The sequence below is a fragment of the Kogia breviceps genome, chromosome 18, assembly GCF_026419965.1.
Source record: "Kogia breviceps isolate mKogBre1 chromosome 18, mKogBre1 haplotype 1, whole genome shotgun sequence".
In the NCBI taxonomy this organism is placed as follows: domain Eukaryota; kingdom Metazoa; phylum Chordata; class Mammalia; order Artiodactyla; family Physeteridae; genus Kogia; species Kogia breviceps.
The window spans coordinates 30,386,043-30,674,400 of NC_081327.1; the positions used below are offsets into that span (position 1 = coordinate 30,386,043).

The 288,358-nt window shown below is 46.1% G+C and overlaps 2 protein-coding genes, 1 long non-coding RNA gene and 1 pseudogene across 4 annotated transcripts; 3 read left to right on the forward strand and 1 right to left on the reverse strand.

Moving 5' to 3' along the window:
* The first annotated feature begins 3,510 nt into the window (after window positions 1-3,510).
* AMFR (autocrine motility factor receptor) lies at window positions 3,511-42,575 on the forward strand. Its single transcript, XM_059045706.2, has 14 exons — window positions 3,511-3,904; window positions 10,926-11,018; window positions 14,544-14,708; window positions 16,067-16,219; window positions 18,829-18,869; window positions 19,035-19,167; window positions 20,989-21,122; window positions 21,971-22,081; window positions 27,493-27,683; window positions 29,515-29,618; window positions 35,521-35,655; window positions 37,340-37,423; window positions 40,483-40,667; window positions 41,468-42,575. Exons 1-14 carry the CDS (start codon window positions 3,638-3,640, stop codon window positions 41,613-41,615), a joined length of 1,944 nt encoding a protein of 647 aa, XP_058901689.1. The 5' UTR covers window positions 3,511-3,637; the 3' UTR covers window positions 41,616-42,575.
* A 1,790-nt stretch (window positions 42,576-44,365) lies between these two features.
* LOC131745385 (uncharacterized) lies at window positions 44,366-47,893 on the forward strand. Its single transcript, XR_010837822.1, has 4 exons — window positions 44,366-44,497; window positions 44,679-45,056; window positions 45,883-46,047; window positions 46,545-47,893. It is a non-coding gene; the product is annotated as an uncharacterized lncRNA (long non-coding RNA).
* Window positions 45,479-216,243, reverse strand: GNAO1 (G protein subunit alpha o1). Of its 2 annotated transcripts, XM_067019709.1 has the most exons (9): window positions 215,253-216,243; window positions 214,990-215,032; window positions 129,472-129,613; window positions 72,492-72,652; window positions 67,234-67,362; window positions 65,198-65,327; window positions 51,308-51,461; window positions 47,740-47,955; window positions 45,479-46,722 (listed from the first exon to the last, which is right to left on the reverse strand). In XM_067019709.1, the coding sequence occupies exons 1-8, from the start codon at window positions 215,368-215,370 to the stop codon at window positions 47,768-47,770; spliced, it is 1,065 nt and encodes a 354-aa protein (XP_066875810.1). In that variant the 5' UTR covers window positions 215,371-216,243; the 3' UTR covers window positions 45,479-46,722; window positions 47,740-47,767. The 2 variants fall into 2 exon arrangements, with proteins under 2 accessions (XP_066875810.1, XP_058901693.1); XM_059045710.2 differs by lacking the exons at window positions 45,479-46,722; window positions 47,740-47,955; window positions 51,308-51,461 and adding exons at window positions 54,573-58,906; window positions 61,155-61,308 and having other exon boundaries at window positions 215,253-216,118.
* A 17,167-nt stretch (window positions 216,244-233,410) lies between these two features.
* LOC131744371 (peroxisomal membrane protein 11A pseudogene) lies at window positions 233,411-234,154 on the forward strand (annotated as a pseudogene).
* Window positions 234,155-288,358: the final 54,204 nt, after the last annotated feature.

Here is a 288,358-nt window from a genome sequence, read left to right on the forward strand (position 1 = left end):
TGAAATGTTCCCATTAACTTACTTTTTTCCATATGAACTTGAGTTGATTATTTTTTCCCCTCTGCTAGATTTAGTAATGGAACACATTGGTCCAGCTAATGAAAACACAAGCAGAATTCCATGGGAGCACAATGAAGGCTAATGGATTAGATGATGAAGTTCAGTTCCTAGGCTGCTGAGAACCTTAAACAACATCCAGACTACTCAGCGTTTCTCACGGGATGGTGAAAATCAAATGAGGTCATGAATAAAGAAGGCTTTTGGATATTTTTAAAAATGAAAAGAGCAATAATTTATCTAGATATGAATCTTCACAACTCTGGTTTGTCTGAAATGTTATATTTATTTCCTTTAAATCAAACCAAATCAGAGCCCCCATCTCACAAAATGGCAGGGAATTAATTCAGTCTCAGTCATTATTGGAAATAGGGGACCTACCCAAAGTCATACGAATCCAGAAAGCATAAATGGTACTCTGAAATGAAGGTGGGGGTGGGGAGACCTCTAGCTTCCATCATGGACTCCATGGATATTTGTCCAAGCTGAACTAGCTTCTTAAGTCTGGTTCCATTGCCTCCCTGCCACACTTGAGCCTTAGATGCAAATGATGCAGGTGGCCCCTATGCCTATGGTCCAGCCTTCCTGGCCACACTAGTATTGATCCCCCTGAGTCTGGTCTCCTTTCCCACTCCTATCATGATGTAGGTTGCAGTACAAAGAACCAGGAGCATTGGTTGACTTTAGAAGGTGCGTTCTGTCCTTGAAAAAAAAAATCCTTGAGGGAAGGATGTACAGAAGCCTGGCTACCTTCTTGGAATGGGTGAGGACAAAATGTTGGCAGAACAATTACTAATTATCCCAGTAAGATGTCCAGATGCAAACCTTTAAGATCTTTTAAAATGCAAATAAAAAATAACCTTATATAGTTAGGTTAATGTCACCTATTCTCATATTGAATCTTCAGAAATTACAAACTTCTAAAAGTATAATACTTAGACTATAGTTTTTATGTAGTCAGAATCAAATGTTAAAAGTTGCTATTAAACACAAAGTCATTCCAGGAAACAGGCTGCCTAAAGTTTTAACACTTAGAATGTAGTGGTTCTCTCAAAATATAACTCAGTATAACACTTTGAATTCAAGATGGTGGAATATCGTACCTTAATAAGGACAGATTTATTAACAGTAGCCCCTTTCTTATGGTGACAGGACAAGTTTGGTATATGATATAACTATTGTGGCTTGGATTGAATTTGGATAGTTGGATAGTGTCGTTTATAATTTATGGGGGCTTGGGCTTCCCTGGTGGGGCAGTGGTTGAGAGTCTGCCTTCCGATGCAGCGGACACGGGTTTGTGCCCCAGTCTGGGAGGATCCCACATGCCGCGGAGCGGCTGGGCCCATGAGCCATGGCCGCTGAGCCTGCACGTCCGGAGGCTCCGCAGCGGGAGAGGCCACACTGATAGGCCCGCGTACCGCAAAATTTATGGGGGCTCAGATAAAGTAGAACAGTTACTTCCATGGAAAAATCACTATCCTTTTTAACATATAAAACTTTATTTACCAATAAAGTTGAAAGTTCAGCATTTTAATCAAATGGCTACAGGTAGAGAACCAAAGGAAACTGAAAGTTTCATCATATAGATCTCATATAAAAAAGTGTGTGTGTGTGTGTGTGTGTGTGTGTGTGTGTGTGTGTGTACGTGCTTATCCTCCCTCCCCAGTAAAAGCCAAACTGTTGTGTTCATCACAGGCCCTTTAATAGGATGTTTCTAAAAATTACAAATTGAATAGTAATCACGTTGAGCTGAAAGATCTTTTGTTTTCTAACTAATAAACTTTTAGAATTAGAATATTAGGTATGAAAGAGACCTTGAATATATTTTAGTCCTTTTCTTTTGAAAGTTTGTAAGATTCAACAAATATTTGCTGAATACCTACTTTGCATTAGGCACTAGTACAGGCCTTGGGGATACAATGAGGAATAAGACCCCCAAGGTAGCACTTTTCTTTGGTAGTGCTTTCTTTCTTTTTTTAACAGCCTTATTGAGCTATACTTTACATATTTCACCATATAAATATACAATTAATTAAAGATTTTTAGTATATTCAGAGTTGTGCCACAGTCACCACAATTTTAGAACACTTTCAACACCTCAAAAAGAAATCCATGTTTAGCTTTTATACTTCAGTTCCCTCATCTCCCTAAGCAACCATTAATCTACTTTCTCTGTCTACCTATGTTTTTGCTTGTGCTGGACATTTCGAATAAATGGAATCACACTATGCGGCCATTTGTGTGGCTGCTGTCACTTAGCATGTTGTCAAGGTTTGTCCACGTTGCAGCATGTATCAGTACTTCATTCATTTTCATAGCTGAATACTATTCCATTGTAGGGGGTATCACTTAGGTATCCATTCATCGCTTGAGGGACATTAGGGTGGTTTCTACCTTTGGCTATTAAGAATAACATTGCTATTGACATTTGTGTGCACATTTTGTGCAGTGGTGTGTTTTCATTTCTCTTGGTTTTTTTTTTTTTTTTTTTTTTTTTTGTGGTACGCAGGCCTCCCACTGTTGTGGCCTCTCCCGTTGCGGAGCACAGGCTCTGCAGCCATGGCTCACGGGCCCAGCCGCTCTGCGGCATGTGGGATCTTCCCGGACCGGGGCACGAATCCGTATCCCCTGCATCGGCAGGCGGACTCTCAACCGCTGCGCCACCAGGGAAGCCCCTCTCTTGGTTATTTACCTAAGAGTGGAATTGCAAGGTCAAATGGTCACTCTTAGGTTTAAACTTTTTGAGGAGCTGACAGACCACTTGCCAAAATAGCTGCACCATTTTACAATCCTAACTGGTGTATGAGGGAACACATTTTTATTTCCTGCTTTATCAGATTCGTTTTAGACTCTGCTGGAGGTTACGAGTAAACAGCAGAAACTTTATTTGCGAGGAATTTAAGACCGTTGGTTAATTTTCTTTCTATGGGGTCAGGGCCTCTATTATTTCCTAAGCACCACCTCCTCTTCAGCCACCTAGGAAGCTCCTAGGCCCGCAGGGGGTGCTCCGAGGTAACCTGCTTAAGGGGGAGTTTAAGGAAGCAAGGGAAGGGACAAGTGGCCGGACGCCCAGTGGTGGGGGTCCCCGCGTCCCGCGGATCGGTCACGCGGCCAGGGTTCGACCGCTCGTCAGCGCCGTCGGGCCTGAGTGACGCTTGGGCTCGGCCCCGGTCGGGTGCCCTGTGCATCCGCGGGCCAGGCTGAGCTGGGGTGTCGGCGGAGGATAATGCTGGGTTCTGGGCCCCAGGGCCTGCGGCCGGGGCCTTCGCCAGCCAGGCGGCGGCGCGACCGATGGGGGCGGGGGACGGAGGCCGCGCCCCCGCGCCCGTCCCGCCCGCACCCTGCTGGGGCGGCGGCCCGCCCCTAGCTAGCCGAGGCTCTTACGCGCCGGCAGAGGCAGCAGCGGGAGCGGCGCGGGGCGGAGCGGCGCGAGCGGCCAGGAGCGGCCCGGCCCGGCGAGGCGGCGGCGGCAGCGGCGACGGCAACGGCGACGCCAGAGCCCGTGGGCGCCGTTCGCGAGGCCGCCGCGGCCCGGCCGCAGCGCGGGGAGCCCTGGGGGCTGGAAGCCGCCGCTGCCGCCATGCCGCTGCTCTTCCTCGAGCGCTTCCCCTGGCCCAGCCTCCGCACCTACACGGGCCTCAGCGGCCTGGCCCTGCTCGGCACCATCGTCAGCGCCTACCGCGCTCTCAGCCAGCCCGAGGCCAGGCCCGGGCCTGGGCCCCCCGAGGAGGATCCGGTAACGGCCCCGGTGCAGCCAGACCCGGCCGCGCTCGTCCAGCCGAGCACCGGAGGACCCCGGGCCCGCGACGTGGCCCAGTACCTGCTCTCGGACAGCCTGTTCGTGTGGGTGAGCGAGGCTGCCGGGCCCGCCGAGGAGGAGCGGAGAGGAGCCGGGCGGGGGATTGGGGGGACCGCCATGTCACCCATTATCTGTGGGGGGCGTGGCTGGGGCCGGGGTCCCCTCCCGGCGGGACCCCCGAGTGCGAGGCCCGGGGGGCGGGGCCCCGCCCGCGTGCGCGCCACCGAAGGACCCGGTGAGGGGTTGGGGGGGTGGCTTTGGGGTCGTGAGGAGGGGCGGGTCCCGAGGGCAGGGTCGCCTTTTAGGGCCTGAGGAAGGGAGTTTGGGACGCGGTTAGGGAGGCGCAGGGGGCGGGGCGCGAGGGGACGCGGCCGGTCAGGGCCGAGGGGGAGGGGGGAGGTGCTGGGGTGGGTTGGGGCGAGAAATAAACGATGGCGGAGCAGCGTTGGGGTTCTGAGGAACCACCGGGAAGGAAACAAGGAGCCCTCAAAGAGCGGGTTGACCAGGGAGGCTGGGACCGGCCTGTCAGTTACCCCGGCTATTTAATTAAACTGTGGAGGGAAGTTAGAAGGCGGAAATGTTAACAGGTTTCCCACGAAGAGAGGGAAGAGACAATTCGGATGTTGAGCATAGGAGAATTTTAGGCATCTGGGTGTGTTCGGACATTCCTGTTTGGAGAGAGGCCTTTTTTTTTTTTTTTCTATTTATTATTGTGATTGTCTTCTTTGGGTAGAACAAACACACAAACTGTGCTTCCTTTCCTGCTGCTTTTACCTGGTGATTCATGAAAGTTTCCTTTGATGTCTGAAGGCAGCCAAAACATTCGGAGTCAAGAGGTGTCTCTCCATTTGAACTCAGGATTTCTCCTTTTAGTGATCCATTTAAAAACACGGTTTCCAGTTTGTCTGCCAGTGTAAGATAAGCAGCATTTACAAGGCATAAATACTGGTTTCACTTATTAGAACAGATAATTTCAGGCGGGTAGATCAACAGTATTTTGGCTTAAGAGCTTGGCTTCTACCTTGGCCTTTGAATGCCTCACGGAAACCCCACGGCGATCAGAAAAGTTGTTCCAGGACTGAAGTCTGTCGTTTGGATTTGCTGTGGTGCCTTGGGTCCAGAGTCTTGTCTTCTGTAAATTTCCCGTTTCGGGGTGAGCCGGCTGTAAGTGACTGGAATTAATATTCCAAGTATACAGATGATACACAACTCATTTGTTATAATTAATCTCGCTCTGTGGGTGTGGATCAAGTCTCTTGGTCCTTCTGATGAAGAGATGAGTAGAAGGCAGTGAAGGGTGAAGTTCCATTCCTCCACTGCTGTGTAAAGCTGAACCTTACAGTACAGAAGGGAGAAGAGAAAGAACTCAGCCACATGTCTCTTGTTTAATTTCTATTAAACATAGATTTAAAAAATCTATTTTTGCATTTCAGTTGGCAGGTAAACTGTGATGTGAAGAGTGATTTTGCCAAATGTTGAGATTATAATGTAGTCATATATATATATTTAAGATACAAAAAGCCTTTGAAATGGAACTGCTATAGTATTTAACTACTACTAGTATTGTTTTATGACCTCCCTGCCCCCTCCCCTGAGTTGCTTTTTACAAAACTCATGTTCAAATTCCAAGGTTAACACCTCTTCATAAAACATTACATAAAGCCTGTTGATTTTCTGTGAAAATTATTACTTTTAACCCAGCTTTTTCAACAGAGGTCTTGCCTCATGCGAGTTTGTAATTTCTTCCTATCTGCTGATCATTTTTTTCTTTTCTCAGTTGATCTTGCTGTTTTTCTTCCATCTTTCCTCTGTGGTTTTCACACTTATCTTGGTCTTTCTTGGTTCCTCAGACCCTCCATGTATGCATTGTCAGTTTTCCTCATCACTCATTACTTAAGTTTCTGCTTTAGTAGACGAGTGGGAGTCAAAATCTCAAATGCCTTCCTCCGAGGCCTGACAGGTCGCATTATTAGGTCAATATATGGTGGGGCCTTTGTCAGAATGGATCCTTTCTTGCCCTGCCCAAGGACACTCAGATTCAATTTTTTAAAAACCAAGCAAGGGACTTCCCTAGTGACACAGTGGATAAGACTCCACGCTCCCAGTGCAGGGGGCCCGGGTTTGATCTGTGGTCAGGGAACTACGTCCCACATGTGTGCTGCAAGTAAGAGTTCACCTGCCACAACTAAGGAGCCCAACTAAGGAGCCCGCCTGCTGCAACTAGGACCCGGCACAACCAAATAAATCAATAAATTTTTTTTAAAAAAAGGCAAGACAAAACAATCAATTGATCTTTCTGCCAGTTTGCAAATCCTGCTAGATATTATTTTGCATATTGGAATCTCTAAAACTTATCTTTGTAGGGCACAGTTTAGATGAATATAGATACTGATATAATGTCTTCGTTTTGATTAATGTCCTAGGTGATTTTAGGCATGTTAATGGTTGAGAAACTGATGAGAGAGAGAGGATGGGGTATGGGGTGAAGGTCAGATGATGTAAACCTTGCCTGCTCTGTTAAGGAGTGTGAACATTATTTCACGGGCCAGAGGGTTTAAGTGGGAGTGGAGGGGAGGAGGGGCTGTCATGATGAGATGATCTTTTCAGGGGCGGACCTATAGCTGCAGTGGGGAAGATGGATTTATGGAGACTGGGAAGAGGCCAGGAGATGTAGTGACCTAGGATTCCAGTCCCCAAGGAAAGTTCGCCAGGTGGCCTTCTGGCACTGACATTGAGAACAGGTGTGAGGGGAGGGTCCCAGGGTTGTTGCACTAACAAATACCCAGGTTTGACATGATTATTTGTTTCTTCATGTCTTTCTAGAACTTTCATTCCAGATTAGGTTATATTTTGTTACTCATTTCTCGGGTAATTTTACATTGTTCAGATGTCACTTCCATTAAAGTACCTCCTGATCAGTTTCCATCATTGTTTTGAATTGTTCAGGTGTTTTTGGGTTTTCAACTTCATTAATCTTACTCATTAGTTTCATTACTTTCTCCTGTTTTTTTTTCAGTTCTGATTTTTTTCTTTTTCTTTTTTATGTATTTGCTTTTTAAAACTGTAAGAGCTGGACATGGTAAAATGGAGAAATAGACATGAAACAAGTTTTAAGGTTCTGATGGCTTAATTATATGCAAATGAAGTAGTTTAAATAGATGTGTCAAGGGAAAAAGTCACCAAAAACGAAAATGGATAAAAGTGAACTGACCATTGAGAGCAGGGATTGGCAAACTGTGTTGGCCTATTTGGCCTATTAGCTAATAATGTTTTTTACATTTTTAAAGTTTTTTTTTTTTTTTTTTCCGAAAGGAAGAATATGAGACTGAGAGCATGTGGCCTACAGAGTCTAAAAATATTTACTGTCTGATAGCCCATTAGAGAAAAAGTTTCTGACTCCTGCTTCAAAGAGCCCATAATTACACAACTTGAGAACCGAAAGTAATTTACTAGGTTTGAGTCTTTATGAGATGAATATTCCAAAGATGATTAGAGAAAAATGTTAGCTCCAGAAATGTTGGGGCAGCTGAAGATAAAGACTAAACTTGTAAATAATAGGATATAAGCCTAGATAAACAACTTAAAAATATAGGAAAAATCTTTATAGTGGGGGGGAAGGAGATTGCTATTTGATTGCTTGCTAGATGTATGCTGCATGCTTTGTATACGTAATCTCATTTATTTCCCTAATGTTGTGCAAAGAGGAACACAAGCATCAGTATAATAAGGGAGTTTGCATTACTGGCATTTTATACTTGTCACTGGGAGCCTACAGAAAAGTAACATTCCAGTTGTCCTTAAAGGAGGAGACTGATAAAAGGTGTGTTTTGAGGGGGAGGGGGTAGTTAGTGCTGGTGTTAAGTAGAAGACTAAGAAATACCCAGATTGATCAAGTCGACGCAGTTCACATCTGCATATTATACAAATATATATGGTATGTATACATATTCCTTCTTTTTCATACACAGAAGGTAGCGTAGTAATCACATTTCTACACTTTGCTTTTTTTTCAGTGAGCAAGTTATCTTGAAGTTTCTGTATAATGCTAGTAAATGCAGAACTGCTGACTTAGTTTTCCTGGCTTCATTGTATTCTGTTGAATGGTTGATTTACGGTTTATTGGACTAACCTCCCTGATGGACATTTAATTGGTTTTCATTTTTCTATTATAAACAGTGTTCCAGTGAACCCCTTGTGCTTAGATTTACTTACATTTAAGTTTGGATTCTGCCCACAAAGAAAGATTAGTTAGCTGTGTAGAGCAGAATGAGGTTAGTACTTTTACTGTGGTCTGCAAGGATAAAGTGAGGTGAGAAAGTTTGTCCCAATTCCGTTGGTTTAAATATGGGCTGAAGAGTTTCTGTAAGGATATCACTGGTGACCTACTGGGATCTGATTTGGAATTTTATTTTAATTTTTATTTTATAATGGAGTATAGTTGATTTACAGTGTTGTGTTAGCTTCACGTGAACGGCTGAGTGATTCAGTTATACATATAGCCATTCTTTTTCAGATTCTTTTCCCATATAGGTTATTACTGAATACTGAGTAGAGTTCCCTGTGCTATACAATAGGTCCTTGTTGATTATCTATTTTATATATAGTAACGTGTATATGGTAATCCTGGGATTTGCTTTTAAATGAGGAATGGTACAATTATGTTTCTTGCTGTATCTGCAATTTTTCAAGCCTTTGTGAACTTTAAAATTGAGAATTTATTATATCTTTATTGGAATGATGATATTTGTGAAATTAAGACATTTTTCTGTAAGTAGAATAGAATACTTAATAATTATTGAGGTGTTTTTAAAAACACTTCATTCATGATCTTAAAATAATTTAGTTGCTTCCAATCCTGTATAGCTTTCACTTCCATAAAGTTCACAAAAGTTTATCTCTTTCCTTTTACATAAAATCCCTTTCTCATATCAGTTTACTTTCTCAAGCCCTTTTCCCCTTCTTAGCTGTGCTAATTTTTAAATCTTCCATTTATATTACAATAGGAAATGTTTATCTACTGGTGATGGAATTATGAGGGACTTCCACTTTTGTTTTTTTGGTAAATCAAAGATACAAAATTTTTATACCTCATTTTTGAACTTAGAAAAACTTAAGAAAACTTTTACCTGAGAAGTAATATTTTATTTCTTGTTTTGTAACCCAAGGTGTATGAGAATGCTGTTTAGGGTAGAGAAATGATTAAGCGACCCTAAATTTGATTTCTCCTCTGTTGTTCTCACAGCAGCTGGCTTGGTCTGTTAGATGCTTACCAAGTTCTGTGTCTTGTAGATCCTAAAAGCTCTTTGAGCGCAGGGTCCAGATCACCCTCATTTCTCTTAATGTCCCACATGCCTTGAGCAAGTAGGTGCTAAATGTGTTGAATTTATTTCTTTACTTTGTAAGCCTACCTGCAAAAACAGGAAGAATTTTAAAAAATTGTTTTGTAATTAGGCTGGGGATATTTGGCTGATTTTTAAAATCCTGTTCAGCTGGGGGATATGGCATGAAGGATTGGGGTTGTAGTTTTGTCTTACTACATTTTTTCTTAATTAACATGATTGGGGTTCCCATTAACTGGTTTAGAGCACAATGAAGATGAGCCTTTTAAACCTCTATTTCATCTCCTTAAAATTTAGTATTCTACACTATTTGTTGGAATGTTTTGAATAGGGCTGCTCCACAGGGAGTCATGTTAGGGAGGTGGGATGTTTTGGATAACTAATTTGGGTTTTTTCCTGGCTATTTGAAGGATTTAATTACCAGAAGAGTTTCATTTTTCAGCACTATTTTTGTTTCAGTTCTTTGAAAATACATCACATACTTCCTTGCCCCATTAGACAGGCAGAATGTAACTAAACATAATTTAATCTTTTGTAATGAATCCGGGCTACCATTCATTGTATGTAATGCGTCAAGGCTACCAAAGGGCTGGATGGTGTGAAGCACTAAGGGGAACCTGAAGAGTTCTTAGGGAGTTTGCTTTCTTATCTTACTCTCTTCCGTCACCTTCCTTTTATTTATTTATTCTTAAAATGTCATTTGCTTCTTTTAAAAGTAGATGGAAGAATGACCTGGAAAGAGGAATATGGCCACCTTCCTGTAAACTTAGTGAATCAAAGACTGAAGCAGGCTTTACGTTGTTGGTGTTTGTTTTCATTTGCTCTTGATAAAAGTCCTCTTTACCATCTTCGTCAAGGTCCTTTTGGCTTTTTCAGGTTCTGAGGCTTTAGAAATCATTTGAGCATCAGTAATGTGATGTGCCACACTAGCCTCTGAGTCAGGGGCAGCCCACGTTGTCATTTTGTAAGCATTACATTTGTTGTTTAGGTGTAAGGAGATCCCTCTCTTAATTACTGAGAAAGTTTTCCACTTGCTGGTGATGAAGGCTTTGGATTGTCATTGGTGTCAGGGTTGCCTTTCAGTTCTCAGCTCTTCCTGCTTTCTCGATTCCATTCCTCTTGAATGCCCCAGAACCTTTACTTTAAGGCTAACACCAACCACAGATGTCTTTTGTCCCATTGCAATACATTTGAAAATGTGTATGTTTTTGATTCTCAGTTCTTCGTGATCTTGTGACTTTTTTGTGAGCATCCACACTCTTCTCCACATGTCGTATTTTTCTGACAGGGCAGGTCAGGATGTTTGGGTGCTGGACTTCACTGTTCATGATAACTGCATTTTCTGGAAAAGTTTTCTTCTAGGCTGTCAAAATCTTAATGTAGGAAGTGATGTACCTAGGAGATACTTAAGGTTTTTTAAGGTGCATACAGTACAAAGTTTACACACAATTCATTTAAGACTGAAGGGGAAGATGGCCTTCTGGAGGGTACATGCTGGGACAGGGCTCTGTGAATTAACTGCTCAGCTGGTGCCTCTCTTCTCCACTCCCATCCGTACCCTGCCACCCATAAAAATGTGCCCCTTCAAATATTACTTATCTTGTACTGGTAGAAAACTGGAAAGTCTCAGTCATTAGAAATGTTGGCTGAATTCCTAATATAAAATTTTTAGAGCTGCTTTTCTTTTTCAACAGAATGAAATAAACTTCCTTTCTTTGGTTTGTGTACAGGTTCTAGTAAATACTGCTTGCTGTGTTTTGATGTTGGTAGCTAAGCTAATCCAGTGTATTGTATTTGGCCCTCTTCGAGTGAGCGAAAGACAGGTAAGTCCAGATAGCAAGGATGCATTCTTGTGACCAGATTAAAGAAAAAAAATTTTGGTATAATTTCAAACTTACAGAAAAGTTGTACAAATAATATGAAGAACTCGTATATAGACTTCACCCAGATTCAGAGTTATTAACATTTTTCCCCATTTGCTCTAACAATTGCCTTCTATTTATATATACATATTTTTTGTGATCCTTTTGAGAGTAAACTGGGGACATCATAACCCTTTAACCTCAAGTACTTTAATATGTGTTTCCTAAGAGCAAGGACATTTTCTTATGTAACCATAGCACAGTGATCAAAATCAGGAAATAAAGCATTGATGAAATACTTTATGAAATCTACAATCCGTATTTAATGTATCCAAGTTGTCCCAATATTGTTCTTTATAACTATTTCTGCATGACTTTTATGAGGTAATTTTAAAAGAAGCTCAGACTTGTTTTAGTTTGAGTAATTGTATATATCATTCTTTAGAATATGGGTTCTTTTCCAAAGGAATTTACTGAGAGATTTTAGTTTTTCCCTTTGGAAAAGTGTATTAAGATTCATCATTCTTGGGCTTCCCTGGTGGCGCAGTGGTTGAGAGTCCACCTGCCGATACAAGGGACACGGGTTCGTGCCCCGGTCCGGGAGGATCCCACGTGCCGTGGAGCGGCTGGGCCCGTGAGCCATGGCCGCTGAGCCTGCGCGTCCGGAGCCTGTGCTCCGCAGCGGGAGGGGCCGCGGCAGTGAGAGGCCCGCGTACCAAAAAAAAAAAAAAAAAAAAAGATTCATCATTCTACAAGCAACGTTCAGGTGAGACAGTCTGACATTTGAACATTACTCTCAGAATGCATGTATGAGCAGGAGGTGCTTTCATTAAAGAATTAATGCCACAAGCATACTGTACAGATTGGCAGTTCCCCAAGGATTTTAGTGGATGGAGTGTAGAATAGTGTGTTTTTAAGTAAGAATTTAGAACTGGCCTTTAAAACAATAACATACAAACAGAACTATATTGTACTTTATCTTATCCCAGTGGTAAGACACAGGAACCTACTACATTAAAAGTACAACAGTGGCCTCACCCCTTACATATCCTTTTCAACCCAAATCTCTTGTTTTTAAATCAGCTGAGGTCCTAGTTTAGAGTTGAAATGCATTTACTGTGTGATTGAGCCCTTGGATGCTGTTAAGGGCAGGACTGTTTGTTTTCCCAGAAATTTTTCATTAGTGAGTATTCAGTACTTTCTCTAAAATATCGACTCCAGAGGTCTCCTGGATGGGATCAGTAGAACATAGAGGGTTTTTTGGTAGGATACAGAAGCTTGTTTTTGATGGCTTCTTTTGTTTTCAAGAAAAACTTATGACTTGTGGGCCAGAAATTGGTCAGGCTGGCAAGCAACCTAATTGCTGGTGGATTGATCTGGCACCAGTGGGCCTTACATACTGCTTTATTTTTCCTAAAATGTTAAATATCAGTTCAAAATTTACAGAAAACATAACCTTGGAGTATTACAGAGATTTTTCAAATACCTGGAGGTAATCATAATGGGCACATTTGTCACTCAGCTCTACTTTCAGTTTTTTCAGTATAGATCACGTCTTTCATGTTGTTCAGTGATGACAGTTTTTGACCAGTGTCATCCAGTAGCATTTATTAAGTGCTGTTTTGAGTTAGAATGTTATAGAATTGACATGGCTTTACTCTCTGGGTGCTTAATCTTCAAGAAATAGGGTAACGCTAGAGGCAAAGACATTGACTACCTAAAATTGGACAAATATTCAACCGTTAAGTGGCGGTGTAGAACAAGGAATTTTTTAAATGCACTTAATGCCTACTATGGCACTTGTCTAAGCACCGTACGTATATTAACTTACTGAGTTACCCCAACTATTTTATGAGATATACGCTGTTGTTATAAGACCCGTCTTATAGATGGGGAAACCAAAACCTGGGGATTGTAAGTAACTTGCCCAAAGCCACACAGCAGATAGATGGTGGAGTGAAGGTTCAGAACCAGGACACAAAATGTTCTAGGTTCACTTCATGCTTTCCTGCCCCAGATCTGGAAACAGACATTCACCAAGGATTCCTAGTTCATTTTCTTCTCTGAACAAAGGGTGTACAGTCAGAGTACAGTGTTTTAAAGTTCTCAAAATAACTCTTATCTTTAAATAGTCACATTATCAATTTGTTCCACATGTAGGTTCAATTATTTCTGTTTTTATTCAATTTTGCTTTTCTTTCTAAGTTTTTGAATTTGTGAAACATTTACATGGTTCAAAACTATACATAAAAGTATACTGAGGAGCCATATTTTCATCCTTACCCTCTGCACTCAGTTGCCACCACTCCCACAGATGGCTTGAGGTATCTTTTAATATCTGTTGGCTAGATGCCCCTCATTGCCCTTTTTTCCAGGATAGTAAGATTTTTAAAACTGGACATCCTCAGTGTAAGAAAGAGTACAGTGAAGCAGATATACATCTTTTTTTTTTTTTTTTTGTGGTACGCGGGCCTCTCACTGCTGTGGCCTCTCCCGTTGCGGAGCACAGGCTCCGGACGCGCAGGCTCAGCGGCCATGGCTCACGGGCCCAGCCGCTCCGTGGCATGTGGGATCTTCCTGGATCGGGGCACGAACCCGTGTCCCCTGCATCGGCAGGCGGATTCTCAGCCACTGCGCCACCGGGGAAGCCCCGAAGCAGATATACTTCTGTGGGTGTGTACATTTATATAACTTCTTTGGAAATCAGATGGATGTTACTTACTAGAAACCATAACAATATCCGTAAGCTTTGATTCTATAATGCTGAAAAAATAGAAACTTGTACAAAGATATTCATTGCAACATTTTCTGAATGGTGAAAAAAACGTTTTAGTGTCCATGTGTAACCACTAAAGTGGTCTATTCAGACAGTATTCATTGGCATTGGTAAGGTTCTCACAATATAAGTGAAATAAAAGTATACAAAAATCAGTGTTTTACATTTAGGAAGAAAAATTCATAAAAATGTTAAGGAATCATTTTTGTTTTACTTTTTTTTGTACTTTTTCATACATTATTGATTATGGCTGGCAAATGAGCATATGTTATTTTTGAATCTGAAGGATGTTTAAAAAAAAAGGAAGAAGAATGTCCAGTCTTTTTCTTTTGTTTGTTTTAAAAATCTAGACAGTAGAAGTATTAAAAATGATACTTGTAGCTCTCACCATTCATTTTTATTTGGTGTTAGAAGTATATGTATTATTAATACATAAGGTACTAAACTAATATCACTCCCCTTTTAATGGCTAAAATTTCATAACTAAGGAATTCAATGCACAATCTATAGATTATTTTCTAGATGTCTTCCCTTTTTTCTTCAGAGGGCTCATTTTTTCTTTGCCTTCTATTGATATTTTCTTGTGGACAAGTGTTAGAAAGCTGAGAATAGACTATTTTTTCCTTAGAAGCTAGCTTTTGTTATGTTACCTTCTCCTTGAATGGGTTAGGTATAATGGTAATCACCTTTATAAATATTTTTCTTTTTAGCACCTCAAAGACAAGTTTTGGAATTTCATTTTCTACAAGTTCATTTTCATTTTTGGTGTGCTGAATGTCCAGACAGTGGAAGAAGTGGTCATGTGGTGCCTCTGGTTTGCTGGACTGGTATTTCTGCATCTGATGGTTCAGCTCTGCAAGGACCGGTTTGAATATGTGAGTGTTTAGCCAAGCTCTTTTCCTACTTAGGCGCACATTTGCCAGGTCTGAATTGTGTAATATGAATGAACCGTGACACACAAGTGCAGGATAGCTCTCCCAGGGAAGGCTCCTGGATCAGGTACCTCCTACCTGTTTCTTGAGGAACTTTCTGCAGCAGCCAAGGAATGCAGGAGCAGTGTCCCCTAGGGAGGTTTCCTTCCCCTCCCCAGTAGTGTTGCATTACAGCCCACGTGAGGTCAAATCACCTATACAAACTGTTTTGATCACAGCGCAAGGAAACCTTAATATATAAACTGAAAAAAAGCTGGTCTCTTCCAGATGTTTTCTGTTCTAATCTCCTTCCATTTTCCCCCTTCTTACTCTGGTTCTTGGAGCCCTTCTTTCTGACTAGTTTACATTGTTTCCACCGTAGGCCAGGACTGAAGTAGCTCTCTTGGCTTCCTTGGTCCCTGGAGAAGTGAAACTTTTCTGTCTGGGTACAAAATCTGCCTCTTGGCTTCAGAGTTGTGTGGGTGAACCTTCATTTGTTAGTAGTCCCAAACTAATCTCGTAGATCCCCAGTAAATGGACGTCCACAATCCTGCCCCTCCGTTAAACCCACTCCACAACCCTGCTTGCCCCTTTCTTTACCCAGTCCTCGTGGTCCTTGCACGTCTGTGTGAGTTAATCTCAGTTTCAAAGCCTTTAGCTGTTTCATAATTCAACCCCCATCCCCGGCCATGGACACTAGCTTCTAACCTCCCTGACTGGTTTGGTAGCTACACCTTCCTGCTAGGGAGTCACAGCTCCAGGCCTTCCTTTCCAAGCTGTATACTGTTAACATAGCGTTATGATAGTAGTCAGTCTGCACCTGGATTACACTTCAGTTGTCCTAGCCGTGAATGGGCTAGGAATGTCCTCCCAAGTGACTTTGAGGGATTAGGGCTAGAACAAGATTGTGAAAGAACACAACAGAACGTGGTGCTGGCCTGTTGAAGTTGAGTCCTGTTGAAGCTAGAAGAGAGAATTATTATTCCTTTGGCAAATTGTTTCTAGAGGCTTATAATCCCACTGGTAGGAGGATCCTTGAGAATTTGAGATGCAAATATAATGTATATTGTTATATTCCATAAATTAAATGATAAAGATCTCAAAATATCAGCTCATACTCATATTTAGGTTGGTTGGAGAATTTTGACCATCTGTAATGGGATACTTTTCTGTGCTTCCATTTGGCCATGCGGCTACAGAGACCTCCAAGCAAAGACACCAAGGTTAATCTTGAGTTTAATTAACACTGCCATGCTTAATCAGGTTTAATTAACACTGCCATGCTGAAGAATGAGCTTCCTTCTCCTGTTTTGCATTTTTAGCTTTCCTTTTCTCCCACCACACCGATGAGTAGCCATGGTCGAGTTCTGTCTCTACTGATTGCTATGCTGCTTTCCTGCTGTGGATTAGCAGTTGTCTGTTGTGTCACAGGCTATACCCATGGGATGCACACATTGGCTTTCATGGCTGCAGAGGTAAGATGCAGAGACGGGCTTTTGCTCTGATTATGTTCCTAAGTGTTTTCAAGGAAGTTAGAGGATTATTGACAGATTATTTTCACCCATGGTGGATATCTGGTCTTCATTTTCTTTTTTTTTTTTTTCTTTTTTGCGGTACACGGGCCTCTCACTGCTGTGGCCTCTCCCGTTGCGGAGCACAGGCTCCGGACACGCAGGCTCAGCGGCCATGGCTCAAGGGCCCAGCCACTCTGCAGCATGTGGGATCTTCCCAGACCAGGGCACGAACCCATGTCCCCTGCATCGGCAGGTGGACTCTCAACCACTGCGCCACCAGGGAAGCCCTGGTCTTCATTTTAATAAGCATTTTTTGAGTTCCTTTATTTGGGGTTGGGTATTGGTACTGATTGCTTTTACATATGTTATTTCACGTAATCCTTGCTACAACATAATAAAAAGTACAGTTGACCCTTGAACAACGTGAGTTTGAACTGTGTGGGTCCACTTGTACATGGATATTTTTCAGTAGTAAATTCTACAGTACTACATGGTACCTGGTTGGTTGAATCCACAGATGCAAAGGAACTGGATACGGAGGCCCGACTATAAATTATACGGGGATGAACTCCCATATTGCCGAAGGGTCAACTGTAATTATTTTTGCCGACATTTATATAGTGCTTACTATATGCTGGGGATTGTTCTAAATACCTTACATGCATTGACTCATTGTATTATTCCTGTTTATTAATGAGGAAACGGGCATGGAGGGTGAAATGAATTGCTTAAAGTTCCAAAGTGGCAAAAGTAGTGCAATCCAAGTTCTGTGACTTCCAAGTGGGAAGGGTTTTCTCCTTAAGATATTGTAACAATGATTGGTAACAATTAGTAGGGAAATATCCTGTAATTGGTTATTTTAGATAGGCCATAAATTAAGATTTTATAGAATAACACAATATATATGCAAACTGTATTCATTGTTTTGAAAGAATAATCTGAGATATTCATGTATATTTTAAAATTTACTTTTAAATACTTTCTGAAAATACTAATTTCTGTTCAATAGAAATCAAATTTTTTGTATGTTCTTTATATTCAGTGGCTATATTTGCTTATTTCCTCAGGCCAAAGGCAAAATACTTTTATCTTGTCCATAATTGCTATTATTAATGGAAAAAAATGAAATAATAGATACCTAATATCAATATCAGTAGATAACTAATATCAAAACACTAAGTTTGAACTACTAATTGGGAATTGTTAGAATAGGGTTAAAATTGATTTTGCTTAATAGCATTCATTTCAGAGTATACTATAGTAGTATAAGAAAAATAAGGAAAAACATTTAAGTACTTAAAATCATTTGCAATCCTAGTTGAATACTTTTTGTATGTGAAAGGTATACAAATGTAAAAAAAATGTTTAAAATTTTATTTACTCTGACATTAGTTTGCTTTAGATATATTTTACTATAAATCACCATTTGAATGATACTGGGTTTTCCTTTTTTGTTTCTCTAACTTTTAATTAGTATTAGGCCAAAGTTTGAAAAAAGGTATACCTAAAACTAAAGACATTTAAAATAGGTCTTTTGGGTCATAGGGCACATTTTTATTTTAGCTCATTAATTTTTTTAAGATAATTTATGTTACAGATTTGATATTTTGAACTAAATCATATTTTTATGTTTATAGTGTTCTCTTCTATGTAAAATATTTTCCATTTGTAAATGAGAGTTTCTGGATCTCAAATGTAAAGAATGTTGACAGTTTTATTCTGCTAGATTAAGAAGAAATTTTTCTTAGTATCAGTTTCTTTAATACAGAATACTATGAGGGTCTTATTTTGTTATTGATTTCCTTCATCTGTTTTTTGTGTGTGGGTGAAGGGGGTGCAGAAAGCATTATATAGAGAGCAGGGATTCATATCTAGGATAGTAGTACCTAAGCTGTACCTTGGGTATAGGGTCACCAAGTATTCAGACACCCTCTTAGGATAATCAATTATGGTGACTTAATGCAGTATAAAATATAAGTGATTGTCAAACTCAGTGACCTCAAGATTGTAGAAGGCATGCCCAGGAGATGGACAGGTATAATTGGTTGCCACCTATTAACAGGAAAAGGCTCAATAAAAGTTGTTTCTAGGTCATGAAAATATTCTATGGAAATTTGAAGTACATTAAATAAAATGGTTGGTAACTTACTTTTTTTTCTTTCAGTTTTAATGATATATAATTGACATACAGCACTGTATAAGTTTAAGGTGTACAGCATAATGACTTGACTTACATTTGTTGTGAAATGATTACTACTATAAGTATCATTGCATATTCATACCCCCAAAAATGTTTTTTACCCTGGGATGGAAACTCTTAGGATTTACTCTCTTCACAACTTTGAAATAAACCATACAGCATGGTTAACTCTAGTCATCGTGTTGTACATTACATCCTCAGGACTTATTTATCTTATAACTGGTACCTTGTGACTACTCTCCTCCAAGTCCCCCACCTCCAACCTGATTTTTAATTGAACTGAGAACTTTTATCACTTTGTAAAAGTAAATTTGGTCTGAGCAATCCTAAATTTTACTAAAAAGAAAAAAATCTCTCTTTTTTTAAATAGTCTCTTCTTGTGACAGTGAGGACTGCTCATGTGATTTTACGGTGAGTAGAAATTTGGGAGAGTGGTGATGGAGGTCTACTCATACAGTTGATTTCAAGTTACAACATGTAAAAAATTTATAAAAATGTGATTGTAGTATATCATGTTTAAAACAAATTCAATTGTAACAGTAAATCATTAACATGATTCTTCTCTATTCACTGCAGATATGTAATTCACCTCTGGGACCTCAACCATGCAGGAACGTGGGAAGGAAAGGGAACGTATGTCTATTACACAGATTTTGTCATGGAGCTCACTCTGTTGTCCCTGGACCTCATGCATCATATTCACATGTTGGTAAGTTTCCCAGAAGGAGCTGTAACAGACAGCTAAGTTTTTTAGAATTAGGAGCCCTGTTTAGTACAGGGTTTAACAGGTGAAACATTTGTGGATGACCCACTTAAAGACTGTAAAAACGATGCAGCTGTCCCCCACCCCTTTTTTTTTTTTTTTTTTTTTGGCCAACGGGTATATAGCAGTGTGGAATGAGTTTGATGCCCAGCTCAGGAGGTGTTTCCTGTCTATGAGACGTAGGTGACTCTGTTGACCAAGTCAGTAGATAATTGTTGTAGCATGAAATTAAGGGAATTCCTCTCCTTATAGTTTCTGTGGCTTCTAATATTTAAGTTACTTTGTAGGTGGTAAAGGGAATTCCCACAGTGTTAGCCACTTCATGGATTCATAAATTTTCTATCTTTGTAATTAAAAACAAAGTATTTATTCTTAATTCCTCCTACTTCATTGTTTACATTTTACTTTGGTGTGCAAGAAATCACCATGCTGAAAACCTGCTTCATTGGTTTAGCACTTCAGTATCTGTGAATGGCGAGAATCAACATATTTGGTGGGCAATTTATTTAAATTGTAAGCCTATCAAAGTAGCATTTAAAAATTTTTGGGTTAAACATAGCGCATTTCTATAAGAGTACTTTTTTTTTTTTTCCCTGTACGCGGGCCTCTCATTGCTGTGGCCTCTCCCGTTGCGGAGCACAGGTTCCGGACACGCAGGCCCAGTGGCCATGGCTCACGGGCCCAGCCGCTCCGCGGCATGTGGGATCCTCCCGGACTGGGGCACGAACCCGTGTCTCCTGCATCGGCAGGCGGACTCTCAACCATTGCGCCACCAGGGAAGCCCTATAAGTCTACTTTTTAAAAGTAACTTTCAAGACATACTTTTAAAAATAAAAGGCCCCCCCAAACAAATATCCAGAGATAACGGTTGACATTTTGTTGTGTTTACTGCTTCTTTATATATTCAAATCCATACATTCATCAATGGAGATTGTGTATTGGGCATATAGTTTAGGCATTTTGTAGCTAGTATATTATGTACATCTCCCTATGCTAGCACCAATTTTTCTAAATCATTTTAATACCTTTAAGATAAAACTTCCACAACATAGAGGTGCGATGATTTAATTGAAATATACCATACAGCACTGTTAAAACTATAGTCATCATGTTGTACGTTCTGTCCCCACTATGTATTTATCTTATAACTGGAAGTTTGTACCTTTTGACCACCTTCCTCATATTTCCCCACCCCCAGCCATTGAACAACCTGCTCCCATAATAGAATATTTAGATTGTATTCAGTTGTTTGCTACTTCACATCTTTGCGTACCTTATTTTGTCACATACTAGTTTTTTTAAAGTACTTTTATCCTTTTTTCACTTAAATATTATTTTCCCATGGAATTAATCTTCAAAATTTTATATATAAAATATAATATAGGATGTAATTATATTTTATAATAAATATAATGAGTATATAATGTTACATTATATGAGTTTACAGTATAATTTTTCCCCTACTGGGCATTGTGTCCATTTCCTGATTTTCTGCTTTATAATTGCATGGAGGGGCATCATTTTGCATAAAGCTTTAAAATTTCTGATTAGTTCTTCAGGAAAGATAGCTGGTGATGGAATGACTAGGCCAAAGAGCATGTACATTGTTCAGGGTAGTGAGAGAAATACATGCATTTGCTTTCTGAATGACTGCTCCAATTCACCTTCACCCACAATTCAGAGCTTCTGTTGCATACCTCACTCTCAGCAGTAGCAAGTTCACATTCACTTTTATTGTATATTTTATTCTCTTTCCCTCTTGTTAAGTTATTTGGCAACATCTGGTTATCCATGGCCAGCTTGGTCATCTTTATGCAGCTGCGTTACCTGTTTCATGAGGTACAACGTCGAATCCGCCGGCACAAGAACTATTTGCGAGTGGTTGGAAACATGGAGGCCAGGTAAGTAAGCACAAGTTGACGTTGCTCATGTTGACTCATTTGAGATCTTTAATAATAACAGATCCCAGATTATATGAGAACCTTCTTTTGTAAACTGTTAACGGAATGGTGAAGAGTATAGGCTCTGGAGTCAGAATGCCTGGGTTTGAAGCCCCACTTAGTTGCTGTGTGATTTGGGGCAATTTACTTACCTCCCTGTGCCTCAATTGCTTAAGTCTAGGGATGATAGCAGAACCTTCTTCCTGGAACTGTTGGGAGGATTCAATGGGATAATGAATGTAATATTACTTAGAACAGTACTGGGTACATAGTACGTGCTCAGTAAAGGTTAAGTTCTTTTATTAGGTCATTATTTTTATCATCATTATTATTAAATGGATGTTTCCTTGGGCTTCTGCCCTTTTTCTTCCTTACGCATGCGTGCTCACACACACATACTCTCTCTCATACTCTTAACCTCAGTGGAGGAGGTACTCACTTGCCATCCTGAGGCTAAAACAAGCCTGAAAGTGTGAGATCAATGGGTATCCTTTTTGTGTCCAAGGGAACAGTTTGGCTCTCTGAGGGGTCTTAGCTCCTCTGATTTATGCAGAAATGTTCGCTTAAGTCATCATCACTAACAGGAGCCATTGTTAAGACAGAGTCAGTTTCTGTGTATAGATTTCTTGCTCTTTGGTGGGCTATGAAGAGAATGCAGGTGTAATGTTTTTCGTGGGTGGAGATTTTTTACTGAACACGAGTCCTCTGTAACTGTGCTGTTAAAGGTGAAGTCTATGAAGTAAGTGGTGCTCAGTATTTGTGTGTGGAATTGACAGAGATCCCTGCCAGTTGCACTTTGTTTTTTACAGGTTTGCGGTTGCAACTCCAGAGGAGCTGGCTGTCAATAACGATGACTGTGCCATCTGCTGGGACTCCATGCAGGCTGCGAGGAAACTGCCCTGTGGACATCTTTTCCACAAGTAGGAGCTTTGCAGAGGGCCACATGGGACTGGTGTTCTGTCCAGGGGCATGTGGGTGCTTTTTGTGCTGGGGCTTAAGACCAGCCTTAGCCAAGGATGGGGGACGTTCCCTCAGGCTGGCCGTGGTGCTGGTACTGAGTGGGATGGGGAGCCTGGGTGTGTCTTCCTTATTCCTCAGCCTCTTCCCTACACGGCAGGACTGTTCCCCACTCACAGGTTGCCATCTTAGTTTCTGGGTGTGTTAGCTGTCTTTGTATTCCTTCTCCATTTAAGTTCTGAGATATAGCAAATACACCTATAAGACTTAAAGGGGTTGGGGGGATCCTTGCTTTCTAACAGCTTATTCCCTATTCTTACCCTGGTGAGAATATATATCTTTGCATTTTGCACATGCCCTAAGGCAACATAGAAAAACACACCAGGGAAGTGTGCTGAGATGGGGATCAGACGAGAAGCACTAAGCAGTCCAGAACTGTGACTGTGTTACCAGGAATTAGAAAATGGGATCTTCTGCAAACCTTCACAACTGGACTAGATCTGTGTGTGGTACAGGCCGTTCCGTTCCCAAGGAGTCCTGTTGTCTCTGTGTTGCAGTCCTCACTGCCTTACATTACTCATTTTTAGAGATCTCACAGGAACTGTGTCTGTTTAACCTAAATCATTCTGTTTATAAATTGGATGTTTTTGGTGTTGATGGACCTTGAGGTATCTTTTGGCCTTTTGTATCTGTGGTCAGTTTTGCTTATTGAGAAAGTTATAGTCTTTACATCTTTAATCTTCCTTTCCCAAATAGTTTTTCTTCTCCTTTTTAATATTACAAGGGCTTTGGAGCTGGAGTATCAGTAACTCAACACATTTATTGATTTTTTTTTTCTTTTTTTTATGTGCTGGTGCTGTGTTGGGTTCTGGGGAATTAAATTAAAATGACAGATGTGGTCTTTGCTTTCACGAAGCTTTCAGCCTAATGGAGGAGACCGACATGAATTAACCACGCACGTTTATGAGCATGTAATGATGAATTGAGATGAGTGCTCTAAAGAAAAGAAACGTGGTCCTTGAGAGCTTGTAACAAAGGAACCTGACTCCCACCTGGAGAAAGTGACTTGATGATGAGTAGGAGTTAAGTCAGCAGAAGAAGGGATCAGGTGGAAGAGCATTTGAGACAGGGAACATGTCTATAGCAGGAGGGAGTGTGGTGTATCCAAGGAATTAAAGAGAACCCATGTGGCTGGAGCTCAGAATGTCAGAGGAGGAGCGGTGTTTGCTGAGGCAGGAGAAGCAGGCATGAACGACCCTGCAGGGGCTTGAGGGCCACTGACGGGGTTAAAGTGGGGGCTCGGGGTCAGGGATGCAGTTTGAAAAGATAAGGGGAACTAGTTAGTAAGGGCTGCAGTGGTTCGGGTATGTGCTGAGAGGAGTGTGGATTGGTGTGGTGAAGTGGAGCTGGAGGAGGGTGGACGGACGTGAGAAGGATTAGGTAGCATGTGGTGCTAGATTGGCTGTGGGAAAATGAGAAATATGAGGCATTGGGGATTCTCCTAGTTTTGCAGCTGTGCGACTGGATGGATAGTGGTGCTGATTGATGAGGTTGGAAGACCAGAGAATTCACACACATTTCTGAAAAAAACTTTCAGGTAGTTAGCTTGGGGACAGTTTGGAAGACTAACTCCAAAGAGAGTGTATTTCACCCCAGAAGAAATGTTTTAAATCACATGATTAGATTAATTTTAGAATTTAATGTTTTTGGTTGAGGCAAAATTCACATGACATACAATTAACCATCTTAAAGTATACAGTTCAGTGGCATTTAGTTCAGTCACAGTGTGGTGCAGGCCACCGCTCTTCTCTAGTTTCGAAACTTTCATCACTCCAGAATAGTACCTCATACTCATTAAAGTAAATCACTACCCATTCCGATGCACACGTTTTAAATTTTTAATGAAATCTGGTTTACCTGTTCTTTCTTTGGTAGGTCATACTTTCAGTGTCAAATCTAAGTCCATTGCCAAATCTGGGGTCATGATAGTTTTTTTTAATAGTTTTATGGTGTTAGCTCTTACATTTAGGTCATTGATCCATTTTGAGTTAAATTTTGTACATGAAGTGAGGGTAAGGGTCCAACTTCATTATTTTGCTTGTGGCTGTCCAGTTGTCCCAGCACCATCTGTTGAAGAATCTATTTTTTTCCCCATTGAATGGTCTTGGCATCCTTGGCAAAATCATTTGGCCATAGATGTTTGAGTTTATTTCTGGACTCCCAATTCTGTTCCATTGGTCTATGTGTCTATCTTTATTCCAGTACTATGCTGTTTTGATTACTGTAGCTTTGTAGTAAGTTGAAATTGGGAAATGGTGCATCTTCGAACTTTTTCTTTTTTTATATTGTTTTGGTTATTTGGGGCTCTTTGCAATTTTATATGAATTTGAGAAGCCGCTTTTCCATTTCTGCAAAAAAGGCCATTGAAACTGAATAGGGATTGTATTGAATCTGTAGATTACTTTGGGGGAAGATTGCTATCTTAACAATATTGTTTTCCAGTTCATGAACATGGGATTCCTTTCCTTTTATGTAGGTCTTTAATTTCTTTCATCAATCTTTTATAGTTTTTAGTGTCAAGTCTTTCATCTCCTTGGTTACGTTTATTCCTAGGCATTTTATTCTTTTGAATACTATTGTACATGGAATTGTTTTCTTAATTTCTATTTTGGATTGTTCATTGATGGTGTATAGAAACATAACTGATTTTTCATGTTGCTCTTTTTTTTTTTTTTTTGCGGTACGTGGGCCTCTCACTGTTGTGGCCTCTCCCTTTGCGGAGCACAGGCTCCGGACGCGCAAGCTCAGCAGCCATGGCTCACAGGGCCTAGCTGCACCGCGTCATGTGGGATCCTCCCGGACCAGGGCACGAACCCGTGTCCCCTGCATTGGCAGGCAGACTCTCAACCACTGCGCCACCAGGGAAGCCCTTCATGTTGCTCTTTTACTGTGCTGCTTTACTGAATTTGTTTATTAGTTTTATGGTAGTTTTTTTTGGTGTGTGTATTGTTTAGGGTTTGTGTTGCTTAGGAATTTGTCCATTTTATCTGTATTATCTAATTTGTTAGAGTACAATTATATCTAGTATTCTGTTATAATACTTTAAATTTCTGTAAGGTTGGTAGTAGTAGTCACACTTTCATTTCTGATTTTAGTTATTTATGTCTTCTCTTAGTCTAGATAAAATTTGTCAGTTTAGCTTTGATGTTTTCAAAGAACCAACTTTTGGTTTCATTGATTTGCTCTTTTGTTTTTCTATTCTCTATTTCATTTATTGCTGCTTGAATCTTTATTATTTGCTTCCTTCTGCTGGCTTTGGGTTTCATTTGCTCTTTTTCTAGTTCCATAAGTTATAAAGTTAGGTTTTCGTTTTGAAATCTTTTTTCTTGTTAGGCGTTTTTAGCTATAAATTTGCCTCTGAGCATTGCTTTTGCTGTGTCTCATAAGTTTTGGTATGTTGTGCTTTTGCTTCTGTTTTCTTTTGTCTCAAAATATTTTCTAACTGCCCAAGTGATTTTCTCTTGACCAAGTGGTTGTTTAAGAGTTAGGATTTAATTTTTAAAAATCCTGTCTGCCTGGGGTTGAGTGAGCAAACAATTGTTAGGATCTCTTCTTGGTTTGCTTTACTTTATAGCTTTGGTTAATAGATTGGGGCAGGATTGTATGATAGTCTATGCCAGATTCATTTTCCATAAAGCTAAATGTCTAGATTTCAACAAGTTATAGCTAGATAATTTGTTGCTGTAGAAGATGTCTTTGCAAGATTTCAGAGTCCAGTAAATATTTAATTACATTGAGGTGTCATACTTAGATGGAGAAGAAAGAATCCTTCAATAGAATATTATTATAGTTATATAGAAGTACAACTTGTTTTCTCTGAAGTTTGGTTTCTTTAGCTATGGAAGTTTGGCATTTATTTTTTTTCCCAAGGAAGGCAACTATATCTGACCAGTTGTACTCACTTGGAGTTTTTAGACTATTGTACATAATGTGGGAAGTTTTTGCAGAATATGAAGTAAAATTAGATTTGCTTATGAAAAGTGTGTCACAGATAGCATTATTGTAAGGCAAGGATTTTACACATTTTGGTAGTCTCCCACAAGGCTGATTTTACTAGAGGTGTGATTTAAGGGTGTTCATTAAGGGGAAATGAACTTTAAAAAATATAATCATTTATTTGGCTAATAGTTACATGATCACAAACAGGAATTATAGGTACTTTATTGTTTCAAAATGTGATAGAGTTGAATATACACATGCATTATTTTGGAACATTACTGTCATACATTCTTCCAGCAGAGAGATAGTAAGAAGTAGCTTCGTTTTGACCTCTGGGAAGGTTTTGGTACTTAAGTACCATTTGGTTGCTAGAGACTCCGAGGATCATCACATTTTGGTGAGGTTCTCCTGTGTAACCTTATATGTGCACATGTTCCCAGATATTAAAAAAGAAAAGACACAGAGGAAATGAGCAGTTTTATTCAGTGCCTCGTTGAACTCTTAGAAGAAAGATAACATATTATTGTGGAATGGAAGGCCCCTTGAAATCTTAGGAGACAGATAAGTATTATTATAAATTGGGACGGGACCTTGGATATCACTTCATCCAATCTTCTCATTTTTTTTTTTTTTTTTTTTTTTTTAGTATACTTCCTTTAATGGGCAGCACAAGTATTTATTGAGAAGACTGCCTTAAATAGGGCATTATCATCTCCTGAGAAAGAGCACAAGAAGCTTTTCAGCCTGCTTGGGAAAGCAGAATACAAATATAAGAGGGTTGAAGAGGTTGGGATTCTGGATGTAAGGTTGTAGGTGTAGGTACGCTGGGTGAAGACAGAAGTAAGCCTCTGTGGGGGTGTGATGCTTGATGAAAAAGTGGATGGGAGGTCTAAGCAAATAAGAGGAGAGCTGGACGGAGAGGAGCTTTAGTTGAAGAGTGAGATCTTTGACGTCGTGATTTTGAAGAGAAGGCCAAAGTTAGTGGAGTGAGAGAACAGATCATTGGAATAGAGGATCCAAAGACATGAGAGGCAAGGGTGTTGGATGGTTCAGTCACATGGATCTTAAGTTAGTCAAATAGAGCTGGAGAGGAGGATGGTGAGCCAGGTGATGAAGTCTTACTGAAGAAGGGTCATGCCCAGGAACTTGGTAGATGACCATGTATGTTAACAAATTAACGTTCAGAGCAGGTTACACCAGAAGTACATTAGAGTGAAGCAGGGCAAAGAGGTAATGTCAGCAAGTGTTTCTCAATGTTTAAATCTTGCTAATGGTAAATGGAAAGTAAAATTGCAACTCATTGATACATTCAGAGTACTTCTGGTGAATTCTCACAAAATATGCTAAGGATATCTTATTTTGGTCTTTTTGGTAGCTCCTGTCTTCGTTCCTGGCTAGAACAAGACACCTCCTGCCCAACATGCAGAATGTCTCTTAATATTGCCGACAATAATCGTGTCAGGGAAGAGCATCAAGGAGAGAACTTGGATGAGAATTTGGTTCCTGTAGCAGCAGCTGAAGGCAGACCTCGCTTAAACCAACACAATCACTTCTTCCACTTCGATGGTTAGTTGGATTCAACCTCTAAAACCATCCGCCAGGGGTTTTCTCCCCTTAGAGGATGATGTTTTAATTATAACTTGCCCTGTATGGGCGAGTTTAATGTTATATTTCAATTTTAATTGAAAATGTTCGGTAAGTATAGACAGCACTGAGGGGTTATTCTGTGCCAGGCATTTTGCTAGATTCTATGTGAATTGGGGGGACGGGGGATGCGAGGAGGTGAAAGTAGTTACAGGTGAATCAACCGTGACTGCAAGGAGCATGCTGAATCAGCTTAATAGTTAATAGCTAACCGCTGCTAATAATTTATTGCATCGGCATAATAATTAAGCATATAAAGCATATAATGAAGGGTCGTTGAGCAGCCTTGCCAGTGCATACCAGAAGGAGAATCAGAACTAGAACCCTGTTTCTTTGCCCATAAAATATGAATATTCCATCTTCCAGAATATTGAAAGGAGTTGTAATAAAACCACACTTAAAATTCTAAGGTCATGGGCACCATGTCAGGGTCTGGTTGATCATCCTTTAATTCACATTACATCAGGCTGTTGTTGATTTTCATCAATTCCAATACCATTAAATTCTGTGGGTTCATATTTCCTACTCTAAAGTAGGTATCCCTGGACTATTTGTTTAAGAAGAGTGCTCTTCAGGTCTCTGATTTGAGTTTCTAAGGGTAGAGCACAGTGGGGGTGGCAACACATTGAAATCCCTGATAGGAAGGACCGAAGGAATATAGTAGAGTCTCTGAGAGGAGGGGTGATGGCTGCTTGGCTGGCTGGGCAGGGATGCTGGGCAGGTGTAGAGGGGCTGCTTTGTGGCTGCTAATTACGGCCTCTACCACGTAAGACTTCTGAAATAGACTAGCAGATCTTGGACATGGGTCCTGGCTATGTAAGCTATTATTTTATGAATTATTACTGAAAACTTAGTCAAAATAGGTAAAGGTAACTTTATTTCTCCCTAGTAAGTACATGAAATAAGTATCCAGCTTTTTATTGGGTACAATCTATCCAGGCAAGATCTTTGAGATGGCCATTGAACTTGTTTTACATTCCAGGCCTCAGTGCTTCTTTGTAAAGGAAAGGGAAATCCTCCTTAAATGTGTGCTTGTTAATGGAGTTGTTTTACTGCTGACACCTGGTGGTGGTATATCTTAGGATCCCCTTTCCTTAGTGAAATGGCAGAAGCAGAGAAGCAGCAGACTTCTTGGTACCATTAGTCCACAAACCTGTGTTATAGAACTCTTTGAAAAGAATTTAGAATCAGAAAACTAAAGTCTTTAAACCAGATTATTACGTAAAAAATACTTCATGAAAATGATGTCTCCAAACGAGTAGTATTTGTGTGTAGTGTGAAAGAGAGGGGCAAATCCTCATCTACTGCAGCAGCTTTAGAGCCCTGAAAACCTTCCTTATAGTGTAGCCTGAGAGAAGGATTGAGTTTGTGTGGATCCAGGGCCACTGGAAAGCAGGAAAGCCCAGTGGGTGAAGTGTTCTGGAACCTGACGGTCTGGCGTCAAGTCCTGACCACCATAATTAAATGCTGTGATCTTGGGCAAGTTACCTCAGTTCCGATTGCCTTGGGGAACCAACAAGAGCACTAGAGTCAAATCTCTGAGAAGAGTAAAATGGGAATAATAATAATAATAAACCCATGTGGGGTTTTAGTGGGGAGTGAATGAGCTAATCCACTTGGGACACTTGGTCAAAAGGCCTGGTGTAAAGTAAGCCCTCAGTGAGTACCAGCTGGTACCATAGAGTGGCCGGCTACAGAGTAACTGACCAGGGGAAAGAGGTCTCTAAGACTTGTGCTGGCTTGCTTGTTTTAGGGTCCCGGATTGCGAGTTGGCTGCCAAGTTTTTCAGTCGAAGTGATGCACACCACCAACATTCTAGGCATTACGCAGGCAAGCAACTCTCAGCTTAATGCAATGGTAAGGACCGCTCACTGCTTTTAAAAGGTGATTAATAATCGGGAGGGAAGGAAAAGCTGGAGAATGTGTGCAGTGTGCATGACTCAGTTGGTCTCACTCTGCTCTGGCAGAACGGCGAGATTAAAAAAAAAAAAAAAAGAACGGCAGGATTTTCAGGAGCATCTTATTCCTGGGATGACTTCAGTTCCTGCACTTCAAAATTTGAAATTGGTTTGGAAACCAGCTTTCATTTTACTTGTGTGGCAGATAATCTAACCTTTTCTGAGCCCTACTAAGTTCACTGTCATGATCTAGGCTAATGTTGGGACACCTCTTGATTTTCACCAAAAATATCTGCGGAGTTATTGGCTGGAGTGAATGATGTGACTTTTATTAAAAATTGTCGTAGGCGGGCTTCCCTGGTGGCGCAGTGGTTGAGAATCCGCCTGCCGATGCAGGAGACACGGGTTCGTGCCCTGGTCCGGGAAGATCCCACATGCCGCGGAGCAGCTAAGCCCGTGAGCCATGGCCGCTAGGCCTGCGCGTCCGGAGCCTGTGCTCCGCAACGGGAGAGGCCACAGCAGTGAGAGGCCCGCGTACCGCAAAAAAAAAAAAAAAAAAAAAAAAAAAAAATTGTCGTAGGCCTACTGAATGTGTTATTTTAACCTCCTCTCCCCCCTTCCCAAAGTAAATAAATGAGTATACCTTCACATACACACTTATACATACATACATGCCTGTGTATACATATATACATATATAAATATAAATATATACACACACACCCCTTGAGATATTCAAGTATGCTCTTGGTTCAAGGATATTGTCCACATACTTCAAGATTCTTTGTATTTTTCTAAAGCTTTGTCATATGGTGTATATTTTTCTTTTACAGTGTTGGAGAAACATGGTTCAGTGTTTTTGAAATGTAGTGTTCATTGTGATAAATGCAGGAGTCTTAAAAAATGCAACCTGTGTTAGTCCAGCAAATGTGTACTGAAAGCCTGTTCCCGAGACGGGCACTGTGCAGTGTCAACAAATTGCATAGCACCTGTAGTGTCACCAAGGTGGACAGGAGCCCTACTCTTAAGAAGTGTGAATTCTACGTGTGGTGGGGGGGAGGAGACTGATTATAAACAGCAACAGATAAGATCGTTGCCGATGGGGATGAGGACTCTGCAGGCAGTAGGGCAGGTGGTGTGGTGGAGTGATGGGTAAAGGCTGTTCCCGAGGAGACATTCAGAGAAGTCTCAAGAGGTGATATTTAAGCTGAGACATGAAGACTGAGAAGAGAAGGAGGCAGATCGGGGGAAAGAGGCAGTGGAAACAGTAGGTACAAAGGCCATGAGGTGAGAATGTTCTGAAGACACAGAGGTGATTGTGGTTGGAACCTGCGAGTCAGAAGCAAGATTGTGACATAAATTGAGGTTGCAGAGCCCGGTCATGCAGGGATTTGTAGGCTACGATCCAGTTTAGATACTGTAATGAAAGTATGAGAAGGCCATTCAGGGCTCGCCACCCCCCCCCCCCCCCCCGCCCAGGGGACTGACAGGACAGTTAACAGAGAATAATTTACTTCTGAGAGAATGAATTTTAGAGGGGCAAAAATGGAACCAGTGAGACGAGTTAGGAGACTGTTGCAGTAGTTCAGGCAAAAAAAGATGGTGGCTTGGACCGGGGCATTGGAAATAAAGATGAAAAGAAGTGGTGGATTTCAGATGCTTTTCGAAGATGAACTGATGGACTTGACAGTGCTTTGATTTGAATGTGGGGTAGTGGGGTGAGGGGAGTGCTGGTTTTCAGTCAGGCAGCTGAGCAGTGGTATCATGTATGAGATGGGCAGGACGGGAGGAGGAACAGATGAAGGACAGGGACTCGGCCTTCCGTTTGGCTGGGGAAGTTGGGATGTCTATGAGACATCCAAGTAGAGATGTCGTGTAGACAGTTCTGGACCTCAGGAAAGAGATCCAGCTGGAGAGAGACATTTGGGAGCTTTTGTCTGTAGGGGACTGGATCTCTTCGAGGGAAAGAAGGTAGCTCAGAAGGAGAAGAGGGCTCAGGACTGAGGTCTGGCTGAATGGGAGGAGCCATGGCAGCCATTGAGAAGGAAGGAAACCAGGAGAAGCGTCAAGTCAACCATGTGGGAATTCTTAGAAGATGAGGTCAGAGAAATGCCACGTTGGGTTTGGCAGAGTGGAGGTGGTTAATCGGTTAATCAGCTGGAGAGGAGCAAGCAGCTTCCATGGCTCGAGGGGCTGAGTACTAGATTGTTGGATTAGAAAATGAGTGGGAGCTGAAGACACCCAGTAGCTGGCGGTGTGTTATAAGAGGGAGTGGAGAAGGAAGGTGGTGGCTTGATAGCGGTGTGCCATCAGAGGAGTTTGTGTTAATATATTTTTTTAAAGATTTTGGAGCAGGGCATTTATCCACAAATTTCAAAACCTATAGAGAGTATCCAGTGAAGTCTTTTCCTCCATCCGCCCAGACACCCTCCTCTCTTGCAATAACAACTTCAATTAGTTTCTTCTGTGTTGTGTTTTTCCAGAATGTTTACATACACATGTAAGCAAATGCTAAGTATGTATTCTTTTTCTTTTCCCCACGGGTCTTCTTTTTTTCTATTTTTTAAAGTGTGAGAAAATACATGTACCACAAAATTTATGATCTTAACCGTTTTAAAGTGTACAGTTCAGTGGTATTAAGTATATTCATATTCTTGTGCAACTATCAGCCACAATCCATCTCCAGAACTCTTTTCATCTTGCAAAACTGAAGCTCTATACCCAGTAAACAGTAACTCCCCATTCCCTCCTCCCTAGCCCCTGGCAGTCACCATTCTCCTTTCTTTCTCTGTGGATTTGACTACTTTAGGTACCTCATATAAGCAGAATCATACGGTATTTATCTTTTTGTGACTGGCTTATTTTACTGAGCTTAATGTCCTCAGGGTTCAACTATGTTGTGTAGTATGTGTCAGAATTTCCTTCCTTCTTAAGGCTGGATAATATCCCATTGTATGAATAAACCACATTTTGCTTATCCATTTATCTGTCGGTGGACACTTGGGTTGCTTCCATGTTTTAGCTATCGTGAGTAATGGGACTGTGAACATGGGTGTACAAATATCTCTTGGAGACCCTGCTTTCAGTTCTTTTGAGTACCCAAGAGTCTTCTTAAAAAGATTCTAAAACATGCTTGGTGTGCGAGTAGGATTGATCACTGGAGGGGGAGAGATTGATGGTACAGAACAAACAGAAAAGTTAACTGAAGGCAAAGACCTGAGGTGGAGGGTGGCTTTGGGAGCCGGAGCCAGGAGAGGGGCATTCTCACCTTGTTGGGAGGCAGGATGGACGTAGCTACAGACGTGTCATTTTGAGATATGGTTTAAAAAGGCATGGCTCATAATAACCATTTAGGTAGAAGCAGCCTAAGTGTCCATCAGAAATGAATAGATTATGAAAATGCTCTGTCCACACAGTGGAATATTATTCAGCCTGAAAAAGAACTTTGAGGATACTATGCTAAGTGAAATAAGCTAGTCACAAAAAGACAAATACTGCGTGATTCCACTTACATGAGCCATCTAAATTACTCAGATTCTTAGAAAGCAGAATGGTGGTTGCCAGGGGGCTGGGGGAGGGGAAGGGGGAGTGGGGGGTCGCTGTTCAGTGGGTGTAGAGTTTCGGATTTGCAAGAGGAAAGCGTTCTGGAGACCTGTTGCACAGCAGTGTGTGTATAGTTAACATTGCTGTACACTTAAAAATGGTTAAGATGGGCAATTTTGTGTTATATAACTTTGACCATTAAAAAAAAAAAAAAGACCTGGCTTCCCGCGGGCTTCTGCTTTCTCAGTGAAGCACTCAGCCAGGTCATCAGCAGAGAGTGAGAGTGGTGTGCGAGGGCAGATGGACTGGGCGTGCGCATCCCTGCGTGGCCGATGACTGGCTCGGGTCAGGCTCTGCGTGGGTACTTCCGGGTCAGGCAGCTGTTGAAGCTCTTCAGGTGGATCACCTCACCTGCCCCCTTAAAAAAAATCAGAATTCACGGACGTGTAACCCTCCCAGGAATGAGAATTACCTTCTTGGAGTTGGTGTGTTTAGAATTCTCAGGCAGGCCCTGGTGCTCTTCCTCCTGTTGCATGGTGGATTGGAATAGCCTATTTTTAGCACAACTAATTTACTGTCACAATACATTTTCTTTTTTATATAAAAGTCTAATATATAACTTGCTGGATTTTCTGGAAGAAAAGCTTTGGCCCAGTGAACAGAATCTTGGACTTATTTGGGAAATGAGAGGGGACCTTTTTAAGAATAGAGGAGAATGTTATCTGATTATTGAGGTTGTTTTGGACTCTCATCCAGTTAGCTTTGACTTGACCTGGGTTTTGAAAAATGATCAACTCATATTCATAGAAACAATGAGAGGATCGCAGGTCCGTGGAGCTCCGGGTCCTTCTGTCCTACACACTTGTCTTCCCTGCCCCAACGATGACCCAAAGCGAAGCTTTGCACAGGTTTCACCCCAGTCTTTTCTCTCTAGGCCTGACACTGGGACACGTTCCTCTTTTTCTACATGACAACATATTCCTTGGGAGCCACTATCCCAACAGTAGAGTTTATTGTGCCCCCAAAGCAATTATATGTTTCCTTGTTGTTTTTTCTTTTGATCATTGAGACTTTTCTACAAATAAAACCTTGAATATAAGCATTTGTAAAATAAATATACACGTATGAGAAAAAAGTCTGGAGCTGCTTGGATGAAAGTACCGATGGTGGTGCGCCGAGATCTCTGCCTGCTCCCCTCTGTACACGCACCCACCCTAGAGCCCTGATGGCCTCCGAGACGTTTCTAGAGTACAGTTTGAAAACTGCAGCTCCAGAGCAACATTAGCAATTACATTTATTTCTTTATTTTTTACCTTTATTTATTCATTTTATTTATTTGGCTGCGTCGGGTCTTAATTGCAGCATGCAGGATCTTCGTTGTGGTGCATGGCCTTCTCTAGTTGTGGTGTATGGGCTGCAGAGCACACCGGCTCAGTAGCTGCAGCACGCCGGCTCTCTGTGGCACGTGGGCTCAGAGGATGCGGTGTGCGGGCTTAGTTGCCCTGCAGTGTTTGGGATCTTAGTTCCCCGACTAGGGATCGAACCTGTATCCCCTGCATTGGAAGGCAGATTCTTAACCACTGGATCACCAGGGAAGTCCCAGCAATTACATTTTTTATAGTCTTTTTTTTTTTTAAGTTGAAGTAAAATTTATATACAATAAATTCACCTTTTTAAGTATCCATCTCCGAGTTTTGTCAAACTCATTCAGTCATGTGACCACCACAATAATCAAAATATAGAACAGTTCCTTTCTGCCTCTCCCCAGATTCCATTATGCCCCTTTGTAATCACTTCCTCTCCCACCCCCAGCCTGTAGCAACCACTTATCAGTTTTCCATTTGGCTTATTCTAGAATGTCATATAAATGGAATCATAGGGTACATAGCCTTTTGAGTTGAGCTTCTTTCACTTAATGCATTTGAATTTCACCCATGTAGTGTGTATCAGAAGTTTGTTCCTTTTAGGAATTAAATCTTTAAGCAGAACATGTTTATATACCTGAATTTTACTGAGCTTTAAAATGAATGCTTTTTAAAACTAGAATATTCTAGCTCAGCCTGTCTTGGGCTTCAGTCGGATTTCTGGGCTTTTTTTATTTGAAGTTGATGATGTCCCCAAGTTTTCTGTTTGGCGTTCTGGAAAAATACTAAAAAACCCTGCAGTTTGACGGTGATCTGTGGCATAGAGGTGGCCCCTTACTTGTGTTTCAAGGCAGGTCACCAAGTTCAGTGCCCAGAGGCTGCCTTACCCCATGACCTCAGTGAGTAACTGTTGAGAGTGAACATTTCATGGCTTCTTTGTTTGTATTCCTGTAGGCTCATCAGATTCAAGAGATGTTTCCCCAGGTTCCATACCACCTAGTACTGCAGGACCTCCAGCTGACACGCTCAGTCGAAATAACAACAGACAACATTTTAGAAGGACGGATTCAAGTACCTTTTCCCACACAGGTAAACTGAGGTTTCAGACATGACAAATGAATTCTGTCCTCACAAAGGTTTAATCTTCTAGATTAATTTTCTAGTTACTTAACAGCTGAAGGGTTTAACAGATGAAGGGTTTCTGTGAATTCCCTAACTTTCCAGATTATGACTAAGAACAGACCCATCCAAGAGGCTTGGATTAAGACAAGGACAAAACTATTTGGCTAATTTTTTGTGCAGATATACACCCCAAACCGGTCTCCCTTGCCAGTCCAGGAGGTCCTAGCATCGGTTCCTTTTGGACAAGGATTGGCGGTCTTTCCCTATAAAAGACAGATTGAAATATTTTAGGCCTTGCAAGCCATGCATTATCTATTGTCACTTCTCAATTCCTGCTGTAGCACTGAAGGAGCCATGGACAATATGTAAACGAATGTGCATGACTCTGTTCCAGTAAAACTTTGTTTACAAAAACTGTTGGAGTGCTTGGCGCACAGGCTATAGTTTGCTAAACCTGACTATAGGAGTTATCGCCCTCTGTCCCTGGCTTTGCACATTGGTATGGCTTTCCACTGGGTATAATTCCTATCTGTGTGTGAGGCTTATATTTTTGACTTTTTTTTTTTTTTTTTTAAAGATCCTATTTCCTGGCCCATCATGTAACCTCTTTGATGGGTACAAAAGTATTGACATTTTAAAGAAAGCTTTCTGGCAGGACCAAAGAATGTATGTGATTAGGGAATCATATACCAAGAAATTGCTCAACTTAGGTATGCAAAAACAGGGAAATCTGTTAGTAAAATCTTCAAGCGTGAGAATCTTGGAAGAGGGAATGAGCCTCAACTTGGGAGTCAGAGGGGCTGAGGTATTAGAGGTGGCTCAGTGGTCCTTATCTGTTTGACCTGGCTGTGACTTTGGGTTTCCCCAGGAGCAGACCCTGAGACAGGGATTCAGTTGCCAGTAGTTAATTTGGGTGGTGTTCCAGGAAACATGGGAAGTATTCCAGGAAACACAGGCAGCAGGAGGGGCTGTGAAGTGGATAAAGGGTTTATTATCCAGCAGTTAACCATCGTGGGCAGCTAGAGCTTGAGCCCACCGGAGGCCTCTGGGGTCCAGTGTAGAATGCATTGTTCCTCCTGAGGGGGGAGGAACCGGGGTGCTTATATACCAGTTCCCATCAGTTGTTGATTGAAGGCTGCCTCCAGCGGGGGCCAGGTTCCTTCACACAGCCAGAGTGTGTCCTCGGGCAATGAAATATAGCAACTGTGCAGCCAGCACGCAGGGGGCAGACCTTCAGGGACATGCACAGGGCCCCGAGGTGTCTGCAGCGTTAGCCAGGATCTCAGCCTGGATGAAAGTGAGAACAGCAGTACCTAGTTCACAGGATGTTAAGGAGATGAATGCGATGATGATGTCAGTGCTTTTCCAAAGTGTCCTGTCGGTGTTAACTGCTGTTGTCGTTTTGTTATTGTTGTGCTGTTACTGTTACTGAAAGGGAAATTAAACGTGGGCCCACTGATGACTCTCAGATTTAGGCCTCAGGCTCCTTTGCTGTGTCTTTAAGCTCAGCACTCTCATGTCTTCGATGCTGTGGGATTTGCTGAACTCAGACTGTTGGGGTCGTAGCTCCCCCATGCTCCAGGTACCCCCCGTACCCGTTCGCCGAGCTCAGAACGGCTCTGCACCGTCGGTGCTGCTGTCTCTTTTTCAGCGGTCAGAGAGCATTAGGCCTGCATTGAACGGTCCTGTGGAGAGGCCAAACGGCGAGCAGGAGGACGGAGAAGCTTCCACTCAGGTAAGGCTTGCGTACTAGAGAGCGTGCGTGTGGGATGGGGAGCAGCGGGGGACCTGGCGGTGGTCTGCACCCTGCCTCTGACGTTTGTACGGCTGAGGGTGAGAGTAGGGAAGAGGCCGTATGGCAGCGTTATCTCAGTGTCCAAGGGTAACAGACCTTGCTGTGCCGGGGCGTGGCCTGCAGCCCCCTCCCTGGGGACTGGCCTCAGGACCTGGAGGAGAAAAGAGTCGTGCTCTGCCACCGGTCCTGCCGCTGTGAACTTGAGTGGCAGCACTAGGCAGGGGGGCGTGAGGCTGGGCCCAGGACCCGGGGTGCCTGCGCTGGGCTCCACTCTCTAGGGCTGAAATCCTCAGCTTATTCTCCCCCTACGTCTCGCTCATCCAGCTCAGCATTTGCAGGGACTTCATGCATTTCACAAAAATGAGACCCCTGGGGTGGGGGGAAGTGTGGTTCTCCTGGGAACCAGGTTTGCCTAGATAGCCACGCTGGGTGACCCGGGGTAGCTGCGTGCTACCCTCCGGGTGGAGGGAGCTCCCGGGTCTGGCTTCCAGGGCAGAGGTGCCTCAGCCCCATCCCATGCTCTGCCCCACGCAGCCTGGGGTTCCGGTTCGTGTCCCTTTTCTGGAGTTCCTATTTGCTTATTCAATTACCGTGCTTTCCAGAAGTTTTCTTAAGAGACTGAAGAAGCACCAGGCAGCCCTATCTTTGCATTTCCTTGTTGGTGTGACGCGTGGGGCTTTCCACACAGGGGCTGGGGCCTGAGGATGGCGCCGCCTTCTCTGCCGGCGTTGGTCAGGGTTCTGCTGGAAGCAGCTGCTTTCACTGACGAAGTGACATGCAGGCTGCTTTCACCTCACGTGCCTTTCCCTGCAAATAGGAAACAGTAAAAACTCCTAAGAATTCTTCAGATCTGTTGCTGAGTTAAAATTTTCTTATCCAAATCTGTAATTGGGTCATGCAGCATTTGTAAAATGGTGTCTGGCTTCTGAAGAAGGGGCTCATTGTGTTTCCAATTTTTGTAGCTGGCTTAGCTCAGATTTGGATACTAGGCTGGCTTGGGGGCCTTATGGGTACAGCACGTTCGATTTCTCTCTTGATTCCCCATCTCTATTTTTAGAGTGAGCATGAAGGTTTCTGAATTTTTTTTAACATAGTGGAAGGAAAGCACTTGTTTCACAAAGAAGCTTGCTATATAACACTTTTGGCCGTTCTCAGGAAATAAAAAGTTCTTGGATAACAGTTAATAAACACCTCAGTTTATCCCAGTCATCAGATCAGATCTGCCCGTTGCTTAATTCTGGGTCTCCCATCTGCCCAAGCTCAGGCCTGCGTGGATCAGGCTTGGAGGCCAGCAGGGACCTGAGGGTGGCCTTCCATTCCCTTCCTTCCACCTCCACCTCCACTCATCAGCTCTTCTTTCTATCTTCCTCTAGGGTCAGACTCAGGAGGAGAGAGGGTTAAGATGGGCCATGTGACCCCAGTGTGTGTGTGTGTGTGTGTGTGTGTGTGTGTGTGTACACACGTGCACATCTGTATATATATGTGTGTGTTACAGCTGTTATTGTAGAGATCTTCCTGTCCTGTCTAGCAGCAGAAACCTCGACTATACTTAGTTTGAACTTGGGCTGGCTATTTATGACCACCCCTTCCTTCATGGGGCTCCCTTCACCCCTCCCAGTGGTCCTCTTGGGCAAAGTCAATTTCAACAGCCTCAGGCTGGTTCTCCCGCAGGACCTACATCCCCTCCCCCAGGACACACATAGCAGTGCCTTACGGTCAGTGGAAGTTGAACTGGCTCCCATCGAAGTGTTTTTAAAATCTGCTACAAGCCAGTTTCTTCCTCTTAGATTTCTCAGGTGTGTGTTAGTCACCACCAGTCTCTGTGTCCCCCAAACTCTAGGGCACATGAGTCAGGCCACATGGTTCTCTATTTTAATTATTATTATTATTTTTTAAGTTTTTAAAATTTTTTATTTTTGGGCTATTGGGTCTTTGTTGCTGAGCGCGGGCGTTCTCTAGTTGAGGCGAGTGGGGGCTACTCTTCATTGCAGTGCGCGGGTTTCTCATTGCGGTGGCTTCTCTTGTTGCGGAGCACGGGCTCTAGGCGTGTGGGCTTCAGTAGTTGTGGCTCTTGGGCTCTAGAGCACAGGCTCAGTAGTTGTGGCGCTTGGGCTCAGTAGCTGTGGTGCACGGGCTTAGTTGCTCCATGGCATGTGGGATCTTAGTTCCCAGACCAGGGCTTGAACCTGTGTCCCCTGCATCGGATTCTTAACCACTGCGCCACCAGGGAAGTCCCCACATGGTTCTCTTGAAGTCTCTCACTCGCTTGGCTGAGGGCAAGGAGAGGTGGCGAGGGTGGGTGAGAGAAAAGCACGCACACCAGGAACTCTTAAAAATAGCCTCTCAGCCTCTTCCTCCTCAACTCTGCTGTGGCCTGGAGGTGGGTGCTGGGCTGACGCTGGCCAGCCTGGGCCTGGGAGCACGAGCAGTAGATGGCCGGACAGCTGCCGGAGCCTCTGGGGGCTGCTGAGCATCGTGCTGGCCTTCACAGCTGCAGCCAGAACAGAGAGAGTCCCATTATTATATCCTGTTACGCGAGGAACCACATGATATTATATCGGTTTTAACAAAGATACTTAGAATTTACCATTTTTTATCTGCCTAACTGTTCTCAGAGTCAAGTGAGGGTATAAAATGTGTGCAGTATATGTAATAAGACTTGTTTAAATTTTAGAGCAATAAGTAGCATTGAACAGAAAGTTCCCAGAATGCAAATAAGCAGTTAACTTTGTTATCTTCTGAGAGTACAGTTTCGAGGTGCTTCTGTTTTCATACTGGTAATCATTCACTTACTCCGTAACGTTGAACATGCCATGTGAGTCAGGTCCTGCCCTTCAGGAGCCCATGTCTGCCGTTACACATGTGCCCGCGGTTCCCTGCCGGGCAGCCCGCCTCCTTTGGGGTCCAGAAGAGCATTATTTGGGGCACCAGTCAGATGGGGAATCTGCCTGGCAGGGCAGCCCGTGCTCACGGCGGTCCCTTGCTTCCTGCGTGTCCAGACCGAGCGGGTGCCGCTGGACCTCAGTCCTCGGCTGGAGGAGGCACTGGACTTCGGCGAGCTGGAAGCGGAGCCCAGTGAAGGGGAGGACTTTGAGGCCCGGGGGAGCCGCTTTTCCAAGTCCGCTGACGAGAGACAGCGCATGCTGGTGCAGCGCAAGGATGACCTCCTGCAGCAGGCGCGGAGGTGAGCGGGTTCCGCAGCCCCTGCCAGGCCTAAAGGCCCTTGTCATGGATGCCAATGCTGAAAACCTATCACCTGTCAGCTACAACTTCAGGTTTCAAATCTCTGTTGAAAAACCTGAGGATCTGGTAATACTGGGCCCAGGTAGTGACCTCTGGCTGGTGCTGCTGGCGTCTCCTTGTGGATGCTGTCTGCCACTCTTACACGGTTAGCACTTCTGTGCCAGTGTGTTCTAGACCCTTTATGTTAATTACTCTAATTCCCTTAACTCTAAGAGGGAGCATGGTAATTATACCCATTAGACAGACTTAAAGCTGAAGAAACTGAGGCCTAGAAAGGCTAACACTGGCCTGGTGTCCAGCTCTTGAGTCCTCCATCTTGGCCACTCTGCGTGCAGCCGGCCTGGAAGCACCGACCCCCAGCCCCAGGCGGGAGCCACCAGAGCGGGAATGTTCTGTCGCTGTGCAGGCACTCGTTACTTTAACTCTCAGGGACGGGGCTGGTGTTCTGTTCCTGTGGGTGGGTTCCATGCCCAGCGCAGGCCTTGTGAGTGGGGACTTCGTGCTGTGTGTGTACGTGGGGAGGGGGTGGCCGGAGGAGAGCGAGGAGCTGCGCGGCCGCCTGATGCGGAGAACTTCTGCCCCTCTGATCAGGGACAGGTGTCTTTTTCACGTGGTGGTGCTGAGTGACAGCTTCATGACGGTGCCGGGAAAGTGGGGGGATTAAAGAAGCACGTTGTTTGTGTGTGTGTGCATGTTCCAGAGCTTCCCTGATCCCTCACTCAAGTCCTTTGTTTTCTGTAGGCGTTTCTTGAACAGAAGTTCTGAAGATGACTCAGCCTCGGACAGCTGCCTCCCTTCGGAAGGCATGACCTCTGACCCCATGACCCTGCGTCGAAGGATGCTGGCTGCTGCTGCGGAGCGGAGACTTCAGAAGCAGCAGAGCTCCTAGCGCCTCCTTCCGAGCCGAAGAGGCCTGTCCCCAGCTCTGCCTGCTGAGTGAAGGAGTGGGCTCAACTGCATTGCGCTGTGTAAAGCACGTGGTCTTAATAGTGTGGACAGCTGACAGATTTAATCCTTTTTTGTAATACTTTCTATGTGACATTTCTCTTCCCTTTAGAAACACTGCACATTTTAACTCTAAGCATGATCTCTTCTGCGTTGACTGGACGTCATAGGGGTGTGGGAGGATCAAGAGGAAGTGGGCAGCCAGAGACCCTGAAGGGGGGCCACTTCCATGACGGCTTTATGCAGAAGTCATAACAAATGCTGGTGTCTTTAGCTCCAAATGTGGCAGGAAGTGGGCGTGGGGGGGTCTGGGGGGAATCGGGAGGCGCAGGGGGCGGGATCCATAAAAAGCGGTGTGGAGGTGTACAGCCTTAGCCTGATTCCACGCCACTGGGTAATTTATGTTGTCACACTGCTGTTCTTGGTGCGGAGGCATTCAGAATGTCACAGAGGCCAGACCTACGGGCTCCTGAACCCCTGGGCCGGCAGGGCATCTTGGAAGAACACTGCTTGGTTTGATACTTGCAGCAGAGGAGAGGAAAGCCCAGGGACGTAGTGTGAGGAGGTGACCCATCGTGTCCTAGTACATCTGGGACTAGCTTTCTGAGCCCCCTATCCAAAGCTGGCTTTATTTCCATTAATGCTTGTGCTCCTGCATCTCGTGAGTACATGCTGTGTGTCTGTCCTCTCCTCTCTGCATTTCATTGTCCCCCCCACACCCCTGGACACGGGGAAAGGGTTAAGTAGCAAGCCTTGGTTCATGGTTTTAATTCCTTGTTACAGTAAATTAGGCAATGCTAAAGGCTGTGGGTTTGGTCCTTGGAGAAAACGTGGGCCTTACAAGATGGGAGAGTAAATTTTGGAGGGCTTTATTGAAGAAATAAAAGACATCTTTTGTATCTTTCTTCCCCAGAGCCCTTCATTTTCATAACTGTGTTCCTGTTGGTTTAATTAAACGTAGAAAGGTAAGATGTTGAGTCCACCTGCCTTGGAGCAGACCCAGGTCTGAACTTTTTCAAATCCTTGACACATTTAACTTGAAGGATTTGAAACACACAATCATAGGTTACCTAGTTCAGTTTTATATCCTACTGGATTAAGTTTTTTTTTAATGTTTGAAAGCATAGTTTTATGGTAGTCCTTCTGGGAAGAATCCAGTATTATCTAAAATTATTGGCAAAGTTAAACGTATTTTACATAACAAAGTTTTTAGAATGTTGAGAAGTAACTGAAAATAGAGTGATGTTTAGGCTGAGATAATTTATTTCAATACATCTTTCAAAAGCCTTATCTTGAAATGCTGTTAGTAAATTTCTGTGATTTTTTTTTTCTTTTTAAATTGGTTTTGCTGAGAGCATAGCTATTTGTTTTTATTGTAAAACAATAATAATGATAATAAAAAGCAAACTCTCCGAGTGTGTTGTGTGTGGCTGGGAGCTAAGGCAGTTTTTTTCAGAGGTGCGGAAATTAGAACGTGTTTTGATTTTGTGTGTTCCGTTTTGGTTGGAGGTTTTTTTCATCCTTATAATTATATATGTGTGCATGTTGTGCACATTTAAAGATGATACCAATTCCATGCGTTCTTATGTTTCAGATGTGTGAAAAGAGAAAATGTTTTGGAGTCAATTTTAGAGGGTCCTGAGACATTGGAATACAGCAATATGACAGTGATCAAAGTGGAGCCATGCCTTTAAAATGACCCCGAAAAGAGAAGTCCTAAATTCACCCTTAGATTTTACACCTGGATAGTAAAGGGTTCTGGGCACTAATTGTATTGTCTCTTGGCTTTTGTCACGTCTTGAGGGCATCTGGGACAGATGCCAAGGGCAAGGGCAGGAGGCTAGACCAGTGTTCCGTTCCATCAGGTGGTCCCCATCCCATGACCCCTTCACTGTGCTGGCTGTCTCCAGGAAGGGGCCTGTCCTCACACTCTGCCACGTAGCCCAAAGCGGAGGCCAGACTGCTGGTTCACATTTGTAAACTGAGTGTTTGGGTGCTCTGTGAATGGTGTTGGAGGTGCCCTTGCCCTCTCTGGGCTCTTTTGGAAGTGCTCTCCCTTACTCCCTCCATTTTCTTTTGGCTCTGCTGACATCTTGGGTTCTCGCTTTGTTTTTTTTTCTCCCCCTAATTTTGAGGTTTTTATGTACTGGAGAGATCGATGGTCCTTGTGGATGTTTTTCTTGTGTTGATATAAATCCTGGGTGTCCAGGTGGCCACTTGGACCCGGTTTCCCACTTGAGCTGTGCAGACAGTATGCTTTTTTATCTTTAGCCAGCAGACGTGGTCCTCTGTGGGCGTGACTTTCCCCACTACGGGGAGGAAGCGGAGAGCTCTGTGGAGCAGGGCCTTGCATGCAGGAGGAGCCATGGCCCTGCTGCCGAGCTGGTCAGGGAACAACGCCTGCCTGCCCTGAAGGCCCTCCATCATCTGAACGCCTCCACCTCTCGGCACCCCTGACTGCACCTTAGAGTCGCTTGTGGAGTGTCTAGAGACTATGATGCGTAGGCTCTGCCCCCACGTGTCTCATCTAATTGAATTGGTCTTTTCCTGCACCCTTTCCCAAGAAAATACTTCTGTATCCCATTTTAAGGAAGATAAGGCAAAGAAACTTCCGTTGTTTTTATCTACAAAATTCATATGCAAGAACTGTTATCCTATGGCTCATTTTTTTTTTAGAGAAGTTCAGGTACGCCGTATGTAGAAGTAACGGCATCCTGCAGCCTTTCGTCTGCATCCCCCCAGACCAGTGTCCGGAAGTCAAGCTGTGGCCAGGAGCGCAGGCCTTCCCATCAACAGAGATGGCTGTGAGCCTCCCTCTGCAGATAAGTTGGGGCGAGGGGAGCTGGTGGGAGCAGCACTGGGGGAGGGGTGGGCCTGGCTGGCTCACCAGCAGGCTTGTCCTGGCTGAGGAGCTCCTGGGTCCGTTCTTTGTAACAGGAGGGGACTAGCCTCTTGTTACGCCACAGTCTCTGCAGCAGTATCAACCCCCACTTTCCATCCTCACTAGATTCAAAAGGCCACTGGAACTGCCAAGGAGAGGCCTTCCTGGGCTGTTGGTGTGCGGAGGATTCCAATTAACTGCCCTTGCCCAGACCCTGCCATCTCCTAGGTGGAGCACTTGACTGCTTGGCTAGTAAGTGATCCATGGATGTGATGCAAGGATTTTGATGAGCTGTGTTACATCCAGGTCTCAGTCTCAACTGATCTGCAAATAACTGCAGTAGAAACGTGGCAACCCAGTGGACAGGTAGTGAGACCTGCCACTTGGAGGAATTGAGAACCAGATTCTGTACACCAGGCTGTGCTTAGCTGCTCTGTGTGTGTTCGGCCTGCCGGGGACTTCTGGCATCCAGGTGCAACAGGAGAGGCTTTTAAAGATGTCCAAGTGAGTGCATGTGACCCCTTCGGTACAGAGGGCTGGGGCAATTTGGCCTCATTCTTGGGACCACCCATTCTGCTGTGGTGGAGCAACTGGGTACAAGATCCCGTATTAGCAGGAGATTTGGGATTACCTGCCCTCCCCCGCTTTCCAATGCTCCATTCCATCCTACCCTCGAAAACCAAACCAGCTGAGCATGAGGAGATGCTGGAGCCAGGAGGGAGAGGGCACCTGCAGGCCCGAGTGACCCATTCCTCTGCCCGCCCTGCCCCCAGGTGGCTGCGCTCAGCTGGCTCCCCTTGATGGGGGGGGCGGGATCCTTATCTGGCACCTACAGCCCTACCCACCAGCCTCCCAGCATCTGTGGCCCAGTCAAATCCCTCCTTCCCTTTCCTGTCAGAATGAAGCCCGAGGGTGAGACTCAGGAATACAGACAAACATTCTCTTTATTGAGCTACACATGAATTTTCCATTAGAGAAGTAGACTGGCAGTGTGTAAGATATCACAGAAACCTCACCGATTGGGAATAGAAAGGCTTAGAAAGACCCGTGGGCTTTTTTTTTTTCCCCGTTTTTTTCTGCATTTTAAATTTTTTGTGTTTTGTCTTTTTGCCTCTTTATCTGAAATGGCTGTGACTGGTCTTCAGCAAATATTAAGTCTTAAAAGTGAAACCATGAAGGAGTTTGGATACTAGTCAAAGTAGAAATGACATTGGACTGATCATGAGAACTGTGGCTTTCTTGTAAACATTACATTCCATCTTTTTTTTAAAATTTTTTTTTGTTTTTTTTCCATCTTGTGGTATTTAAAAATTTTTGTTTTTATCTGCAGCACAAACATCCCCACATGAGAGAGAGCGAACACAGGTCACTGAAACAAAGGAAAAGGTGGAGGGGCGCGCACACACAAAGGGAGCATCCATCTGAGAGACGGAGAAGCAAAATGTCAGCGGGAAAAACCACAACCCGGTTCCCAGAGACTATGAAAGCTGATCTGGTATGTCATACATAGTGCTCATCAGGACAAAAATAAAAACAAAATCTAAAACTAAAAAAAAATGATAAAGGTACTCTGTAGAAAGGGAGCTGGGGGGAAATTGTTTCCTATAGGGCTCTATTTATATATATATATGTTCCATATTCTTTTGGGGCAGCTACTGGCCCATGAGAGCTGTGCTTTTTCTATGCAAACCTGGAGTGAGCGTGTGGTTGGAGTGGCTTGGGCCTGGGTGGGGGGAGGGCTGTGGACGGTGAGGCTGCGTCTGGAAAGCGTGGCCTGAGCACACTCCCGGGAACCAGCGCCCCGGGTGCGGACAGGCGGCACCTCTGCAGGTGGGATGGCGTGGGCACGGGTGCAGCTGTGGATGTTTATTTCAAAAAGAAAAAAAGATGGATGAGATGCTGAGTTTTCCTTTATCCTTTTTTTTTTCTTTTTTTTTTTTTTTAAGCTACAAAGCACATGGGAAATGTTCTTCTTTTCCTTTCAAATTCTAGATGTAAAGACTCAACTAAAACCGGATTCTACAGCATTCTACAGAAATACACAGCCGTCAGTCACTCTGGGTTGTAGGTTAGACAGGGGCTTGATACAGAAAGGCTGTGTGTCTTACAAAGGCCAAAAGGTCATGCTACCAGGAGATCAACGTCAACAGCAAAGAGTCCGTGAAGCAGTCTGTAGAGAAAGAGATAAGGGGTCCAGTCTGACCATTTTCCTTGATTTAAAACACCAGCCAACCAACCAACAAACCCTCCAACATGTTTAATAATGTTGAGGTGGGGCAAGATGGGGCAGCATCGCAGGGGGATCAGGAATCCAGGGGAAGCCTAGCCCGGGCCTCCTGGGAGGCCTCACCCCTCGGGACCCTGACCCAGCCAGGTCTGCAGATCTGCCCTCCCCTCAGCCACTCCTGCCCATTTCTCCACATCACTCCCCTTCTTTCTCCCGCCCTCTTGGAGGGGGAGCCCTTTTGGAGGGGAGGAGCAGCTTCAGCTCTGCAGGTGACCTTGTGCTTTGCATGGTCCCTCCCCTCAGCTGCTTGCAGAAAGCAGCCAGAGTCTCCCTTTGCTCTGACTCTTGTTAACATGAATAAAGAAAACTCAGGAGACAGACAGTGGATTGGTTGGGTCAATGATTCTTCTAAATTCTTGAAATTAACTATCTCTACCACCCAAAAGAGAAGCATCCTTAATTTTTCTGTTGGGAGTATAGGGCAGGGAGACATTTGGAATGTTGGCCATTTTTTAAAGGGTTTTGGAATTCGCACAAGAGCAGGACAGAACTGACAGCACATAGCCTCAGCGGGTGGATGCAGAGGAAAAGGCTGGACTAAGGCCAGGCCTTCCCTTGTCCTCTCCCTGCTCACAGAAATGGGTCTCAGAGTGTAAAATCACGTGGCTGTTCTTAAAAGGATGGACTCCCAAATCAGGACTGTCATCGTGATGCGCGCGCATGCACGTTAAGTTAAGTGCATGCTCAGGTGCTGTCCCAGGAAAACCTTGATCAGTGGAATGTCCGTCAGTTCTGTCTGAAGCTCCTTCTAGTACAAACTAAAAAGAACTTAATATATATTTGTCTATATATAAGGTTTGTTATGCCTTTTTTAAGTTAATTTACCAACTTGCATTTGTTTGTTAGTGGGGTGTGTGCGTGTATGTGTGCAAGCTTTTCTGTGAATGCTGGAATCATTACCAAATAGGTTGCTATACAGGACAAGAGGTCAGTACAAGCCGCAGCCCCGGAGGTTGTTGGCAATGATGATGTCAGTGACGGCGTCGAATACCACCTGGATATTATTCGTGTCTGTGGCACAAGTCATGTGACAATAAATTTCTTTGTTGGGTGAGCGGTTTTTGCTTTCAAATTGTGCTTGGATGTAGGCGGCGGCATCTTCATAGGTGTTGGGGCCTGCAACGAAACAGAGCAGAACGGGGGGGGGGGAGGCCCTGGTGAGAGGGGGTGGGTGGGCTGAAGATGTGGGCCATGACCTTCTCCAGGAGGCTGCCTGGGGCCCTTCTCCAAGGTGGAGTCGCATCTTACACTGAAAACCACATGCGGCTGAGCACTGGCCTGGCTTCTGACTTTCCCAGGTCTTTCCTTCTGTGTTCACACAGGGTCCCCCCGGGAGCCCTGGGCGGACGGCGGCCACAGGCTGTCCCTTTTGCTTCCCAGATGAGCACACTGACTGAGGCTGGCCAGTCCGCCATTCATAACACTCACCCCTGGTCTAAACCGGTCCTACTGCTTCTGATGCATGAGTTACCGGCGGGGTGGTGGCCCTGGTTGTGCTGTGTGTGTGTGTGTGTGTGTGTGTGTGTGTGTGTGTGTGTGTGTGTGTGTGTGTGTGTGTGTGTGTGTGTGTGTGTGTGTGTGTGTGTGTGTGTGTGTTGCTTCTGATGCATGAGTTACCGTGTGTGTGTGTGTGTGTGTGTGTGTGTGTGTTGCTTCTGATGCATGAGTTACCGTGTGTGTGTGTGTGTGTTGCTTCTGATGCATGAGTTACCGGCGGGGTGGTGGCCCTGGTTGTGCTGTGTGTGTGTGTGTGTGTGTGTGTGTGTGGTGCGGGGGGCGTGCCTACACTCCTTCCTGGATGCTTCCTCTTAATGAGAAGGGCTGGGACTGTCTCTAAGCCGTCCCTGTTCTTGGGTGAGTGGCCAGGACAGGAGGCATTGGGAACCCCCAGGTGGGCCGTTTAAGGGGCTGGCAGTGTTGTAATGCCAACTGGAGCCCCGCTGCCCCCTGCAATTCCTTGAGTGTTCCCTTGATCCTGGCCGGGGTCTGGTGGGGGTATCTGTGCATGATGTAAGGACAGTTTGCCCACCAGCTGCAACCCAAACCCTGTGCCTCTATCCTGTAGTTTTCAGTTATCATAAAACGTGGACCAACAGAGAACTGCCTAAAAGCCCATCCAAGTTAGGCTGCCCCATTTTTCTGCAGTGCCCCTGGGATCTGGCCAGCATGGAAATGACACGGTCTTATGCCGAGGGTGTGGGCCATGCCCGCCCCCCGCCTGCGCCATCCTCCAACGGCTGGGTGTGAGCCACAGTGGGGCTGGGGCTTGGGTGCTGGAAGGCCTCTGCAGCCAGATAAGTGTGTGAGGGGTCAGGGCTACGGGGTGGGTTGGGGACAGGGCGGAGAGCGGCTCTGACAGCCCACGGGGCAGAGCCACTTCCACGCCACCGTTGGCTGGCCACCAACACAGTGAAGCCGTCAAGTTAGTGGCAGCTCGCAGACTAGACACAACCCCACAGTGGACTCCATCACGGAGCTTCTTGCCCAGAGGGTGCGAAGACGGCACCCACGGAGGTGAAAAGCTCCCAGGAGTAACTCTGGGGACGTCCAGTTCCCGCCTTCTCAGCATCTGCTCAGTCAGCGCCCTTACATGGCCTGGCGGTCCCGCAGAGCTCCCCGTGGACGTCCAGACAGCCACCTGCACGCCCCAGCCCCTCCAGCCTGTTTCGTCCCCACAGGCCTAGGTACCCCCGGGGGCCACCTCACTGGTGACCATTTGTCATCCATCCAGCGTGTTTGTTCTCTGAACTCAAACTGGATCCCTCTGGAGGCCCTGAAGAACTCAAATCCCAAATTCGGACCAACTTTCCCTGGGTGCATCCAGCGCGCCATACAACACGACAGTAAGACTGACCGCTCCTTGGGCCATGTCCCAAATCGGGCTCCAGTAAGGCCAGGTCCCTGGGGACAAGGAAGAGCCCTAGGCTCAGGCTGGCCCCCTGAGGTGGCACTGGCCTGAGAGGGCCTGTTGGAGCTTGCAGACTTCTGAGCCCCATCCGGTCACCGCAACTTTATCTAAAGACCTAAATTGGTCCTGAAGGGCCTCTGCTGAGGCTGGGAGAGGTGGCTGCCAAGGGGACTACCGCCCGGCTCCACCCACCAGCAGGGCCCTCCCCGGCCTGTCCCGTGCCCACCTGGACTCGCTCTGCCCCGCCCGCAGAGGGCGCCTCCTCCACGGCCAATCCCCCTTGCTTGGTTTCCATCCTCTGGATGGTACAAGGGCAGTGATGGCAGCTATGGTGCAGACTTGGCACCAGGCACCGTTCTCTCCGTTCATTCCCCCACCCCCAGCCCCACAAGCAGTGGGCATCATTATCTGCTGTGGTGCCTGGATGACAAACAAGGCACAGGCTATTAACTTGTCCCAAGCTGCAGAGTCTGGGTCCAGAAGCTGCTTTAGCCTGCCTGCCTGCCGACCTGCCTGCACCATGCTCCTGACGCCTGTCAGCCCCGAGAGCCTGCCCCGTCTCCCTCTCTGCACCCTGGGGAGGGCAGGAAGCTGGCAGATTCACACAGTGGAGACAGGCTGCGCTCAGAACAGGCCAATGCGCCCGCCACACCCAAGGGTGAGGGCAGACTCCCCGCCACCCCCAGGAGTGGAGGACGGCGGAGGGGCCAGCATCCATCTCTTCTGGAATCTGACTGGGTTTGGGGACCCATGTCGCCCTGGGAGCTGAGCCTAAGCCCTGATCTTTCGCTGGGGCTGTCAGGGAGTGGGTTCCGGACTGAGCCCACCTGTGACACATTCTCTACTGCCACGCCCCAGGGGCCTCTAGAAGCTTCCCAGTCCGCAGAGCGACAAAGGCTGGGCTCCCGTCAGTGCTGCCCTAGCCTTCAGCAGCAGCCCAGAGCCAGGCCACCCTACACAGCCAGCCTCCATCAGCTGCCAGAGACAGCTTCCCATGGGGGGAGGGGGTGGGACACACTCCCCTGGAGCCAGAAGGAGAGGAAAAGCCTCGGAGAAGGCGGAAGAGAGGCAAGTGGAGATGGAGAAGGCCTGCAGGAAGTAGGAGTGGTTTGACTGGGGGAAAAGCGCAGGGGCGGAGAAGAGCGGGAAAGAGCAGGCGGGATGGGGGTGGAGGTGGGGGAGAGCAGGCCCCACGGCGTGGGGCTGGGGGAACTGCTCTGCTGGCACGGGCAGGGCTACCGAAGCAGGAGCAGAGAAAGCAGGCGGGGCTGAGGCGGCCCCGGCAGGGGTTGAGGGGGGGAGACCGGGGAGGCAGGAAACCAGGACGGAAGGAGAAGGGGAAGCTGTGGGCCTGTCCTGCCTCCTGATCCTGCCGCGTCTCTCCGGAGTCGCCTGCTCACAACCCACACGCGTCACGAGGGTCCATCCCCCACCACGCCCAGGGCGTCGCCCTGGGAGGGGCCAGACCTGGTCACCTCCTCGCCTCTTCCTCTACCCTCTGCCAGATGCCTGCAGGGGTGCCCGTACCCGAAGGGAGACGCAGGTCCGCGCGACACCTACCTGTGTACTCAGGAAAGCAAATGGTCAGAGGTGACTTCTTGATCTTCTCACCAAAGAGATCTTTCTTGTTGAGGAAGAGAATGATGGAGGTATCGATGAAGAACTTGTTGTTACAGATGGAGTCGAAGAGCATGAGAGACTCGTGCATGCGGTTCTGCAGCCCCAGGCGGGGAGGGAGAGAGCCAGACAGACAGCGAGAGGGACAGACACGGAGACAGGGAAAGAGAAGACGGAAGTTAGGCTTGAGAGGGAGGAACTGGGCTACTCGGCAGCTCAGGCAAGGCTCCTGGGCCCCCACGGCTCCTCAGCTCCTCCGAAGGCTGACAGAACGTTCTTGCACAGCATGGAGCTTCGCATTTCCAGTGTTCAGAGCAACCTACACCCCTGTCTCAGGGCCGGTGGCAGAGACTGGACTGGGAGCCAACCTGGGCCCCCTGAGTGAGGCTGAGGACGGGGTAACCGCTCTCCCGTCTGCAGTCTCCAGCCACGGGAAAGTCTCCGTGCGTGCGTGTACGTGCGTGTACGTGCGTGTACGTGCGTGCGCATGTGCGCGCGTGCGTGCTGGCGGGGGGTGGGGGTTGCTGGACGGGAACCTGAGAGCCGGGCTTTGGCCATTCCTGTCCAAACCTGTCCTGTTGGGCCTAACCTGTGGGTCGGGGTGTCCTCTGGGAGTGGTGAGGGCCTCTAGGCTCCTCCTGTGGTCTGAGGGGAAGTCACGCCAGGCTCCTGCAGGCATCCTCAGGGGCTGCCGCCTGGGGAGACGCTCCTGCCCAGGCTGCCTGCAGGAGTGCCTGGGGCTCTCTGGCCGTACCCCCTCGGGCTGGGTCAAACTCAACCACGTCTGGTCACGCGAGGAGCTTTAAGCACCGCAGCCGTGGAGAACTGCTTTGCGCAGAGGAGTTCATTTAGCAAATGAGTGAACACAATGGGCACTCCATATTGAGCAGGATCCCAGGGGACAGCCCTCTGTCCGGGGCAAGGACGGACTTATCCTACTGTGGGATGCCAGGCACATGAACTTGGGCAGTCTGTTTCTTGGCAGTTTGTTCTGTGTACAAACCCATTTCTGCACAGGAAGGTGGCTCTCTCGTGATATACCTCTCTGGGGGAAGGGAGAGCTGTTCACTTCCCCCAAGAACCCCGTCCTAGCCCTGGAAACTTGTCCGCCCCAAACCTAGCTCCATGGGTCTGCAGCTCAAGTTCAGGAGTAATTCCAGGCTACACGCTCCCTCTGAAGTAAGAAGACTGAAGCAAATCATAGGAGAGAGCAGAGCAGTGGTGTGGGCATCACTGGGCGTTAATCACTGAGATGGACGAGCAAGCAGTAGCTCTGAGTAAACTGCTTTCCGACATCTCCCTCCAGCTGAGTGGGAGCGGGGAGATGAAGTGACCACCACCCATCACCAAGCCCCACTCTGCCAGCTCTTCCCCTGCCTTGTGTCATTTAACCTCATCGATCCTTGGGGGACAATGAGAGGTGACATGGCTGGGATGGGGAAGAGCAGAGACCTGCACCCAGCTCTGGGCCAGACCAGAGCTTCTGCAATGGGTTGGTTTCTCCAGCCAGAGTGAGGAGCCTGTGGGCTTTAGAATAAATGATCAGAGTCATGGCTAGCTCCGCGCCTTCCGTCATCTCTTCCATGACTGTGTAGTCATACTGGTGACCTGGAAAGGGTATTGGTGCCAAACCCTTGTTCTTATGGTCAAGGCCAGTTGGTGGAGGGGGCAGTCTAGGTTCTCAGCTGTCCCTCGGGAGCCCCTAGACAACCGCACGGATTTACGACCCCCTCTGGGATCTGTAGTAAATGGCATCGTCCTCTCACTCTGCCGCACATATTCAGCAAACTCCTATGATCTTATTACCCTCCTAGCCTCAACCAGTCAATTTCATTCTCAGTCCCCGCAATTTCTGCTGGTCAGTCACGGCACAGTCACGCTCAGGGAGGCATGAGACACTTCCGCCCGGTGCCGTCTCAATGGAAGCTGTTCAGAAAAGGGCAGGCGGAGGTTTCCTGGGAGGCCAGGTGGACCCACGCGCAGGGGGGTGGGGGCTGGGAACGCCCAGGGTCCCCGAGCCACCAGGGAGCAGAGGAGAGCCAAGGATTCAATAGGAAAAGCCTCACCACCACACGACACCACCTCGTCCTATCGCTGCTCAACCAACATCTGGAAGGCCTCAGCCAGAGGCAAGATCCCAACTCACTGCCCAACTATCTCGACTTGATCCAGACGTTGGGGGACACGGTGGGGACACATGCCCAGGTCACTCCCAGGACCAGAAGGGGCCACCAGGGAGACCCAAGCTGAGAGTGCGGACTCTGCCCATTTGGCATGTGGCCTGAGCTGAAGGTCTGGAGGCTGCCAAGCTTAGGTCCGAAGGAAAAATCCAGGCCAGGTGCCTGGGCTCCAGAGTTCCACTCGGCTAAGGCTCGGCCCCTCCACGGCCCAGGGCTGCAGAGTGGGCACTCTTCCCACCAATACCAGCTGGATCTGTGTGCAAGGCCCTCCGTGGGGCAGCTACGGGGCTGTAGGAACGACCGGCACAGTCTCCTGCTCTCCGAGAGCTCACAGTCTAGTTGGAGAGAGAAAATGCACACACGTGAAAAAGTCCCGGTTCCGAGCAAACTAGCGAGCGGCACAGAGCAGGGGAGAGGCTGGGGAGGCAGCGACGCTCCCCAGTCAAACCTGGTCCCGTGGGGAGGGCATCGGAGTGAGCCTGGAAGGAGGGGCCGAGCCTGCAGATGCAGGGAGGGCAGTGGGGAGGGGAGCCGCTGCAGGGAAGGGAGACGCCGGCACCGAGAACCTCTCCACACCCCACAGGCCTCACCGCCATCCCTCCAAACACACTGGAACCCATCACCAAGGAGCCAAGAGCCCAGCTTGTCCTTCCAAACTTCCCTGGAGAACACGGATGCGAGAACACATTCACAAGAGGAGATGTCAGCATGTGAGAAAAGAGAAGGAAGCCAGGGGCCACAGCCAGGCGACAGCACCCACCCCTGCCATCGTCACCTCCCAGTCTCCAGCAGAGCGTGGCCAGCGGCCTCGCTGCCGCCACCGGAGCAGGAGTGTGGCCGGCACCAAGCGCGCGGGACGGGACAGACCAGCCTCTGCCCTCACAACAGTCCCGGTCATCTGGATCCTGCCCCAGCGGGCTGTGCCCACCCTCTGCCAGGCAGCCTGCAGTCCGGCCCCAGGACACGTGTCGTGCGGGGGGCGCCGGTGGAAGCAACTTGGTCACTGACGCAACACACCACACTCATGCTAGAAAAAGCTGGCACTTTTTATTAATGGTGGGTGACTAATAAATACATTACGGCAGCCAATAAATTATTACAATGACTAGAGATTTATTAAACCAACGAGTCACTCTTCTTACAAAATTACAGTTAATATGGGGTGGGTGGTGCTGGGGTCAGGAAGTGGGACCACAGCATCTAAGGGGGGTTTGCTAAGGAAGGAGGGGGCGCCCAAGCCCACCTCTGCCGGGGATGGGGAGGGGAAGAGGCACAGGGCACAGAGGGCGCAGGGACTGAGACAGAGGGACCAGGAAGTGGAGGGCCTGGCTGCTCAGGGAGGCCGCGGGGACGGGCCGGGGAGGAAAGGATGGGCCACAGGAGGGGTGGTGCCTCTGAGCAGCTGGCTCTGCCGGGGATGGGCTGTGGGTTCACACTAGTGCCCTGGGCGGGCCTTCCTTCTGTCTCTGCCCCGAGCAGGCCCTCCCCTTGATGGGGGGCCTTCATCTGGTTGGGGGTACAGCGTGTCTGGAGCCCCCAAGGGAAGGCCCCACTTGGCTCCAGGGAAAGAGGGCTGAGGACTCACCTCGCTGGGGGCGGGCAGTGGGGGGCAGCAGCTCACACCCGGGCCCTGATCCTGGTCTGGATGTTGTGTCCTGTCTCACTGCTCTGCACTGCTGGACCCTCCACTCTGTAGGCTTGTCGGTTGACAAGGGGGCGTTGTCTGGAGGGTGCTGGCTTTTGGCACCCAAGACTGAATCTCTGATGGCCACGGAGCCAGAGCCTCAAGCCTCAGTACCTGAGAACTGCCAGTTTGTGCCTGAAGGCTTCCGGAAGGCTCGGGGAAGGGCAGAGGCCGCCCGAAGAGGACCTTGTGCACCAGACTTCTCAAAAAGGGGGCCGGGCAGGACACTACCTGGTCTGGAGGGAAGAGGCTGAGGCCTGGATCGCGGTGGATTTACTCACCAAGAGGGCTGAAGAGTGTACTAGGTTGTGCCAAGGGAAGAGGGGAAGGAGCCAGGAATGATGCAGGCCAGAGAGGAGAACCTGCAGAATCAGCCAGTGGGGCAGAGACCGTCACAGGGTTAGGTGGAGGCAGTGGGATATTCTCTCCCCTTGCAGGACTCACCCTGGCAGAGGTGAGCTAGGTGAGCCAACTCCTGGGTGTTCCGTGTTGGGGGTTTAAGGACCCTGGTCATGGGGGCTCTGGGTAGGGAGGGCAGTCGTGGAGGGCAGGGGTGCCTCCAGCTCCCATCAGTGAGGCGGAACTGGACTCGGGGGAGAGGCCGGGAGGAGAGCTGCCTCCTGACACCAGATCCGGTGCTGGCCGTCTGCCTGGGCTGTGCCCACCGCCCCATGGTAGGAGCATGTGGCCATGGGTCCTCAGGTTCTGCTGGGACCAGAGAGGAGAGAAAGGGCCAGGGCACCAGGCATCTAGGGCTCCAGGCAAGGGGGCCACAGAACCAGAATGTCAGAACTGTTGGTGCGCTGTCTGCTCAGGGCTGGAGCAGACCCTGCACCCTCCTCAGGCCAGAGTCCACAGGCTCCATAGAGCTCTTCCTTGGGCCTCGGGCACTGCCCCCTCCAGGCAGGCTGGAGAGCCTTGGGGGCCTCTCTCAGTTCTTGGTGGGAAGGCCAAGACCTGGCTCTTGTGAGGGCAACTGGTACTGGGCACAGAACCTGCCCAAAGGCATCTAGACGGCAGGCATAAGTTTCACGGGTCTGGTAAAGGCACCCCTCCTAGAGATCAGTCTCCCTAAACTAGAGGCATGCAGAGAGTCAAAGCATGGCCTCTTTGGGGCACACACGGGGCCACTGTGGAAAAGAGAATCACCCACGTCCGGTCACTCATAACATCTCCCCCACACCCACACCCACGACGGAGCCAAAACTCATCTGTCCCCTCAGTCGTTCCTCCCCATGGTGGAGCCACCTGTGACGACGTGGATGGGAGACGCAGGGAACAGGGAAGGAATTTCACCCTGGATACCTGCTCCTTGGGGGCTTCGACTAGACAGCCAAGGACCCCCCCAGGCAGGCCGGGGTCAGAGGGCAAGAGTAGCATAAGCAGCTGAGCAGGGCAGAACATCTGAGAGAGAAAAGGCAGCCCAGGGCACGGAGGGGCAGGAAGGCCCCAAGCACCCCACTCCCCAGCCTCCTAACACGGCAGATGGGGTGGGCTGCTGCCCTGGGCCTGGAGAGCAGGTGAATCCCACCTGCAGGACAAAGGCCTTAGAGGTGGGGCTTGGCCAGTATGCCCTTCTTAGCAGCTGCTTTTGAGTCTGGGGCCACAGGGCAGCGTTAGGGGCACAGATGCCCACACCCAGGGTGGTGCTGCCAGGAAATAACTGCTACTCCTTCAGTGTCGGGCAACATGGCCTGACTGGCCCTGGCTGCCAGTGCAGGACACTGCGGCTGTCGGCTCCAGGGGCCTGTCCTCTGCCACGACCCAGCACCTGGTACGAGGCACAGCACACAACGAGGCAAGCAAAACCGAAATGGAGCTGGGCTGCCTGCTGATCTCCCATGAGGCCAGGGGCAGCAGCAAGACAGCCAGGTGGGGTGGGGCTCACCCCAGCGGCACCCACCCCTGCAGGCGTCTGGCACTAGGAAAGGTGCCCTGGGTCTCCCATGCACTACCCAGAGTTCCGGGTCCGTTGGAAACGAGAAGCCCAGAGCTCCTGCCTGCAGGGCAGTCAGGGGCTGCGCTGGGAGGGCAGGGGTCCTGGCTGGCCCAGGACTGGGCAGAGCCCAGAGCAGCTGCTGGAGGAGCAGAGGGCTTGAGGAGGGAGCCAGAGGCCCCTCAGGGGCGGCCCCTCTCCTCCTGTGGGCACATCTGGCTCCCCAGGCAAAGCTGCCATCCAAGCACACAGGGTCTGCCTGGGGTGTTGGCTGGTGGCATCCGCCAATGCGAGGCGCCCAGGAGAGAGAGAAAGAGGTGTGTTTGTTGTCCAAGGTCAGCCAGGGCCTGGGTCACCAGGAGGAGTCACCCCACCCTTTTCTCCTCAGGGATCTCTACAGCAAAGCCCCGCTGCGTGTGTGTGTGAGCGAGCCAGGCTGCGCCCCTCACAGAACACACAGTATGATGGGCCCGTCCGTCTGCCCTCCTCTGCCCCCGGGGGCTGGCGGGACCCCAAGGGCTGTGGGCAAACTCCGATTTCTTCACCAAGGCAGAAGGAAACTGAGATGCTGGCTACAGGGGCCGTGCCCACACTTCCCCTGGGCCTCCTCAACTACAGAACCTCCAGTCCCCAGGCCCCCTGCTGCCCCAGCTGGTTTGCGTTGGATTCGCCATGAATTTGGGAAGAAAAAGCACGTCTGCTCACACTCCAGAGCGGCCGCCCGAGCCCCAGATGACAGGAGAAGTAGATAAGCCACCCTGGGGCCTGCAAAGACCGGGTGGGAGGCCCCCATCCCAGTCAACGCAAGAACCACTTCCCCTGGCCTCCCCTCCCCCACCACCTCTTCCCCACCTCCATCCAGGCACCACGGGACTCAACCCCGCCGACCATCTACCACATGCCTTTGCAAGAAGTCGGTCTCAGAAGCATTTCTAGACCTGTGAGGAGTCAGGGTGGGGGTTCCCCAGGAGGGCACTGGGGAGCCCCAGAGGTGTGAAGGGAGGGAGGTCCAGAGAAGGAAGGACTGGCGTCCAGGGCTGAGGTCCAGGGGGAGGAGGAGGGAGGCACTCGCCGAGGCCCACACGCGGTTGGTGGCCTGGTCCCACCCTGGCCTTTGGTGACGGAGCTGCCCTCAACCAGAGACCCCAAGAGAAGCTGAGCAGCGGCTCCCACTGCGCCCCCTCCGGCCAGCACGCCGCCCCACCACCTGCACAGCTTCGGAGACAGGAGGGGACCCTGGGACCTCAAGCGTGAACCACTGCATGTAGAGCACGCCCATCCTGGCCCAGATGGCGGCGTGGCCCCCGTACGCCTCTCCCCCGGGGAGACTACCCAGCGATGGCGCAGAGGCCAGCGGGCTGTCTCGGCAGGTGTGGGCACTCAGCGCCCCCGCCAGCCCCGTTACCACGTGTTCTGGTGTCTGGGGTGGGGGAGGCCGTGGAGGGCGCCTCCTCTTCCCGGCTCGGTGCCAGCTGCCGGTGCCCCCTTGTCCAGGGCAGGGGTGGGGTGGCAGGCTGGGCAGGGTGGTGGGCAGCTGGGTGGCGAGGCCAGGGCTCAGTAGAGGCCACAGCCCCGAAGGTTTTTGGCGATGATGACGTCCGTCACGGCGTCAAAGACAAACTGGATGTTGTTGGTGTCAGTGGCACAGGTGATGTGGGTGTAGATCTCCTTGTGGGCCGACTTGTTCTTGCTCTCGTACTGTGCCTGTATGTAAGCCACGGCTTCCGTGAAGGTGCTGGGGCCTGCAGGAGAGACCAGGTTAGGAGCTGGTGAGGCGAGGCCCCCACCTGGGTGCCAGTCAGGCCACGGGCTGGGGAGCGGACACCGAGGGCCTCTCAGTGACAACCCTACAGGAGAAACCTGACGACAGCTCAGCTCGATCAACAGTGGGTCATGAAACCCATCCTTGGTCCACATCCAGTTTAAAACCATTGACAGAAACGAGAGGTCAAACCTCACTGGGCCTCACCTGTACTAAGGGTGGACACTGTTTCATGGAACTCCTGTTTCTTTTCATAGACGCATGTACGGGCTCCTGATGCAAACATTCTCTCTTCCTGTGGGTCCTGCCCGAAGAAATCTGAACCAGCCCTCACACAGGTGCAGAAGTCTGCGCCAGCCCCTGCAGGCTGTCCTCTCCTGGCTGTGACTCCTCGGAGTGGGCAGGGACGCCACCTCCCTTGGCTGTTGCTGGGCAAGGTGGGTGGAAACTGTGCCGCACCTGGGAGCCGCCCTGGCCTCCTTCCTCTCATCGCCCCACCCTCCTTCCTTCCCCCTTCCTTCTTCTCATGTTCATCCTCCAGGGATTAAGAACTGTCTGGCTTGCTGACTTGTTGCCTTCCTTGCTGCCATATCACTCTGTCCCTGGTGAGCCCAGGGAGAGGGGTTTCCAGGAGAGCAGCTGCTGTTTAGGGAGGAACAGAACATGACTCCTGGCTTTGCCCTGAAGCCTCCACAGGCTCCAGGAACCCCAGCCCAGGCCCAGGCCCAGGCAGGGCTGTCACAACCCACTGAGGGAGGGAGGGAGGGGGGCTGGACTTCAGAGCCACAGAGCCACACTGGGGTGGCTGCTTTGCAGGCTGGAAGCCCAGGGGTGGCATGCCTGCGGGGGCGGGACGGACCCAGCCCCTTGGCACATGGGCACAGGCCACCAGGCCTGGCCTTGAGGGTCTACCTAAATCTGGGCCGGAGGTGAGGGAGAGGGTCCCTGGGACCTCGTCAGCACCAAACGGCCTTGGTGACTGACTCACCTTGCTTCTTTCTGATGCACCATGGGCCACAGCCCAGGTCACCTAGGGCGGGATCCACAGACCCCCAATTCAGATACGGCTAAAAGGAGAGACTGACTGATGGGTGCTGAGCCCGGCCCACCTCTGGCTGCATGCTGCTGGGGCCTGACCCAAGGGGCAGGCAGCCTGATCTCAAGGAAGGGGAGACAAAGAGTGAGCTGTGCTGCTTGTCCGGCTCCAAGCGATGGCCCCCATGTCCACTCTCGGGGAACTGGGGTTCAGCCTGGAGGCTTACCTAGCAGGCCTACCTTGTTGGGACTCTGTCTGTCCTTGTGCTCTCCAGGCCGGGGGGCTGGTCAAGCTGGGGATGTCTGCTTTTGCTTCTATTCTCCTCTCTGACCAGGCCCTGGCCATCCTGAAGAGCCAGTGAGCCTGTGGGCTATTCCAGGCACCCTGCTGCTCCATGGGGGCCCTGGCCAGGCTGCCAACCCACCCACAGTCAGGTAAACCCACGGCAACATTAACAGAGGTGGCCTCCGTCATCCTCAGCACCCTCCGCAGGGAGGCCCTGGTCTCTGCTGCTCGTGAAGCTCTCTCATGTTCAATAGGCCATTTGAATCGTATTAACTACCTGTATGGGGGTGCTGTCATGATACTTTTTAGTATCACAGTCATAAGAGCAATAGCAAATGTTTAGTGAGCCCTTACTATGCAACAACTGCCATGCTAAGCCCTCCATGCTTCTTAGCTCCCTTTGTCCTCTGGCAACTCTGGGAGGGAGGGTGGATAAGCACAGTGATTGTTCCCAATTCACAGACATAGAAACGGAGGCTCCGAGAGGTTATGTAACCTGCTGTGAGTGGCAGAGTGGGGGCGCGAACCTCGGGCTGTCTGACTCAAAGCCCCGATCTTCAACCCCATCATCATCTTGGTATTGCCATTTTCCTGATAAGCTTTATTTACAGATGACCAAGCTGAGGTCCAGAGGCTGCCGAGATCACACAGCTCGTTAAGTGGCAGAGCCAGGATTCCAGCCCTGCTTCCCCTGACCAGGACACCCCAGCTGGCTGCCCCACCCCCTCACAACAGCACCTTGTGGGGAAGGGAGGGGACCCGCCTTCGGTTTTGTGTTGGATGCTCCAGGGCAGAATCTGGTGTGTCCGCAGAGCATGGTGAAGGGGGACTGAGCTCCCTCAGGAGCTGGTGTGGCCCGAGCGGCTGTGTGGCCCCTGCGGCCCCCGTGGGGAGTGGCAGCCTCTACCTGTGTACTCAGGAAAGCAGATGGTTAGCGGGGACTTCTTGATCTTCTCTTCGAATATGTCCTTCTTGTTAAGAAACAGGATGATGGACGTGTCCGTGAACCACTTGTTGTTGCAGATGCTGTCGAAGAGCTTCAGTGATTCGTGCATGCGGTTCTGCAACAGAGTGGAGAGGCAAGTGAGGGCTGGCGGTGCCTGAGGCCCTGACCCACCGCGGCCAGTGACAAAGCGGGACAAGCCAAGGGAAGGTCCACCAACACGGCTGAATGCACCACCAGGGACAGAGACAGGAGGATCCACAAGGACAAGGACATGGTCCCTGCTGCATTCCACACGCAGGTGGGGGGGTGGAACAGGGCACAGGGTGGGGAACGCTGCCCCCCCCCCATTGAAGAGGGCTGTCCCGGGCCAGGGCAGCGAGGTCACCGGAGGGGACTCTAGCCCATGGAAAGGACATGCACCATGCACGCTGGGGCAGGGGCCGTGCCACCATCCACATGTCCACATGGGACCTTGGGCATGCAGATTTCTCTACTGGGGTCTCATTTGGTTTCGCCAGCAGGGGTGGGAGGGTGCACGCATTCAGTTGGGAAACATTAACCGAGGACCAAGAGATCCTCGAATTAATCCAGAGTTGGAAGCAGACACCAGGAGGACAGCGTCAGGGGAGTGATCTTGCTGTGGCCTTGGTGTGGTTGGAGACTGGGTGGGTTGGCTGGGCCATGGGGCGGCTCTGGGTGAGCTGCTTATCGAGGCTGGTTTCCCGGTAGAGGGGCCAGAAGAACCCCAAGATGAAAGCCAGCAAAACAGATGAAAACAGAGAGGAAGATAAAAACCCAGCAGAAAACATGAGAGAAAGAAAGAGAAAAAAAAAAGCAAAAACCAAAATTGGTTCAACCGGTCTTGGGCCAGGAAGTCAAAGCCTGTCCCTCCGGAGGCCCCCATGCAGGCTCTGGAGGCCACGGCCACGCTGGGGCTGTGGACTGCGTGGCTGGAGATGGAAGGCGAGGGTGGGGAGGACCAGCCTAAGCCGAGTGGCTGGTGAGGAGTGTGGAACGTGGGAGTGGGGGGCAGGCTTCACAGCAAAGTCACCCGGCGGTGCCCTGGGAACCTGCTGCTTTCAACTCTTAGCTGATGGTATCAACTGGAAGGAGGCGCTTCATACCTGCCCGACTTGGAGGGTCTCTCAGAATCTGCTCATGGTTTTGGCCTTGGTTTGGCAAGTTAAGGCCCTGCAGGTGGCGGTGATGGCACTGGTGCTGAGAAGTTGTGGCAGGTGAGGCCCGGGGCCGCTGGGGTCCGGGCTGCAGCGGGCAGGGTGGCCAGCCGGTGGGAGGGCAGCCACTAGCCCCAGGGGTCCTGGCTGAGCTCCAGGAGACTCCAGACACCTTTCTCTCAGGCAGCCCCAATTTTTGCCCCAGGCTTGGGAGGGAGGGGCAGGGCCGACCGGAGAGGAAGGTGGAGGACCAAGGACTGGTCAGCAGGGTGGAGCTCTTGCCTCACGGGGGCAGAGCGTCCTCGTCCCACAGCTTGTCCTTGAGCCGTGTGCCTGGACAGAGCCATCCCACAGCTGCCGTCTGCTGAGTGGAGAGTCCTGAGGGCAGGCACTCTTGCAGCTCCGAGCCCGCTGGTCCTCACAGCCACCCAGAGGCTGCTCTGCCACAGGCTCCATTTTACAGAGGAGGAGGTGGAGCGGCTGCCACACTCACCGGTGGGAGAGGGCGGGGCTAGACCGCGGGCCACATCCGCCCGGACCCCCAGCTGCCCAACGCTGCCGCCTGGCCCTGGACACACAGGCGTTTTGCTCAGCTCTACGGCGCTGTTCTTGCTGTCACCGTGGCAATGAGCCGCCTTTGTGGGCTCTTATTAGGTGGTAAAGCCAACTCCCGCTCCCTGGAGGGGCTGCTGATCTTTCCTGGGTGGACAGAGCCCCAGGAAGAGCCTGCTCCTGGCTGTGGCCCCACGTGCTGTTACTTCCCCAAGGTCCTCTGCTCCAGCCCTTGTGAAGAAGGGCAGGGAAATGGGGGAGAAGGAGGGAGGTGGGAGAGAGACAGTAAAGGCAGGAAGGCGAGAAGGAAGGTGCCCCAGGCCGGGCCCTGCTCCGGAGCGAGGGCTGCCTGGGCAAGCAGACCAGAGAGGCCATCTGAGGGTGAGGCTTGGCACCCGCCCGTGTTTACTGGAGACCTGAGGGCCATGGAGCTTGGGACCCTGTGGCTGCCAGACCCGTCCCCCTGCTCTGCCTTGTGCTTCAGAGGTGAGTGCGAGCCCTTGCCCCAGGGCTGATGGGCCTGGGACTTGGGATTGAGCTGAGTGGGTCCCCGGGGAGAGGCGTGGGACCCTCGACACCCCAGTGCTTCAGTTTCTTTGAAACCCATGGCAGGATCAGCTTTTTGCTCACTGCACCAGCCCTGCTTCCCACTCCCAAGCGCTGCAGGAAAAGATGAGCCACCTGGATCTCAGACCACGTGAGTGGCCAAGTGGACCATGAACAGTGGGTCCAAAAGGAGAGTCAACAACGGACCACTGAGAGACGTGCCGGGGCAGTCCCTGCACGCGGGTGCCTTGTGGGGGCAGCAGGAGCCGACCTTTGGGGCTTTGGGGTGGTCAGTGGGTCCAGGTCTGGTGATCTTAGACGCCACAGCCAGCTGAGGCCACTGAGAATGATTACGGCGTTACCAGAAAGAGCTGCACAGCTGGGGCCCCAGAGACTCTCCCTGGAACAAGGCAGGGCTTGGGGGGCTTTGCTGATGCCTAACTCAGGAGTGTACCTGGGACTGAAGGAGAAAGGGCAAGGGGGACAAGCCAGCACATGGCGCAAGTCCAGTTCACCCACCCGGCCAGCGGCCCTGGCCCCAATCTTCCCACAGCCTCATTGCTGCATAAGCCCTGCAGGACGGCGGCTCCTCCTCCCCACAGCACTGCACCCCAAAGCTCAGCAGATGTTTGCAGCAGTCCCGAGGGACCAGCAGGCAGGACTGATGAGGAGACAGGCCCAGAGAGAAGACAGGCCTTGCTCAAGGCCCACTGTGACAAGCCCAACCCCAAACCCTCAGTTCCAGGGCTCTGTGCCTGCTTCACACAGCAGGAGCTAATGATCGCCAAAGGTGTGACCCCACAGCCCAGGAGCCCTACCGCGGCAGGTGCTTGTCTCCGGAGAACCTGTGGTGCGCCGGGCCAGTGCTCGGCTTTCCCTGCGGGCTCTGCAGCAGGCCCACCTCTCCATGGGCAGCTCAGTGGGCCCCCAGCTCAGCACAATCCCCGGTGACAATACAACCACCAGCTCGGCACTGCTGTGCCAGAAACGGTTCCAAGTACTTATCGCGGATTCTCACTCCATTGCCAAGGCCCCACCAGGCAGGTACTATGGTTACACCCTTTTGACAGCGGACAGTAACCGAGGCAGAGAGAGTGCTGCCTGAATTCAGCAGCAAACCAGGCCCAGGCCCACCCCAGGCCCAGAGAAAGGCCACGCCCTCTCCAGGTGAGGGCCCCCCTCTGAAGCCAGCCTGGCAGTTCTCTGAGGCCCCAGACTGAAGACGCTTTGACAGGAGGTGGGAACCTGGGCTGGCGTCCTCCAGGGGAGGGGCCCGCGCCCCCACTGTCACTCGCCCACATGCCATGTCCCGTGGCCCTGCCGGCTGCCAGCCCCGTCCACTGCTCAGGGAGGGCCGTGAGGGCCAAGAACTGCTATTTCCGTCTTACATACATTCTTGCTCAACGGCACCCTGATTTCGTTTAGGATTTGCTTAATTTGGTTCTGGCCTGACGGCCTCTGTGACTCTTGCTGAATTTATTAAAGAGGCACGTACTGCCTGAGACCCCGAGTCTGCAGAGACGTTTGTCACCAGTCTGCATGCAGCCTCTGAGCAGGGCAGCCTGTGGCTGCCTTTACTGCATCGGCATCACGAGGCGTTTGCCCCACAACGAAGTCAGAAGAGGGAGCCCGGGCAGGGCCTGGCCGACAACGGAACCCCCGGCCACCGCGGCCAGCCCCACCTGAGAGCTGCCTTGGGCCACTAAGGCCAGGCAGCCCAGGGCCACTCACCGTGGTCTCGTCTTCGTGGAGCACCTGGTCATAGCCGCTGAGTGCGACGCAGAAGATGATGGCCGTGACGTCCTCGAAGCAGTGAATCCACTTCTTGCGTTCAGATCGTTGGCCCCCGACGTCGAACAGCCTGCAGGGGAGACAGGGAAGCTGGATGTGGTGGGCGGTGGGGCCCCGGACGGTGTGAGGACGCTGGTCAAGCAGGAGGTGGAGGGGAGGGGGCTGCACACGCAACGAGCCTGCCAAGGAGCCTCACTCCAGGTGCTCAGGGCTGACTGCTGTGTCCCCGGGGCAGGGTGGCCATCACTGCTTCTGCCCCATGACTAGGCTGTGCTCCCACACAGAGACTCGAAGACCTGCCCTTGCATCTCAGGACTTTTACTAACGCCCCTGCAAGGTTCCCGAGAAACACCTCTGCGAGGTCCCCCTTTCAGGGTAACACGCACATCCTGCCCCTGGCTTTCTGAGAGTGTCTGTTCATGTCTGTGGGCTGTGAAAACTCCAGAGCAGCCCAGGAGCGAGGGAGTCAGGCAGGGATCGTCACCTGCTACGTGGAGGGACAGTGAGGCACCAAGGGGTTAAGTGCCCAGGGTCCCGGCAGGAGTTGGTGTGGTAGAGGTGGGGTGAGACCCAGGTCTGTTTGCAGACAAAGCCTCTGCTCTGTGCCTCCCCTCCCTCTCCCCCTCTCAGATACCATCCCCCAGGGGGCAGGAGGGCCATGGGGGGAGACTGTGGCAGGTGCGGCTTGGTTCCTGGAAGGAAGAGGTCAACCTCACACCTAACGCCCTGAATGAAGGTCCACTGCCTCCTAGGCCTGGGAGGTCTGCTGGCACACAGCTGCCGGGGTGGGCTGGGCCCTGACCTCCCGACAGAGGATAGTAACCGCAGGCAGAGCCCAGAGTGGGGCTGGAACAAGGAAACAGGCCTTGTACTCGTCCCATCACCACCTCCCTTGGATCCTGCTTCCCCATCTGAAATGCTGGGCATAGGCTGATGGTCTCTGTGGCCCCTCCACAGCGCTTATGCTCAGACTCTGCAGGCCGGGCAGCCCCAAGCCCAGCCCTGCATCCTCTGGCCCCGAGGGCTGAGGGGGGAGAGACTGGAGAGAGTAAGGGGCAAGAGGCACCTTGTGGGGCCTCAGTGCCCATCACTGCACTCCCCAGGTTCAGGGGAGGCCTAGAGGCCCGTGTGCCCAGTGAGGCTTGTGCGGCCCTGAGGAGATAGAGACAGAACTTCAACGCCCTCTGTCTCAGTGGGAGTGGGCAGGGACTGGGCCATGGGCTGGCCAGGAGTCCTGGAGTCCAGCCCTCCCAGGGCGGGCAGGGGACCAAGAAGCAGCCTTACACAGGCCACTCCTCCTGTTCCACCTGACACCTGGAAACCACACACAGGAGGCAGGTAGGGGCAGGACAGCAGCTCCCAGGCCGCAGTGCATGGAGGCTGCCCCAGGTGGCGCCACAACCTCCAGCAGGGCCTGTTCTGAGGCGCTCAGACCCCTGGACTTGAGCTGTGTTCTGTGCTTTGGGACAGCCTTACTCCTCCCAGGTCTCAGTTTTGTCAAGTGTACCCGGAGAGGGTGGGTCAGCTGATCTCCAAACCCTCTCCAGCTCTGAGAAGACATGGGTCCTGGGGTTGCACACATGTCGCTTGGGTTCACCCACCTTACTCCCCACCCCTCTCACAAGGTGGCCTCCAAGGGGCCACCTAGGTGATCCCCCGTCCTTCCTCCTCCTCCTCCTCAGAAATCACCCAGGGACAGGACTCCCCTCCTTTGTCCGCTTAAATCTTCCCTGTTCCTCAGAGCCCCACTCCAGGACCCCTCTTCCAGGAAGCCTCCCCACTCTCCCCAGTCCCTGAACTTGGTGCAAGAGAGGCACACACACAGGCCCCTTCTCGTATCTAACTGCCTGTCGCAACTCGAACGCTCCCCGAGGCAGGGCAACATCTGGGTGCTCCAGACGAGGGGAGTCTGAGAGGCAGGCTTTGCTCATCTCTTGGCACCCTCGCCAGGACTCGGGAGCCTCCCTGGGCCTCACCTGAAGTGGAGGTTCTTGAATGTGAAGTGGGTTTCTACGATGCCAGTGGTTTTGACCCTGGTTCGGAGGATGTCCTGCTCGGTGGGCTGGTAGTCGGCAGCCCCGATCCGATCCAGGCTGTCCAGGTAGCTGGGGACGGCAACACACAGGGGACCATAGACCAGGTGCTAGGCACTGCCTTCCCCGAGAGGCAGTCCTGACCGGGGCTGTGGAATGATGGCACCACCCCGTCCAGGGCCAGGTGTGCGGGGGGCAGCTGAGAAAGAGAAGCTCACGTCCCAGCCGCACGCGCTCAGAGCCTCTGGCTCAGACCGAGGGCTACATGCACGGTTCCAGGCATACTCAGACAAGGCCGAATCTTTAAAGGAGACTACCACGTTTATAATGTGTCGTTTCTTCATCTTAAAATAATGGGCAACAGTTAGGTTCTAGTCTTTATATGCATCATCATGTTTCATCCTTAATTTCCTGAGTTAGATGTACTAGAAAACTTAGGTTTTCTAATGAAAGTGAGTGCCTCGCCCAGCTGTGAGCCAGGGATTGGGATTCCACGTCTTAACAGTTCCCTATGGTGCTTCCCAGAGGCCCTCTGAACCTCCGCCTGCCTCTTCCACGCTCCTGAGGGTTTATCAAGGGGGCCATCGCATTGTCCCATATGGTGCTCCTGGAAGGGAGGCTCAGAGGTCACACAGCCAGGCAGGGGTGGGGCCTTGCTGGGACCCAGGTCCTTGGCCTCAGAGCCCCTCCCACACCACCACTTACTCTGTAGACAGACCAGGCCTCTGCACTTCGCCCGCCCAGGACACACACTGGGAAGGGCTTTAGGGGTCGGTATGGGTTAGGCTTGAACCCCAAGCCAGGTTGGGATCCCGGAAACCAGGAAGGAGGGAGCTCGGTCAGGCTGGCAGGAAGATTCAAGCACCCACAGGGCCAGCCGGGCTACCCATCCCTGTGTGGCGAGAGCCCCATACACAGCCCATGGGAAGCAGCCCTGAGGGCCTGAGTCATGGCACAACATGGGGTCCCAGGCTGCGCATGGAGGGGCTGTGCTTTATCGGCACTTGTCCTGGGACCCGCTGGGGGGCTGGCTCCCCAGCTTGTGGATGTCCACAGGGCTGGGAAGGGTAGACGCCCTCACCGAGGAGGGTGTCCCTTGGTAAACCAATAACCCAGGCTGCCTCAAATCATTGTGAGAGTTCTCCCTAAGGAAATAAAGCCGACGGTGTGTTCCCAGGCTCAGGGAAGGCAAGCTTGAAGCCACACTCTTAGAAAGAGGATACTGCTGGGACTTGAGTGCGGTTCTGCCAGACTCCAAAGCCCGTGCTCTTAAACTGGCCTGCAGGCCTCCTCTCCCCTGTGGAAGGAGAGAGGAAGACGCAGCAGAGCAGACCTGAAAGCTCTGGCTGCTGCAGAGCCTCCTCTCCAGGCCTGTGGGTGTCTGGGCAGTCTTTGGTCTCAGCCTGGAGGGCCCCTCCCAGCCTTTCCCAATCCTACCAAACCCTCTGTGCAGGCCCCTCCCCACGCTCCCACTGCCTCTGCTTAGCAGCTGTGTTGGTTTCAAATCGAGCCTCCTCCTGTCATCTGAAGCTGGAGACGAGGGCTGGGAGCCTCTGGTCTTGGCCCCCATCCCAGTTGGGGAACCCTCCTTTAGACAGACAACCTGGCCCTCTGTCTCTCGGTGCTGGCTGAGCCTCACGCAGGGAGGCGGCCATGGTGTGGGGTGGTGGTAGGGTGAGCACAGTGGACTCTGCACCTGCTGTGTGTACTGTCTGCCGACTGTCCCGGGTGCTGGACAGGTGGGAGGCCGAGGGCGGGGCAGCAGTACGGGCGTGGAAGGGGCTGGGGCCGGTGGGGCAAGGAGGCGTCCTTGCTGAGGTGGGAACCGCTGTGAGGTGTTCTGCCTCGGGTGTCAGGAAGGAAGGAGAAGGGGCTTCTCCTCCTGCCCCCGGAATGAGAAGGAGGCCAGGGAGGTGGGGGGCACAAGCTGACAACAGGGCTCCCAGAGGCCCAGGGGCCGTCACCTGCTTGCTCTGGAGGGGGCCTGACCCTCCAGAAGGAAGGCCAGGTTTTCTAATGGCAACACACAGGGGACATAGACCCCTGTGGCCCCACCTCCCAGAGCCTGTGTTCGTGTGTGTGTGTCTGTGTGTGTGTGTCTGTGTGTGTGTCTGTGTGTGTGTCTGTGTGTGTGTATGAGGTAAGTAACAGATGAGTAAGCTGTACAACATGTCAGGAAGTGGTAAGTGTCAGGAGGAAAGAATCAGGCTATCAGTAAGTGAGGAGGCTGGCTGGGGGCAGCTATTTGATATCAGGTGGCTGGGGAAGGCTTGTCGAGCAGGATGACATTCGAGTGGAGACTGAGGAGGTGAGGGGATGAGCCTCTCATGCCACAGCAGCAGGACCAGGGGGCACAGAGGCCACGACCTCAGTGGAGGAGGAGCCCAGGCTGTAGGTGCTGGACGGGAGGTGGTGGGGAGGCTGAACACGGGGCAGGCACAGGTAGCGGTGAGACTGGAGGGGTGACGAAGGTGAGGGGGACACAGCACGTAGGCCCCTGAGGTCACTGTAAGGACTTAGAATTTCACTCTGGAAGGCTCTGACCAGAAGAGCATTGGAATGATGGCTCTGTAGCTTAAGGAGAGCAGATGGGGAGGGGGGCAGGGAGACCCGAGAGGAGGGAAGGAGAGGACGCTTTGCCAACCAGCGCTGACCTTTAGTGGGGACCTCAGTCTGGGAAAAAATAATCCTACCAAACCACAGAACTACGTTTTATGGCCCATGCTGGGATGTGCTCAGGTTTCTGGGTTTCCAGGACCTGTCTCAGAGCCATCATTCAGAAGGGAAAGGGGAGGGCCAGCCGTGTTCACCCGCCCCCAGCGCATGATGCAGAGAGACCTGGGCACCCTGTCTCCCCGAGAGCCCTGGAGCCTCACTGGTAACATGAGAGGACGGGCCAGCTCCCCAGGGCTGGAAGGGGACATGTGGTGACTGAGGCTCTGGTCCTTGGAGAGACACTCACACAGTCTAGGATGTGAGTGGTGCCCCCCGGAGCTGTGCCAGGCAACAGCCCTATTAGGCCTCTCCTTTCTGTCACAACAAATCTACGTTGAACTGTTTCACATTTCGGGCCTCAGCTCTTGTCAGAAGACGAGATTTAGCAGCTGAAACTACAACAGCAAAGCAACCCTGGACCAGAAAGTGTTTAAGGTCTTTCCGAACCTGACTGCCTGTGGGTCCCGCCCTTGCTCTCCCCGGAGCCCTGTCCCAGAGACGACAGAGAGAGGAGGGCGGGTCTCCTCAGCTTAGCTGGGGGGAGTTGACAAGTACTGACTCAAGTCGTTCATTTCAAGTTATAAAGGTAACCACCAGAAGAACTAAAAATAATCCTGTAAAACTAGCAAAAAACTGGTGGTGAAAGTGGGGAACAGCAAAGGAAGGAAGGAAGGTCTGACTCCCTCAGCTTTCACAGCTGGAGATCATTAAATACAATTTATAGTTGGAGGGTCAGGTTTTTCTGGACATCACTGGGACAAGTAAATGGAGACAGTTAACAGTGGGAGGGCAACAGGCCCGGGAGGAGGATTCACTATCAATTTTATACCTTTCTATATTGTTTAAAAATGTTTTTGCCATGGGTTCATATTATAATTAGTTAAGTGGTAACAATTTAAGTGGGGGGGGGGTGTCACGGTTTGATGCCCTGAGGAGCCCCTGAGGGTGGTGGGGGGATGGGAACGGCCTGGATTTGGGCCGAGCAGTGGGCAGGGAGGGGGAGAGGAAGGGGGGGACTCTCTCCAGGCCTGAATGGCTGTGCATTGAGGGGGAGACCTGGGTTGAGGTCTGTGACTTGACTGTACAGAGAGAGGTGTGGACTTGAACCTTTGGGCTCACACCCCTGGCCCACCAAGGTGTCCTGGGGGCTCATCAGTGGCCGGGGCCTGGGTCACTACCACCTGGGACTCACGGGACCCAGGCACCTGCCCCGTGGACAATCTAGGTGTGCAGAGATGGGAAGACAAGTCCCTGGTTTGTTAGCTGTCGTCACGGCCAATGGCAATGTCCCAGCATCCATTAGTGAGCGCTGATTTCTCGGCGTTAGCGTCCACTACATCAGCACCGTGGAGACCAGCGTTTCTTAATCTTGGCGATACTGACGTCTGGGGTCAGGTAATTCTTTGCTATGGAGGACTGTACAATGTGTCTACAGGAAGTCAGCAGCATCCCTGGCCTCTATCCCACTAGACGTCTGTAGCACCACCCTAGTCAGGACCATCGAAAATGCCTCCAAACACTGCCACTGTCTCCTGGGGGCAAAGTGGCCCCAGATGAGAAGCGCTGGTGAGGAAGCTGAGCATATCAGTGTCAGAGCACACGCGTCCTAAGATTTAAACCTCTGGGTTTAAGCCCAGAAGCTCCCACTGAAAACCTGGACACGAGACTGTAAAAGTGGGTGCGTTTCCTGAAAGCTGGAGTGCAGTGCCGATGTCTTCTAAACAGAAGGTGTGTCCCCGACCACCACAGGCCATTCCCAGAGGCCTGGAGCCCCCGATCTAGGGGCCAAGGGCATGTAAACTTCCAGATGCCTGGAGTGACCAGGCTGCAGAGGGCAGTCCTGTGATCCCCTGTCACTCCCCCTGCCTTCCCCTCTCCTACCCTCCAGCCCTCTCTGGCTTTCAGTAGCTTCACCCACTCTCCTCGCCTGCCCCACCAGGCCCCCCTCTCTCTTCTGTCCTTTTCTTCCCCTTATTAGTTATAAAACAGTATTAAAGTGTATGTTAGATTATCTATTTTACTTATCTGATGGGTTACATATTCCTTATTTTTAATTTTAAAGAGAGAGGAATCGAAAGGGTATTATTTTCTCAAAAAGAAGACAAAAGGGCACCATGTAAGTTATTTTCTGTCTATGTTGCCCTTGATTTGTACTTATGGGGTCAAGGGCTCTCCAGGGGGCAAAAACGCTGCTACACTGACAATCTTCCTTCTGGAGGGCCAGGCCCCCTCCAGAGCAAGCAGGTGACGGCCCCCGGGCCTCTGGGAGCCCTGTTGTCGGCTTGTGCCCCCCACCTCCCTGGCCTCCTTCTCATCCCAGGGGCAGGAGGAGAAGCCCCTTCTCCTTCCTTCCTGACACCCGTGGCAGAACACCTCACAGTGGTTCCCACCTCAGCAAGGACGCCTCCTTGCCCCGCAGGCCCCAGCCCCTTCCACGCCCGCACTGCTGCCCCGCTCTCTGCCTCCCGCCTGCCTGGGACACTCACTATTTGGCGGAGTCATTGAGCTGATACTCCCGGGACCTGTTGAAGCACTCCTGGATCCCTGAGTCGCCCCAGAGTCGTATCATGGCGGAGAGCAGCTCTGGAGAGAAGGGCTCCGTGTCTTCCATTCGACTCACCACGTCACACACCATCTTGGCATCGGCCTGTGAGGAGACATGGACGGCGGCTTTGAGGCCTCGGTGGGGACAGAAGCCCCGGCCGGGCACCTGCCAGGGCACCGGGACAAGGGCTCAGCCCTAGGCCTGGTCAGGGAGAGGGGAAGAGACAGAGGGTCCTTTACTCAAGGGCACGGTAACCATTACTAGACGGTTGCTCCACTCTCGAGCCTTTCAACCCTGCCGCCCTCCAAGTGAGCCAGAGACCCAGACTCCCCAGCCCACCGCACGCGGCTCAGGAAGCGAGCGGAGGTGCTGGAAATCTGCACGTGTCCTTCGCGGTGGGAGAGACACGAAGGAGACAAGGTCAACGCCTGGAAGACTTGTAGCCAACAAAACATTCTGCACCAAGGTACTTTGGGCCAAAGCCTTCTGTGGAGACTTCTGGAATCAAGCTGTCCAGCTAAGTAGCTGCTTATGTCTCGGAGCCTGTCTGCTGCAGAAGGTCAATGGGAAAATGCTGGCACTGTGTCCCCTTCTGCCTGCCTGCCCTGGGAAGGAAGCCACAACTGGCCTAGAGGCCAGCAGGCCATGCCCACGATGCTGGCCCAGATCTAGCTCCCTAGGGACAGTGTCTCAAAGACTTCAGCCCTCGGATTCCCAAAGTCACCCTCAGCTGACAGGGAGGGCTGCCCACCAGGACAGTGTGGGTCCCCGTCCATCTAGGATGAGTTTCTTCAGCACCAGAGGCTCCCCTGGGGGCAGCCACCTGCAAAGCTGGCCCTGGGACCCAGGCGTTGGGTGCCTTAGGCAGGCGGTGACTCAGGGGTGCAGGGGTGGGTGAGCAGGGATGGTGCCTCCACCTGGGGCTAAAAACAGGCCTGTGAGTCAGGGCCTATGTGCTGATGCTGCTCCTGTGTGCCTGCGTGACCTCGGGAAATCTCAGCCTGCTTTCCCACCTGTGGGGTGACTGTGATAAACCTGGCCAGTTTCCCAGACTTCCTCCTGCGGACCCTCCTTCAAGGTTCCTGCCTGATCTGTGAGAAGGGAGTCGGGACCTGAGGGGTGGGTAGGGCAAGACTTCCTGCTGGGGGAGAGACACCCTCCCACCTAGAGCCACACTCTGCCTCAGCCAGGCCACTCAAGGGTGTGGTTTAGAAACCATGGGCCTTCACAAAGCCACTTCATGTTCCTCTGTGTGTGGTCTGGAATCTTGGGAATCCCACTCCAGTGGGATGCAGTGCATGGTTTGGGGAAGGCTGGCCTGGCGCTGTCCTCCCAGCTCCATCTCATCACCGAGGTGTGGTGGAGGCGGGGCTGGGGCAAGGTCCTGTGCTGGCGACACCTCTCTGTCTGCCCTTCTGTTTCTCTCCCGTCTTCCCCAGCTCAGTGCACGCTACAACCATCGGCCCAACTGCTCAGACTCAAAGACTAGGAGTCAACCTTGATTTTGCCACCTCCCTCCCAAGGTCCACTTCTCCCCATCTCCTCCTGCACAGCCCTGAGTTCGAGCCACCACCGTCCTTCCCCGGCTGCCCCGAGCCCCCTCCCAAGGGTTCCTTGCCTCCCTCTTGCTTCTCTTCAGTCTGTCTGCCACACAACAGCCAGCAGGAGACCGTAGAGAAAGAACCCACAATTTTTTAACTGGGCACAGATATCCGACTTAAAAACTACATTTCCAGGCTTCCCTGGTGGCACAGTGGTTGAGAATCTGCCTGCCGATGCAGGGGACACGGGTTCGTGCCCCGGTCCGGGAAGATCCCACATGCCACGGAGCGGCTGGGCCCGTGAGCCACAACTACTGAGCCTGCGCGTCCGGAGCCTGTGCTCCGCAACAGGAGAGGCCACAACAGTGAGAGGCCCGCGTACCACAAAAAAAAAAAAAAAAAAAAAAAAAAAAAAAAAAGACTACATTTCCTAATTTTGCTTGTGGCAAAGATGTGACCATGTGACCCGTCCTACCCATGGAGAGGTAAGCCAAAGTGTAGTGAGGTCTTTGGAGAAGTCTTTGTAAAGGGAAGATGCACCCTTTTTCTCTCACTTCCTCCTTCCTGAAGCCTGTGATGGCTGGAACTCTAGCAGCCAACTTGGATCATGAAGACAAGGTCTACACCCTAGGGATAGTGGACGGGTGATCTAAAAACAGTCAGGTCCTTGACGACTTTTTTTTTTTACATTGAAATTAAACTTATACCTCATTTAAATCACTATTTTCTGGGTCTCGGATATTCACAAACCTAATCCTAATGGACCCAATAACTCTCCCTGTTTAATCTCTTTCAATAGATTCCCATTATCCCTAAATTCCAAACTCCTTACCTTGGCCTCCAAAGCCCCTGCCTACTTCTCGGTCCTAACCTCCTCCCACCTTTCCCCCTTCCTGTGCCTCTAAGCACACAGCCTTTCCTTCTGTTCCCCAGGTAGCCAGGGTCACCTCACCTCAGGGTGCTCCACCCATCCAGAACATCCTTCCCCCCGGCTCTTACCCATCTCAAGTGTCACTGCCTCAGGGAAGCCCTCCTCCACGCCCCAGGCAGAGTCTGCCCCCACATACACCAACCACTCCACATCACAGCTGGTGCTGCATGTGCCTGTTCCTCAGGGCAGGGATAATCTGGCTTTTCACGGCACCCCCACCTCACAACGCTCTGTACATAGTTGTTGGTGCTCAGCAGCATTTGTGAGATGAATGGGTCCTTGGCATTTTACTGTCAGGCACAGCCTTGCTATCTCACTCCACCCTCTCTATCTCCCAACTCCTCTCATCTTGTCCATTTCAACAACACTGTGTCTCGTTCCACCATGACAGCAGCTCTGCCCGGTAGCCATCCTGTTTAACAGATGGGGAGACTGAGGCTCAGAGGTGAGTTAACTTGCTCAAGGTCACAAAGCTAGAAAGTGGGAGAGCCTGGACCCAAGGTTAACCTCTACTGTGCTCCAGCCAACAGCCCTGGACTTGCATCTCAGACACTGGTGTCCAGCCCAGCCCCCTGAGCAAAGGTAGGGGAGATGGGTAAGGAGGAAGGTTGGAAGGGTCAGGCGTGGTGGGAGGGAGGGGGCCTTGCCAATGCGCCCTGGAGGACAGTGGCAGCTGCCTAGCTGGGCCAGCCCTGTGGGGGTCAAGCTTAACAAGCAATTAATAGAGCCAGAGGGGGGCCTTGTCCCTTTGTCTTCCTGCCTTTAGGGCCCAGGGGGGATGGGGCTCACACTGGGCCTGACCTTCCTGTCCAGGTCCCCTCCTGGGCCAGTGGCGGGGTTTGGGGAGGCATTTTCCAGCACCTTGCTCTCTGCTACAGCCCCCATGGCGCTGCCACCTCTTGCTGGTCAGAGCATGCCCAGCTGTCCCGGCAGCATGAGGTATGACAAAGCAGACGCATGTACCGAGGCAGACCCACTAGGTCTGACCTGTGCCGTGTTACTCAGTGCAGGATGCTGGGGCAGTGACCACCTTCGAGGTGGCAGCGAAGGGCCCGTCCCCTCTGATCTGCTCCATCCTTTTCTGCTGGATGGTTGCCCCCTCCACCTATGTGGCTTCCATTCCCTCCTTTTGGGGCACCAGAACCTCTGCTCGCCTGAAGGAAAGCGCTCTTTCCCTCAACTCAGTCTGAGCAGTTTGGGTGGAACTTCCTCTGTCCCATGGCTCCAACGTGGACACAGGGTCTGGCCCTGGCCAGTCCATCCTGCTGGCCTTAGTGAACAGTTTGGGGTAGTCAAATAATCCAAATTTGTCAAATGAGACTAACCCTACCAGCTCTAGGACACCTGTATAAACTATTAGGAGAGAGAGACCCTCAAAGGAAGGGCCCACCTGAATGTGGAGCCATCAGTGAGGAAAGCAGAGCTGACAGAGGGAGGCACGCCGGGTCCTCATAACATGTCAAAACACCTGGGTCCAGCTGTGCCTGCAGCCACACAGACCTCTGGCTTTCCAGCTACCTCTATCAATCCTCTGACTTTTTCTTAACCTAGTTAAAGACATGTTTTTGTTTGCTTGGTTTATTTTTGCACGTGAACCCCAAAGAGTCCTGACAATACACTGTGGCCTGGTGTGCCGAGGCCAATACCAAGCTTACCTCCTCCAGGCAGACCCATCCCGTTACTGCAGCCCACACAGTTCCTCTGGCATCGGACTCCCCTCCCCTCTTCCTGTCACGCCCGAGCACACACGTCCACGCCCATGTGCTGCGTTATGTTTCCGGGGGGGGGGGGGCACTAAGATGCCCTGTGGGCATTGGCCACGTATTGGACACTAGAGGCCATCTGGTGGGCTTCTGGAGACAGTCCTGCAAGGAGCTGAGGGAGGCTGTTCACCGACACCATGCCTGGCAGGGCCCTGCACGGCTGGGCTGAGTGGGAGCAGGCATTCGTCACTGTGTGCCGCTGTCACACACCAGCATGCCTGGCCCCCAGCCACTAAGTGCCTGTAGTGCCCCAATTACTGCCACTGCCACGGACACCTCACAAATGTCTAACATGCCCCTGCGGGGCACCATTTCCACTGAGGGTCAGTTAGGGAGCCATCTGCCAGCCCGGGGCTAGGGAAGTGGGCCACTCTCTCCCGTACTGCCCCCAGTGGCAGAGAGCAAGGGAGGGGCGCTCCCTGCATGTGAGAGAGAACGTGACCGCTGCCCTTCCTCAGATGCACGGGCCTGGGTGGCTTGGGTCTGGCACTTACAAAGTACCCAGTATGCCCACCCCTCCCCGGCCGCCATTCTCTACAGGCTGGGGCTGCCCGTGCTGTAACGTCCAGTTCCCATGCCACCCCCCCCCCCGCCCCAAGACTCACTCCTTTTCCGACAGCACCCTTTGGCCACCCCTGCCTTGCGGCTCCAGTCCTGCTCCATGCAGCTTTCTAGGGGCTCAGGCCACAGGCTCAAGGCACCACCCAGAACTGGGGTCCTGGCTTGAGCAGGGCCTTAACGTCTCTGGGCTCAGCATCCTACCCTGAAAACTGGGGTGCCAGTCTCATCATCCTCTTCACAGAGCTGTCGTGTGAGCAAACAGAGAGCAATACTAGCGCAGGAGGACCTGAGGGGCGGGCCGTGATGCCGCCCCGCCTCCCCAGCTCCTGGGACCAGAAAGAGAGGAGGAGGCCAGTCTGCCTGCCCTTGGGGTGCCTAGGGGTGGGGGCATGGGAGGGGTGAGGAATTTAAGGACATGCTGGGACCCTGAGTTTCTGAATGTGAACCACAGGCGAGATGCCATTCTTTTTTGTTGTTGTTGTTGTTTTATTTTTTATACAGCAGGTTCTCATTAGTTATCTGTTATTAGTGTATACATGTCAATCCCAGTCTCCCAGTTCATCCCACCACCACCACCACCCAGCTTTCCCCCCTGGGTGTCCATACGTTTGCCTCTATTTCTGTGTCTGTGTCTCTATTTCTGCCTTGCAAACCGGTTCATCTGTACCATTTTTCTAGGTTCCATACATATGCCTTAATATACGATATTTGTTTTTCTCTTTCTGACTTACTTCACTCTGTAAGATGTGGATGGACCTACAGACTGTCATACAAGATGCCATTCTTATGGGTTTTAGATCAGGAGGCTCCGGAGAGGTTATGACTCTCAGGGACACCTGGAGGATTCTTCTCACCATATCAATGATTTAAAATCAGCATTAACATTTCTTTTCATTGGAGCCAGTGTAATCTTTCTGGTTAAATGACATTTTAACGGTGACATGTAGATGTCCTGAAGCTGCTCTAGGCAGAGGTGAGATACTTTTGGAAAGCCCCGCAACACTAGAGAACCCCATAAAAACCCTAACCACGAGCATCTGGAGAAAGGGGTGGGCAGGGAGAGGAAGCAGCACATGGAGATGGGGGCATCTCCAGCATTTGGTGGGGCCGGGAGCTCAGCACAGGGTGCCTCCCAGAAGTGGGCTGCCCTGGGCCAACGCTGGGGAGCAGGGTGCCCAGAGTGGTGATGGGGGCAGCTGCCCCCGTGAACCGACAGTACACAGGGGTCCCTCACTGTGACAGCCAGCCCAGGGCACCCTGCCACAGGAACATGGACTACTGGGGACTGGCCACGAGTGTGCTTGGGAAGCAGCACCCGCGATCCAGGGGCCTGTCAGTGGGGCTGCCTGCTGGTGTCCAGGGGTGAGGAGTTCTACTTCCAGAAAGCTATCTCTAGTCAGCCAGCTGGTCCTGAGAGCCGGAACCCACACTATAAGGAGGGGTGTGGGCTCCCATGGCCCACAGGCCCTTTCCCGTCTGCCCACTCTGGGCCACAGAGAGTCCCCCCACACCAGCTTCTCTTGCCCAGTGTCTCCTGGTCACACTTCTCAGAGATGCAGCAGGTGCCTGCCTGTGCTGTGCCACACCAGGGTTGATGGTGGGATGAGTGGTGAGCCAGGGAAGCTGGCACTGGCCTGGCTGAGCCACTGGCAATGAACACCACACATCTCTGCTCATATGCCAGGCACTGCAGGGCCTTGCAAGTGCCCTGGTGTATTCATCATCTGAAACTGGGACTGCCAAGTGCATATTAAACACTTGGGTCTGCAAAACTCTTCCCCTCTCTTCTGAGCAAAGGGGCTTGGAACTCAAGTTTGAGAGAGAGTCTTTTCCCTCTCAAGAGAGGAAACCCAAAGGATATGGTAGGGAAGAGAATAGGAATTTTCAGTCAGGTGACCCAGGTTCAAATCCTGGCTCTGCAGCTTTGTTTTAGCTTTGTGACCTTGGACAGACCACTTAACCTCTCTGAGCCTCTGCTCTCTTATTAGTTCCCACCTCACAGAGTTGTTTGTGCAGATGAAAGAGGTTAAATCGACGTGACACAGCTTTGCAACATAAAGAGCCCTGCAAATGCTAGTTATTATAAGCAAAGGTGAGGTCTCTGAGACACAAACAACAAGCTGACATAAAATAAGCCCTCTTTGTACAAGATTTCTCAGGTAAGCATGATAATCTTGATAACAATAATCACAGTAATTATAATAATAACCTTTTCCATTTGAAGAGCTGCTTTGGATCTTTCAGAGTTTTCCTCCTTCTCTCATCATTTGGACCAAGTAAAGTGTGACTGTGCGTGCGCGCGCACACACACACACACACACACACACACACACACACACACTCACACACACACACACCCCAGTCCTCTAGCTGCAGGGAAGTCTCCATTCTGCCCAGCCCTGCCCTGTGCACTGCAGTAGACCCAGCTCCCACCAGGAGGCAGGAGTGCACAGGCCAACAGCAGAAGGAGGGAGAGTTGGACAAGCCCAGCCCAACAGACCAGGCAGGCCAGGCCAAGTGGGCACAGCTGCCTTTCATGGGCTGCTGACTCTTGTTCCTCAAGGGAAAGAGACAGAGAGACTCCCGATGCCGGAGGCCCAGCCTGAGTACTGCAATGTCAGCAGATGGAGAACGGCAGCGCGCATTCTGGGCACTTCGTACATGCTACCCAGGGCCCTGCATCTGAGGAAATGCGGCAGTCACATTCTCTCTTGCACGTGCAGGGGAGTGCCCCTCCCTTCCTGTCTGCCACTGGGGGCAGTGGGAGAGAGAGGGGCCCCCTCCCTCACCCCTGCTTCCCTGGCCCTGGGCTGGCAGATGGCTCCCTAACTGTGACTCTCAGTGGAAGTGGTGGTCCCCAGGGTATTTTAGACATCTATGAGGTGTTTTTTGTTAGTGGCAAAACTTGAGGCACTACAGGCACTTAGCAGTTCAGGGCTGGGCACGCCTGGGGCTCTTTCTTCACTTGGACTTAGTACTTCACAAGGCCTGTGTCTAGAGCACACTGTCAGGCACAGGGTCTCTGGGGGGACTGGGGGGACCTCACAGGCCTACCACTTGCCTTAGTGAAGGGAACCTTCCTGGCTCCCCAGAAAGATCCTACAGCAGAACAAACGGTTGGGTGCTGTTTCTAATCTTGCCTCCTTTCAGTTGTGCCATCCCCTCTCCAGCCATCCATCCACACATCCCTCATGCCCTATCCAGGGTACCTACCCATCCAACATCAGGCGTCCATTACATCATCATCCTTCAGCCACCCTTGTTCATCTATCAACCAACTCACTCCCACAACCACCTGCCCATCCCTTCACCTCCCTTCTATCCTTCCACAGCATCTGCCCGTCCCTTCATTCTTCATTTGTGCACCCTTTTCATTCCTTTCACTCCTCTTTGATCTATGTAGCCACCCACCCATTCACTCACTTACCCATAGTACACCCCCTACAGAGTGGGGTCCCTGCCTTAGGAACTTTCACGTTTGCCAGAAAGAGAAATATTTAGGCATAAGGAGAGACTGTCTGCATCTCCCCAGCCCTGAACACATCAGGGGACAACTGCCCTCTTGACGTCCCCTCCCTCTGTCCCATGGTTCCATCTTTGTCAGGAGCCTGGGGCCTTGTAAAAGGAAGACTCTCCTAAGACCTTCAGCTGGGTTCAGAGGATTCCTCAGGGATTTATTTGTCCTAAGCCCTTCTGAAAACCTTCTCTGTTTTGAGCCCAGGCTGCCTCCTGAGGAGGGGGGAAAGACTTGGGTTTTCCAAAGAACCTCATTTTCTGAAGGAACACACCCTTTTCCGTCTCAAAACCATTGGATCTTGCAGTTGTTTAGAAGCAGCTTTTCCTTCTGGCTTGCTCTGTATCTTCAAGAACCAGGGGGTTGTGGGGATGACTGTGGCCTGGGTTCCAGCACTTGACACCTAGAAGTTTCTACTCAGAAACCATCTGCCAGCCCCTGTAATTGGTGTGGTTTCCCACCCCTGACCCTGGCCCAAGTTAAGCAGAAGGAGCCAGTGCCAGACCAGTGAGTGTTTGCTCACCACAGGGGGGCTGAGCCCAGGGCTGGGTGCCAGGAAACTGCCCACTCAAGCCTGCTGTCCGGTGGGGGCGTCAGACACATCAGCCAAGCTGCGGAGTCCGAGAAGGCTCCTCCAAGGAGGCAGCCACTAAGTAAGGGCCACAGCTCAAGGAGAAACTGGTGCAGACGGGGGATGCGAGAGGGGCATGAATGGCAGCAGGCAGTCGTGGGTCAGCTGTGCCCACAAGGCAGGCACAGTCCAGAGACTGGTCTTCTCTCACGAGGGAATTAAAGGGGAAGCCGAGGGCCTTGCCAGGAAGCAGTGGATCCTGGAGGGCCATCAGATACCCCTTCAGCCATCAGCAGGGCCTTTGGACAATGGTGGGCTCAGAGGTCCACGCAGCCCATGGACATTAAATGAAGAACAGCACCCAGCCCGCACAGATGGTCCAGGAGCTCTCATACAGACCTAGTTCAGTGTGAACTGTGTACCCCCAATGCGGGGAGAGGGTTGGGGGCAGCCTGGGCCCCACTGTGGGCAGCTCTGGGATGGAGCCTTACCAAGCAGATGCTAACACTCCCTGAGTGTGGGTCTGGGGACATTCTCAGGCCCCCGGCCCTTCTCAGGAGGCATGGCTTTCGGCCTTCTTCCCAGCTGTGCTGTTCTTAGGTGAAGCCACTGCGTGTGTCTCCTAAAACCACCCTGGCAGGGGTTTCAGGGCCAGAGGTGGGCAGGGAGACTGGCAGGTATGGGGCGGGAAATGCTGAGGCCAGTGTAGAGGGGGAGAGCAGGGCCTGCAGAGGAGGCCGCTGCCCCAGCCAGTGATAGCCGGCCAGAGTGCACAGGGGTGTCCTAGGTAGGTGACTGGCAGAGATGGGGGGTGCAGGACAGCAGCTGTCCTGGGCCCTCTGGGGCAGTGGTATGTTTATGCCACCACGGCTTCCGATTGCTTCAGATCCCAAGGATGCAGTGGGGAAGCATGCTTGTAACCCCTCTGGAACAGCCTTGGGTGGTGCCCCTTTCTCTTGTTGCCCTTCTCCCCTTGGTGGGTCCAGACCTACCAGTCTATACCTCCTGGGAGGCTCTCCTAGATGGGGGCGGGGAGGACAGCTGAACCACCAGGCAGGCACTATTCAGTCCAAAATAAACTTTAAGGTGAAAGGGACAGAGATTTCCAAATCCTCATCCTCTGCCTCCTTTCTCCTGAGCTCAATGTCCTGAGATGGGAGAAAAGAACTAAAATTGGATAGGCTAAATTTCTAAGAAACGAACAAGGGCAGAATGAAATTACCCACACAGAGCTCAAAGGGAAAGAAAAGTGATAATGGACAACCTCGTCTCTTCAGAACACAAAGTGACGATGGTGAATAGTTTAATTAGAGCCTCCTCGGCTGGCAGATATTAGTGACACAATTATGGAAGAGAAAAGATGGAAGCTGAAACAGCACGTACATGATGGGAGGCCGGCAGGTCCTGGAGACGACAGGTTTGGCTGATGGTGCCTCTCCTTGGGCTTATTCGCTGACACCCCTTCCCTCCTCGTCTCCTCACTGGAGACATCAGTTCCCGCACCATCCATTAAAGTGATCGGATGATGTTTTTGTTTGTAAAGGAGCGTGTCACTTGTTTCTTGGACCTCAGGGACACAGCCTGGGGCAGTGCACCAGGTGTCCACCTTCTGTCTGACTGACCCTGCGACCCTGGGCAAGTCTCATCTGTTTTCGGAGTCTCTGTCCTCAAAGGCACAAGGAAGAGTTTGGCTGGATCAGTGATTCTCAAAGGGTGGCCCGCACACCCCTGGGGGGTCTCTGAGGGGTCCACAAGATCAAAACTGTTTTCCTAACTCTATGACGATGTTATTGGCTTCTCTGCCTGCACTGATGGTACAAAAGCAATCGGGAGACAAAACCGCAGCCCCTTCGCAGGAAGCAGTGGCACCGAACTGTACCAGCTGCCATTCTGTTCTTTGCCACTGTGCAGTCACAATAAAACCAATGCCAGTTCTACTTAAGAATGTCCTTGAGGAAGTGGTCAAAATTATGAATTAAAAGAATCTCTAGGGACCTCTCTGGTGGTACAGTGGTTAAGAATCCGCCTGCCGATGCAGTGAACATGGGTTCAAGCCCTGGTCTGGGAAGATCCCACATGCTACGGAGCAACTAAGCCCGTGCGCCACAAGTACTGAGCCTGCACTCTAGAGCCCGCAAGCCACAACTACGGAGCCCTCGTGCCACAACTACTAAAGCCCACGCGCCTAGAGCCCGCACTCCGTAACAAGAAGACCACACACTGCAATGAAGAGTAGCCCCCACTTGCTGCAACTAGAGAAAGCCCACGCGCAGCAATGAAGACCCAACACCAAAAATAAATAAAAAAAGAAATTTATTAAAAAAAAAAAAAAAAGAATCTCTACACTGCATGCATGTCTTTTTCATATTCTGTGTGATAAAACAGGAAGTGTGCTGCAAACTGCAGATGATGGTGTCTGGAGGGAAGGCACTTGTAAGACTGCCCTGCCAGCCCAAATGGTCCCTTTTTTTCACACGACACCACTTTTACTTGAAAGAATACCTGACAGACAAACAATGGTAATTCAGACTTGGTCTTTGGAAGACATTTTCTAAAAAACCAAGCGAGCTTATCACTTCAAGGAAAGCAACTAACAAATTTGTTACCAAAATGAAAACATTCCCACTTTTAAGCGAAAGATCAGAATTCTGGAAATTTGTATTTAACACCCTAACTTGACAGCTTCCCAACACCTGAAGACTTTTCTGATAAGATAGATGTTGTTAACAAATGTGAGTTCTTCACATTCTCCACTGAAATACGTCAACATTTGGAAGATGTGCATAACTCTGAACCAGTATTTTCCAAATGATCAAAATGATGTTAAAAATCATGCACAGTTGACCCATTCAAAGTGCAAAGTAGACCAATGGATTTTTAAAAGAAGACTTAACTGAGAGGAAGGTACAGAGGTTTCCCATAAAACCCCTGACCCATGCCTGCAGAGCCTCCCCCATTATTGACATCACTCACCAGAATGGTACACTTTATTTTTTTTTAAACCAAAGATGAACCTACATTGACACATTATAATCACCTAAAGTCTGTAGCTAACCTTTGGGTTCACTCTTGGTGTTGTACATTCCATGGGTTTAGACAAATGTATAATGACATGCATCCATAACTGTGGTATCACACAGAGGATTTTCACTGTCCTAAAAAATCCTCTGTGCTCTGCCTATTCATCCCTCCCTCCCCCAGCCCCTGGCAACCACTGATCTTTTTACTGTCTCCATAGCTTTGCCTTTCCCAGAAGGTCATATAGTTGGAATCAAACAGTATGTAGCCTTTTAAGATTGGGTTCTTTTACTTAGTGATATGCATTTAAGGTTCCTCCTTGTCTTTTCATGGCTTGATCACTCTCTTTTTTTTTTTAATACTGAATAATATTTCACTGTCTGGGTGTTGCCCAGTTTACTTATCCATTCGCCTACTGAAGGACCTTTTGGTTGCTTATAAGTTTTGACAATTATGAATAAAGCTGCTATAAACATCTGTGTGCAGGTTTTTTGTGTGGACATAAGTTTTCACATCTTTTGGGTAAATATGAAGGAGCATGACTGCTGGATTGTATGGCAGGAGTATGTTTAGGTTTGTAAGAAACCACCAAACTCTTCCAAAGTGGCTGGACCATTTGGCATCCTATCAGCAATGAATGAGAGTTTCCTACTGCCCCACATTTTCTCCAGCATTTGGTGTTGTCAGTGTTCCCGATTTGGGCCATTCCAATAGGTGTATAATGGTACCTAAGTGTTGTTTTAATTAGCATTTCCCTGATGACTTATGATGTGGAGCATCTTTTCATATGCTTATTGGCTACCCATATACCTTCTTTGATGAGGTGTCTGTTAAGGTTTTCGGCCCATCTTAAAATCAGATTGTTTGCTTTCTTATTGTTGAATTTTAAGTGTTCTTTGTATATTTTGGGTAACAGTTCTTTATTGAACATTTCTTTTGCAAATATTGTGTCCGAGTCCAAGGCTGGTCTTCTTATTCTCTTGAGAGTGTCTTTCACGTAACAGTTTTTAATTTTTATGAAGCCCAGTTTATCAATTCTTTCTTTCATGGACTGTGCCTTTGGTGTTGTATCTAAAGAGTCATGGTCACAACCAAGGCCATCTAGATTGCCTCCTAAATTATCTTCTAGGAGTTTTATACGTTCACACTTTACATTAGGTCTATGATCCATTTTGAGTTAACTTTTGTGAAAAGTATAAGGTCTGTGTCCAGGTTCATGTTTTTGCATGTGGATGTCCAGTTGTTCCCGTACTGTTTGTTGAAGAGACCAATGGATTTTAATGTAACAGAGTAGGAAATGGTCACTGATATAGTTTCAGATTCTACCCTTTAAGAAACTACTGCTTGGGACTTCCCTGGTGGCGAAGTGGTTAAGAATCCACCTGCCAATGCAGGGGACATGGGTTTGAGCCCTGGTCCGGGAAGATCCCACATGCCGTGGAGCAACTAAGCCCATGCGCCACAACTATTGAGCCCATGTACCACAACTACTGAAGCCCTAGAGCCCGTGCTCCACAACAAGAGAAGCCACCACAATGAGAAGCCTGTGCACCGCAACAAAGAGTAGCCCCCGCTCACCGCAACTAGAGAAAAGCCCGCGCGCAGCAACAAAGACCCAACACAGCCAAAACTAAATAAATAAAATAAATAACAATAAAAAAAAGAAAGTACCGACTGTTCAGTTTTAGTGAATTTCAAAGGACTATTTGAAAAGGCTGGTAAACTACTCCCTTCTTTTCTAACCATGTGTCTGTGTGGGGCCAAATGTGATTCAGATTCTTCGACTGAACAACACATCACAACGAACTAAACACAGATGCACGTGTGAGAAATGCAGCTGTCTTCCATTAAGCCCGACATTACAGAAATGTGTAAAAATGTAAGACAACGATATTCTGCTTACTGAAGTATTTTTAGACAATATATTGATAGTAATTTTCATAAAAATGTTATTTGTACTAATATGTAATGGGTTTATTATAGTGACTTTTAAATGCATAATTACTAAAAATTTGTCTTGTTTTTAATTTCTAATGCAATAAAGGTTGATAGCTACAACCTACATAAACAAAATGTTTACTGGGGTCCTCAGTAATTTTTAAAAAATTATAAAGTGTAGTGTAAAGGTGTTCTTAAGCCAAAAAGTTTGAAAACCACTAGATCAGATCATTCTTTCCCAAACATTATCCCTTGAACACCTCCTAACTTCTGCCCAAGTTCTGTTCCACCTGATGTCCATCACTTTTCTTAGACACATCTTTGTACTTACGAACATCATATCCTTATGGTAAATGGAAACCCTGCATGAAGTGATTTAAATAGAAGATACCCAGCAGAGTAATTACAAGGAAAGCCCAACACTAATGTGAAATTCTAGCAGGACCCTGCTCCCTATCTCCCTTTGTTAGCAAGGGGGACCATGCAGACGGCGGCCCCCAGCCGCACACGTTGAAGGCCAGCTCATGAGGTCTCCACCTGCTGAGGTGGAACTGACTCGCTCCAGACCTTCTCATGGGCTGAGAGGTGGGGCTTTGAGCTACAGACAAGACGTCTGAGGTAGAAAATCAGGAATTATGAGTTTTTGCCGAAGGCTAGTAGTGGTGGAAGACGGCCAGGGTTGGGGTTGAGGAGGGACCTCTAGGGTCAGGGGCCAGGGTAGGCCGAGCCAACCAGCCCAGAGGACAAGCAAGGCTGGGGCTGCGGCTTCCCCGGGGTCTCCTGTGAGCCTAGGAGCTGATGACTTAGTCACAAAGACACACAGAGACACACCTGCTCAGAACTCTGGTGGTCAAGGAGGAGCCCTAGGAGATAACAGCAGTAGCTTGTATTTACTGAGAGCTTCCCAAGGGCTTTATTTCATTTAATGTTCACCAGTATTATCGTTTTTCCCCCTTCTATAATTGGAGAAACCACAGCTCAGACGGGTTACGAGACCGGCCCGAGCTCACTCAGCTGGCAGGGGGCAGACTGGGATGTGCACCCCAGCTACCTGCCTCCAGAGCACACGCTCTGGCAGCAACACGCAGCACTGCTTCCCCTGGTTGCTGGATGACCACCCCTGGGCAGCGCCGGGCCCGGAGCCCTGGTCTTTTGACGTCTCTGTGAGGGTAGGGTCTGCGAGAGCTGGACAGTACACACACACTCTCTTGCTGCCATTGCCTGCTCTGCTAGGTCCCGCTGCTAAGGGGCTGGAGCTCCTCAGGGGCCCGCTGGTGCCCATCCTGGGGACCAGTGTCAGCATGTTGATGCTGCAGTATTTACAATGAGACAGGTGGGATGGCGACAGGTGTAAAAAACAAGGGTGACGAATATGCGGGTTAACCGAAACACAGGTGAGGCAGAGTGGCACCCGCGGCTGTGCACCAGCTGGGCCAGGCAGAGGTCCCAGCGGGCCACCCTGGCAGGCAGGAGGGGGAAGGCACAGTGGGGCCAGGCTGGCTGCCAGCTCCCTGGACTCCCAGCACCTGGCCACAAGAGGAGCGCGGGGCTGGGGGAGGATTGGGGCTGAGTGAAGCCTCCAGGGGCCTGTCTCTCATGTGATGTTGGCAGGGATGGGGCTGCAGCAGCCTGTGGGCTGCCACCTGAGCAGCTTTCTCTGAGGCCTGGGATCAGGGCACATGGTCTCCCCTCTCCACTTAGCCCCAGCCATTTCATCTCCCCGACATTGACACTGGGTGATCTTGGGTACCATGGACACAGGGTGGAACAAGTCTGTACAGACCTGGGTGTGAGACGGTGGTCAACTGCCCCACCGGGCAGCGTCCCAGGCCTCAGCTCGGCCCTATGCTGAGGAGGAGCTGCACAGGGCTCACTGAGCGAGAGGGGCAGCCCTGGGACGCCTCCGCTCAGGGGCTGGCCTCACTCTCTGCAACAGCGGGGCTACAAAGGGGGCCACATGGTGCCACCTGGGCTTAGGTTCCTCTCTCTCTCTCTCCCCTCTCACCCCTTTCCATGCCCTGCTCCCCCACCCCTGGCCAGTCCACAAAGCACCTTCATTGGGGTTAGAAAAAAGGAGTTTTTCCTTGAGCCACATGGCTCGGTGAGGGGAAGGTGGGCTGCATTTCAGCCCTCTCGTGGCCCCTGGGTTCGGGATTCTCCTGCAGGCTACAACCTGTCACGTAACTGAGCTGCAGTCTGTGGAGTGTGAATGTGCAGTGTGCTGCTCTTGACCAGGGCTCTTCAGGTGTAAGTGTGCTCCCCGCCCCCTGAACATAGAGGATGACAAAGTCCGTAAGATAGAAGATCCAGTGTCGTGAATCACCATGTGGAGGAGAGCCACACACCCACCCAGAGCACTTGCCCAGACGATTAGCTGAGCAAGAAATAACCTGTTACATTTGAACCATGAAACCCTTGGGGTATATTTTTTGTAGCAGCTAGTGGTACCCTGATCAATACAACCTGTTAGTGTTCTTCCTCTTCTGGTTTTTGTTCCCTATGTGACATCTGGCCTCTGTTTAGCCCTAGGTTATGGATTATCTGGGACCTTTCCTCTTCTATTGCTTCAATGAGCAAGACGCTGCTCTCTCCAGAAGACTGTAAGCTGGTGAAGTTTTCTGGAGTATCAAAGAATCTGGGTCCCCACCCCTCTGCTCCCGTCTACTCTCCTGGAAAAAGGAGAAAGTTGTGCCCTGAAGCAGCGTTTCTCAAGCCTCAGTCACACACCGACCACTGGCATAATTTTTGTTCCACAGAACAATGCATGGCACATAATAGAAGCTTGATAAATGATGGTAAATTTTTGTTGTGTTTCTATACCATCTACTATAATTTACTTAATATCTTTCTTTAGACTTTTATCCATTTAAACTTATTGTACAAGAAAGTAAATTTAGTACCACTAACAAAAATATCTGCAAAAGGATATTTGATATGCTAGTTTTAATTTTTTTCTAAAATGCATTAAAATGAGTTAGTAGCTACTGAGATAAACATCAACATGTTTGTCCATCATGCTAGCTCGAACCTGCCACTCTCTCAACTGGGAAGTGCCATCCCACGGTGAGCAGCATAAGACAGGTACACGGCTAGTGTGTCCTCGGGATGCCAAACAGAAGGAGTACGCCCAGGAGTGGTGAGGCTGGTTCTGGGCCCTGGGCAGGGAGGCTGGAAACAACCTGCTTAACTTACAGTTCTGCACGGCCCTGACCCTCCTCTCACCATCAGGGCCTCTGCTGCAGGTTCTGTGAAGCCTGGAGGACCACCCTGATTTACCAGGCATGTACACTGCTCGCTGGTGGGCAGCACAGGACAGGGGGCAGGCCATGGGCTCCAGCTTTCATCAGCTGCAGACCTCCTATTTCCTTCTCTGTCCTTGCCTCCCTCCTTGGTTCTGGTTTTGGCTTCCAGAGGGAATGAGCTCACTGTCGGTTCCAGCTCCAAGGAGCACGTGACATTCTCATGGAAAAGGAGGGGCATCTGTGCCTTCCTTGCCTTGGGCAGGGGGATGGCAATGGTGAGTCTGCCCAACTCTCCCCATCTCCCCACCGTCAACAGCCAACTCGAGGGCTCACCTTCGTTAAGAGACAATTGCCCCAAGTTGCCTGGATGCAGATGCAGGAGATCCAGGGGCTCTGGCCCATTAAGGAGCTTTGTTGTCATGGCGGCTTCTGGTCTCCTAGCTGCCAACGTCCTCTTGGAAGGGAGCGGGAAGGTAAGTGCCCAACCTCCAGCCCAGCAGGGCAGACAGAAGGAAGGAGGGAGGCACCCGCCCACCCGCCCTGCCCACCTGCCCACCTGTCCTCAGCCTGCGGCTGAGCGGGCACTTGCCCTCCAGTAAGGTGGCCAGTCCTCTCGGCCTGCCTGTGGGGAGGCCAGAACAACCTAGTCCTGGGGACCACTGAATCCAATCCTAGGATTGCCCCCTCTCAGGCCTCTTGGACCACATCCCCAGCCACCAGATGAACTTCAGCCAAACCCTGAAAGGTTTGTGCCCTGTGCCCTGCATCCCACGTCAGGCCTGACCTGCTGAAAAGGTGGGGATGGAGGTCTGGTCCCACTCCACTTCTGTTGACTCTTCATCCTCACCCAGCTGCACCCCCATCCACTCCTTCTCTCCTCACCTTCTCTCTGCACTCATGCTCTGGCCTCCCCAAACTAAGCCCCTCCTCTGCCCCTGTTCCCCCTCAAGCCACTGTCCTCCTCTTCCTCCTTTCGTCCTGTTACCTCTGTCCCCACTCCCGCCAGAGGTCTCAGTGCCCTCTCCATCTCCGGCCTGCCCTCTGCTCACTGGTCTTCTCTCCGGGCTCTGGGCCCCATGGATGCTGCTTCCTGGGCAGTGAGCTCCTCTGTCTCCCTTGTGGGCCCCATTCCTCCACCAGACATTTAAGTTCCTCAGTCCTCAAAACCCTTCTTGCTTTCTCAAGCCACCTTCTTGGTGGGTGGGATGTCACCAGATCTCCTCTGTACAGGCTCTCTGGGCAGTGACCCCGGGTTCCCTGGCTCCTCCACTCAACTCAGCACGTTCCCGGTCATTCCCACCCTCCCCCCGCCCCGGTTTCCCATCCCACAGTCTCCGTCACCGCCTTCCTTCCCATCTCAGGCTCACGATTTCTGCCGTACCAGCAAACGACCGCTGCTATTTTCTTAATTTTTAAAAATGACATTAAATAAACTCATTAAAAAAAATCAGCTTATCCAGAACTTCCCTGGGGGTGCATTGGTTAAGAATCCGCCTGCCAATGCAGGGGACATGGGTTCGATCCCTGGTCCGGGAAGATCCCACATGCCGTGGAGCAACTATGCCCGTGTGCCACAACTACTGAGCCTGTGCTCTACAGCCCATGAGCCACAACTACTGAACCCACGTGCCTAGAGACCGTGCTCCACAACGAGAGAAGCCACCACAATGAGAAGCCCTCGCACCGCAACAAAGAGTAACCCCCTCTCGCTGCAACTAGAGAAAGCCCCTGCACAGCAACAAAGACCCAACACAGCCAAAAATAAGTTTTTTTAAAAAAATCATCTTATCCTAAACAATAGTATCAGTGAAATCAGAGGTCGGTGTGCTAATTTTTCTAATATACACTAAAATATACAAAACTACTCAAACAGAAGATACTGGTCCATGTGAACTGCCAGGTCAACTTGTGTGACCCCAGGAGCGCCTGAACCACTCTGGGGACACACTGCCTTTCCAAAGGCAACTCTGTGTTTCCCATCACACAAACTAGAGACCCCAAGGCCAACTCCATTCTCTTCTTCTGTCCCTGCAGCCAACTGATTCCCAAGAACTGACATTTGCCCCCAGAAAGGTCTGACTCCCCTGCAAGGCCACCCCTGCCTCTCCTGCATGGATGACAGCAGGGGTCCGACCAGTCTCCCAGCCTCCAGGCTCTCTCCCTTTAAGTAGGCTACTGCCGAGAGAGCATTTAATCACCCCCGCGAAACCCCACTACGCTGGAACCAAGCCCTCTTCACCTGCCCGCTAGCTACCTACTAGAACTTCTTCCAGGCCCTCGCTAGTCAGCCACCCCGCCATGCAGCCGGCCTCCTGCGAAGGCCCTGGAGAAAGACCTTGGCTGAGAGAGTGAGGTGGAGGCCAGAGGGAGGGAGAGAGACAGAGACCTCCGTGGCTGATCAGGAGCCAGGTGGGTCAGGGAGAGTCCAGTGGAGCAAGAGACAGAGTCCACGTAAGATTTATGGAAAACGCAAGGATTTGGCCTCCAAAGACAGGGGCATGGAATTTCAACGGTTTGTGCTTTACTTTCCTCAGCTCTAAGCAGTGGTGCTCTTCATGCCATGTTCCCCTCCCAGGGTTTCTGTGAGGACCCGTGGTCTGGGGGAGTTCACAGCTCTCTGAACTGTGAAACACTTCAATCATGGCGTGCATGTGTGTGAGTGAGTGTGCCTGAGCGTGGGTGCATATGTGCAGATCAGTGTTAGTAGTCTGAGTTGTCCTAACAATAATAGTAAGTCGGCTGAGTTGAGCCATCTTTGTGAGATAACTTGGGGTGGACAAAAGCAGGGAGGATACGCAGGAGCCCCTGAGGGCAGCTGGCTCTGCACACACATGAGGCCGCTTGTCCAGAGAGCCGGAGAGCAGTATCTTGTGCCCTGGGGGAATGAGCCAGTCCTCCAACTCCCTCCAACTCAGAGACCCATCCACCTGCCTTCCAAGTTGAAAGGGACTGGGCCTGCCTCTCCCAGGATTCTGGGAGGGAGGCAGCAGGCCTTCTCCACCTGGTGGGCCTTAGAGGCTGGGAGGAAGAAGTCCCCTGGAGGGAGTAGCCCCTCCCCAAGAGGGTGCTAGGGGCTGTTACTTGATAACCAGGCCTGTTTCTATGGCACCAGGGAGAGACCTGGGTAGGGGGTAGGCCTGCAGCCAGCCCAGGCCAGAGCTCTGCCTGGTGAGTGTTCCCACAATGGCCCAGGCTGGACAAAAGCTCACTCTCCAAGGACAAGGCCACTGCCTCAATTAGCTCTCCTCCCAGGAGCGGCTCCACTGATCCCCTAAAAGGCACAGCAGGCTCTTGAGGGCTGCATGCACTTCCCCCCACCCCCAGGCCTGCCAGCCTTTGCTGAGTCCTGGCCACATTGTGCCCAGAGGCCCCCTGCTGCTCTTTTCACTCTCTTTCCCCAACCGGCGCTGCCTTTGAAGTCAGGTCCTCTGTTCCAATTGGAAACTTTGCTCAGAACCAAAATTAGAGGCTGCACAATCAGCTTGCAATTTAAAATGCCACCCAGGTGTCCCCCTACCCCCCACCCCCCTTTAAAATGTCATCTTAATTAGACGAAGCCTGGCTTCATGTTTTCTGAAGTTCAAGGTAATTTCTCTAGGACATTTCCCTCCTTTTAGTTATTTTTATCTTTGGCACAATGGCAGGGGGAGCCACCCAAAGCTAATCTGTGGGTCTGCAGACACCTTGATCCTCCCTCCAGCAGCTGGGGGTCGGCTGCCCCCTGGCTCTGGAAGCTGAGAACACACTGACCTGAGGAGTTTGGGGAAGGCAGGTGCTGAGGTCGGACGGGGGTTCTTCCCTCCAGTTAATTCAGCACAAGGCTGTCTGGGCCTCTATCTTGGGCAAAGGGCTATGCTAGGGGTTGGGAGAAAACATGAAGGAGCCTGGGTGGGCTTGGCCAGCCCCAGCCCCCCTTCCTTACCCAGCTTGTCACCCACCTCCCTGCCTAGACTCTGCCCTGCCTGGCAATGTTGAAGGAGGGTGTCCCGAAGTGTAGGCCACTTGGGGACCTGCAGTAAAAACCAATGAATCACTCCGGGAGGTTTCCAACTCTCAAGGATTCTGATTAATGGTGGGTAAGAAAGTCTCAGTTTGGTGCCATTAAGTCTTTGACACTCTTAAACATTTGTTAATTAGCTCTTTCAACAAAGAGGGAGCGATCTGGGCTGCTTAGGACTGTCTCCCCTGGCCTCCCAGGGCATTTGAATATGCTGATTCAAAACCACAACCCTGTCCTCAAAAAGGATGTCAGGAAAGACCCTGGTTATGGGCTGCACTGTGTGCCCCTCAAATTCACATGTTTAAGTCCTAACCACCCAGTCCCTCAGAACGTGACGTATGTGGAGACAGGTCTTTAAAGAGGTCATTAAGTTAAAATGAGGCCATCAGAGTGGGCCCTAATCCATTATGACTGGTGTCCTTATAAGGAGATTGGGACAAACAAACAGAGGGAAGACCATGTGAAGACACAGGGAGAAGACAGACTTCTACAAAGCTGAGGAGAGAGGACACAGAAGAAACCAACTCTGCTGGTATCTTGAACTCAGACTTCCAGCTTACAGAGCAGTAAGAAAATTTCCTGTTGCTTAAGCCACCGAGTTTGTGGTACTTTGTTATGACAGCCCTAGCAAACAAATACAGCCCAAGATGGGGCTCTCCTGGGGCTGGGAGTGGGGGTTCTCCCTCCACCTTCCCAGATTCTACCTAAAAGGCCACGGCAGGTCTGGGTCCTGCTTCGCCTTGAACCTCATCCTGAGGCTCCCTTGCCCTCATTCACCTGAATCTGCTGGCCACCCTACCGGCTCTTTAGGCTTGGCAACACACCTGCCAAGCTCATTTCCACCTCAGGGCCTTTGCACACCTCCTCCTGCTACCTCAAGACTTTGAGAGATTGGCTCTTCTTAGTTTCCAGTCTCAGTTTAAATGTAACACCCCCCTCCCCTCAAAGCTTTCCCTGACGCCCACCCCCATCTAAAGCAAGTGCTTCCTGTTGTTTCCGCCAGCATTATTTTCTTTAACAGAACTTATCACAGTGTGTAATTAGATACATCTGTTTCCTCACTATTTATCTTCCTAGGGAGACTGTGAGCTCCATACCTGCAGGGCCTGCATCTGCTTTGTTGACTAGTTTGTTCACTTATGGAATGAAGGAATGAATGAATTCTGGGACATAAACTGAGCTGGGTACCAGGTGCCATCTCCTTGTCCTTGGAAGGCCTGGCAGCACCAGGGTGAGCCGAAGAAAGGGTCAGGAAGCAGAGAAGGGAATGCCCAGTCTCAAGGTCTCTCTTCACCTCAACAGGAAATGCAGGAGAGCCAGGTTATGGGGCAGACTAGTCTCGAGAGGAGCTGAAATGCCACAGGTGTGAACACAAACTCCCCTCTGTCCTGGATGCCTCCAGAGCAACTGGAGGGGAGTGTGCTGGCTCTGCTCTAGGAGAGGTGGACCGTGTCCCTCCTGGGTGCCCACCTATGCCAGCCGAACACTGACACAACCACATATGTGTGGGACACACGTGCAGGGATGGGCCAGCTCACTGACTCTTGGCCAGGCCGAGACAGGTGGTCAGTGGAATTCTGGAATTGAACTGTGCATGGGATAGGGCTGTTTTCAGGGGTGAAGGGATTTGTTTTATTGTCTAAATTTCAAATCCTCTAATATTCCTCCCAAGAATTGTCTGGTTGGAAGTACTGCAAATGAAAACCGAAGAAAGAACACGAACTGCAGAAAAGTGGAGAATGTTTGCTAACATTTAAAAAAGAGAGAAAAACAAAATGGAACTTGTAAACTCACTTTTGAGCCTACCTGTGTAATTACATCCACATGGGCCCCTTCTCCCCTCAGGGACTGTGAGTGACCAGTGCTCTCTTGTCACAGATGATGGACACGGAATCCAGTTCCCCAAAGTTAAAACGCGAGGTTATGTTCGGTGCATCTAATATATCTCTGATTTTGAACAATACAGGAAAAATGCCCATTAACAGAAAACCAGGCTTTCCGTGGACCCACTGAATAAATGATAAAAGACACCCCAAAAATACTGGCTTGAAGAGGGACCAGGGATCTGCCTGCCTGGGATGCCATGGGTCTCAGTCAGCCCTGGAGACAAGACTGGAATTTGGGGCAAGGATTTCAGCAAGGAGTGGCAGAACACAGGCGTCCCGCATGGCGGGCAAAGCCCCCGAGTGGGGCAGAGACAAGGGGCCCACTGGATCCTGGGGTTGCAGGGTCTTGCTCCCCCGATGAGGGTGGCACCAAGTGTGGCTCTCACCACGGTCTAGGGTATGTGTTTCCTGGCCTCCTCCCCTCGGACCCTGAGCTCCTAAGTCAGGCTCCCTCTTGCATTCAGGACCTACCACTGAGCGGGGCACACAGCAGGTGCTCAGTAAACACTGGATGAACAAATGAACTTGCTAAGGAAGGAACCAACGAGCGTTGCACCAGGGGGTTACAAGACTTGGGGTGCAAGATGGGTGTTCTCCCATGTGGCCTTCCAGCTCATTCTCCCCTGCCGGCCTCTAAAAACAGGGAGCTGAACTGGGCAGACCAGAGGCAGGGAGCTGGCTTCAACTTGAAGGCCAACTCTGACCAACTCAGTGGCCGCCTGGGGCACAGCCACCATGACAGGACTCTGAGGCCAGGCTCAGTGCTGTGACTGATGGGCAGTGACTGCCAGGCATGAGGGCTGGGGGTCAATGGCAGCACATGAGCTGCCTCTGTGTGTCTCCTTGGATGTGATCATCTGAGGTGGCCGATACCATCGTACTGTGTGACGCTGCACAAGCGTGCGAGTATCTAAGGGGCTCTCCTCCCCCAGAAGGTGAAATCTCTACCCAAGGCCTTGCCACCTAAGATACCCACTCAAGCTTTGCCTCCTGTAGGCTGGTCCCCCCAACCTTTCCCAAGTCAGGGTCCAGCAGAGAATGATAGCATCTGTACAGCACCTTCCATACACATAGGAGGGGATCCCTTGGGCACACCTGTAACCCACCTTGTGCTCCAGGACACGCTGAAGGAGAGCCTCTGCTCTGGGAAGGCTCTGTACCAGCTCCCATGCCTGCCTCTCCTCTGAGTGCCTACACATGGCTCTGAATCACACCAGTTAGTTGCCGAATGGGCTTCTGTGTGTCGGTCTTGATAAACAAGACTGATCCCTCTGGGGGCAGTTTCAATGTCTGGAAGTGGCACGATTAGCACTGAAGGCTGCTTACGACTCCTGTGCCCCTTCTCCACCAACCCCCCCCCCCACCCTGCCTGACCCTGGAGGTCCCGTTTCAGGCCAGGGGGAGTTCCAGTGACGTCTGGACATTCATGAGCTGAGGCTGGGAGCACGAGGGCACTCATCAGGTATGTGCTGGGGGCTTGTGACAGCACTTCATCCTCCCAGAAAAATTTTAGGGGAAATTATTTATAGACGGGAAAAAATGTTCTTCCCATGATTCATTCAATTAACCATAAAGCAACTGTTTTTAATAATTTGGGACATGTAAGAAAAGGAAAATGTCAGGGCAAGCCATAAATATAAAACTGAGGACATGGGCTGGGTGAGAAATCAAGACACACAGTGATGATAGCAGTAATGTGGGTAACGGGGCCTAACAGCAGGTAGGTTGGCGTGCTGGCTGTGCTCGAGGCGCCTTCTGAGAGCAACCAGTGTGTGAGCCCCCAGGCCCCATCGGGGCACTGCCTACCACGGAAGGGGGTTCAACTTTTATTCCAGGTGTGGTGGGAAACCACCGGAGGGCTTAATGGAGGGCTGAGAAATGCTATTCTGGTTCTGAAAGCTCACTCTGGCTGCTGTGTGCAGCCAGACTGGGTGTGGGAGGGCTGGGATGGTGGCCACAGAGAGAACATCAAGGAGGCCACTGCAGTCAGCAGATGAGGGATGGCAGAGGTTTGCAACGTCGGAGCTGGAAGGGCCCTTAGAAATGATGTTGTCTACACTCCCTCGTCATACAAGTTGGCAAAGTGAGGCACAGAGAGGAGGGATTAGAGGGTCCCTGAAGGTTCAGCTGGCGGCTCCCAGCAAGGAGATAGGACTAAGCTCAGGCTGGCTGGGAAGTGGGGCACGTGGGGGGGAAGGGGCGGATGCTGGTGGAAACCCTTTAGGGAGAGGCCACAGTTTGAACTGCCAAGTAGCTGGGGCCCAGGGAACTTCAGTCTGCCTGGGCTGGCACTGGGGTCCTTGAGAATTGAACGTTACAGGTGGGAAGGGGCTGTCCATGGGGCTAGAAGGAGCAGATTCTGAGCTGTACATTGAGAAAACTGCTCACATCAAAGTGAGACGGGACACAGGTGCCACTGTCTGGATAAGGCAGGGGAGGACCCTCGGGTCGGGGCACTCAGGGCCCCAGGCCTTTTGGCTACACCCACGTTTCCAGACAGCAACACGGCGAGAGTAACTGGACCCTGGAACCATGCCTACTTAGCCTCTCTGAGTCTCAGTATCCACATCTGTAACATGGAGGTGATAACAGCATAGGATGCTGGGTGCTTTCAATGTTAGTGCAGTCAGGTGCTCAGCGTGACAAAGAGTAAAAACGTAACATAACGGCCACTGTGGTCTATGAGTCACATAGGACTGATCTGACTGAACCCCTCAATCAAGCAGAACAGTGGAGCTGTGTCCTACTTGGAAGAAATGCACAGTAAAATAAGTACAAGTCAGGCGGTTGGTTAAAAATAACTCACCAAAACAAAACAAAAACCCACAAACAAATATATTAAAAAACCCGATCTCCCTGTGCACATAAGCACACACATAGCAATAACGAACAAAATTAGCTACTTCTGTGATAAGTGCTTAGAGGGTTAAGCGAAGAACAACCCTACCTCCTACAGCCCTGGATAAATGAGAACAAGGCAGAAGAAAATGAAGTCAAGAGGCAAACGAATGATCGAGGTCTCAGAGCTGGAAGCTAGAGCTGGGGTGTGTCTAGATCTTTCTCACCCCCCAAAACCTGTGCTCTTGGCTCTACCACACCCCTTCTATAAGAGCCTTGATCTTTAAAAGCACATCCAAGTCCCCCCAAGGTACTTAATGAAGTGTGTTACCCCTTCCATTAATACTCTCAGAGGGGTGACATCAAAAACCCTCCATCAACGGTACGGGCTAAAGTGGCCCAGGCTCTGTTTTCTAGACCACTGTAGCTATCTGATGCTGTCAGCCTAAGTTTAAGCATCAACCACTGTCAGCATCAGTCAGCCTGTGTTCACACTGGCCACACAGGCTAACGTCAGAGCTCCCAAAGGTCTGAGGAACGAGGCCTGGCACTGGCTGAGAGATGTGAGCCTGTGGCCACTTGGCAACGAGCAGGTGGTAAGAACCACCACCTCAGGGTCCAGTGGCCGCGAGTGTCAGGCTTCTGGAACTAAAGCTGTTGTTCCCTGCAACTCTGACAGGAGAATGGGAGACAAGGGAAACTTTCCAATTAGTAAAATGAGGTTTAGGTAAAATTCCTCACATTGGTGGTTCCCCTGGAAGCCCTGAAGGGGTCTCAGAAAACTCGGGAACCTCTGTGGGACCACAGACTCACCATCAGCTCCACCTGGGGCTCCTTAATGCCTATCTGTATAAAAGTTTATATTTTAAAAACTATTCTCTTTGCTTCTCAGGGATAAGCTGCTGAGTGCAGAAGCATCCTATTTTTACAGATGAGAAAAATGAGGTCTGGAGAGGGAAGCATTTTACCCAGTGAGGCACTTGGACGTGGGCAACCCTAGATTTCAGTCTGGCTCTCTCACTAGCCATCTGTGTGACCTCGCCAAGCCTTACCACCTGAATCTGTGAAACAGTCCCAACTTCTCAGGGTGCTGGGATGCTTAAAGGAAATAACATAAGCCCTTTAGGACAGAGCCTGCCACACGGTGAGCTGTCAGTAGATGTCAGCTGTGGCCATGTCACACGGTCGGCCACAGCATGAGCTGCGGCAGGAAGCTGGCTTGTTACCACCTTGACTTCAAGCAGCCACCCATTCATGGAATCTGCTTATTTAAATCCTCTGCACTGCTTGACCACTATCTGGCTTTTCTTGTTTATTTGTTCATTTCTCACCTCTAAAGTCTAAGTTCAGTGAGAATGACTCTCCTCAGAGGCCTCAGCTAGCAGCTTATATGGCTGGCACATAGTAGGTCTTTAGTGTAACCTTTTTAGGACTGTAGGAGGGCCCTTTGAGAGCTGATAAAAGCTACAGGCCCTTTCCTTAGAGAAGGTACATGGTCAAACACACACAAACTACACAGCCAAATACACAAGTGTGTACACGCACGCACGCACCAACTGCCTTTTATTTCTGGGGTTGCAGCCCCAGAATCCGTGGTTAGGTATCTGACCAACTATAAAACACAGGGACCCAAATGGTTTCTAAGCCACAAGATTTGCTCTGACTGTCTGACTGCTGCTCCCCCATGCCCAGGTAAACTGGGCTGATTTCTCCCAGTAGAGTAATAGGCCTGGAAAAGTTGCTTGTTTGACTATTTCTATCCTGCTGAAGATGCTGTTTCCTCACCGTCTATACTGTGTGGAAGAGGTTACTCTGTCAGCTCCCCATGCAAATTTAATACTGCTCTGAAATCTCAGCCCCACATAAATATAAATGTGTTTCCAACTCTGAGGTTTCAGTCTCCAGAAGGAGTCTTTCAGAAATCATTCAGGGAGTTACTTGATATACTGAGTTGACAGCTTATTGGAAAAAGTGATTCAGAGACAAGAAAGAAAGAAGAAAAGGAAGGGCTGGGAGAGGCCAGGGAAGAAAGGAAGGGAGACCAGGAGGGCCCTGGGGGTGGGTGGAGCTGGGCCGGGGCCTCCGCACAGAGAATCCTGGGCATCGCAGCTCTGCCAGGCACTTTCTGAAAAGGCTTTTATTTGAGGGAATTAGACGCGACTGATTAGAGAAAGCAAGCCCAGAGCCCCCCTCCCTAGAGTGGGATTCACCTCCATCAACCCTTCAGTGAGGAGCTGGAAAAGACTTCTTTCCCCAGCGGACAGCCCCAAGAAGGCTGGCCGGCAGGCCAGCATTGGGTGCTTCACCTGGAGCATGAAGACGAGAATGTTCACCTGGGCTCTGGGCTCTGAGCCTTGCTGGGGCTGCTGATCTGCCTTTGGAGTTAGGCAGGCCTGGGTCTTGGTCCTGGCTCTACCACCTATCAGCTGTGTGACTGTGGGCAAGTCACTCAACCTTTCTCAGCCTCAGTTTCCTGTCTGTAAAATGAGCATAACCGTATTACTTATCTAGCTCATATGGCTAAGGCAAGCTTTCCCAAACTTCAGTCCTTTCTGTCCTGCTTTCGTAATTTCTGCCCATTCTGTGTAATACCCCTGGCCTGATGTGTATAATATGTTTCTTTTACTTGACTCACTTTTTTAAAAAGTTAAGCCCCCTACACTGGCCTTACTCTAATATCTGAGCAATCATGAGCTAGATGGGCTACATACTTTTTGGATTCATATTAAAATAAACATGTCACTATTAAAATGAAGAATGAAAATGAAGAACATCATAAACAACAGTGTCTGGAGCAGGGCCTGCCTGGGTGTGCTCCTTACATGGGGCAATTGTTGCTGACCTGTTGTCATCACTGTCACTCAGAAGTACAAGTGGGGTGGGGGTGATTGTGGGGTCTATCCAGGCACCTGTTCCCCCATCTGGGGTGCCCATCCCTTCCTGTCAAAGCCTAGACCCCAACCTGGGTCCCTCCCTCACCTGCTCCCCCCTGCCCTTCCCAGAATACTTCATGTCTCATGCTACACAGAGATAACTAATTTTGTTGTTGTCTAGTTCTACATAAAGGAGGGAGTTCATCCTCTCTGGCCCAGCCCAGCTACACAAAATTTTCCCATCTTCACAACTTCCTGAATTTCAAAGGAGGGAAAGGGCACTCTATCCAGCACTGCCTGGTTATTTGTCAATTCTGTCTAGCTGACTAATCCAGAATGTCCTAATTACAACTCCACCAGGAAGCTGTAACAATTTCATTAAAAGAGAGAGAGAGAGAGAGAGAGAGAGAGAGAGAGAGAGAGAGAGAGAGAGAGAGAAAAGAAAAGAACCCAAATTCAAGCCTTATAAAAAATTCTCACCTTTTAAAAACATACACACACACACAAAACAAGCCAATTGAACAAAGCAGGTGCACTGTGTCCATGGCCTCAATGCAGTTGGAAGCTGTGTGTGCAGAGGAAACAGGCTTGGGCTGGACTCAGAAGTCCCAGGGCCAAGTCCAGAATCTGTATTCACCGGCAGTGTGGCGCTGGACCAGGCACTTGACCCCTCTGAGCCCCAGCTGCCTCGTCCAACTGGGAATGGGGGTAGCTGGCCCGTGAGGCTGCTGTGTGGCCGAGGGCGGGGTGTGAGTGCTTTGTGAGGTGTGGAGCACCACGCAGACATCAGAGGTGCAAGTGTTTTCTAGTCTTAGGGGTCACTTCTGGGTCTAGCCTTGACTGAGCTGAGGCAGGTGGAGTTCATCTGACCCTACTCTGGGCCCAGGGAATCCCATACCCTACTCCCAGAGGGCCATTTTCTCAGTTAGCTGATGGCTAGTCCCCACTGGTAGATGCTTTTCCCTCCAGGGGTATTAGTACTTTACCAGGACTCCTAGAGACTTAAAGGCTTTTAAAATCCAGAAGGCTCCATCTCTAATTGGGGCACTTTAGGCATGGGGGAGATGCTTTTGAGTGGTCCCTCATCCCCACTCTTGAATAATATGCCTCCCATAGGAAGAGTTCTGGGATGGCTACAGCTTCCAAACAACTGGAATCCTCTCATTTTATTCCTAGGGAAGGAACCTGGGTTCCAGAACCAACTCAGATTCTGACCTAGAGCCCCGGTCAGCTCCCGTCACAAGCTTTGTTCAGTTTCCCAGAAGTATCTGAGAAAGCAAGGCGCTCTGGCCAGAGACAAAGGTCTGCTCTCCAATCCCCTCCTGCCCAAGGCCCTGGCTGTCGGGGCCCAGCCACACTGCTGAAGCTACTCCAAAGTGACCAGTGAGAGAGCCCCTTCTGTGTCCCTGTTCATTCAGGTGACCCTGAATGCAGCCTTGTGGAGGGCCACTATAACCCGACTCTGCATGGGAAACAAATGCTTCAACCTTCAAAGCTGAAGGACGTTGTTTAGTTGAGCTCAAGTCCGGAGCCTGTCACCCTGGCAACGGGTCTTTGGGGGGATTTACATCTCATGCATCACAACAGGGGAAAAGCCATTCAGCAAGTTGGAGGGGTGGTAAAAACCCCACAACACAAAACCAGTGTGCCCCCTCTTCCCAAGAGTACAGCCACAAAACAAAACAGAATCAACAAAAAAACTTCCCACAAGCCCATTTGGCCTTGGCTGGCAATCAGCCAAACAGGAATTCAAACTTAATCAAACTTTCATGTCTTCCTTGTAAAGCTCAGGAAATCAGTAACTGGTTTTATAATTGAATTTTCTGATCACGTATCAAAGGAATGGGTCCTGCCAAAGGCCAAGGAATGGCCTGTCTCCAGTAAGGACGCTAAGGTCCTTGATGGAGGCTCTGCACGGTAGGGGACAAGAACTAACTACCGGTGGCCTAAGAATAGAGCCTGTTATTTATAACCAGAGAAAAAGCTAGTGACAGCCGAGCCCTGCCCTTAAGAAGTGGTCTCCGCCAGACATCCACCCCAGGGCCGCAGGGTTCTGATTCAGAAAGGAAGCCTTTGGCAACACAGGATGGAAGATGGGGGAGGCCGAAGGCAGGCAGACCAGACCGTCTTGCTAAGGAGCTTTTCCAAAAGCACTGCGGAGGGAAGAAGGCCTGACCTGGGGCAGAGGCCTGGGCAGAGAGAGGAAGGGGCTGGTGCACGAGCCATTCTGGAAAAGGAAGTGGGACACAGGAGGTGAGGGAGGAGTCCAAGGTTTTTGGCCTGAGTAACTGGGAGGAGGGTGGAGCTTTCAACATAAAGAAGGAAGGTAGTGTATACATGTCCATGCCACTCTCTCACTTTGTCCCAGCTTACCCTTCCTCCTCCCAGTATCCTCAAGTCCATTCTCTAGTAGGTCTGCGTCTTTATTCCCCTCTTGCTCCTAGGTTCTTCAAGACCATTTATTTATTTAGATTCCATATATATGTGTTAGCATATGGTATTTGTTTTTCTCTTTCTGACTTACTTCACTCTGTATGAGACTCACCAAATGTAAAACAGATAGCTAGTGGGAAGCAGCCACATAGCACAGGGAGATCAGCTCGGTGCTTTGTGACCACCTAGAGGGGTGGGATAGGGAGGGTGGGAGGGAGGGAGACACAAGAGGGAAGAGATATGGGGACATATGTATATGTATAACTGATTCAATTTGTTTTAAAGCAGAAACTAACACACCATTGTAAAGCAATTATACTCCAACAAAAATGTTAAAAAAAAAAAAAGAAGAAGGGAGGTAGAAGCAGCTGGCTCTGTGCTCTGTGCTGCCTGGTCTGGCCTTGGCAACGGGAGTGCTAACAGGTATAGCTCAGCTTTTCTGTGCCCTCGCTGGTTGCTTTACAATCATCCTCTCATTTAATCTTCACGACAGCCCAAGAAGATGATCATTTATTGTCCCCATTTTACAAACCAGGAAAGCAAGCCTCAGACAGCAGAGGTGAAGATCTGCCTGCTCATGAGTCCTGGAGCTGGGACTTGGACCCAGGACGGTCTGATCCCAGAGTCCACAGTTCAAGCCCTAATGCCACACCGCCTCTTTACCTGCAGATAAAGGTATCTCACAGCTGAAGAGAAAGAATCAGAAAAGGGTTCCAAACACTCAAAAGAGAGATATGAGCTAGAGATGGAAGCTTGAGAGTCAACAAAGTAACATTCATTCATTAATCCACTTAAAAATGTTCATGGTAAAGGCAAGCCACAGACTGGAGAAAATATTCACAACACATATCCAGGATATATTTTTTTAAAACTCCTACCACTCATTAATAAGAAGACTAACAACCCACTAAAAGGGAAGAATAAGAAGGTGTGAACAGATACTTTATAAGAGAAGATACACAAATGGCCAAAATGGTGCCGAATATCATTAGTCATCAGGGAAATGCAGATTAAAAAGCACAGTGAAATACTACTACATACGAACTAGAACAGCTAAAATATAAAGGACTGACAATTCCAAGTGTCGCTGACAGTGCAGGACGACAGGAACTCTTTCATACACTGCTGGTGGAGTTTTAAATAGTACAACCACTTTGGAAAGCAGTTTGGAAGTCTCTTATAAAGTTAACATACCCTTACCATATGATCTAGCAGTTCCACTCCTAGGTATATACCCAGAGAAATAAAAATGTCTACACAAAAACCTGTATATCAGTGTTCTAGCAGTATTATATATATTAGCCCTAGAAGGGAAATAACTTAAATATCCATCAACAGATAATTAGGCAGACAAATCATGGTCTGTACTTGGGTTAAGTTTGAAGTTAAGTTGGTCACAATAAAGCACCCAGGTGTCATGGAGAGAGATGGCAGCAAGAATCCACAGCCAGGCAAGGGGTTGGGGAGGGGCAAAGTTTGTAGGCATCTAGAACACATCCAATCCAGTCTGTTTTTATATTTGTTTTAAGCAAAAGTGTCTGCTATAGTTGAAGTGAGAATACCGGCCCCTACGCTCTGCAAGCCTGGTCCTACACAAACCACTAAGCTGACCCCCTGCCCCATGCATGTAGGAGGCTCGAAGAAGGATGGGGCCTGCCTAACTTGGCCTCCTAAGTTAGTGCCAGAGCCAGGACTGCAACAGGACTCCCCCGGCAGAGCCCAGCCTGGAAGTCAGGCACACCGGGGGCCTGGCCCTGCTACTAGTTGGGCAGGTGACTTAACCTTTCTTTGCTCATCTGTAAAATGGCAGTAATAACACCCACCACAGCATTGTTGGCACAGTTAAATGACAGGATGCCGTGTTTCCTAATAACTAACATGTACCGAGCACATAACATGTGCCAGATACTGCTGTCCATCATTTGACACCCTAACCACCCTATACTCTATCTACATTATGGGAACAGGCTACTGAGGAGGAAAGTCGGTACAGAGTGGTCACACAGCTGGCAAGTACTGAAACCACAGTTCATTAAGGCAGTCTAGCATCTGAGCCTTTTCACCCGATGCCATGTTCCCAAGCTCAGTCATTCAGGTGTCACTTTTTCTTCCATATCAATAGAGCCCTGAAATTAGCCTCATCGTAAATGGTAATGTAGGTGAAATTATGAGTTTGATGTGTTAAGTGTTTTTTTTTCTAACACGTGTTACAATAGACATATAACAAATTAAAAAAAAAAAAAAAAGGTTTAGGGCTTCCCTGGTGGCGCAGTGGTTAAGAATCCACCTGCCAATGCAGGTGACATGGTTTCAAGCCCTGGTCCAGGAAGATCCCACATGCCGCAGAGCAACTAAGCCCGTGTGCCAAAACTACTGAGCCTGAGCTCTAGAGCCTGTGCTCCGCAACAAGAGAAGCCACCGCGATGAGAAGCCCACACACCGCAACGAAGAGTAGCCCCCGTGCGCAGCAACTAGAGAAAGCCTGCGCGCAGCAACAAAGACCCAACGCAGCCAAAAATAAAAAATAAATAAATTTATAAAACAAAAACTAACAGATGGTTAGTTTTTTTTTTTTTTTTTAAAGGGTTTACATGTATCTCACATCCACCAAAGTATGTATATCAGGCTAGAGAAACAATGACATAACATAGAAGCTCCTAGAACACAGCATCTGGAATCAAAGTTCCAGGGCCATCACGCATATCAGTGTCAGAAGGCGGTCCATCTTCACAGAGCTGGGACAGAGGAGATGGGGGGCGGGGAGGCTCTGCCACAGCTGCCAGCAACAAGTGACCTCAGGTTTGCTCCATCATGTCACAGAGCAGCGATGCTCTTTCACTGCTCAGCCCCCACAACTTCGCTGGGTCCCCATGAGGAGCAGGGGACAAACAGGCCCGGAGGAGCCATGAACACCTTTTCTGGAATGTCAAGGGAATTCCATTGCTACTATCCTGGAACTTAGTCCTACGGAGGTACCAATACATTCTCTAGAATTTTTGAGCAACACTGGGCTCCTCCCAGAATAGACATTTACCAAATAAGACAGCAAAGGCAAACTTGTTGCCTGTGAGCCATATACATGCTGTGCACTCCGACACCCCGGACAGCAAATCCTGGCTCCATTTTATACCCAGGAAAGACAAAATACTAGCATTTTTCGAGATTGTTCTGGGAATGTGATGGGAGAGCATGTGCAGAGCATCGAGGGTGGAGTGGATGCTCAGTGTATGGTGGTCACCTCTCCACTCTGCCACACTTGTCCCATGGGGCTGTGGGCACAGCTCATCACACAGACTCAGAGCCCCCAAACTCAGGGCAACCGCAGTCTGGGTGCAGTTCAGGCTGCTGGCTGGGAAAGAACCTGCTGGGAACGTTGTCCACGAAGCAAGAAAGAGCCAGTTCCTGTAGCTCCAGGAAAGTGCAAGTCCCCAAGGGAGAGCTGGTAAGAAAGATGAGTAGGACCAGAAAAGAAGGAGGGCCAAGTAAGGCGGCAGGGGAAGAAGTGGGTGAGACTTCAAGGGACACTATCAGGAAGGGGAAAGATAACCCACAGAAGGGGAGAAAAATATTTTCAAATCTTATGTCTGTACAGGACTGGTGTCCAGAAGGTATAAAGAACTCTTACAACTCAACAGTAAGACAAATAACCCAATTAAAAAGTGGGCAAAGGTTCTGAACAGACAATTCTCCAAAGAAGATATACAGATAGTTAATAACATATGAAAAGATGCTCAACATCCTTAGTCATTAGGGAAACACAAATTAAAACCACGCTGAGATAGCACTTCACACCCACTGGGATGGCTATAATAAAAAAGATAGACAATAACAAAAGTAAACGAGAATGTGGAGAAACTGGAACACTCCTATATTGCTTATGGTAATGTAAAATGGTACAGCCGCTTTGGAAAACAGGTGGATACTTCCTCAGAAAGTTAAAACAGACTTAGAATATGACCCATGAGTTCCACTCTTAGGTATACACCCAAGAGAAACAAAAACATGAGTCCACACAAAAACCTATGCATGAATGTTCACAGCAGCATTATTACTAGGGTAGCCAAAAAGTGGGAACAACCCAAATGTCCACCAACTGATGAATGCATGAACAAAGTCTGGTGTTTCCAAATTCCAATACAATGGACTACTATTCGGCTACAACCTGGATGAGCCTTGCAGACATTATGCCTGATGAAAGAAGCCGGCCACGAAAGAGTACATATTGTATGATTTCATTCGTATTAAATGTCCAGAACAGGCAAATCCACAAGGACAGAAAGTAGATTGGGGTTGCCAGCGGCTGAGGGTGGGGGGGAATGGGGAGTGGCTGCTAGTGCATATGGGGTTTCTTTTTGGGGTGCCTGCCCTCTGTGTCCTGCCTGAAGAGGGGCCTTGTTCCAGGGGAAGATGCACAGAGCCAGCTTCCTGTAGGTATCACCTCTCGCATGTGTGACCCTGCTCCCCTTCCTACACAGTACCAGGGCAAGGGGTGTGGTTTCCATTCAGTAGCTGAGAAAACTCAGGCCTGGGAGATGGCCTATGAACAAGATGGCTCTACAATACAGGATCCAAACTCATTCTGGTTCTCCACAATCTGATCTCACAGGGGGTCATACCAGTGGTAGAAAGGGCAATAGGCCAGGTTCTGAGATATCTGGGACCAAGAACAGCCCTGCCACTGACTAGCTGCTTGACTGTGGGCCAGTCATTTGAATTCTCTGGGCCTCAGTTTCCTCATGTGTAGACACCAGTTATGCCTGCCCCACAGGTGGGAGGTCCAGAGCTCAAAAAAAAGATGGCAGAAGTAAAAGGGATTTACTTTTGCGCCAAACCCAGGGCTCAGAGCTGGAAAACAAAGGGTGCCTGCCCTCACAGGGGCTCATCACAGAGCTGTGTAATTGGTAGAGGCCTCATACATGCCAGGCAAGTTCACTACCAAGGGCCAAATCAGGGTAGTAGATCATAAAGGCTAAATCCTCTCAGTAAGAGTGTTCTAGAAAGAGCGTATGTGTCAGCCAAAAATTCGCATGTTGAAGCCCCCAACCCCAGTGTGGCTGCATTTGGAGTAAGAAGGTAATTAAGATTAAGTGAGATTATATGGGTGGGGCCCTGATCTGACAGCATTGGCATCCTTATTAGAGACCTCACAGGGCACTCCCTCCCCCTCTCTGCAGTCACGTGCCTAGGGAAGGCCAGGTGGGGACGCAGTAAGAAGGTGGCCATCGGCAAGCCAGGAGCAGAGCTCTCACCAGAAACTATTTGAGCCAGAACCTCGATAATGGGCTTCCTGCCTCCAGAACAGTGAGACAATAAATTTCTGTTGTTTAGTCTATCCAATCTATGTTTAGTTACGCAGCCCAAGCCGACTAGTACAAAGAGCTCATGCATACTCGTGCATTAGGCACTGTTCAAGCCCTTTACATTGTCCCAAGCATGAGATAAGATAAGAACCGTTACTATCCCCATTTTACAGATTTAAAAAAAGCACAGAGCAGTTCGGTAACTTCCCCCAGGTCACACATCTGACAGAAAGCAGCATCTGGCTCAGCTGGGGGCAGGCTGGCTGCAGAGTGTGAGCCTGAGCACCGCTCAGTGCGGGACCGGGAGACAAGTCTGTGAGCTCCTCATGCACATGGGTTGTGAGGGCTTGTCCGCTGCCAGCCTGGCACTTACCAGGTGCCCCGTAAACGTTGGAGAGAACGTCCAGGACCAGGACAACGATGGGCATGGAGTCTGAGGGCCACCAGGGCCTTCTGGCTCCCACAGAGGAAGCACAGTCTCCATCCTCTCACCTCATCTTCTGGGGGTGGGGTGGGTGTTGAAATCCCAACTTAGGGCCTGTGAGTGCTGTAGGGAGTCCAGGTCAGTGGGCTGCACTTCTCAAAGTTATTCTGGCTGGTTCTTTTGGTGATTCTCTCTGCTTCACCCACAGGAAGTCATCTCCCTGCATATCTGAGGATGCTGTGGTCCCCTGGACCTCAGCATCTACACAGTCAGCTGGCCAAGAGATCCAGTACAAGCATGTATTCTGGGGTTTTCAAAGGATCACACAGCTAGCTACAAACAAAGCTGGGCCTGAAACCCAGAATTCATACTGTCACCAGATTCTTGATGTCTGAGGCCCTGTCTCTGCCAGACCCACAGGCCTCATGGTGCAGAGGCATCCACAGGGCTGCTGGGCTCCATGTGGCTGCTTCTCGAGAGGCTAGAGCACCAGAGAGGTAGCCAGACCTGTAGGCTGATAGGCTGGGCAGGGCAAAGCCTGCCAGGGGCTGTTTGCTGAACAGCGACAATAGCAGGAGGGAGCTCTCAGTTTTGGATGGTTGGGCCAGAGATATGTACATTCTGACCCCAGCAGACAACTTGGCTCACTGTGGCCATGGAGCAGAGTTTAACTGAGCATCCCCTTCCCTCTGGGTCAGGCACTGTGCTGGGTGCTCAGCACTGATTCCAGTTGGAGTCAGATAGGCCCTGCCCCTTCCCCTTCCAGTCCAGCAGGGGTACAGACATTGAGGGAATATTCATACACACATACACTTACAAACATGACAAGGCCCTGAAGTAAGCTCCCAGGGATCTGAGAGTGTCAGGACAAAAGGCCCCGCCTGGTCTGGGGGGGCGGGAGAGGCTTCGCAGAGGAGGTGACAATAGAGCCCAGTTCTGTGCGGGGGAACAGGGGTGGAGAATGCCTCCTGCAGAGGCCGTGGCTCACACGAAAGCCCTGAATCAGAAGCAGACGCTGTGGCACAAGCAGACACCCGCGGCGGGCAGGGCTCTACCTGAGGGCCAAGGGTGCTGCTGAGGGCTTCTAAGCAGGGGGTTAGACGTGCACTTGTAAGAGCTCACACGGGTTGCTGTGGGCAGCAGACTGTGGGGGGGCAGGAGAGGCGACCGTTGCAACTGCCTGAGGCTTACCCACTCAGGAGCAGCAGTTCCCACTGCTCGGCACTCCAGGTGACCTGACGCTGCTGTGGGATGCTGGCCCACATGCTCTGGGCTTAGGGCACAGGTCAGACAACGAAAATGTGTGCACGACGCTTGTGATGATGCCCAAAGGCACCCCTGGCCTCAGGCCTTCACCCTGAACCTGCTCCGTCTGCTGTGCCATCTCATTCTCGTCAAGTAAACGGCTCCTGAAATCCACCTTCCCCTGCCCTGCCACCCAGGGAGCCTTCCAGAGTGATCAGAGGGAAGCTGACAGCTTCACATGGCCATTCATGTTCATCTCCCCCTGCAGCCCTGTAACACAGTTACCCTTGACACAGATGCAGTGACGGTAACACCTGACAGTGTTTTTCTGCCATAGTGGCTTTATCCCTGTGGCTTGGTGGCCTGCATATGCCAGTCCACACTGGAGCACCGCTAAGGCTGGGATGGTGCCCATATCTACAGCCCCAGGCTCCAACCCCAAGCTGCGTGCCCTGGGTGCCCATGGGGGGCTGTGTCCCCTTCTGACAACAGTCTGCCGGCCACCTTACACCAACTCCCTCCCCGAGAGAAGTCGGTCTTTTTTTTTTTTTTTTGCGGTATGCAGGCCTCTCACTGTTGTGGCCTCTCCCATTGCGGAGCACAGGCTCCGGACGCGCAGGCTCAGCGGCCATGGCTCACTGTCCCAGCCACTCCGCGGCATGTGGGATCTTCCCTGACTGGGGCACGTACCCGTGTCCCCTGCATCGGCAGGTGGACTCTCAACCACTACGCCACCAGGGAAGCCCAAGAAGTCAGTCTTTAACTTGCGCTGACTTTGAAACACGGGGGATTCTTTCTCTTTTGGATTCAAGGGAAGAGCCTTGTGCTTGGCAATCACCTGAGCTTAGCATTTAAGTTTTGCCAGGAGAATTTATAGAACTTTTAGAAGTTACAGAACTGAGATGGGGGATGGGGTGGAGGGGAGATCTAGAGGCCAGCTGGTTCTTCTGTAGGACAAGGGACTTGTCTGAGGTCACAGAGTAAGCTGGGGCAGGGCCTGGAGCCCAGCTTTTCTGTGAAGGATCAGTGTTCTTCTGTCGTGAGCTGAGGCCTGGCACGCCTCCAGTTCAAGATGGACCCTCATCTTACAAAGACCCCAGCCCCTCCCTGCTGAGTTCCTGGGGGCCCCAGGCACACTGGGCTCCTGCCCCTCCAGGTGCCAGAGAGTCACAGTGAGGGAAGACTGGTCCCCACGCTGCCTGTTCTCCCCATCTGGCCGGGTGGCTGGTAAGAGAAGGGCTGGGTGGGCTGCATTTTCCCACCTCCTCAAGTTCTCCCAGGAGGAAACAGCCTCCTCACAGAGGCTAGACCTGATTCTCCTGTCCCTGCCCAGCTTTGAAATGTCTAGGACTTGGAGCCCAAGGATGTGCTCGGGGCTTGCTTCCTGGCATGCTCCGGATGGTGACACCTGGAGCAGTCTTTCCACTCACTCACCCCTGTGGCTGGCAAGCCCCCAGGAGCTGGCCAAAGGGGCAGAATCAGCCTCGCCAGAGCATATGAGGCCTTTATTGGCCTCACCTGCCAGCAGGCTAGCGATCCCAGCTTGGCCTCAGAGTCGAGGTACCTGGTTTCCTGGTACTCATCTACCCGTCACACAGCTCAGGGCCTGGTCCCAGGCTGTGGCTCCCAGTGATTTTCCAGGAGGGAAAGCCAAGGTGGAAGTCATGGGCCAGCACCCTCATTAGACTGGTTAAAAGTCTGCAGTCAGACTGCCTAGGTTTGCACCCAGTCCCAGTGGTGTGACCTTGGGCTCATTACTTCCTCTCTCTCTCTGAACTTCGGTTTTGTCATCTGTAGTATGAGGGCAATAATGGAGTCTATGTATCAATCATGGTCCTGTCAAGAAACGGTGCCCTGAAAGGGACAAGAGAAGAGAGCAAATGAGCTAACATGTGGACAGTGCTCAGAACAGTGCAGGGCACTTGCACAGGGTGTGATCAGATCACACGGAAGCACCCTGAGCTGCCCTTGTCTGCACTCCGGGAGGCATGCAGAGTGCAAGTCAGGGTGAAAGTCTCAGAGGGATAACCCAGAATCCACTCTAACTCATGTGTGGCAAAAAATAAAAAAAGAGGTCACTGACCCAATCTTTGTACTTTACCCTTAGTCCCAGGCTGATCCCCCCACCTGTAAAAGCAAGAGAAGCAGAAGGCAGTGGCCCTGCCCTCCAACTGCTCGGGGAGACCAGATGCTTAGGGGGGGGCATGGGACAGGGACTCTGGAGCAGGGAAGACACACTTCCAACGGTTACTGGAATGTGGGAGTGTGATTCTTGCCTCCTGCCGGGCCAGGAGAGAGGAAGCCAAGGGGAAAAAATCCTCCATCTAGAAAACAGGAGACCTGGTTCTCGTGCCAGCTCTGCTGGGCCTGCAGCATGATCTCCTGTGCAAGCCTCTCCTTGCCCTGTGCCTCAGCATCCCCTTCTGTAAAAGGAAGGACCTGGACGAGAGTGGCAAGTCCCAGATAACGGTTATACAACTTAATAGGACTACTCCAAAAAACAAAAAAAGTTTGGGAAACTCTGGATGAGACACACATCAACAAGCTTCCTTTCTGTAGGGCTCTGAGTACCCTGGATACGGTAATGCACACTGTGGTTCCCAAGAGGAGATATAGTCCGTGTCCCCAGACGTACCCAACAAGAAAAGAGAGTGTTGCTCCATCACATCGAGGGACTAATGTCTGAGGAATCCCAGCCTAGAAGAGTGTCAACGATTCTTCTGGCACAAAATTGTACGTTCACAGCAAAGTGCTCACTAAGAAAGCTGTGATTAAACTCCAATAAGCCTGCTGTAGACTGCAAGGGATGTGGACGCACAAAGAAGGGAAGCATCGTTGGAAGAGGAGGGGGCAGGGCCTGGGCCTCCAGGGACGAGGACAGCACGGGGCAAGGTGGGACTCTCATCCTGCAGGGAGGCTTGCCCCTGAGTGGCTGGTGGGAGGGGGGTCTGAGATTCTGATGCCCTGAGCCAGGGGAGACCCACTGGGCCTTGGATAAGAAATAAATCTGAAGCACACTGACATGACGCAACAAGTTCCAGGGAGGGGACTGCGACTCTCCTGCCCACCACGCAATCTCTGTGGAGCACTGCTGGTCAGGGGTTCTTCCCCCAACTTAGACATCCCCAGTCCAGGCCATGAGCATCTATACTTGACCTGACACTCAAGGCCTTCTACAAGCCAATCCCCTTCCCTTTCTCCCGTGCTGCTGGCTAGAAGGGGTAGCAAGGGCAGCATCCTGGGCCTGGAACGGAAGCAGAGACCCTGAGTGTGACAGAGCAACAGGACAGAAGGGCCTGACTGGTTTCACATCTGGGTTGCTCAGGCAGGAGAGAAATGCATATCTATCTTATTTATGCCACTGTTATTTAGGGGGTCTTTGTTACAGCAGGGAAGCCTGCATCCTGACTGATATACACTGGTATTATTTCCATTTTACAGAGGAGGAAACCGAGGTTCAGTGTACTTAAGGAACCTGCCTGAGGTCACAAAGCTAAAAAAGGAGGATCCAGTTTTGACCTTGTCAGACCTTTGGCCTGACTCCTGAACATGTGCTCTTTGCCCCACCACACACAGAGCTTCACTTCAAGGATGTGCACTGAGGTTCCATACAGGAAGATACAAGAGGCTGAGACCTTATCATCATGCTCCTTGCTGCAGAAGGGAACTCTCGGATGTGGTCCCGGTGAGGGTGGCATCCTGGAATCAAGGTACTGCACCACTCAGGTGCACAACTGCAGACCCTGCGAACAGCGGTGGAGCCCCCAGATCAGCCCAGGCCCCCGGCAGGCAACTTGGCCTGCAAAAGCTCGGCCCACAGAGCCGCCCTGGGCCGGGAGAGCTGCCTTCCTCTCCTTGGCCAGTTGTCATCAGGGGAACCAGCTGGTCGTGGCACCAGGCAGGGAAGTGCGGCAGGAAGGAGAAAGAAAGGAAGACAGAGGGCTGGGCAAGAAGGGGGAGGGCGCCCACAGAGCTGGAAAAGCGGACCTAATTTGGCAGTGAGCTATTTCAGGACTGTGCCCTGGGGACCTCAGACCAGAAATATTGGGGGAGGGGAGTCTGGTTGTGCAAATGCTCCTAATCCACGGCTCCTCTAGGGCAGTCAACTGTTCCTGGGCTCACTTGGGAGAGAGGAAGGAGAGGAGCCGACTGTCAGCACTTGTGCTGGGCGAAGCGAGCTTGCTGTCTGAGCCATAAGGGTCTGTCTGTGCATGTCAGAGCTAGTAACACGTTCACGCTGTGTCTGGAGGAGCACGCTGCCTTGCAAGGACTCCCCGTCTGTGGAGTTTGTTGTCATAAGTATAGAATCATCCCTATTTTACAGATGAGGAGACTGAGGCCAGGGGTGGGGGCTGAGGGAGAAGAGGTCAGAATATCCAGAAGGGGCTGAGGTCAGGGGCTGGCAGGGAGGTCGAGGAGGCTGGAGGAGGTTCCCACTGAGAACTCCCACAGCAGGGAGGCCAGGGCTGCTATGGTACTGAGGGCCTGGGGTACCCTGTGTCGGTTGAGTCTGGGGGGACCTCCGTGGGCCCACCCGCAGGACTCTGCAGGGTTTGGCAGGCCCTGTGTGGGCAGTACACCCAGAGGAGCTTGTGGTCCCGTGGGGGATGTGTTGGCTGCACTGGGTTCCATGTCAGGTGGGCAGTGGGCAGGCCCAGAAAGAGGCCCGCTCCCTCTTGGGGCAGACTACCTCTCCACCCGCCGGGGCCTGCAGTAGCCTCTCAGCTCTTCTCTGGCTGCCCCTCTCTATCCATTCACCACACAGGAACCACAGCAAGCCTCTCAGAGGCCAGCCGTGTCTTGGCCTTGCTTAAAACCTTCAGTGCCTTCCTGGTGAGCCAGGAACAAAGCCAAAATTCCTTTCATGGCCTGGAAGCTCTCCTCACCTGGCTGGCCCCTGCCTCCCTCTTCAGCCTCATCTCTTGCCACTCCCCCCACTTGACCTTTCAGCTCCGGTCACACTGGCCTTCTTTCAGACCCTGACTCCCCACTTCCGAGCCTTTGTACATCTCTTCCACAGGCTGTTCCACGCACCTTCTCTCCCGCTCCCGCCGGCCCCACCATGCCAGCTCCTCCTCCTCTCTGTCAGACATCTTGTCATCAGCATAGCCCAGGCCAGGCCTGCTGTTGGGATGCTCACAGCTCTCTGGAGTTACTGAGGGGCGCCCATCTTCCCCCAGGCTGAGCTCTGTGAAGGCGGCACTGCTGCTCGTCTCTGCTCACCCCTGTGCGCCCAGGGCCTGGCACACCGCTAGTGCACAGAAGGCCACTACACATTTCTCAAATGAACGAGTGAGTGAACAAATGAAAGAAAGAGAGATGCTGTAGGTGGCCAGGAGAGGGAAAAGACACTTCCAGCCGCAGGGACTGGGGAAGGGTTTACGGCAGGAATGACATTCACGGAGCCAGGGACAGCCTTAACACAAAGGAACAAAGTAGCTGCCATTTAAGGAACACCTGCTCTGTGCCAGGCACCCCACTGACACTGGGACATATGGTCGCCCTTCCTACTCATGAAGAAACCATCTCAAGTGTTTCCAGGGGACTCTCACCCAGCACTGTCTGCCTCTCTCCTTTTCTCTGGGATCCTGCTTTCGCTCTCCTTAGCTCTACTTCTTTTGGTCTCTGTCTCAGGCCTTGCCAGACCCTGGTTCAGGAGTAGCCTTCCTCAGCTCCACTCCTGAAAAGCCAGGAAGAGGGACAGAGGCCGGGACACACACCCTGCTTCCCAGCCTGGAACCAGAACCGACAGGGAATTTTGGGGAGGGGCTATGGCCACCTCTTTGACTTGTGGTAGTTCAGAGGCCTTGGCACTAGCTCTTCACCCTGTTTTGAAACAACTGTCACAGCCAGGCTTCTAGTCCTGGCACTCTCTCCATCAGACAGGCAGTGAAGTATGGGTGAGAGGAAGATGCAAACAAGAGCTGTTTACTGAGCACTTACTAGGTACCAGGCCCCACGCTTAGCCCTCAACACACATTAATTCTTCAACCATAACAACCCTGTGAGTAGGTCATATTATTACCATCTTCAGTTTTCAGATGAGGAATCTGAGGTTGAGTGAACCAAATGACCACCCTGAAGTCCCGTGCAGGTGACATGCAAGGTGAGGATTCAAGGTTGTGTCTCTGACTCCAAAGCCTGGCTCTAACCTCTGTTGAGCTGCCTCTCTTGGGCACAGCCCTTTGCAGCTGTACTTGCCCAGCTCTAAAATGAAGTCTTGACTGGCACACGGCTAAGGTCCCTGCTGGCTCAGGTGGGCTGGCAAAGACCCAAGTCTTCCCAGGAGACATCCCCAAACACGGGCCCATATCCCCTGCCTGGCTTCATTTCCAATTCTGCCATCACCCCTGCCATAGCCCCAGTGGAAAGGCAAGATGGGAAAGGGGAGGGGTGGGCTGGGGGCTGTGTGTCCACGCGCCCTACACCTGGGATCCTGGGGGAGACGCCACCATGGGAACAGCAGCTCTGGCTCCAGCCAAACTGGGTTATCTCATAATCCTGCTGTGCTAGCTTGAGCCTGGCTGGCCATCCACTGATACAATATGAATCAGGCACAGTTGGCAGCGCTGAACTCAAGAAGAGATTTAGGATGGCTATGGTGGCCTCCCCAGCATTTGCTTCCATTTCCTTTTTCATGAGCTCCTGGTTTTCCTCTGGGGAATTCACTCTGGTCCCAGGAACCCCTCAGGCAATCAGTAGTGCATCCCCTTGGTCACAGTGACTGTTTCAGGGATGGGTGTGTGATCTAATTGGGGCCAAGGATAGAGAGGGATTCCAAGGACCTAAGTGGTGTCTCATGGAGGGGACTGCAGGGGCACATCTTGTGCTCTGCACATCCTGGGATGCTCACAGGTCAGGTGGGGTGGGAGGATGTGGTGACGTAACTGCTGTAGCCATTTTCTTGCAAGGCGAGAAGCGATTTTGTGGAGTGTCAAGGGAAGTCTGTAAGGGGGACAGAGTGGAGAGATGAAGAGGAGCCAGGGCCATGATCAGAGCTGCTGAGTTGAGCCTCACCTGCAGCAGGACCTCTGGATTTTTTTTTTTTTTTTAATTTTCGCCATGCCGTACGGCTTTGTGGGGTCTCAGTTCTCCGACCAGGGATTAAACCCAGGCCACGGCAGTGAAAGTGCAGGATCCTAACCACTAGACCACCAGGGAACTAACTCCCCACTCTGGACTTCTTAATCCCTGGGTCAGGTGATATTTTTTTTAAAAGCCAGTTTGATTGTATCTCTTATCTTTTGTAAACAAAAGTGTCCTAATATCCAGAGAGCGTCTTCAGCAGTGATGCAAGACCACTGTAGGGTGCAGCGGAGCAAATAAATAAGAAGGGGAGAGGGAGCTGAGTAAAGCAGAAGATGGATGTGTGTGGCTATGGGAAGGGCAGATGGGCTCTGGTTTTCCTAGGGAAGCCACCCCCCCAACCCACGTGTGTGGTACTATACCCCCCACCCCACAAGCATGAAGAGCAGGGCCTCCGAGCTAGGGAGGGACCCAGATACCACACCTTGGCCACCACCTCAGCCCGTGACTCATGGTCTCACTCACACAGTGCCACTGCCTTGGCACACCTAACCCCTTTCCCATTCCTGACACCTCTCAACGGACCGAAGTCCACCTCTTGGCCCCCAAGCTTCTCTGCAGTACACTGGGTCCCCGGGAAAGGATCCGACATTCACAAAGGGCTCCAATGTGGGGTTTGGACCAAATAAGGTAATAGATACAGTCAGGGAGAGACTTCTGGGGTGAATGGTGACTGTGCTCACCAGAAAGCTTTAACCTGTGTCCCCCTACAGGACTGCACAGCCAACACGTGCTGTGTACTAACATTTTAATAAATCCAGTAACTATGTTCTGGGTAGCACAATTACACTGCATTGCATTCATGGTGGGTCCAAAGTATTAATTTGTTAAGTACACACATTTAAAATACACCACAATTTTGTGACCTTGTTTTAAGAATTCTTCATTTTTCAAATGCCAGGAGCCTCAAAAAACGGGTGTTGGGACTTCCCTGGTGGCGCAGTGGTTAAGAATCCACCTGCCAATGCAGGGGACACAGGTTCGAGCCCTGGTCTGGGAAGATCCCACATACCTCAGAGCAACTAAGCCTGTGTGCCACACCTACTGGGCCTGCGCTCTAGAGCCTGCAAGACACAGCTACTGAAGCCCATGCGCCTAGAGCCCGTGCTCCGCAACAAGAGAAGTCACCGCAATGAGAAGCCTGTGCACCACAATGAGTAGTAGCCCCTGCTCACTGCAACTAGAGAAAGCCCGCATGCAGCAACGAAGACCCAACGCAGCAAAAAAATAAAATTAAATTAAAATTAAAAAAGAATCCGCCTGCCAATGCAGGGGACATGAGTTTGATCCCTGGTCCGGGAAGATCCCAGATGTGGTGGAGCAACTAAGCCCGCGAGCCACAACTACTGAAGCCCACGTGCCTAGAGCCCGTGCTCTGCAATAAGAGAAGCCACTGCAATGAGAAGCCCACGTACTGCAGTGAAGAGTAGCCCCTGCTCGCCGCAACTAGAGAAAGCCCGTGTGCAGTAACGAAGACCCGATGCAGCCAAAAATATAAATAAATAAATTAATTAATTTAAAAAAACCAAATGAACGTTGGCCAGGCAGGCCTCTCTTAGCTATTTTCTACATCTTCTAAGGCTGGGAGGTCTCCTTGGCAGCTTGTTTGCCACCCTAAAGAAACCGTTGAGCCCAAAGGATGCACCCACAACGTTCCCTCTCCAAAGAGGAGGCTGTTGGTTCCCCCTGTGGAGTAGCCAGGCAAAAATGCGGGGGGGCGGGGGTGGAGAATGAGGGCTGTAATGTGAGGCCCCCCATACACCCAAGGGAAAAGGCAACTAGTGGGGACCCCCCCCCATCCTGATGCTTGGGAATACTTACTTGCACAGTTGTAACATTTTTCCACCGTTAGAGCTGGGCAATGGAGGGCTTACAGGAGAGAGAGAGATGAGGGGTGTGTAAGCTACTGTGAAGGGGTAGTGGGGAGAGAGGGAGAGAGAGCGGGAGGGGACACAAGTGCAAGGCATCATTGCCTGTGGTTTTCATTTACTGTTTGTTGGAGTCTTTAGGTTTCCTTTTCTTTCTTTTTACATATTCCACACTTCTTTCTACAGGCAATGAATGTGCAGAGGCTGGCAGAGGCCCAGGCTCGAACACCTACTCCACTTGGCTTGCAGTGGAAGGGCAGCCAGGAGGGGCTAGATGGAGGCCAGGTGCAGCAGTCACCAACAAACCCAGAGAAGCTGGGGTGCTGGAGCTGCTGCGAGTGCCAGGGCGGGTGGGTGGTGGTCTGCCTGTGCTCTCCTCGGGGAGACCTGTCCCAGGCTCATCTGCACAGACTTTCTTCCCAGAGACTCTGCCATAGCTTTGTGCTGCCAGGAGATTTACCTGCCACCAACCATTTTCTTGTCTCCGGTGCCCCTCGGGACAACATTCTAGCTTCTGAGCCTATGTGGGTGCTGTAGACTGAACGTCTGTGTCCTCTCAAACTTCACATGTAGAAACCTAATCCCCAACCTCGTGATACTGGGATGAGGATTAGGGGATTAGTGCCTTTATAAGAGACTCCAGAGATCAACCCCATTCCTTCCATCGTGAGAGGACACAGTGAGAAGACGGCTGTCCATGAACCAGGAAGTGGCCCTCATCAGACATCTAATCTGCTGGCACCTTGATCTTGGACTTCCCAGAGTCCAGAACTGTGAGAAATAAGTTTCTGTTGTTTAAGCCACTCAGTCTATGGTATTTCTGTTATATCAGCCAGAAAAGACTAAGACAGTGGGAAAACAAAGGCAAAAACTGGAGAAGAAACGAGGACCCACCTCTGCCCCAGCCTGGAGGAGCACCCATCCCCCAGAGTACCTCCCCAATTCCTGGCCACTGGACTGGACTTCCCATTGACTCAGTACATCTGCTTTCACGTTCTTACTAATTCCCATGACAGTCCACAGGCAGGGTGGCAGGTGGTGACTGGTGCTGTCCCCCAGCCCCTTGTCTCTTGCCTCTGTGTCCTACTAGTGGCCAAAAAACCCACATTTTTGCTTTCCTCGGATCCCTTGCTGCTAGGCTGATGTGGAGTAAGAAGTCAGGCTGCGCTGCTTCTTCCTCCTGCCTCTGGAGTCCTTGTGAGAGGGTGGCACCTGCCATCCTGGAGCCATGAGTGCCCAGAGAGCCACCGAGGTGCTGACCCAGGCCCTGATGCTGCACAGCTGTGGAGCAGCCCTGGGCTGCCGACTCTCAGGAGTCCCTGCCCAGGAAACCATGGCTACCCCTACTGTCGAGGACACTGCTGGTTGTGTGGTTTTTACGTGCAGCCGAATATATCCTAACTGGCACAGGGAGACCCAGAGGAGCTTTGTGACTTGCCCAAGTGAAAGTGCTGTACCATTTGAAGCTAAAGCTGTGACTACTCCAAACCCAACACAGGGAATACCTCCATAATCCTTCTGTAACTGTAATGGCAGCCCACACCCTGCTTCTCGAGGAACAAGGCCAGGGAGCGTGTCCATGCTTGGCCTGGTGCCTGTGGATCAAAGGCCTCAAGGCAGGAAGGAACGTGGGCTTTCTCCTAGGTGAACTGTTTTCCCAACAATTTAGTCCCAAAGGTAACTTCTTCAGAATGTCCTGGGGAAGCATACCAGGCCCAGCCTCCTCCTGGAATGTCCTTCATCTTTGGGCCTGGACCACAACCCCTGAAGTCCACGGAGAGGACCTTGAGGCCCAGTGTGACCCTCCATCAACAAGGAAACACCCTCATGCATTCTCAACACTTGACTTACTAAGGCAGGGAATGGTTCAGCACTTTATCAAGATTCAGAAAAATGGTTTTCTATTTAGCCCTCAGTAAACTCCAAAACTCAGTGGAGAACGCTCCATCTTCCCCTCATCAGCACCTCTTCATTAAATGCCAATCATGCAAGAAGTCCAAGCCTGCTGCGGCTTTCCAGATTCTCTAGGGTGGGCAGTTGACAGCAAGACGGAACCCAAAGGCAGGGCTCCTCCTACGAGCGCTCAGACCCCGGCGCTCCCCTTTACTCAGCTCAGGCTGCCCTCAGCCAGGGGGGCCTGCCTCCCTCCTATCACTGTTCATCTGTAAGGCCTAATCAACCTTTGAAAACGAGAGTAGTTGTCACTCTGCTTCAAGGCACATGATGCTAATAACGGCTAAGCTTTCCTGAGTACCTACTGTGTGCCAGGCCCTTCTCTAAGAGCTTGTACCTATTAGTCATTTAATCCTCAAGACAACCCAGTGAGGTATGTCATTATCACTGTACTTTCACGAGAATAAAAAACACTGTCTATTGAAGCATCTGCCCTCCTTGCCTGCACCCTGCGGGCAGGAAATGGGTCTTGCCCACCACTGCAGGAACACCAATGTGGATGAATGGACGGGTGAACGCTCAGGTGGACAAGACTGTCCTGGCCCTCCAGACTCATTATCTAGCTGCAGAGGGGAGGCATCCTGAGGCAGAGGGCCAGGGAGAGCTGGGGCTGGAGCTCCAAAATGACAAAGCGTTCAGAGGAGGGGGCAACCATTTGCAGCTGAGGAAACCCAAGAATACTCTTAGGAGGAGAGGAACTGGAGGGACATCTCAAAAACCTGAAATTTTAATCCCTCCTCTTCCTTTCCCAACTTGAAACCTGCTGTTCCCTTGAGTTGGTTCTTCCTTTGCGTTGGTTCTTCCTTTTGGAGTAAGGCCAGGAAGACCCACTTGTGCCGTCAACCTGGGCCAAGGTACTAGCAGCCAGGTCTGGAACTCTTTATGGCAGGGCTTAAAATAAAGACGCCTGCCCCAAATACAGAGCTTGGGGCCCAATCCAGCCTTAGACCACAGGGAGGAAGCCGACCTGGCTGCACTGAGCCCTGCAGAGCTGGGGAGGCCTTGGAAATCAAAAGATGGGATCCCTCATCTTTTCATTTTTGCATGTAAACCCACCTCCCTGTGCACTGTCTGCCAGGGATGTGACTGCTTATGAAGTATCTGTGGGATGAGTGACTAACCAAGCAAATGAAAGAAAACGAGGCCCTAAGTTGGCTGAGTGATTTGGGGTAGACTGCTGAGATGGAAAGAGACGTGAATAGTGATTCAGAAAACCTGAAGTTCTAGTCCTGGGCCTGCCAGGTCATCCCTTGAGTAAGTCTCTTTCTTGTTGGGCCCAGGTGGGGCCTAATTTTTGCCACCATCTGCAAAATTGAGCAGCAGACTTAGATGGCCTGGAGTTTCAAACTCTATTAATCTGGGCGGGCAGGGGATCAGAGCCAGGCCAGGCCTGGTCCGATACAGCTGAGGAGCGGCGCGGTACCTAGCGCGTGGCAGTGTACATGCTGCTGCCCAGAGGAAGCCTCTTCCTGGCCTCAGGTTTGGGCCTTCATCTGTCACCTCCCCAGCCCCCATCAGATCTGACAACCACCACTGAGGACCGCTGCGGTTTCTCCAGACCCCAGGAACTCAGGCAGACACAGACCAGAGAGCATCCTTGCTTTTGTCTGTTTCAGAATTCGTGTAAACCACAGGGTGAACGGCACTGCGCCGTGGAGATGGCACCACCATATCCCCCTGATTAAAAAGAAGTTAGTGGGCTTCCCTGGTGGCGCAGTGGTTGAGAGTCCGCCTGCCGAGGCAGGGGACATGGGTTCGTGCCCTGGTCCGGGAGGATGCCACGTGCTGTGGCGCGACTGGGCCCGTGAGCCATGGCCGCTGAGCCTGCGCGTCTGGAGCCTGTGCTCCACAACGGCAGAGGCCATAACAGTGAGAGGTCTGCGTACCGCAAAAAAAAAAAAAAAAAAGTTAGTGTTCAGCGCTCTGCTGTGTGACTTAAATGTCAAGATTTCTTTTACCAGAGGAGATCCAATGACATTCTGGAATCTAAGTATGAAATTTGATTCTGCCTCCCCAAATAGTGCCATTATCTCTAAGGAGGAGGTGTTCTAATGAAGCCTTTTGGTGGAACATTAGAGGCTGGGCAGCAATTCCAGCACCAGCACTGATCTTTAGTCCCACTTGGGTCACTGACCCCGGGCCGCCCAGTAAGTGCTGTACGTGTCAGGCACCGTCCTAAGCACTTCACATGCATTACCTCATTTAATCTTACAACAGATGACAGGGGACAGTATTAGAATTATTCCTGTTTTACATACAGAAACACTGTGGGTTAAGGAAGTTAAATAATTTACACAGGGCCATATAGCTGGTGATCGAGCTGGGATTTGAATGCAGTATCCAATACTTCTTGTGTCAGGCATTGTACTAGATGGATAAGATCTATATTCTGTCCTCAGGGAGTTTATAATTTAGTGAGAGAAATAGGCGTATGCACAAACAATGAAAAAAATGAAAATGAGAGTATTTTCAACTGAATAAAGCCTCATACAAGTTCAAAGCATTATCTCTTCGCTATTGTCCCATTATAATGTACTTTACATGTGCAAGTATACATGTATACTTGTGTATGTATACATGTATACATGTGCATGTATACATTTATATATGCACATAAATTTTATGTATATTTTTATATCCACATGGGTGTGATAAAATTTATAACATGGGCTTGTTCACAGACTTTCCCCATCTCCCACGGTGGTCCAAGTGAACCTCCTAAACCTGTAACTGTCCAGTTTCCCCCACTTTCTTCCAGTGTCTGAGTTTAGGTCAGTTCTGCCACACAAGTTTCTCTGCTTTTGTGATGCAGATGCAGGCCCTGGGCTGAGGACGGAGAAAGGAGGAGGGGGAGGGACTCCACTCAAAAAGTTAAGAAAATTTACATGATAATGAACTGGGGGTGAGTAGGGAGGGAAGGAAGGAGGGAGGCGGAGATGGAGAGACAGGGAGAAGAAGAAAGAGAGAAACTGAGCAACAGTTGGAGAAAGGGAAAGAGGGAGAGGAGGAGAGGGAACCCCTTCTAGGCATACAGCAGGTGAGGGAGGAAGAAAGCAGGAGGAAAAAAGGTGGAATAGCGAGGAGAAAGAGGACAGGAGGGAAAAAGCCTGGCAGGCTGGCAGCAGAGACGTGGTCTCTGGGGAACTAAGAGAGAAAGCAGCTAAAGAGAGGGGGGTTGGGACAGACATGAGGAAGACAGAAAGCGACTTGTGAGAAAAGCAGTGGGAGTCGCCCTCTGAGTCCCTTTTCATATTTTTGGAGAAACTCAGAAGAAAGAATGGGATTCTTAAGATTTGTTTTGCCTGGTTGGACTGTGCCTATTTAAATGGGACTCTGCTCTGGACCTGAGCCACATGAATTGTAGTTTCCTTGGGGTTACAAATCTGTATTATATACGTATATATTTTGTGCTGAATGTCCTTGGGTAAGTCACTTTGTAAAATGGGGATAACAATAGCACCCACTGCACAGGTAGCTGTTAGGATTAAAATTTTTAATTAATATAAATGGTTTAGTGCAAGCCCTAGAAAATAAAAATTGAAAGCAACTATTATCATCACCTTCAATTCTTGGAGCTGCAGTTCTCTGAGTCCATCTACTACTTGCTGATTCCACCTGGAGCCCATGAAGTTGAGACCATATTTTGCCCCGCCCAGCCTGTCTCCTGACTTTCTGCCAGAGGTGTCACCTTGTTCCCAGTCATCCAGGCCGGTAACACTAGAGTCCCAGTTTCCTGATCCTTACACTTTTGCCCCAGTAGCCAAGTAACTACCAGGTCTCTTTCTTTCATCACCACACATCACTTTGTTGCCCTTCCTTTCCAACTCCCATCGAGACCCTTACTGTAGCTCCCAATATGCCTCCCGACCTCAGTCTCTCCCACCACTAGCCCACCATGCACATGCCATCATGATAATCTCCTAAAACTCACTTTCATCCCATCCTTCCCCAGCTCAAACTTTATCAATGGCTGCCTACTGCCAACAGGATAAAACCCAAACCCCTTGGCATACTTTCCAAGGCCTACCCAATCTGGACCTAACTGTATTTTCTAACTTTCCCACACCTTCCCATATCCTAATCCTCTGTCCTGGCCACTGGCCTCCTCCATCAGTCAAATCTCCTCTGGTCACCACCAACCCATGGCCTTTATTCATGCTCTTCTCTGCTTCAAGTCTCTTTCCTCACCTACATCTGTGCCTGTGAAGCCATACCTCTGTTTCAAGGACAGTTCCAGCCTCACTTCCTCTAAGAAGCTTTCCCTGACCACTTCACGGAATGAGCCTATGAGCCCTGTCCTCCCAAGAAGATGACCAGCCCCTTCAAGGCCCCATCCCACATTCCTCTGAATCTTTTTCCAGAGCTTAGCACAAACTAAACATATAGTAGGTACTCAGTCAACATCTGTTCAGTAGTGATGACATTACAGGTTCTTTTCCTTTTTTCTCTGAGTAACAAGAAAGTTAGAAATGTCATACTACTCAAGAGATTTTTTTGGGTGGGCCTACTATGTGCTGAGCACTGTGCTGGTTGTTGGGGTGGGGAGGTGACCCAAAGATGAATGACACAGGCCTCGAGCAGAAAAACCTTAGATATAATGAAGTTCTTATTCTAGGCTCCACTGGTGGGCTTTATGAGTTCCAGAGCCCCCTGAAATCGTATGAAAAATTTCCTGGACCTGTGAGTGAGTGCATGGTTCTGGAGAGAAGGCTCATGGCTTTCATCAGTTGCTCAAATGGGTTTTGATCACCCTGAAGCGCAAGGGTCACTGCTCTAAGGAAAGAGTGACACACTGCACGAGATACATGCTCAACAGAGAAAGCACTGAGCTGAGCTGAGCTGAGCTGAGCTGAGCTGAGCTGAGCTGTCAGGGGAAGGAGAGGAAGCCTTCATGCAAAGATGGGAGCTCAGCTGGTCCTTGCTGAGCAGGAAGAGCTCCAGGGGGAAGAGAGAGGAGAAGGCACAAGAGGCAGAGGGTGTGATCTGAGCCGAGGCCTGAAAGTGTGGGAGTATGTGGTATCTTTGGGGAGCAGTCTGTAGTCTGGGGGCGCTGGGGCATGTGGTGTATAAGGAGATCCCTGCCATTTGCCCAACAAAGAGGCTCTTTCAGGCTTGGGCTCATGCACTGTCATGTGGCCTCAGGTGAGTCCACACCCCAGAGAGGCTGCAGGAGAAACCAGTCAGTCCTCCCTCCACTGGGGGGCCAGGGCAGGGGGGCAAGCCAGGTGCCAGGAGAAGTCAAGGACGTTGTTCTAATGAGGTATGGCAAGGAAGCTTCTAGATGCTTCTCTGTATGGAGAGTATAAAGCTGGTTGGCCCAAGCAGGTGCTGGGTGTGGGGGCTGTTTTCCTCCAGATACGCCATCGTGGGTGGGGGGGACAATGGTGGACATGCGGAAGCCAAGAGAGAGAAGGAGGTCTTTTCTTTACACACCAAAACACCAATCTGGGTCGGCTCTGCATGGGACGGTTCTTCTAGCAACCAAACAGCAGATCCCCCAGGTGGGCAGCCTCTGGGAACCCGAGAGGAAAGAGTATGGAGACCCAGCCTTGGGGTCAGGGCATCTGGGCACCAACAACTGGCCAGCTGCAGGCAGACCTAACTGGAGGGTGTCCAACACCCCAGGGCCCACCTCTGTCCCTGGGCGCAGTTCAAGCTGAACAGAGCTTCTCATTCCCAACTTGCCAGGCTCACTTCTCACTCAGGGCCCTGGCAGTGTCCGCTTAGAACCTCTGTGCCTCCTCCTCCTCCCATGGCTGGCTCCTTCTTATAGTCGAGTTTCATCACAAATATCCCTTCCCAGGGGAACCTTCCCTGGCCACCCAGTCTGAAGTGGTTGCCCCCTTCCACCTCAAGCCCCTGACAACTGATATACAGGCAGGCGGGGGATCCTTGCACCCCGCTGCCCAGACAGCAAATCCAGAGCAGCTCACTCCCAGGAAACACCTTCTCCAGCTGCCTGGCTCACTTTAGCCTAAGGTGAAATAATAGGAGGAGGTGCCCCAGGGCCTGGAGGCCTTTGCCAGCCAGAAGGACTGTGCCTGACAAACCTGTGCTGCCCTGCAGACTAGTCAGGCATCTGCCATGGTGTCACCTGCCAGAAGAGGACTGGGGTCCAGCTCCTCTCTGTGTCCAGTGGACTCTCCAGGAGTCCCCACTCTGCTCTTGGTCTCCCTTCCCAGAGGAGCCTTTTCTGATCTCCTACTTGAGGGTTGTCTCGACCAGGAATCCCACAGAAGAGGAACAGCCACAGAAGCCAAGGGGTCCCACAGTATAGTCCTTAATATATCATCTTCCTAGCAATTCCCAAGCAATCACCTCTCTATTCAGGATAATAAAATGGAAAAAAAAAATCCCCCCGGGAAGAACAAACATTTTCCAAAACTGAAGGAGAAAAGTATTCTGAAGTCACACTGACTGTCTGGGTTATATTCAGGGCAGGAGGTTTTGGGGAAAGAAGACTGGTTGGGAGGTGGGTGTGGCGGTGAACACACATACTCTTGGAAGATCTCACAGGCTGTGGTTGTGTGTGCCAACGTGCATGTGGGTTTGTGTGGGTGTTTGTGTAAGGTGTGAGCTGTGGACACATGAGCTTTGGCACTGGGCCTGTCATCTGGTTAACTGAGATTCAGGCTCCATGCTCTCTCTTTGGCCAAAAGGCAGACAGAAAGACCAAAGGCCTGTGGCCTGTCCCATGTCTGAAGATCATACCAGGCATTTCCTGCTCTGGGCTTTAATGCCTGAGTTGACTAAAGTGAGTTAATACTTGTAAGGTGCTTAGCACAGTGCCTGGCAGCTAGTAGGTGTTCAATACAAGAGAGCTATTTGTAAAACCACTGTGGCCATTATCATTAAAAATGAATGAAGCCCTGTAACTTGTCTGGCTACTTGTAACCTGTCTTGGCTACTTCTGATGATCTGAGTTGCTCTTTGCTGATTGGTTTCTCCAGCTCCACTCCTCCTGTGCTCGTTTCGTTCCTGTATCCCCAGCAAGGCCTGGTACCCTCAGTGAATACTTAGTGGAAACAAGACTGAAGAACTCAGTGCCCCTGGTTCTGCAGGCCCTGGCTCTATGACCAAATCCAAAGCTGGTCCCTGGGGAGAAGTTCTGCAGAACCAGCTTCCAGACAGCCTTGCAGAGGGGCAGCGCCCAGCTTCCCCACCCCAGGCTGGTCTTGGACACACTCTCAGTCACCCAGTTCCCATCTTCCAGGAGGAGGCAAAGCCTGAGCTGGGATGACTCTGTCGCATGGAATTAGGATTTTGTGCATAAAATATTGAATTTTACATTTAAAGCTATCTGTCACAGATGATTTATCAGACCCAGAGAAGGTGAGGATAGTTTTCCTCTGTGAGGGAGGTGATTTTTTAGCCAAGACAGGATATATACATGATGTGTAACCAAACCACGCAGTAATTAGAGATTAATGCTCTCCGTCCAGAGGCTCCAAGGAGGGGCCCAGGCGCTCGGAGGCCTCCACCTGCTCCTCTCCTCACGCTCCAGGTCACAGGAAGAGGATGGTTGGGATTCAGGGTCCCCCCAACAAGGTAAGGAAAGCTCTCCTGAGGGAAGACGGTGGCCAGGTGGGGCTTGTTTTGTCTAAGAAATATTTTTTCTGTTCAAGTTAATTGCCCAAGGGCATGTACTTGGACAATGCTGTGAGTGTCCCAGTTTAGGGCAGTCACCAACCCTTTCTCATCTGCAAAATAAACCCTGGAATTCTGTGGCTATTGACTTCTTGGCGATTGTGCTGTGGCGGTTTGCTCATCACCAGAGCCCCTGTTTGACTGTATTGGCCAGGTCGACTGGTACACTGGCGGGTGACACAGCACGGTCTCGTCCTGTCCCCGCACAGCAGCCTGGCCTTATAAAGAGGATGCAGCGGGTACCAGAGATGGTCCTCTCCTCCCTGTGTGCATGGGCGCAGCAGCCTACCTTTCTCTCCTTGTCACCGTATTCGATGCCCAAAGTGTCCATGGCCCGGACGATGGCTGCCAGGGACTGGATGGTGTTGCTGTAGACAACGGGCTTGTACTGTTTCACGTCTTCTCCAGAGAAGCCATCTTCGTGGATGATCCTAGAGCAAAACCACACACAGCATGCCTGATGAGTGTGCTGTCCACACCTGGCACCGAGCATGCGGGCATGTGAAGCCCCACCCCAGCCAACCTCCCGGCTTAGCTGGCTGAGGGCTGGGCCCAGCTCGGATGCTGAATTACTGAGCTGCTGTGATAAAACCACAAAATCTAAAGGAAACATCGACCTAAATTACTGAAAATTAATCTGAAAAACAGAACAGTGGAAAAAAGAAATGCAGTCTTTTTACATTCCCTATGTACAGTGAAAGAAAGATCAGTCAAGGGGTTGACAATACTTGAAAGCACTTAGAACATACACTAAGCACTTGATAAATGTTCACCATTAGTATTTTTAAGCAAAGCTCAGGGTTTTAACTTAAATATCCACTTAGGAGTATACTGCTGAAGACCCCTGTGAGAAGCCTGCAAACGAAGAATACATTTTTTCTTTCACAGAAAACTTACACTGCTTTTTTTTTTTAATTTTTAATTTTTATTTATTTATTTATTTATTTTTCGGTACGCGGGCCTCTCACTGTTGTGGCCTCTCCCATTGCGGAGCACGGGCTCTGGACGCGCAGGCTTAGCAGCCATGGCTCATGGGCCTAGCCACTCTGCGGCATGTGGGATCCTCCTGGACTGCGGCACGAACCCGTGTCCCCCGCATCGACAGGTGGACTCTCAACCACTGCGCCACCAGGGAAGCCCTACAGTGCTTTTCATGAAGGGAAGAGCACTCACTTAAAACCTTCCTCTTTGACAAGAGAAAAGCCAACAGAAGAGTTGCCTACTCCCCATCCTCAGCTGGGATGTGACCACTGTTTCACCCTTATTCTGATGGCTCTGAATGTGACACGGAGGGCACGAAGGCGACACTGCAGTTCTCAGAGGCCATGCGACACTCCCTGCCCTCCTGTTCTCAGGTTCCTCTGGGGTCAGGGCTGAGGCTGGACATGCCCTGAGGTCCCTGTTCCCTGCAGGTGGCGGCCGCTCAGTGAACGCCTGCTGCTGACAAGGGTCTGGGGAGGACAGAAAACTAGAGGGGGTAAAGCCAAGACTTTGTAAGAATCCTCTCATGGTTGAGGTAATTAAGAAAGGACAAATGGATTTCAAGACTAACATCCAACATTAGTCATGCCCCATGCAAACTCCCCTGTGGTCATGTTTTTCAGTCCAAGACTGAACGCTACCTGTAACATGTACATCCAACCCGTACAGTAGCTCAGACCTCCATTTCCACCTCCACAGCCCCTCTCCAGCCCTTTACATCCTTCAGTACAGGAGAAAACTGCTAACAAGTTTTCTTTCTTTGTATAAACAGTTTTACTGAGATATAGTTCACAGACCATACAATCCACCCATGGAAAGCGTGTGATTCAGTACTTCTTAGTACATTCACAAGGTTGGGCAATGGTCACCAAAGGCTAATTTTAGACCATTTCTGTCCTCTCCAAAAGAAATCCTGTACCCATCAGCAGTCCCTCCCCATCCCCTACCCCAGCAGTAAGCAACCACTCATCTGATCTGCCTTCTGTTTTTATAAATTTGCCTATTCTGGACATTTCACATAAATGCAATCACACAAGGTATCATTTTTGGTGACTAGTTTCTTTCACTTGGCATGTTCATCCATGTTGTAGCATGCATCAGTGCTCCCTTTCTTTTTATTGCTAAACTAGATTCCATGTACAGATATACCACGTTTTACTTATCCATTCGTCAGTTGATGGACACTAATGATTCCTGTTATAAAATGTGACTTGGTGCTGGGTTGTGAGTCTTTATCCTGAGTTTCTCTAAGAAGCAGATCAAAATGACCCTATTGCCTTTTCACTGACTTTTATTAGCCCTGACTCCGTTTTTGTAAAAGTTTCTTGAGTGTACACCCAGTCTGAGGCATTGGTGCACAACCCAGGGGGATCTCAAAGGGAATTGTTAGTTTCCACTGTAAACAGCCAGAAAACTGGACAAAATACATTAAACAAGTAGTTTCAGACACTGGAGAACAGGCAGCACAGGACCGTGATCTGGAACAGAAAGGAAGCAAACCGTGGTGAGTCCTATGATTGCCTTGGCTTTCTGCCTGGAGGCGTCTACCAGACCTCAGCGCAGGGAGGGAGGACCCAAGCAGAGCACAGGGGTCTTACTGAGCTGATGGGGTAAAGATAAAAGTTCAGGAAGGCTGTGGGGACTGGGAATTGAGGGGCAGAGTACCAGAGAGAAAAGTGCAGAGAGAGAGAGAGCTCCAGATATCTGAACAGGGGTCTCCTTGAGTCTCTGGCTGAAGAGTGAGACTCTACGAGCTCAAGAAACAAGTGTCAGGGAGCTTATAAGGTGAACACCTCCCAGAGCTGGCCCAAGGCTGGGATATGCTCAAGTTCCGACTAGCCAGAGTGGAGAGCTGACACCTAGGGCATTTGGCAGAAACCCCAGAAGGCTCACGCCATGGCAGTAGGGCTAAACTAGCCCTAGAGTAAAGGCTACATTAGACCTGTCCTGACAAAACTGAAAAATGGGCCTCAAAAAACCAAACTGACCCACAGGTAACTTAACTGCCTGACAGAATAAAATCTAACACTCTTTAAATGAGGACAACAAAATCCAGACACTTAATAATATCCAGCATCCAATAAAAAAATCTCTGGATATGCAAAGGAGGAGGAAAGTGTGACCCATAACCAGGAGAAAAATCAGTCAACAGAAGCAGACCCAGAAGTGACAGAGATGATGGGATTAACAAATAAGACCTCAAAAACACCTATTTAAAATATTTTCAAGAAATTAAAGGAAAACATGAGTATAATGAGTAAAGAAATGGAAGATAAAAAAGAACAAAACTTAGTATCTAGAGATGAAAATACAATATCCGAGATAAAAATTTCACTGTAGGGGATTAACTGCAGATTTAGACACACAGAAGATTAGTGAACTTGAAGACACAGATATAGAAACCATCCAAACTGAAGCAAAGAGAGGAAAAAGGCTGAAAATTTATTACATAGAAGTAAAATTTATATAATAGCACAAAGGATGGGAGGGGTAAAATGGAAATATACTGTTGAAAAATTCTTGTATTATACATGAAGTAGCATAATATTACTTGAAAGTAAAGCATGATAAGTTAAGATACATATTGTAAACTCTAGAACCATCACTAAAAAAGTCTCCAAGACCAGACTCCCCTCAGAGGGTGACCTCTGGGTGACCTGAGAGGTGCAGCCTGGACTTACTGGTCCCCATGACACACTCTCCCAAGAAGCCAGTGCAATGAGTTTCTCATGCTTCATTCTGGACCAGCAGGCCTTGCCACTCTCCCAGTGTGGGTGGATGGGACTATCATTTATTGATAGTGATATCACTATCACTTACCAGGGGATGGGACTATCATTTTTCACACCTGTGAGTATTAATTCTTTACACCACCTAACAAGGTAGGGCGGGTAGGATTTTATTATACCCACCTCTAGAAAAGACTGAGCGAGACTGAGTAACTGGCCTAATGGCTGTCAGCAGGCAGGGTGAGAGCCACGTGCAGGAGCAGCACCTGGGTCTCTGAGTACACAGTCCTTTTTGCCACCCCTCAAGCCTCAGACTGGACTAGGCAGAATACTGCCCACTGGTGCCTGGGGTGGCCCAAGATAGAGAAGCTTCATTCAGGGTTTACAAAAATGATGCCGTTTGGCCAAAAATTGCTCAAATAATGATTATTGGTTGCAAAACTTGTTCAAACTGGCTTATATTAGCTTAAAATAGGGCTTCCTGCTTCAGCGTAGAATTTTACACCTTCCCTTCCCTCTGACTACAAAGTAGTAAGTACTCAACCATAGAAAAGTTGCACCATACAGAACACCAAAAATAAATAAATATTCATAATTCTACCATTCAGAGAAAAAGGCTGGATTTTTTTAGTGTAAGTCCTTCAGGATTTCTTTCATGCCCCATTCTTCTCTGCTCCTTACCCCCTCGCCCCAGCATTGATTTCAGTCATATATCCTTAAAAGTATCACTTAAGGCCCCTTTATTTTCTATTTCCCATCTCATTCCGGAGAGTGGTCAGAGCTTAGGAGTCAGAAAGATGGGGTCGCCAGCTCCATCACTGATGAGCTGTGTGTTCCTGGAAAAGGATTTAACCCCTCAGGCCTTGGTTTCCTCAGCCGCAAGGAACTGCTGTGAGGAATAAATGTAAAGTGCCTACTGTATAGTAAGTATATAATATATAGTAGGTGTTAGTGATAATATCTTCATTCTAAAGTCAAAATCCCTCAAATAGAATTTCCTTCACTGGTGGTACAAAAGAAGCAGAATCATAACAGCTGCTAATGTTTGAGGATTTAGTCTTTGTGTTAAGTGCTTTACATGCACCATCTCATCTAATCTTCAAAACAAACCTAGGAGATAATTTTATCTTCTCTTGACAGATAGAGGAAACTGAGGATCAAAGAGGTTAACCCAGTTACCCGAGGTCACGCAGCTAGTAAGTGTGACAATGGCATTCGAGGCCGTGCTTGTGCCCACCAAGTGGATGCTGACAGGCAGGACTGCTTCTTCTGCTGGGATCCCTATATCTAGGTTCCCAGAGAACCCAGAGATTTCCCATACAAAGTGAGCATCGCAACATCTCCTAGGGCTTCCCTGGTGGCACAGTGGTTGGGAGTCCGCCTGCCGATGCAGGGGACGCGGGTTCGTGCCTCGGTCCAGGAGGATCCCATATGCCACGGAGCAGCTGGGCCCGTGGTCGCTGGCCCTGCTTGTCTGGAGCCTGTGCTCTGCAATGGGAGAGACCACAACAGTGAGAGGCCCGCATACCGTAAAAAAAATAAAAAAATAAAAAAAATCTCCTATAATATCAGCCCAAGGAGTATTGGGCAAGGAAAGGAGGTATTTGGTTAGGGGTTGGAGAGGCAGCCCAGGGAAGTCTGGTTTCTGGTTTCTTGTGACAGCCCAGGTTTGAGCCCTGGAGGAGACCAGGCCAGGATTTGGAAAGCAGGAGTGAGGCTGCAATGTGGCACCTCTGGCATCTCACACTGCAGCAGCCCCAGACAAATCAAGCTTCATCTACATAGTTGAGTGACAGAGTGCAGAATCAAGTCCCAGTGACATCATCTGAGCCACTGGATCCAGCTATTCCTGAAGCTAACCCTATCCCTACGCTTTTGAGTGATATGAGTCAAACAACTCCCTCTTATTTTTGCATAAGCTAATCTGATTTGGGTTTCTGTCACTTACAGCCAATACAGTCATGACTAAAACATGTTTTCTACCTTGGAAGACCATTTCCTAGTGCACTTGTTTATTAACTTTCTGTCTTTACCACCAGCCTATCAGTCCCTGGAGGTCAGGTACCACATCTCATTCATCTCAGTTCCTGCTCTCCATACAATTGGCACAGGGCTAGGCTCTGAATAGTACTCAGGGGGTAAGTGGGACATAACTACATGAACCAGGATTACACTGATGCACAAGACCCACCCCTCTCCAAGGAGCTCACTAAAGGAGGCAGACCTGTGTGTGTGTGTTGGGGTGGGAACTCACCAGATTTCCTATGTCTTCAGAGCCAGGGTAGCAAAGGAGGGTCAAGCTAGATACTGTGTTGGTGCCCACCCCAAACTCAGGGACTCTGAGGGGTGTGGGGTTTTCCAAGCTACCAAACCAGAAAAAACCTGGGGAGCAAGCAAGGCTGATTCTGCAGCCTTGAGTGTTTGATTTTGGACAGGAGCCACCAGCTGGACTCTGTAAACCTGGCAACACAATTGAGGGAGAAGATCCCAAGTGGAAATGGGGAGAGAGAGGGAGGGTAGCAGCCAAGCGGCTGGAACAGGTCTGAGCTTTCTGGGAAGAGGCGATCAAAGAGGGACCCCACTCCCCCCCCGGGACCCCACTCCCCCCCCCACCCCACCTCCCCTATCCCAGCTCCTCTCTCTGCTGCCTTGGAGACCCTGCAGGGGGCCTAGGCTGGGGCTCCCTTTGCTCTCTGCTTCCCCCTCTCAGTGCAGGACTGCACTCAGCTGCAGTGAGACTCCCCAGGCACAGTGGCCTTATATGGTCACAGAACCACAGGCTTAGGAGCTGGAAGGGACCCTGGAGGATCATCTGGCCCAGCAGCCATTCTCCCTCTCTGAATCACAGATGCTTCTGACACTGTGACAAATGCACCAACACACACAGTTTTACCCCCCATTTCTGGAGGTTCACAAATGCACAGACTCTAAGCTGCTGGAACACATGATTTTTCACTCCATCTCCATGGTGGATTAAATGCCCCTCCTCTGCTTCCTTTTATCAGCACCCTTTCCCCGGCACCAGGACCATCTCTCCATCCTCCACAATAATCCCTTCAAGAGTTCAGATTAAGGCGGTGCTTTTGGAGCCAGATGTGAGACGTGTGACTGGGAAATTTCCTTAACTGCTTGATGCTTCAATTTCCTCAACTTTCCATGGAGATGGGCCTAGTAATTAACAGTGGCTACCCTCACTGGGCCACGGTATGTGAAGAAGAGGGCCTGGCACAGGAAGCACTCAATCAGCTCAGCTGTTATGATGACTGTTATTGATATTATTGCATTTGCTAAGTGGAGCCGGGGGAGAAAGTACAGGGTGCTGGGTATCCGGTGTCTGTCCTCTTGAGGACAGGAAGTGATCCGGGGCCATGGGGCAGAAGGGAGGCCGGACACCATGGGAAGACCCCTTCTGCCCCCCGGAGGAGGAGAAGCAGGGCTCACAGCCACAGGAAGGAAGATGGGGCAGCGAGAGGGGGCACTGTCCAGACTGGAGCACAGAATCTGCTCATTTACCTAATGAACATCATAGGAGCAGCAGTGGGTCGAAAAGCTAAATTTCCTGATTTGGGGGCCGCTTAATGAGGTTATAAAATGTGTTTCTCATCACATGTGGGCTGCCTGGGTTAGGGTCAGCGCTCAGGGCTTCACTCGTGTGACCACTGACAACAATTTCCAGTCGTTGGGGAGACCTGATCAGCAATGTGGCTCTGGCCCTAGAGCCACAGCCCTCCCCAGTGGGGGAAAAGACCACCCTGGCTTCAGAGAACACAGTTTTAATCAAACAGGCAACAGTGAGATACCAGTGAGTTAATGAGCCACATACCAGCAATTAGGGGCTCCACAGAACCTACCGGAGCAACAGACACTGACAGGATTGTAAAATGAAAACACCGGTTAGAGTACAACGTGTGCCCCACGCAGCCATGTGTATAAAACTAGATTTGTGTGTGATGGTGTTGGTAGGAGGTGGGGGTTTGGAGGGAGAAGGCAGGAGAGAGAAAAGACGTGGGAGGATGCTTAACAAAATATCAACAAGATCACTTTTGGATGGTAGCATTCAGTGATTTTTCTTTTACTCTCTTCTTATCATGTTTGTTTTGTTTCATTTTAAAAAAGCACATATTATTTGAAAGGACAACAAATCATATTCAATGGGAGACAGACACTGGTGTTTATTATTAACAGGGGGATCATTTTGGCTGTGAGAGAAGAATCGAGTAACAAGGGGTAAAGTCGTCAATCAATAGGAATTTCCTGACATGTTTCACTTGGGTTCAGCCTGGTCCCTGCTTTCCCAGGGCTCTCGTTCCAGGTGAGAAAGCTAGTGCTGAGAACATGAGAGTTAACGGTATAAAGTGGCATCTGCCAAGGGCCAACTGAAGGGTATGTGCGTCAGACACGCTGGCTGCCGCCCAACAGCCATTCCCTTCTCACCATGGTGCGTTCCCTTCCCTGTTTCCCTTGCAGCTAAGAGTGACCATGTGATCCAGCTCAAGTAAGACTGAAGGGGAGTTGGCTAGAAATGCCTCTGAGAAAGACTTTCTCTTCTTGTTCCAGTGACAGACCTTTGATAACAGCTTTCCGGTCCCCTCATTTCTCCACTGCCCCCGTGTCCCTGGCTGTCCCTCTGCCAGCCATTCCCTGGCTTCTTGCCTTAACATGTGGTTGCATGACGAAGTAAATACTGGAGCCATGGCAGCCATATTGTGATCAAGAGGTTAAAGGCCACCACCCTAAGGACGGCAGGTCAAAGGGGTATATGGCATTCCTAGTGACACTGTACGACTGCCAAATCAGCTGTGATACTATCTGATGACAAAGGTCACGCTCCTACCATGATGCCCCCTGCCTGGGTAGGTAACTGTGACTTAGAGAGGACAGACTTGCCTACAGTCACATGGTTAGCTTGTGGCAAAGCAGGGACAAAATTTCCAGAGGCCCTTCCACTGTATCATAGGCCTCTCATCTATCTTAGTGCATCCCTGAGATGGGGGGGTGATGGGTGATACCAGGTAAGAAAAACATCTAACAATTGCAAAACAGAAAGATTTTTTTCCACTTCTGTCTTAAAAGCTCTAGTTCCCAATAACCTGGGGGGCTTCTCTGAGGGTATTCTGTAAGCTTCTTCATTCAGCCCCTAATTCAGTCTTCATATATTTTTCAGGTACTGACCATGTACCAGTTAAGTGCTGGGGATATAAGAGTGAACCGACAGATATGAGCCCTGCCCTCTTGGAGCTTAAATATGAAGATAGATATCAAAGAAGTACTTTTACAAATGGTTAAATTATAAGTGGAGTAGGTTCTACCCAAGAAGAAAAACCCAACCAGAAAGAGCTACAAAAGAAGGACCTATAGCAGGGGCACAGGGTGGGTGCAGGGCCCACCTCTCAGGAAGCAGCATTCCAAGTGGAATGGGAGCAGGCCAGAGAGACAGGGAGGAAGACAGGACTCCAGATTGGGGGGCGGGGCAAGGGCACAGCACAGGCAGAAGCGGCACTGTGGAGAGCCTGCATGGTCTCTGCGTGTCTTCCAGAGCCCTCAGCTGGCACACGGGGTGCCGGGAAATGTGTGCTAAATGAACAGAAGGCACTTCATAGGCTGGCAGGTGGGACTGGAAGCCAGAGAGCCCAGTCAGGAAGGCTGCTCTGGATCTGGTGCAGGTCTGATGTTCCCTCCAGAGGGAGAATTCCACTGAGTCTCATGGAGAAGTACAAATAGCGAGTTAATTCAATGGGGGAAGCATCATAAACACCAGACAGGCTACGGGCGCTGGCAGGAACAGCAGACCAGCTTGAGGCGGGCATGGCAAAGGGGAGGCACCTGAGGATAATGTGTGCATGGCAGCAGGGACTGGCCCTGATGAAACCCCCCTCCTCTCCCTGTTGGAGCCCTGCTGACACTGTTCTTGTACATATTCTCACTTGATGAAGTCTTGTGCGCAGTGGGGTTTGACCTGCAGGAAAGACCTTGGTCCCTGGTTTGCTGGATGCCACCAAGGGTGAAGACAAAGCAGGGCAGTCAGCAGTGGTCCAGAGGGCACTGAGTGGGCAGGGACAGAGGGTTGGTGAGAGGTGGGCATTTCCAGGACCCGCAGCAGCCCAAATCCCCTAGGGGACGCTATTCAACCATTTAGTTCATTCTACAAATGGACACTGAGTACCTATTAGGAGCTGGATACACCCTGACTCTCCTACTCACTAACCGTGTGGACCATGGCCAAGTTAACCTTCCTGGGTCCAGGTCTCTCCTCTAGAAAACAGGGATAATGACTGTCCCTCACAGGGCTGTCTGCAGTATTAAACAATGTGTGGGGAGGGCCTGGCACACAGTTGGGCCCAATAACTGCCACTCCCTAGTAGTAAAGTCACAGACTAATCACAGACTAATCAGTGCCAAAGCAGGGCTAGACCACTTGCCTTGTCTCCCAGGCCACGGGTCCCCCGCGCACCCAGTGCAGCAGTGCCTTGACCTAAATGAGTGAGAGGCTGGGGGCCAGAGGGTACCTACGTGTTGAATGACTGGCTCAGAGACCATCAGCTGCAGGTGTCTTGCTAAGTAATTATGTTGGGCCCTTGTTTCTGATTTCCCAGAGTCCCAAGCGAGCAGAGGGACTGAGACCTGGAGGCCCCTGTTGAGAGGCCAGAAGCTTTGCTCTTTTCTAGGCATAAAGGCCGTTTCCTTGACTGGCAGAGCTGGAGCCATCCTCAAGATTACTGCTTCCAATCTCCCACCGATGGCTTCCTCCTCCTCTCACCCACAAAGCTGACCACTACATGACAGATGCCATTCATATAGCACCCAGGACGCAGTGAGGAACAGAACTGACATAGCCCTGATTTCAAGGGGATGCACAGTCTAGTAAACAAACAAGCAAATAATCATACAGTGATAAACACAAAAAGGGGGTGTAGAGTTAGGAGCCTGAAAAGGAGGTGACATGTGAAGCTGAGATCTGAATGATGAGATGGAGTGGATCTTGGATATATGTAAGGAAGAGCATTTCAGGCACAAAGAACAGCTCGTGCAAAGGTCCTGGGGCACCTGTTGTGTGAGAAGGATGGTGAGGAGCCAGCTGGACTGGAATGGAGTAAATAACCAGGAGAGCAGAGGGGATGAGGTCAGAGAGCAGCAGGGATTTGATCACATAGGACTACTTATATTTTTTCATAATACACATTATACAGTCACCTATTAAAATTTAAAAAATGTTCATCTGTGTACCACCCTGAACCATCTTGACTTCCAACAGTTCTGCTCTAAGCACAGATCACTTTAAAAAAGCAGCTTTCCCTCCTCTTTCCCTGACTTCTCCAGCCCTGCCTGAAAGGACTATTCTTGGAACACTCAGAGATTCCAACTCACACAGCTAAGGAAAAAAGAATAAGAATAATAATAAGAAAAAAATCAGCCATCATCCTGTCACCTGGAGGGAAGCACCATCCTCATGTTGGTGTAAATTTCAGTTCTTTCACCTGGGAGTCCGTATTGTTTCCCCAGAGATGGAATCACACTGTGTGGCTCTGGGTCACCCAGGAGTTGTCACCAGCTGTTTGGGGTCCCATCATCTGAATGGGCCCTGAGTCATGCAGCCAAACCCCTACCAGTGGATGTTCGGGTTGCTTGTGGATGGGAGCTCTTCCCAGCTTCAACTAAGAGCCTACTCCTCCCAGTGAAGGCAGAAAGCTACAAAACCTGCACATAACAGGCCAGAAGCTGGATGACTCCTGCCTCACAGGCTGGGCTAGAGTGAAGCACGTGGGCACAAATGGGATCCTTCGGCTATTTGAAAAGAAGACACGAAAGACTCAATTTGAAACCCAGCTGTTTAATTGTGGGGTGAAGTTGTATGGTATGAGAAAAGTTATTTTAAAAATAAGTAAGATCCCTTAGTGATTCATACTATATTTAGAACCTGATATTCTATTGTAGAATAATATAGAATAGGAGGGCATTTAAAAAGAATAGTGTCAGGCAGACCAATCCCCCAGGGGAATGACCTGTACAAAACAAGGGGTATGTCCTATTGACAGTGACTTGCAGAAATCTGTTATAAAGATGCCATTTTTAATGAGGGGAAACTCAGGCCAGAAGCAAAGATGTCAGCTGCCAACTGTCACCAGATGGAGCCAGGGGCAAGGCCAGGACTTGTTGTGATTCCAGTACACAGCCTCTGCTGCCATTATCTGGAAAACAATGTGGACCTTGCCCTTTCTCAAGACTCCCAGTGCTGGGGGGTGGGCGCACGCCGGCTCTCATTCCACGGGGGCATGATGCTCTGAGCACTGCCTTCTCAGGCTCTGTTCCTTTTTCTCTTCTCAGTAGGGTGGGTGGTCTGATTCCTGGGACCCCAGCCTTGGATTAGAGACATCATGCCTTCGACTTGGAGACAGAAGACCTAGATTCTTATGCAGTTTGGCCACTGACAAGCATTGGAACCCCAAGTGAAGTGGGAAGGAAAAGGCCCCCGAGAGCCGGGGCCTCTGGCCAGCCCTTCTTAGGTCAGCAGCACTGGCCTTGGCCTGGGGCTCCACCTTGGGGTTAGAGGAAATCCTTTGAGGCAGCTCTGCCAGCCCCCTGTGAGGATACCCTCGGCCTCCTAATCCACCCTCAGATTTCAGCCACTGGCTCTTCCCACGCTAGTGTTTTGAGAAAAATACTGGCATTTCCTGTGGCAGCTTCTACCCCAGTTTTGTCACTCAGGAGACCTGGGGTCTGGTCTTGTGTCTGCCACCGAGCAGCTGGAGTGAGTCACTGGGACTCTGGATTCATTTCCTGTGTGTTTTGCCCCAGCCTATCGGACAGGTCAGGTGCCAGCTTCGGGCCTGGGTTGTGTCAGCTCCCTGTGGTCACCCTGCTTCACTCAGCTTAACTAAGCTCTGTGGTCATCTTTACATCTTTTTGGGGTATAACAGATCACAAAACATGGGGGCAAGCAATCAAAGGGGCTCTTGGTGGACAAAGGATTGAGGAGATCTGAAATAGAGGCCTGCATCCCTCACTGAATTCAAGGTCTGTTCAGCTGTCACCTCCTCAGACCACTCTGGCTAAAAGAGGCCCTCCATCATCCCCTGTCTTTATCTTGCCTTATTTTCCTTCAAAACAGTTATCACCGCCTGACATAAATATATGTATTTACTTGTATACTGCTTCTCCTTCAAAACAGTTATCACCACCTGATATAAATATAGATTTACGTGTATCTTATCTGTTTCCCCACATACCAATGAGCTCTATGAGGGCAGGGCCCCTATCTATCTCACTGACCACAGCACCGTAAGCAGTGCCGGGCACTCAGTGTAGGATCAATAAACGCTGGATGAACAGCTGAACAAAACAGGTGATTGCTCAGGACCTCATCAGTTCTAAAATGGTGGTTCCACACATGACTCGCTTCTGCAAAGGTAGGCAGCTTTTAAATTGTGAGCCTGGAAACATGGGTCCCTCCCCGGCCCGACACCACCTCATACCCCTGGCTGCTGATCCCACGTCCACCTAGGGCGCTGAACAGCCTCCTGCCTGAAGGCCCAGGATCTGTGGCTTTTTCCTTAGTGGTTTACCAGGATCCCCACCACTTTACCAGCACCGGTCCACCCGCAAACCGCCTCCCCCTTAACCCTAACATCCTGCTTCTCATAGGTTTTCTAAGGGTGAGGACATGCAGACACCTTATACTGCCCATTTCATGTCACTTCTGGGAAAATCCAAAGCTGTTGTTTGAAATCCAACCGTTAAATTCATTGGTTGTGCTGCAAAGACACGACAGAGAGCTTTATGGCTCCCGAGCCCGTTTTACAATGCCTTACCTAAAGACATGAGCTTTCGTTAAACACAGTAAAAGCCGGTGAGTGAGGCAAATTGGTTCAATGTCGATTTTCCTGACTAAATCTAAGTAACACTTCTGGTTTCCCATCTACCTGATTAGGGCAGCTGCTAGATTGCCCTTTCTTGTCCACTGACACAATGAAATGAAGTATTCTTATTAGTGCATTATGTTTAATATATGGATAATATTATACACTGGGGGCAGTTTGCACAGCTTTTTGATTATATTTTGTGGAGAAAGCATGAGTGAGCCTGCAGAGCTTTGCTCCTCTTTTTCAATCCTTGGGAAAACAACCCTTCCTGCCTCCAGTATGTTTGTTCATTATTTATGGCCCCACTCATTAGCCCCTGGGTATGTTCTCATGAACCCCAGGAAACAGAGCAAAGACCACTAGAGCCTGCTATTGCTGGCAGACAGCTTACAGAACACAAAGTCACCAACTTGAGCCACCTAAAACATCTCCCTTTTTGACCCCAGACTGACAAGTCCAAAAGGCTCTGTCATCTAAGCAGACCAGGTGCGATTCTGACAGTCTGTGGGAGGGCTCCTCTCTGGGTTCTTCCTGGCTCCCTCACCACTCGCTGCGGGGTGCAGTGGTGACTCACTGCGGAATATGCCTATGAGGGACGATGAGCTTTGTAAACAGCAAATGAGAGCTGGAGTAGTATCTGCTGTTTTTGCTTGTCCACTTCCTATTCTCCCTTCCTTTGGAGAACCATCCTTCCTCCCACTTTGGGGAATCTCCCTATCCCTAGCCTAAGTTCCAGAGGTGAGCCCCTGATCCACACCTGGACAGTCAGTGTAGCACATAGCACACACCTGGATCCAGCTATGCCTGATGCTAGTATATTCCTAGGCTACTCAGTTACATGAGCCAATGTGTTTCCTTCTGTCCTTCAGTCACTCTGAGGCAGGTTTCTGTTCTCAGCAACCAGGAATTTTAATGACTACAGATACACTGCACAGCCCTTGGGATTTTGTTTGGAAGGATGGTAGCAGGACACTGGACTAGCCACAAAGACTTGCTGATGTGAAAGACGGTGCAGTTACTGCACACAACTGGTACTGTGTAACTCTTGAGGGCTCTGAGGGCTACAGTACTCAGGAAAGCCCCTGCTCCAGCCCTACTTCACAGCGACCAAGTCAAGCTGGAGATCACTTTCTCTTACACACGTTCCAGGGACCAGCGACTCCCAAAGCACTCTCTGCTGCCCCTCAACACTGCCCCCCGCCCCCAAAATCAGGAACTTCACTCTCCTTGCTTCCCTTCTCTATTACAGATGCAGGCAGCCTGGAAAACACTTATCACAGGCTCTTGGTTTTTCTCTTCCTGTTCTTTTAAAATGAGGACTTGTTTTGCCTTCCTTTCTTACCACTGACTGAGCAGGAAGGACACCAAAACACCACCACCAACCGGCAGAGACAAAGGGGCATGAAAAGAATCCCCTGTTCCCTGGTTTAGGCTGCTGGGCACGCACCCAGGGGGCAGCTTCAGGATTTCCCACAGAGCCTCCCAAGCACTGCCCCAGATGGTGGACCGTTCTAGGTGAACATTTGTTCTCAAACAGAGAGACAACAAAACGCTCTTCTCAGCTTCCTGCCGAGGACAGAGTTCAAGGCAAAAGGTACAGGTCACTGAGACAGGGCAGGGTTCCTTGGGGAAATTGCATTTCTCATGCCCTCCGGGGAAATGCTTGTGATGAAGTCTGTCTGCCAAAAGCAAGTCTGAATCCACATTCCTCTCTGGAGTAACGCACGTCTCCCCCAAACTTAATGGCAGTGATCAGTTGCCACGCCAGCTCTGCCAGACAAAGGGGCCACGTCTGCACTCAGGCCCCTGAACCTCTCCGACGGTACCATGTAATAAGCCGCATTCTTCTGGTTCCCCGTGTTCACCCGTTTGTTGAGTCTTGGAAAGAAAGTGAGGGAGAATTCCAGGTGAGGGCATGTCTTGCCAGACTGAGAGAAATACAGTCACAGAAACATGCAGCAGAGTCCAGCCCAGCCAGCCTTCCTTCCCCAGCAGTGCATGTGGCCCAGAAAGGATGCCAGTCTCCGTGTGGTGGATTTAAATAGCCCCGCTGTGGCCTCCCGGGTTTCCCATCCCAGACTTTCTCAGGCAGATGCAAGCTCCTCATTCATAACCACCATAAGTATGATCACGACCCAAAACAGAGAGTCCACAAAAATCACTTTGCAGGCTTCCGCAACCACTCTCCTCTCCAGGGATGTTGGAGTTGGGGCAGCGTGTTCTGCTCTTAAGGCCAAACACATCCACTGGGGCTGCAGGTGGTGCGGAGGCCGCTGACAGCCCAGCTGCGGCCTCTCAGCCTGTCTCTGTGATGGCCGGGACTGGTGGGTCATGGATCGGGGCTCAGCTGGTGGTTCTGCTGCTCATCTGTGAGGCCAGCAGGATGCTAAGTAGAGTCTGGTCCCTCATCATGAACTCCGAGCCGCTGCTGAGGAGCAGACCTGCTCCTGGTCCAGTGGCTGGCAGCTGAGGGATTTCAAATGTGAATCAAGTCTGAAATTGGCTCACATGGAAATCAAGCAGTTCATGGAGGCGCCTCTCCAGCTGCCTTCCGGAGAATCTGTCTACTTGGTCAGGCTCTCCTCATTGGGATTTCAGGTAAAGACAAAAGAAAAACACACAATGCCTATCATCCAAGTCTGCTCGAATGCATACCGCTCAGCCACATGGGGAGCAGGGAGAGCTGGGTCCTAGGGAAGAGTAAGGATGGCCGGCACCTGTTGACCCCATAGTTGCCAGCGCTGCGCCCAGGGCTGGACATTCATGCATTCAATCCTCCCAACGCCCCTGGGACCTCAGCTCCTGGCATCGAGCTCAGCGCAGCTATATGCGTGTGAGTGCCAGCTCCATCTTAAAGATGAGGAAACTGGCTCACAGAGAGGTTAATGCACTTTCTCAAGGTCAGGCAGCAAGTAAACACGGGTATTCTCAAGAACCCAAGCTCCTAACTACTGTACGGACACAGCCCGCAGACCACAATTTCCAAGGAATACTGATGATATCAAGCACATTTGGAGGAAGGAGACCAGGCTGGTGAGGGGCAAGACTTCTGACCAACTGGAAAGGAGGGGAAAGGCATTAGGAAGCGGTCCCAGCAATCAGGAGGTTGCTGTTACCACACCGGCCTCTTAATCGGTAAGTCTTTAACACCTTTCCAGTGTCACAGCTTAATCCTCATCAAATGAATGCCCTGCTCTGCCCCTTCTGCTGACCCTTCACAGCACTGCCTCTGCTCCACTCACCGCTCTCTACCTGATACTCCTATTCCTTACAATGCATCTCAGCCCTCTCGCTGGACAGAAAGCCCCTTGAAGGCAGAATCCAGCTCAGATTCCTCCTCCTGCCCCAGAGCCAAACCCATGGTTGCTGAAGGAGCGAACAGCGAATGAATGAATGGGGCCTGTCCTGAAAGACCCCTGACACTGTGTGTCCCCACCAAATTCATTTTTGCTTATTAGCCCCATTGCCAACTGCTGAGACAGCCGTTCTAAGACACCTCCACACCAAATGCACTTTAAGCTCCAACATTCAGGATGATCAGCATGGTCTGGGTGCAGGGATGGTTAGAACCCGGGAAGGATGGTGGGAAGGGGAAGAGAACACACACGGTTTTCCAGCATCAAATGTGCACACAAACAGGGGCTCCCAAGAATGGACTTCAGTTCAATGAACACTTCGCCAACATCTACTCAGTGCAAGGCACAGCCTTTGCCTCTTTGAAGCAGATCACACCCCGCTATAAGGAGGCAGCATTCCCACCATGTGTGAGGCTGACGGCGTACCAGGTCCTATTTCGGTGCGATGGCTGTAGTGCCCGAGGGTGGCGCTGCCCGTGCCCTCGGAAGCCAGGCTGTTCCTCTTGCGCTGGCTCCAGTATCCCCAGATCCAACACAGACTGGACGGCTCACAGGGATCACAAAAAGTCCCTGGGGCTCTTCGGCTGATCATGCAAGAATGTGTAAGCAAATATCCTGCTTCCCAGCGTGGAGTCTGTTGTTTCAAGTCTGTCACCGCGCTCTGAGGCTCAGATCATGGGCCATCTGAAGCCAGGCATGTCTGCCTGGTGGCACTTTCCACAAAGCACAAAGTGCCCTGTGCAGAAGCGGCCTGGACTGCGATGTCCACATCCAAAGGAGAAGTGCCAACAGGGCTGTGGAGGCCAGGGCTGCACAGGGCTCCTCTGTGCAACTTCATACTAAACCTTCACCACACCCTGCCCCAATCCCTCATTTCTCCCAAAAGAGATGACAGAAATTCTCCCTCTGTGTCCTCAGCACCCCCTGATCCTATGGCAGGAGGGGGCAACTCAGAGGCTACAAGTGTCAGGGCCAGAGTGTGGAGGGCAGCGAGCCTCTGACACCAGTTCCAGGGAAGCTGTGGGAACGTGGAGCTGGGCCTTCCTAGACTGCAAGTCTCAGGACTTCAGGAATATTATCATTACCATCATGTCCCTGAGCAAAATAAAGGGGAGAGGGCTGGACGAGGCTGTTCTCAGGCCGGCCCTGCTGCCTCCCTCTGCTGTAGAGACACGGCAAGGGGCTTTCTGAGCCGGCTAGTGTGCCACTACCCAGAACAGTGACAAGTACCCAACACTCCCTTTTGTGTTTTCCAAGCATTTTCACAGATACTACTAGAACAATAAATAACAGTTCCTACTGATTAAACACTAACTTTGTGCTAGGCATCTCTGTATATTATCTCATTTAATCCTCACAACAAGATCTCAGGGATAAGGAACACAGTTATCCCCATTTTACAGGTAAGGAAACTGAGGCTTAGGGAGGTTAACGTACTGCTTGGCCAAAGTCTCAGAGCCAATTAGCAGCAGAACTGCAGGTGGAAGCAGGGTCCCCTTCATAACCTCCATCCCAACAGCCCTGGTAGTGGCCCCGTTTCACAGTAATGTAGGAGGTATGAGAATCAAAGCGACTGCTTGGCCCATCGTCCCAGAGCACAGGCCTCATACTAGCCATCTGCAGCCTGGAGTTGGGCAAGAGAGAGATGTGTTTTGTTTGGCCTGCAGTGGTTTCGTTTTTTTGTTTAGCTTAGTTTTTTTCACTGGAGCAAACATTTATAAATCAGGAGAATTCTCACAAAGAGATACTAATTTCTGGCTTCTCCTGAAATATTCAGACATGCTGATCTGCCTTCTCAGGTGGGACCTGAGTTTGGCTGCCTGCTATGGGCAGGCCAGTGCTCTCCAGTGATCCACTGGCCCCACTGATGTGCAGCCCTCAGTCTACTGCCTGCTGGCCCTGTTGGCACTGTGACCCCTTCAAAGAGCCAGTTAGTGGCATTAGCCATGTTCCCGTTAGACTAAATGTTTCCAGCATGTTGGTAGGAAGGAAAAGTGCTAAACTAATGGCAAATTTTTGTTCTTGCTGTTGTTATCCTAATAATTATGGGTGGGAATAATACTAATAAATACAGCCAGGAATTTGACAGGTCCAATGATACTGGAGTATTTAGTGGGAACCATGTTCAAACTTGTGAAACAGATCCAGTTTGCTTCCATCTTTTAATGCCGCCTCATTGGAGGATGTGACACACCCCATGGATCTGACAAGGAGCACAGCCAACCAGAAGTCTCTGCACAGCTGCAAGTTTGGCCACAGGCCATGTCTGCACTTCAGTGCTGCTTGATCAGACACAGGGAACACCAATGACAATCACATGGCCTCGGCTGCCAAGAAGTGGCCCAGAAGGGATGGGAAGCAAACCTCTTGAGCTAGCCAATGCAAAGGCACTTAGCCAACCAGCAGGAAAGGTACCTATGCATGGGTTGGCAAGGAGGAAGGAATCCAATCTCTAAACACTGGAGTGCCCCAGGGCTCAGACCTTGGATTGCCTACTCAACATCTCCAATTAAATATGCACTTCCCCACCAAACCTCCTCCTCTGTCAGCCTTCCTGTCCCAGCTAAAGGCAAATACTGTTGCCTTCCAAAGACTCTGAGCATGACATCTGCTATCTTTTTTGCTAAAAGAGAGATTCATAAGTGTTAAAGAGGTGTCAAAGACATAGTAACACCAAACTCAAGAAGGAACTGAAAGAGAATTGAAAAAAGAACTTTCCCATCATGGGATTCAATGTTATAGCATTCCGGGTCCTTGTTACCATCGCAAATCATCTTGGGGGTCATCAGCAGTGCCCAGCCCACAAAGCAAGGGACCCTGGAGCACATGATTCTGGAATCCAGTCCAGTGTCTAATCTGATTCAAGCAGATGAAAGAGTGGAGGGGGCTTTAGGGCATGGGGGGATGTTAGGGTCCCGGGTGCCAGTCACAACAATAGCCTGCCCAGAGGAAGGGAAGGGTAGGGGGTTATCCAGTCTCAGCAGATCCACTGGAAACTGACAGAGGATGACAAGAATTCTGGGAACACAGCAAACCTGAAAGAGATGAGCATCTCTAATCCATCTGCCCATCCTGAATCAGAGTTGCTGAGGCCTTTGGGTAGACAGGGGTACATATGGGAGATAAGACTGAAACACTGGTGTGAGGATTTCTCCCTTTTACTTGAAGAGCAGCTTCAGAGAGCTTTGGAGCAAAGAATCAAAAGCTGCGGATACCTGGAAGAGACTGGCCAAGAGAGACCTGTGTACCCCAGTGTGTGTGTGGGAATCTGAGGAGGAGGGATGGGGAGTTTGAAATTGGCTTTGCCTGGTTGGCCCTGGTCTCCCTGGACCTCAGGAGGCCAAGAAGGAGCTGAACAAGTGGGCTGCATTTCCCCTGCCCCGGGGACTGAAGGAGAAAGGGGAAGCCAGGGAGAAAAAACTCCTCCTAGACATCCCAGGAGCAAACCAGTGGCTCACCTACCTTGACACTACTGGCCCAGAGGGCGAGGGCAGCTCCACTCCATGGTGGAGACCTAACACTCTGGACTCCACAACCAGAAGCAACGAAAAACTCACAACATACTTCAAAGTCCCAGCAGAAGAAGATCAGTCAGAATAAACAGTGCACATGTTCCAGGAGACAAATGACAAGTCAAACAGAAAATCACATGTGCCCTAAAGCAAGTCAGGAAAGACATAAAAGACTTTCGGCATATTAAAAAAAAAGTCTTCCCAACTATAGTAGGTGAGTCCCTGTTGACATGTGAATTAGTGGTCTGGAAGACCAAAAGGAAAAATCATCTCCAAGTATAGAGAGATAAAATTCATGAAGGAAAAGACAAAAGACCTGGAGGAAAGAAAGACCTAGGGGGATCTAACTTGAGAATACTGGTTGTTCTAGAAGAAGGAAAGGGAACTGATAGAGGAGAGCCAGTAATTAAGTAACAAACAGAAGATAATTCCAAGTAGCTAATAGAAGATAATTCCAAAAAAAGACCCGAGTCTGCAGATTGAAAGGGCTCACAAAGCTCCAGGAAGGGTGGCAAGAAGGACATATACACAGGTTATCCTGGTAAAATTCCTCAACTTTGAGGATGAACACAAAACCCTAAAAGCTTCTAGACAGAAAGAACCTATAGAAAAAAAAAAAGACTGACACCAGACTTCTCATCTGAAATACTACAGGCTAAAAGAGAGTAGAATACCATCTACAGACCACTCATAAAAGAGAACCAAAATCCCTCAAATACTGATATTTTGTATTTTGCCCATCATTTTTGCCCATTCTTTTTTTGGGGGGTGCCCATCAGGGCAAAAGATATTTGCTGATTTGCAAGGATCCAGTTTTACCACCCACACGTCCCATCTATGGAAAATACTTAAAGCAACAAACAACAAATGCACCAGAACAGAGACTTCAACATGGGTGGGGGCGGGGGGGGGGTGGGGGGAAGGGCACAGGGAAGGAACAGGTCAGGAAAGCATGATAAATATGGATGTCTGCTCACACACTTGTGCTCCCTCCCCTTTTTCCTAAATCTAAACAGAGAAAGGTGGACTCTCTGGGAACAGAACTGATAAATAAGGACTCTGAAAATAGAAGGGACATACTATCAGGGAAATTCCAACCACAGCCCAAAGCTAAAAATATTAAATTATCCTAACAAAATCAGGAGTTGAAAAGGAAGGGAGTAAAAGTCTTCCAAGGTCTCATCTTAAATAGGGGACAGGGAAACATTTGAAATAAAGAAAAGTAGAGAGGAAACAGAGCAACTTGGAGGGAGAAACAGTTATTTTGTGTTCTCTTGCTTTCAAATAATCAGAGAGCAATATGTACTTGATTATGAATTACGGGGGAAAGAATGTAACCTTTAATAAGATGGAAAAGTAGAGAACTTCCAAACTAACAAGAGAAATGCAAAGCAACTACATCAAACCAGCACAAACAAGAGGAAAGAAAAACATGAAAATAGTGATGGAAGGAAATTAAAAACATACCATAATATGGAAGGAATAAAGTCAAGTACATCAGTTAATGAAGAGTTGTCAGATTGGGATTAACCATTAGAACAAAAACCAAAACCCATGTACACAATGTTTTTTAGACTCTAACTAAAATAAAGGTATGTAGAAATGTTGAAAATAAATGCATAGACAAATAGATGCCAGGCAAATGCAAACAGAAGGAGAGCATAAGTGCCAAAATTAATTAGATAAAGGGGAATTTTAGTTGAAAAATACTGCAGAGGATGAAGATATTTGTAATGATTAGAGGAACACTTTATGAAAAAGTTACAACCATCAGAAACTTGTATGCATTAGACACCAGAGAAGCTAAATATACAAAGCAAGTATTAGAAATGGAATAAATAAAATATTGATGTGAAATTTCAAAGATGGCTATTTCAGAAATAGACAAATCTTATAGGCAAGTATTAATTAAGATAACAGAGAAAATGAATAATATAATTTGAATTTCTAGAAATATGCAGGACCTTACATTCCTTGAACACAAACTATTTTTAGGGACTGGATCATTTACAAAAACTGATTACATGTTGGGTTGCAGAGATAAAACCTTAACAAATTTTACAAAGGAGAGCTTTTACATACCACAATATCTAATCACAATCAATAAAATTAGGAATTTTTTAAAAGTGAGAAGAAAAATATTGACATAGAAATTAAGAAGCCCACTCCTAGATAAATCTAGGATTGAAGAAGAAATCAAAAGGGAAATGACAAACTAGCTAGAAAGCAGTTAAAGAGACTACTTCATACCAATTCTCATGGGGCAGAGCAAAAGTCACGCTCAGAGGAAATTCAAAGGCTCTATGATTAAAGAAGGAATATGGAAAATAAAGAAACTTAGCCCTCTTCTTAAGAGATTACCAAAAGATTACAAAAAGAACAAACCAAAATGAAAGGAACATGACTGTAAATTAATAAAGTTAAAAGCTGGAATTAATAAGATTAAAAAATAGTAGAAGAGTGGAGAGTATAAATACAAAAACTGAAAATAAGTAAAATAAGACTTTAATGAGACTAAGAGGAAAAGAGCAAATTTACAAAGATCAGAAATGAGAAAGAAGACTCAACCACAGCTGCAAAAGAGAAAAGCAAAATCATAAAAGAACACCACATGCATCCCTATGGCCACAAACCTTAAAACCTGATAATTCCATAGACAAACATAAATTACTAAAATTGATCCAAGAGGTAGAGGAACATTTGCAAAAACAAATCACCATAGAAAAACTGCAAAGATGATCAAAGATCTACTATTGAAAATGGCGCTAGGTGTTTAGTGCCAGATAGATTCAATGAATTTTATCCAACTTTTAAATGACAGATAGGGCTTCCCTGGTGGCGCAGTGGTTGAGGGTCCGCCTGCCGATGCAGGAGACATGGGTTCGTGCCCCGGTCCGGGAGGATCCCACATGCTGCGGGGCGGCTGGGCCCGTGAGCCATAGCCGCTAGGCCTGTGCGTCCAGAGCCTGTGCTCCGCAACGGGAGAGGCCACGGCAGTGAGAGGCCCGCATACCACACACACAAAAAAAATAATAAAATAAATAAATAAATGACAGATAATTCCAACATCATTTCAAGGATTCTAGATCATACTAAAAGATGGAGAGTTCCCCAATTAATGCTATGAAGCCACTATAACTTTAATTATTAAAACGAAGAAGATAACACAAGAAAACTATAAACCATTCTCATTTATTAAAATTGATGCAAAAATTATCTGCAAAATTGAATCTAGCTAAGTATCAAAAGAAAAAAACATGTTACAACTAAAGCTGTTCATCCTAGAAATGTGAAGTAGTTCAACATAATTATCCATAACAGCTACAAAGATGGGAAAGTCATATGCTCACATTAACAGATGCCGGAAAGGTACCTGGTAAAATTAAGATCATTTCTCATTAAAAACCAGGAATAGAAGCTAATTGCTTATACAAAATAGAAACTATTTACCAAAACTCAATAGCAAATATGATTTTAAACAGGGATATTCTAAAATCATTTTAACTAAAATGTAGAACTAGATAAGGATGAGCGTAATCACCATTATTATTTATCATGACCTACTACTACTATCTAATGTAGTAAAGCAAGAAAATGGTATCAATGTTGTAAAATGAGAGCTAAAATAACCTTTTTGATGATATTTGGATATCCAGAAAACCTAAGAGACTACTGTAAAAAAGAAAAAAAAAGTCTACTATAATTAATAAGAGAATTGGTAAGGTGGCTGGATCCAAGATAAATATTCAAAAATTAATATTTTTTCTAGTAATAAACACCTAAAAGAAAATTTAAAAATAGCCCATCCACAACAAAATTATAAATATCTAGGGATAAATTATACAAGAAACTTACAGAACCTATATGAAGAAAACTATAAAAATCTTACTGCCCACCAGTTCTATTCCTAGGTACATACCCAAGAGAAATGTGTGCATAAGTTCACCAAAAGCTATGAACACAACTGATCCGAGCAGCACTACTGCTGATAGCTCAAAGCCAGAAGTCACCCCCATCACTTGGAGAAGAAATGAATAGAAATGAATAGAACTGAGGTTAGTCACGCAATGTAATACTATACGGCAGTGAGAAGAAACAATGACATCTATACCCAACGGTGTGGATAAACCTGAATGTCAGGTAAAAGACAAAAACAAAAGGGTACCTACTGAATGATTCCATTTGTAGAAAATACAAAAATGGGCAAAACTGATCTATGCTGTCGGAAGTCAGGAGAGTAGGGATGATGACAAAAAGAGATCAGTGCAGGCCATGTTGAGTATCCATCCAGGTGTGTTCATGTTGTGAAAATCCATCGAGCTGTACATTAGGATTTGTGTATTTTTACCAGGTATGTTATACTTTTAAAAAAAACTTTACTGAGAGATATAAAACCAGATTTGAAGAAAAGATACGTGTTCTCAAATGAGAACACAGTATTATTTAAAAAATCTCCCCCTTTGTATAATGGAATTTAATACAAATTTTAGTTAGAATTTCAACAAGGTTGTTTTGTTTTGTGTTTTTAATTGGAAGCTCAATCCCAGGAAGACTTGATATCTCCCTCCCACCCCCAGGCTGGGGAGGAGGTAGAGGCTCAATGCTGGATCCCCCATCACACTCAGCCACCCATGCATGCCTCAGCTCTGCTGCCACAAGAGAACAGAAGCATATAGCCCACAAGGTCAGAGCCAGGCCTCCAAGACCTTCCATGTCTGTGCAGACCTCCTGCTGGGGGTCGAACCTGAGCAGGACCCAACAATTGTAGTTTCAGCCTTGAAACTAGCAGGGTGGTCCAGTGAGAGTGCCTGCTTTCACTCCAAATAGATGAAAAGAGTGGCCAATATCTGCTCCACTGGGCTGGAAAGAATCTTTTCATTTCTCAAATTCACCTCTGACTTTAAAAACTTCTCAAACAGCTAAGCATTGCCTTATGGTTAGCTTAGGTGACATTCACGCATCCCCTATTAAGGAGATAGGAGCTGTTCTCTTCTCCCTCTTCTTCCAGGCAACAAAGCAAGTTTGGAAAGGAAATGTGACTTGCTCAAGGTTACCAGTGGGCAAGCGGCCAGTGCTGGGGCTCACCTTCGGCCTTCTGCCTCCACTTGCAGGCTTCCTCCCTGCTAATCTCTGTGATAAGACGAGTCACACACTGCTGCGGGTGAGATGGAGGGAGGGTGGGGGTGATGGGTCCTGGCACCAGACCCAGGGTCCTCGAGGGAGTCTTTTGGGAGAGCTGGCCAAAATCTGGGCCAGGCTAGAGGGGCCCTGAGGGGGGTGACGCTGTTCCCTGCTCCAACACTTGGCTCCAGACACAGCTGCTGCTGCTGCTGCTATCTTGTCGGACACTCAGAGGTCAGGCAAGAGCAACTCCCCCGCTGAACTCCTGGAATGAGGCAAGCGAGGCAAGCAGGTGAGCCCATCACCAGAAGCCCCACTGCAGCCCCAGAACCCGGCTCTGGCACAGCACCTCTTCGGGGGCCACAGGGGCTCCACCCACCAAACGGGTCCTGTGAGCTGCAGCAGAGCAGCTCAGCAAAGCCGCGGGGTGTCTTCCCCCTGTGAACACAGGGCCCACCCAGCTGCCCCTGAGAAGGTACAGCATGACGGGGCCAGCAGAAAAATGAGGAGGGCATCTGGGAGTCTACCTGAGTATCCCTGATGATGGCACATGGATGAGCTGCTCCTGGTCTGATGGCTCGGTGAGGCCACGGGTCCTCAGAATGGGCTGGTACCGAGACAACACTCCCGAGACCCAGGGCAGGACTCAGACCTCAGACATGGGTTGGAAGAGGTCAACGGCCTCACTACCCGAACACGCTGAGGAATTACTCAGCACCAACATTGTGCTCAGTGGTTTACACATACCATCTCATTTCAGCCTCACAACAACTCTCTGAGGAAGGTACTATTATTATCTCCAAGTCACAGAAGAGGAAGTAGAGGCTTAGAGGGATGAACTCATTAGCTCAAGGTTACACAGGTAGTAAGTGGCAGGTGCAGGCTTCTGTTTAACTCCACAGCTTGTGCTCTTACCAAGGCGCTCCGAGACCCAGTCCACCCTGACTCCCTCCTGGGCTGGCCCTGCTCTCCCTGTGCCTAGTGGCCTGCTGAGGTTGCCAGTACAGCACAGGACTCACTGCTTCCCCTGAACCTCAATATAAGGGGGTCCTTCCAGCAGCCTGGCATCTATGGGCCAACCTGGGGGACAAGAAGTCAGAAGACCTGGGCTCACAGAGGCTGTACCCAACCAGCCCTGCTACTGCTCTGTCATCCAGAGACTAATAACCAATGGGGAGATGGTAGAGTGCCTATAATTACCTTGTACCTTCACTTATGTTCTCAATGAATCATAAACACATTTCTGGCCTGATCACCTCATTTGAGGTGAGAATTCCCTCTATGCTTCTCAGCGTGGCCCTACTTTGCTGGTGGGAAGATGATTTCTTGCCCTCCCTGTAATTTATCTGCCCACTGCTCCTTCTGTAGGGAACAGGTCTAACTTGTCTGTACAACAGGGCCTCAGCGAATTGGAGACTGTAGCTGATGCCTTCCGGCCTGAAGCCTTCTGGTTCCATCTAAGACCCCAGAAAAAGTACTTCCAAACACCCCGAAATCTAACAAGATGCTTCAGAAGCCACCCTGGAGCCACCTGTTCATCAGAGAAAAAGGCGGCCTGGCTGACAGACTGGAGTTGGAGTTCAGGGAGAGATGGCGGTGGGCAGATAATCCCACTTGATACAGAATCGACTCCTGCAGGGGAAAGCTTAGTGTGCCAACCTTGGGGGCAGACTGAATTCTGCCACATGATCTGCAGGACCCTCAGCTGACAACGGTTTGCGTGTTGGTCAGGGGAGGGTGAGGCTGGGGAGGGTAAGGAGACTCATCCACAGCAAGCTCTTCTGTACGAAGGAGGCTGTGAGGAAAATCCTACTGGTACTTTACCACCTGGGGGTATTACAATCCTTCTTCCTAGGACCCATCTCAGCAGAAGGGGAAAATATTTGCTATTCAGTAAAAGTAAAAGTTAATTAACTATTATTAAAACATGCCCTTGAACGTAATGACATTCTTTATTTTTTCATTTACATATCGCAAGCCTTCAACTGATGGTTAACTCCTTGAGCTGACTCTTCAACTTGATTTCATTTGTGCAGTTTTAAGAACTTCTTTCGTCAAATACGCATGCAGATTCACAGCAAGTCTTAAATGTAATAGGCAATTTTGCTGGCTGAGTAGGCTAGAACATTGGACTTGGGGTCAGAAGACCTGGGTTCAAAGGCCAGACCTGCTATCTACTACCTGGAGGATCCAGAATAAGTCATTTAATTTCTCTGACTCTCGTCTGTAAAGTGGAATAATCCCCACCCAGCCACCTTTACAGAGTTATTGTGAGGACTGAGTGAGATGTCTGTGATAGCCTGTTGCAGACTGTAAAACACATAAGGGGATGTTGAAACAAAAACAAAGTATGTTGGATAGTTCTTGGACTTGGAGGTAGAACCCTGGGTTGGACATCCGTGGCTTGGGACTATCAACTGTTCTTTCACCTCTCTGCCAGCATCAGCAGTTTGGCGTGCCACCTCACCCCGACTCTTGTTCAGTGTCATTAAGGTGGGGTCTGGGCACACTGGACTCCCCAGAGCCACAGTGATTATTTCAGGGATGGGAATGCAAGCCGGTCAGAAGCAATGAGAAGCAGTAGGCCTTATCCTGGGATATCCAGTAAGGAAACTCACACTTTCCACGGGGATTCAAAGCTGAGGCATGTATGGCCTGAGGCTGAGGCCACATCTCATGGGCCTGACAGGTGAGCCCATCTGAGAGCAAAGTTAAGAGAGAGGCAGGCAGAGAAGAGAGATGCAAGTGCTGAGGGTATCTTTGGAGCCTCTGGATCCGCACTTTTCAGTGCCAGGTACTGCCAAGTTTCTTTTTTATAAAAGCCGATATGGGCAAGATTTCTATGATTTGCAGCCGAAAGGGTCTAATACACAACCTGAATGAAGATGGGAATGACGAAGAATCAGTATCAGTTTCCGGTTTTGTTTCCCAAGGGAAGACACTGTCCCCTCTGTGCTCTGCTTTCTACCCAAGAGCCATCAGCTACACCTGGCCTCCGCACAGGGCTTATGCTGAGGGCAGTCCAACTTCTGCACAAGTACAACTGCTCAGGGGAATATTAGCAGTGGCCTTTCCTATTCTAAGTGCCCAGGCCTCTGAGTTCTTCAAGAATTCCTTCCTTGGGATGCCCTTGGGTTGAGGTGTGTGAAGCCAGGATGCCTGGAGCTGCGACAGCGAGGAGCCAGCTAAGTGCTGAGGCTGGCGGAAAAATAAGAAAGACCTGGGTCCCTGACAGCTGTACCGGGCAACCTCGGGACTGCTTAATCTCCTTGATATCTTCTTGATATGTGAGCTACTAATTTCCTGTATCGTTTAAGCCATTTTGATTTGGGTTTTCTGGCACTTGCAACCAAGAGCCCCTTAACTGACAGGAAGCTCACTTCAAGCTTCTCTCCTCCTTGCAACTTTCCCAGATCATGCCACCTCCCCAGCACTGCCCTCCCCAGTACACATTCACTGGATTCTCTGTCAATAGCAGGAAAGTGAAAGTTTTCTTCCCAAGTGTGGGTTTCTGAAGCACAGTGTTGAGGAGATGTTGAGGCCACATTTGGCTTGAGCAGGGAACGGTGTCGTGGCGGTGTCTGCCACGAACTTAGGAGGAGGCTTATCCAGCTTCATGTGACTAAACAAAACTCCTGATTTTGCTGCCCAAACCTGTTCCTCCTGTGTTCTTCTAAGGCTCAGCAGCATCTCCATCTTATCAGTTACTCAGGCCAAAAACCTGGAATTCACCCTCGACTTCTCTTTCTCTCACACATTCAGTGTGAAAGGAAATGCAAAAAAAGACGTTCTTTCTCCCAAAAAACTCTTGCCTCATTCCCAGACTTCTTTTAAATCTCTGCTTCAAAGTTACCTTGGAGGGGATGTCTCTGACCACCCACCTAGAATAGCAGCTCCTTCTATCCCTCTTACTCGGCTTTATCTTTCTTCATAGCCCATCTGCCCTGATACATTTGTTTTTAAATCTCTTTAGGTGTCTGCTTCCCCATCCCTGAGAGCTGGGGCTCTGCCTTATTTGCTAATGCACCTCGAGATCCAGAGTAGCTCCAGGCACAGAGCAGGTACCTAGTAAACATCTGTTCAGTGGACAAACTCTTTTTTGCATCCTCCACCGCTCTCGGCACAGGATTTTGTACATACTAGGTGCTCACAAAGTTTGTCTATAATATGATCACGTCAGCACTTCAATTTCATTTCTGGCAGAAATGAAAGTTACCTTGCTACATATGGACAAGGACTGGAAAGTAGCACAGAAAAACAGAAATAGCAGTTAAGGGTGGAAATTTTTGTATGCTATATTCTCTAAACATTGTAATGACAGTACAATTAAAAGGCACAGGTATGTTATACTATCTAAGAACCATTTCAAAGAATTGTACATGTTCTTCTTAGCAGTGTCGGTTAAAGTAAAGCAGTCTGTGCTTTGTTAAAGGCACTGAAAAGTGAGACATGCAGAAAACATTTCCCTCGAACCCCTTATCCCCAGAGATATCTACAGAGAGACTTCAAACCTTTATGAACGGGAACCCTCCTACACCGTTGGTGGGAATGTAAGTTGGTGCAGCCACTAAGGAAAACAGTATGGAGGTTCCTCATAAAACTAAAAATAGAATTACCATATGATCCAGCAATCCCATTCCTGGGCATATATCCAGACAAAACTGTAATTCAAAAATATACATGCACCCCTGTATTCATAGCAGTGCTATACACGATAGCCAAGACATGGAAACAACCTAAATGTCCATAGACAGATGAATGGATAAAGAAGATGTGGTATATATATACAATGGAATATTACTCAGCCATAAAAATAGTGAAATAATGCCATTTGCAGAAACATGGATGGAACTAGAGATTATCATACTAAGTGAAGTCAGAAAGAGAAAGACAAATACCATATGATATCACTTAATTGTGGAATCTAAAATATGACACAAATTATCCTATCTATGAAATGGAAAACACGGATGTAGAGAACAGGCTGGTGGTTGCCAAGGGGGAGGGATGGAGTGGGATGCTGGGTTTAGCAGATGTAAGCTTTTATACACAGACTGGATAAACAACAAGGTTCTACTGTACAGCACAGAGAACGATATTCAATATCTTATGATACACCATAATGGAAAAGAATATTTTAAAAAGTATATATAACTGAATCACTTTTCTGTACAGCAGTAGTTAACACAACATTGTAAATCAACTATACTTCAATTAAAAAAGAAAAAGAAAAAAAACCTTTATGAATGACTTTCTGAGACCCGCAATCTTCAAGAGGTATTTGTGAAAATGCACAGTTGATATCGTAATTGCTTTGTCTTCATGTGTTATTTAATTTTCAATTTCATGTATCATTTCATGGGGGTTAATTATCAAGAAGCAATACAGGTTAAACAATTTTTGCCTTAGAAAGCATTGAGTCTAATCCTCCATCTTGGGCAGAATGCTTGCAAATATTCATACATCCAGCCAGTATTTTTCAATAACTAACCACATTCCTGCTCAAGGAGTCCCTATTTCCCTAGGGAGACAAAGGGGTACCTATTTTTATAGGATTTCAGGGAAGAGGATGTGAGTTGGGCTTTGGAGGGGCACTGTTCAAGTCACTATTGTCCAGTTATGCACTGAGTATCTAGTACGTGCAAGGTGCTCTACCAGGCCCTACAAATTCAAATACGGGGCTGTCCACAAGAAGCTTATAATCCACTATGTGAGATAAGATCTGGAAAAAAACTAACCTTAATAAAAAGCAGCAAAATGTCAGATGCCTGAAGAGAAAAGAAAAACCACCCATGTTCTAAAGGGGTTCAGAGGAGGAGGAAGCACAGCTGACTGGAGAAATCAGGTGCGGCTTCGGGAAAACCATGACACTCTGTGGCCTAGAAGGAGAGGTGGGTGTGACAGGCAGAGATGTGGGATGTGTGGGTGGGGGTTATTCCAGGTAAGGGGAACCATGCACCCAAGGCAGGGAGGCAGCAGGGCGCAGGTGGTTCTGATCTGCTCAGGATGGCCAGTCCCAGCCTGTGTGCTCTGGGCAGTGCAGTCAGAGTGTGTGTGTGTGTGTGTGTGTGTGTGTGTGTGTGTGTGTGTGTGTGTGTGTGTGTAAACAGGAAAAATGGGGGGTGTGTGTGAGAAAACAGGAAAAATGGGCAGCGCAGTCAGAGGGGTGTGTGTGTGTGTGTGTGTGTGTGTAAACAGGAAAAATGGGCAGCGCAGTCAGAGGTGTGTGTATGTGTGTGTGTGTGTGTGTGAAAACAGGAAAAATGGGCAGTGCAGTCAGAGGGGGGATGTGTGTGTGAGAGAGTAAACAGGAAAAATGGGCAGCGCAGTCAGGTGTGTGTGTGTGTGTGTGTGTGTGTGTGTGTGTGTGTGTGTGTGTGTGTGTGTGTGTGTGTGTGTGTGTGTGTGTAAACAGGAAAAATGGCCAGTTAGAGGCCGTTACTCTAGGGGTGGGGCGCAAGGATATTTAACTCGGCAAAATGGGCATTTTATTAATACCTCATATTGATGTCATATATTCTTTTTATGGACAGAATATTACATAATAAAAAGGCCTATTTGATTAATTCATTTAGTTAACAAACATAAATTACAGTTTTGCTCTTTAAAAAATCTTTTTGAAGAGGCTGATGTCCAGGGAAGACAGATGAGGGGGCTGTAACTAGGTGAAAGGGCCATGGACCAGGAAAGGAGGGCAAGCAGGGGAGAAAGGACAGCCCACTGGTCACAGGAGTACTGTTGTGTGGGGAGGGCACATGAGGGAGAACACAGAAGCACGGAGAACAAGGTCCGTGGCAGGATGCTGGGGGGCTGTGGTGCCATGAGCTCTTCCCTGAGGACAATCCTGGCAGAGAAAAAGGACCTTTGGTTCATGAACACATCGGCTCCCTGTCCTTCTCAGCCCCCAGCTGGGAAGAGTCCTAGACCTGCTATTGGCCAGAGACACTGAACTTGAACATCCAGCATCCTCTAGTGCAGGGCCCCGGGATGCCTGCAACAAGATCCTTGCTTCTGTGTACAGGGCTCCAATGTCACACTGTGACCTCGGCACATTACCATGAACACAGACACTCTACGGAAGAGGTTTTCTCACTGATGCCCTTTGTGATTGCAGCCGGCAGATTTAAGCAGGGGTTTTCCATAACATGACCTTTGAGGAAAGCTTACCAACTGTTTTAGGAAGACCTGAGACTTGTGAGCCACGAGAAGGTAGATGGAAAGGAGAGTTTGGGTTAGGGCTGACCTTGACCTCCCCTCAAAGAGGGCACTGCAGGAGTCAGCCGTGTTTTCCCATCAGCCGTGCAGACAGGCACATGCCCTGAGGTAGTAACCTGAGTGGAAGGTAGCCTGTGAGGAAAGAAGGCAGACCCCGGGGGTTGGGAGACCTGACTCCTATCCCTGACTACCCAGCGGCCCTGCAGAGATCTCACCTGGGAAGAGGCTGGGTAGTCCTTATGGAAGGGGCTCTGAACATGGTACGATCTGGGTTTGAATTCTGCTGCCCCTTACCAGAACATGCCAAATCTAAATGACATACCTCCCGTTGGTCTCTCTCCTAAGATGCCTGCATTTTCCACAGTTTATAATAAGATTCATAATATGTGTGTTTAGTGTCCCTCTCCTCCACAAAACTATAAGCCCCACGAGGGCACAGGCTGTGTTTGCACTGCTCATCATTTTATGCCCAGGGCAGTACCTGGCACACAGACGTATCCACTATTTGCTAAGTGAACGGATGAACCTGGTGAGTAAGTGACTTGACCTCTAAGCCTCACTGGGTGTTTCTGGTACAAACAAAGCACTCAGCACAGTGTGTGGTCATGCTCAGCACCTAATGGATATAGCTGCACATTAGTACTTCTAAAAAACGAGGAGCTTGGGCTAGATTTTCGGAAGTCAGAGCAGAAAGCGGCTGATCATCTATCTTACCAACCCCACCATTTCGAGGATGGGAAACCCAGCACAGAGAGGGGAAGAGGGGAAGTGATTACCCTGATTTTCAAGGCCTCCCCCTCCTCCCCGCCACCGCCCAGCTCCAGCCTCCAGACTCGGTACTGGGAAGGTCTCAACTGCTTTGTTTTTTGTTCCCTGTGGGCCATGTTGTGACAGAGAAAGTACATCATATCAGTTCCCAAATCTTACTTACTCCTCAGGGGCAGCTCAAATGCTATCTCCTCCAGAAAACCTCCTGTGGGCCTCTACTATTCAAGTGCCCCAGCCCTCCAACTGGTCCAAATATTTTCTGCCCTGATTAGTACACAGATTTATCTTCCTCCGTACACCCGTCAGCTCCTTCTGGGTCAGGAACATATCCGCATCAAATGCTTTCATACTTCCCAATTCCCGGGGCAATGCCTGCTATGTTCGTGAGTTAACAAATGAGTCAGTGAGCAAGATTTTCTGGCCACTCTAGGGCAGGCCACCCTTTAACTGGCCAGGGCTATGGACTCTTCTACAAAAGACCTGAGCATTGCCCCAGCCAAGCTGAATCAAGTGGAACACTGAAGCTGTGATCCCAAGGCAAATCCACACAAACTGAATTTGCATAAAACAGAAGCAGCCGTCACGGACTTCTGCAAATGGATAAATGCTCCTGATGATCAGATCAGCAGCCACAGCCGAATGCAGACCACCTCTCTCTGGACCAACAGTGGTAGCCAAGACAGCTCCTTAGACAAACCAACAGCGTTTTCTCACCTATAAAATAAATGTTGTTTGACGGCTTCTTCCTGCTCAGTTGTCCTGAGACTCTAGCACATGCTGATCCTAGAGGCACCATTTTGCTCAATGGAAAACATTTTAGTAGAACGTGCTTTGAAAATTAGTGCTAGAGAATACTAGTGCTGGAGTAGACCCAAGGGGCCATTATTCCTAATCTGCCTTATTCTCAGAGCTCTCCAGGCAAAAATGAGGATGGTGGTGCTGATGAGCGGGACCTAGGCCTTGCCTCCTGCCTACAGAAAAACTGATGGCTCAGAGCACAGAGGGCCCTGCCCTTTTTCCTGACTGTACACAGTGCTTGCCCAGCCTGGCTATGGTGGCCACCGCCCACCCACTGCCCGCCTGGGCTCCAGCCTTCGACAGGGAACCCCTGGGTAGTAAGAGAAAGCCTCCTTAGCTGGGATCTAAGAAAGTCGAGGTTCAAGGGCAGAGTAAGTCCTGTGGGGGTCAAGTGGGGGTCAAATGACCTCAGAGAATCACAGTCTGACAGAGGGGTGGAAGCCCCCAGACTTGCAGTTGGCCTTCCCTACCCAGTGGCCCCAAAACAGGCTATGAAGGTTTATCCTACCACACAGCACTTCTCAAGCAATGAAGGATTCAATTTCTTATTCTTGCTAAGCAGAGTCAGATACGTAACTGCTAATCAGAGCTTCTCATCAGCCTGAGGTAACCAGGGTTACTGCCCTGGTTGGATGTAATTCCAGCCAAGAGCAAAGACGCTCTGCGGTCTCGTTATCCTGCAAGGCCTGATAACAGATAGGATCCTGCTAGAATTTTTTCTTTTTAATGCTAAAGGTCATCCACAGACCTGCATTACTACCTTCAAGAACCCCAGAATGGGGCCCTCTTGCACCTAGCCTAAGACATGGTTGAAAGCATGAGGGAACGGAAGCCCAGTAATGCTGTCCTTAACTAAAGTCCCAGAGTGAATTAGTGTGGATGGTCATTCAGACAGTGTTTCTGGGGTTTCTTTCTCTTTTATGAACACATGTTCAAGTAGGTGGTAACTCTACCGGGACAGGGACCCCTCCTTTACCTCTAGTACAGCACGGTGAGTGGCTGAGAGCAGGGGTCTGGTACCAGACTGTGATTCTGCCTCCATTGTGTAATCACTGCATCACCGGAGAGGCAGCACTTAAACTCTGTGCTTTGGCTTCCTCATGTGCTAAGGTGAGAAGAGTACCTTGGGCAACTCTGCCTCAGTTTCTCCAGCTGCAAAATGGGGGATAAATACATATAATAGGGCCTACCTCACTGGGTAACTGTGAAAATAAACTGAGTTAATATAGGTAAAAATGCTCAGAACTCTGCTTGGCACTTAGTAAATACTTAATAAGTATTTTTAACAGCTGTTTGAGATGTAATTAACATACCATACAATTCACCTATTTAAAGTACAATTCAAGGATTCTTGGTATGTTCACAGATATGTGCAACCATCACCACAGCCAATTTTGGAACATTTTTATTACTTCCAAAAGAAACCTTGGGGACTTCTCTGGTGACACAGTGGTTAAAAATCGGCCTGCCAATGCAGGGGACACGGGTTCGAGCCCTGGTCCAGGAAGATCCCACAAGCCGTGGAGCAACTAAGCCCGTGCACCACAACTACCGAGCCTGCACTCTAGAGCCTGTGAGCCACAACTACTGAGCCCATGTGCCACCACTACTGAAGCCTGTGCACCTAGAGCCCATGCTCCGCAACAAGAGAAGCCACCGCAATGAGAAGCCCACGCACCGCAACAGAGTAGCCCCTGATCTCCGCAACTATAGAAAGCCCACGCACAGCAGTGAAGACCCAACACAGCCCCCAAAATAAATAAATTTTTTTTAAAAAAAGAGAGAGAAACCCTGACGGCTTTAGTTATCACTTCTCTTCCCCTCTCCCCTGCACCCGTTCCCACACCTAAGCAACCAGTAATCTACCTTCTGTCTCTATCAATTTCTCTATTCTGGACTTTCATATGAATGGAATCATATAGTACATGTTCTTTTATGACTGGCTTTTTAACTTAGCATAATGCTTTCAAGGTTCATCCACATCATACCGTGTGTAAGTACTCATTCCTTTTTATAGTCGAATAATAGTCCATTGTATGGATATACCACATTTTGCTTATCCAGTTGTCTATTTGGGTTGTTTTCCAACCATGAAATCAAAGTCAGACCACAGAGCCATGAGGTAACTCTATGTTGAATCGTTGCAGGAACTGCCAGATTGTTTTCCAAAGCAGCTGCATCACTTTACATTCCCACCAGTAGTGTAGGAGGGTTCCGATTTCTCCACAACCTTGACTAAAACTAGTTGTTATCTGACTTTTTGATTCTTGCCATCATACTGCGTGTTAAGGTTTGCATTTCCCGGATGGCTAATGATGTTAAGCATCTTTTCATGTGCTTATTGGCTACTTGTATATCATCTTTGGAGAAGTGTCTATTCAGATCCTTTGCCCATTTTTTAAAATTGGGGTATCTGTCTTTTCAGGACTGAGTTTTAAGAGTTCTTTATATATTCTGGATACAAATCCCTTATTGGATTTATGAGTTGCAAATATGCTCTCCCACTCTTTGGGTTGTCTTTGCACTTTCTTGTTGATGTCCTTTGAAGCACAAAAGTTTAAATTTTTATGAAGTCCAATCTATTTTTTTCTTTTATTGCTCATGTTTTGGTGTCATATCTAAGAACCCTTTACCGAACTCATGAAGATTTATCCCTATGTTTCATAGTTTTTGTTTTTACATTTAGGTCTTTGATTCATTTTGAGATAACTTTTACATATGGTATGAGATAAGGGTCCAACTTCATTCTTTTGCATGTGGCTATCCAGTTGTCCCAGCACCATTTGCTGAAGACTATTCTTTCCTCATTGAATGGTTTTGACATCCTTATAAAAATCAGCTGACCACATAGGCATGTGTTTACTTCTGGACTCTCGATTCTACTCCATTGATCTATATGTCTGTCCTGTGCCAGTACCGTACTGTCTTGATTACTGTTGCTTTGTAGTAAGTTTTGAAATTGGGAGGTATAGGCCATACTCTATTTTTCTTTTTTCCAGATTGTTTTGGCTATCCTGGGTCCCTTGAAATTCTACATAAATTTTAGAATCAGTTTGTCCATTTCTACAAAGAAGGCATCTGAGATCTGAAAGGCCTGCACTGAATCTGTTGATCATTTTGGGAAGAATGATAAATTATTTTTATTATTTAATTATCTCAATAAATATTAGCCTTTTTTCCATCTTTTTCTTCCTCCTCCTCTTCTTATTACTACCACTATAACTATTACCTTTTAAGCATTATAAGAAGTAAATAAGATAACCCATGTGAAGTGCCAGCATGTATAGTAAGAGTTCAATACACGTTTGCTATTAGTGTTTTGGGCTGGGCTCCAGAGGCTGTCCTAGACTGGCAGGAGAGTGGGCTGAATGACCTTCACAGTACCCCTTAACTCTGGTGGTGACCACACTGGAATGCAGGCTGTTGTTAGGTATGCTACAGGAACTCCCAAGTCAAGGACTTTTCTTTATCCCAAGCATGGTTTCCTACTGAGGGTCAAGGTCAAAGTCTCTGCCAGTGGACAGCACAACGTCTACTCATGTTCAGTCCCACAGGCCTGTAATCAGGAGCTCCTGTGAGTGACATAAACCACACACACTCAAATCAAAACACCTTCTCAGCTGCCTTGGCAAGAAGGGACATTGGATGGCGTGGTAAGGAAAAGAGCAAGTTTGATTTAGCACTTCTCAAACCTTAGTAACTCAACGACCACCCTCATGATTTTTGGCCATAATATGTACCACGCTTCTTGATTAGTTTAGTAGTTTAATTTAATTCCACATGCTAGGAACACATATATCTTATTATTTAAAAAAGAAATTTTATATTACTGCCTTAAATGAAAAACCCTTATCACATGCTTTAATTAGGAGATAACCATGAAAGCAAATATAATAGAAACAGAACTGTACAGTAAGACCATATAATAAAATGCTCTGTTTAAAAAGGAAGATTAGCAAGGCTTAGAGGGATTTAAAGACATCCTAGTGCCCAAGTGAAACTCTCTCCTTGACTTGATCAGAAGGACTGAAAGAGAACAGAAAAGGGGCTCACTTCCCTCCACTTAGTGATGGAGAGGTGTGCTATGTATAGTTACCCTTGTACCCCAATGCTGCAAACTAGGCTGAGGAAGGGGCTTGAGAAATGATGCTTTAACCCCCAGCTCTACTGCTCAACCACACTGGCATTCTCTGATGGTGGGACTCACATCACAGGCTCTGGGCAATGTCACCCACCCAAAGTGCTCTGAACTCACCATGAAAAATTCCATAAGAGCAGCATCAGAGCACTGCAGGGTCAGAGAAGAGTCCTGCATGGCTCGTCGGGATGTAGCCACGGGACTGCTTGGTTCTCAAGGTCTGCCCCTGCTCCACGAAGCCACCGAGCACACAGAGCACGAAGAGCATGGAACCCTAGAGAGAGCTGGATGATACACCAATGCCACCGCCTGGAAGGAGCACTCAGGCCCTGGAGGCACCATGGCCTTGGCTGTCACCTACCTTCTTCCTCTGCACAAGGGTGGCCTTCCTGAGCTGAGATGAATCAAACCAGAGACCACAGAGAACTTGTCCTATTACAGTTTCCAAATACCTCTCTAACACCTGGGTTGTGAAGGATGACTCCACTTCAGGAGAACACCCTGGCTTGTTTCACAGCTCACAACTGTGTCAACCTTAGCACCTGATCATGAGTAGCCCTGAGTCTGGAGAGAGAGGAAATCACAATCTAAGACCAACCAATTAAACCAAGATCAAGTCATGGAGCTCCATTAAGGACCCTGTATAGGGATTCCATGGAGGAAATGGGAAAAATTAGATTCTGATATGAGATTCAGATAAAAGTTCAGAACAGAAAAAAATGCTACCAAACTGACATGCTCAAATGTATACACATATGGGACCCACCACCCAATAAAAGCATTACATAGAGCCATGATGGATTGATGGGACATTTTAAGGAAGTAGTTGAAAACTGATACCTCCCTGGGGAGTGAAGTTACAGGTGTTCACATCTGTAGAAACCTGGAGACGAGGTCACAGAGGGGGCACCCAATGACTATTTGCTAAACTGAATTTGGATATGGGGGGCAGCACAACGTCTTCCATAACTCGATGGACAAACAGGGTCCAGGGAATGGTGTCCACAAGAGGAAGCGTCTCCAACCTTGCCTCTTGCTTCTCTTGAGCCCTGCAGAGACTGAGCTGAAACCAATGAGAGGACACTTCCCCAGGGACTACTGAGGTGGCTTTCAGATGCACTTGAAAGAAGAGTCCCCATCTCTTCCTCAGACACCAGGGGCTGGCCGAGCCCCTGCGCTGAATCCATGCTGTGTTATATGAAGCCTTCTGCTGTGCTTTCTAGAACCACCCACCTATTCACCTTCTGCGGTCCCAGGGGACAATGACAAGTTGTTCTTCTGATTTAAAAGCTTGACCTGTGAGCACCTTTGTGGAGACAGGACTCCTTTTTTGAATGGCTCAAGGACAGTTACTGAGACCCCCTCACCCCTCAAGGGTACTACTAAAGCCTCTGCTGAGTCGCCTACCCTAAGATGCTGTATGCTGTTTCTATCCTTCAGTGAATAAATGGCAATCTTATTCATCCACTTTGGGAAAGAGATCCAGAACTGAAGGCTCCAGTGATAATTAACAATGACATTTACAAGGGTCCCCCACCTGGATTATTTGTAGTTTTACCCACATTAGCCAATCTGCTCTAAATACGGAAATTCTTAACTTTTTTCCCCCAGGGTAACAAACCCTCAGCAATCATCTGTAGAACTTATCACTGAAACAATTCTTCATTAAAACCTGAAGGATGTGATGCCTCAGCACCTCTGGATTTAGGCTCCAAAAGGAGACAGATATTCTTATCTGGTGGTGCCTTACCAGTCCCTGTGGGCTCAGCAGCTAAGGATGGCCTGTCCAGTATGTCCCTAGGACCCACTCTGTCCATGGAAGGTGTTTTCAGCTGCAGGAAGCCTAGTCTGGGGAGGAGAAAGCTGACTTGGCTCCTTTTTATAAGTATCTAATCACCAAAGAGAGTTCTATTAGAATTTAGTCCCAGAATTCCCTGGTGGTGCAGTGATTAAGAATCCACCTGCCAATGCAGGGGACATGGGTTCGATCCCCGGTCCAGTAAGATCCCACATGCCACGGCGCAACTAAGTCCGTGAGCCACAACTACTGAGCCTGCACTCTAGAGCCCACGAGCCACAACTACTGAGCCTGTGTGCTGCAACTACTGAAGCCCGCGCGCCTGGAGCCCATGCTCTGCAACAAGAGAAGCCACTGCAATGAGAAGCCTGCGCACCGTCACCAACAGTAGCCCTTGCTTACCGCAACTAAAGAAAGCCCATGCACAGCAATGAAGACCTAACGTAGCCTAAATAAATAAATAAATAAATAAATAAATAAATAAATAAATAAATTAGATTTAGTCCCTTTTTCTTTGCTAAGAAAACCTACTTAGTGCTTCTAAGTGGTACCCAAGGCAACTTCCCACAGTCTCCATGGTGCCAAAGCTGGTGGTGCATTTTACAGAGCTGGCCTTCACCCTAGCAATGGTGGGCATACTTATAATCACAACTCTGAGTGGGAAGGGTCTTAGGTGTAGTGTTTGTGATGGGCTAGTGCAAAACTTTCAGAGGTGCCCCAGATGTGAGTCTGTGATACAATGGTAAAGTATATTTTCTATTGTCTCTGTCTCTGATAGCAAGAAGACAGAAATGAAAGGAAAGATCTTCCAAGAGATAAGCAGAGAATACAAAGTGACATGCAATCATATTTGTTGATATGGGTAAATGTTCAAAGTGTATATTGTGAGGAGGGGTAAAAAAAAATCAGGTATTCAGTTTGACACTAATTTTTTAAAAAAAAATTTATTTACTTATTTATTTTATTCTTGGCTGCGTTGGGTCTTCATTGCTGCGCGTGGGCTTTCTCTAGTTGCAGCAAGTGGGGGCTACTCTTCGTTGCAGTGCACGGGCTTCTCACTGCAGTGGCTTCTCTTGTTGTGGTGTGCGGGCTCAAGGCGCGCTGGCTCAGTAGTTGTGGCACACAAGCTTAGTTGCTCTGCGGCATGTGGGATATTCCCGGACCAGGGCTCGAACCCGTGTCCCTTGCATTGGCAGGTGGATTCTTAACCACTGCACCACCTGGGAAACCCTGACACTAATTTTTGTTTAAAAACATGTACCCATACATTGAAAGAAGTCTGGAAATACACACACCAAAATGCCAACTGTGGCTTCCTTGAGTAGTGAGAATACAGGTTATATTTATTTTCTTCCATTTTAAAGTCTGTACACTTGGGACTTCCCTGGTGGTCCAGTGGTTAAGAATCTGCTTTCCAATGCAGGGGACACGGGTTTGATCCCTGGTTGCGGAACTAAGATCCCACATGCTGCGGGGCAACTAAGCCCGTGTGTCGCAACTATTGAGCCCATGTGCCCTAGAGCCCACAAACCACAACTAGAGAGCTTGCACGCCACGACTAGCTAGAGAAGCCAGCATGCTGCAACTAGAGAAGCCAACGCACCACAGTGAAAGATCCCACATGCTGCAACTAAGACCCGATGCAGCCAAATAAATAAATAAATATTTAAGAATAAATAAAGTCTGTATAGTTTATCTATGATAAACAAGTATTAATTGTGTAACAAAAATGTTATTAAGAATAAATGTGTGTGTGTTAGGGCATGCTATGCCAATGGGTCTGAGTCTCCTGCTGTCTGTTTTGTACCATCCAGGGTGGAAAAAGACCAGCAGTGGAAGCAGAGCTGGCTTCCCTGAGCCTGTTTTCCAAAAGAAGTACCTTTTCAACAAATTTTTATAGCACGTAACATTACTAACCTAAAAAAAGAATGTCAATACAATGGGAGGCAAGATTCAGATACTGTGACACATCACGTTTTTGTCCCCACTCTCCATCTGGTCTCAGCTCTGAGATATTAGAACCCAGCTGTGCCTTTGAATGTATGCATGGGCAAAGGCATCCGGGTGTCTACGGCCAAAATACATCTTTTTTTAAAGAAAGGATGCACCTTTCTCGATTAAGAGGGAAGAGGAGGAGCTGTCAGCCTGTATCTCAAATACCAGGCCCTGCTGGCACCTCATAGACTATCACACATTGGGAAAGCCTGACACTCATAATCCCACCTTTAGAAAACTTCATCCTGTGGCCAGGTATCAGGAGGATCCAACAAGTGTGCTGGAAAAAGTGGTCCCACCTAAGGGTGTATGTGCATATGGGTATCTGTGACAGGGATCCATGATGGAGATTGTCTGTCACATAAGCCTCAGCCCATGTATCTCCTTTTACCCTCACTTCCTTAGAACATGGTAAAATGTATGAAATAATGCTTCTGGCTCAAAGCTTTGAGAAAGATGGAGAAAGGAAGTTATGGATAGCCAGTTACAGATTACACAGATGAGACTGTTCAAGGGGTACCCCAGGTACCTAGACACTAAACTGGCCTTTTTATCCATTGCCAGCTGGCCTTGCAATGTGCAGCTGTTAAATAAACAAATAAAAAAGAATTCACGTTTTAATTAGACGAATTTGTGCTCCATAACTTGTCCATTTTTTTTTTCTATAGCCAGAGGGTTTGTTATTTCTTTACAATTTCAGAAGTTATGAAATGATGCATGGTTTTATTGGAGCTGAAGTCAACCAATACCATTCATAATTATGAACAATCTCTGTTATTGTTAGAGGGAAATGCCAAGGCATCTGTGCTTCCCAAAAACACATGGGGGAGAATTCCAGTTTGGAAATGGAACGGCTGTGTTTTCCCCCTAGAGTTAAACTTACACAGATGGATTTCCAGGGAGATCTTGGCATTCTTCTGGTTGGAAGAGCGGGGTGGCCACCAGGATGTATGATTTCTCCTCTCTCCCTCCTCGGTCAGACAGAGGGCATCCATGTTGTAACACTCTGCACGCTGGTAAGTAACCGTTAAATGCCTGTCTCCCCTCCAAGAGGATAGGATTCATGAAAGTAGAACAACATCTGTCTTATTCACCCCAATGCGCAGCTCTATGTCTTGCATACAGTAAGTGCTTAATAAATGTCTGTTGAAAGGCTGCACAAATCTCACTAGCATAATGTCACTACTCTTTAGTTCTTTGATTCTTTATATTTATCTGCATTGGGTGATAACATCTACAGCTATAAGAGAGACCAATCTAAACACAAAAGAGAGAGAAGAATAAAATGATGATGATGATAGCAAATATCCTGTGAGTGCTTGTTATGTGCCAGCAATAAGCTAATAAGCACTTTATGTTCAGCATGCCACTTAATCCTCACAACAACTTTATAATTAGGTCCTATTATTACTCCCATCTTTTAGATGAAGTAACTGAGGCCCAGATAAATTACATAAACTTACCCAAGATCACCCAGCAATAAGTGGTGGAACTAGACACAGACACCCAAATGCACAAACCCACACACTCCACCGACACTGCCAGTGGCTAAAGCACTTCTCACTGCCTTTTCCAGAATGTATTCAGAATCTGAAAATATTTAATGGTGGTAAAACTTGATTCTCTATTGATGATGCTGACTTTGTGAAATAAAAGTCATTCAAAGCCATAAGATGTGTGATGATCACAGAGGATCACTGAGTTTGGGAACAAAGCTGCTGGTGTGACTACAATGCCATGAGACCAGTTTGCTCTGGTGAATCACCGGCCAGCTTGGAAAGGTCACTCCAGGAGAGAAGTAGCACACTGTAGTGAAACACAGCCTTCGACTGGAAGTTAAGAGGTTTGTTTGCAGGATAAACAAAGACTGGTACTTCACTTCTCTGACCTTGGCCAATTAAAGTGACTGGGTTGGCCTGAACCAATGCAGTTCACACTTATTTGGAAGTCATCACTGGGACTCTCTAAAGTCCCTAAGAAGGACACCTCTACTTGCCCTTCCTTTCTTCCAATTTACCTCAGACAGTAAATTCTGAGCGTGTGTGTGTGTGTGTGTGTGTGTGTGTGTGTGTGTGTGTGTGTGTGTGTGTGGTGGGGGAATAGAAAAGATACAATTTACCAAAGGCTCCCTTTTCTCCAACATGATCTATTTTGCAAGTCTTACCTAAGGTTAGATTCTTTGAATTAAACTGCAGTGAGTATTGCCCATACCATTAATTTCTTCTCCTTAAAGTGGATCAATGTTGATTTGCCAGCAAATGTCAACCAGTTCGGCAGCTTCAGGTAAGATCTAGGAAGCAATGATGGGAGAACACTGTTTTCGCTTTAACTAAGAAGTAAAATCAAGAATCATGCCTGAACTCAAAGGGAGACCTGGGCTGACGAAGTCTTTATCTTAAGACTGATGCTGAGACTTCCCTGGTGGTGCACTGGTTAAGAATCTGCCTGCCAATGCAGGGGACACGGGTTCGATCCCTGGTCCAGGAAGATCCCACATGCCCCAGAGCAAGCCCGTGTGCCACAACTACTGAAGCCCGCATACCATAGAGCCCGCGCACTGCAACTACTGAGCCCGCATGCTGCAACTACTGGAGCCCGCGCACCTAGAGCCCTTGCTCTGCTACAAGAGAAGCCACTGCAATGAGAAGCCAGCGCACCGCAACAAAGAGTAGCCCCCGCTCACTGCAACTAGAAAAAGGCTGTGCACAGCAACAAAGACCCAACGCAGCCAAAAATAAGTAAAATTTTTTTAAAAAAATTAAAAAAAAAAAAAAAAGACTGATGCTTAGCTTCCTTGTGTCAAAATGCACTGACTCACAAGAGTCACCATCTCAGGTAAAAACAGGGCAGGCTTGATCCCCCTTTGTGATGATTTCCAATGACAGAGACTCACCCAAGTCATGTACATAAAGTGCCACTCCATTTCTCCTCCTATTTTACACATGGCCATGAGATCCACACAGGTCAAATGACGAAGATAAATATCTTACTTCCCGCCAGAATCAATGCACATTCATCTTACTCCAACAGGCAAGTGGCTAGCTACAAGGTGGGGTTACTCTTTCTTAGCCCCAGCAGAGAGCTGGGTGATGGGGGCAGACGGTGAAGGACACAGAGACTGCAGTCTACACAGCAGGACAGCCAGGGAGGACAGAGGAGGGCTGGGCATATTCCACAAGTCCATCAAAATTCCATGGAAAATGGAAGGTTCTCTATTAGCAAGCATTCCACCATAAGCACCACCTTTGGAAACAAGTTTTAGATTGGTGTGTGCTCTAAAGGAGCCAAGGGGAAATGGTGGATGGGCAGAGGCTGCGAGAGTGGAGGATGATCACCTGGGCTGCCCTCCAGGTGCACTAGCACTCTCTACGTCCTTGTGGTCTCTGCAGGCATCAGATTCCTCATCTGTAAATGCACCGGGCTGCATGCTCTTCTAAGATCCCGTCTTCTCTAAGAGTCTAAATCTCTATCAAGTCGCCAGATAATCTGTATGGACTGAGCCTTTTATTAACATCCTAAAGCCCCCTGCAATCAGAGGGAAGTACTGAATTTCTCTGAGGGAACCAAATGCTAGAAGAAATACTGCACCTCAGTCATCAGCCCTCAAGAGAGCATGACCTTAACACCCATTCCCCCACCTCCAACAGCACCCTGAGAGCTGTAAGCTGTGGCTAAGTATGTCTGCACGGTCAGAGAACAGGTGTCATTTCTAGAATTCAAGCACTGGAGCTACATTTAAACTCTCTGATGAGTCGGTGGGGAGAGAGACATGGATAACATTTTCCGGGCAAGCAGGTGGCTGAACATTAACTAGCCAGGTGCAGGGCAGCTGCAGATGGCCGTGTGCTCGCCACTCCAAGGCAAACAGGTTTCTGACACAGACGGATGACCATGGGGAGAAAGGCAGACTGGTTTCCTCAATTCCTAGGGCTAGAATGTGTTCTCCTGGAGAATCTTTGAGTTGCAAAGGGCCCCCTGCACACCCACTGTGGTCATTAGACCAGGAGTGTTGCGGGGAGGGTAAAGGGGAGTGCTGGTCCTATTTGGACCTCAAGAACTCCTATCGCCTCACAGGACACCCTCTGGGTATAGCAAACGGGCCCAGGAGTGGGAAAAATGGGAGCTGCAGAACTGAGAAGCTACTTCAGCTTTGAAACAGCTCACAGGCTCATCCAGGCTTTTGCCTTTGGTGAGATCTCCCCAAACTGGCTATCAGAACCCCATGGGAGAGCCTGAGGAACTTCAGGCCTGGCTGAATCACAGTAACCTCTCTTTCCAGCTATACTTCCTGAAAGACAGCATTCAGCTGCAGGCCATCCCCTCCCCAGAGATCTGCCCCCCTCCCCGGCCATAAGTATCCCCAGCTTAAGGACATTCTGGGCCAGGGGGCCAAGGTCATGAACCTGGTTGGTCACACAAGTTTTGCTCAGGCCGTTGCTGCTCTCTAGACTGGTTACTATTGAGTCCTCCAGCCAGAGAGGGTAGGACAGGGGTGTGACCGCTCACCTCCAGCCAGAGACCAGGTGGGTTGGGCCACTCACAGTCCTTAAAAGTCCCTAACTCTAGGTAAACTCGGACTCTTTCAAGAATAAAAACAATGCGGGTGTGGGTGTCTGCAGGGAATGTAGTGGAGTCAACCTCTCAGCTTAGGTGACAGGCAGACCTTAGGTTACTGAAGGCAAAGAGAGGCCAGGGGCAAATCAATATCAGGCTTCCTGGCAGAGCCGGGTTAGCACAGTGTCTGGGCTGCTTATTTTGGTCCAGTGCCTTGGTTTTGTTTTCTCAAGAGAGGGTAAAGTCAACATCTGCAGGCCAAGGGTTCGCATGCCATTTTGTGGTGCCAACTCACAGAGGAGGGAATGTGGAGCGTTTGCAGGGCAAGAGTGTCAAGGTGGCCAAGGGATTCTTGGTCCCCCTTGGACAGCTGGGTGCACTTCCCTTTCCAAAGCAGCTCCCCAGGGAGAAAATTTCCTGTGGCTCTCCCAAGGTAAGCAGTTCTGCTGGCAACTCTCTGGCTGGGACAAACACAGACCTTGTGTAGTTACCAGGAACAGAAATCCACAAGGCTTGGAACCTCAAGGCCAGAAACGTTCAGATGATACTGCCACTTCCAGGAAATCACCTCACGCTCTACTTCTGAGTTCCACGCTGAGATGTGCATCCTCTCGGGTGCTGGCTCCTCATTCACGTGCAGGGAGGACAAGGCAGAGGAAACAACAGCCTTGCCCTGCGGAAAGCCGCTCACTTTTACCCTGGCACCTACTCTGCTGGAATCTGACTCTCAGAAATGTGCTTTGCTCTCCAGACAGGGAAGACCATCCATTCACTAGACACCAGGGGTACAGAGCGAACAAAACAAAATTGCTGCCTACACACAGCTCTCACTGTGGTGATAGTGATATTAATAGGTGAGCTCTCAGTAAGCACTGGCTTTGCACTGGACACCATTCTAAATGCTCAACATGGATCTTGTATAATCCTCAAGAGAACCTTAGGCTCACAGGCCCTCCTATGAGCACCCCACTTAAGAGAGGAGGAAACAGAAAGACAGAGGAAGTAACATTTCGTGGTGATGGCAGGATTCAAACCCACTTAAACACTCTGATACTCTGCCTCCCGAGCTATGTGACAGTCACTGATACCATTTCCTGATGGGGAATTCTTTTTGGCCTGTCTTGAAAGCTATTTCTGTAGAGGACGTGTTTTACTCACAAGATGGAAAGTGCCAGTAGGCTTTCTTAGGACAATAAAAACAGAATCACGAGGATATAAAGAAGAGGAGATAATCTTTGTGAAACTGTCTTTCTTCTGTCCTTCTAGTTAGAAGAAGCTGGTTGGAGGGCACTCCACCCTCACCTGTTTTGTAAAGTCCTTTATGACCTATTTTTAAAAATATATTTTATGATTAAAGTTTAAAAAAAAACAGGAGTGTATCAAATAAAGAGTAAAAGTTGGGTATTACCTTGTGTGAGCGATCTAGTTGGTCTGTGGCTGGGGGAAGACCAGCTCTGTGAGAGGCCAACAGTTTTTCACGAGTTCTGAGGTCAAACAAGTGTGGGAAACTCTGAATTATACGAGAAGAGCTGCTGGGTTTGTTGTTGTTTTTTTCAACTACAGAACTTCTCAGAGCATTTAATATGCTAAAGACCATTGTGTCTCTCCAAGATGGGGATACAGGAGGTAGCATTTTCTTATTTGACCGTACAACTATTTTAGGGGGAGGTGTAGAACAAATATTAAAAGCTCGTGAAACCAGAAATCCAAGGAATATGAACCTGGGAAACGCTTGACTCACTGGAACCACTTTCTCTGCCAGAAGCACCGTTTTTCTTACTGGGCACATTTTTGAAGATGCGTGAATTTCTCCAGCAACTACCTCAGAGTTACAAGGCTTCAGAGGGTCAATCATGTTAGAGTAGGCATCAGGAGGTCCTTGCATCAGGGTTTCAGGGATTTTTTTTTTTTTTTGGTAGGGGAAGTTGTAGGAAGAAGGACCATCAAAAGATAAGCAATAGTGAAGTAAGAACTAAAAAAAAAAAAAAAGAAGGTTCTAGACTGGGTTCTGCAACTGTCTTGCTGTGTGCCCTTAAGTAGGTCCTTTACCCTCTCTGGGCATCAGTCCGGTCCACACTCACCCTTCTACAATAGATGGGAATGGACCAAATGGTCTGGGGGCCCCTTCAGCTCCCACATTGTATTTCTCACTCTGACCTGCCACCTAAATGGGGGAAGTGCTGGTGGGCAGCCCTGGGGATGACACTGTAACTGAGACACACCTGTCTCCTGAGACCAGGTGCCACCTTGCCAGGGGCCCTGCCCTGCAGAACGGGAAGGGTATCAAGCCTCAAAGGAGCAGAGGCCCCTGCAGAAATATAGGTTGGGCCACCAAGGAATCAAAAACACTTGACCTCAGATGCTAGTACCTAGTATCAAGCCTGGTGACTTTGGAAAGAATCACAGATGAGCCCCTTGAAGCAGCTCTGTGCACAGTCTGTTCAGGTTTGTTTAGGTGGTTCAGAGGGTACGGTGTGTCCACTCTCTTCCCTGATCCAGTCCCAATCCCCACTCCTGTCACTGCCTCTCCTTCCCAGCTCCCCCTGCTCCCTACCAGTCCAAGAGCACCTCCAGGTGCGTCATGTCCTGCAAGGGCCCTAGGCCCACACACTTCCTTCTTGTCCATTCCATGTCTTCCCAGTATCCTCACATTGTACCCAGTTCTTCCTATTCCCCATGATCCCCCAGTCCTCCTTTTATTCAGTCAACAAGTATTTATTAAGCACACAAAACATGTCAGGTGCTCTTCTATGTTCTGGGGATACAGCAGTGAACAAAACAGATCTGGACTGGGCTCTCAGGGGACGTATATTCTAGAAAGGGAAAGCAGAAAATGAACAAAAAAGCACACGAGAGGTGGTCATAAGCGAAGAATTAAAGCAGAGTATGGGAACAGTGAGTGATGAGGAATGCTATTTTAAAAGGCAGGGAACCGTGGAAGGCCTCTTGGAGGAGGTGACACTTGGGCAGAGACCTGAACGAAGGGAGTCCCTTCCCTGGGTAAGAGTCAGTTTGCTCTGAGCCCACCTCCAAATGGCTCTCAAAGCCAGCCACCCTGGGTTTCAGAGTGTCAGGACCTGAACATGGAGCTGGGTCTGAACAGGAACCAGCCAAGCCCTTCACAGAGAGAGTAAGCCAAACTGCCCAGGTCACGGCAGCATCCTCTTTGTGGACCTGAACACCCTCATTCTTCTCACCTCTTGCTGTCTTTGGGACCTGGCTTTGCAATGTACCCGTGGGGTGGAGGTTAACAAGACAAGGAAAGTGAACAAAGCGTCAGCTGTTTCCCTACAGAGACAGACGTCCAGGGCCCCAACTCGACAGCCCTGGACTGTGAGGGTGCAGACTGGCAGATTACGGTGGGGCTGGGCCTCCCTTTCTATCTCTGGGCCTCGGTTTCCCATCTGTGAAATGCGAGGGCTGGATGGTCTCTAAGAGCCCTTCCAGTTCTAAACCACTGTATGACTCTGGACTGGCACAAACTGGGTTTCCAGGAAGAGGCAAACAAAGACACAGCGAGTGAAGAAACCTTATGGTTTCTGTGGGAGTGAACTGGAACACCTTCACTCCCACACTGGAGAGAATAGCTGGAAACGCAGTCGCTGAAGCATTAGCCCCAAAAGAGGTCCTTCTGGGAGGGCCTTAGCTCCCTGACATCAAAGTCTTGGGGGCTGAGTCTCAGTGGTCCATTTCACACACCACACTGGACCTCTGGTTTATATAAAACAGACCATAAAGATTATTCCAACAGTTTCAGGGATATTTTATACTCTCCCCGCCCGCTCTCTGACTGGGAATGAAGGGCAGAGCTATAAAATCTGCTTGGGAGGCAACCCCTTATCAGGGGGCCGGCAAGGCACTGTTTGTTGAAGGCCCCGTTTGCCCAGGTGCAGCCACCATCCAGGTCTGAAACAACAGATGGCCCGGGCTTGGAAGCGAACATCCCGTTTCCTCCGGACAAGCCATGTTTACACAGGGACAAGCGACATCAGATCCTGCTGAGGGCCGTGGAAGAGACCAGGCCCCACACCAGGCTCCACTGGGGCCCCTGCACACTGGGCTGAACAACTCCTGGGTGTATAAAACTCACACCAGGAGCATACCACCCACGAGCTAAACGCAGAGCAGCAGTTGGAGTGTTTGAAGAAATTATGTAAGTTGCTAAATAATCGAAAGCATCGTTTTTATAGTATAAAGGTTTGTTTTATAATATAAAGGAAATGCAAAAATTCACAGTAATTTTTAAAATAAAAAGCCAGATATCAAAGAATCTCTGAGCTTGAGGTGGGCTGCTTCAGGTGATGCTCTCTGACCTTCCTGGGCACACACTCACCAGCCTGTTTCACAAGGGCTACTTAGTACAAAAGCTTGAGAAGCTTTAGGGGTATATATACTTGGGCTTTCTTTCATTCCACACATATTCACTGGGTGTCTGACCTGTGCCAGCCATGGTTTTAGGCACTTTGGGGTTGGATGCACTTGAGTTTCTGGGCCTCAAGTTTGTTGTTTGTTTGTTTGTTTTATTTTGTTTAAATCTGTAAAATGGAGATAATGAATTTACCTCATTGGGTTATTGTGAAGATTAAATTCTTTCTTTTTATCTACCTACCTACCTACCTACCTACCTAGCTATCATCTCCTAGAACAGCGCCTGGTAGTCAGCAGAGATCCAATTACTTGTAGCTCCTGTCCCCCAACCATGGGTAAAGGCAACAGTGATGTCTTCCAACAAAGCAGACATCCCTTAAAACAATTCCACTTCTACCCTCTAAATCCTCCTTTCAACCACTAAAGTCATTTGTCATTTCTCCTCCAACACAAAAGTGCACTGAGCAGCATTACCTTATACAGAGAAGGCTAATTCGTTCAACCAGCAAATACTTATTGAGTTCCTACTCTGTGCCAGGTATACCATAGAGAACAACAGAAAACCCCTCCTCCCCTGGAGCATACATGGGGGAAGATAGACAACAAACAAACAAAAATATACCAACACACCAGGTAGCAGTAAGTACTTCTGGGAAACACAAAGCAGGGTAAGGGAGTGGGCTGGGATGCTAATTTACATAGGGTGGGGTGGTCTGAAAAGACCTAAGAAAGTGACATTTGCACAGACGTGAAGGAAGAAGCAAGGTGATGAGGCCAGGAGACAGCGTGCAGCAGATTATTAAGCAGACCTGGGACTCGGCACCCAGGTTTCTGAGCCCCTGGTGCTCTTCCCACTGCACTAGCTCTAGGCCAGCAGAAGGGAGGGAGGACACCACCGTAACCCATGGGCACATGGAAGAAAGTGTTATTTCCAGTTATAATTTTTAGTTAACTTTTCTATTTTTCTTTTTGTCCTTATGCATTTTAATATACATAATATAAAAATACATGTACTGGGGATACAGACTTAAACATCTTTTACTAAAGATGTGCAAAGTCCGAAATGCCTGCAAAGCCCTGCTGCTCCCTAGGTGAGTCTCTACCTACCCTATTCCAGCCTGGCAGGGGCCCTGACCAAGCCCAGGGCAACTCTCATCGCCAGTTGCACTCGGAATGCAAGAACCTGCCCAGATGCAGGCAGGCTGGCCTCACTCCCTGGCTCAGGAAAGTGCTATCAGCTCCAGAGCAGTGCTCAGGGCAGACTGGTCATGCCAACTCTGGGTGACACCTTCCAGTCAATCTGCTATGCTGCTTCGGGTAACACAGCCCAGCACGGCCCTCTCGGTCCAGGGGAGCCAGGCAGGTGCAGCCACCACAGCGGGCTGTGCACTCCCCTCAGCCTCCCTGACCGCAGATTTCACTCAGCTCCAGCCACGCCTGGCGATGCTGAAGTGTACCATTTCATTGATTGTATCACCAGCGAGAAAGGTCAAAAGGCTGCTGATGGAGACAAACAATGCCCCCATGTCTCATTTTGTTAGCAAATCAATAGTAATACAGCCAGGGAAAGAGGGGGGATAGGTTCAGTATTTACTGAGTCAGAACAATCACAGTTCTCGCTGCTCAAGTACAGTGGTGCCTCGGGTGGATGGTGCTGGTCAGGAAGGGAGCAGCTGAGGGTGCAGATCAAACACTCCTCAAGCCCCAGGCCAGGCTCAGGCTTGGGAGTCAGGACAGGAGCCTCACAGCTCACTCCCTGATGTGCGAGGACCAAGCCAAGAGCTAGGCTGCGGAGGCCACCACAGCTGCGTTCCTCCCAAGCAAGGGACACCTCAATGCTTCCTGGGCCGAGCAAGTAACACGCGTGTAAAGCAGGAAGGTGGTGAGACAGGAGGGAATGGAGGAGCCTGAGGGTGGCAGCCGGAGAATACACTCTCGTCTAAGGTGAGATGAATTACATGTCTGTCTTTCTTCTCCTTCTATTTTTTTTTTTTAACACTGTACAGGCCAATAAAACAAAATGATTCCAACAAGAAAAGGTCCCCCTCATCGAAAAAGCCCATCCCATACAACACACAGCTGAGAGTGGGTGAGGTCTGTGGGTAACCATACCGTAATCTCTGGTCTGAAGACTGTTCCAAAACTTTCTAAAGACCCACTTTTAACATCCTAAGAAAAGCAGCGCGGTGCTGAGGATGGGGTGGTTTCTGGACAGTGTGTGCAGTGGTTAGACTCTTGGGGTGACATCAAACCAACTAAGTTCAAACTCAGCTCTGCCATTCACTGGCTGTACAACCTCAGTTCAATTTCTTGGCCCCTTTTATTGTTCTGTAAATGGAGAAACCACCAAACTCAGAGATAGGTATCGGAGGGACTAGCATTAAAATGAGGTAAAGCATGCAATTGCCCAGAACTTACAAAACAGGCTGTTTAATACATGCATCTAAAATTTAACATGGCCAGAACAGAACTGTTTTCCCCAGCCCCAGCCTCTTTCTCTCAACCTCTGATCTTTCCCACCTCAGTGGACAGCATCACTACCCCCCAGATGCGCAGACCAAAGACCCTGGGATCCCACAGCCGAACCGGGGAGTGCACTGGAGCTGGCTCAGTCGCGCTCACAAGAGCTAACTGCATCGTCCACTGTGAGGTTGGAATCAGCCATGGTGGGGATATTACACCACAGAAACTGGCACACTACACCCTGGCTAGCTTACCAGCATTCCACTGTCCTAATTATATGTAAGCCCTATTGACTCTACCTCCAAAATAGCCTGATTCCAGTAATTTCTCACAGTCCACTACCAGGTCCCAGTTGCCACCACATGGAAGACCACGATAGTTTTCTTCCTGTCACCCTGCTTCCTTTCTTGTCCCTCCACTGCCATCCTCCCCAGAGCAGCCAGAGTGAACTTTCCAAGTATAAATCAGAGCATAGCTGTCTTCTAATTAACTCTCTCCAACAGCTTCTCAACATGCTCAGAAAGACTTCCTGAGGGCCCTGCCGGCCCCTCCCAGAGCTCCCTCCTCTCTACCTTCTCCCTCACTCACCTGCCTTCAGCCACCCTGGCAGCCTTCCCGTCTCCAGGTTATCACATGCTCACCACTATCCTGTTCCTTCTGTTTGGAAAGTTCTTTCCCCAGGTCTCTGCATGGCTGCCCCTTTCTCACCACTGGAGTCTAAGCTCAGATTTCATTCCTTAAGGAAGACCTCCCCTGACCACCTTAGCTAAAGCAGCCCCCCAGCTAGCCTCCATCACACTTCCCTCTTTTACTCTCTGGATGGCCTTCAATACCTGCAATTTATTATTTGTGTGTTTGTAGGTCTTCCTGAAACTAGAATGGCAGCTCCCTGGGGGCAAGGACTCTGACTCTTCCTTTTACAGCCACATTGCCAGTGCTAGAACAGTACACACAGCAGACATGTCATTACTGATAAACGGAGCTATGATTATTAGGCCACTGATTAACCCATTCCCTCTCTGCTAGAGTGGACTCCATCCTCCCATTAGAAGGCAGGGAAGATACTCTGGCCCCATCAGAAAGCACATACCTTGGTGCTAACCTGACAACCAAGTAAAGCTCAGATTCAACTAGTTACAGGCCAAATAATTCCTGTTAGTACCCTCCGGGTGACCAGGGAGTCAGCACTTCCAAACCTTCGTTTCCTCATCTATAAAGCTAGGAAAATCATACCTGCCTCAAGGGATTACTGTAAATCAAAGTAAGTGCTGAGCCCAGGCCTGGCATACAGTAGGAACACATTAGTGTCCTTTTCATGGTACCACCCACCACATCTTCCATTCCTCCATGAGTTACCTGGTACCCCTGACATTGTAACACTTGACATTTCTTGCCCAAAAAAGAACAATTCTGACTTTGCTCAACTCTCCTCAAACAACCAGATACAATGACAAAGCCCTCATTCCAATGAGACAGCATAAATGCCACATTCTGCTCTACAGTGATATAACGCTTTCCCTGTGGCTGCCTCGTGTCAGGGGCAGCCTGGCACAGCTGAGGGCCCAGAGATATGGGGCACCACCCCATCCCACTTTAGCTGGCTCTCATAAAGAGAGGGGACACTACCAGCTGCCCAGAAAGATCTCATTGGCTGCCAAGCTGCACTCAGCCTAAGCAGAGCCAGGGAGCCCTGGAGACGACAGTGCATCTCTGTCCCGGAGTGTGATGTGAATGTTTTCCAGCCATCTCTCTGAAAGGGTCTTGAAATGCAGGGTTCACTTGGGAACCTGGAGGTGTCCAGATGGGTTAGAGATGGGGCAACCAAGTCCCAAGGAGCCAAACGGTCCCTGGTTCCATCACACTATAAGTGTAAGTGAGCAGACTACCCCCAGGTCCCCTGACTATGCCATGCAGCCTTATGTCAAAGCAGAGGGGCACTGATGTGGGCAAGAGTGAGTCAGGCATCTGCTTGCTGTCCTACTGGGTCGCTGCCGCCGGAAATCTACAGAAGCCTGAGGAACAAACTACAGAAAGGCTTTGCCAAAGGCCACCTCCAGGAAGAAAGAATGGGAGCTCTCACTTGTCTGTGAGTTCCTCTCTCCAAGGCTGGGCCAGGGTCAGGTTCAACACCTCTATCCCATGGGATTGGCCTCCAGCTTAGCGGAGACCACAGGGTCTAGAAAGCCTGACAGAAGTGAATACAGCTGGTGCAGAGGAAGACGTACTAGTCAGGGAGTCACAGGCTACATTTTGGGCTCTACCATTACCTGAGGCATCACCGGAGGCAGCGTCCTTCCCCACTGAGCCTCGGATTCTCAGCTGTGAAACGAGGGGCTGGGACTGGTGACCTCTCAGAGTCCCTCCATCTCTAATGGTGCTCATATAATTCATTCATTCTTTCTGGTCCTCGGTCATTCATCCAACATACATTCCCTGAGCATCTTTTCTGGGCTAGGCACTGTGTTAGGTACTACGGGGGATGAAAGAGATGGATAAAATGCAGTCCTTTCCCTCAAGGAGTTTGGAATCTTATCCCTTGTCAAGTTACTTAACATCTCCAAGTCTCAGTTTCCTCAAAATAAAACAGGTTTGGTAACAATTCCCACAGCTAACACCAAATAAACATTTACCAATGTGCCAGGACTGATCCTCATAACCCAGAGGCGGGTACCATCATCTTCCTCACTTAACAAAACCAAGAAGTCAAGCACTTTTCCCTAGGTCACTGTGATAAGCAGAATAATGACCTTCCCAAAGATGGCCACACCCTAATCCCTGGAACCTTGCAAAAGGGGCTTTGCAGATGTCATCAAGGTTATGGACACTGAGAAGAGGAGATTATCCTGGATTATCCAGATAGGCCCAATCTAATCACACGAGTCCTTAAAAGCAGAGGACCTCTCCCAATTGGGTCAGAGAGAGATGCAAATCTAGAAGAGGGATCAGAGAGGCGTGATGAAGCAGGACTTGACTCACCACTTCTGGCACTGAAGATGGAAGAAAGGGGCCACAAGCCAAGGAATGTGGCGGCCTCTAGAAGTTGGGGACAGCCCTCGGTTTACAACCAAGAAGAAGAGGGGGACTCTTACAACTGCAAGGAACTGAATTCCACCAACAATCCGAAAGATTAAGAAACAAATTCTCCCTACGGACTCCAGAAAGGAACACAGACTGCCAATACCTTGATTTTAGTCTGATGAGACCTGCACCAGACTTCTGACCTAAAGCATGCTAAGAGAATAAATGTGTGTTGTTTTAAGCCATGAAACTTGTGGTAATATGGAACAGCAGCAAGAGAAAACTAATATAGTTGCTACATACCCAGAAGGTGTTGGAGCCGGGTGCTGGGGCTCCAGGGCCCGCTTTCTATGTAGGACCTTTGTGCATAACATGGACACTCAACCATGCTGTGATGCTTATCTCATGGAGAGTGCCTGAGATAACCCTCACCACACCCGCTACACAGCAAGTGCTCAAAATATGGTACTACTATTGTCACCCTCCTCATCAGCTGTTACAATTTAGCAGCAAAGCTATGTTGCACTGTTTCCCCATGTATCAAATGAAGGGACTGGACTACACGCTCTCTTGCTCTCCCCGGACCTGGCTCTTCTGGGTTTATCCTCTGCTCACTCCATTTCTGCATTTCCACGTAAGATGGAAACACAGGATGCCAGGCTCCATGGTGAGCTTCAAGCCTTCAGCGGGGCTGACAGAATTCCCTGCACCTGGTGAGCACACATGAAGGGGATAAGATCTCACAGGGGCAATGGCTTTCATGCTCTTTTGGAGGCCACCAATCCAGGGAATTCCAGGGCTCCAGAGCTTGGCAGGGGTGGCAGGGAGGGGGCGCATTCTAATCTAGATTGTCACATCACCCTGGCTGTAGAGGGGCAAACCCCAGGCCCAATTAAGGGCTTATTTTATTTTATTATTTTTTAAGGTTTTATTTTACGGATACCTTTAGACTGGCAGCCTACTACGTCCTGCGCTAACAACTCTAGTGTTCTACAATATCTAGGGAGCAAGAGGGTCCTCTACCAACCCCATGGTCTGTTGCAGAAAAAATGGAAAAGGACTGCAAAGCTTGTTGCAAATAGAGGAGGCTGCCTCACTTGCCCTCCAGAGCTGTGAACACGTTGCTGCTCCCTCCCACTGACATGCTCTGCTCTTAATAAGGCTCCCATAAAGATCTCTCCTTCGAGATAATCATAGACTCTCAGGGGCATGCCACTCTTAGCTGTCAGCATCACTTAGGAAGACCTTATAAAGGCTTTCTAAACCTCCTGTTCATCTCAAAGTTGAGCTCTCTTTAACACCCTGTTAAATCCCATTGCAAAACTTCTGTGCTTGATTCCTAGCTCTTTTCCTAAGTTTCTCCCACACCCCACCTGGCCTCCTTCTCCCCACCCCCAGAAGCAGAGGCTTGGGTCCAATGGCTACACTCTCTCTGAGCACCATCGCTGGCTCTGGTGCTGGTCACCCTTCCCTCTGCCTTCGTTTCCTCTCACACCCTGGGCGGGATGAAAAATTAAAGACCACAGGACACTGGCGTATGTACAACTTTGCCAAAATAATAACGATGACCAGAAAGTCACACGCGTGCTTCCATCCTCTGTTCACTGTGACAAGCTGCCTTTGGAGAATTAACAACTATTCTCAAAGAACAAGGCTATAATCTCAAGGTCTGGTCCAGACCTTCTTAATCTGCCATCAAGGCCAGGTGTGGCGGATCCATGGACTGCCTTTGGGAGACAATTAACCCCCATATACAAATATTGTTTTTACAAATGCAAAAAAATGCAGGAGCATTTTTCTGAGACTCTTCATAGCTTCCATCAGTTTCTCAAAGGAGTCTGTGACCCAAAAGACATTAAGAATGCTTTAGGAACTAAACTCCTCCAGGAGGCTCTGATGAACACTTACAGGAGAAAGTTCAAGTATCATTCTGTTCTGGTAGCCTGGAACTGTCATGGAACCTGGCCACAGTAGGCTCTTAGTAAATGATTTTTTAATATATAAAATTATTTATTTATTTATTTTTGGCTGCACTGGGTCTTTGTTGCTGCACGCAAGCTTTCCCTAGTTGCGGCAAGCGAGGGCTACTCTTCGTTGCGGTGTGCAGGCTTCTCATTGCAGTGGCTTCTCTTGTTGCAGAGCACGAGCTCTAGGTGCGCAGGCTTCAGCAGTTGTGGCATGAGGGCTCAGTACTTGTGGCACACGGGCTTAGTTTCTCCAAGGCATGTGGGATCTTCCCAGACCAGGGACTGAACCTGTGTCCCCTGCACTGGCAGGCAGATTCTTAACCACTGCCCCACCAGGGAAGTCCCAGTAAATGATTTTTTTTTTTGGTTTTTGTGGTACACGGACCTCTCACCGTTGTGGCCTCTCCCGTTGCGGAGCACAGGCTCCGGACGCACAGGCTCAGTGGCCATGGCTCACGGGCCCAGCCACTCCGCGGCATGTGGGATCTTCCTGGACCGGGGCATGAACCCGTGTCCCCTGCATCGGCAGGCGGGTTCTCAACCACTGCGCCACCAGGGAAGCCCCCAGTAAATGATTTTTAAAAGAATGATTTTGAAAGCACCCTCTGAGGTGATTTCTTCATGGGAGGAGGAAAGGGTGCATGGGGGAGGTGGGGGTGAATTTTTGCAGGCAGGTGGATATGATGGTAGACCCCCAGGCTTGGAGGTCTAGAGCTCTGGTCCCAGGTCTGCCTCCAACTTCAGTTTACCAGCAAAAAGAGGCCAGAGCCATCTGTCCTGCATGGCTGTCCAAGGAGCTATGGGGAGCTTTGTCATCTTCTCCCTTTCCTATTGTGTTTCTGTGGCTACCATTCCAGTCCCATCATTTCTCAGCATCAGGATGACATAAACGTTTCCTCTGTTCTACTGGATATTTGGACTGACCAGGGCCTACTCTAGCTCCAGAAACTCAAATTCTCAGGCCTTGGAGGGCCCAAGGCACCAAGGCCTACCCTACTGACAGGAGCCATGTGGTAGGTTTTCCTGCTGCTCTGGGACCTTTAGTACACACTTCCAGATGCTTCTCTCTCAGGGGCTATTTCACAGGTTGGGGGCTTCAGAATTCTTCCGGAGAACAGAGGAAGTCAGAGCCATGACAGAGCCACACAAAAAGCAGAATGTGGCAATGGACAGGGACCTGCATCAATAGTCAAGAGATGTTGGTTCAAGTCTTAACTTGTGGTATGTTCCTTGACCTAGGAAAAGTTAAGTTTCCTCTTTGTGTATTAGTATCTTTATCCGCGGGATGGGGCCTAGGGTGGGAGAAGGAAAGATCTCTTATTATCTGACACAAAAGAAAAGTCTTTAAAGACCTCTGGTTTTCTGGAAGGCAACTGCAGTCATGATGCTCTGACCAACTCAAGGGCCCCTCAGGAAGGCTTTTGCTGTGAGAAAGTGGAAGCAAGAACAGAGATGTGATGGGGCACATCAGCTTTCCAAGACTGGCTGGCTTCTGAACCACACAAGAGCCTCCTCCCTAAGTTGGGGTCTTGCCAGAGAGGGGAAGGTTAGGTGAGAACTCACTGCCAGAAGGTCTCTGGAGCTCCAGGAAGGCAGGGGAATAGGAAGGGTAAATCATAGCAGATCTTAACCCAATGTGGTGGTTTCAACTCAAGATCCCGTGAGATGGGAATGCTGTGGTGATGGGGCACCAGTATCCTCCCCGAGTCCACCACATCTCCACCAGCAACTGAGGTCTTGACATTAGGTGATCATGGCTCACAGTGACCCAAGGGTCGAGTGACTGCTCTCTGGATTGGGTCAACTCGGAGGTGTGGCTGGGGGTGGAGGCAAGGAATGGCTCCAACTCTGGACATTCCCTCAAAGTTGTGTCTTTCACATTTTAAAAACGGTATGGGTACACACCAACCATGGAAAGATAACAGAAGGAGCAGTGGGTCGGTCTGTTCAATGTGCAATGGAGATGCCAGTGGCCTAGGGTTCATAGAAGGCTTCTGTGAAGTGGTATCTCTGCTGAGGCCTGGATGGTGAGTAGGATTTGGGCAGGCAAAGAGTGGAGTAAAAAGGGCTCCAGGAATAGGGCCCAGTGTGGACAAAGGCCTGGAGAGAAGAGAAAGAGCACACAGAGTCTGTTTCAGAAACTGAAGAGAGGGCTTCCCTGGTGGCGCAGTGGTTGAGAATCCGCCTGCCGATGCAGGAGACACGGGTTCGTGCCCTGGTCCGGGAAGATCCCACATGCCGCGGCGCAACTGAGCCCGTGAGCCATGGCCGCTGGGCCTGTGCGTCCGGAGCCTGTGCTCCGCAACGGGAGAGGCCACAACAGTGAGAGGCCCACATACCGCAAAAAAAAAAAAAAAAAAAAGAAACTGAAGAGAGATCAGTGTGGTTCAAGCACAGAAGGAGGCAAGGCGATCGGCAAGGGAAGAGGCTGGAGGGGCAGGCAGGGGCCAGATCATGAAGAACCTGGAGGCTGTCCTAGGGAATCAGGCCACAGGGAGTCGGCAAGTCGCTGCTGAGCTGTCTTGGGAGCAAAGCAAATGCCCTTCTTAAGCTAGCTCGTGGATCCAGTTATCACGGTGGATGGCATGGCTGGGCCCCTAGTTCACCATCAGGTCTCATCATCTCTCATTTTGTGCAGCTTTATGCTGGGACCTTTCTTGCCAAACTTAACTGCCATAGAACATTAATGCTCTGCTTTTGATTTCTCCACTGACGTTGGTACCTCATTTCCTACTCTTCCCTACCACTCACACCCCTGGAAGAACCCAAAGGGTGGGTGATGGTCCATCCCCACCAACCAGGAAAGACATTTGAGGCCCACATACAAATCACCTCCTTGCTCAAGAAAGTATGTGCCAGTCGGGCATCCAGTTTCAGGGGAGGGTGGCTCTACTCAGTACAGCGGGGCATCTTCCATCTCCAGCAATGGGCAGGGAGGAAATGAAGGGGTGGAACATTTGAGAGGACTTCCTAGCCCACCTGGGGCCAGGCACAGCTTGATAATTGTTTTTGGCAATTCCGAAAATATCAGAAATACACACCTGAACAAAATGCAAAGCACAACAGAACTGATTTCAGATTACGAGTTGTTTGGCACCCACCCTGCCTCCACCTCAGTAAGGGCCTCTTCCTTCCATGGAACATACAGAGCTCATTCTCTGCTCCTTATCGAACTTCATCATGTGTTGTTAACTGCCTTTTATGTTGTATCTCTCCTACTTGATTTTTAAGCTACTCAGGAATAAGATCCAGGGGTGTCATTCATACATAACACAATGGGAATGGCACCCCTAGAACAGTGCAACCAAGGGTCCTAGGAAAGCTCTTGATATCACCTCCTGGCTACACCCCAAGATAGTGACCCTGGAGAGCTGGACAGCTGACTTAACCTTGCTTTAGTTTTTTTGTCTGTAAAAAGGGAGTCATAATATCTAACTCCCGGTGTGATGTCTGATGACTAAATAATCTTAATGCATATAAAACACCTGGCACTTGGCAGACCTTCAATGAATCGGCCTTCGTACTCCTTCTCTGAATTTTCCTACAGTTTCCAGCCCGGGGCTTTACAAATACTCACTTAAAAACTGGGTGAAGGAAGAGTCAATGCTTGACTCTAACGACAGGGGTCTCTTGCCCCTTAGGCAACACAGAAGTCATTATGTCAGCTGTGTATGAGTTTTTAGAATCCGGGCTCAAGACAAAAAGCCACAGAGGCTCAAGCCTGTATAAGGCAGCATCCTGAACTGAATATTCATACTACCTACTGCAAGTGTTTAGTTAAATCTGGTGTTCTGTTAAAAATGACTATGCAGCAATCACCTTGAATTGAACAAGAATATCCAGTCTGTCACTTTTTCACTGAATCGTAAATCAGAGAGCTCACAATTGATGCTGCAAAACAAACTCCTAAAGGCAAGGACATATCACAGGGGACCTTTATGTATAAGGTAAACTCGAAAGATTAAAGGTTTCAGGATGGAAAACTTCCCAAATACAGCAAATAATCAATCTCAAGCCCCCAGTCATGGAAAATATAGCTAGTTCATGAAAAAGTTATATTCAAATCAGACCTGTTCTGTTTTTGTTTTTTCCGGTTTCTGTCCAATAAAGATGTCCTCTCAAGGTTTAGCAGACAGCCTTGCCCATGGTAACACAAGCTGCATAACTGAGCCTTGAGCCAAGTGATTTTACCTGGACTTCCTCATCCAATCCCTAGTTCAAAGCTGTGGGGCAAGTGCTATCATCATTCCCATTTCGCAACTGAGGAAACTGAGGCACCAGGAAGGTAAACAGCTTGCCAAGGTCATGCAGCTAGTAAGTGGCAGGGCCAGGCAGGCCAGTCTGCCTCTAGCGCCTGCACACTGAACCACTGGGCTTTACTGCCCTCAAAACCCGGGGGAAGAAGCTGGGCTTGGGAGTCCACTTTGTTGATAGTTTATATGAGACTTTCACATCCATGATCTCATCTGCTAATCCTGGCAACCATATGAGACTGATAACACAGGCCTTATCACCATTTTACAGGGGATAACCCGCCACCCCCCGTGAGGCTCAGAGAAGGTTAGGACTTGCCGATTCCTCACCTGGCAAGCAGCAGAGACAGGACTTGAGCGCCTGCACACTTCACAATGGCAGGCAGGTTTGTGCAGGAGAGTGGACTGTGGCCGTGAACTCACAGGCTGGCAGTTCAGGGCATCTAAAGTGGGTGCTGGGGCATCTCCTGCCAGTCCTGTACCCCCAGCTGCAAATGTGGGGGATGAGGAAGGTTCACAGATGGCTGATGCTAGCAGCTAAGTAGGGAAAACTAGGCTGTGTGGGGCATGCCTTTCTCTTCTGAGGACTCGAACATCTCCCCCACAGAGCACCGCTCCCTGCTCCCCACAGAATCAGACTCTCCTGAGGCTCACAGACTCTGAGGAGCGTTGCTTAATTTTCTGGACCTTCCTTTGCTTCACAAAACACATTATTATTACCTTTTAAGAAACTGAGACATAACTTACATATAGTAAGACATATAAATCTTAGGTGTACAGCTCAATAGATTTTTATAGATGTATATAACCTGTGTGACCGCTGCCTAGATCAAGATGTTATTTCTATTAGATTTTTTGCCCCTAGTGTAGGAAGGAAGGGCTTAGCACTGCAGCCCTGCCGCGAACTCCTCTACTGCTTGGACCTGGCCCTAGCACCTGTGGGAAGGAAATGAAAATTCCAAGATCTGTAGGAAAAGGGAGCAGAGGGACAGGCCTAGGCTATGGAGAGAGGAGGTGGGGCAACCAGAGATGGAAGTCTCCTGCACAGGAGCACGGGCAGCAAAGCCCTTCTCTCTCAATAGTGCTCAATAAAAAGCTGTGGTTTCATACGCTCAGCCATTCTTAATCCACCGGGGACTCACATACACAAATAATACATATCAAATACGTACAGTGGAGTTTCACATAAGCCCTGCGAAAACTTCTTCCCCACCCAACAGTCAATTTATGAGAAAACCCACGACAGTGTAAATGGTTTGCTCTACTTATGGTGTCAGTTTGCCCCGCATATCACTGTGCACCATGGACCTATTTGTCTTGTGGGGTAGAACAGAATAGGAATTGGGATTCCCTCCACAGGAGGGTTACAGCCTAGATGAGGAGACAAGTCCTACACATATCAAATGTTTGCCAACTGGTAAAGAATAACAACCATAATTATTATTATGTGCCTAGTGCTGGGCTAACTATTTTCTACTCTGCTTCATACATTCCTCATACCTACTCGGCCGGAAGGTGGCACAGCCAGGATTCCAACCAGGCAGGGCTGACACCAAGGCGGGTGTGGCACCCTCCAGCCCAAGCTGCTTCTCTGTGAGCAGCCCATGCATAGCACGCTCTGCTAGGCTCACGGGAGCAGGACTTAGCGTCTTCATGCTTTCTGTTCCCTCTGCCTACAAGATTCTTCCCCCATTGCACACAGCTGGCTCCTTCACCTCCATCAACTCTTTGCTCCAATTTCATCTTCTTGGTGTGGCCTTCCCTGACCACTCTGAAAAACAGTAGCACCCCCTCCGCATTCTTTAATCCCCCTTTCCTACATGGTAGGACCTCAATAAATACCTGAAGAGTTGAAAAAAATGAATGAACAATAACGTTGGTGGTAAGCTTTTTAACCAAAGGGTTTCAAACACTTCAGTGCAAAGACTATAAACATCTGAAAACAGCCAAATTCACATTCCCTCTTCCCTGGAAGAATTGCTAGTGCAGGTCTTGACCAAAAAGTAGCAAGTGCATCCAGCCTGGCTTAGCTGAGTGACCTTAACTTCTTGCGCAGGTGAGCAGACATCCTTGGTGCCCACCATTGGGGAGGGCTACCCAGGAACCCTCTCATGCAGCCTGACCATGTGTGGCACCCCATGCCATTTTAAAGAAAGGGCCAAGCAGAGCCCTTCTGCTACAGAGATTCTTCATACCAGCCTCCTTGCTGCTAAAGTCAGGCCAGCAACATTTGTAACAAATGACAGTACATCACTCTTATCTGGAAGCTACTTGTCCAGAAATTTCTGTGAATCGAAACCTTGCCAGGAGTCATGAAGGACAACGAAGAACTCTGAGCAGCAGATTGCACAACAAGAGCAACCTTGTCACCATCACTTACATTTGTAGAGCATTTCACGGCTGCCAATTCATTTTTACATACTTAATCCCATGTCATAAGTAAGCAGAAACACAGAAAGTCCAGGTACAGGCAGCAAAGCACAAGCACTCTACTTTACAAGAGTTCCTCAGGTCTTCGCTTATATCCTATTTATTCTTGCCCTACACACTATTGTGACAAAGCCAGTCATTTTGTTTTCCAGGCCACTGCAGATTCAGAGTAGGAGAAGGGGAATAACGTATGAGGTAGGAACACTGAAAGAGCAAGATGTGACAGATGACAGCAAGTGAAGAGACCGGAAAGTTACATAAAGCATATCAAAGCAGAATGAATTGCATTCCAGGAGCACTGGGGGGCGGGGGGAGGAGGGCTAGGGCGGAAACAGTCTGCACATCAATTACCCTTGGGGGCACTGCTGATTTTTAGCAAAGCAATAACAAAAAATGATGACTTGGGCCACCAGGACAAAGGTTAAATACTGTGTTCAGCACTCAATTACTTTTGGTAACACCATATGACTACTTTCTTTTGTAAACATCCCTCCTAGTTTCTAAAAGTCTCCTTGAATTGATAAACAGACTTTGAAAAGAACATTTACATTTTTTAAAAAGTAAAACCCACTTTCACAAGTAGCACTGTGACAGGACTTCCTGGCTTTTCTCAATTGCTAAAGACCTTCCTCCCATCAATCGCCAAGTAGCCTAAGTCCGCACACTCACATTTCAGATCCAGGCTAAAATCCAGCTTGTCCCTTCCTTTTCCCCCTTACTCCTCATTGTTTAGCTCTGGGGTTGCATAATTTACAGTCACCCTGCGAAGGGCCATGTGTTCCAGAGTAGGAAGCTGTCACACTGAATAGAGCACTGCTGGGCTGCATTCACAAACAGAGCATTGCACAATTCCTTTGCACAGCCAGCAACAGCAAACCTCCTCCTTGAGTGCAGGCAGCTCCTGACAAACAGCGAGACTGGGGGAAAGGGGTGCCGGGAAGGACTGCAACCATAAATTCGCTCTAATTCACTGTATAACAAAGCAAGGTGGTGAAACCGCAACCATATTTTCAAGTCAGGACTGAAATGAGAGGCCCAGGGCAACATCTAATTTGGTTCCTAGAACCCAACACGTTGTGAACTCATTTTCTCAGTTGAGAGGGAACTATGTGGGGGGCAGGGGTGGAAACTGATCTTGGGACTTTGGGTGAACGTAACCCAAGAGGTGGCAATAAGCAGGCCTTCCTGAGTCCAAAGATGCTAGGACAGCTTTATTAGAGGCAGCCCAGATCTGCAAGGTCTCGGGCCCTGGGAGACAGCATGGCGGGGACAGGAGTTCCCAGAGAGCTCAAAACCTGAATGCAGAAGGTGTGCTGACTGGTATATGTATGACAGAGCAACAGGACTCCTCCAACTCTGGAATGTCCACTCAGTGATGAACCAAGGTGTGACCCTTGAACATGTCTTTCAGATATCCGGAGTCTCACTTTCTTCATCTCTAAAATGGGGATAACCAGTAACCTGCCACCAGTAAAAGTTAAGCTGATCATGTATATTAAACATTTTTAAATACTAAGTGTTCAATAAATGTTATTTCCTTCTCACCAACTGGTTTCCCCCAGGCCTTCCTGAACATTTTCCCTTGAGAAGTCAAGGGAGAAATAGGAGCACATTCATTCTTGCTCTGGTACTAGGCTAGCCATGGGAACCTGGACAGTTCACTCCCTTCTCTAGGCCTCACAATCTACAGTTAACCATTAGAATTTATATAAAAATTAAATAAGGTTGAGAATACAAAATCAATACACAAAATCAACTGTATTTCTATATACCAGCAACAGATACAAAATGCAATTCAAATGCTTATACCATCACCTTAGGAAGCCTTTCCAGTCAAAAGACTTAAATTTCTATAGTTGCTGCTAAAAGCATGTCAGTTGAGCTGTATTCCTGTCTGGAGTGGGGTAGAGTAGGGGGAGTTTGGGATTCAGGAAAGGGGAGAGGATAAAGAGAATAGTTCTATGTCAAAGGAAGGGAGGGAGGAGGCAAACAAGCTAGATATTCTGTACACCGTACAGATTCTGGGTGCTGGCGATATTTAATGAGAACATCCTTCAGAGCGTTCTATGTTTTTAGCACAAGTCAATTTAGATGATAACCCTAAAATTGAGTATCTGTCTAAATTAGAAGAGTAATCTAATGTCAAGACCAAGAAATACCAACAACGTTGGAACAGTTAAATTAGTATCTAAAATGTTGTGACAAATACCATACGATCTCACTTACACATGGACTCTATAAAAACAAAACCCTAACCTAGCTCACAGACACAGAAAACAGACTGGTGGCCGCCAGGGGCAGGGGGTGTCAGGTGGGCAAAATGGATGAAGAGGGTCAAAAGGTACAAACTTCCAATCATAAAATAAATAAGTCATGGGGACTTATTTATTTTATAGGGACATATAGTACAGAATGGTGGCTATAGTTAGTAATACTTCATTACTGCATATTTGAAAGTTACTGAGAGTAGATCTTCAAAGAGCTCATCACAAGAAAAAAAATTTTTTGCAACTATGTATGGTGATGAATATTAACTAGACTTATATACATTTCTTATATACATTTCACAATGTATATAAAGATCAAATTATGTTGTACACCTGAAACTAATATAATTATAAGTCAACTGTCCCACAATTAAAAAAATAAACTATTAGTGTCAACAAAAAATAAAAATTTAAAAAATGCAATTCATAAAAAGGAGCAATTATAAGACCATTGTAAATATCAAGTATCCAGCTATAAATTTAACAGAAAGTATATAAGCCCTCTATGGGAAACATTATAAATATTTTTAGGAGAAATTATGATAACCTAAATGGGTGGTGAAACATAACATGCTCATAGATCAGGAGGACTCAAGATGTAAAGATATCAATTCTACCCAAACAGATTAGAAAGAAAGAAATACTACTCAAAATCCCAATAGCAGTGTGTGTGTGTTTAACATAAACTGATTTTTTACATTTACATGCAAACACAAAGGACTGAGAACAGCCAAAACACTCATGAAGTTGCCCAAGGTGGGGGGGATTTACTAAACCAAATATCTAGACCTGTTATAAAGCTACAGTAATCAAGACAGTGTGGCAATGAGCTAGGAGTCAAGAGTCCGATGGAATGGAACAAAGAGCCAAAAAACAGGTCCCTGTGTACATAAACATTTGATTTATGACAGAGGTGGTTCTACAGAACAGTGACCGAAAAAAAAATCTCTTTTTCAACAAGTGCTGCTGGGACAAAGGGGTATCCATTTAGAGAAAAAAATGAAACTGGAACCCTATCTTACACCATATACAAGAATCAATTGCAGGTGAATTAAGCACCTAAATATGAAAGGGGAAAGCTTCAAAGCTTTTTGAAGAGGGAAAAAAAGGATAACTTTTGCCATCTCAAAGTAAAACACAGATCTCTTAAACAGGACACAAAAAACACTAACCAAGAAGGGGAAGATTGAAAAATCTAACATAAAAATAAGAACTTTTAAAAATCACAATGTATCATTAACAAAGTGAAAGGACAAAGGGCGTAATATTTATAATGAATAAAACTGGAAAAGGACTATTGTCGAGAACATATAAAGAACTCCTACAAATTAATGAGGAAAAAACCCTTAATTTTAAAAAAGTAACAAAAGAACAGGTGCCTCACAGAAAAGGAAATCCAAAATGTCCAATCAATATATAAAAAGCTGTTCAGCCTCATTAGCAGAGCATGTAAAGTAAAACCACAGTGAGATACACTATCAATTTGGCAAAAATTTAAAAGTTTCACAACACCAAATAGAGGCAAGGATTTAGAACAACCCAGGAATTCTCTCTGCCAGTGCAGAGAGTGTAATATGGAAAAACCACTGTGGAAAACAATGTGGCATTATTTAATATAATTGAAGATTTCCAGCAATTCTACTCCAAAGAATCATTTACAAATGTATGTGCCTCAGGATATAAATCTACATGGGTATTCATAGCAGCATCCTTCATAACTGCCCCAAACTCAAAATAACCCAAAGGCACATCAACAGTAGAATGGATAAATAAATTGCAGGGTAGTCAGAGCTGGTATATAATGCTGTAATAGCAGTGAACTGAATAATGTATGGCAAATTCATGAGTATACACAAATATTTGTGAATGCTCCATAGAAAAATTATAAATATTCAGAAGAGACTGCTATAAAATACTATATAGCAATAAAAATGAATGAACTACAGCATGTACAACAACTTGAATAAATATTACAAAGACAATGTTGAAGGAAAGATGCAACTTAATACATAACAGTATGATTCCAATTAGGTCAAAACCAGGTAAGAATAAACTGTTCAATAAGAAGATGCATGTATAGGTGACAAACTCTAAAGAAAAGCAAGGAAACACCATGAAAATCAAGGTAGTGGGGAGTGAGGGAGAAAGCTACGATCAAGAAGGGACATTTAGGGACCTTCTTTACATGAATGCATGCTTTTTAAACACGTGCTAAACATGTAAGATTAATGTACATTTTGCATATGTATTGATCTATGTCACAAAAATGCTTTTTTGCTACAAAAAAAAAAGTTTCGATGTTACCTCCTCCAGAAGTCTTTCCATACCCCAAACCTAGGTAGGTGCTCCCTCGGCATCCTCCACCTCTCAGCTGGCTGTAATGCCTATTAACTTAAGGGCATCTCTGCCCTCAAGGGCAGCCATGGAGCCTGTCTTGGCTCACCATTGTATCCTGTGTCTACGCAGTGTTGAGCACATGGTGAGTTCTCAACAAATGTAAGTTAATCGACAGCTGCACTGAAGGATCTGAGCTGGTAAAAAAGTAACTAGCTCCAGACCAATCAACTGACAACCAGCAGAACGTACTGAGTGATGTTATGGAAGGAGAGACCCACCTGGAGTCAGAAAAACTAGTCTCTGGTTCCATCATGTACTGGCCATATCGCCTTAAATACATCACTTTTTTCACTGATAGTAAAAATACTTCAAATGCTACCATTTAGGGAACTTCAACATTATGCTAAGTGCTTTTAGCTGTGTTACCGCATTTAATCCTCACAGTGTATCTGCAATGAGTTTAATTTTTTTTCAATCTTTTTAATGATTAGGAAACCGAGGTTCAGAGCGATGAAATGATTTTCCCCAAAGCACATGACAGCCGACAAATGGCAAAGCCAAGATCTCCAAAATTCATGCTTTCCTGATAGTACTACATTGATTTTCACCTCAGATTTTCATCTAGAAAATGGGGATACAGGAATGTCTGTGTGGCCTGACAAGGCTGTTGTAAGTAAAGCTCCAATGCAATTAACGAATGTAGAAGCAGCCTGTTAACTCTAGAGCGCCATTCAAAGGTAAGGAAAATAATATGTAATAAGCATCTACCATGGGCCCACACAAAACAAGCAGATGGTTTCTACCCACATTGAGCTTCCAAGCCAATTGTAAAGGAAAGCTATGTGAACAGAAAACTAGGAACACACATCAATAAACTGATTTAAGGCAGCCTTTAGGAAGAGCACACAACACAGGCTCAACTGTCAGACCAGTTGGGTGTACTGCTTGGGGTGTGCAAGGCTGGCTCTCTTGTCCAGCAGCCATGCAGCAACACAGCCAGAGGTATTTTGTTAAGGCATACTGCAATTTTTTTTTTTTAGGTGCCTTTATTTTATTTTATTTTTTTTAACATCTTTATTGGAGTATAATTGCTTTACAATGTTGTGTTAGTTTCTGCTTTATAACAAAGTGAATCAGTTATACATATACATATATCCCCATATCTCTTCCCGCTCGCGTCTCCCTCCCTATCCCACCCCTCTAGGTGGTCACAAACCACCTAGCTGATCTCCCTGTGCTATGCGGTTGCTTCCCACTAGCTATCCACCCTACGTTTGGTAGTGTATATATGTCCATGCCACTCTCTCACTTCATCACAGCTTACCCTTCCCCCTCCCCATATCCTCAAGTCCATGCTCTAGTAGGTCTGTGTTTTATTCCCGTCCTACCCTTAGTCTCTTCATGACATTTTTTTTCTTAGATTCCATATATATGTGTTAGCATACTGTATTTGTTTTTCTCCCTCTGACTTACTTCACTCTGTACGACAGACTCCAGGTCCATCCACCTCACTACAAATAACTCAGTTTCATTTCGTTTTATGACCGAGTAATATTCCATTATATATATGTGCCACATCCTTTTTATCCATTCATCTGTTGATGGACACCTAGGTTGCTTCTTTTTTAATTAAAAAATGTACTTTTCTTTTTTTTGGCCATGCTGCGTGGCATGCAGGATCTTAGTTCCCTGACCACGGATCGAACCCGTGCCTCTTGCAGTGGAAGTGCAGAGTCCTAACCACTGGACCACCAGGGAACTCCTAAAAAATGGACATTTTACAAGTCAGATTTACTGAAGTATAATTTACTTATAGTAAATTCACTCTTTTTGGGTATACAGCTTGATAAGTTTTGATAAACATATATAGTTGTGTAACCACCAATTAAGAGACAGAATATTTTCTATCACTTCCAGAAGTTCCCGTGTTACCCCCTTGTAGTCAATCTCTCTCTCCTACCATCCCTAGAAACCAGTGATGTGATTTCTGTCCCTATCGTTTTGCTTTTTTCAGAGTGCAGAGGAATCTTTTTAATACATAAGTCAGGTCAAGTCGTCCTGTGTTTTAAGCCCCCATGGCATTCAGAATGAAACCCAAATGCCTCTCAGTGGGTTTCACGGTGGCTCCTCTCTGCCTCTTTAATCCCATTTCTCGTTACTTTTCGTTCCCTGTGGTCCAGCCTCCCTGGTTGCCTTTTTGCTCATTTCTGCCTTAGGGCTTTTGCATTTGCTCTTCCCTCTTCCTCAGCTCTTTCCTGACCAGCTTTCTTTCCCTCATCTCCTCTCACCACTCCCCACTGTTTGAGCCCAATTTTTTCCTTTAGAACAAACACATCACTACATGAAATGACCTTGCTCATTCATTTACTTGTTTACTGTCTATCCCCCTTCTCTAAAGCTGTAAGGTCCTTAAAGGCAGGGAGCTTGTAGGTCTTATTAAGAGCTCCGTTCCTAGAAACTTAGAAAACGCCAACCCATGGTTGGGCTTTCACTGGGATTCAAAGAATGAACACACGTGTGCCAAAGAAGTAGGGACTAGTGAGGTCCACGTGATTGAAACTCTAAGAAGATTCAAAGAAGAAACAGGCCTTATATTGCATGCACATGGGGGGGAAAAAAAGGGTAGAAGGACTGGCCACAACTCCGAACCAGGGTCTCCCTACTGCCATTTTACCATCCCTTCCCCAAAGTCCCCAAAGATGGGGCCACAGAGTGCCTGGGACACAGAGCCGGGGTCTCTCCCATCCTGGCCCTCTGGAGCCGTCAGGTTTGTTTCTCTCCTGAGGCCTGGGTCCCTTCAACTCTTCTTTGCCCACCTGGCTGGAGCTCCCACACACAGCCAGCTGAGGCTCACGGGCCTCCTTTCCCCTATCCATGTGAATTCAGAGAGGCAAGAGAGCCCAGGGGTTATTCTGTCTTGCACTCTTCCCCGGGAAAGAGCCACACAGGACCCTGGTCTTGTAAACCCTTAGAGATTATGAGACAAATTCCTGCCTCTCAGGGCCCCACGCGCTCAGCAAAGGGTACACGTGGACATGACATGCATTGGTGTCCACAGTTCCCTGAGCTGATGTCCCAGTTTTCTCTCTCAATTAGCACTAGAGTTCTGAAAGCTTAATTTTGTTATAATTTATTATCTCAGTTGGAGGTGGCCAAGGGAGAAGGTGGGGAATTCCTTTGCCATGAGAACATCTGTTTTGCTGGATAGCAAAACTTAAATTATGACCTCAAGACTTGAGCAGAAGCTTATACCTCGTTCGGTCCAGTCTCCTAACTTTATATGTAAAGATACTAAATCCTAGAGAAGTTAAGGAACTTGCCTGGGGCCACCAAGCTAAATAGGGACAGAGCTGGGGTAGAACTCAAGTTTCCTTAATCCCAGTTCAGCCTTATCTCCACCTTAAAATGTTCTTGAATTTGGCTTTTATCCATTCCCCTCCACTGAAACTGCTCTTTTAAAAGCCACTAATAGCCTCAATCACCAAATACAATAGCCTTTTCTTAGTCCTCATCTAACTGGACAATGCCACGGAACAGAACCCTGCTGCCACACAAAACTTCCTGAAGCACACGTGGCAGGGCCTCCTCTTGTGCCTCTGACCTCCAGCCCCTTTTCCCAGTTGGAACTACCTCTGGGTCGATCGAAGGCAGGCTCCCCTGCCTCACCTCCACAATGTGCGGGGTGGAATCCTTCTCTGAGACCCCTTCTCCTCTTCATCTGCATTCCCACCCCAGGGGCACTGCATCCACTGACTCTCATGGTCTTACCACACAGGGCAGCCAAGAGTCCCCTACTCTCCTTCCTGCCCCAACCTCTCTTCCCCAAGAAAACCACTGAACATTGTGAACACGGAAGTTATCCTGCAAGGACCAGAAATTCGTGCTTGCAGTCTGACTTGCCATCTTCCCTCTGCTACTTCCCTCCCTGCTCTTATGCTTTCTAATTTGACGGCATAACTAAACTCCAAAACCCAGGTTCAAAACTGGGAGGACTCTTCTGATCTACTCTTTTCTCCCCATATTCAACTAGACACCAGGTCTCACTTATTCTGCCTCCAAAATCTCCCCCCCATTCAATTCCTCATTGCCTTTCATAGCAATCCTCTAGTGCAAACTACAAAAATCTCTCTCTGCTCTTGAGCCTCTTCTCTGGTCTCTCTCTTCAAGCTCTCCTGACTTGGTACTCTACTACCCTACCATGTAGGGAGGAGGTTAGTGCACCCTACCATGTATTCACAGTGTGTACCCCGTAGCGAAATGCTCAGGGAAGCCTACAATCCAGCTCCACTCTTCCTTTCCACACTTCTCCTAATATTCCCACAAACCCCAACTCTTCACTGTCCACTACCCCATGACGGTGCCCTGCATGTTTGAGTCTTGCTTTTGTGCTTCAGCTCATACTGTTTCATCTTCCTGGAAGGCCTTACCCATTTTTAAGATGATTTTGGTTGTAAAGGAGAGAATTCCAGCTCAAATTAGTTTATGTGAAAGAAGGGATTTACTGGTTCACATAACTGTCCAGTGCATAGAGTCAGCTTCAGAGAATACAATAATTATCATCAAAGGTCTTTCTGGAAACCCCTCTCTCTCCTTCTCTCTTTCCCCCATTCCCCCATCCCCTGAAGTCTCTCCCACAATAGGTAAACTTCCTTCCTGCACAGAGTAATGGAGATGTGGAAACATGGCCACAGACAACTCTGGGCTTTCATCAATCCAACCCAGTGAGGACCTTGCTGGGATCCAAGATGAAGAGCTCCTTTCTCATAGTAACTATAAAATCCCAGAGAAGGACTCTGCTCGACCTGGACTGAGTCACACCACATCCCATGGAAAGATCACTATGGCCAGGGGAATGGGAATTTGTGAATGGCAAGGCCTGGGTCACATGCCCATTTCTATCTTCAAGCAGCAGGGGTAGTCATGGCAGCCCCACGGGGACAGCCTGGAATGAGGGAATCTGGGCAGAGTGGAACAACCCAGTTCCACTGAACTCTCGTTTCTCCACCTACTGCCTCCAGGCTTAATCCTGAGCCCTTGTCCAAATCAAATTCCAGTGTTGCCTCTTCTGTGCACTGACTGTCTCCCCCAACTGATCCAACTCTCTGAGGGCAGGAATTGGATTCCTATGTGATTGGTATAAGGCTTCATGCAAAGGTGTGTCTCCAGAAAAATCTTCACAATCTGCAATTACTATGTCCAATTATTTCTTTGTGAAGTCATTGCCTGATTCCCCCGGGACTGACTTGCCCACCAGAGAATCTCCAAGCACCTAGAACAGTGCCTAACAAAAAACAGGTGCTAGATAAATATTGAGTAAATGAATAAATGAGTGGTTTGAATAGAACAAAGGTTACCAACCTTTGGTGTTTGGTAAACGAGCACAGCTGCTTTTTAATTCTTCCCACTTCACAGAGAAAAATAAACGATAAGGCAAGAACGCCAACTTCTTGTCCCCACCATCCTGCCCCCAAATTTCTGTACACACACCCCATGCTTATGGCCTTCCTGTCAGTCTCAGGGGATGAGATGCACATTCATGTCCAGATTAAGCTGCCCATCTATACTCTGCAACCCCTCCGCCCTGCCCATCCTCTTGGGGCTCTGCTCTTTCTACCACTTCCTTTTTCCTATACCTTCTGCATCTCCCTCGGTCTGGACTCTTTCTTTACAGCTTCTCAGTGGATCCAAGTCCCCGCATGGGAGCCAAATGAGGTCAAATAAACCCTCCCTGAGCCCTCTCCACTTCTCCCCCCTTCCTTCTACAGTTCCAGCTTCTTTTCCAGGAGACTCCATTTGTGGCCTCAACTTCCTCAACGCCACATCCTTAACCCCACTGCAATTTGGCTTTTCTCCCGTCACTCTATTGAAACTGCTCTTGCCAAGGTTGCCAACAAGTTTCCAGACCCAGTGGTCACCTGCCAGTCTTCATCTTATTTGACTCTTGCAGTACCTGACTCAATTAACTACTTCCTCTCCTTCTTGAAATTCTTTCCTTCCTTGGCTCCCATGATGCTACTCTGCCTTGGATTTTCTTTTCCGCCGCTTAGCTCACTCCTTGGTTTCCATCACAGGCTCCTCTCCCTAGATGTTTCTCAGCTCCTGGAGCTGTGTGTGTGGTGGGGAGATTCATCCTCTGCCTTCTCTCCCCTTCTCACTTAGCCTGGTGAGATTCCCAACTTTCAAGGCTCTCACTGCCCATGAGCACCACAGAATTCCAAGTTGACCCTTCTCCCCAAGTGCATCCTATCTCCTCATCCACATATCCAACTGCCTGTCAGGGATCTCCACTTGGATGATCCACAAGAATCATGACCAAACATGACCAGAATAAGTCAGCATTCTTCTCCTCAAGCCTTCCCTCTTCCTCCTGCATTTCTCCATCTCAGGGAACGGCACTACCATCCCACCAGTGGCCCAAACCAGGAATCCTGGACTCATTTTTGTCTACATCCTTTAAAATGTAGTTCCTCCTCAACGCCATTCCAGTTGATCATCAAAAAAATTCAATTACTGCACCGCCCAAATAGCTCTTAAATCTATCTCCTTTTCCCACCTCCCACTACCACCACTTTAGTTTAGTTCTTAATCTTTTCCCACCTGGATCACAGAAATAACTTTCCATCTGGTCTCCCAACCTCAGAACCTGACTCCTCCAGTCCACATAGGTGATCTTTCTAACACACAAAGTAATCCTGCCAACCCATTTCCTTAAAATTCTCTGGTTCTTGAAAGTTCTCATCACAAGGTAAAAAATTTTAACTATGTATGGTGATGGATGTTAACTAGACTTACTGTGGTGATCATTTTGCAATATATACAAATACCGAATCATCTCACTGTACACCTGGAACTAATATAATGTTATGTCAGTTATACGTGAATTTAAAAAAACCGTTTGGTGGCATCTCATTATACTCAGAATAAAATCCAAAGTCCTTGGCACAATAACAAGGCCCTTCACGACTGGTTCTCTGTCTCATCTTTTATCCTCCATCTCGACACTCCTTTTATATATTGTGTTCTAATCAAACCAAATTATTTCACATTCCCAGCATGTTCCCTGTGGTGACATATCTCAGTGCCTTCTTACACGCTGGTCCCTCTGCCTGGCATTCCTTTTCTCCACCTGCTAACTACCACTCATTTTTAAGACTCAGCCCATGTGTCATTGCTCTTGGCCAATGTTCCTGCCTAGAGAAGGTGCCCTCTGTTCTCCCACAGCCCCGTGGCACTTCCTGCTCTGAGTTGTGTCTTTTACACATATCTCCCATTAGGCTGAGTTCCTCAAGAGCAGGGACTAAGACCTTCCTCCCTACTTCCATGGCATCATGTATATGTCTAGTTCACACTAGGTGCTCAGTAAATGCTTATGGGTGAGCAGATGGCCGGCTGGCTGGCTGGCTGGCTGGATATCCTACTATCCTATCTTTCCCAAGTCTTCTCTGACCACTTCCTTCCACCAAAGCCTGAACCTTCAGTGGCAGCTCATCTCTGTTGCCACCTACTAATGGCCCACACTTCTGAGGCAAGAATGGAAAATGATTCCAGGAGCCGTCCAGATGGTGATTAGGGACCACTCTGGCATCAGAATCAATGTGATACATGATGGTGACCACCACCTCCATCTCCAGAAGGAACCCGGCCCCAACCAACCACTTGCTATTCTCTCAGCCACTGACCTCAACCAAGGTTTGCGCCATACTGTTTGCTGATGGGTACTGGGTCCTGGCCTGCCAGCTCTCTATTGCCCACACTAGTGGTGGTCTAGTAAGAACTGTGTGGTGTTAGAATGGAAAGGACATAGGTTTTGGAATTAGGCAAATCATGATCTCAATACATTGCTGTCACTTACTAAGCTGTGTGACGTTAAGTTACACAGTTAACCTAACTTCTCTGAGCCTCACTTCCTCATCTGTAAGATGGAATTGATGACTGTATTTCCTCATAGGTTGATGAGAAAAAACAAATGAGGATAACAGATGGGATTGAAAATGATGAACACAGTCTATATCCATCGAAGGCTTTCAATATTATTATTCCGTCTTTTGTAGAAATGAGTTTGCACTCTTTGTGCACCTCAGTTCTTTCTCTCTTTTCTTCAACTAACATTTATTAAGCACCTCCTTTGTGCCAGACATTGGGCTCAGTACTGTATGATGAGCAAAAATAAGTCACCATTCCTGCTTTAGGGAGCCCTGGTAGGGAGGGGGCACCCAGACCAGCAAGGGAGACAGATACATAAACACCTAATTAATTTACACTGTGTAATAAATATTAGTGCTCTAAGACTCTGGAGGCAGGTGGCCCAGGTTGATTTTACAGCATGGGGAAGTTGTTCCCATAAGTAATGATTTTCCACAGAAAACCTATCTGTTGGCTAAGTCATCAGCGGGGAATCCAGGGTAAATTCTTTGTTTTGTTTTGTTTTCTTTGCGGTATGCGGGCCTCTCCCATAGCAGAGCACAGGCTCCAGACGCGCAAGCTCAGCGGCCAGGCCCATGGGCCCAGCCGCTCCGCGGCATGCAGGATCCTGCCGGACCGGGGCACGAACCCGTATCCCCTGCATCGGCAAGCAGACTCTCAACCACTGCTCCACGAGGGAAGCCCTCCAGGGTAAATTCTTGGTGATGCAGTCCTATCCTTAAATATATTATCTCCCTTTCCTCTATTCTTGGTTGAGAAATCAAGTGAGCAGGGGGACAAATTCAAGGCACCGACTATTAGCCTTGCAGGATTTTATTTTACTTTAATTTTTTGGTGCTATGAAAAGCACAATGTTTTTCCTCTTTTCTGTAAAGAAAATTAGAACTAAAGATGGCTCAGCAGATAAAAGCTGTGGGCGGTAAATACTCCCACTATTCCCCCCTGCATTTCAGGCTTCTAGGTTTCTCTTTGCATTTACTGAGCTAGAATCCTGAAAGAGGCCTGAGGAATTCTAGCTCATATCCTAAGTAACAGATGAAAAGACTGAGGCTCAGAGGGGCTAAACGACTTGCCCAAAGTCAAGTTAGAGAAGGAGCCAAAATTAAAACACAGCTCTCCTGATCCTCCCCTTTAACTATTCTGCAAATCTCCCAACTCCCTGAATCGTAGGCACCTGAACCCAGGCAAGTTCCTTCCTGTCTATGTAGCCCTCCCATCCAGGGTGGAAGTCAGGGCTGTCTCCATTTCTAAGCATCCTGGAAGCCACAGACAAACCACTTCTTCCTTTAACATGTCACTGGGTCCCTCCTCCCAGAAACATCCTGTTTCTCAATCACAGGATACTTTCAGATCCTCCTCTTTGGTTTGAGAAGCACATCTGCATGAAAAGTTTGGTTAGAGGTGGTTTTCTCTAAATGCCTCTCAGGACTATGACTTTCCTGGCTGAGAAAGCTTTGTGGTTGAGAATGCTATTCTGCAATTATCTTGGCCTTAAAAGAGCTTTCATGGGTACCCCCTACCCCCTCAGGAGGGAGCCAGAATTGATTCTTCTATGTTTAGAACCTCACATCAAAGACTTCAAGAATGTGAACATGAAGGTAATTCCCAATTTCATAGCTCACTTAGAACAGGAAAGGAGCTTGGGGTAGCCCTGGGCCAACTACTCCAGGAAACGGAGCTGCCAGAGCAGCAGGGACAGAGCCACCTATCTCGACTCCTGGTCCAGTGCTCTCTCCCACTCTCTGTAATACCACTCCAGCCTCCTGTGCTGAAGCAGCTGCGCCATCAAAAATGTCATATCACTTATGACAACACAGTTAGTTATATAACTGATGCTGCAGAGCAGGCAAGGAGAAGAAACCCTGAGCGTGAACCACAGCGCCCCGCTTCTGGCTCTCAGGGAAGCTAAGGCCCACATACTTGAGAACTACATATGGGAAGGGAACACCCACTAATCAATCAAAGGAATCAAAACTAGCTGACATGTGTAAAATGATTTCTAGAAAACTGTTAAAAGGGCATTTCATATATTACATCACTTAATGCTCACAACCCTGTTAGGTATTTTTATTATCAGCCCCATTTTACAGGCAAGGAAACTGAGGTACAAAAAAGTAACTTGTTTAAGGGCACACTTCTAGTTAGTGGTAGAGTCAAGATTTAAAGCCAAGCAGCCTGGTTACAGAGCCCACGCTGCTAACTGCCTCTCAGTTTTAAAAGCACGCTAAATGGCTTCTCAGTAGGAATCCACCTATCTCTTTGAACCAGTAACAGGTCACTGCTCCTTTCTCTCCTTCCTCCGCTATGCTAATGACTGATTTCTCAGGGGGTTTCTTTCCTAACCAGTACTGTGCATAAATGAGAGACACAGAATAAAATAAGAAGTTTGAACAAATTCTTAGAATGCAGTTTGAGCACCTTCAAGCTTTTTATGATGATGCAGTCAATAAAGTGAGGTGAAGTGCTCTTCTTACAGCATCTGCTAACCATTTTAAAATCCATGTAGTATATATGTAAACATACACATACGTGCACATTTTAAAATTTTTTTCAAAATCAAAAGTTGTTCTTTGCTAGTGTCATATTTGGGGGTAATTCTTTCCAAAATGTATTTTTCAGTTTGAAATCACCTCCTCACCAGCTTGTCTACTGTCTTTCAGATCAAAATGTGCTCTTGCGATGATGGTCTGTCTAGCTTTGTAAGAAATGAGAGACTTAGAACACCCCGGGAGAGAGGGAACCAAGTCCCTGCATCCAGATTGACTGAGAACATGTCAGAAAAATATGACCTTTTTCTACTCATATTAAATCTCCAGTGTTAACAGTGAGAAGCTGAAAAACATAAGTGATCCTGTCCTATCTTTAGCAGGTGTGGCTAAGATGCATGATATAATCTGGGGAGTTCCAAGTGCTAAAAAAAACAAGGCAGTCCTCTGACTCTGGGCACTATAAATCTAATCCAGCCCCACACAGAGACTAGAAATTCTGGATTCCTCTGGAGTTTTGTCAATCCTGCACGAAGCTTCATCCATTTAATCTCATCAGCAACAACCCTTTCAATAAGCACACGGGTTCGATTTCAGAATCCAACAGGTGACTGAGGTTCAAGAATTCCACAGCTGATTCCTGAGGAGATCAGGTGGACTGTTTGCTACTCTTCTGGCAGGAAGGTCTGCTGGTATTTACAGCTCAGTGAACAGTAAGGAGGGAGAGAGCACCATCCATCAGCAAAGGAGAACTCATCTGCTACTTGATCTGACATTCTGTTTGCACTCACACTGTCTCCAGAGAGCAAGGTGCATCCATTTGAATAAACATGGAGACAGGAGGAAGGGGAGGGGGAGCAAAGCAGCCAAAGAGATGACTGCAGAAACAAGAAGTCCACAGATCGAGGAGCTCTCAGTGGAGTGCTGCCCCAACATGGGACCCTTTGGGGATGTACAGGAAACACCCTTTCAGATGACTGTACTTTTACTGAGTAATGGCTGAAAGTTGCTATTCACCTCCTCTCATGCCTGCCACTTAGCATGTGCCAAACAGCAGTGTGCTGAATGGACACAGGCTTGCCCTGAACCCAAGCCAAAGACTAAACACGCTAATTACAAAGTCAGGGTCAGCTGGTAGGACGAAACCACCAGCTTTTGGCAATCTTAAGATTGTCTTCCCTGTCTGGTAGGGTCTGTCCTCGGACTCCAATCCTACTGGAAAGGCTGGGATGTTTGTATGAGCAATGGTGTCTTCACCAGGCAAATCCTTAAATTTTGTTTTACCAGTGGCACTGAGCAAGCACCTTGGAAAGGAACACACATCCAAAGTGCTCCACTTTACTGTGTTCACTTATATAAAGCCTACCAGCTAGCAAGCCATGCCTTAATTGCCACCTTCAGACTCTCTAGCTCCCTAAAAACTCACTTAATACTCCAGAGACAACAGATAGCCTGAATATGACATCACAGAAAACTCAACATCTCAAATGAGGACAAACTGTGGTGTCCATGGCAACTCCACAGTTCATTTTACATTTTCATCAGGTAGACGGTCCAAGTAGTTGTCACTATTTGCTCAGAATGGGAAGTCACTTAAAGTGATTCTGTTGATTTCATATATAATGCCTTAAGAGATTTCTTTGAGAGAGTTTTGGTGATTAACACTTGCTGTTAAAATTTTGATTAATTGGAATAAAAAAGTCCCCTGATTGACTGAAAAAATGATGAGGCTGTATCACAGGTGAGGTCAGGACCTCCTAACAAGCAAAATTATTTAAAATGTCACACATAAAAAGTCACTGATTACTCATGGTATGTGTAAAATTATATTTTGCCATTTCAATGATCATTGTTTATTTCTCAGTATGGAAATGTTCTGTATTGTCTGACACAGAGCTCCCAAACACTAGTTCACAGTCACATACACAAAGGGAAAAAAAAACTAGCAAGCTATTTTCAAATGAAAATTTTAATAAAGTATTAAGAATCAGGCTTTTCAAATGATAGTCTAACATGTGGCCTCTCTTAATGGATGCAAGTTTCCCACTGCAACATTGTATCAAGCAAAAGAATGTCAAAGGTCAGTTTCCCTGCAATGTTCCTAGGCTGGTATGGGTGTTAACACTTTGTTCTAAGAAGCATCTGCCAGCCAGGCCTTTGTAATATAATTTCAGTTACTACAGGCATATATGGAAGCCCTGTCCATCTTCTAATCACACGTCATAACGTGGATAAGAATGTACGCTGAATGCAGTGGCTCTTTGCTCTTCTGGAACTGCTGATTAAAAAGGATCTGGAGATGTCTCAATATCAATATTCTTCCTCTCAATGCAACAGGCTGAGCTATTAAACCCCAGTCCCCATTAGGAAGTCATCGAGTTCTCACAAGGCATCACTCACAGAGAACGCTCTAATTTCATCTGCCCAGGTGAAATCAAAGAGCATCCTGATTAACTCGTAAGTATGGTCTGATAGGTTGTTAACCAATCATACTGGCCAGGCAAGTCCAAAATTGCGTTCTGTAAATGCCACCTAGATTTTCAGGGCCAGCCCCACCCATAGTACAGTTCTCCTGATTCAAGTGACTCTCACCCCAAGTGGCAACCTGGAAAATCACCTCTGCAAGGGAAGGCTCAAAAGAATTTGTCACTAGGATACAGTGACACCAATCCCACATTTTGTGGTTAATAAAACAAGTCCTGCATCCAGCTTGGCACAAGGCCCTGATCTGATTTATTTCAAGCCAAGCTGGAGGGCTCACAGGAAAATCTGCCATTCATGAATGCTTCAGGAGGACAGGACACTAGGGTCCCTTGTGGCAAAATTTACATGGGCCAGAAATCTTTCTGACTCACCTTTTGAGCAAACTTAACTCATTTCCTAGAGAACTGGTGTATTTTTAAAAATATACTAACAGTTTTACCTACAAAATCTCAATTTTGCCTGTTATTTTTCTCCAAAAGGGTGTCCTGTCGGGTGATAAAGGGGGGAGTGCAGGGAAAAGAGAGAAAGTGCCAGGACGTCTGATTTAACCATCTGAAATATCTAACGCTTGATTTTTTTCCCCCCCTCCCTCCTCTGTGTAACCAAATATGAGACGCAGAAGACTTTCCCGGAGAAGTCTAAATACAGCCTTCATTTAAGATTTTCTAAAAAAAAAAAGATTTTCTGCCCCAGTACATAATTAGGAAATTTCATTCTAAAATGGAAAGCCTATCTCCTTGGAGAGCGTGCCTCTGCTTGAATAAAAAAGGCGAGGTATCCTTCAGGGTACTCAGTATATATATTTTTAAACTTCCTATTAAATCAACCTAATTTATGGGGTTTGTTCAGGAAAAGCAGGTAAGGAGTTGCTTTGGCAGATGCAAAGTTAATTTCCAGACTCTAACATACACCCCGCTTCCCTCAACCGAGCGTTTCCGAATGCCTTCGGCCTCCTTCGAAGAGGCTCGGCTCTCTCCGCCAAGGCCCCGGCTCGGCTCCGAACACTGCCGAGTCCCTCCGAGCCTCGCGCCCAGGCTACGCCGAGCCGAGCCGAGCCGAGCGCCACCAAGCTGAGCCTCCTCGACTTTTCCGGCCTCGGCTGGGCGCTGTCCACCACTCGCAGCGCCTGAAACCTCACCCAGCTCCGGTGGCTGGGGCTTCTACTGGGCTGCAAGCCTGCCACTGCAGATTACAGAGTTCTGAAGTTTTGAAACGTCCCCTTTAGGGAGAAAGGGTGGTGCTGCTTGCATTTACCGACCTGCAAGGGCTCCAGGCAGATGCAACATGCACCTTGTTGCAACGAGCAATTCCCCAGGCCCCGCCTTCCCATCCATTTGGGTTGCACAAGCTTCAAAGAAGCCCCAGGCCAAATTATCCGTGGATAATTTGGGTGCGGCAAGCCGAGGGGCCTCTGCACAGAAAGCCCCAGGGAGCTCTCGAACAAAAATAAGAACACGTCAAGCAGACGGGAGAAATTGTCTCCGAGTCGCTACTCCCTACCATCATGGCGCCGCCTAGAACCCGCTTGTCATGCCTGTTACACATGCAAGATTTTTTGCATCTTGGTTCTGAAACCGCAAGCATGCTTCGTCTCCCACCCACCTTTCTGAGAAAGGGGTTTTTACTTTCCATAGTTTTCCTACGGGATGCAATTACTTCGGCTATTCTGTCAAGTTGAAAAATAATCATTTTTGTTTACTGCACAGCAACCCCTAATTAGGAGCTGTGTGTGCACGAAGGTGTCACAGCAAAGCGACGTGGAATCCTCGCTAAACGGTCTTAACGAACTCCTGTCCTGAACTGACAGGCCAACGGAAGCAGCGGGGCTAGGAGGCCCAAGGGCGCGCACCCCTTTCCTAAGGTCACCCCCTCCCCAAGCAAAGCTGCCTGTGGGCTCACCAGAAACTGCTAACCAGGAATGGATGGGGCAAGAAGCAAGCCTGGGAGTAGGAAGGAGGGGCAAGGCTCCTTACTGAGAAAGTGTGGAAGGGAAGGAATATCCCATTTTGTTTTAATTTTCAACCATCACTCAAATCCACCCCCAGTTAATTAGGAGGGGAAACTGATATCTAAGGCAGAAGGGGGTGGTGCAGCAAGTGGGGCCTGAAATCCGCATTGTGGGTAGATTACATGTAACACAGCCTATGCAGAGTGTGAATAAATACATTAATAAAGGCCACAGAGTGAACGAAAACTGCCAGTGTCAGGAGAGCAAAGGCTGGGAGGGTGGGGGAGAAAGGCGGGGGAGCAGCAAGGGGCGGGCATTCAGCCTCACAGCCAGCGTCCTCCTTCCACCTCTACCTTGGATACACCTGTGCCAGCCACATTCGCTTGGACACCCACCCCCTCCCCTATCACACGCCCCTTCCCCTAACCTCCGTCCTTTGGGGGTGGGGAGGAGGGGCAGAAACCACAGCCTCTAATTCAGCACCAAATCCATGAACAGCAGACACTTGATACTCCACCCCAGCCTGGGGCTGGGTCCGCTCCATGTTTTAGCCAAGTTCAAAAATCACTGCCCCAGGAGAAGAGTAGGGGGAATGGGATTATGGATGTGGAGTAGGGGGTGGAGGAAGGAGGAGAGAGAAATAGAGACAGAATGATACAGAGACACAGAGATAGAAATAGAGGCAGCGACACACGGGAAACACCACACAATCAAGAGTAATGATCATAATCATGCCAATAATGTGATGTTCTGATCAATATGGCGGACACTGTCATTCATACAACTACAGGCGCTCCCCTTACCTCCACCACCCCCCCGGAGAAAACAACACCCACCCTGGGAGTTGGGGTGGAGGACCCAGAACCAACGTAGGGCCTGGGGGAGGGGAGTCAAATTCAGGTGTGTGTATGCGTGTGCGTGTGTTCGTGTGTACGAATTAAAAACCGGGCCTGGAGAGCAATGTGAAGTGAACAAGGTAATAAAAATTATTTTAAAATTATGCTCAATAAAAGTACAAATCCCAATGCCACAGGGACTTACTTCATCTGCTTCACAATGGTGCTTTTTCCAGATTCTCCAGCCCCTGTTGGGACAGACAGGGGGGAAAATTTGGTGAGTGTCCGCTTAGGGGACCGGGGTGGGGGGTTGCGGGGTAAGGCATGCGAGGGAGTGGGCGATCCTGGGCACATGGTGGTGCCGACTCGGGGACCAGGTATCCCCAGGAGCGAGTGGGGAGGGGGGACTGGTGGGGGGGTGCAGAGTGGCCGGGGTCGGGGAATGGGGGTGGCAGTCCCGGTCCTTACCCAGCAGGAGTAATTTCACGTCTTTGGCGGCGCTGATGCCATCCTCTTTGAGGTTTTTCTCAATCGCCTTGCTCCGCTCGAGGGCGGCTCGCTCCTCTGCGCTCAGAGTACATCCCATGGTGGCCCCTTCCCTGCCACAGCCCGCACGACTCGGCTGGCACGGCTCCCCGGCTCGGCGCGCCCCCCACCCCCCCAGAAAGCAGAGCCTGGGCTCAAAGGGGAAAAAATCACGATAGCCTCCCCTTGGCTGAAAACAAAAATGTCGGGAAACCAGCACCCCCCAAAAAGACAGCCTCTAACAAGATTCCAGCCGCGGAGACTCGCGGCAGCTGGCGGGGCTCTGGGGGTGTCGAGGCGAGGGTGGCCGGGGTCTGGGGTTCCGGAGCCGAGGGAGGAGGCGCCCGCGGTCCGAGGAGGCGCGGGCTGCAGGCACTGAGGCTTGTGCACGACCCAAAATAAATAAAATAATAGTCGAGGCAGGAATCGCAGCCGGAGCCGGTGGAGGGTGGGGTGGGGGTCAGGGTGGGTCCTTCTGCCGCTGCTGCCGGAGGAGGAGGCGGCGCGGGGTGTGGAGGGAGTTAGGGGGTGCTGCTAGTGTATTTGCATCGCTGTTCCTCAGCCGTCGGTGCGTCCGCGGCGCCTTCGCCGACCCCCGCGCGCTGGGCAGGGCTGGGCAAGGGGCCGGGCCGGGGGGCAGGTCTCTAGCGGGAGACGGCGTCGCTGTTTCCCAGAGCTCGCATCGCTTGGTGGAGCCTACCGAAGAGAAAGGGAGAGCGCGACGGAGCCGCGGGCAGCCGGGAGCTCGAGGGGGAGCGAGAGAGGAGAGAGGCTTGGAAGGGAGGGGAGAAAAAAAATGAAGGGAGAGCGAGCGAGCGAGCGTGCGCGCGCCACAGACCGAGCGGGGGAGGGGGCGAGCACAGCGCGCGAGTGCGCCAACTGCTCTGCGCACCCCGCACGGCCAGCCGCCCGCTGACGTCAGCAGGGCCGCGCGCCGGGCCCCCGAGACGGGGAGGGGCGGGGGGCGGGGGAAGCGCGCGCGCCGGGGCCCGCGTAACTAGCGGGGGCGCGCGCGCGCGCGCGGCCTCTCCTCCCCCACCCTCCCCCAACTCCCCTCAGGGCCAGCGGCTCCCCGAGGTGGGCTCGCGCTAGGCCTAGCGGGGGCGGGGCCTGGGGCCGGGCTCTAGCTGGGGCGCCCCTCCCCGCCTCCGCCTCCGCCTCCGCCCTCGCCCAGTGCTCTGGCGGCTCGGGCCTGGTCAACGCGAGCTCGCGACTAGGTCGCCCGCGCCACCGTCAGGTGGGTCCACTGGGTCGCGGCCGGCGCCGCCTCCCTCGCTCTCCTGCCTCCTCTCCATCTTGGCTCCAGCAGCGCGCCTTCTTGGTTGCTCTCCGGCTGCTGGGGCCGTAGCAGCCGAGGTCAGGTGGCCTCGGTTAACTCGAGGAGACCGTGGTTCTGAAGGAACCTGCGTTCCCAGTCATTCGCCCTTGGGGCGTAGGGGCAGATTCGGATTTTTCGCTTCCTGCGTCCCACAAACATTTATTGAGCACCTAGTATGTGAGAGAGGAGGCTGTGAGGAGAGGAAAACAGCAGGGTGAGACAAAGCCAGGGCCTGTTCTCAAGGAGCCTCTGAATAGATTTTGAGAGAAGAGAGCTTCATCCTCTAAATCTTTTAAAACACTCCCCCGCATCTTATTTAAAATAAAGACCCAGCAACCCTGGGTCAGTTACTCAGCGTACAGCTCATCAAATACTGAGGAAACACATACACTTATGCCAAAGATCGGGCATGGTCTAGGTGGTCTCTGAGATTTAGAAGAAATTAGTTCTCACTGCACAAAATGGTTTTACAATCAGTTCCATCAGACAGCCTCAGGGGCCCTCCTAGAAAAAGGGGCCAATAGGAAAGATTGCATGGGGATAGGAGAGGCAACTGGCCAGTGGAAAACGTTTTTTCTAATAGTTGGGCATTTTTGTGGCTCTGAAGGCAAACTTGCTTGTTTCATTTCAACAATAGAAAAAACACCCCTGTTTTTGGAAATGTTACCCAGCATAAAAATACATTTGCAATGGGAGGGGGAGGCAATTAAGGCCCACGCAGAAGAAAACATATTTTCCCCTGAATTTTTCAATTTGTTGTTTCCCAGTTTGGGTATGCCTCATTCCACAAATAGCTGTTTATGTCAAAAGTTGTATGTAATGTAATTTGAATGTTTAAACTTAAATCACATTTAAATATAGAAAACTGACAAAGGACTCTTACAAAGAATTGTTTTATAAAGTAAATAACTTCTTCCCTACTTGCCCCTCTACCACGACCCAGTCTCCTTTTGTGTGTGTATTGAGGAGGGGAGCTTAGGGGATGAATCTGGTTTGCTTAAAATCTGGCTGTCACTAAAAATCAGCCTCCCAGATCCAAAACAGAGCTTAGGTAACCAATATTCTATAGAATTTGTTATTTCTTTTAAAGGTTACTAGGATGATTATGCAGATCTCTCAGATATAGGGGAAAAATTCAGCCACCTCACCCAGATTCTGCAATCCCTACGAGGCTGCATCTGAAATACTGAAGAGGTAAGACCATAACCATTTCTTTGTAAATGGTGGGTCATATTTTACATTTTAATGCTCTTTCATATGAAGTACTTTTTAATTGAAGATCTTAGACTCTTGGTGCATTGTGGTTTACATGGATGAATCAAACTATCTTTGATTTGGGGTATATTTATTCCTTCTTGGTATCATACCTAGTATGGTGGAGGCACAAACCTATGTTTTGTGTTTTTCTTTACTCAGTACTTACTAAGCACCTACCTGCCATGAACAGGGTAATGTTCTAGGCACTATAGGTGTTGTATTTCAGGTTTGTGCATCTTTATAGCTCTGCTTCATAAAAGACTGAATAATAATCCACTTCACCTGTAGAGTGCTTTACAGCTTACAGAGCACTTTTATGAAAATTATCTCTAGTGATCCTCCCACATAAACCTCAGTTAAGGATTGTGGTGTGGGGAGCATCATGGCTGAGTGGAAAGAGCCTGGGCCCATATCAACCTGGGTACCCATTTTACAGCTGAGAAAATGGAGCCTCTGGGGGGCTGAATAAATTGTTCAAGGTCATGCAGTCATTTAGTACTAATGCAGGGCTCCTTTTATAGGTTTGTGGACTATTTGAGAGATAACATGTTATATGTATTTATTTTGTATTTAAATATATATATATATTTATGTCTTTATATATATATATATATATATATATATATATATATATATATATATCATACTTCCTAGACTCACAGAAAGCTTACAACTCCAGAAACCAATCATATTCTGGTCCCCCCCCACCAAAAGAAGTAAGGATGACAACATCTCAGTTCTCTGTGAGTTATTAGTAATTAGATAATACCACAAGTGTTTAATTTGTCCATAGTTAATTCCTGTGGGAATGAGGAAATTATAGTCCTAACATCAGGAGTAATCAGGGACAGATTCAATTTGGTTTTATTTTATATGATCCTCAGAATTATATTTCTCTGATTGTTCCTGTTGACCAAAAGAATAATTCTCCATTACCCCACCTTAGGTCAACTATAGCCCTTACCACACATGGTTCGGCATACTTTTAATTTTAAAAGTAGGTGATCAGAATATTTTATATACTTTCTAAAAGGAACAACAAAAGCCTAAATTGAGCTGCTTTTGTACCACATGTGACTCCTATTCTGGAGGACAGTAATTTACGATATAAGCAAGATCTTCCAGGTCTAACTTACAGAATGTGGGCTCTGATTTGATGAACTGAATTTCCATATTTGTTCCCTTTTGAGGTTACTTTAATTAAATATGCATGTATTGACCATCTACTGTGTTTAATGTATTGATTTAGACTCAAAGGGAGGTTTAGACATGAGCTTGGCTTCCTGAAATCTTGAAATCCCTGGAATGTTTCAAAACAATTCACATCAGAATCAGCTGGGGTGCTTGTTAAAAATTCAGTTACCCATCTTCTACCAAGTCAGACTATTCTAAAATCTGCATTGGTATCCACTCCCTAGGTGATTTTTCTGTACAAAGTGCTAGGTCTTGTAGAGAATCTGTGCCAATTAATTCTACTAGTAGTTTACATTCTTAAAGTCCAAATATCTCTCCTGTTTCTGAATTCAAATTTTCTTTATGTTTAGTAGTTTTTGTATTTCTGTCAAAGGAAAAACTTATGAAAATTACTATTCCTTATGGACATTACTCTCCTCGTGGGAAGAAAATAGGCTAAAATGTGTGGTTCATGAGCTAAATGAAATCAAACTAAATGTCAAATGTATTAGGCATTTTGGGGAGAATGGTAGATCACTAGAGATTTTTAAGTTTCTGCACTAAGGGTTTTTATTATAAAATTGATATCTCACACTCTAACAGTGGTGAATATAATTTAGAAGAATGTCTGGGTAAGGCTAAGAAATGACTTAGAGTTTTCTGATAAATATCTGGCATTAATGAGGGAAGATGCTGATCCAATTTTTTTATGTCCCTAGAAGATATTATTATCCTTATCCTATTGTCCTTGTTAGCTGTTATTCAGTGCTTCTCTGACTGGTATTAATATTATTTTGTGCACATCTCTCATACCTACCAGAACAGTGGTTATCAAATGTTATTGTGCATAAGAATTACGTGGGATGCTTTTTAAAATGCAGATTCCTGGGTGAATATCTAGAATTTCTGAATCAGTGAGTCTGAGGTAGAGCCTGATATTGTTCATTTTTACAATCATATGTTCTCCCCCAAGTGATGTGCTCAGGAAACATATCACTGGACTATAAACTCCTTTGAGGTGAGGGAGTTACCACTTTGTATATATCCCAAAAGGTCAAGCATGGCCCATTGTCCACAGGTCATCAATTTTAATGCTATTAACCAAATTCACCTGTCTATAGACAAGGGTTAAATCAGATCATATATCAAAGTTCTTTGCAGTTCTGAGACATTTTGACTTTTCTAACAGAAATTTTGTAACTTGATTCTGGAAAAGTTTTAAGTGGGTGAGTTCAAAGAAGTAATGACTTATTTTCAAGTAAGATTCTGAAAAATGAAATGATACTGATTTTAAACAAACAAATGGAAGATTTGTTGGTAATCAGGAACTTGTGAGAAGAGCATATACCAAATGTTTTTGAAGTTTCTATCAGAATATTCTTTGCTAAATTTCATCTCTCATTTGTTATTTTGTGGACTTCATGAAGAAAATCAGTTTATCATTGTTAGGAATAAAAGATGACATGGGAAGAAATAAAGATTTTGTGTACTTTTAAATGAAGGGACTTGCTTGAAGGCTTGTAGATAATTGAGTTGAGCTCTTAGGTTATTGAAGTCCATTATGTGGTCACTGTTGAGAACATTATTCGCTGAGTGTATTGTGATGGTTCAAGAACCCCAAAGAGAGTGTGCTTTGTGATTTCTCTCAATTTAGGATAGCAAGAGAATTCCACAGGGATGCATTTGGCTTGAATTGAGTGGAAAGTCGGAGGGGGCTAGGACTGGTGCTTTCACATTGATAAGACTGACCAAGAGCTGAAATTGAAGTTGGAAGCTTGGCTTAAAATGAAAGCATTTCCTAACAGCTGTGATTCCTGTTGGCATTTTCTTGGAAAATCTTTCATTGGAAACCAAGATTCTTATTTGTTATAACAGGAATAATAGGACTTTTTAACCTACCTGGGCTAGAGTTGACAGATGTGATTAGCTGGTACATGTTTGTAAAGTATTATTTAATACTCTTGTCCTCCAGAAGACAAGAGATTTCCTGACACTAAGATTTCTTGCATTATTTATCATATTCTCTATCTCCATAGAGGCTTTCACACATGCAGCTCAAATACATTTAGACATTATCTCATTAGTCTTCTGTAAGCTTCAAGGTCCAAAATCTTATTACCTCATTGCTCCTTAAAGATAGAAATGTTTGGGGCTTCCCTGGTGGCGCAGTGGTTGAGAATCCGCCTGCCGATGCAGGAGACACGGGTTCGTGCCCTGGTCCGGGAAGATCCCACATGCCGCGGAGCGGCTGGGCCTGTGAACCATGGCCGCTGAGCCTGTGCTCCAAAACGGGAGAGGCCACAACAGTGAGAGGTGAGAGGCCCGCATACCGCAAAAAAAAAAAAAAAAAAAAAAAAAAAGAAATGTTTGGGTCTTCCCTGGTGGCGCAGTGGTTGAGAGTCTGCCTGCCGATGCCGGGGACATGGGTTTGTGCCCCGGTCTGGGAAGATCCCACATGCCGCGGAGAGTCTGGGCCCATGAGCCATGGCCGCTGAGCCTGCACACCTGCGTACCGAAAAACAAACAAACAAACAAAAGAATAGAAATGTTTTTGTTTGCTCTTGTCAGTTGTATTTGTGAAGGCAAAAATAGGTGAATTTGTCTGAATTCAGTTAAAACCAGTTTGGATTGTCTGTAACAAGTGTGACTGGGGGAGGGGGAGGCTATCAATTATCAAACTTATTAGAAGTAGGTTGAGGGTGTTTGGCCAGACTAGAATGATTTAATTTTGTGACCTGTCTGCATCCTCTAAAGTACATGTGGTTTGGGGTGTTCCCAAAGTCTGCCAAGTACCAAGAACATAGTGTTCCAGTGGGGAAAGAAACATGGTTCTTCAGTTGAGCTAACATTTGGGTGTATTACCTGTTCCCCAAAGGCCTGTAAAACCTTGACCTCTGTGGCAGAGAAAAACATTTTTATAAAATTTCTGTGTGCATGTGATGGAGCACACCTATAAAATTGAAGAAGGGTAATTCAGAGTGAGATGTATTTTCAACCAGACATCTATCCCATAGAACTTTTAGCTAGGATCATTCAGAGCTTGAAGTAGAAAGAAAAGAACTGAACTGATTTTCCTCTCAAGGAACACCTGCAGTTGCCTGTCTTTCCCCTTGGCCACTGTAGCCTTTGGAGAGGGCTAAGAGAAGAGGAAAGAAAAAGGAGGGAGGACTCTGAATTAGTTACATCCAATATAAATTAAAAACAGCACTGTTCCTAATGACCAAAGAGAGGACATATACAGATTTCCATAAAAACATTGAATGTAATGGCTTAAAATGACCAAAATTAAAGAGATGGATGCCCAAAGGCAATCTTAAAAAAATTAATACTGGGATTAATATTCATGGATTGAGAGGTGGGATGAATGGGGAAGGGAAAGAAAAAGGGTAAATTTGGGGATTGTTCAATTTGATCATCCTTTCTTTGATTCTACCACCTCTGCTTCTGTTTTAGGAAAGATGTGACTGACACCAATCCTTCTTTCCTTCTTTGTTGCTTCTCCCACTTCTGTTCTACTCCAATACTTGGCTTTATCCTACCATAAACATTTTTCCAGTAAGAAAATAGTGATAAGAATGAAATTTTTCCTATCGTTGCCTTCATTTATTATTGTATTTATCGTGTTTACTATGCCAGACTGTTCTAGGAATACACTGGGAATACACTGTTGAATACAACACAGTAGGTCCCCTGCCATCATGATGCATATAGTCTCTGATCTTTGAATTATAGCACTCTCTCATACATTATTTAATTTGATCCTTTTAAGAACCCTTTGAAATAGCCCAGATTTCTATTTACATTTTATGCATAATAAAATTAAGCTTAGGGAAGTTCAACTGATTTACCTAAGATCATGCAGCTGGTAAATTGTGTAATCAGATGGTCACCCAAATTTTCTGAATTCGAAGACAGTGTTCTTTCTGCCACATTATGCCACTTCCCTATGATCCCAGGCTCAAAGATGATATCTAAGTTGCTGGGTTTTTTTTTTTTTTTTTTGCGGTACACGGGCCTCTCACTATTGTGGCCTCTCCCATTGCGGAGCACAGGCTCCGGACGCGCAGGCTCAGCGGCCATGGCTCACGGGCCCAGACGCTCCGCAGCATGTGGGATCTTCCCGGACCGGGGCACGAACCTGTGTCCCCTGCATCGGCAGGCGGACTCTCAACCACTGCGCCACCAGGGAAGCCCAAAGTTGTTGTTTTTTAAATTGAAGTATAGTTGATTTACAATGTTGTGTTAGATTCTGGTGTACAGCAGTGGTTCTGGTATACAGCAAAGTGTTTCAATTATACATATGTGGATATATATATATATATACACACACACATATATGCACATATATGTATGCATATATACGCATATATATATTCTTTTTCAGATTATTTTTAAGTTTCTCTTTTAAACAGTACCTAGACCAATTATTTATATTTTAGTGAGTTATTACTTTACTCAATACTCCTTCCCCCCTTTGTCAGATATTATTGGTCATCATAAATGAACTTTATCTAAACAATTCATGATCCAATGATGTTTATTCCAATAAATTATTCCTACTTCTTAATACAAAATAGATTATCTTTGTAGTGCATAATTATCAGAATATTCTCCATGTTTTGCAACACCCTCTCCCTCATAAAGGTAACAACCAGAAATGGGGAGTAGATGATATACAACTATTAAAGGAAGATATTGAAAAGCTTTAGTCCCAGTAGGTTGGGAAAGTAATTTTCAAAACTAAAAAAAAAGTAACATCAAGAAGGGCAACAGAGTGAAAAGAGCACTGGACTAGGAATCAAGAGACAAAACTTTTAGTCTTGGTTTGGGAAATTCTGTTCTCTTTCCAGACCTCAATTTCCTCAATTAAGGAATGGAATCTTAGGCATTTTCTGTATCTACATCCATAATTCTAAATCTGAGTTAAGTGAACAGAGACCTTGGAGAGTGACATTTAGGAAATTATTGAAGGCAGAGCAATAGACCCCTCCACAGGGCAAAGCAAGAAAACGTTACAGATCCATTCAGTTCTTGAATCCAAGTCCATTTGTTCCACTATTGAAATGGTTCCTGTTTCTTTTTTCCTACCTTCAGATCGAGTAATCCTTTCATACTTCTCATGGCATTTGCTTTAGAAATATAACACCTTTGTAAACAAAACAGGCCAATATTATGAAAGGACTGTAGCTTGACTTTGATTTTTCAACTTAGAAGTGACACCACTCCTAGATATACTGGAATTTTTTTTAAAGCCTATCTTGAAAGGTTTTCTCCAAATTGCCTTATATCTGTTTTAGCACAGCAGGCACATGATGGCTCATAATCACCACCCAATTGATTTTGAGAGTATTTCTTTGTGGGTGAATAGGATGAGTGGGGAACATCCCACAGGGCTCTGGAAGGGGTGTCAAGGGAGTCGCATAGATCCAGGAGTGAGACAGCCAGTGGTAAGTAACCAAAGGGGCAGACGAACTTGACAAGGGGTTGGCCTTCTCTCAACAGCCTCTACTAGATCTATTCAGTCGTGCCCTTCTTGTGATTTTCTCTGGCATTTGTTCTGACAGTTATCTCAATTCTTCACTCACTTCCCACACCCCTAGAGTGTATCTGCCAGATTAGTAATCGCTTGGTTAGTGATTACTAGTTGCTCCCTGCCTACTTGCTGAAAAGGTTTCATCGAGGGAGTGGAGGAATTCAGCATATGCTTCTACCACCTTACAGATATCAGTGTCTAAGCATGAAGGAACTTAAGCATGAAAGAAAGGATTTATGGGTTCATCCAATAGTGAGCTAAAAATTAGTTGTTCTTTCACTGAAAAAGTGATCTGTTATTTTAAAGAAAAGTAGAGTTGAACACAAGACACCTGAGTTCTCAACCCTAGGCTGTGACATTTCAGAATTTCTTGGGGGTGAAGACAACCTGCTGTTGGCTCCAGAATCCAGTTGCCCCTTGCTCACCTCAGGGAGCTATTCTATTTAGGAATCAGCCTCTTTCACAGCTGGCTGCCATCATTATAACTACTGAGAAAAACCACTATTACCTCTATGACAATACCCTGAGGCTATGTCTGAAAGAGAATTCAAGTAGGGGATGAGAAGTTGGGTCAGATAGGTCTTTTCCAGTCCTTTCAGCAGGGCCACTTAGTTCCTTGGGGCAAGCTAACCCTTGTATCAGGTCCTGGACTTATACAGGCCATGAGCAGATAAATCCAAGAGCCCCTAGTTGTGCTGCTTGGTGGCTGTGCATCACATTAGTCTCTGTGCTGGTCCTTCTTTGAGCTAACCTTGTCCCTAAGGAGTAGGCTCTTGGCTCTCACCTTGGTCCTTGTTCCAGTAACAGGCATTTATTAGGTTCTTGTATCTGACTCTAATCCTGCCTGCTTTGGGATTGGAGTTCTACTTTGGTCTCCTCAACTTCATGGAAATTAGAACCCAATCCTTAAACCCAAGTCTGCACAACTGGATCCTTACTACAAACTGCTACATCTCTAATGCCCATCATCAGTTTGTTTGAAACTTTACCTATTGCCAATGCCTGACTCCTAACAAATCACTCCGCTTTTGGATTTCCATGTGTTGACATTGTAGAACCTTCCTCCCACTCCTATAATTGTCTACATGAACCCTCTACTTACTGTCAGATTCCCTTGATAGCATGTCTTGCCTGCATTTTGGATTTTTTCTTTTTGGTGCCTATTGAGTGGACCTGATGTCCTGCCTTGTTCCAATGGGATTACTTATAGTCATTCTCAAACTTTAATGTTCATGAAAATCACCAAGAGTGCTTAGTAAAAGTGAAGGTTCTGGGGTTCTACCCTTAGAGATTGTGATTCAGTAACTCTGTGAAACAGGGCTTAGATATCTGCATTTAAACGTATACCCCTAAATAATTTTGAGGTAGATAGTACAAAAACCACAGTTTAAGACCCCTATTCCAGTCTCTGGGACTTGATCCTTCCTTAGGCTCATCCCGTTACTAACCAAAGTTGATTTTGACAGTCAGAAAGATTTTGACTTTTCAATAAGGGATTTCTGAATATCATAATCATTGTTACATTTTAGAATATTATTTTTGTTTCTGTTTTTCTGCTCATTAGAAACTTTACAGAGGTTCTAATACCTAGCTAGTAAGTCATTCAAGCATACCACAATTTAAAGAGTCCAGATTTTGCTCATGCTTTGGGCTCTAATTTCTTGTGGTAAAGGTAACAGGGTGTTTTAGAAATGTATGAATCATTGTCTCCGTCAGCACCCTGCATTTATTTTAGAGCAATAGAGGAAAGTGTCTTCTTCCTCTTGGGTTTGGATTCATGCTTAAATACTGCTTCATCAATGTGCCTATGTATGCCATTATAGAAGTAACATAAATTCATGTATAGATGGCATAAAGAGAATGGAGCTGGACACAAGAATTCTGGAGACAGGAGGAATCCAGGTGCAGAAGAACTGCTCTCTATTGTAAGGTATTGGCTTATATGAGGCCCACCCTGGCTCAGATGCAGTATTCCTCAGATTCAGGTTAAACACTTTTGGAAAGAATACTTCATAGGGCATGTTGTGTACCTCCTATTCCATTGTATCAAGTGTGTGATAAGGTATATTCCCAGTGCCCAGAATTTGAAAAAATTCTGAGCAATTTTTTAACCCCTGGGTGTCATCAAGAAACTCAGGAAAAGATTTATGTTTCTGGCCAAGATGGAGTAACAGGTACTGTCTGTTTACCCTCTCACCTGAAACAACTGGAAAATAAAACAAAGCAAAATACACAAGATAATATTTTTTTAGACCTTGGACATCAGGAAGTAAAGGACATTGATTCTTGAGAGACAAGAAACAAATGAGATAACACTATGATTGCCAAAGCTTACTGCTTTGAGGGAGTTTCCAGGTTGTGGAGCAGGAAGGGGAAATTTAGGTGGAGCTCAGCCGAATCCCTGGGTTGAGGAGATGGAGCTGAGAATCGAGGGGACCCAAGGAAGCTGGAGTTCTCATGAGAGAGTATTGAAGAGGAGAGAGCTGCACAGAGAGAGAACTCTGAATATTTCCAGAGGTCCTCTTGAGTATTCAGATTACTGATTGGTAAATGCATGTGAGGAAACTGCCCAAGGCTGGGGAAAAAACCATCAGAGAGGATTAGAGGGAGCAGTGGCAGCACTCACAGAGATCCAATAATAGTGCCTGTTCTTGTTAGCCAGACCAGAACATCTGTAATTCATAGAGTATTGGAAAGAGTACTTAGGATCTTGTTCAGTAGTGGGGAGTAATCAGTAGTCAGCGACTAATCATTGATCCTGCCTAACAAGCAAGATCTAAAATGATTGAATGGTTTCTGAGGAACTTAACTATGTCATGGAATAAAACTCAAGAATATTTAAAGAAATACAAAAATACTCATCTCCCAGCAAGGGTCACAATGTCTAACATGCAGATGAATATTCCCATGCATTCAGATAAGCAAGAAAATCTTACCCATAATGTGGAGAGCAGTCCATCAATAAAAACCAAGTTAGAACTGACACAGATATTAGAATTAGTAAAGAAGGACATTAAAAATTATTATAATTGCATCCTATCTGTAGGTAGATACTTAGAATATGTTTTTTTAAAAGGCACAAATTAAATGTCTAGAGGTGAAAATTATGTCTTAAATAAAAATACACTAACAACATATTAAATGTTAAAGAAGAAAAGATTCATGAACTTGACTGCACAAAATACAAACTATCAAAAATGAAACACAGAGAAAAAAGAATTTATAAAAATGAGGCAGATATAAATCATACCTTACAGCAATTACATTAAATGTAAATGGATTAAATGCTCCAAGTGAAAGGCAGAGGTATGATTCAATTATATGCTGTTTACAGGAGACACACTTCAGATTCAAAGACACAAATACATTGAAAGTAAGAGGATGGATAAAAGATACACCATGAAAATAGTAACCAAAAAAGAGCTGTAGTGGTTATACTAATATCAGACAAAATAGACTTTAAGACAAAAGTGTTACTAGAGACAAAGAGGGATATTTTATGATGATAAAAGGCATATATCAGGAAGATATAATAATTTATAACATTTATATATATAACAATTATAAACATATATACACCTAACAACAGAGCCTGAAAATACATGAAACAAAACAGACAGACAAAACAGAATTGAATGGAGAAATAGATGATTCAGCAGTAATAACTGGAGACTTCAATATCCTGTTCTCAATAATGAATGAATAACTAGGCAGAAGATCAACAAGGAAATAGAAGACTTGAACAACATATCAATCAATCAGGCCTAACAGGCATCTATAGAATACTCCACCCCAAAAACAGCAGAATACATGTTCTTCTCAAGCCGACATTGAATATTCTCCAGGCTTGACCAATGATAGGCCACAAAACAAGCCTCAATAAACTTAAAAGTGTTGAAATCAACAAAGAGCATTTCCAACCACAATGGAATTAAATTAGAAATTAATACCAGGAGGAAATTTGGGAAATTCACAAATGTGTGGAAAATAAATAACACATTCCTAAATAATGAATGGGCCAAAGAAGAAATGACAAGGGAAGTTAGAAAATATTATGAAATAAATGAATGTGAAAACACAACATGCCAACACTTAAGGGTCAGCTAAAGTCATGCTTAGAGGGAAAGTTATGGCTGTAAGTGCCTATATTATAAAAGTAGAAAATCTAAAATCAATATTCTAATTTTCCATCATAAGAGAAGAGCAAACTAAACTCAAAGCTAGCAGAGGAACAAATAATAAGATAAAAGTGGAAATAAATGAAATAGAGAATAGAAAAACAATAGAGAAAATCAATGAAACCAAGATTTTATTCTTTGAAAAGATCAATAAAATACAAACCTTTAGTAGACTGATAAAGAAAAAAAAAAGAGAGGCCTCAAATTACTAAAATCAGAAGTTGAAGAGGGAATATTACCATTAACCTTAGAGAAAAAAAAGATTACAAAGGAGTACTATGAATAATTGTATGTCAACTAATTAGATAACTTGAAATGGACAAACTGAAAGTGATTCAAGAAGAAGTAAAAAATCTGAATAGACCTATAACAAGTAAAGAGATTGGATTAGTAATTGAAAATTTCCCACAAATCCCAGGCCCATACAGCTTCACTGGTGAATTCTACCAAACATTTAATGAATCAATTCCAATCTTTTACAAATGATTTCAAAAATAGAACTTAATCTGTAACACTAGTATTACTCTGATACCAAAACCAAAGATATCGTAAGAAAGTAAATTTTCAAATCAGTATCCCCTGTGAATATAGACATAAAAATCCTTGAAAAATACTAGCAAACTGAATCCAGTCATGGAATAAAGGGGTACACCACAAGAAAGCGGTGTTTATCCCGGGAATGTATCCAAATTTGGTAATATCTGAAAATCAATGTAATACACCATCTTAATAGAATGAAGCACAAAAACACATGATCATCTCAGTTGATGAGGAAAAGGCATTTGACAAAATCCAGCAGTCTTTCATGATAAAAAACAGTGAAAAAAGTAGGAATAGAAGAGAACTTCCTCAGTCTGATAAATAAAGGGCATCTATGAAACTTCCACAGATAAATAGCACCATATTTAATGGTGAAAGACTGAATGCTTTCTTCCTAAGATCAAAAATGAGGTAAGGATGTCAGCTGTCACTACTGCTATTTATCATTTTACTGGAGATACTGGCCAGGGAAATTAAGCAAGAAAAAGAAATAAAAGGCATCCAGATTGGAAAGAAAGAAAGTAAAATTATTTCTGTTTGTAGATGACAAGACCTAGCAAGGTTGCAGGATATAAATGAAATCCTGGAATTTTTTTTTTTATTTTTATTTTTTGGCTGTGTTCGGTCTTCGTTGCTGTGTGCGGGCATTCTCTAGTTGTGGTGCACGAGGGCTACTCTTCATTGTGGTGCGCAGGCTTCTCATTGTCGTGGCTTCTCTTGTTGCGGCACACAGGCTCTAGGCGCACAGGCTTCAGTAGTTGTGGCACACGGGCTCAGTAGTTGTGGCTTGTGGGCTCTAGAGCTCAGGCTCAGTAGTTGTGATGCACGGGCTTAGTTTCTCTGCGGCATGTGGGATCTTTCCGGCCAGGGCTCAAACCCATGTCCCCTGCATTGGCAGGCAGATTCCTAACCACTGCAAGTGACAATATGCAATTCAGTTGTACTTCAATGCATAAGCAATAAACAATCTGAAAATGAAATTAAGAAAACAAATTTACAATAACATCAAAAACAATAAAATAGTTAAGAATGAATTATTTAAAAAGAAGTGCAAGACTTTTTCATTGAAAACTACAAAGTTTTGTTGAAAAAAATTGAAGATCCAAATAAATGAGAAGACATCCCATGTTCCTGGGTTAGAATACAATATTATTAAGATGGAAATACTCCCCAAATTGATCTACAAGTTCAATATAATGAATACTCCCCAAATTGATCTACAAGTTCAATATAATGCCTATCAAAGTCTCAGTTGGCTTCTTTTGAAGAAATTGTCAAGCTGATCCTAAAATTCATATGGAAATGCAAGGGACCCAGAATAGCTAAAATAATTCTGAACAAGGAGAAGAAAGTTGGAGGACTACACATCTTGACTTTAAAACTTACTAGAAAGCTACGGTAATAAAGACAGTGTAATATAGGTACAAGGACAGACATATAGATTAATGGAATAGGATTAAGAGTCTAGAAGTAAACCCTTACATTTATGGTCAACTGGTTTTTGACGAGGATGCCAAGATAATCTAATAGAGAAAGAACACTCTAGATACTCACACTTGAAATAATAAAATTGGATCTCTACCCCACAGCCACACGAAAATTATCTCAAAATTGGTCATAGACCTAAATGTCAGAGCTAAAATGATAAAACTCTTAAAATAAACCACAGGGGCTTCCCTGGTGGCGCAGTGGTTGAGAGTCTGCCTGCCAATGCAGGGGACACGGGTTTGTGTCCCGGTCTGGGAAGATCCCACGTGCCGTGGAGCGGCTGGGCCCGTGAGCCATGGCCGCTGAGCCTGCATGTCTGGAGCCTGTGCTCCACAACGGGAGAAGCCACAACAGTGAGAGACCCGTGTACCGCAAAAAAAAAAAAAAAAAAAAAAAAAAGAAACCATAGGAGTAAATCTTTGTGATACTGAGGCAATGGTTTCTTAAATACAACACCAGAAGTACAAGCAACAAAAGGAAACTAGGTAAGTTGAATCATTCATGCTTAAAAGGACACCATCAAGGAAGTGCAAGACAGAATTCTCTGGCTGTCCAGTGGTTAGGACCCCATGCTTTCACTGCCAAGAGCCTGGGTTCAGTCCCTCGTTGGGGAACTAAAATCCTGCAAGCCGTGTGGTGCGGCCTAAAAAAATAAGGATGAGAGTGATAAGATAGTGGAGCAATATTCTTAAAGTACTAAAATAGGGCTTCCCTGGTGGCGCAGTGGTTGCGAGTCCGCCTGCCGATGCAGGGGACACGGGTTTGTGCCCCGGTCCGGGAGGATCCCACATGCCGCGGAGCGGCTGGGCCCGTGAGCCATGGCCGCTGAGCCTGCGCGTCCGGAGCCTGCGCTCCGCAACGGGAGAGGCCGCAACAGTGAGAGGCCCGCGTACCGCAAAAAAAAAAAAAAGTACTAAAATAAAAATACTGCCAACATAGAATTTGCTACCCAGAAAAAAATCTCTTTAAAAAACAGAGGCAAAATAATAACTTTTTCAGAAATACCAAAGCTGGAAGTATTTATCACCAGTAAACCTACACTACTAGAAAGAAAGTCTAAAGGAAGTCATTCAAGCAGAAGGAGAATGGCACCAAGTGGAAATATGGATCTACACAAAGAAGTAAAGAACACCAGAGGGCTTCCCTGGTGGTGCAGTGGTTGAGAATCCGCCTGCTGATGCAGGGGACACGGGTTCGTGCCCCGGTCCGGGAAGATCCCACATGCCGCGGAGCGGCTGGGCCCGTGAGCCATGGCCGCTGAGCCTGCGTGTCCGGAGCCTGTGCTCCGCAATGGGAGAGGCCACAATAGTGAGAGGCCCGCGTACCACCAAAAAAAAAAAGAACACCAGAAATAGTAACTACATGGGTAAATATCTTATTATGTAAATCTCTAAAAAAACTGTCTAACAGTGTGTTGTGGGGTTTATAGCATAGTTATAAGTAAAATACATGACAAAAAAAGGTAGGAGTAAAGAAATGGAAGTGTACAATTTAAGGCTCTTTTATGTAAACTGATATAATATCACTGGAAAGTACACTGTAATTAAAGATGTATACTATAAACCCTAGAGCAACTACTAGTAAAACAAGAGTTATAGCTAGTAAGCCAACAAAGGACATAAAATGGAGTAATAAAAAATATTCAGTACAATAATAGGCTGAAAAATAGGAAAAGGGAAAAAATAATTGAGACAAATAGAAAATAAATAGCATTCATTAATTACTGTAGTGGTTTTAATGTATGTCCAAAAATTTTTCAGTATTCCTTTCTCCAGAAAGTGGAGCTCAATTCTCTTCCCCTTAAGTGTGAGCTAGACTTTGTGACTCACTTCTACCCAAGAGGGTATGAAAAGGGAAAAAAAAAATAGTAACTTTGCAGGGGAGAAACATGGCAGACACCACCTCAACCAAATGATCAAGGTTTACATCACCAGCACTAAGTCATGATGACACAATGCACCACTAACATGATGTGATGGGAAGAGTACTTCACTTTTGTGGTAGACTTCCTCAAGATCCATAATCCCAATCTAATCATGAAAAACATCAACCAAACCCAAACTGAGGGACATTCTACAAAACACCTGACCAGTGACCTTCAAAAGTATCAAAGCCATGGGAAATAAGGAAAGACTGTGAAACACAGAAAGACAGGTTGGAGGAGACTAAGTGGTCATGACAACTAAATGCAAGGTGATAGTGGACTGGATCTTGGAAAAAAGGACATTTGTGGAAAAACTGGTGAAACCCAAATAAAGTCTGTTGTTTAACTTAAAAAAAAAGGAAAGAAATAACAAGATGGTAGACTTAAACTTAACCATATCAATCATTATATAAAATGTAAATAGTCTAAACACCCCAATTAAAAGGCAGTGATGTTCAGATCATGTTAAAAAACCATGACCAAAGTATACATGCTGTTTACAAGAAATGCAAATGAAATATAAAGACACAAATAGGTTTAAAAGTAAAAGGATGGGCACCCACCCCCACAGGGGCGAGGAGACTCAGCCTCTCAGGTGGGCAGAGACCAACTCTCCTGCGGGGACCCATCTGCCGCCCCTGAGGACTCGCAACAGAGCCCAGTGCAACTCTTGTCCTTGGGCTGGGTGCCATGGATGCTTTTATCAGCTTCACCAACCAGACCCAGGGCCTGGACCAACTCTTCAGAGCCACTAAGTACACATGCATGTTGCTTAGATATTTGTTAGAGCCTAAAGCTGACAAAGAGGAGGTTGTTATGAAGCTCAAGAAGCTGGAGTCCAGTGTGAGCACTGGTTGTAAATGGTTCAGACTAGGCAATGTGGTACATGCTGTACAGGCGACTCAGCAGAGCATTCATGCCACTGACCTGGTGCCCTGCATATGCCTAGCATTAGCCAGCCTGAACCTTGTGATTTATTTCATCTGTGACCCCATCATCTTTGTGAGGAGTGCAGGGCTTGCCTCTGGCATTAACAAAGACAAACGGCAAATGTGGGCTGCACGCCATTACTACTATTGTCTTCTGCTGAGCCTGGTCAGGGATCTGTATGAAATATCCCTGCAGATGGAACAAGTTGCACACAACAGGGCAAAGAGGGAGAAATCACCATCCCAGGATCCTCTTGGGTATAGCATGGCTAATGAGGAAACAGAATGGCTCCAGTTCTTGCTTCTTCTCTTATTCTGATCTCTGAAGAAACATCTTCCCTTGCTCCTGGACACAGTGAAGAACTTCTGTGATATCCTGAACCCTTTGGACCATCTGGGGATCTATAAGTCCAATCCTGGCATCATAGGCCTTGGAGGTCTCGTGTCCTCTATCGCAGGCATCATCACTGTGGCATATCCTCAGATGAAACTGAAGACCCACTGAGGTGGTTTCGGGCTGAAGACTAGTACCTGCTTTCAAGTCAACCTGTTAGTGAAATGGACATTTGCATTAGGCACAGCCATGTCATGCTGTGCTTACGGGCTTATTCACATGAGCACTGAGTGACCTGTGATGTGAACAGAGGTGGGGCCAAGAACGGTGGAGGGAAGAACGTGAAGGTTTATGTGTTTTCTAGAGCAGTGGAGTGACTTCTGAATTTCTGAGTATTTTTCCTTCATCTTACATTTATTGAGCATCTCTTATGTGCATATTAGGAACTTAGTGGTTGCTGAACGGATAAAAATTGAAAGAGAAAAATTGAAAAAGATCCAAACTAACAAGTGGACACTAATATAAGCGACTTTTGGGCCGTGTGCCTCACTACTTTTGCCCAACTACAGTAAGACTGATACACACCCTCTCTCAGATCTAGTAGAGGCCCCTTATTCTCTGATCAGTTACCCCACTTCCTCCATAGCTGCCAGTGCCAGGATAGAGGAGAGCTGGGCTTATAGCCTCTTAACTTGACTTTTACATCACTGTGCTCCTGTCCTTCCTCTGTCCAGTAGTAAAATCAGAAGTGCATCAGGCACCTTCACAGTATAAATTGTGTCTTTAGGTAACGCAGTGAGGAAACAAAAAATCTGAAGCGGATAGAAAGGACTTGAGGTAAAAATAATGTGGTAAGTCACAATTGGTGCCTGCGGGTTTCCCTGTGACAGATGAAGAGGATGAGGTTAAAACTGAGGACAGAACTGACTCCCAATCCAGTGCTCTTTCCATATTTCATTGCCTTCCTGATTGAGTGGAAGGGCAAGACTCTCCAGAATCCTGTGCGAAAATCCTTTATTAGAACCTTTCTTGGTCAGTGGTTTATATTCTATTCTACAAAAATTAAAACTATATCTAGGGCTTCCCTGGTGGCGCAGTGGTTGAGAATCCGCCTGCCGATGCAGGGGTCACGGGTTCGTGCCCTGGTCCGGGAAGATCCCACATGCCGCGGAGCAACTAAGCCCGTGAGCCATGGCCGCTAGGCCTGCGCGTCCGGAGCCTGTGCTCCGCAACGGGAGAGGCCACAACAGTGAGAGGCCCGCATACCACAAAAAAAAAAAAAAAAAAAAAAAAAAAAACCTATATCTAGATCCACCAGTAGGATTGTTTATTTAAAACCATATAACAGTTTGGGCACTTATGCATTAATTTTCATCAAAATTTGTGCAGTTGAGAAATTTCACGAATACGATGAAATTCTACTATATTCTACAATAAATCAGAGTTCATATTTGTAGGGTGGTTGGGGGAGGTGGAGAAGAGCAGTAAGGGGCTAGTGAAGAGGACAGTAGAACGATGAGTCAATGCCACTTACTCGTGTTTCTACTTCTCATCTTGGATGTTGGGTTCTTATTTGTGATTACAGATCCTCTTAATTTGAGGCAAGTGAGGTAGAGAAATAGGGTACCATCAGTTAAGAGGTCAGTGTCAGTCCTGCCAGTAAATCCATCACATTTATCCGAATGGAAATGAGAAAAGAAATGTGCACTAAGTAAATTTCCCATAAATGTGATTGAGATTCTTAAAAAGTAGACTCACTTCCTTGGCTCTCTATTTTTAAAGTGACCAATCTAGATATGGGATTTGAGAAAGAACATTTTGGGAATTTTAAGAGAAATAAAAGCTGCTAGATCAGGGCAAATAAAAAATTTAACTATTTTTACTTTGTCCAGATCTTATACTGTAATAAATTATGCCTAATAAATTTATAGACAAAAAAAGAGTAAAAGGATGGAAAAAGATATACTGTGCTAACAATAATGAAAAGTAAACTAGAGGGACTAACTAATATCAAAGTAGATTTCAGAGCAAAGAATATTACCAGGGAGAAAAAAATATCATTTCATAGTGATAAAGGGATAATTCATCAAGAAAAAAATTCAAAAATGTTATGCCCGTCATAATACAACCTTAAAAATATATGAAAAAAATGACATAAATTAAAGGAGAAATCCAGAACTATAGTTGGAATTTTCAACACTCCTTTTTCAGTGACTCATAAGTAGGTAGAAAATCAATAAAAGTATAAATGACTTGAAAACCACTGTCAACCAGCCTGACCTAGATGACATTTATAGAACACTTTACGCCCCAAGTGCAGAATGCAAATTCTTTTCAAGCACATATTCTAGGCCAAAAAACATTTTTTCATTCATTTAAAAAGATTCAAACCATGTAAAGTATGTTCTTTATCCACAGTGATATCAAATTAGAAATCAGTAATAGAAAGATGTCTAGAAAAATCCTCAAATATGTGGAAGCTAAATAACACACTTCTAACTCACTATGGGTCAGAAGAAATCAGAAGGGAATTTAGGAAATATTTTGAACTGAATTAAAATGAAAATGTAACACATAGGATTCTGCTAGGGCAGTACAGGGAAATTTATAGTGCTAAATACCTAAGTGAGAAAAGAAGAAAAGTTTCAAATCAGTAACCTAACCTTCCACCTGAAGAAACTAGAAGAGCAAATTAAACCCAAAGTATACAGAAGAAAGGAAATAGTAAAGATTAGAACAAAGATCAATGAAATATAGAACAGAAAAATAGAGAAAAATAAATGAAACCAGAAGTTGGTTATTTGAGAAGAACAATAAAATTGATAAACCTCTAGCCAGACTGATAAGGAAAAAGAGATTTAGGACACAAATTACTAATACCAAGAATGAGAGAAGTGGCATCACTACAGATTATGCTGGTATTAATAAGGATAATGAGGGACAATTATGAACAACTTAGATACTAATAAATTCAACAACTTAGATGAAATAAGCAAATTCATTTTGAAAGACACAAACTATCAAAGCTTACTCAAGAAGAAATAGATAACCTGAATAATCCTATCTGTTAAATAAATTAAATTTGTATTTAAAAATATTCCCATGAAAAAATGACAGGCCCAAATAACTTCACTTGGGAATTCTGCTAAACTTTTAAGAAGAAAAAAATACCAATTCTCACAAACACTTCTAGAAAATTGAAGAGAAGGGAACATTGCCCAACTCATTCTGTAAGGCCGGCATCACCCTGATACCAGAACCAGACAGACATTACAATAAAAGAAAATTACAGACCAATATTCCTCATGAACATAGATGCAAACATTCTAAAGAAAAAAGAACTCATAATTCTTTACTAAAAGCAAAACCCCAGTGCTTCTCTTAATTCAGTTGAGGTTTTTGGTGGAAAGCCACATGCATTTATATTTCTAAGTATACTTTGGTATTTGGAGTTCCTAAAAAACTGATTCTAGTGAGGAAGCACTAGAAGATTAAAAAGCCACAAACAGAAATGGCTTTGCCCTCTGGGGGACTTTATAGCTGCCTTCACTATATAAAGGTAGTAGACTGGCCACCTCTGGTTATACATCATTTAATTTTTTTGACACTCTGGATAGGATTTAACGTGTGTGTGTGTGTGTGTGTGTGTGGTACGCGGGCCTCTCACTGCCGTGGCCTCTCCCATTGCAGAGCACAGGCTTTGGACACGCAGGCTCAGCCGCCATGGCTCACGGGCCCAGCCGCTCCGCGGCATGTGGGATCTTCCCGGACCGGGGCGCGAACCCGTGTCCCTTGCATCAGCAGGCGGATTCTCAACCACTGCGCCACCAGGGAAGCCCAGGATTTAACCTTAAGGTGAGCTTATTCTTTGTTTCCTTTGGCAATCACTTTAACATTTTAAAAATTCAGCAGCAATTACCACTTGTAATTTCAGGGTTTTAAAACTCCTTCTATGACTTTTTCTAGAATATTTAAAATTTATAATATTTAGATAATATTTCACCCACCGTTGTCTCATTTCTCCTGAAATTTGTCAAGGTTTGAAGTAATGAATGTAAAAGAAATATACTGTATGTATATTTTAAAAGCTCAATTTTTCAATGCTTCATTTCCTTCAGTGCTTTATATTTGTTATGTGTATTTTTTCATGATAATCTTAACAGATAGTAATCTTTACTCATAAAATTATGAACAAATATGTTTTACTCATATATTGTTTTACTAGAAATATTCTGGTTAACTTTTGCATTCATGTCTGTCTATCATAAATCCTCAATTGATTGGGTTACTTAAAGGGTGTATACAGTGCTATCCTTGGTCCACAGAGGGCTAACCAGCTTTGTTATTTTTTTAGTCTTTACGTTTGTTTTAACTCTTGTTCCTAACCACATAATGTGCTTTTTAACAAGTAAAGATTCTAACAACATTAGTAAGTTCTTGCTGATACGTTTATTATTATAATCACTACTTTTAATTTTGTAGCTCTAAACAGTAAATTAACCCACAAGATCATATGGGTTCTATGAAAAATACATTGCAATTTATTGTAAATATAGCATTACTATAAATACTAACACTATTGTTGCATAATTATTTAGATTAAATTATGTTATGATAAAACTGTGTCACTTAAGAATGAATCAACCTATTTGGTGAGACACTGAAAATTTTATTGTGGTAATTGAGTGCCTGGATTATGCATGGATGATAAACAAATTAAGGATATAATCGAAGGAATTGCTACCTTAGCTTAATGACTCTCCAAAGGTTATATTCAAATAATTATCTTTCATTTCTAGGTTGATAAAATAATTAAGTTAAAAATGTGACCCTAAAACTGTTTTAGAAAACCACTGCTATAACAACAACAACAACAACCATCATGTTAACAAATAATAATAGCAATTATTACTACCACTAGTTGAGTACCACCATTTGGTGAACGCTTGCTTTGAGCCATTCACTGGGTCAGTCAGGCAAAATATATTATTTCATTTAATCCTCACCACAATCCTCTAATGTAAGACTTACTGTCCTCATTATACATACAAGGAACACTCCCTCAGTTTTCTTTTGTGGAACCACATCTCTTCCATTGTTAATTCACACAGTTTAGGTAGATTTGCTCCAGCCCCAGGTTCCAGAGGGGGCAACAAAGCTTAGGCCTGGCGAATTTGAGATTCTCATCCCAGTGGCCTCAATGTTCGCTTTAAAGAGGCAAGTGATGCAAGCTGAATCAGTGAAGACTTCCCCAAGACCATTTCTGGAGCTACTGTTTTCGGTAATAGTATGGCCTAACTCAGATAAGATTGCTGCAATATATGTGGACATTCAGGATACGAAATTCAATTCACTTGTACTTCTTCCTGTGTCTCTAAAGTTATGATGGAAGATTGGAAACATTCATGGGCCCACATGAGCCCTGCTCCTATAATTCATGGGGGCTCTTAACCTCATATTAAGCCCAAATATCAGTGAAATCATGGTTTTGATGTGCTATGTCTTTTCTGATATAAATTAAAATAGACACATAATCATTAAGAAAATTTTATCTGTGTACTACCTAAAATGATTTCATGTCTTGCAGTGGTCTACATACCACATTTTGACAAATTCTGGACTAGAAAAGAAGTCACACTGTTCTGTGTTATTTAGAATGCTATTTTTGTTTATGCATTTGTATTTAAAGTTATAACACCTGCCTTCCCCCCAAAAAAAGCCACTATGAGCAATTATGGGGGAAAAAACACACCTAAAGGAAGAAACATTTTGGATTGTATTTGAACTCATATTTTGTGCCAATATAGAAATGAAGCATTTATGAGATGGTCCCTTTTTGCATATTTGATAAAGTTTTTCTCTTGTAATCCATGCCATTTCTCTGGAGCCTCACCTGTAGCTCTGAGCAAAAAGAGGCTAGAGTCTAATGGCTCCAAAGTTAGGATATCTTTCTCTCACTTTCCTGTTCAAATAAGACCTTTCACTTTAGTTTCCTTCTGTGAATAGTTATAGATTAAGCTCGTGAGGCTGGGTCATGTCTGTTTGGTTTACTACCATATCTGTAGCCCTATGCCAGTGCTCAGCAAAGAGTAGGGGCTCAATGAATATCTGTTGAATGAAAGAATGAATGAATGAACAGATGAGCATTTTCATACACAGGCTTGTCAAGTGAGCAAGTCCGGTATTATTATTATTGATGGTGGAACTGAGGCTAGGAGAAGTTATGAGGGGTCTTTAATGTCATATGGAATCAGTGACAGAATTGGGATTTGTATCTTTTACCCTTTGTGTAGATCCCTGCACTACGTTTGTTGAATAAATAAGTTAATGAAACAATAATATGTATTGTTTTCTTAAAAATATTCTTAATATATTTCTTAAAGTATATTCATACTTTATTGGTTATGGAAGGAACATTTTAAAGAGACGAACTACTTTTGTGGCTTAGTGTTGTTAGGAACCAAGGGAGGGTGGGGTAGGAATGAGGGGACAGAATGGGCAGATTTAAAATAACTTGAATATCTTAAAAGTAACTGAACATACTGTCTATTAATAAGAGTAATTTAATGATGAAATGACAGTGAATGCCTTAAAGTAGCTCACACCAGTTTTTGTCTTTGTCATAAAGATATGATTAATAAGAAAATTGTTTCATGCTGGAAAATGCTTTTTGTGAGATCTGTATTTTGGTACACAATGCACCAAAACATTTGTTTCTATTTACCTTGAAAAAAAATCCCCTTCAGAGATAGCATGTGGAGAGCAGCCATCTGTTCAGGATTACACTTCTGAATTGCTGTTTCTCTGAACTCACTGGACTCTGTATATATTAATTTTAAAAATAAGGACCGTTTTCCCCCTTTATCAAGTTTGTTTATCAACACTATCATAAAGATGTACTTATATTCTAGTATGCATTATTAACTGTCAATTGACTACTGAATAACAAATTAAATTGGGAATCCTGGAGTCTCTGAATTCAGTTGCTGACTGTTTTTACTCTGCTGTCAGACTTTGGAACAAGTCATTATATATGTCTTATCTTTCCCCCAAATAAATAGCTTTGAATGTTCATGAAATTAGGGGCAACTCAGATGCTTTTTTAGCTGATTAGCACTCTGGTAGAGCCGAGCCGAGGTGCAGGAGAAGGCAAAAGGGAAGTATGCGTGGCAGTGATCTTAATTCTCATACCCACTACTACAATCTGACCCCTAAAACTCAGATATTGCACAAGTGACCCAACTATCACCAGGTAGCATCTCTTCTGGATGAAACTATATTGTCTTAACACTGATAGAGACTTTTAAAAGGCTCTTTTCATGTGCATAATCTCATGTAAACCTCATTTCAACCATGGAGGGTAATAGGGCAGGTTTTATTACCCCAGTTTTACTGGTAAAAAAATAGAGGTTCAGATTGGCTAGGTGATTTGATCAAAGGCACACAATTATTGGATGGTAGAGCCAGGACTTGAATTCATACTTTCAAATCTCTCTTTACATTATGCAAAATCTTTGATTTTTCTGGGGAAAGACATTGTAAGGGGGAATATTCCATTAATAGTTGGTAGAGTGTTAACTGCTTTGACCCCTTGCAAGATTTTATTTGTCTTTCTGTAATATCTTTTTACTTAAGCAAAAACTACACCAAACAAAACAATCCTTACAATATATAACATACATATAAAGAACTAAAGAGCAACAATCCCAGCTGAAAGAAAACGTTTTGTGTTTCATTACAGAGCAGTGTTAACAGCACAAATAGAAGTGATTATGAACCGGCTCAAAGGTTTTTCCTGTTCCCTTATTTGATGAAGTTTCTTTACTGAACCTCCAAGGTGACCCTCACATAAAGAAAGCAGACTAACATCTGGATTTCAAAGAAGATTAATCACTTCTTAAAGCTGTCCAAATACTTTGTTAGAAGGTATCATTATTAAGAAATTTAAATGGAGGTACCAGTGCCCCCTTCCTAAGATTTGATTGGGTTCTAATCTGTAGTTTGGCTTTTGTGACCTTGGATACATCTTTTTAACCTTTATTAACTCATCTGAAACATGTCTCATAGAGGTTTGTTTTGGGTTTAGAAATGCTTTAACATTTTTGGATTAAGTGGTGAAGTGGATGGAAATGCTATTCCTAAAAATGCTTGGAGGCGAATAAAATATTTTTATTGTTCTGTTCAACTTGCTCCTCGGAAGATCAAGGAGCATTTTATTCTTGGATCATTTACTTATTCACCAAACATTTATTGAGTGCCATGTACCAGACCATGACCAGCACTCTCCTCTTTTCTCCTGTTGTTGTGCCATCAGGTGATGCTTCTGAGAACACAGCAGAAGGCTTTTATTTCCCTTATAAAATGTGAGTGCATGGTGGCCACTTGCAAGGCCTTCCAGCCTGCTATATAAGCAAGAGTGGAATTTTCTGTCCCTCTGTGTATGATGAGTACTTTACCATATATTGCCTCATTGCTATGAAATGTTTCACAAGCATTTGCTATTAAAAAATAAGCTCTTTGAAGGAGGAAACCATGGCTTATTTCTCCTCTATGTCTCTACTCAGGACAAAAGAGTAGTGAGGAATTCTTTGCCAGGGAGTCCATGGATGGATAGGCTTCACAGAACTTGTGAGCTCCCTGAAATTGTAAGAAAAATTATTTTTGCATGTGCAATTTTTGAGGCGGGTCCAACATTTTCATTAGATTCTCAAAGGGGTCAGTGGCTCAATGGCTAACCACTATAGGTTAACCACTCTAATGGGCTTTTGATGAATACTTGAATGGGAGAAACAACAGGAAGACAGATGTGACCTTGATGTACAAGAGAGTGTTGTCATGATCGGAAAGCATGTTTGGGGATGGCTCTCAGTTCCCCAGCCCTGGAGATGTTAATAGCTGGATGACCCAACAGTGATAATGTTGTTGAGATGTTGGTCTATTCTTTCTGCCTTATGATTCTATGATAATATCAATCTTCACTAAAGAATACTTCTCATTCTTCACACCTTCCCCTGACACCCATACCATTTTTGTGTGATTCACTCTTTGGACTATTTATACACCTAAAGAATCTTTTTGACAGATAACCAGAGGCATACAAATCAAGCTTTGAGAACTATGACCCTAAGACTGTGTGTGAAATACCAAATAACAGGTGGGGTACTTGGCATGAACTCTAGAAAATGAAGAGAAGGTAGAATAATTTTTGAGTTAAGGATAGAAGATAAGAAGATAATAGTTGACAAGCAGGTCGACTCAGTTGCTAATAGATTAAACAGAATAGGATTTAATTGAGTACTAAATTGGGCTAGTTACCTGTAAATTGAGGCCTCTGAGCAATTTTAGTTTGGGCTGCAGTTTTGCTACTTTCATTCAAAGAAATTAGGACAATGCAACTCAAGATGAGTTTCAGAAGTGCAAAGTGGTAAAAACACATTCATTTTCAAGTACATACATATACAAATTTGTGCATGAATATATGCATGTATAAAACAACATGTTCATGCCTTGATACCCATGGAGGTAAGAATCGATCCACACGAATATATTCATTCACACATATGCTAGATATAAGGAGGATTAAATATGGTATCTAATAGAAAATTTTCACATGCAGGGAAATAAGAGTATTTCAAAGCAAATATCCAATGGATGAGAAGAATATTTTAGGTAATGTACTGATGCTTCTTTCAGAGTTAATGTCACAAAACTTCACAGGGTGTCTAAGGAACTGAGTACAGGCAGAACCCAAGCTGACAGTATCATACCAGGAGCTAGTCTAGGTGAGAGAAGTCCTAAAGATACCCATTATAGTCTACAGGAAACAGGCCACATTACATGCTCCAGTTTTCTTTGGAGAAGTGTGTTTGTTAAATTGTGATCATAAACAGCTCTAGTCCCAGTTTGCTGGATTGGGCGTAGGGCCCTTTAATCAAATGTTTCCTCATCATGCTTTCTGATGATCTTCTGAGCTGGCTGTTTTAGTTACTCTTTAGCATTCTGCAAAGTCTCACTTAGCATCCTTTAGCTTGTGCATTTTTGATGAGTATGGTATTGCTATTTTTATATGTTTTGTAAACTCCTTTGAGGAATGCAGGGGTACATGGAGAGAAAGAGATGGTGGTGAGCTTCTTCCTTTATTTAATCCATCCATGCCCCAATCTCTCAGACACCAGTATAAAGCTGTACCTATTAAAGCTAGCTGATTTGCCAAGTGTTTTTGATCCGAAGGGACATCACTTATTTGGGGCAACAAAGAAGTGTTAGGAAGGAGAGGAAGACATACCTCAGAAGGACAGATCTGAAATGAAGTCCAGAATACTGAAGAGAGTGGAGTGGAAAAGCAAAAGAATGCCTAGTGAAAGGTCACTGAAGCAGTGAGTGCAGAGCTAATGTTCTGGATGGTTGTAGGAAAGCCTCAATTAAGAGTTCTGTTAATAGAGAAATTAGGAAATGTTATTAAAAAGTTCTCTAAGCCAATCTAATAAAGGAAATCAGGACATGGCAAACTAGGCTGGTTGTTTAATTTATTCAGTAATCTGTATTTTTTTAGATTGATGCAAATTATTAACACATTTATTAAGCAACTATATGTATACAAAGCATTCTGTTAGGAAATGTGTGTGAAGGGTGGGAGGATGGTATTTAAAAAATACAAGATGAGTACATGTTCTCCAAAAATATATGGGAGGCTATGTGTTAAGAACTGTGTTGGGTGCTTTCTGTATATTATCCCATTTAATCTTTAAAACAACTATTAGGAATGAAAATTATCCCTATATTACAGATGAACAGCCTGGAACTCAGAGAATTTAAGTTGTTTCCTCCCTCCCTCTCTCTCTTCCTTCCTCTTTCCTTCTCTCTTTCTTTCAACAAGCTTGAACTCAAAAGCCTTAGAGAACATGGTGCCTTTTTCCAAGGTTTCACTTTTTCTGAGGGTAGCAGAATTATACTTATGTATTAAGTGCTATAATAGAGGCATGAACCCAGTAATATGGGAGCTCAGAGGATGAAGCAGTCCATTTTGCTTGGTGATATCAGAGAAGGCTTCCTGGAAGAGGTATTATTTGAAGTGAATCTTTAAAAATGAGAAGGAGTCCATCTAGTAGACAAGAAAGATAAGAAAACAATAACAGTGTGGCGGCCACTACTGGCTGCCCACTCAGCACTCATTACCTTCTTTCTTTCTGGAAGTGCCGAGATTTTGTTCAGGTGTCCCCACCCCTACTTGACCCAAGGGAGAGTGACCTTATTGCTACCTTCAGGAGGAAGTGCTGATTGTTTTAAACCAATTATGGTAAGTCCACTCTTGCTTGATTATCCTAGGTCTGGGCATATGAACCAGTTCTGGGCAATGAGATATAAAAGGAAATCTGCTAGGAGGGCTTTAGGAAATGCTTCTTTCCCTTAAGACGGAAACACTGGAAGAGATATGCCCCCATTTTTTTCTCTAGATATTGCTGTGCTTGGAAGGGATGCTTAGAACTACCACAACCATCTTGTGACTGTGAGGGGAGCCAATCTGAGGACAAATCAGAATTTCTGAGGATGGCAAAGCAAAGAGATAATAAAAAGAATCAGGATCTTTAATGACATTGTTGAGTTCTGAACAACCATCCCTCCTTTTCAACTTTTTGTTACATGATGTTATAATTGTTTTTGTTCTATCAGCCAGTTTGAAGAATCTTCTGCAGTGGCATCCTCACTGATAACAGAGCAGATGCAAAGGCATAAGGCTCAGGAAGGTCACAGGCCACCTAGAAATTGCCAATAGTTCTTCATGACTGAAGTGCAGGATACTGTGGAGTTGAGAGTGGGGTGATGGCTAGAGACAAGGTGAAATAGTAGCCAAGAGTCAGATCATGAAGGGCCTCATATGTTAGAATCAGATATTTGGACTTTATTTTGTAAATAGTGGGGAGGCGTTGAAGTGTTTTAAACAAGGTAATGGTATAATTCGATTTGCAGTTTAGAAGCATTCCTCTGACTACAGTGTGGAAGATTAAAGAGGATAAGATAGCAGTTGGTGAAATACCAAGGTCATTCAGCTTAGGAGCACATAGAGTCACATGTAGGTTGGTCTCTCTCCATTAACATTCCATTTTGGCTTGGAAAGGCAGAGGTTAAGAAAATATATGCAAAGTGGAAGATTAGAGGGGCAGACAGTAAGCACTTCAAGATTTTATTGAAGAAGAATATGTTGGGGGTCATGGAGAGTTTCAAAGAGCAGATTGGATATGAGCTGAACACTGAAGGACTTGGAAAACTTGGGAGTAGAGTAGAGTATAAAATAACATAAGGGTAGGACAAGTCAAGCTTAAATGGAGAGTTTTATGTGGGGACGATAAAGCTGGAATGGTCACTTGCAACCAAAATGGCAGAGAAAAGAAATGAAACTTAACCCTAATTCTATCACTTAGTAGTTGTGGAACACTGGGCTTGATAAAATTTTGATTCCTAATCGGTTGAGTTGGGATTACAAACATATACTTTATTAACATCACCAAGTGATGTCACATGGATATCATATACCCCATGTTATGTGATGAGAAAGACACTTCCCCTTTGTGGTATTCTTTCCAAAAACCCATAACCCTAGTCTTATCGTGAAAGAAACATCAGACGCGCCCAATTTGAGGAACACTCTACAAAATACCTGACCAGTACTTCTTAAAACTATCAAGGTGGGCTTCCCTGGTGGCACAGTGGTTGAGAGTCCGCCTGCCAATGCAAGGGACATGGGTTCGTGCCCCAGTCCGGGAAGATCCCACATGCCGCAGAGCGGCTAGGCCCGTGATCCATGGCCAATGAGCCTGCGCGTCTGGAGCCTGTGCTCCGCAACGGGAGAGGCCACAACAGTGAGAGGCCCGCATACCGCAAAAAAAAAACCACCAAAAACAAAAAACAAAAAAAAACTATCAAGGTCATGAAAAACAAAGACAAACTGTCACAGACCAGAGGAGACACAACAACTGAATGCAATGTAGTATCCTAGACTAGATCCTAGAAAAAAAAAAGACATTAATGAAAGAACTGGTGAAATCTGAATAAAATTTAGAGTTTAGTTGATACTAATTTACCAGTGTTGGTTTCTTAATTTTGACAAACTAACCACAGTAATATAAATAATAACAATAGGAGCCACTGAAACTGGGGGGGTGAATACTACCACCGTTATCTTTGCAACTTTTCCATAAATATAAAATTATGCCAAAATAAAAAGTTTATTTAAAAACAATATATCCTTCACTGAGTTGTTATGAGGACTGAATGAAAGAATATATGCAAAGCAGCTAGTATAGTGCCTGACATGTAATAGGGCCTCCAATGTTTTTCTGTAAACTAGTGATTCTTAAATTCAGGGTGTATAAAAATCACCTAGAGGTGTTATGTCAGAAAAGTGAACAAATCCCAGGGCCTCAATCTCAGAGATTCTCATTTAGCAGCTCTAGAGTAGGGCCCAGGAGTAAGAATTTGTGATAGGTACCCTCTGGAGAATTGCTTCTATAGACTATGGCGACTATGGAGATAGAATGTCTGCCCCACTTACCACAAATGGGTTGAAGGTAGAGAAAGGGGGAAATGTAGAAGCAAACACTTCAAAACCTATGTTACAATTTAAATCATTACAGATTAATTTGGGATGAAAGAGAGGTCTGATTAGGTAGCCATTTAATAATAACAGCAGTGTGGTTGAAATCCTATTTTTATTCATTTGAGCCACCTAAAAATATTCAGCTGTTTTTTTCTGCTGAAGCACACAGATGACCCGTAGGACAAAGGCACAGTTCAACCCCTTCAATTACAAATGAGCTAACTGAAACTGAGAGAAGAGATGTGACGGTTTAAGGTCACAGAGCTAGTTGCTGAGAAAATAGATTAGAGCCCACTCTTTTTTCAGCTTTATTGGGGTATAATTGACAAATAGAAATGTATCAGGTGGAGAACATGATGTTTTGATATACAAATACATTATGAAATGATCACTACAATCAAGCTAATTAACATATCCATCACCCCCATAGTTACCATCTTTTTTGTGTATGATGAGAACACTTAAGATTTACTCTTCTGGTAAATTTCAAGTATACAATACAGTACTGTTAACTGTAGTCACCATGCTATACATTAGATCTCCAGAACTTATTATATTGCATAATTGAAACTTAGTACCCTTTACCCAGTGTCTCCCCATTTCTCCCTCTCCTCAGGCCCTGGCAACCCCCATTCTATTCTCTGCTTCTATGAGTATGACTATTTTAGGTTCCACATATAAGTGAGATCCTGTGGTATTTGTCTTTCTGTGTCTTGCTTATTTCACTTAGCATAATGCCCTCTATTAATCCGTGTTGTCACAAATGGCAGGATTTCCTTCTTTTTCAAAAAAAGGCTGAATAATATTCTATTATTATTATATATAGCTTTCACATTTTCTTTATCCATTCATCAGTTGATGAATACTTAGGTTGTTTTCACATCTTGGCTATTGTGAATAATGCTGCAATGAACACGGAAGTTCAGATATCTCTTTGAGATAGTGATTTCTTTTCCTTTGACTATATAGCCAGAAATGGGATTGCTGGATCAGATGATAGTATTATTTTTAGCTTTTTTGCGGAACTTCCATATTGTTTTCCATCATGGCTATACCAGTTTACATTCCCACCAGTACAGTACATAAGGGTAGAAGCCACTCTTGCAAGCTCCAGTCTAGGTGTTCTTTCTGCTACCAGACAGTCATTGCAAGCCTCACTCAGAATCTCACATGGGCTTTCATATGGGCTCTGGAAAAAAGAGATAGGGTTTCTAACTTATTGAGGGGAATGCCAAAAGTTTGTTTACTTAAGTCTCACTGACAAGTTTGTTCTTAGCCTACTGTATTCTCGAATAACTCAGTTTTCCCTTCAGCTAGATAGAGTAAAAAGGGATCATCTGAATAGGAAAATGGCCCTTTGTAAACAGTCTTCAGTCATGCTCAGCTTCCACATCCTCGGCCATGTCAGCAATGTGTCATCAACCTGAAAAAGCTCACCAGAGTTTCAGATCGTTGGCTGACAAAGCAGGCACCCCTCCCTGCCCTGGCTCAAGCCTAACCACGCTACCATAAGATACATTGATTATAACTATACAATTCCAAGGTGGTATGGAACCCAAGCCTACTTCTAGGAGGAATAGAAGCTAAGGCATATCACTCTCTGTTTCCCCCATCACTCTAGCTTGGTATAAGTGAAATCAGGTTTAAATTAAGGGTATCTTAGTACATTTGGCCTCGCCCCTCTGCTGATATTGCAGCTTCCTGGGCTATGCTCTGCCCAACCACGTTTCCTAAGGCCCGAGAGTCTCCGTCATCCCTTGGGGTTTTGATTCTAAGCTGACAAGGCAGAAAGTAGGCTTTTTCTGAATCTCCACTTGCTTTTTTTCCCTTAGATACCTACCCCACCCCGACCCCACCCCCAGCCCAGGAAGGCCTTTTCCTTCTACCCCATATACCCCATGTACTGGGAAATGCCCTTACATCGTAAATTATATCCTTCCTACTCTGTGACTTAGAGTAAAGATGCTTTATTCCACATACTCCAAGCTTTTGACCTATAAATCCTTTTTTTTCCCCTGCCACAAATCCTGGCTCTTACAAGTGAAAGAAAACTTTAGCTTTAACAGTTGCTTTCTCTGAAATACTTTTTATTTAAGAACCTATTATGAAAGTCAGAAGTTAAAAATGGAGGAAGAAAGGCAGGGAGTGAGGTCCTAGACTGAAAACAGGGAGATTAGGTTAAAATGTACACAAGAAGAGTGAGATCCCTCAGCTTCCTTCCTTATCCGTTTATCTTTTCTCAGGAAGCTGCAGGAAGATGTACTCCATCACAATGAGGGATTAAACCAAGAAAGAGAAGGTATGGGATTCAGGAAGCAGAAAGAATGTGTAGGGAATTCTCAGGATGGTCCTGAAGGAAAATCCCAGGATGACAGCTGTGCATTAGTCCTAGAGAGCAACCAGTCCAGACTGGCAGGGAGTATGGAGGGCTCCAGGAGAAAATGATCATCTGCTTGCTTTCACCATATGTAAAGTTGAATTATTGCTGTTAAAGGGCATGGGAAGATCTAGCCACTAGAAAAATGCAACAACAACAAAAAAAGCTCAACAAATTCTAAGGAGCAACAATTACTGACTCCAGAAAAAAAAAAAAATTGCCAGAAAAAGGAGAGGTAATCACAGTCAATTGCTTAACTCAGCAGTGAACAGTATTTAAATGTCCAATTAATGTAAACTCTATTGCTTTGATTTAAAAAGAAAATGTGAGATATATCAATATTTATGATGGGAAAACAAGGAGAATAATATGGACGGAAGTAAGCTACATTCTCACCAAAATAATATGGTAAGTCAGTGTCCAAAACTGATGAATTAAGATGTAGCTGTTTAAGCACATTATTTAGAAATATGAAGATAACCACAGAGAGAAACAGCTAAAATTTTTTAAAATATTTGCTCCGGGGGAGTGGAATATAACCCTCAATTTTTTGGTGGTTCTTTTGAATAACACTCTCTCCAACACAAACAAAAACTAAACTCCACCTAACAAATCAATTTGTTTAGAAACAAATTGTATATTTAAAGGCTTAAACCAGAAAAAACAAACAAACCAAGACACTTCAAACTGTACCTGCACCAACCAATATTCTTCTTGGTTTAAGGCCCCTCACATTTGCTTCCCATCTAATCTTCGAAGAACCTCAGGGAGTTTTTGTTTTTGTTTTTTAATGTGCCACAGACAACACCCTCAGTTAAGAGGAAATATCTATCTTTTTAGGGCCGAAAATCAACTACTGATAGACATTGATTGTAAGCTTGTGATGATACCATCTTCTTTGTACTTTAAAATTTGGGGAAGTTTTTCTGTTTTGATCTCAAGTTTTCCAGTTTCAAACCTGTGATTCTTTGTGGAAGTTTACATTATGATTCTTGTTATTTCAAAAGATGCATGATATATAAACTACTGAACATATGTAGTTCTAGAAGCTCTTAATTATAATTGATAAAAGAGCAACATTTTATTCTTTTTTACTTATATTGTCTGATAAACACAATTAATTATCTTAAATACAATACTTAATTGGTATAATTGTTAAACTCAAGGAAGCTATACGGTTTGTGACTAAATACAGTGATTCCATCTTGATGCTCTCTTGTCTATACGTTGTCCACACTTTTTTTGCTTCTCACGTGTGCAACAAAAACAGCTCTCATGGCTGAGTACATATTGCAGTGACATATTCCACCATGACCACATTTAATGAATTTATTTGATGAACTTAACTTTCATCCCAGTATCATGAAATGCAGTCTGCCGAGTAGTACTTCTCATTTTTTATATTACCCTTGTACTTGTTTACAGCTAGTTAAAGATTTGAATCTGGAACTTCTCTTTAATGATTCCTACAGTGCTTCACTCTTGTCATTTTCAGAAGTTGCCTTTCTTCAACTTTCTGTGCCTTCTTTTTTTCCTAGCCCTTTGTTTCAATCTCCTAGTCTTTGTGAGTTCTTCTCTCATGTCTCATGAGCATTTGTCCTACCATTTTTCAGAGTTCTTCACACTTTAGCAATTTTCTTCAAAGACTATAAATATTTGATTAGGTAGCTAAATGTTAACAATACATAAATATTTCATACAATAAGATTAGTAGAAACAATTTTGTGCATTCTATTAAGTTCACATGGGTGATACATTTTAATGTTACGTAGTAGAAATTCTAAGCTGATTTTGCAAGATTAAGTAAATAAAGTCCTAGAAACATATACAATTCTTACAAATAGTTACTCATTACCTGTCAATGTAGTATTTATAAACTAACAGTCATGGATTTTTCATGAATACTAAATGCTGGCACAGTCTGGAATGAGTGTGTGATAGCCATGTCAGATGAGTACCTGTGCATATGGTGGATGGATGGATGGATGGATGGATGGGGGGAAAACATAGATGGATAAGTAGATAGATAGATAGTAGATAGATAGATAGATAGATAGATAGATAGATTAGTCTCATGCTTTGACTTTCTTCCCCCCAGGTGTTCTTGAATTACCCCTTCAGTGATATAGGAGCTTAACAATGCTAGAAAGCTGAGTTTTCTAGTCTGTACGTTTTTATAGGTGTGTAATATTTCAGGAAAATAAAACATTTGAAAATGGGAACTTACAAGTGGATTCAAGAATAATTATTTATTTTACAAAATGATTTACCCAGACTCCTTATTTAAGAAACATTAAAAAAAAAAAAAAAGAAACATTAGATTTCATGTAATATGTAAGGCAAGCCAGTCCCATATATGTGTTACTCCTGTAGTTTTCATTTGGGATTGGTATATTTGTCCTCCCTAAATTGTTGGCTGTCAGCAATTCCAGCAATCAAGTTGAATACAAACTGAACTTAAAATACATGTTTACTGAGGTGCTTGGTATAACATTTTACTTTTGAATATGGACTGAACTTCTGTCTGACAATAGGTCCCTGGAAGTGAAACACAGCAGCATTACTGGATGTTTCATAAAACCATTTTATCAAGTGAAAGTTAACTTTAAAAATAAACAAACATGTATTTTAACTATGATTTTTCTAAATATGAAGAAAAGTATAGGAAGCATAACAAAAATCAATGAACCCATCACCCAGTTTCAATAAATACTAAAATGCTATCATATTTTCCTATAAAACATTAAAGGATGCCCTTAAACCATATTCTTCTTTTCCTCCTTAGAAGTAACCACTGTCCTGAAATTGGTGTGTGAGATTCACTTAATGGTTTTCTGTTTTTAAAACATTGTGTAAATATCATAAAATATTCGATGGTTTTGTGTGTTTCAAAATTTTAAATGGCATCATTCCATATAAATCCTTTTGCAACTTGGTTTTTCCATTCAGAATTAGATTTTTGAGATTTATCCATAGTTCTTTCATAAATAAAGCCAGTTATTTATCCCTTCTCTTACTGAAGATGCTAAGGTTGTTACCACTTCTTTTAATATTACAAATAATGCAATAGTAAACATCCCATGTATTTCTCCTTGTGCAAAAGGACAAGAATTCATTGAGAGCAGTGGCTCTCAAACTTGGGCATGTATCAGAATCACCTTGAATGCATGTTAAAATACCAATTGCTTGGCTCTGGAGCTATATACTCTCCACCATAATACAAAAGCTGCTAAATCCAGGCTTCCATAGCTAAGGGCTCTAGATCCATGTCATGATTTGTACTAGCCAAACAGATCTCTACATGTTGCTTTTTTGCCCATGTAATTGAGATGAATGCTCAATTTATCATCCAAATCAGAACTCTTTTGAGTGTGAAAGGAAGCATTATTAATAATTATAACATGACACTCTACTCATCACCCAGTTCTATACCTAACAGCAAAAGAGTCTGGGAAGTGTAGTTGGGGATTCTAGTTTAGGAAGATTTACTCTGTACAGAAATATCAAAATCAGCCCAAGGCCTTCAAAAAATTTTGGACAGGCCTACATAACAATGATTACTTTGTAATTATTTGAAGTTTTATTTACTTATTTTCCCATCTTATTCCACTGGCTGGCTAGGACTACCAGAACAGTGTTGAATAATTGTGGTGACAACAATCATTTTTCTCTTCCTCCTTGTCTCAAAGGAAATGCTTTTAAAGTTTCATTATTAATTGTGATGTTTTCTGTAGAGTTTTAAAATATGCTTTTGTCAGGTTTAGGAAATTTGCTTGTATTCCTGATTTTCTGAGGATTTTTCTTTTTATTATGATGATGTGCTAAACTTAATAATGCTCTTTTCTACATATAGTAAGATAATTAATGGTTTTTCTCCTTTAGTCTATAAATGTGTTAAAATACATTAAAAGATATTCTAGTGTTAAACCATCCTTGAATTCTTAGGATAAATTTTACTTGGTAATATTACATATATATATGTTTATGGTATAAATTATTGGCTTTTGTATGTTAATGTCTTATTTGGGATTTTTTCAAATATGTTCAGAAATGAGCTGAGTTACAAATTTCCTTTCTAATGTACTTTTTCAGTCTTGGTGTCAAGTTATGTCATCTTCATTAAAATGGGATAGGAAGTTTTCCATGTTTTTGTATTCTCTTGAAAAAATTAAGATAATGATCATTGGAGGTTTGTCTGTGTTTTCCTAAAAAACCATCTGGCTTGGTGTGATTTTTATTTTGTACCCATAGACTACATTATTTCACAAACTGCTATCTTTGCTATTTCTATTTAAACATATCTGCATCCTCTAAGAACTCAGTGTCAGATCTCATGGACTTTGATGTGAATAAAAACTAAAAATTGGGGAGGGATCAAGATAGCAACATAGGACTTCTCTCCTCCCATGGATACACGTAATGAATAGCTACACATGGAGCAATTCCCTCTGAAAGAAACCTAGAAACTAGCTGCATAACTTCTACACATCAGGCAACTGAGAAAATACCCATACCGAAATGAGTAGGAAAGGCTAAAACACACTCTCACTTTATGGCCAGGCCCCACCCCGGCACAGCACCATACAATTGGGAGGGAACCTGAGACTCCCAACTTCTCCATGAGGTGCAAAGGGTTTGAACTGCACATATAGGTCCCCAACTTTTTAACATTCCCAGTCAAGAGATGGACCCCTAAAACATCTATCTCTGAAAGCCAATAGGGCTTTTATCCACAAGATCCACAGGACCATGGGAAACAAAGAAGTAGGGTTTTTTTTTTGTTGTTGTTGTTGAGGTACATGGGCCTCTCACTGTTGTGGCCTCTCCCTTTGCAGAGCACAGGCTCTGGACGTGCAGGCTCAGTGGCCATGGCTCACGGGCCCAGCTGCTCTGCGGCATGTGGGATCTTCCTGGACCGGGGCACGAACCTGTGTCCTCTGCATTGGCAGGCGGACTCTCAACCACTGCGCCACCAGGGAAGCCCAGAAGTAGTTTTTAATGGGTGATTGAGCACTCACTGTGGCTATCCTTCCAGGGCTTAGTGCATATGGAGCAGGCAAAGATGCCCATCTTCCAGTCTTTCTTTGGGAGTGCATGGACTGCATACTTTACAACCTGCTGCCTGAGGGTCTGGCTTCTAATTTGCATACATCCAGGGGCTAGCTGAAATCCTCCACAAAGCCTGGGAGAGCTGGTGGGTATTTCTATCACCTTCTTCTGGCTCAGTCCAATGATAAAACCAGGTTGCCAACATCTCTCTGGAAGGAGCTTGTGCCATGCCTAGCACCTCAGCTTTTGCAGCTGTAAACTGAGGGATGGGGCTCTGGATCACCTGGCTCTGATAGCCAGTGGGTCCCATAGGACTGTAGCAAGCAAACGGTTTTTAAACAGGTGCGGGAACACTCCTCTATGATTGTACAGTCAGGGTCAGTCCAGAGGGAGCAGGCAAAAATGCCCATCTCCCATATTTTCCCTGGAGGGGCCTAACTACATATTTTCCCAGCTGCTATCTGAGGGTCTAGCTTCTAATCAGCTGGCATCTATGTGATGACCACAATCCTCCCCTTTGGGACACTGATGAGTCTTGGCATATCCTCTAATGGAGCCACATAAGAACAAAGACAGTTGTTTGGACAATGACAAAAATCTGAGAGTCAGAAGGTCGGACCAGGCTGATTGATGATGTTCATCTTATACATACAACCAATCTGTTCTGACTCAGAGAGATGGCTGTTTTATCTAATCTGCAGAAGACAACACAGAGAGTCAAGGAAAATGAAGAAATGGGAATATGTTAAACAAACAAACAAAAAAAAAAACAAGATAAATCTCCAGAAACCAATCTTAATGAAATGGAGATGAATGATTTACCTTATAGGAAGTTAAAATAACAATCATAAAGATGCTCACCATGGGCAGGAGAGCAATGCATTTAAAAAGTGAAAATGTCAACAAAGAGAAGATATTAATAACTGCCAAACAGAGAAAATAGTTGCAAATGAAGCAACTGACAAAGGATTAATCTCCAAAATTTATAAGCAACTCATGCAGCTCAATAACAAAAAACCAAACAACCCAATCCAAAAATGGGCAGAAGACCTAAATAGACATTTCTCCAAAGAAGATACACAGATTGGCAACAAACACATGAGAGAATGCTCAACATCATTAATCATTAGAGAAATGCAAATCAAAACTACAATGAGATATCATCTCACACCGGTCAGATTGGCCATCATCAAAAACTCTAGAAACAATAAATGCTGGAGAGGGCGTGGAGAAAAGGGAACCCTCTTGCACTGCTGGTGGGAGTGTAAATTGATACAGCCACTATGGAGAACAGTAAGGAGGTTCCTTAAAAAACTACAAATAGAACTACCATACGACCCAGCAATCCCACTGCTGGGCATATTCCCTGAGAAAACCATAATTCAAAAAGAGTCATGTACCAAAACGTTCATTGCAGCTCTGTTTACAATAGCTAGGACATGGAAGCAACCTAAGTGTCCATCAACAGATGAATGGATAAAGAAGATGTGGTGGGCTTCCCTGGTGGCGCAGTGGTTGAGAGTCCGCCTGCCGATGCAGGGGACATGGGTTCGTGCCCTGGTCTGGGAGGATCCCACATGCCGCAGAGCGGCTGGGCCTGTGAGCCATGGCCGCTGAGCCTGAGCGTCCGGAGCCTGTGCTCCGCAAAGGGAGAGGCCACAACAGTGAGAGGCCCGCGTAACGCAAAAAAAAAAAAAAGAAGATGTGGTACATATATACAATGGAATATTACTCAGCCATAAAAAGAAATGAAACTGAGTTATTTGTAGTGAGGTGGATGGACCTGGAGTCTGTCATACAGAGTGAAGTAAGTCAGAAGGAGAAAAACAAATACCATATGCTAACACATATATATGGACTCTAAGGGAAAAAAAAATGTCATGAAGAGATTAGTGCTAGGACGGGAATAAAACACAGACCTACTAGAGCATGGACGTGAGGATATGGGGAGGGGGAAGGGTAAGCTGTGATGAAGTGAGAGAGTGGCATGGACATATATACACTACCAAATGTAGGGTGGATAGCTAGTGGGAAGCAGCCACATGGCACAGGGAGATCAGCTAGGTGGTTTGTGACCACCTAGAGGGGTGGGATAGGGAGGGTGGGAGGGAGGGAGACACAAAAGGGAAGAGATATGGGAACATATGTATATGTATAACTGATTCACTTTGTTGTAAAGCAGAAACTAAAACACCATTGTAAAGCAATTATACTCCAATAAAGATGTTAAAAAAACAAAGAAAAACAACAACAAGAAAAAAACCACCTGCCAAACAGAAAACATATTGCTGAAGAGTACAATGACTAAACTGAAAAATTCAATAGAGGAGTTCAGTAGTAGACAAACCAAGTGGAAGGAAGGATCAATGTACTCAAAGGCAGTGCAGTCAAATTCATCCCTTAAGAGGAGCAAAAAGAAAAAAGAATGAAGAAGAGTGAAGACAGCTTAAGGGACTTATGGAACACCAATAAGTGGACCAATATACTCATTATAAGGGTCTGAGAAGGAGAAGAGAGAGAAAGGAGCAGAAAGCTTATTCAAAGAAATAATGGAGGGCTTCCCTGGTGGCACAGTGGTTGAGAGTCCACCTGATGATGCAGGGGACACGGGTTCGTGCCCCGGGCTGGGAAGATCCCACATGCCGCAGAGCGGCTAGGCCCGTGAGCCATGGCCACTGAGCCTGCGCATCTGGAGCCTGTGCTCCACACCGGGAGAGACCACAGCAGTGAGAGACCCGCATACCGCAAAAAAGAAAGAAAGAAAGAAAGAAAGAATGGATGAAAACTTCCCTAACGTGGGGAAGGAAACAGACATCCAGATCCAGGGAGCCCAATGAATACCAAATAAGACAAAGCTAAAAAGATCCACATCAAGACATATTATAATTAAATTTCCAAAAGCTAAATACAAAGAATTTTAAAAGCAGCAAGAGAAAAGCAACTTGTTATGTACAAGAGAACCCGGTAAAACTATCAGCAGATTTTTCTTTTTTAAAAAAATTTATTTATTTTAATTTATTTTTATTTCACTGTGTTGGGTCTTTGTTGCTGTGCGCGGGCTTTCTCTAGTTGTGGTGAGCATGGGACTACTCTGTTGCGGTGGGCGGGCTTCTCATTGCAGTGGCTTCTCTTGTTGTGGAGCATGGGCTCTAGGCACATGGGCCTCAGTAGTTGTGCTGCGTGGGCTCAGTAGTTGTGGCTCGTGGGCTCTAGAGCACAGGCTCAGTAGTTGTGGCGCATGGACTTAGTTGCTCCACTGCATGTGGGATCACCTTTTCAGAGCAGGGCTCAAACCCATGTCCCCTGCATTGGCAGGCAGATTCTTAACCACTGCTCCACCAGAGAAGCCTTATCAGCGGATTTTTCAGCAGAGACTTTGCAGGCCAGAATGGAGTGGCATAATATATCCATAGTACTGAAAGAAAAGAAACTGTCAAACAAGAATACCCTATCTAGCAAAACTGTCCTTCAGAATTGAAGGGGAGATAAAGAATTTTCCAGACAAAGAAAAGCTGAAAGAGTTCATTACCACTAGGCCAACCTTACAAGAAATGTTAAAGGGAGTTCTTCAAGCTGAAATGAAAGGATGCTAATTAGTAACACAAAAGCATATGAAAGTATAAAACTCACTGGTAATGGTAAATATGCAGTTAAATTCAATATACTCTAATGTTGTAATGGTGATGGGTAAATCACTTATAACTCTAGTATAAAGGTTAAAAGATGAAAGTATTAAAAAATTATAACTACATTAATTTGATAATGGAGAGACAATATAAAAAGATGTAAATTGTGATATCAAAAACATAAAATGTAGGGGGAGTATAAAAAGGTAGAGCTTTTGTATGCATTTGAAGTTAAGTTTTTATCAGCTTAAAATAGACTGTTACAACTATAAGATATTTTATATAACTTCATGGAAACCACAAAGCAAAAGCCTATAGTAAATACAAAATATAAAGAGAAAAGACTCAAAACATACAAGTACAGAAAGTCGTTAAATAACAATGGAAGAGAGCAAGAGAGGAAGAAGGGAACAAAGGAACTACAAAACAACCAGAACATAATTAACTAAATGGCCAAACCTATCAATAATCACTTTAAATGTAAGTAGACTAAATTCTCCAGTCAAAAAACATAGAGTCATTGAATGGATAAAAAAGAAAACCCAACTGTATGCCACCTACAAGAGACTCACTTCAGCTTTAAAGAAACACATAGACTGAAAGTGAAGGGATGAAAAAACATTCCATGCAAATGGAAACCAAAAGAAAGCAGAGGTAGCAATACATATATCAGAGAAGATAGACTTTAAGCCAAAAACTATATAGCGAAAGACAAAAATGGTCATTATATAATGGTAAAGGAATCATTTCAACAACAGTAACAGTTGTAACAGTAACAGGATGTAACAGTTGTAAGTATTTATGCACCCAACATCAGAACACCTAAATATATAAAGTAAATATTAACAGATCTGAAAGGAGAAATAGACAGCAATACCATAATAGTAGAGGACTTCAGTACTCCTTTCAACCATGAATAGATCATCCAGACAGAAAACCAATAAGGAAACATTGGATTTAAACTATAAATTAAACCAGATGGATGTAACAGAAAAATATAGAACATTTCATCCAACAGAAGCGTTCTTTTCAAGCATACATGAAACATTCTCCAGGAGAGATTATATATTAGGCCACAAAACAAGTCTTAATGAATTTAAGAAGATTGAAATCATATCAAGCATCTTTTCTGACCATAATGGTATGGAACTAGGAATCAATTACAAGAAGAAAATTGGAAAATATACAAATACCTGAAGATTAAACAACATGCTCCTAGACAATCAGTGGGTCAAAGAAGAAATTAAAGCAGAAATTCTAAAAATCTGAGACAAATTAAAATGGAAACACAATATACCAAAGCTTATGGGATGCAGTAAAAGCAATTCTAAGAGGGACGTTTATAGCAATAAATGCCTACATTAATAATCAAGGAAGATTTCCAATAAACAACCTAAATTTATACCTTAATGAACTAGTTATAAGTCACTGTAAGTTATATAGTGATTCAGTTATATATATAACTGTATATTTACAAAATATTGGTTATTAGAAAATATTGAGTAGAATTCCCTGTGCTATACAGTAGGTCCTTGTTGATTATCTATTTCATGTATAGTAGTGTGTATATGTTAATCCCAACCTCCTAATTTATCCTTCCCCCCGCCCCCCTTTCCCCTTTGCGAACAATAACTTTGTTTTCTATGTCTGTGAGTCTCTTTCTGTTTGGTCAATAAGTTCATTTGTATCATTTGTTTTTCAGATTGCACATAGAAGCTATATCGTATGATATTTGTCTGTGTCTGGCTTACTTAGTATGATAATCTCTAGGTCCATCTGTATTGCTGCAAATGGCATTATTTCATTCTTTTTTATGGCTGAGGAATATTCCATTGCATATATATACCACATCTTTTTAATCCATTCACCTCTAGATGGACATGTAGGTTGCTTCCATGTCTTGGCTATTGTGAATAGTGCTGCAGTGAACACTGAAGTGCATGTTTCTTTTTGAATTATGGTTTTCTCTGGATATATGCCAAGCAGAGGGATTGCAGAATTATATGGTAGCTCTATTTTTAGTTTTTTAAGGAATCTCCATAATGTTCTCTGTAATGGCTGTACCAATTTACATTCCCACCAACAGTGAGGGAGGGTTCCTTTTTCTCCACACCCTCTCCAGAATTTATTATTTATAGACTTTTTGATGATGGCCATTCTGACTGGTGTGAGGTGATACCTCATTGTGGTTTTGATTTGCATTTCTCTGATAATTAGCGATGTTGAGCATCTTTTCATGGGCCCTTTGACCATCTCTATGTCTTCTTTGGAGAAGCGTATATTTGGATCTTCTGCCCATTTTTTGATTGGGTTGTTTGGTTTTTTGATATTGAGCTGTAAGAGCTATTTGTATATTTTGGAGATTAATCTCTTGTTGGTTGCATCATTTCCAAATATTTTCTCCCATTCTGTAGGTTGTCTTTTGGTTTTGTTTATGGTTTCTTTTGTTCTGCAAAAGCTTTTAAGTTTAATTAGGTCCCGTTTGTTTATTTTTGTTCTTATTTCCATTACTCTAGGAGACAGATCCAAAAAGATATTGCTGCAATTTATGTCAAAGAGTGTCCTGCCTATGTTTTCCTCTAGGAGTTTTATAGTATCTGGTCTTATATTTAGGTCTTTAATCAATTTTGAGTTTGTTTTAGTGCATGGTGTTAGAGAATGTTCTAATTTCATTCTTTTATATGTAGCTGTCCAGTTTTCCCAGCACCACTTATTGAAGAGACTGTCTTTCCTCCATTGTATATTCTTGCCTCCTTTGTCATCGGTTAATTGACCATAGGTGCATGAGAGAGACATTACAACTTATAGCACAGAAATATTGAAGATCATAAGAAACCACTTTGAACAATTATATGCCAACAAATTAGATAACCTAGAAGAAAATGATAAATTTCTGGAAACATACAACTTACAAAGACTGAATCATGATGAAACAGAAAATCTGAACAGACCAGTTATTAATAAGGAGACTTAATCAGTAATCAAAACTTCCCAACAAATAAAAGTCCAGGACAAATGGCTTCACTGGTGAATTCTACCAGATATTTAAAGAAGGATTAATAGTAATTCTTTTTAATATTTCTCAAACCCTTCCAAAAAATAGATGGGAAGGGAACACTTTCAAACTCATTTCATGAGGCCAGCATTACCCTCGTACCAAAGTTGGATAAGGAAACTATAAGAAAAGAAATCTACAGACTAATATATCTGATGAACATAAATGCAAAAATCCTCAACAAAATATTAGCCAGCCAAGTTCAACAGTACATTAAAAAGATCATACACGAAGATCAAATGGTATTTACCCCAGGAATGCAAGGATGTTCAACGTTTGTAACTCAATAAATTAGATACATCACATTAAAAAAAATGAAGGATAAAAATCACATGATTATTTCAATAGATGCAGAAAAAACATTTGACAAAATTCAACATCTTTTTTATGATAAAAACTCACTCTCAATAAATTTAGTGTAGAAGGAACACACTTTAACATAATCAAGAAGGTATATTACATGCGTACAGCTAACATCATACTCAATGGTGAAAAGCTAAAAGCTTTTCCTCTAAGATCAGGAACAAGACTAAGCATGCCCACTCTTGCCACTTTTATTCAATATAGTACTGGAAATCCTAACCAGACCAATTAGGCAAGAAAAAGAAATAAAAGGCATACAAACTGGAAAGGAAGAAGTAAAATTGTCTCTGTTTGCTGATGGCGTGATAATACATTAGAAAATCCTAAAAACTCCACCAAAAAACTATTAGAACTAACAAATGAATTCAGTAAAGCTGTAGGATATAAAATCAATATACAAAAATCAGTTGTGTTTCTAAATACTTAACAATGGATTACTGGAAAGAAAAATGAGTTGGAGGGCTTCCCTGGTGGTGCAGTGGTTGAGAGTCCGCCTGCCGATGCAGGGGATGCGGGTTTGTGCCCCGGTCTGGGAAGATAGCACATGCCGCGGAGCGGCTGGGCCTGTGAGCCATGGCTGCTGAGCCTGGGCGTCCGGAGCCTGTGCTCCGCAACGGGAGAAGCCACAACAGTGAGAGGCCCGCGTACCGCAAAAAAAAAGAAAAATGAGTTGGACAATGACAAATACTGCGTGGTATCACTTACTTTAAAAAGTCAAAGTCATAGGAACAGAGGATAGAATGGTGGTTGCCAGGGCTGGGAGTTGGGGTAATTTGGGAGACTCGTAAAAGGGTACAATCTTTCAGTTATAAGATGAATAGGGGGACTTCCCTGGTGGTGCAGTGGTTAAGACTCCACACTCCCAATGCAGGGGGCCTGGGTTTGATCCCTGGTCAGGGAACTAGATCCCACATGCATACCACAACTAAGAGTTCACATGCCACAACTAAGGAGCCCATGTGCCACAACTAAGGAGCTGGCAAGCTGCAACTAAGGAGCCATCAAGCCGCAACTAGGGAGCCCACATGCTGCACCTGAGGAGCCCACGTGCTGCAACTAAGGAGCAGGTGAGCTGCAACTAAGGAGCCCACCTGCCACAACTAAGACCCAGTGCAATCAAATAAATAAATATTAAAAAAGAAAAGATGAATAGGGTCTTAGGAGCTAATGTATAGCATGCTGACTGTATCTGATAACACTGTTAGTGTATAAATGAAATTTACTAAGAGTAGAACTTGTGTTATCATCAAAAAAGAAAAAAAGTAAATATGTAAGGTGATGGATGTGTTAACTCAATGGTGGAAACCTTTCACAATGTATACATATATCAAATAATCACATTGTACACTTTAAATATATTAGTTTTACTTGTCAGTTATACTTCAGTAAAGCTGAAATCAAATCACGTCAGGAACTATTACCTGGAAAAAAATGGTGTGGGAGAAATAACACCCTCAGGAAAAATATGAACCAATGAGAACGGAGCCCTGTATTAATGCCCTTAGGAGAGACAATGAACCAATGGGAACGGAGCCCTGTATTAATGCCCTTAGGAGAGACAATTCTCAGAGGACCCAGTGGAGTCGAGCCCTTTTGCCTAAAACCATGATTTCAGTAACACTTCCTTTCCTGGCTTTCTCCTCCTCTATCTCACTCTCCCTCCTCCTTCGCTCCTACTCCCTGGGATCACCCCTCAGTAAACACTCTGCACCCAATCCTGGTCTAAGGCTTTGCTGAGGGGAACCGAATCGAAGGCACAGATCTCCTGCAATTTTATACTGTTTATAGGTAGGTATGGTTTTATCACTGATTTGTATGCTTGCACCCAGAGACAATATATAGTGCTCTTTTGCATGTTTTTAAACCCTATTTAACCAGTATCATACTGTTAAGAAAAACTCAAAAGGGAAATAATCATCCTCCTAAAAGGAAAATTTCTCTCTTCTTCTAATCTTTTTCTCCATTATTTCTCAAAACAAAACAAACTTTAAAAAACCGAAACAATAAAACAATCCTCCCATAATCAAAACAACCTATTTCCACAAAAATATTTTAAACATATAATTCATGACATAGCATCACAAAATGGTGAAAATTATAGCCCAGATGTAGAATAATACCTGGGTCAGCTTTCATCATAGCACTAATATGAAGCCTAGTTCAGGGATGATGAAAAAGGAAGTAGCATTTAAAATTTTAATTAATTAATTAATTTATTTATGGCTGCGTTGGGTGTTTGTTGCTGCGTGTGGGCTTTCATTGCGGTGGCTTCTCTTTTAGCAAGGCACGGGCTCTAGGTGCACAGGCTTCAGTAGTTGTGGCTTGTGGACTCTAGAGCGCAGGCTCAGTAGCTGTGGCGCACAGGCTTAGTTGCTCTGTGGCATGTGGGATCTTCCCTGACCAGGGCTTGAACCCGTGTCACCTGTATTGGCAGGTGGATTCCTAACCACTGTGCCACCAGGGAGCCTGGAAGTAGCATTTTAGTATATCAAAGTCTAGATAAAATTACATGGGCTGTGTCATAGTATTTGTGTGTCTAAATTTAAGAGAAATTAAGTAACTCTGAAGCTGTGCACTGTCATCTCCAGGAGTTCATCACGTGAAAGAATGAAGCTGTTCAAAGGAAAACCTTCAGGCTCTTGCCAGAAGATGTTTCCAGCTGCATAAATGCCTAACTCAGCTACTAGTCCTTACAAATTAAGGAGCTCATTGAAAATTCAAGCTCTAGCCAGAAGCTACATCTGGCTCAGATGTTGAAATCAGTATCTACTGCTGATCAAACTGTGACACAGTCAAAGTAATAGGCCTGGCTTCTCACTTAATCCTCAGTGAGTGCTTCCTTTCCCTCTGCAGTGGTGTGGCATTTAAAATCTAAGTCCTTCATGTACACTGCAAACCATTCCTTCTCAGGGCAGATGGGAGTAAGAAATCTATCTATTTCAGTCTATACCATTATATTTAGAGCATTAGGTAATGAGTGGCTTTGTAAAGTCAGCAGAGGACAACCAGATTACTTGGAATAATGATTGACAGGTAAGGGACAGGTAAGGAATGACAGACAGGTAGTGGATGTTGTGCAGTGATAAGCTGCACAACATTTTGGAGAGAAGGACTTTATTTTCAGATGCCTCTAGTAACACTGCTGATGATAGTAAAACAGTAAGGAGTTGATACTAATAAATGGCTAAAAAATCATTTTAAATTAGCACATTTGTCATTTAGAAGCAATGTTTGTATAACAATGGTTCAATTCCATTCCCTAGAGAAGAAACTACTGTTAACAGTTAATTATGCATCTTTTCAGAAACTTAATGACTATGTAAACACATATATACCTTGTATTTTTTACACAAAGAAGTCATGCAACTTGCATCATAAACATCTTCCCATATCAGGTCATATGGATATTTTAAATTCTTTTTAACTATTGCAGAATATTGTGGGAAATACTTTATTCAACTAGTCTCCTAATGATGGACATTTAAGGTGTTTACAATATTCAATCTTTCACTAAACTTGCTGAAACAAATAATATTATTCATGTGGCATTTTATTCAAGTATGAGTATATATATATTTTTTCTAGGATAAATTCCTAATAAGTAGAATAGCTGGATTAAAAGTTATGTATATTTTAAACTTTGATAGATATTGCCAAATTTCTATCCAAAGAATAAATTCCTTGAAGTAGAATTGCTGGGTCAAGTTGTATATACCTCTCACCTTTCAGAAATGTTATACCAATTTATATTCCTGGACAATATGGCAAACTAGATAATCTGAAAACCTTCTCAAAAAGACACCTGGGATATTGATATATAACAAATATCTCATCTGTAGAGCTAGGCTTGCAAAAAAGTAAGGCAAATCCCCAGGGACCAAAAATGAAGAAGCTGAAAACCAAGGGAGGAAGCAGTCATTGAAGTCACAGATGTCCAGGGACATTTGCTGTTCCAGGTAACCAGGATGCTGAGTGTTTAACAGCCACATGAAGATAAAACCTTGGTCATAGCAAAGTGGAGAACCAAGGTGAAACCACATGAAACTGGAATCCTCAAGCACTACATCTGCCATGAAAAGATGGACTAGAAACAAATAACCTGCAAAAAGAAATAATAAAGCAAATTCTCTGGCTTGGCCTGGTGATACAGTTGGGAAAAAGTTTCTGCTGAGGATTTATAACCACAGTCCTGCCCTCAAGTGGATTAGGGGTTCTAATATATACTACTTTGGGCACCTTGGGTGCCTAACAGAAGCAAATGTAAGTCCTCTCCAAAGATTTGTGTCTTCAACCCAGGCTTCATAAGATTCCTGTAGATAAAAGATTTGATTGAATATAAACTCACAATCCAAAGTTGCATCATATAGGAAAAAACAAATTTTTATGCATGAATGTAAGCAGAGAAAACAGCAGTATTAGCAGGATTTTCAGATAACTGAGTAATCAGATAGTGAATATTAAATGAGTTTTATATTTTAAAGGTTTACGGAAATAATATCAGAAGTAAGATATAACTCAGGGTACATACAAGACCTGACAGATTTTAAAAAGAAACAAAGTAGGACTTCTAAAAAATATATGACAATTAAATTTTGGAATGCAATAGAAGGGCTAATTAAGAAGATTAGGCTCAGTTGTGAAAAGAATTAGCAAACTGGGAAGATCTGAGGGAAGTTTCCAAAGTGCAGAACAAAGTTACAAGGATGGAAAATATGAAAGATGTTGAACATGTGAGATGAAAAGGACAAACATACATTGTATTGATATTCTAGATGGAAAAGAGAATGGAGGGAAAAAGGAAATGTTTGATGTGAGAATTTTATGGAATAGATAAAAGACATGACTCATCAGATTCAGGAAGCACAATAAATTCTAAATTCTCCCATTGCATTTTGACATAAATGACACGTTTTTATGAAATGTAACTATATTTTCCCAAAATTATATTGTTTTACATTTTGCAAATATCTTTAATGTTTGGCTCAAGAGAACAACTGGATTCTCATATCTGCTTCCACATTCAATTTGTTCCCATATCACATATCATGTAGCCTCTGGAAAACTCCAAGTTTTAAGTGTATGAAAAGGAAAAAGACAAATCATGTCTTATTATTATTACAAATGTAGTTTTGACCTTGTGGAGCTTTTGAAAGTTTCTCCAGTTTCCTCAAAGGTCTCTAGATCACACTTTGAGAACCCCTAATTTATAGTAAGTTTCCTATATGGGTCATGGTTGGTGGACTGGGTGTTACAAACAAATATCCTACACATACATACACACTTCATGTACTCTTTATGAGAATCGTGATTTTTTAGGAAATTAGAATACAGTAATGTACACTTGGATTTGAAAGAAAACTTAAGGGATTAATTTCATTTCTCTTCCTTGATTCAAAGGGTACTTCTGGGTCCTGCAGTGCCATTTTTGTGAACATCGAGTACGTTATGTTTGTATGTACAGAAGTCTTGGATTATACCAGATAGTTTTTGGTTAATAAGATGGTAGGTGAACTACTTGTTACTGTAGTGCGATCAAGTGATATATGTCGAAGATAAATATGATTCTCTACTACACAATTTAAAAACTGCCCCAGAAGTGAAAGACAGAAATCATCTACCAATACAGTGGAGAAAAGACAGCCTCTTCAATAAGTGGTGCTGGGAAAACTGGACAGCTACATGTAAAAGAATGAAATTAGAACACTCCCTAACACCATACACAAAAATAAACTCAAAATGGTTTAAAGACCTAAATGTAAGGCCAGACACCATCAAACTCTTAGAGGAAAACATAGGCAGAACACTCTATGACATAAATCACAGCAAGATCCTTTTTGACCCACCTCCTAGAGAAATGGAAATAAAAACAAAAATAAACAAATGGGACCTAATGAAACTTAAAAGCTTTTGCACAGCAAAGGAAACCATAAACAAGACGAAAGATAACCCTCAGAATGGGAGAAAGTATTTGCAAATGAAGCAACTGACAAAGGATTAATATCCAAAATTTATAAGCAGCTCATGCAGCTCAATATCAAAAAAACAAACAACCCAATCCAAAAATGGGCAGAAGACCTAAATAGACATTTCTCCAAAGAAGATATACAGATTGGCAACAAACACATGAAAGAATGCTCAACATCATTAATCATTAGAGAAATGCAAATCAAAACTACAATGAGATATCATCTCACACCGGTCAGATTGGCCATCATCAAAAACTCTAGAAACAATAAATGCTGGAGAGGGTGTGGAGAAAAGGGAACCTTCTTGCACTGTTGGCGGGAATGGAAACTGATACAGCCACTATGGAGAACAGTATGGAGGTTCCTTAAACTACAAACAGAACTACCATACGACCTAGCAATCCCACTACTGGGCATATACCCTGAGAAAACCATAATTCAAAAAGACTCATGTACCACAATGTTCATTGCAGCTCTATTTACAATAGCTAGGACATGGAAGCAACCTAAGTGTCCATCAACAGATGAATGGATAAAGAAGATGTGGCACATATATACAATGGACTATTACTCAGCCATAAAAAGAAACGAAATTGAGTTACTTGTAGTGTAACTACAAGTTACACTTGACAAACTAGAGTTTGTCATACAGAGTGAAGTAAATCAGAAAGAGAAAAACAAATACTGTATGCTAACACATATATATGGAATCTAAAAAACAACAACAAAAAATGGTCATGAAGAACCTAGGGGCAATACGGGAATAATGACGCAGACCTACTAGAGCATGGACTTGAGGATATGGGGAGGGGGAAGGGTAAGCTGGGACAAAGTGAGAGAGTGGCGTGGACATATGTACACTACCAAATGTAAAATGGATAGCTGATAGGAGGTGGCCACATGGCGCAGGGAGATCACCTCGGTGTTTTGTGACCACCTAGAGGGGTGGGATATGGAGGGTGGGAGGGAGGGAGGTACAAGAAGGAGGAGATGTGGGGATATATGTGTATATATGGCTGATTCACTTTGTTGTAGAGCAGAGGCTAACACACCATTGTGTAGCAATTATACTCTAATAAAGATGTTAAAAAAAAAAAAGAATTCAATTTAAGGAAACAACCTAAATGTCAGAAAAAGTCATCTACCAGGAGACCAACACATTGATATTTCAGAATCATGAGGAAACTAATACAAGAATTGATGCAGAAACACTGACTCTGGAGACCAATGGAGGAGAATTAGATATTTTTTAATTGCTTGGGAAAAGACTTGTTTACATAGCTTGAGTTAAATTTCGCAATCAAATTTTCTTAATTTGCATCTGATAGTTCTCATTTCCTATTTTATATCATTGAAGAGATGGTCCTCATATGAATCTGTTAAGGGATCAGATTCTTTTGCTCTGTTGATCTCATCCACATTGAACAAATACGATCCACATGTTTTTCCTCTCTTGTTTATTTCATTGTCTAAAATCTAAGATGCAAGACATTATTTCAATAGTGCCCAAGAGAAGGACAGTTATAATAAGCCATTAGATCTCAGACATCTCATTTTCAATTAAAAAGACTAATATTCTCTCTAAATATTTACGTGAGTCCATAAGGCTTAATCACAACTCATTTCTGTTGAAACATAGATAGAAGATTAGCTGCCCAGTTTTTAACATGGTACAAAATGATGTGACTTGCAAAATGATAGAAAGGATTAAAAACCGTTTATTCTCCACCTCATTACAAAAAGGATATGAACTAAAAGCATGATTTGTTCCATTAGAATTTTGTTTATTAATGCAAACATGTATTGAGTAACTCCTGGGTATTGGGCACCTTGCTCGGCCCTGGGTTATAAAGATAAATCAGAAACAATTCTTGCCTTCATAGCTAAGTAGAGGAGATATGTCTATAAATAAAAATTGATTTATTTAGAGTGTGATAGGTTTATATGAAAGATAGGTAGGTATGAGATGTATTTATGGCACAAAGAGAGTGATACATTCAGCTTATGGAATCAGAAAAGCCTTTATCTTTTGAGCTGGTCTTGAGGAATAAGTTGGAGTTTTCAAGGATGTCAAGGAGGGTAAGAGTATGCTAGGCAGAAAGAACTATACGTGCAAAGCCCTTGCACGTCCAGGCACGGCTGGAGTAAAGGGTGAAGATGGAGAGCAGTTGGAAATGATGCTGGAGAGTGGGTAGAAATCAGTTTGTCCAGGGTCTGTAGCCAAGCTAGGAAGCTTGGGTCTCTGGTTTTCCAGGTATGCCCTAGCATGCCAGAGGATTCACAGAGGCACCCAGAGGTGTTGGTGGGAATGAGATCCGGCCTAACAGGTAGGGAGTTGCTCCTACTCCTGCTTCAGCAGGAACCACTCAAGATTTCACATGTGTGCATGTTTTAAGTTGGACTTTATTTTACTCAACCAGTGTTTATTGAACACATACTAGGTGCAAGGCATTTGGCTGACATACACAATTCCTAGTCACCCAGTGCATAAAATATTCCCTTAAAAAAGTTAGAAATCCACAGCTATAATTGATGGGGAACCTGACACTGTAGAGTGTCAGGCAAGAGAGTGATATGATTAGATTTGCTTCTTGGAAATCTCACTCTGGTTGCAGTTTGGACAGAGGTGAGGGAGCAGAGAGGCTGGGCAGAAAATGAAGGTATGAAATCAGTAGGACCTGAGGTACGTTGAATGTGGAGAAGAGGACAATGGCATAGTAGTGTAAGTCCCAGGCTTCTGGCTTAGATGGATGTATCTACCATAAGGAATCTAGGAGAAAGAGAAGGGGACTGAAGTAGAAGCCCGGGGCTCTCAACTTTTAGGGAGATGATGGAAAGAGGAAGAGCCGGTGAAAGAGACTAAGGGAGAGAGAGAGAGAGAGAGAATGAGAGAGAGAAAACAGGGAAAAGTGTTACCAGGGAAGGCTTGGTTACAGAATTTCAAGAAGGGAGAGATCAGTATTGTCCAGCGCAGTCAGGAAGATGTTGTAAGAGAGACCAAGAAGTCTTCTCTTGATTTGGCAAATGCAGAGGCTTCGGGTGACTTTCGCAGAATCATTTTCTGTGGAAGCCAGATTGCAGTGGGCTGAGAAGTGAGGAAGTGGTGAGGAAGTGGAGACAGTAAGACTAGATATCTTCATGAGAATGGCTGTGAAGGCAGAAGGGGAGAGAGCATGATTGCTAGAGAAAATACTGGAGTGGGAGGCATGAGTTTATCAATATGCACAGTAGAGAAATCCAGAAGGATGGAAAATTGAAGATAATGCTGTGTGTGTGTGTAACTGCTGACGGAGGTTCCTGAGCAGGTGGGCAGGTGGGAGGAAACTAGTCTCCAGCACGGGTCGTTATTGAGAAGCCCTAAATATATGAGAATTTAATTGGAATGTATTCAGCACATATGTGTACATGTATCTGCGTATCCACATATCTAGGATATTTTAGGAGGCAAGTTTATTGAGGAATGTTTGAAAATAAATTTGTTTTTTCAGGGAACTGGAGGATTTGGGGTAAGGAATTGTGGAATTCAAATCATGCCTTTTTAGTTATTAAATTTCTCTATTTAGGACATTCACATTTCTGAATGACAGAGCTGCCTTTGTTTAAGCCTGACTAATAATAATCTGTTCTGGAGTGCTCAGGAACTGCATAGGTTTTTTTTTAATCATTGGAGATTCCTTAAGAAACTCTTCCCTTTTTTGCCTTTTTCCATCCCTTTATTCTTGTTGGCTCTGAGTTTTCCATGAGTCACTCAAAGCTGTTTTTTCCCTCCCTTTAAATGTACCTTACAGCATTCAACAGTGGTTTTTCATTTGCCACCTATGGATCATCCACTTCTTAGATGAAATATTATTTTCTATTCCACAGCTGGATTCTTTCAGAGATGCTGGCGATCCTCTGAGACAAACCAGATGTGTGAAGTTATTAGCCTTTGGGGATGACTTTAAAATGAGAAATGTCATCATATTCTGTAAATAGTCTCTGTTTTGTGCTTTTAAAATATCATAGATGTCACTTGCTATCCTCTTGCCTGTAGGGCTGATGGCAAGAGGAATGGATGGGAAGATCTGGTTGACACCTATCTCTTCATGGGGCTAAAAGCTTATATTTGTTCTTGAACTTGTTACTGATGTCCAGTGTGGCATGGGAGAAGTATGTTAAATCCCACTATGTGTCAGGTTCTCACTCTAGAGAAAGGAGAATAATACAGCATCCACAAGGTGGTTCATAGGGGAACACAACACCTGTAGCAATTAAGAGGAAGTTCAACCTAATATAAAATGTTCCTGACAGTTGGGCTTGTTAAAAATGTGCAGTGGCCCTTGAGGAGAGCTGCACTTGGCACAGGCTTTACCAGGCCATGGTATTTACTAGTGAGTATGAGAGTCAGGCTGGGTCTCCCAGACAGGGACAAGCCTGGTTCCTGTGGTGTCGTATAGGTTTTGACATTGACTTTGGGGCAAAGACATATAAATATCTGACTGTCATCATCTTTTCAGCTTAATTTACCAAGAGATACATGTTCCTGGTTTATTCAGCACACCAACTCTCTCCACCCCTGGGAACAACTCCTGAACATGTGCTATTACAATTTCTAGTCTGTATTCACTGATTTTATGGTGCCAACAGTTGCTGATTTATCTTCCACTGCTAGGCCACCTTTATTTGTCACCTGTCTTGATTTTTATTTTCCCCCAAACATATAGAATACATTTTCTCTAAACAGTACCCAAATGGTAGGTTGTCAAAAGGAAGTTGACAAAAGTATGCTGTGCTACACACTGTGAAAGGAGCTAATCAAAGCAGCTTTTTAATTGCTATAGTAATGATTTAGATGTGCAAAATATACTAAATTTAAATTTACATGAGTAATTAATTAAGCAAAGCTCACAGTTGACAGACACAATTGGCACATCCAAAATTGAAACCACATCCTGGTCCTCTTAACTTGGAGCCAAAAAAGACAATGTGAAGCACTCCAAACCCCCTTCTTTCCACTATCTGCTGGTCTGGTTGCCAATTCGCATATTTAGGTTTGTTATGCATGGAGCATAGTTAATTGCAGAACATTCCTGAGGATCTTACTTTTTTTTTTTTTAACAGAGAAGTCTCATGAGTTTTGGTATATTTGCTCAATCTCTTGGCAGCTACATTTTATCTAAGAGTGGAAAACTTCTCAAATAGAGGGAAAGATATCTCTATATCTATTATCTCAATCTGTCTATCACTATCTTTCATCTATTTATTTCTTTCTATAAATTGTTGTTTTATCAGCTTTTATGCTACATAAATATTTTATATGGGGAAGAGACACTGAAAACTATTTAATGTCAGGTCAAGTTACCATGAAGCTCTATCAGTAGAGATACATGCAGCTTTCTGTGGCAAATTCTTGTTTTTTGGGGGTTTTTTTGTGGTACGCGGGCCTCTCACTGTTGTGGCCTCTCCCGTTGCGGAGCACAGGCTCCGGATGTGCAGGCTCAGTGGCCATGGCTCACGGGCCCAGCCGCTCCGCGGCACGTGGGATCTTGCCGGACCGGGGCATGAACCCGTGTCCCTGGCATCAGCAGGCGGCCTCTCAACCACTGTACCGCCAGGGAAACCCTGTGGCAAATTCTTGAAGGACCAAAGTAGTTAAGAGTCTCCTGGAGTCCTTTCTGAGTCAATACCATGCTGGGTCTGAGAAAGTAGGGAAAATATCCTTTCTGCAACTCATTCATGCTCATCCAGTGGGTGACACACTTTGTCACTTGGCTACCAAAGGAGTATTGCTGTGTTCAGAGTAACATGGGGAAAAGTCACTTCCCCTATAGACTTCCCCTATAGTCACTTCCTCTTTCCAAAAAGCAATTATCTCAATTGGACTAGAGACCAATATCTGGGTCAGGCACCATATTCTGTTCCCCATGGTGAACCCTCAAATGTACCTGCAAAAGCAAATTCTCATTCTTAAGCAATCACAGCACAATAGTGGCAAACCTCTCTTCATACAAGTCGACTTTTGAAGGTCCCACCCACCAGCACAACACACTTCGTGCATTCACTGAAACTGTGCTAATGGAGTGTCTGTTATGTGCCAGACACAATTCTGGACACAGGCCATGGCATGTCTGATACCAGACTGGACTTCTGCCACTTACATGTGTGCATCCATATGCAGGTGTGCATGCAGATCTTCATGTGTAGAATTTCATTTCCTTTAAGTTTCCTTTTAATAACAGATGTCCTGATTCTATGTAGTTAGTATGAAATATTCATCCTTAATACACAGATGGCAAGGACTGTATGATTACTATTATAAAAACTTTCAAAAATACAGAAAAATGCTGAGGACAATACTGTGAAATACCAATGTGGCCATCAAGCAGAATTTCCAAGTGACATTTGTTATGTTTGCTTCAGTTTTAATCAAAGAAGTAATGCTTTACTGATAAATCTTTGATATCTTCATTTCTCATACTCATTTCTCTCTGTTTCTTCCTAGAGGCACCACTATTATGATTCTGCTGGGTAACCATCCCTATATTGTTTATATTTTTACTAGGTATAGAATCTGCCTAAAATATACATAGTATTATTTTTATACATTTGGTAAATTCTACATAAATACTATCATGCTGTACACATTGTTCTATTGTTTTGGAGCTTGACCCATTTTAGTGCATATACATCTAGTTTGTTTTAACTGCTATATATTATTCCATTGTGTGAGCATACCTCAATTTGTCTCTTTTTCTACCTATGATTATTTAGAGCATTTCCATTTTCTTTTTCCTATTACAAATAATACTGAAGAGAACATCCTTGAAAAATATTCATTTACACATTTAGGGGAGAATTTTCCTAAAGTATATGTATAGAAGTGGACCCATTGGGATGAATATTATTCACATTTTCAAATATTAGATATTGTTCTCCAAATGGTAGAACATTTTACCAGCAATGTATGAGTCCTCCATATACTTGCCAATACTTGTCATTATCAGACCTTTAAATTCTGTCAATCTGGTGAGTTTCCCTGATTACATGTGTGGTTTAGCACTTTTCCCTTGTGCCTATTGAGCATTTGAAACGTGGCTAGTCTGCGTTTCACTGAAAGAGTAAAATACACACCAGATTTTGAAGATTTAATATGAGAAAAGAATGTTAAATGTCTCATTAAGAATTATGATATTATTACATGTTGAAATGATAATAATTTGGATATACTAAGGTTAAATAAAATATCTTATTAAAGTTAATTTCTCCTGTTTCTTTTTACTTTTTGAAATGTGCCTACTAGAAAATTTAAAAATGCAGATGTAGATTTCAGTACATTTCTACTGGACATCAGAGGTCTAGAAACTCCGGTATAATATTAAATAATCATGGTGAAAGTAGACTTCTTTGTTTTATTTGTAACTTCAGTGGAAACTCTTCTTTCTGATGTTTGCTTTTGGTATTTTGTAGCTATCTATTGAATTAAGGAAATTCTCTTCTATTCCTATTTTGTTGAGAGTAATTATAATGAATGAAGATTAAATTCTATTGTTTTGACTGCATCTGTTAGGATAGGCATGTAGATTCTTCCTTTAATCTTTTAGTGTGGTCAACTATATTGGTTAATCTCTCTTTTTTAATGTAAAGCCACCAGAGATAAACCTACCTGGCTATCTTGTACTCTTTTATACCCTGTTGGATTTAATTTGCTTAACTTTTGTTTTTACTTGGGAATTTTCCATGTAAAAATTCTTGTTCATAGGTGAGATTGCTCTATGATATTCTTTTTTTTTTGGTACTCTCCTTATTGGTACCAAGTTCACACTACAGTTGCTGCTGGTAATAGTCAGCAATTTTTGAGCACTTACTAGTGCCAGAGGCTTTCCATGCATTCCTTATTGACTCTCCACAACAAATTTATAAGATATATTATATTTTTAGCCCCATTTAATAGAAGAGGGAGCTAAGACACAGAGCGGGTTGGTAACTTTACTAATGGTGGCACTCCATTTTGGGCAAAATGGTAGACTGGATATCCCAAGAAGCCCTTCTAATACAAACATCTAAAATGCTGAATAAAGCATTTTTGAAAATCTTAACATGAATTGTGGAAAGAAAGTAAGAAAAACCTTAGATTCCCTTTTGTTTTTATCCTTTGTACTTCTATTTTAATAGACCCTTAATGGGGAGCAGGAGAGAAAGCTAAGGTTTCAAGCAAGATGAGGAGTTGGATTAAAGACCTCCAGAATGAGTCCAGGACCTGAAAAGTGACCCATTCAGTGATTAAATTGTAAAAAAAAATACACTCCTCTCACATTCTCAAGGTAGTCAGAAAGGATATATGCCTGTTTCAGCCTTGGCTCTAGGTGAATGGGCTGGGGGGGCAGAGGTGAGAAGGTTCAGGGTTGGTGTTGCTCACCCATCCTATGAGTTTTGAAAGAGCACTTTCAGAGAGCAAGTATTTTCACCGTCATTCAGTGTAAGTCTTTTATAATTCCCATTGTAATTTCCTCCTTAACCTTTGATTATTTAAAAGTGCAATTTCATTTCTAAATATAGGGTGTTTTATTTTTACTTTCTTTTCTGCTTGACCCTAATTTAATTGCATTGTGGTCAGAGTATGCAAAAATGTGCTATTGATTTTTTGAATTTTGTTGAAACTTTGTGACAACAGTTATTTTTTTGGTAAATATGCCACATATACATCAAAAATGTATAATCTCTATTTTGGGGGGTTTAGTTTTCTTTTAATGTAGCTGTCAAACATATCATGTTTGTTAATGGTATTGTCTGATTCTTTGTCTGATTTATCTATCAGTGTCTGAGAGAGTTGTATTAAAATCTCTCCCACTATAAATGTGCATGTATCCAATTTACTTTGTAATTCTATCAGTTTTTCATTTATGTATGCCTGAACTCTATTAGTAGATGCATACAAGTTCATGATAGTTATATTTTCTTGTAAACTTTAAACATACTCATTTTAAAGTGAAGATATTTATTTCTGTTAATGCTTTTAGCCTTAATTTCCATTTTATCTGCTATCAGTATTGCTCACTAGAATTCTTTTGGTAAGTATTTGCCTTTTCTCATCTCTTTTTTTTTAACCTTTCTGCATTTGCTTTAGGTCTGTCTCTTGGAAGTAACCAGTTGCTAATTTTGCTTCTTTATCCCCAGCTATGGCAACTTTCTTGATTAGCTAAGTTTAATCTGTTTCCATTGACTGTGATTATGGCACAGTTGGACCTATTTCTACCATCTTATGTTATTTTCTATTTAATAAGCTTTTTACCTACTTCTTTTTTTTTTAACATCTTTATTGGAGTATAATTGCTTTACAATGGTGTTTTAGTTTATGCTTTACAACAAAGTGAATCAGTTATACATATACATATGTTCCCATATCTCTTCCCTTTTGTGTCTCCCTCCCTCCCACCCTCCCTATCCCACCCCTCTAGGTGGTCACAAACCACCTAGCTGATCTCCCTGTGCCATGCGGCTGCTTCCCACTAGCTATCTACCCTACGTTTGGTAGTGTATATATGTCCATGCCACTCTCTCACTTCATCACAGCTTACCCTTCCCCCTCCCCATATCCTCAAGTCCATGCTCTAGTAGGTCTGTGTTTTATTCCCGTCCTAGCACTAATCTCTTCATGACTTTTTTTCCCCCTTAGAATCCATATATATGTGTTAGCATACGGTATTTGTTTTTCTCCTTCTGACTTACTTCACTCTGTATGACAGACTCCAGGTTTATCCACCTCATTACAAATAACTCAGTTTCATTTCTTTTTATGGCTGAGTAATAGTCCATTGTATATATGTGCCACATCTTCTTTATCCATTCATCTGTTGATGGACACTTAGGTAGCTTCCATGTCCTGGCTATCGTAAATAGAGCTGCAATGAACATTTTGGCACATGAGTCTTTTTGAATTATGATTTTCTCAGGGTATATGCCCAGTAGTGGGATTGCTGGGTCGTATGGTAGTTCTATTTTTAGTTTTTTAAGGAACCCCCATACTGTTCTCCATAGTGGCTGTATCAGTTTACATTCCCACCAGCAGTGCAAGAGGCTTGCCTTTTCTCCACACCCTCTCCAGCATTTATTGTTTCTAGAGTTTTTGATGATGGCCAATCTGACCGGTGTGAGATGATATCTCATTGTAGTTTTGATTTGCATTTCTCTAATGATTAATGATGTTGAGCATTCTTTCATGTGTTTGTTGCCAATCTGTATATCTTCTTTGGAGAAATGTCTATTTAGTTCTTCTGCCCATTTTTGGATTGGGTTGTTTGTTTTTTTGTTATATGAGCTGCATGAGTTGCTTATAAATTTTGGATATTAATCCTTTGTCAGTTGCTTCATTTGCAAATACTTTCTCCCATTCTGAGGGTTGTCTTTTGTCTTGTTTATGGTTTCCTTTGCTGTGCAAAAGCTTTTAAGTTTCATTAGGTCCCATTTGTTTATTTTTGTTTTTATTTCCATTTCTCTGGGAGGTGGGTCAAAAAGGATCTTGCTGTGATTTATGTCATAGAGTGTTCTGCCTATGTTTTCCTCTAAGGGTTTGATAGTGTCTGGCCATACATGTAGGTCTTTAACCCATTTTGAGTTTATTTTTGTGTATGGTGTGAGGGAGTGTTCTAATTTCATTCTTTTACATGTAGCTGTCCAGTTTTCCCAGCACCACTTATTGAAGAGGCTGTCTTTTCTCCACTGTATATTCTTGCCTCCTTTATCAAAGATAAGGTGACCATATGTGTGTGGGTTTATCTCTGGGCTTTCTATCCTGTTCCATTGATCTATATTTCTGTTTTTTGTGCCAGTACCATACTGTCTTGATTACCGTAGCCTTGTAGTATAGTCTGAAGTCAGGGAGCCTGATTCCTCCAGCTCCATTTTTCATTCTCAAGATTCTTTTGGCTATTCGGGGCCTTTTGTGTTTCCATACAAATTGTGAAAATTTTTGTTCTAGTTCTGTAAAAAATGCCGGTGGTAGTTTGATAGGGATTGCATTGGATCTGTAGATTGCTTTAGGTAGTAGAGTCATTTTCACAATGTTGATTCTTCCAATCCAAGATCATAGTATATCTCTCCATCTGTTGGTATCATCTTTAATTTCTTTCATCAGTGTCTTATAATTTTCTGCATACAGGTCTTTTGTCTCCTTAGGTAGGTTTGTTCCTAGATATTTTATTCTTTTTGTTGCAGTGGTAAATAGGAGTGTTTTCTCAATTTCACTCTCAGATTTTTCATCATTAGTGTATAGGAATGCAAGAGATTTCTGTGCATTAATTTTGTATCCTGCTACTTTACCAAATTCATTGATTAGCTCTAGTAGTTTTCTGGTAGCATCTTTAGGATTCTCTACGTATAGTATCATGTCATCTACAAACAGTGACAGCTTTACTTCTTCTTTTCCAATTTGGATTCCTTGTATTTCTTTTTCTTCTCTGATTGCTGTGGCTAGAACTTCCAAAACTATGTTGAATAAGAGTGGTGAGAGTGGGCAACGTTGTCTTGTTCCTGATCTTAGTGGAAATGGTTTCAGTTTTTCACCATTGAGGACGATGTTGCCTGTGGGTTTGTCATATGTGGCCTTTTTTATGTTGAGGAAAGTTCCACCTACTTCTTTTTTTTATCCTTTCTTGTTCTGTTTAAGATTTATACATTTTTATTATTTGTTCCTCCACCTCATCCCCAGCAGTTGGAAAATTTTAGATTCTGGGTTCTTAAAAATAATTTCTTAGGGGCTTCCCTGGTGGCACAGTGGTTGAGAGTCTCCCTGCCGATGTAGGCGACATGGGTTTGTGCCCCGGTCCAGGAGGATCCCCCATGCCGTGGAGCGGCTAGGCCCGTGAGCCATGGCCACTGAGCCTGCGTGTCTGCAACCTGTGCTCCGCAACGGGAGAGGCCACAACAGTGAGAGGCCCACGTACCGAAAAAAAAAAAAAAAATTTCTTCACATTTTTAACATACACATTAAGCTTTCTACCACTCTTTAGTTTCTCTGTTCTCTTTCTGAGCAAGACAAGGAATTTAGCAGACTTCAATTACCCACAGAATCCTTCCTTCAGTCTGCCATTTTATTGTCACATAGAATTTTAGTTTTACCAGTATTTAAAGGTAAAGAATTAGTTGTTGTCATTATGATTATTATCATTAGCAACCAATACCTAAATAGATTTAACAGTTCATTTTTTTACTTTCTGTGCTAATTATGCTCCTTATATCTCACTTCTCCCTTCTGGATTCATTTTTCTTTTTGCTGAAGTATATCCTTTCGTGACCTACTTCAGTTGGAGCAGCACTGGTTTTGCTCCATATACAATTCTCATTATTTTCCCTCATCGTTCGGAAGCTATTTCCCCACTGCCTGCTGGCGTCAATTCACCGATGAGAAGCCTGCTTTCAGATTAATGACTGCTTCTTTGTAGGTAATCTGTCTTTTCTCCTGGTAGCATTTAGGATTTTTTCTATCCCTGCTGTTCTGAATTTTCACTATGGTATGCTTAGATGTGGATTTATTTTTGTTTTTCTGGCTCAGCAGTTGATGTAAACATTCACTCTAAGGATTCACGTCTTTACTCTTCAGTCTGAAAAATTCCTAGCCATTCTCAGCTGTTAGTTTCTTCCAATCATGCCTGTCTGCCACTTCCTTTATTCTCTGCTTGTGGAATTACATGAGATATACATTGGAACTTCTCCCACTCTTTCATGTTTTCCAGCCCTTTATCTCTTTATAATAGTTATTATCTTTTTATTTTGAGAAGATCACAAATTTATATGTGCAAATTAAGTACAAGTAACTTCCTTTTCACCAAACAAGTTGAAAATGTGTTGCTGACCTGATGTCCTGTTACTCCTGCGTACTTTAGTATATATTTCCTACACATAAGGACTTTTTCCTATATGAGTGTAATGCAACCATCAAAATCAGGAAATTAACACTGACATATTAACCACCATCTAATCATTAGACCTCATTCCATTTTATTTGAATGTCCCAATAATATCCTTTATAGGAAATGATTCCAGTTCAGAAACATGTTGCGTTTAGTTGTCATGTCTCTTTGGGTCTCCATCATTCTCAGACTGTTCCTTAGTCTTTCCTAGACTTTAATGGTCTTGATTCTGAATATTTAGAGACTAGTTATTTTGTAGAATGTCCCTCATTTGGGTTTGTCTGATGTTTCCTCATGATTGGGTTTAGGGTACGCATTTTGGCAGGAATATCACAGAATCAATGCTATGTTCCTCATGTCAATATGTCTCATTAGTGATGGTGTTAACTTTGATCACATAGCCAAGATGGTGTCTGCCAAGTTTCTACACTCTAAAGTTACTGTTTTTCCCTTTGTAATTAATAAGTATCTTTGGGGAATATACTCTGACTATGCAGATATTCTGTTTCTCATCATGCGTTTGCCCAATAATTTTAACATTTATCCATAATTCTTGCTGCAGCAATTAGTATGCTAATGTTTGTCTGCTGGAAATTTTCTTATTTTCCCATATTTCTTCTGTGTTTATTAATTAGATTTCTACTGTAAGAAAGAGCTGGACTGGGACTTCCCTGGCAGTGCAGTGGTTAAGACTCCACACTTCCAATGCAGGGGGCACTGGTTCGATCCCTGGTTGGGGAACTAAGAATCCCACGTGCCTCACAGCATGGCCTAAAAAAAAATAAATAAATAAAGAGCTGGACCTTTCCCCCTGTTAATTATTTATTTTTATTTTTGCTTTTTAAATGCATTTATAATTTTTTATTGTGGTAAAATATATATTACACAAAATTACCATTTTAACCATATTTAGGTGTACAATTCTGTGGCATAAAGTACATTCGCATTGTTGTGCAAGCATCACCACCATCCATCTTCAGAAATTCTTTTATCTTCCCCAACTGAAACTCTGTACCCATTAAACACTAATTTCCCACTCCTGCCTCCACCATTCTACTTTCTGTCCCTATCAATATGATTACTCCAGAAATGTCATATAAAAGGAATATTGCAATGTTTGTCTCTCTGTGACCGGCTTATCCCCTGTTTAGTTTTGCCCTATTATTTATTTAGATTAATATTGAATCATGGATATTTATTGTATATTCTATGGATTATAATCTAATATTATTATTATAATTATAATTATTATTATCTTTATCTTTTTGTTGCTCCCATTGTCCCAGCTTTAGCCATTGGGAGCTCCTTCAAGCTGGCTTCTGTGTCACTTTTTTGAGTACTTCTCTACTCCCTCTCACCACAAGGTGTTCCAGGCTTGTACTGTATTTTTTCCATCCCAGCTCTGGAACCAGCCACTTCTCCAGGGAGCCCTGGTCCCTTTCAAAATTTTATTTAGAAACCTGGATCTGGGTGCTAGGTGTTCTTATTGCTAATGGGTATAATTTTTTTCCAGGCTCTCTCAAGTGGACGGAACTATATGTATGTAGACAAACACACTTATACACATATATTATTTATTTCTATATGTACCCATCTGTATATGTATTATAATCCACAAGTTTATACCTCCAATTCCAATTTAACTCCACAGGGTTTGTTCTAGCCTTTTTCTTTTCCTGAGTTGTAACTTCTTTCTCTGACAGTAGGAAAGCTGGCTCTCATTATCCACACGATATATAGTACTGTGAAACTGTACCATGGTTTTAACAGTCAGTTATACAAAAAGGTGTATTCGGAGAAATGTTGCTCCTTCCATTCTTACTACCCTTTTCCTGCCCTCTTTTTTCCTCCCTATTCCCACCAACAACCAGAAAGTAACCACGCTCATTAGTTACTGGTTAATCTTTCCCGTATTATTCCTTTTTGCACAAATGAGCAGATATGTTTTCTTTCATTCCCTTTTTTAGTACTTGAAGTGTAACATATTACAGATACTCTTTTTGTATTTTTTTTTTCTTAACGATATATCCTGGATATCCCTCCATATCAGTTTGTAGAGATTTTCCTTATTCTTGTTTGCAGCTACACATAATGCAGTACTCCACTGTGTGGATGTACTGTAGTTTTTTCAACTACTGTCCTATATATGGGCATTTAGATTGTCTCCAATATTCTGCAGTTACAATGTTGCAATGAATAATCTTGTGAATCTGTATTTTCGTATTGTTGGAAATATATCATCAGGTAAGATTCCCAGAAATGGAATTCCTGGGTCAAAAGGTACATGCATATATGGTTTTGTTAGATATGGCCAAATTCTTCTCAAGAAAGGTTATATCAGTTTGCCTTCCCATCAGAAATATATGAGAGTGCTTGTTTCCCCACAGCTTTGCCAAGAGAATATGTTGTCATACTTTAAAATTTTCACCAATCTAATAAATGAGAAACAGTATCTCAGTGTTTTAATCTGCATTTCTCTAATTATGAGTGAGTTTGATCATTTTAATATGTTTAAGGGCCACATTAGATCGTGTGTATGTGTGTGTGTTCATTTTTAGAACATTATGTCTCAATTTTTAAGAATTCTTTATATTTTAAAAATGTTAGCCCATTGTATGTGGCATATGTTGCAAATATTTTCTCCTAGTTTGTCAAAATCTTTTGACTTTGTTTATGGTGGTTTTCTTTTGCCATATAAAAATTTTTTATGTAGTCAGTTTTATTAATCTTTTCTCTTATCACCTCTGGGTCTTGGACCATGGTTAAAAGCCTTTAGCTAACCTAAATAGACTAAATAGGAACTTGCACTCTTTCTAGTATGTGTTAATGTCTGGTAAGGTTATTTCCCCCTGCCACCATGGCCTCATGGGTTTTTTTTGTTTTTTTTAAGACATTCTCTATTTATTTATTTTTTTAAAAAAAATATTTTATTTATTATTTTTTATACAACAGGTTCTTATTAGTTATCTATTTTATACATATTAGTGTATACATGTCAATCCCAATCTCCCAATTCATCCCACCACCACCACTACTGCCCCTCTTCCCCCCTTTGTGTCCATACGTTTGTTCTCTACATCCGTGTCTCTATTTTATTTTACTTATTTTTATTTTTTTATTTTTTTGCTGCATTGGGTCTTAGTTGCAGCACGTGGGATCTTCGTTGAGGCACGTGGGGTCTTTCGTTGGGGCACCCGGGCTCTTTGTTGTGGCACACAGCATTGTCTTTAGTTGTGGTGCGCAGGCTTCTCTCTAGTTGTGGTGTGCAGGTTTTCTCTTCTCTGGTTGTGGTGCACAGGCTCCAGGGTGCGTGGGCTCTGTAGTTGTGGTGTGCGGGCTCTCTAGTTGAGGCACGTGAGCTCAGTAGTTGTGGCACACGGGCTTAGCTGCCCGACCAGGAATAGAGCCTGTGTCCCCTGCATTGGAAGGCGGATTCTTTACCACTGGACCACCAGGGAAGTTCCGGCCTCATGGTTTTTGTTTTACATTATATTTTTGGCTATTTTTGCATGCTTGTTTTTCCATATGAACTTTAGTTTCAGGTTGTCAAACTCCATAGAAAATCTTGGTATTTTTATTGGGATTGAGTTACATTTATAAATAAACTTAGGAAGAGCCAACATATTTATGATGTTGCATCATCCTATCCAAGAAGAGAAAAAATCTTTCCATGTGTTCAAGTCTACCTGATGTCTTTCAGAAATGTATATAATATTTTATTTTACTTATTTTGATTGCTGTATCAATTGCTGCTATATTTTATTACTCACTGGCCTCTTGCTGTTGGTGTCAACTTTCTGGATGTTTTAAACCTTATTTCTATTTCTTTGTCATCTATGCTTCCATATGCCATTTACATTTTCTGTAGTTAATACCATTTTATATTCTTGCCCCTTGCTCTTCATGGTAGACTTTGTAAAAAGACCACCTGGAAAAGAGTCTTATTACTGGGAACCCAGGCCTGGGTTGGAGTATCCTGGGAAGAGCTATAACCTATGTGGTGGAGCCTGGGTGGAGTTAGAGTGGTCTTAAGTAGTCTTAAGTGATCAGTTACACAGAAATGAGGGCTTATTTATAGACTGACTCCAATAAGATTTGGCTGGTGGCAGCTTGAGCTATGGGAAAAATGGTAGAGTAAGACTAGATAAGTGGGCAAAAAGCCCAGGGTTGGGCTATGGAATAATAATGTAATAGAATAAGCATGGGCTTTGGAGTCAGATGATCTGGTTTTGAAGCCAGTTCTGTTACTTCTGGTTAAGCTGAGCTTCAGTTTCTCATGTGTGATCGATACAATTTTTAAAATTTTTATTTATTTATTTTTGGCTGCATTGGGTCTTTGTTGCTGTGTGTGGGCTTTCTCTAGTTGGGGTGAGCAGGGGCTACTTTTCGCTGCAGTGCGCAGACTTCTTATTGCGGTGGCTTCTCTTTGTTGTGGCTCACTTGGCTCTAGGCACGCAGGCTTCAGTAGTTGTGGTGCATGGGCTTAGCTGCTCCGCAGCATGTGGGATCTTCCTGGACCAGAGATCGAACCAGGGATCAAACCTGTGTCCCCTGCATTGGCAGGCAGATTCTTAACCACTGTGCCACCAGGGAAGTCCCTGTGATAGATATTAATAGTACCTATCTCAGAGTTGCTGTGATGATTAGAGATGATGTACATAAACCATTTAGTATCTGTTAGATATAGATATATAGCTATGTGAGTCATCACATCACATCACATAGACCAGAGTAGAGTAAACTATGATAAGAATATGAACCTGTTACCTGTAACCTGAATTCTTCTGCTCTTCCCTCATTATCCTGGAACTATGATATACCTTTTAGGATTTGGAGGTGTGGAGAACGGTAGGTCATTACCCTTCAGGTTTTGGGCTGTGTTTAGCAGACTGTGTTTTCTAATGTTAGACATAAAATTACAGGCTTAATAAGAGTTTTGGTGCCCATATAGAGCTAATGGAAGATGAATCCGATGAGTTTTGGGGATCTTATTCATAGGCATATTCTTCTCTGGTGATCCATCCTCCCTGTGGTCTGAGCTTTTGATGAATCCTTGACAATTTGAGCCTCACGAAACTACTGTGACTTTGGCTGGTGAACAATCAATGGTCGGGGAGGCAGGAATGAAAGAATTAATGCTTTGTTTTATGTTCAGTTGACTAAGGATTTTGCCATTTACAGAGGTACTTAGTGGGAATGGGGGTTAGGGGAGAGTTGGATAGTGGATCATCCTAAATATCTATATGAATAGCTAAAGTGACAAGACTTCAGATAGGAGATTGAAGACACGATAAAACTTGCAGCTGAGGGAGGGGTTAAAGGGCTGCACCCCATTCTCTGCTAGGGGTAGCATATAAGCATAAAGAGTTGAGGGTCTAGCTTAGCAAAGCTAGTAGAGTTAAAAGTGTGTTGGGAAAGGCCTGGAAATCCTAGGGATTCCCCTTCAAAGTCAGAAGTAAAAGGACTGTCATTTAGTAAAGGAATGTAACTCCTGATGACAGTGAGAAAGGAAAGGGAGAAGGAAGGACAAAGGGAAGAAGAACTTGCATCTGAGGGACAAAATTAATAAAGTGAAACAATAGGAAGGTCAAAGAGTCAAAATCAAGTGTCAATTTTGCTTAATTCAAGATACCTGGTCAGTTTATCATTGGAGAAAGAGAACATTATGAATAAATCAAATACATGGAGAACTTTAATTGTCATGTTAACTGTCCCTCCTCTATCTCATCATTTTTAGTAGATCATGTGAAAAGTTAAAATTTGCTGATTTGAGTTTCACTTTCTTTTATTTCCTCTGTCCATGTGAAGAGGCCAGTGAACCTTAAAATAACCAAATGGCAGAAAACCAAGGGAATAGGGACAAGCTTAAGTGCCTGACCTAGATAATTAGTCTTTGAATAATCAAGAATGGGGTGCATTATAATCTTAATACTGGCACGGTAATTAGACTTAGAAGCTTTGAACTATGATGTTATAATTTGTGTGTGTGAATGTGGAGTTGGATAGTTTGGGGATACTTTAGTTTTTAATTTAGCAACAAAATAATTGATCCTGCATTTTCTAAACACATGAACATCTTGGTTCATATTTCTGGGAACTCTAGAAAGATAAAACTAAAACTTACAAACACCGATGCAGTGACCACAGGTGCTCTGTTGTTTTACTGAGGAGGTCCTTCTCCCATATTATTTTATTTATTTATTTAATTTATTTATTTTTTTGCGGTACGCGGGCCTCTCACTGTTGTGGCCTCTCCCGTTGCGGAGCGCAGGCTCAGCGGCCATGGCTCACGGGCCCAGCTGCTCCGCGGTACGTGGGATCTTCCCGGACCGGGGCACGAAGCCGTGTCCCCTGCATTAGCAGGCGGACCCTCAACCACTGCACCACCAGGGAAACCCTCCCATATTATTTTAAATGCATACAGTGTGTCATTCCCAGAGCAGCTTTCAGACTCAGTGTGTTTTGAGACACAGCTGACTCCCAATTATAAAAGTAAAAGCAATTATCTGTATTCTCACCATGATTTAAGATTATAGTTTTATGTTTATTTATAAAAAATAACACAAACCAGGCAAATGACTTAATTAAAATGCAGCATGTGCTAGAACTGATTTAGAGCAAAAACAACAGTCATATCCCTCACAATTCTCTAAAATGTTCCTTTTCCTCTGCAATTTGAATGCAAATGTTCAGCTTTGATTTTTGAGGTCTCATCTAAGATTTGCACCTTTCTGGGCTCTTTGCATGTTAGAGATGAAGGGAGAGAGAGAGAGAACTGAGAATCCCAAACTATGACATTTTAAAACTCAAGTTAAGAGTTATTTTGGTTAACAATTAAGATTTCTGTTTTGTTTGAACTGAAGCTACAAGCTCAGTTGTTAATTAAATCACCCACAAAATGGAATTGCTACTTTTCCAAAACAGCATCCTTATCCTATTAAGCACTGAATGGGTTTGTGATTGTGTAGCTCCTACTACTTTAGAGAACCCAGAGAAGGTAATACTCCCTTCAAGAACCCTTAAAATAAAAGAAACCAGATGAAATATGATTTGAACAATATGAGTATTCTCTAATTAATTGACACTCTGTTTAAAAATAATCATCTTTAGGGATGGGATGGCAAAGACTATTTACAATATTAAAAAACGTCATGCTGTATTTAGCATAAACCATAAAATTAAAAATACCAAAAACAGAGCTGAATACCAAAAACTGAAACTCTTGGCAAATGCTTTACCCTGTCTCACAAAGTAAGTCTAACTGAAAAGTAGAAATTCCTAAAGCCTTGGTGATTTTCCACCAACTCCAAGCTCTTTTGATATGAAGTTTAACATTTACACTCATTTTTTTCCATCCCTTAAACTTTCAGGACTTAGACGTCTTGGTACTTTTTAAATATTTAATTTTTATATTTAATTTGTATATATTTTAAAACTTGTCTTCCTAACTAGATTATGTTT

Bases quoted from the DNA above. Each gene is read 5' to 3' on its own strand.
- AMFR (XM_059045706.2), top strand. From the start codon at position 3,638: ATGCCGCTGCTCTTCCTCGAGCGCTTCCCCTGGCCCAGCCTCCGCACC. The intron at 11,019-14,543 runs GTAAGTCCAGAT...TTTTCTTTTTAG, and splicing joins TTCGAGTGAGCGAAAGACAG to CACCTCAAAGACAAGTTTTG. The intron at 37,424-40,482 runs GTAAGGCTTGCG...CTGCGTGTCCAG, and splicing joins ACGGAGAAGCTTCCACTCAG to ACCGAGCGGGTGCCGCTGGA.
- GNAO1 (XM_067019709.1), bottom strand. From the start codon at position 215,370: ATGGGATGTACTCTGAGCGCAGAGGAGCGAGCCGCCCTCGAGCGGAGC. The intron at 215,033-215,252 runs GTAAGGACCGGG...CTGTCCCAACAG, and splicing joins CGTGAAATTACTCCTGCTGG to GGGCTGGAGAATCTGGAAAA. The intron at 72,653-129,471 runs GTAGGCTGCTGC...GTCTCCTCACAG, and splicing joins ACGGTGACAAGGAGAGAAAG to GCCGATGCCAAGATGGTGTG.